The 288,358-nt window shown below is 43.7% G+C and overlaps 3 protein-coding genes across 14 annotated transcripts in view; 2 read left to right on the forward strand and 1 right to left on the reverse strand.

Moving 5' to 3' along the window:
• The first annotated feature begins 78,956 nt into the window (after positions 1-78,956).
• Positions 78,957-237,146, forward strand: Chd6 (chromodomain helicase DNA binding protein 6). Of its 3 annotated transcripts, none has more exons than XM_041670129.1 (37): positions 78,957-79,029; positions 117,473-117,529; positions 123,054-123,571; positions 138,347-138,491; positions 141,694-141,843; positions 150,317-150,379; positions 151,350-151,408; positions 152,033-152,150; positions 156,413-156,499; positions 156,670-156,804; positions 160,748-160,869; positions 162,264-162,507; positions 163,615-163,791; positions 164,253-164,396; positions 167,203-167,458; positions 168,695-168,905; positions 172,299-172,494; positions 185,197-185,361; positions 187,900-188,079; positions 190,133-190,243; positions 192,148-192,350; positions 192,960-193,159; positions 193,651-193,810; positions 195,218-195,307; positions 196,272-196,375; positions 200,523-200,652; positions 202,640-202,700; positions 213,737-213,797; positions 214,383-214,599; positions 216,148-216,356; positions 217,626-219,197; positions 222,311-222,462; positions 222,834-223,040; positions 223,903-224,355; positions 226,687-226,875; positions 227,796-227,915; positions 233,923-237,146. In XM_041670129.1, exons 2-37 carry the CDS (start codon positions 117,497-117,499, stop codon positions 234,811-234,813), a joined length of 8,133 nt encoding a protein of 2,710 aa, XP_041526063.1. In that variant the 5' UTR covers positions 78,957-79,029; positions 117,473-117,496; the 3' UTR covers positions 234,814-237,146. The 3 variants fall into 3 exon arrangements, with proteins under 3 accessions (XP_041526063.1, XP_041526064.1, XP_041526065.1); XM_041670130.1 differs by having other exon boundaries at positions 200,574-200,652; XM_041670131.1 differs by lacking the exon at positions 213,737-213,797 and having other exon boundaries at positions 214,388-214,599.
• Positions 237,147-268,310: 31,164 nt separating this feature from the next.
• Positions 268,311-274,290, forward strand: Emilin3 (elastin microfibril interfacer 3). 2 transcript variants are annotated; one of them, XM_041670722.1, is made up of 4 exons: positions 268,311-269,012; positions 270,120-270,242; positions 271,316-271,539; positions 271,807-274,290. In XM_041670722.1, exons 1-4 carry the CDS (start codon positions 268,849-268,851, stop codon positions 273,588-273,590), a joined length of 2,295 nt encoding a protein of 764 aa, XP_041526656.1. In that variant the 5' UTR covers positions 268,311-268,848; the 3' UTR covers positions 273,591-274,290. The 2 variants fall into 2 exon arrangements, with proteins under 2 accessions (XP_041526656.1, XP_041526657.1); XM_041670723.1 differs by having other exon boundaries at positions 271,966-274,290.
• An 18-nt stretch (positions 274,291-274,308) lies between these two features.
• Positions 274,309-288,358, reverse strand: part of Lpin3 (lipin 3) — a 20,315-nt gene continuing 6,265 nt past the window's right edge. For 8 of the 9 annotated variants that reach the window (XM_041670720.1, XM_041670712.1, XM_041670715.1 and 5 more), the window contains 17 exons: positions 287,640-287,887; positions 287,384-287,464; positions 284,428-284,548; positions 283,969-284,320; positions 282,581-282,680; positions 282,280-282,440; positions 281,645-281,738; positions 281,482-281,551; positions 279,814-279,906; positions 279,694-279,737; positions 278,885-279,029; positions 277,840-277,988; positions 277,570-277,656; positions 276,756-276,908; positions 276,435-276,549; positions 276,262-276,365; positions 274,309-276,146 (listed from right to left, as the gene is read on the reverse strand). In XM_041670720.1, the coding sequence (XP_041526654.1) occupies positions 276,002-276,146; positions 276,262-276,365; positions 276,435-276,549; positions 276,756-276,908; positions 277,570-277,656; positions 277,840-277,988; positions 278,885-279,029; positions 279,694-279,737; positions 279,814-279,906; positions 281,482-281,551; positions 281,645-281,738; positions 282,280-282,440; positions 282,581-282,680; positions 283,969-284,320; positions 284,428-284,548; positions 287,384-287,464; positions 287,640-287,887 (2,262 nt within the window). In that variant the 3' untranslated portion in view covers positions 274,309-276,001. The remainder of the gene's footprint in view (positions 276,147-276,261; positions 276,366-276,434; positions 276,550-276,755; positions 276,909-277,569; positions 277,657-277,839; positions 277,989-278,884; positions 279,030-279,693; positions 279,738-279,813; positions 279,907-281,481; positions 281,552-281,644; positions 281,739-282,279; positions 282,441-282,580; positions 282,681-283,968; positions 284,321-284,427; positions 284,549-287,383; positions 287,465-287,639; positions 287,888-288,358) is intronic. The other variant, XM_041670721.1, reaches the window with a different exon arrangement.

Consider the following 288,358-nt stretch of genomic DNA (forward strand, 5'->3'; position numbering starts at 1 on the left):
TGCCACTACCCGGCCTCATGCAGAGAACTTAACATGCTTCTTTTTTCTAACATACTTAAAAATTAATAGTAACTATTCTGATACATCAGGCACTGAGCTAAGTATTTGCATTGTGCTATCATATTTGATGATCACAAGAATTCGATGAAGAGAAGTTTGCAGCACAGGTGTCTGTATAGTCTTGAACCAATTTATTTCTATCTCCTCTCACTTGTAATTCCCAAGAATTCCAAGTCTAGGAATGCTTCTCTATGGTGGCATGCTTACCTAGTGCATATGAGGCCCTAGGTTCAGTTCAACATCAAAAGGAAAGGGTAAGATTGACTGTGGAAAGTGCTAGAAATGAAGCCCACTCAGATCACAGAAGAACTGGCCTAGACGACTGGGCCTGTGTCCAACTCCTCCCAATGAACTGGATATATTTCAATGCCAGCAAAATAGTGTTGCCTGGAGTGTAAATCCCAGAATGGGCTAAACTGGGGGGTTCCCTCAGTTTCAAATCAAGTGAAGCATATTCGGTAGAAGTTCCATCTACCTCGAGCAGTTTCCCTGAACCTCAGGGGGCATTCGGGCAATGACACTCTCGTACATTTAGATAACAAATCCACGTTGCATGGCTTGTATACACAGGTATTTGTCTTCCTGAACTCAAGCTGGCAACCAGTGTATAGCTAGCCTCCCCCTTCTCCTTAAGTTCTAGCATTACAGATGGTGTCATTATGAGTCAGAAAGGTCATTCATCAAAGACCAAAGAGTCAATGAACAGTGGTACCCATGGTCTTAATTATTACCCGCCTCCTACAATGACTGTGTACGCGACTTTGCTTGCAGCTGTAACAAACATCCTCACCAAGGCAACTTCAGGATGGACGGGCTTCTTTTAGCTCAGAGCTCGAAGGGGTGTAGTTCATTATGCAGTGGGAGCCTGCAGTGGCTGCTCTCATTTTATCCACAACAAGAAGCAAAGAGAGATGAATGCAGTTGTTCACCTGGCTTTCCTGTCCCTGTTCCCCATTTTACTCACTGTGGGCTCACAGCTCACACTACTTAGCCTAGGTCTTGCCTCCCTAGTGAAACTTCTGTCAAAATATTCTTACAGACACTGCCCGAGGTGTGTCTCCTGGGTGATTCCAAAATGCAGTCAAGTCGGCAATGAAGATTAACTGTAATATCCTGCAACAAAGAAGGGAGCCAACAGAAGCAGAGGACGGTCTAACTCAAAGGCTTCATTGTTATAGGTCCAAAGCAGGCGTCAGGTATATCGGCAGGTGCAGGAGCCACAGGGCCACCATCCATCAGCAACAGGAGGTAGGGATGGCAACCAGCGCTCAGGTTGCAAGCAGCCAAACTCTGGGCTTCAGCAGCCACATCCCATTTCCCCAAGATCATCACAGACTCCCTGCTCCCTTTCCTCTCAAGTCATCAATTCTGACCCTGGCATCCAGCCATTGAAGTGATTTGACAGCAGTTTTGGAGATTTTTATGTGAAACTAAATTTAGGCAGCAAGACAGATGAAAAACATCCCACTTTCCTGGAAGGTGTTTGCTTTGCCTCTCTTCTGTGAGATTAGAAACGTATTTCAAAGCTCCTGTGAAATTTAGAAACCAACAGTGGACGTAAGGAGGCGCTGGCTGGGTGGGTTTCTGTACTAAAAGCAATCATGGCTGCCCTGGTCAGTTTTAACGCTGCCATAACAGAATATTAAAAGGGAAATATTTATTTGGGATCATTGTTTCAGAGGGTCCAATCCACAGTTTCTTTGCTCCATGTGCTCAGGCAGGGCTTCATGGCAGTGGGGGAATGTGGGAGGAATGGAAGCAGAGGTCACTGACAGGAAGGGACCAGGGATAATATATCCCCAAGGACCCACACTCCCTCAGTGACTTACCTCTTCCATCTGGGTCCCACCTCATAAAGTTTCCAACAACTCCCAATAGTACCACTAGCTGGAGACCACCTGTCTTAGGTCTATTGCTGTGATAAAACACCATAACCAAAAGCAACTAGGGGAGGAAAGGGTTTATTTTATTTCATCTTACAGCTCACAGCCCATCGTCCAGGAAAGTCAGGGCTGGAAGTCAATGCAGAATGAAACTAATGCGGTGGCCATGAAAGAAAGCTGTTTATTGGCTTGCTCCTCCTGGCTTATTCAACTTGCTTTCTTATACCACCCAGGACCACCAAGCCCAGGGTGGCAGCTCGCACAGTGAGCTCCCACACATCGTCATCAGCCAAGAAAATATTCCACAGGTTGCCTACAGACCACTCTGGTGGGGTCGTTTTCTCAGTTGAGGCTCTTTCTTCCCAACTGACTCTAGATTGTGTCAAGTTGACATAAAACCAGCTAGCACACCAATCGTACAGTACCCAAGCCTCTGGGAAGGGAAAAGGCAATACTCTATATCCAAATAAGAGCAGGAAGAGTCGGAGGACTTTTTTAAAAGATTTTTTTTAATTTAACAGATGACTTTATTTTATGTGCATGGGTGTTTTGCCTGTATTTCTGTAGGTGGACCCTGTGCATGCCTGCTACCCTCAGAGGTCAGAAGATGGGGGCAGATCCCCTGGAACTGCAGTTATAAAGAGTTGTGAGTCACCATGTAGGTGCTGGGAACCAAACACGATCCTCTACCAAAACAAAAGTGCTCTTAACTGCTGAGAGAGCCAGGACCAGAATTCAGCTCTCAGGAACTATGTGAATGCCAGGTGGGCATAGCAGCCTACCTATATAATTCCAGCCTGGGAAGGCAGAGACAGTAGACCCTCAGAGCAAGCTGGACAGAAAGACTGACCATATCGGCAAACTCTGGGTTTGACTGATGAGCCCTGACTTAATAAGGCAGAAGAACAATCAAGGCTAAGTCCCAACATTAATTTCTGGCCTCCACTTGGTGCACAAGTGTACATGCACACAGATACATCAACACAAACACATGTATGAACACGCTTTTTGAAAAAATGGAAAACAAGAGCATGTTGAGGAAAGAGTCAAGTCTTTGAAACACAAAAGCAATCCGAGTTTTAAATATACCCAAAGGTTTCTCTGGTTTTCAGTTCCCATAGCTATAACTTGAAAATAGTAGCAACCTGAAGCACAATTAATTAAAGCTCAGATACAGAAACTGGGGTTCAACTTGAAGACCAGAAAAGCAAAGCAGCCAGTCACTGACTCTTATCTCTACCTCTGATGGAATATGGAGATCCTGCCTCCAGGAATCTCAGAATAAGACTGAGACTGAGAGCTGTCTCGTCCCATTTTATAAACCTCTCTAGGGCTGGGATTAAAGGCATCCACCACCAGGATGATAGACATGCCCTGTCCAGTTTCTATGGCAACTAATGTGACTACAGGGATAAAAGGTGTGTGTCACCACTGCCTGGTTTGTAAGGCTGATCACTGGGGCTGTTTTACTCTGTGATCTTCAGGCAAGCTTTATTTATTAAAATACAAATGAAATATCACTACAGCAACCTCTCTGACAGCACTGACATTGGGACTTGATGTTTCCAAAGTTGAGAAAACTACAGAGGTCAGGCCAAGGTCAAAATTTGTCATTCTTAATCCAAAAAGCATTTCACAAACCGAACAGAGCCTAAATGCTAGTGGACAGCCACTCTCTCCTCCTCAAAACAGCGGTATAGCTATTGAAAGCTCAATTTTTTAATAGTTTAATTTCTATGCATTTTAGCTTTGGAGAATAATTTCAAGTTGGGAGATTCAAATTTTTTATGTAAATTGGCTTTGACTTGGGAAGAACTGAGACTGGGTTCTGGGGAGTGGCCTCCAATCATAATGACCTCATTTGCATATCAATGGCCTCTCACTTCATTTGTTGCTGTGGCCACCCTGAGAGCTCAGATGGCTCCAGATGTAATGGGAAGAGGGAAGAAATGTTGGGTGCTCTTTCTTTTTATAATGCTTAAATATAGGAAGTGCTTTGAAACAAAAAAGTTTCTTGTGAAGTTTTGAAGTCAGAATGAGGAGATAAAATAAATAATTTTTTTCTTTGTCAAACTTACTAAGTCTCTAAGAGAGTACAGAATACATTCTTTTTATTGTGATTTTTTAATGATTTCTTTAACAATTGTTTATGCATATGAATCCTGTGGAATTCTCACTATTTCAGCGACCCCAAAATTTATGGAGGGCTGACTTCCGTGCTAACTGCGCTGTGTGTGGGTGCTAGCAAAAGGAGGAACAGAAAATCCTGGTCGTTCGGGGCTTGGACAGCGTAATAAAACCTTGAACAACGGCAGGAAGGTAATGTGTAATAAGTGCCAATAGTAAAGGAATAGTGTGCTTTGAGGATGTACAAGAGGCAGGGCTCCCAGGGGAAAGGAATGAAGAGCACGGACTTAAAGGAAGAGCACAGGCAAAGAGAGCAAGTAGGTGTATGTGCCTACCTACATGCGTACATCTCAGGACGTAGGTGTCTAAGAAACTAAAACAGGGGAGTGAAGGCAGCAGTGGAGACAATAGGGGGGATAGCAGTATTCAGAGTTACTGATGATCCAGGAGCCTTGGTGGAGATTTTAAACATTCTGGAAGAACATAAGATTCCATTGAACAATTCTGAGACTTGGTTAACTATCTAAGGAGACGATTAAATCAGCTGTATATTTATAAGATCCTTTGAAGAGGGGATCCTGTGTTGTTGCTGCTTGGTGAGAGCGGGGATGGGAGATGGAAAGAGAGTAAATCAGACAGCAGCTTTATTAATACAACCGCAGCAGTAAGGGAGTATCTACAGCTGAGTTTCATCCTGCAGTTCTAAACAAACCATCTGATTTTGAGGGAAGTCTCGCATCACAAGGAAGCAGGCTTAGTTAGCATGTAACATGTGCTACATGGTCAAGGTAGCGAAACAGGGCATAATGACAGGCTATGAGACAGGCATCACTGTTTCTCTTCCTAGGGCAGTGGGGCTTTGTAATGTGTGACTCCTCATATTACGTTAGCAGACAGGCTGTCAACAGACTGACTGGGCTCTTGCCCTCTTTACAGCCCCTCTCTGCTTAGAGCCTGGTTACCCAGGGTGGAGAGGGAGGAGTCTAGGTTCTCTAACAGCTGTCAGACAAGGACTTGAATTAGGTGGCTACAGTACAGTAATGGCTTGGACTAAGCTAAAGGAAGAGGAGGGAAAAAAAATAAATGTATTGTATTGTTCTTCAAGTGGTTAAAAGAACAGGACCAGCCAGGCAGTGGTGGCACATGCCTTTAATCCCAGTACTTGGGAGCAGAGGCAGTCAGAGTTGAAGTCCAGCCTGGTCTACAAAGCAGTTCCAGGACAACTAGGGCTATTACACAGAGACCCTGTCTCAAAAAAAAAAAATCAAAAATAAATAAATAGAACAGGACCAAGTGCTAGACTGGCTGGCAGGAGGAGAAAGAGAAGCAGATTTTAAGAATAATACCCAGGTTTCTGGGTCACTGATGGTTCTGGACCCTAAATGTGTACTCACACTCGTCTGTGTCTGTAGGTGTGTGCGCACTCACACACCTATTCCCATGCACGTGGAGGTTGGAAGGCACAGTGGGTGTCTTCCTTGGTTGTTCTCCATCTTAGTTTTCTGAGACAAACTCTCTCAATGAACCTAGAGCTCAGCAATTAGGCTAAACCATGAAGCCCTAGGGATCCCCTTTGTTTCCACTTCCCAGTGCTAGGATGACAAGTGTGCACCATGATGCCTGGCTTTGCCTGGGGGCTACAGAACCAAACCCAGATCCTATGGAGGCTACAGAACCAAACCCAGACCTCCTTTCTTCCACAATGAGCAGTTTACTAAATGGGACATCTCCTCTGACCCTCAACTTCTTCACTGCACAGAGAAAACATTACAAAATACTTTTTAAATAAAAATGTGTTTAAATCTTCATCAAGAACCATAGGGTTTTTGTTTTGTTTTCTTTTTTTGTGGTGGGCGGGGGGCAGATAATGCAGTTCAGTAGCACAGCTCTTGCCTAACAAGTGTGCATCTCTCAGTTCATTCCAGTATTGCAAAAACAAAATCAGGAACCACAAGAGGTAAGCCTAGAACGTTTGAATCAAAACAAGCTAGCTTTAGGGATATTGCCTCGGCTCCATGCCACCTCCAACAGTAGTAGCCTGTACCCACCCTGGCGGGTCAGTTAGTCTAGGGGTTGTAACCCGCCTGGCGGGTCAGTTATTCCAGGGTCCCGAAGAGGCGCTATCTGAAAAGACATGGGCAAGAGAGAGGAAGGAGGCCAAGCAAGATGTTGTCAAAGCCTCCGTTTATTAGCGTCATGGTTGCAGCTTATATAGCCCCTGGATGAGGAATTTGGGTTGGGATGGGGGGCAGGGGCATGGGCAGGAAGGAATCTTGCAGCGATGGTTCCAGCTGGTCATGAGGTCATTGGCCAGGAGGTTACGATTGGTCAGGTCACGATTCCTCGGTCAGGAAGTCACGAGTTGACACACCTAGTTCTCTAGATAGTTGGAATGTGGGGCGGGTTCCGCTAACAGATAGCTCTCAAGATAGTTGGGTGTGGGGTAGGCTCTGCCAACAAAACAGCTCTAAATACCGTTGGGGTGTGGGGCTCTCTGCAAACTCCCCAGGACAATGGTCCCTGCAATACTTTTGGGGGGAAATGGCTCCTGACAGCAGCCCCTGTCTATCAAGTGTGTAAAGAACCCACTGCTGTGTCTCATTGGTCCTTTATTTTTTTTTTTTTTTTTTTTTTGGTTTTTCGAGGCAGGGTTTGCACATTTCTGCCCAAGGTCAGCTGCACACAGTAAATATGCAATTGTGTAGGAGTGAGAAATAGAGGAACGTAATTTACATTTGTTGCCCGATATGTAGTTCTTCCCAAATCAATTTAATAAGCCAAATTCTCACTGTAATCACACCCTATACTACTCCAATCAAATCAGAGCCTTCTAACTCTCCAACCCAAACAGGAGGGGAGTCAGGATTCCATGATCAGTGTAAAAAATCACTGTATAATTGCAAATTAGAACCATAATCATCACGCTGGCCCCTGAGCCTTCCTCATCACCAGGCTGTGAACCGGAATGACTCCCTGTAAATGTATCTGCCAGAGAAGAGATCCAAAGCATTGACAGAGAGCTGCCTTGTGCAGACTCAGCTGGGAGGAAAGAGAAAGAATGTTTGGGAGAAAATGAAGAAGGAAAAGAAAGAGATGTGTTGTGCAAACTGAGGTCCTAAAAGCACCAATATTCTTTCTGTAATGAGTTCATTTTAAAATGGGGAAGGGACACAAATACATAGCTGGTTTCTTGGGGAAAGAGTTGTCTGTGTAACAAGCATTCAACGGTTTTTAAAGGGAGGGAGTATAATATTATAACAGGAGTGGCATTCAAACTGCTACAGGAATGACACAGACCAATGCAAAGAGATTCCAGCCACACCACTAAACTAAAAAGGACCCTGACCAATACCAGGCAACATCCAGGATATATAGCAAAGAGGTCTCTCTCCAAACTCCCAGGTCGATTCCCCAGAGGTATCCACTATTAATTTCTTAGGACTCCTTCCAAAAGTGTTTTGGGCACCAACCAGCATGTCCCTTTGGGGCTTTAATATTTGAAAATAGCATTCTGGTCTATAGAATTTTTTTCCTTTTAACAATATGTCTATAGTGGTCTGAATGTATTGTCCTGAAAGTTAATGTGTTGGAAATTTAATCCCTGAATTTATATGTTGGTGGGATTTGGAAATAATGTCTTTGGGGAAGTAACTAAGATTGGAATCATGAAGGTAGAGCCCTTAGAACATCCTTTGTGGCTTGATAAGAAGAGTTGGGGAGGGAACTGGGGAGATGGCTCAGGGGTTAAGAACACGGGCTGTTCTTTCAGAGGTCCTGAGTTCAATTCCCAGCAAAAGAGGATCTGATACTCCCTTCAGAGCACTCATCATTAAAATATGAATAAATAAAATTAAAAAAAGAAAGAAAGAAAAGCCGGGCAATGGTGGCGCATGTCTTTTATTCCTGCACTTGCAAGGTGGAGGCAGGCTGATCTGTGAGTTCGAGACCAGCCTGGTCTATAGAACGAGTTCCAGCAGAACAGCCAAGGCTGTTACATGGAGAAACACTGTCTTGGAAAAAAAGAGGAGTTGGGGCAAGAGAAATGGTTCAGTGGAAGAAGGACAGTTGCCCCACAATCAGAGGACGTGAATTCAGATTATAAGTACCCACGTGAAAAGCTGAACATGGCTGTATGTGACTGAAGCCCCAGTACCAGGTCGGGGAGAGTGAGATGAAAAAATTGCTCGTGCTTCCTAGCCAAAAAAAAAAGGGGGGGGGGAGACCCAGGAGTCTTAAAGATATAAAGCAGAACAAAATAGAGAAAGACATCCATCCAATATCTTTCTGTAGTCTCTACACATGCACACAGAGGCACAAGAACTTACATATACACTCATGCATATAACACACACACACATGCATGAGGCAGACACTCCTGAGCTACACTGCTTATTGCCCACCCTGTCATGGCTTCTGCCATGCATGCTATGACCCAACAAGAAGACCAGATGCTGAGCAGATGCCAGCACCCTGCTCTAGAATTCCCAACCTTCCAGAACTGTGAGCCAATTAACCTTCCAGTCTTTATAAATTACATATTCTCAGGTATTCTGTAGGGACTGAAAATGAACAAAATATTTTAGGCCACTTTGTTTATCTACACACATGGAAATTTCTCATTTTAAGCTTTAGCAATGCTGCTCAAAGAGCCCATGAGCATGTGCTGTTCCAGGAACCATTCCTTGGAGACTATAAGAAACAAATTTGCATGAGAATGCACCTCAACTCTGCCTCTATCCATCTAGTTGACTTCAGCTGATAGTTGTGTAAGTTGGTTGTTTTTGTTTGGGTCCTTGTTGTTGTCAGTAAGACTGTCTTGAAAAAGCCCTCGTCTTACATGTTAGTTGCTTTTGTGACAGACTACCTGACATTGGCAACTACAAGGAAGTGTTTGGGCTTGTGGTTTCAGAGGGATTTCAGTCTGTCATAGTGGAGCAGGCATGGCAAAGCGACTACAAGAAGATGACAACAGGTGCCAGAACTTCACATGGCACAAACCAGGAGGCACACACACTCATCACTTCATATTTTAAAAACTTGAAACTTGAGACTAAACACCAATTCAAAATAAGCTAGCATTTCCAAAAGACCCTGGGTATCAGTGGCTCAATGGCCTGGTTGTAAGACCTTAGAGCTGTGGAATAATCCTTGTATACACTGTGAAGATTTGTCACCATGATTGGTTTAATAAAGAAGTTGGCTAGTCAATAGCTGAACAGGATAAATTTAGTCAAGAAAGTCAAACCAAGAATGTTGAGAAGAAGAAGGACAGGGTCAGAGGAGTCACCAGCAGATGCAGGAAGAAGCAATATGGACATGCCATACTGAGAGAAGGTACCAAGTCACATGACAAAGATAAGAAATATGAGTTAATTGAAAATATAAAAGCCAGCTAGTAATAAGACTGAGCTATTGGCCAAGCACTTGTAATTAATATAAGCCTCAGTGTGTTTATTTGGGAGCTGCCGGTGGGGTAGAAACTTCCACCTACACCTTAGGGCCCACCTTTAGGAACAGTTGGGGTGACTCTGTCTCCCTTATGAGTATAACATGTAACACCCTAGAGTCTGACTCACAGGAAATCTAGTCTTGTTTTTTGTGGACATTGTTAGGCATCCTGTGTAGATCTGTGGGGTAGACTCTGGAACACATACACATCTCTAGAACTTGATTTAAGTGACTCCAAGGTAGGAAAAACTGCATTAGGCAAATATATCCCAAGAAAAAGAAAGAATTCTCCTAGAATGTAGACAATTTCAATGACAATGGACTCTTGTAAGAGAAAAGAAAGAAATAATGAAAAGGAATTGGGGAACATGAGGGGTTCAGAGAATAGAGAAGAAAGGACTGGGGATGTAGCTCTGTGGTACAGTGCTTGCCTAACATATACAAAGCTCTGGGTCCAATCCCCAGTACCTTCAGAGATCAAAACCACAGAGATCAGAGATATGTACTTCGTAGACAGGTAATTTTGTCAACAAAAACTAAGAAAATAGATCACTGACTCAGAAGGAGAAACAGAATAATAGAGTCCTTATGGCCAAGCTCTAAGGGCCAGGAAGGGGTAAATAGAGCCCACAGACGCTTGAGACAGTTCCGTGAAGAATATAAAACTCCCACTGGGTTCTGCAAACTGGAAGCCACAGGGACCTCTGAGAGCCACACTTGAGAATAGACTGGCAGAAGACTGCCGTGGGTTGAGGTTTCAGGAAATGAGGGGCATGAGAAACTGGAGCTGTTGAGGGTGTGTGAGAGAAAGGGAGAGAAGGTGGCAGCTGCCAGATGGAGGAATACGTACTTGAAGACCTTTATTTAACATTTTTGTGCACAGGTAGGTCCCTTGTTCTCGAGACTAGAAGCAGTTAGAAGCCCATGTGGTAGCTCCTGTAGAAACTGACAACATGACCACTCCATGGCATGGTTAAGGGGTAAGTTTTATTGCAGATACAAGAGGGAGAACAGACAAAGGAGTCTGGAAGAGTCCAGAGTGGAGCGAGAAAGTAGACTGGACATGGCCAGCAGCCTGGACCTGGCCTTGAGAGAAGCAGGAACAAGGGGAGAGGGAGATTAGGGGAAGGGAGAGAGAAAGAGAGAGAGCTAGCATATTGAAAAGAACAGGGATATAAGGAGAATGGGTAGTTTAGGGGAGTGAAACCAGTGAGCTGGAGGGAAGGAGGAGAGGAAGGTTAAGATACTAGCTTGGACTTTGAAATGTGTAACAGGTACTTGTAATACTGAGGGAGCCTGGAAGCCAACCTGGGCTTTGCTATGCTAATAGGCACCGCGGGTAGCCATTTGTCACTTCTGACAGTGGTAAGGAAAAAATGACTCTTTGGGGTAGAGAGGAACCCGCTTCACAAGTCCCTGAGTAATGCCGGCTTTTATCTAGCCAGCAGAAGTCCTCCTATAGTCCAGGGTTGCCTTTTGGAGTTTGGGGGATCAGAGTTTCCTTTGAACCAGACAGCATGCACCTGTAATCCCAGCATGTGGGAGGTGGAGGTAGGAAGACTAGGAGTTTGAGTAGGAGTTTGAGACCATTTACAGCCAACACAGCAAATTCAAGGTCACGAATACACGAGACCCTATCAAAAAGAAGGAGGAAGTCTGACAACTTGAGTTTGATCCCTGGGGTTGGGGCCGCTGTGGGAGAAGTTGGGAACCGGACTCCTGCCCGCTCTCCTCTGACCTCCACACACGTTTGTCATGCACCCTGGTGAACACCACACACAACCCATGAACCCATGCACACACACACACACACACACACACACACACACACAAACACCAAATAAGTAATTTAAAATCTGATGGAGAGGAAGAGAAGGATGAGAAAGAGGAAGAAGAAATAAAGGGGAAGCTGAAAAGAGAAAGGGGTATGTAGTTTTGTCTACCAGCCTCTGCTTAATCGTGGCTCCCTGGATTTTGCATAAATTATCCATGGTAATAGGACTCTGCGCCCATACTGTTTGCAAGACGTGTGCTTTGGGTATGATAATGACAATAGCCACCACTTATTGAGAGCACATTTATGCTAAGCTAAGAGCTTTACATAAATTATCTTATTGAATCCTCACAACAACCCTGCCAGGTAGACCTCATTATTTTCTTCAATTCGGAAAGGAGGAAACCTCAGACACAGACTGCTTAATTAGCCCCGTCCAGGTAAGTAAGTGACAAGTGGCAAGGAAGTGACAGTGTCAAGAGTCAAAACCCAGGTCCATCCTGTGCAACCCATGGGCTCCAAACCTATTAAAGCTGGAGTCTCACGAGGCGGACTCCGTTCATCACAACCATCAGGATCATGAGGAGAGTTTTCAAAAATGCAAATCCCCTGCCCCACACAAGACTTACTGACTTTATCGTTCTATTTTTCCAAATGAAAACTGGAACCCAAAGTCTATAAGCTCCGTGGAGGATTCCTAAGTTCATAGATGTATTCTTAGGGACTACAGTTCACTATCTGAGGGCTTCCTCATTGGTTTTCACCCATGCAGGGATTCATCCTCTTCAGTGATGATAAAAATGCCTAGAATGTTTGAGAGGAAGGAGCTTCGAAAGGCCTTAAGGAGACCTAGTAGTTGAGGATGGGGGCCGATGTGTACACCAAGCAAATTCCCCAGGCAGGTCTTATCTGCTTTGTGAGTTGCAGCTAAAAATATCCCAGTTGCTTCCCTGGGCTCTGCTTTGACTCTACGATTATTCTAATATTCATAAAGTGGACATTAATGTGCTTACCTACAAGCGCTCTTGTGAGAGTGAGATCCTGCCCCAATTAGATAAAGATTTTCCTGCTTACCAGAAGACAAAGTGACAATGGCTTAGCAAACAGTGGTTGATCATAAAACTTTCTTTCAGGTTAAAGTTCAAAGGAAGGTGGCCTTGAACCAGCATGAGACCCCTAATCATCAGGCAGGAGGACTCTTGCTAGACACTACAGATGTTGCTGTAAGCAAGACAGTTGAAGTCTTTGCCCCACCACACTAGGCAGCATTCCATCACTGCAACAAAAACCCTGAGGGGAACAATTTAAAGGAAGAAAAGTTTATTTGGGCTCAAAATGTCAGAGTTTTTATTGCACAGTCACTTGGCTCTCATTTCTCAACTGCAGAGAGGCCGAGTATCACGGCAGAGTATAGAGTGGAAGCTGATTCCCATGGTATGGGAGGGAAGAGCATTCTTTCTTCCTGTACTTCGCCCAGACCCAGGGAAAGGAATGTCTAAAGGCTGCTGTTGAAAAATACAGATGCACACAGAAAACAATGAGTTCACTCTATCCCGAAAAACTTTTGTTGTGAACCCATAAAGGTTAATTTTCCTAGTTCATGCTCCTGTATGACATTAAAAAATTGATCTCATAAAAGAATGGAATAAATTGGTGGGCACTAGAGACCAGAAGAGGCAGATGGAGAGGGGGAATCAACAGAAGCTAGATTGGAAACTCAAAAGTACTCCAAGGGGAGCTGGAGAGATGGCTCAGTGGTTAAGAGCTCTGGCTGCTCTTCCAAAGGTCCTGAGTTCAACTCCCAGCAACCACATGGTGGCTTACAACCATCTGTAATGAGATTTGATGCTCTCTTCTGGCCTGCAGGGATACATGTAAGCAGAGCTCTGTATACATAATAATTTTTTTAAAAAAAATAAAAAAAAGTACTCCAAGGGGGAGAGAAAGACAACTGGTTGACCTTGTTGCTCAACTACTGCAGGTGGAGACAGCGTTTTAAGAAATAGCTCTAGCCAGATGGTGGTGGCGCATGCCTTTAATCCCAGCACTCGGGAGGCAGAGGCAGGCCAATCTCCGTGAGTTCAAGGCTAACCTGGTATACAAGAGCTAGTTCCAGGACAGGCTCCGAAACTACAGTGAAACCCTACCTTGAAAAGAAAAAAAGAAATAGCTCTAATGAAGTCATTGCTGCCTCTGTGTCATTGCACCCATATAAAAAAATTCCTCTCTTGTCTTGGGTCAGGAAAAATTAGAAGTCTCTTGATTTATTACTTTGTCTAAAATAAAATCTGGAATTTTGTAACCACTGACATTTTTCTCTTTGGCTGCTCAAGATTAGAAATAAACATGAGGGGGCATAGATCTCCTTGAGCTAATGCCATGCTATAGCTATTTCTCCTTGTTCTCTAATTTTTCCAGTATATTAGGCTTTTTATCTTATTTTTTGTTTATTTTATGCTTTTAATAATTACCATCAAAGTGCCAGTGGATCGAGGTATCATTCTTATATATAGACTTCTTGCTCCAAAGCAGGAATAACCTGCAGTACATGCGCCATCTAGTGGTGAGAAAGGACAACTGCCAGGATAGAAACTGATTTTTTTTTTTTTTAATTTTTTTCATTTTTTTGGGTAGTTCAGTGCCTGGATAAGGAATGTGGAGTGTGGCTAGCCAACTGGCTGTAATTTTTTTTTTTTACCCTACCTGGATAGAAAGTGTGAACAGGTAAAAAGACTTCCTCATTTGGACAGTCCTGGATCCTTGAATGCCTAAGGCATATGGGCTAGACTGACAGCCCCAGAAGCTTACAGCTCAAAACCTTGAAGGTTGCATGACTATTGCCCCAGTCTTCAGAAGCCAGAAACTTATGGCTTTGGGGTAGATAAGTTGGAGGCTCACTACTCTGGGCTTTAGCCACTTGGCAGCTATTGTAATTCTGTGCTTCCAACAGCCATGAATGGAATGTCAGTCCCTGCTAGTTACAGCACTTGGATGGGCCTTGAGTACCGGAGGTCTAGGCTCCTACAGTGGTTAGTGTTAGAGCTCTCCGGGCATAGGTGTCAGGACCCTTCATCCACAAGGGCTGGCAGCTCCCTGATGCTCTTCTATTCACCAGGACCCACAGTCTCTCTCTTCCTTTCTCTGTACATCCATCATCCCTAGTCATTTGCCTTCCTCTGGCCCCATCATTGCCTTCCCTACCCACACTCCAGAACTCTCTAGCTCCTCTCCCCCTGCTACTGCTATTGCCACTGCCGCCATGACCACACTGGCCATGGCTACCTGTTTTTGCCACTGCTACTGCCTCTACCAAAGCTACCACTTCCAGGACTTCCTGTCACTTTTTACCAACTCATCTCACTCAAGGAAGGCAGAAGTCTGGGAGATGTACAGGTGGTGATACGTTTGCAGAGCAAGTATGAGGATCTGAGTTCAAGCCTCAGTACCCACTAAAAAAAAGAAAAAAAGCCAGGTCTATCGGCATTCACTTGTAATTCCAGTGCTAGGGACAGGAAGGTAGACCATCAAAATTGACTTCTGACCTCCACATGCTCACATATAGGCATGGGCATGTACATGCATATACGTGTGTGTGTGCACGCACACGCACACACACAAGAAGGCGAGAAAAGACCACTCAAGAGACTGGAGCAGCTGGGATTTAGAACCTGGGTTCACTAGAAGCCCAGCACCCACTTGGCAGCTCACAACTGTAACTCCAAGATCTGACACCCTTAAACAGACACACATGCGGGCAAAACACCAATGCACATAAAATAAAAGAATAAAAAGTGTGTATTAAATATATATGTTAATAAAAAAGAGCCAAGGCTGATGAACTATGACATTAACAACTGTCATCTGGGAGTCCCAACACCCAAGGCCCACTTAGGAGCTGGAGCACCGAAGGCATGGCCCACTACTTCTGCCCACTGCTATCAGAAGCAAGGATTACCATAGCTGCCAAGTGTCAGGGTTGCTGGTAGTTAGAGTCCAGAGCCATGCATCTGGCTTCCAACGCCTAAAGCAACAGCCCCCTAGCTCTCAGGACTTGGAGCTATGAAATTCTTGGCTCTGCCAGATTGAACCCTGGGCCTCAGGCACTGGAAGAGATTCTACCCACATCTCCCAACACCAAAGTGAAGCAAAGGAGCCTGGCCAGCTGACTGGTACAAGAGGCCAGGAGTGCTTTTCTGTGCTGTGTCTGTGGACTGAGGATTAAAGGGAATCTAGGCACCGTCAAGGAGCAAGTAACCGAGTGGCTCAAACCCAAGACTTCGAGTATGAAGAAGCAGGTAAATTTCCATGAAGAGTTGACGGCAATGAAGACAGCGTCAGGGCAAGGAGTAGGTGAAAGGTGTGGGAAAGAGCAAACAATGCATCTTACACCTGTCAGAATGGCTAAAATAAAAACACCAATGATAGCCTTTGCTGGAGAGGTTGTGGAGAAAGGGGTACACTCATCCATTGCTGGTGGGAATGCAAACTTGTGCAACCACTCTGGAAAGCAGTGTGGCGGTTTCTCAGGAAATTCGGGATCAACCTACCCCTGGACCCAGCAATACCACTCTTGGGGATATACCCAAGAGAGGCCCTATCATACAACAAAAGTATATGCTCAACTATGTTCATAGGAGCATTGTTTGTAATAGCCAGAACTTGGAAACAACCTAGATGCCCTTCAATGGAAGAATGGATGAAGAAAGTATGGAATATATACATATTAGAGTACTACTCAGCAGTAAAAAACAAGGATTTCTTGAATTTTGCGTACAAATGGATGGAAATAGAAAACACTATCCTGAGTGAGGTAAGCCAGACCCAAAAAGAGGAACATGGGATGTACTCACTCATATTTGGTTTCTAGCCATAAATAAAGGACATTGGGCTTATAATTCGCGATCCTAGAGAAGCTAAATAAGAAGGTGAATCCAAAGACAAACATATAGGCATTCTCCTGAATATTAACCTTCATCAGGCGATGAAAGGAGACAGAGACAGAGACCCACATTGGAGCACCAGACAGAAATCTCAAGGTCCAAATCAGGAGCAGAAGGAGAGGGAGCACGAGCAAGGAACTCAGGACCACAAAGGGGTGCACCCACACACTGAGACAATGGGGATGTTCTATCGGGAACTCACCAAAGCCAGCTGGCCTGAGTCTGAAAAAGCATGGGATAAAACCGGACTTGCTGAACATAGCAGACAATGAGGACTACTGAGAACTCAAGAACAATGGCAATGGGTTTTTGATCCTACTGCACGTACTGGCTTTGGGGGAGCCTAGGCAGTTTGGATGCTCACCTTACTAGACCTGGATGGAGGTGGGCAGTCCTTGGACTTCCCACAGGTCAGGGAACCCTGATTGCTCTTCGAGCTGATGAGGGAGAGGGACTTGATCCGGGGAGGGGGAGGGAAATGGTGGCGGGGAGGAGGCAGAAATCCTTAATAAATAAATAAATTTTAAAAAAAAGAGCAAACAATGAAAACAGGCCAGATTCAGGGAAGTGATCACTGGAAAGTTTCTTTCCTGACATGAGTTGTAAACTGTGTCTAATCCTCCTCCTGGGGGCCTAACAACAAACCAAAGTGCGATTCTGTCAAAGTTCATCCTGGGAACCAATGAGGAAACTGGGTTTACTTACAGAGAATCGGTGAAGACTTACAGGACAGAAACCCTCGAGCATCCTGCGCTGGACGGTCTGCACCTAGCATAGGTGAAGACTCCCCAGGAGCGGCGAGGATGAAGTCCCCTTCAGTGAACTACAGCAGCCACTCAGATCCAAGATCAAGTGCAATTAGGGCACAATTGCATACAGCTAACTGTACAGTGGCTGGAAGGGAGTGCAGAGCCCAGCGACCTCCTCCCCTCCTTCTCCGAGGGCAGGTCAGCAGTGAGGAGCACAGCTACAGTGGTCCTGATGCAAGCAGGCACACCCGGTCTGATGAATATGACAACTGCTCTGTTCAGAGGACGGCACACCCGACAGCTGTTTATATGTCTAACACGGTTTGTTTGTGGGTGTGACCAGGTAAAATTTAAATGGCAATAATATTTTAGTGTATTTTAAATGTTAAAATATTTTAATGCAACTTAAAGCAATTTTTAAAGTAATAACTGCACAAAGAAGCTTAGAAGCTAATGTCTTCATTTTACATTCAAGGAAAAAAAAATGAGTTTCTAAGCAATGAGCCCTGATGGAGGAAGGTCATTGGCTAATAAAGGAACTGCCTTGGCCCATTTTATTGGTTGAAAGATAGGTGGGAGGAGTAGGCAGAACAGGACGCTGGGAGGAAGAGGAAGTGAGGTCAGAGATTCCACAGCTCTCCTCTCGGGAGCAGACGCCTGAGAGAGACGCCATGCCCCGCTCCCAGGATGAAGCTCCGACCCAGGATGGACATAGGCTAGAATCTTCCTGGTAAGCGCACCTTGGGGTGCCATACACAGATGATTAGAAATGGGCTAAATTAATATGTGAGAATTAGCCTAGAAGAGAATGGGCCAAGCAGTGTTTAAATGAATACAGTTTGTGTGTTGTTATTTCGGGCATAAGCTAGCCGTGCGGGCGGCTGGGGTGCTGGGGATGCAGCCCCGCCGCCCTTATTACTACAGAGCCCCTTGCTCAAGGCCATACAACCTGTCAGTCACAGGCCTGGGCAGACTCTGAGCCAATCCTCTTCCCATAGCACCAAGTTGCCCCTAATCATAAGTAGCAGGTGTTCATTTGGGCTTTCATTTTACACACAAGCTTTCAAAATAAATCCTATCATCACATAAAACTGCGAAGAATTACTCACTGCCTCTGCAGCTGTCCCTTAACAGACAATCCCGAGACGTCAAAAATTGAAGAGACGGTTATGGAGCCCTGGTTTCATTAAACCTCGCCGACTGGCTCAAATTTATAAGTTCAAGATGTGTAGGAAAGATTCTAGAAGCCAACTGTAGTAAATGAGAAGACCTTAACCTATAAAATAGAAAAAGATAAATTCATTCATCTGCCATATTAACCCAACAATTGCTCTGGGCCAGGGTCCAGGTAGGATGGGAGAGCAGCAATCACCACAGCACACGGCTATCTTCTGAGCCACGTACATTCCACGTGTGTCTGTCTGTCTGTCTATGTGTGTGTGTGGGGGGGGGGGTTCTTCCACACACCTTGAACTATAGCTGCACAGAGACAGAGCCCGTCAGTCGTCTCAGAGGGTTCTAGTGAGCAGCACTGCCCTTTCTAGAACACTCTGCTCCTTAAGGGCCTATCAGACATTCTAGGTCTTTCGACATGCTGACAGAAACAGAGGCTGCTATGAGTCACTGAGTTTTGGGAGGGACGGAGCTGCTACATAATGTTTGTCCTAGGACTGATGTCCTCAGAGGTTCAAATGACAAAGACTGACAGCATCTGGAAATCAGTTTAAAAACTTTCGGGTTTCTGTTCTGGTTAACCAGGTCAAAATGAAACCAAGAGGAACAAAGGGGATGTTGTAATATTTAACATTGGAGGTCACGTGGACCTCCAAAGGGTCCTGTCTCATGTTCCCAATTACTAGCAGGGTAGTCTTAGGACAAACAAGTGGACACCAGTTTTCTGTCCAGCAAAAAGAAGCTAGCCCTATAGTCGTTATGAGATTTACAAGAGACAGTATCTGACTCATGGCGAGAATAAATTTCATATTCAACTCTTTCCACCCTTTTGCTGTTCTTTTTGTTGTTTTTGTGTCCCCAAAAATTGAGCTCAGGCCTTAAACCCGATGCACAGGCAATCTACCGATACTGACCCCACCTCCTTGCTCTTTAAGATGTTAATCTCCTCTCTGCTCTGAATAGAAGCCACAAGTCACCTTCTCAATGGATATTGGTTGGGAAAATTCCAACTGTCTGGCCTGTGTTCTGCATCACAGAGAGACAGAAAAACAAGTCCCCGAAAGGCGACACTCATCGCCTCATGGGAGAGACCAGTGTACACACCAGTAATTGCATAGCAGAAGGGTGATAAGTTAATTGAGAACCCACAGGGAGAAGTGCACAGGGGAGGTGAGAGTTCAGCCAAGACAGAAAGAGTACATGGAAGTAAGTATGCTTTGCAAACACAGAGGGGAGGGCTTGGCCACCAAAATATAAAAGGAACAAACCGAGGAGTGACACAGAGCCTCTGAAAGCAGTAAAATCGCTATGGCAAACAATGTATTGTTAGACAAAGTTCCGCAAATAGTTGAAACAATTTCAAATGAAGGAAGATTGGCTTTGGCTCACTGTTTCAGAGATTTCCAGCCCACAGTCATCTGATTCTGGGCCTGGGGAGAAGCAGAGCATCACGGGGTAAGGCATGGCCGAAGAGAACTGCTTGCCTCATGGTGTCTGGGAAGCAGAGAGAGACAGAAGACTCAGAGCTAAGATGCATCCCCCAAGAACTTGCCCCTGAGGTGCTTTCTCAAGTCAGACCTCACCTGCCAGTTTCTGTCACATCTCAGTAATGCTGTGTTATTACTCAATCAGGAACTAAACCACTGGTTAGTTGGAGCTCTGGGAATGCAGTTGCTTCCCCAAATCCTATTAGCTGGGAAACAAGTCTTTAACAAATGGGCCTTCTGGGGATACTTTGGAAGTCTAACAGACACCATGCGTGAGTACTGAAAATGTTTCTGTAGCGTTTAGAAGAGGCAATATAGCAGCAGCTTTTCCATTGCTATGACAAAATGCCGGACAAAAGCAACCCAAGGAAGGAAACGTTTGTTTGGGCTCATGGCTCGAGGGTGCAGTCCACAGTGGCAGGGAAGGCACAGGGGCAAGAGCTTGGTCCCATTGCATCCACAGTCCAGAAGCAGACAGACATGTTCACCTCACTTTTCCTTTGAATGCAATTCAGGACCCCAGTCACCTACAGTCCTGTGTTCCTTCCGCCTGGACAACTCCTTTGTTTGCTGTTGAAGAAGGTCTATTCTCTCAACCTTCAAGTCTCAGATCAAATAATGCACCCCCCCCCCACGTTTCTGAATCTAATGTATGTCTTCCTTTGTTATCTCCTAAAGCATCCTGTTTCTTACCTTATTTATTTATTTTTATTTATTTATTGAGACAGTGTTCCTCTGTAGCTTTGGAGCCTATCCTGGAGCTCGTTCTGTAGACCAGACTGGCCTCAAACTTACATAGATCTGCCAGTCTCTACCTCCCAAGTGTTGGGATTAAAGCCATCACTGCCCGTCAAATTTGTATATATCGTATCTGTCTTCTCCATTAGACTATAAATTCCATGCAGATGGGGTCATTCAGCACTGTCCACAACGCCAAACACAATGATTACTTTTTTTTTTTTTTTTTTTTTTTTTTTTTTTTTTTTTGAGATAGGGTTTCTCTGTGTAACTGTCCTAGCTGTCCTGGAACTGGCTCTTGTAGACCAGGTTGGCCTCGATCAGGGAGATCCTATCTGCCTCTGCCTCCCGAGTGCTGGGATTAAAGGCGTGTGCCACCACTGCCCGGCTCGTGCTTACATATTTAATGAATACTTGATAAAAGAACCGGTATAGCTAGGATGATTAAGGCTCAAAATAACAGTGTGCCAGCCACCATGATGAGAGAAGACAGCTCCTCGGGGCAGGTATGAGACCAAATTAGTTCAGATGGGTTCTAACAGCTCTTTATTCACCACGCCCTGAGTCTTCCCTCAGTGAGCTACAGTTGGCAGAGTAGAGGTCTTCTAAGTCTAGACTGGGGACGATGCCAGTGTTTGCACAAGGGATACCTGGAAAACGTACAACCTATCCGATAGAACAGGAGTTACAGCCTCCAATTCCTGACTTTAAAAGGACTTATCCCCCGCCCCCATGTGCCCAGCACCATAGTTCTTTGTAACTTCTCAAAGCTTCCCAAGAACAGCACGTGCTGGGGAGTCATTTAGGGGCATTATTTGCTCGTTTTACACAGTTTTTCCATTTCTCAGCAAATCTCTCTGAAAGGTGATTACTAGAAACCCAAGCCTGGGGATGCTCAAGACAGCTGACCCGCAGGAAACCCCCTACTGTGGGACAGCCTGCTCTGGGACCCGCAGATGTTCTCCTACAGCGCCATCTGGCGGAAGGGAAGAACCGATGAGGACAGCCGCGGGTCTACAGCTCTTTTTCACTGACTCTTGCCCCCGCCCCTTGCAGCGTAGAGATTTGGGGCGCCACAGAACTACGAGCTAAAGTTACTACATTTCCCAGAAGACCTTGAGGCCAGCTGTTTCAAAACAAAGATTTCAGCTCGACTTCCCAGCCTCAAAAGTGAGATGTTTTAATAAGAAACGTTTACTCTTTTTCATTGCTTATAAAACCCCCAAGTGCTCCTGGCAAACCGCACACTGCAAGCATCAGGAGGAGGTAGGGGCCATGAGGCCCTCTGGGAAATGGAGTTTTCAGACGATTTCAAGAAGCGGGCGGACGAGCTTTTGTAGCCTGTAAGGAGCAGGGTCATTGAGTCACATGATCTCCGCTGTAAACTGTTACCAGAATGTGAGTGAAAGGCTGATCCTGGGTTCTGAGTAAATAGCATCCACCACAGCCTAGACTGGACTTCTAGATTGGCAGCCTCAGCTCCTCTGACATATCATATCTGCATATTCTCGCTAGTGCCGACTCTATAATTTATAGACACTATAGGACCTCCTCGTGCTGTTTTAACAGCTGCTGCCTATGCAGCAGCTATGGAGACTTTCTAATTGCTTAATTACGTAAGTGGAGAAGCCGTTAACGATCTATCTGATCGCCTCGTTTTTAGGGAGTTTTTCACTACCTGTTCTTACTCCATCACTTAGTCTTCATCCATGACTGTGACTCCGCAAAAGTGGAAGTCCGAGGTCCATTATGTTTATCAATTTCCTCTTGTATTTTGGCCCTTAGCCAGCCTAGATTCCAGGAATCCGTGCCTGTCTCAGTACATTCTGTAACTCCAAACACCTGGTTAGTACAGTTATCCGGTTTCAGTCTGCTAGGTTTTCCTGAAAGGGAAACTGTAGTACCTAATCTAACAAGTTGATAGCACCGAAGTCAGCATCCCAGACCGCAGTGGGCAAGTAAATAACTTATATATCAGTAATTTTAAAACTCAGCAAAAAATGGGTAAAGGGTAAATCACAGAAGAAGAAATTAAAATGATTGATCTATCTATGAAAAGATGTCCATTCTCATGATCGGGAAAAATGCAAACCAAGACTCAATAAGACACTACTCTAAATCAACCAGGTGGGTAAGATTTAAAAAGCTGACAACTTCGTTTGTTGGAGGTGACCGTGGGGGAAGGAAGGTAAACCGATGCAGAGAGTCTGCTGCTGAGAGTCACAGTCACCCGGGTTGAGGAAAGACAATCTTTGTTACCTTCGTTCTCACCTTTACACACCGGGGTTTGTCCTCTGAAGACACGAGAAGGAAACACGGAACAAAGCAAAATAGGACGGGAATATTCTAGACTAGAAACTTGGTGGGAAGAAAAAAGATATTATTTAAACTCAGCAGAAGCGTAGAGATATAGAGAAATACGAAACAGCAAGGATCCCAGCAGACTCTAAAGTGGTGTGTTGAAATAGCCGTGTGTGAGAGATGGGAGACATAAAGCCTTTTCCAAAGCTTTACAATAGAGAGCGGTTGTTCCTGATGAAAAGTCACGCATAGGCAATGTTTTCTCAGATTTCCAAAAAATGAAAGTAAAAAAATGAAAGATCATAGCAAAAAAAAAAATTCCCTTGAGAGGTGGCAGGTGTAAGATTACTTACTGGAGTAATATAACTTCAAACATTATTTTTTTTAAAAAAAAATTTCTGTGTTTATTTCCTGGAGGGAGAAAAGAGCTCCCCAACTGGTATGTTGGAGCACACCAGCATCCCCCGCTGCACTACCTCGGTGGAGGCAGACTCCCAAGCAGACTGGGCTCCCCGCTGTCATGCAGGCTATTAAGCAAGCTTCGAGCCCCTGCTGGAAACTGCACAGCCTGGAACTTCTCAGAAAGTATGCTGCCAAGCGCTGGAGATGAGATTAGCTTGATTTTGTTCTTACAGTGATAATGTTTTATTAATGTATAGGTCTCATTCCCCTATAGAAAGAGGTTCACTTATGCAAAATAATTAAAGACTCTCAAATGCCTTGCAGCCTTTCTATATCATTTTCCTGTATCGTGTGACATTTTATGTAATTAAGAAAACAGAAAATAGCTAATAGTTCATTACAAAAGGTATCGCCTTGAAAGCAATCCAGTTTATTGCCCTTCTACATGTAGGTGTACCCTCTGATTCTTTATTTACAGACAAGTGTCCAGGAACAGGAAATTACAACTACATTTACATGTGTCTCTGAGGAAAACGCATGCAGAGAATAGGCACATCTTAATATATATCAGGCAATATCCGGAACAAACCAAAACAACTTTGGAATCCCACACAAAATTAATATTTTAGTAGTTGAGCTCAACATTTAAGAAAATCTATACATCATAAAAAATCACATAGACGTCAGTTTTGAGTAAAATCATTCACACAAGCCATTTGGACACAATCAGTTGATTTTTTTAAGTTGAAACAACTCATTACATAACAATGTTTTTATAGACAAAAAATTCTAGAAAAATATTATATACAACCCCATGTTTGAATAATTAGACTTGATCTAAATAAAAATCACTCTAAGATTGCAGTACACGTTCCAAAACACTTAGGTTCAGCTCTATATTTAGTTCATGGCAGACCAATTCATCAACCCACACTTGTCTGAGGACCATATTTTGAATAGTACAAAGATAAAGCATCTAAAAATGGAATTTTCAAGGAAGTATAGTACATATTACTCCTTGGCTCAAACTTTCATTTGTTTTTTAGTATTTTTTTTTTTTTGATTTTTTGAGACAGGGTTCTCTGTAGCTTTTGGTTCCTGTCCTGGAACTAGCTCTTGTAGACTAGGCTGGCTTCAAACTCACAGAGTTCCACCTGCCTCTGCCTCCCGAGTGCTGGGATTAAAGACGTGCGCCACCACCGCCTGGCAAAAATCTATTTACTGCTTGTTGTTTTCAGTAATTGGGGAAAGATGGGAAATGAATGCAAACGTTTTCAACATCACTGCTCTACAGTGCAGAGATATAAGAGGTAGGCACGTAGCTTGGAGGATTATTAGTCAGGATTCTCTGGAATAGCAGAGCTTATAGAATGAATATCTTTATTCTTATTATTAATCATATATATATATATATAAACGTATATTTGGATATTTGGAGCACCCTCTGACTTTTAGGGCTTCTGTATTGCAGGATTCTGTGTGTGTGTGTGTGTGTGTGAGAGAGAGAGAGAGAGAGAGAGAGAGAGAGAGAGCGCTGGAAGAGACTATTGAACTGGAGAAGGAGAATCGTCATACTCAGTTGGATGGATCCATCAAAAATTCAGCAGTTAAGATCACTGGCTGCTCTTCCTGAGGACCCGGGGTTCAATTCCCAGCACCCACATGGCAGCTCACAATTATCTGTAACTCCAGTTCCAGGGGATCTGACACCCTCACACAGACATGCATACAGGCAAAACACCAATGCACATAAAATACAAATAAACAATTTTAAAAAGCTGATCAGCAAAACATTGGTGGACTAAATATGGACAGAACGCCCTCACCTCATTCCCCTCCTTAGCTGATTTAATTCTCAGAAAGGAAGGGAAGGGGACTCAGGAGGCACAGCTCAGCAAGGCAGAGAGCACACTAGCAACTCCTCGCTCAGAGTCAAGGAACCAACACAGGCATCACTCCAGCACATAAGGTCAAGTTCCTGAAGAGAATAGTTTATTTCTCATCTCCAGAGATATCCCCCAACCCCTGAAAAGCCAGGACTCCATTAACAGCTACAGGCTCTTCTTGGCTCCCAGTGTGGGGCAGATCAACGTAAATAAAAGCTGTGTCTCAAATAAAATACTAATCTGCCTTTTGCATCTTGTAAACAAAAGCTGATGGAACACTTCTGAAAGCAGACAGCATAGTCAACCCCTCTACAGCCGGAGCTCTGGAATCTGGACGAGGCATTGTCTCAAATAGCTAAGGAAACCCCCTTCTAGAAAGGAAGCCAAGCTGTTGTGGCTCCTCAGCGCTCAGCGTGACGGCTCCCCCTTCCCTTCTGATGGTGAGCACCCTGCAAATTGTGAAGCCAGGCCATGCCCAAAAGGTCAGTGAGAGCAGGGCCTGGAAGAATGGCTTTTGTTCCAGTGAGCCAGCGGCTGCCTTCCAAAAGGAAGGCATCTCTCCTGGAGCGCAGGAGCTGGTATTCACTTCATCTGTGCTGTCACTTCCCACAGCCTGCACCTGCAGCTCTTGGTATTATGCCTGGGTATCTCCGTTCCCAAAAGGGATAGCTCTTAAGAAATGGAGGGCAAACATAGGAGCCTATTGCTCCAGCTCTCTCGCAGCACCCCCAACTGCAGGGCAGTTTAAAGTTCTCTCCAAAGTTCCCAGGAAAGACCAAACCAAGAGACCTTTAGGGAGACTGAATGTCATGCCTCTCTTTCGCCTCCTACCTCCCTCTTTTCTCACCTAGCCATCTTCCAACAAAATTGATTGGGTGGGGGGGGGGGGACTACTTCTTAAATTACGTTTACATGAGGGCTGGGGATATAGCTTGCTGACTGAGTGTTTGTCTAGTGTGTGGGGGGTCCTTGGCTTAATCTCCAGCACTGCCAGGAGAAATTAACGTAATTCTAAAAATATTGTTTCCATGAATCCCTTACTCAGGGCCTGCTACTGGAAAATCAGCTGAACATGGTCTCCTGTTTCAGAATCCCTTCCTGATGTTTTGCTACCAGAAGACTGAGGAATGGGGAACCCTTAGTTTATTGAGCACAGAAACCTGAATTCTGTGGCTATGAACAGGAAGCCCCTGGAGACAAGAAAGAGTAGAGATTCATATTGCCTCTGAAAACTAAATGCAGAGACATGGGCCTCTGAAGGGAACCCAGGTGATACAGAATTTCCCTCTGCATACTACAAATACCATTGGTTAATAAAGAAGCTGTTTGGGGCCTGTGATAGGGTAGAACAGAGCTAGGCAGGAAAAACTAAACTGAATGCTGGGAGAGAGGAGGCGGAGTCAGGAGAAACCATGTAGCCCCACTTGGAGACAGACATCAGAACTTTACCCAGTAAGCCACAGTCTCGGGGCAATATACAGATTACTAGAACTGGATTAAATTAAGGTGTAAGAGTTAGCCAATAAGAAGTTAGAGCTAAAAGGGCCAAGCAGTGATTTAATTAATACAGTTTCTGTGTGGTCCTACTACACCCAGAGAGTGGGAAGCAGAGAGGAAGTGGAGTGTCCGAGGAGATGAGTGGCAGTGGGAAAGGGCTAGGCTAAAGCACTAGCCTTCAATACACCGTTGTTCACACAAACACGGTATGGGTGTGAGGTTTGAGGCAAAAGGACTCTAATGAAAAGGCTGCCTGGGAGACTGCAGTGCTGAAGAGAAGAGCATCATGGGAAAGCAAATGATATTGAACCTGAACTCAGTGGCAGTGGGAGGAGACATTCTAAGCCAGGGATGGCTAAGGATGATTTTGACCACTGTAAATCCATACCACATACACACACACACACACAAACACACACACACACATACACACACACGACAATTTTTTAAATATCTGGTTGGTTGGTTGATTGGTTTTGGTGTTTCTCTGTGTAACTGTGTAACAGTCCTGTCTGTCCTGGAACTCGCTTTGTAGACCAGGCTGGCCTCAAACACATTAAGATTCACCTGCCTCTGCCTCCCAAGTGCTGGGATTAAAGGCATGTACCACTGCCCAGCGACATACAGGACAATTTAACTGAGAGACAAAAAAAGTATAAGACATTCTTGGAGCTCTGGATTTTCATAAAATGATAAAATTGGAATAATGATTGAGGAGAAGATCTAAAACTGTCCCAGGCAAGCATCCCAAAGCATCTACAGCTCCAGAGCCGTCTGTGCCTATGAATGGACTTCTGCAGAAAACATGGAAGATCTTGGAACAAGCTAAGGCTGCATTCCAAAACCACAATGGGGGTGGGGATTACCCCACCCGTGACTCACACACATGCTTCCTGTTTCCTCAGCCCATGACAGAAACAGGGCAGTGCTAGGACTCCTTCCCCTCTCAGTAGTCCACGCTGCTAGCTTTAACCTACCCTACCCCACTCAAGCCTGCCAGAAGCCTCCTTCGCCTGTGTTCCCAGAGTCCCAGCAATGCTCTTCCACAGCCACTGAGATGTAATTCAGGCTGGGAGCTGGAGTCTTGCCTCTGAACCTGATTCTGTGTCTGCGTAACTCTGCTTGCTTTTGAAATCTTTCTGTCACAAAACTGATTCTCCAAAGACTGCTGATGGCCTGCGCCCTGTGTCTGCCTGTATCCCTGCTTCTATTTCCGTCTCTCCCCAGCCCACCCCTGCCTCTTTCCTCTTCCCTGTTGGAGATGTCCTGACTGTCCCTGAGTCCACACCAGCCTCTTTCTTCCTCCTTCACTCTTTTCTACCCTCATCAAACTCCCCTTTCCTTTTCTCCCTTCTCCTAGTCCTGGCCCCCACGAATCAAACTGGTCTGTGTCTCCAAAGAAAGATGGCACAGCGCTCACAATAACTAGATGCATCACAATGCAGTTTTTACTGTTGAGTCCTTTCTGCTTCTTTGCTATTAAAAATAACCATGTAGTGAACATTATTTTAGATCTCTATCTATATCTCTGAGTAATTCCTTCAGGCTGCTGTACTCCCCAGAGATGGCATTTTAAAGACATTTTAAAGTCTTGTCATATATTTGCAAAAACTCATTTTTACAAGAATGTTCAACACATAACAAAACTTCAAATTCATACCAATCTCAGGTATAAAATGGGGTCACATGTATTTCTCTGGAGTCCCTGAAAGCATTCACACTTTGGAATATTCTGCAGATGTTTTATGCATAGAGGACATACCTAATCCCCTTTCTTACACTTAAATATTTTAATTCACACATTGAGCTGATTCATATGTTGAACGAGTCATCAGCATCAATTTTATATCAAACATGTGCCTACTGCCAGCCTCAGGCTAGATCCTGTTCATTCAAAATCAACCTGGCTATTTTAAAATATCCAAATAAGTTGCAAGTTTTTAAATGGAGGCAGAATACCCTCAAAGATTATTCTAACATCCATGAGCTCTCTACCCAGACAATGCTAAGCAATTTTTGACTCTTTTCCAGGCTGCCTTCAGTCTCTGTTGGTGGAAGTTGTTCCTTTTTCTAAAACCTCAGACATCCTATAATGTTTAGCCATGACTTTAAAGAAGGGGGATGGATTTTTTTTTCCAACTTCCTCCCTTAGGGCAGAGCTCATAACCATGGTGCACATCCATATTTTTTTACCCCATTTGTTGCAGGTCTAGTGTGCTGCTGCCTCTGTAGTATCCAAATATCAACCTGAAAATACCAAGTGTTTCCCATTTGTTGCATGGTATGCTAAGGGGTTTTGGTGCAACTTGGTCAATAGTCATAACTTTGCAGCTACAATTGAGTATCAGGGGTGATTCTGAGACCCACAAAGAACTTGAATAAGTATCTTACCATAGTTCAATTTTGTTGCTGTGATTAAACACTCAGATTTAAAAAAAAATGTTGGAGAGGGAAGGGTTGATTTGGCTTAGACTTCCAGGTCACAACCACCATAGAGGGAAGTCAGGGCAGGAACCCAAGGCAGGAGGCTAGAAGCAGGAACCACGGAGGAATGATGCTTCTGCCTTCCTCTGGCTTGCTCACAGACTCGTTCTTAACTATCTCTCACATAGAATTACCTGCTTAGGAATGGTGCTGCTCACAGTGGGTTGAGCCCTCATTCATCAATAAACAAGACAATTTTTTGTCTTCACAGACCTGCCCATAGACCAACCTGATATAGACAATTTCTCAGTCAAGACTCTCTTTCAGGTGATTCTAGAACCTGTCAAGTTGACAGTCACGCTAACTAGGACAGTCTTCCAATCCTTTAGGTATACTTGGAATCTTACAATCTAGTATGGGATGTAAGCATGCCAATCAAGTAGTTATAATACAGTATAATAAAAGCATTTCTGCAATTTTAGGATTGGCAAATGTGGTGGGGGCATGGTGGAGCCGGAAGACAAATCCATTATGGGATAAACATGGACAAGAGACCTTGTTAACTGTGAGCTAAGCAGCATAACGAACACTGTAATAACCTCAGCTACAAATGGCATGCTTGCCGATTCTTCACCCAGGTGGCTAGAAGTTTGCTGGGCGCTGACCCTGGGCTTGTCCAGGCTTAGATGAGCTTTTCATTTATTTTATTGATCTTGACCCACATGACTGGTGTAAGATGGAATTTCAAAGTAGTTTTTGATCTGCATTTCCCTAATAACTAAGAAAAGAAGTGCCTGAGAAGGTGGCTCAATTAGTCTTCCCCCTCTTTTTCTGTCTCTCTCTCTCTCTCTCTCTCTCTCTCTCTCTCTGTGTGTGTGTGTGTGTGTGTGTGTGTGTAGGTCAAAGGAAATGTCAGGCACCTTCTTCAGTTGCTCTCCACACTGAACCTGGAGCTCATGGATCAGGCTGGACTGGCTGGCCAGCAAGCCCCACCCCCAGCAGTGGAGTTACAGACGCATGCCCTGTTCTCAGCTTTTACACATGGATGCTGGGGAATCAAAACTCAGACTTCATGTTTGCGTGGCAAGCACTTTACTGACGGGGCCACCTCCTCAGGCACTCCTTCTCTTAGTTCCTTTATTTGGGGCAGTCCTGAGGCTTCTTTCTTGTGCTAGGCAAGCACGCTACCATAGAGCCACAACCACAGCACTTTAGTGTGGCGTTTAAAGTTCTTCGGCAGAGTAAAAGCATGGGTTGTCTATGTAGCACAGAGGGATGATGGGAGGCTTCATTCATTCATTCACTCATTTATTCGCTTATTCATTTTTTCTATTACCAGATACTAACGGCCCTAAGACACAGGACAAGATTATTCCAACGACCCAGCATGAAGAGCAGGACTCTTAATTGCATCAGTCGGCCTAGATCTTTCCTCCTGCCCTGGGATCCCAGCTTTGGTCTCCCTTACCCTCTTGCTTCCCGAATGCACTCTGCCTCCCACTGAGCTCCTCCATTTGAAGCATCCTCCATTTGAAACACCCATAACTTTCTCTGTGTACTTTATATCCTCGCGTGCCTCTGCCTTTCCTTGATGTGGTTTCTCTCCTTGGAACACTGGTTCCTCCCACCTCTCTCTAGAACATTTCTCAGTTCTTTGAGATCCAGCTTGTGGTAGATCAGAGTGCTATTCAGCAGATATTCACTGCTTCTCACTCCATCTCCATAGGAGCTACAGGTTCTCTGTTTATTTTTTCGTTTGTTTGTTTGGTATATGAGTGTCCTGCCGACTTTATGCCAGAAGAGAACATCAGGTCCCACTAGAGATGATTGTGGGAATTGAACTCAGGAACCTCTGGAAGAGCAGCCAGTGCTCTTAACTGCTGAGCCATCTCTCCAGCCCAACATTGATTTCTTTATGACAAACGCTTTTAAAATCCTTCCTTCTAGACTTTTGACATGCCTAGTGTATTATTATTATTATCCTGCAGTAATCATCACTGGTACAGTAATGTACTGGTGACCAGGCTGTCTCACTGTCTCTAACTGTGACTTAGTGTACATTGGTCCACACTGCTGTTTCCCCGCCCACTCTCACCACCTCTGTGACTGCCATTCTACTCTCCACTCCTCTCCCTCTCCCCTCGCTTTCCCTCTCCCAGGCTTCTGTCTCATGTGGAAGACCCACAGCCCTCCGCAAGTAACCTCTTTGAGATCAGCTTTTGCCGATTCTGCACACATGAGAGCAGGCTCTATTTGACTTTCAGTGATTGGCTTATTCACTAACCACAATGTCCAGTTCCATTCATATTTTCAGAAGTGACAGAAATATTTCTTTTTATGAACTGAATACCACTCTGCTGTACATATTTACTGTGTTTTTTTCTTCTGTCCACAATGGGTTAGAAAAAGAAATGAGGGGATATATACTAATAGAGATAGAAAATTATCTTTATTTCCAGGTTATAGTCCTTTCTTCTTGAAAAATCCATTAAAACAATAAAAAATATTATTGAATTTAATAAAAAATAATCTATATACAAGTCAATGACTTTATTTTATTGCTACAACGAATAGTCAGGGAAGTTTGTGGGGTATCTGTAAACTGCGTGAAGATGCGTTGCTGTGATTGGTGTAATAAAGAGCTGAATGATCAATAGCTAGGCAGGAGAATACAGGTGGGATTTCCAGGCAGAGAAACTTGGGAAGGAAGAAGAGGGTGGAGTTGCCAGTCAGATGCAAAGGAAGCAAGATGGGCTGTACAGAGATGAGGTAACGAGCCACGTGGGAGAAAGTAGACCAAAAACTATAGGTGAACTTAAGTTAAAAGAGCTAGTTCAAAACAAGCCTCCGCTGAAGCCAAGCTTTCATAACTAAGTCTCCGTGTCATTATTTGGGGCTGGCGGTGGAAAAGAACGTCAGACTACATATGGCATCCAATGTGGAGGCTCGAGAAAGACTGAAAAAAGGTGAGCTAAGAAAAGTTCTGGATAAGAAGGTGGACGTGGCTTCCTAGTCCCTCAGTCTGACTGGTACCCAGCCATTTCATCACCACCAACTACAAGTCAGTCTGGGAAATGTTCTCCAGCTGATGCCCAAGAGTAGAAATGTAAATGACAGACACCTCTCTACTACCTGTTCCAACAACAGGAGAACCAAGCATCAAGTACTGGATTTAAATATATCAAAGCAATTGATGATGGCGGTAGTTCAATCTTGATAGAGTGTTAACTGTACAAACCTGATCAGAATAGGTTCAAGAGAAAATGGAAGACAACAGCTGTGTAAAGCAAAAACTGGTTTGGGAGCTAGGGGAATAGATCAATAAGTAAAGCGCTTCCTATGTAAGTAGAAGGATCCGAGTTCAAATCCCCAGAACTCATGAAAAAGTCAAGCATGGGAGTTGGGGAACTGTAGAGATGTCTCGGCAGTTAGGAGTACTATCTAATCTTCTAGAGGGCTCAGGTTCCATTTTCCAACCCCTACATGGTGGTTCATAATCATCTGTAACTCTAGGTCCTGGGGATCTGATGCCCTCTTCTGGCTTTTGTGGGTCCTGCACACACGTTGGTATCCAAATGAATTTGCAGGCAAAACACAGGTACATAAAAAATAAAATGATTTTTTAAAGAGTTATTTATGTATATGTATATAGTTTTCTGCCTACACAACAGAAGAGGGTACCAAATCTCATTCTAGATGGTTTTGAGCAACCATGTGGTTGCTGTGATTTGAACTCAGGCCCTCTGGAAGAGCAGCCCGTACTCTCAACCTCTGAGTCATCTCTCCAGCCCCAACAAAATAATTTTTAAAAAAAATGCAAAGCCAAGCTTATGGCACATGCTTGTAAACCCAGTTTGAGGGTGGGCAACAGGGACAGAATGATCCCTAGGCTGCTGGCAAGTCAGTGTACACAATGAACTAACTCTAGGTTCAGTGAGAGACCCTGTCTCAAAAGATAGGGTGGAGCAATAAAGACAGTCAATATCAAAGTGAGGTCTCCATACACCCCTGAACATACACACCACACACACACACACACACACACACACACACCATACACATATACATAGTTGAAAACCAAAAGAGCTTTCAATAGAAATGGAAGAGAAGCAATGAGTTAGTTAGCAGGAAGGATTATGAGATAACAAGTTTCACTTTTTTTCTCTTAACAATGAAGAAATAGCCACATGATTTTGTGTTGGTGGGGATGTTCCAGTGGAGAGAAAAACTGATGATACGGGAAAGAGTGGGAAAATGGCTCAAGTGATGTCCTTGAGTAAGCAAGAAAGAAGAGGGTCTGGTGATAAGGAAATGGTCTTGGGAGGAGATAGATTGCTCCCACACTGTAACAGCAAGGAAAGTAGAATATATGGACAGCCCCGGTAAGGAGCAAACATGATAGACTGAGGTTCTGAAGTTCCTCCCTATTTGTTTGTGGTTTTCACTGAAAGAAGAAGCCACATTATCAGCTGAGAGGGAAATTGAGGGAAGGACTGTCAGGCACTGGGGCAGAAAACAATACAATGCAGGGACCAAGGGGATGAAATACTGCTCCAGTCGATCTTTCTGGGGACAAGCCACCATTTCTGAAGCAGTCTAGTCTGAGTCCACCCACACCAGTGACATCTGCCTTTCTCCACTCCATCTATACGCCTCCGCTTGCCTGGTCCAGCATCTGAACTGGGTAATTACAGCAATAAACCACACTCTTATCCCATCGAAGACCCAGGCCTTGTATTTTATGTGTAGCTAGTCACGGTAACTCAGAGCAGGCACTGCTCTTACAGCCCCATTTTATAATGAGGAAGCCAAATCACTTTAACGGATGCCTAAGCTGATTGTGAATTCAAGTCATTGGCTTCGGCGTCCTTACTCCTGACACCTACACGCACAGTCAACTTTCTTTACTCCAGAGTTTCACATCCCATGAATTTAACCAACCACAAGTCAAAAAATACACACACTCCAAATTGTATTTGTACTGAGCACGTACAGACTTTTCCTTCATCATTACTTCCTAAACAGTAGTATTTAACACCTATTTACATAGTATTTGCTTTATTAAGGTGATTTAAAGTATTCAGAATGATGTTTGTGAATCACAGGTTACTACTGCACCATTTTAGATGAAAGGCTTGGAAGTCCAAGGGTTTTGAAATCTTAAATCTACAAGGGATTCTAGAATCAAACTCCCCATAGATACGGGGTGTGTGTGTGTGTGTGTGTGTGTGTGTGTGTGTGTGTTCTGTGCCAGAAGTAATCAGGAAGCAATAAGAACTAGAGAGCATTAGTCTTAAGAGGAATAGGTAAAATCCTCAAAGGTCTATGACCAAGTAGCTGCCAATGAGATTCTGAGCTCGGGGCAGTTCTGCAGTTTGTTGGTGACCATCTGAAGTACCAGAAATCTCAGAAGCAGAGATTAAGCCATTGTCGTGAGCATCAGGACCAACTGAAAAGAAAAGAGAAAAAAAAAAAAAACCCTCATGAGCCTCCCCTGCCCTCAGCACATAATGCTTGACTTAGCTTTCTTTTGCTCTCCCTGTATGTTTGATTTGGTTTCATGTGCAGGGATGGTCACGCTAATGATGCTAAAATGGCTTCTAATCAATGCACAGTGAACTATATGAAGGACTTTATCAATGAAAACAGTCTATTCATTGAGCTTGGAACCAAATATCTTACTGACATTATACCAATTCACTGTTACAACATCTCTGAGAGTTACAGAGCTTTCTTCTCATTTTCAGACAAGAATATTGAAGCTAAGTGATATGGTAGCCCATGAACCAGAGCCACATACATAATACATGGTGCAGGTGGAGCTTAGGAACATGCCTATTGGAGTCCAAAGACTGTGCTGGCTGTGTTGTGCCAGCTGCTTCTCTGTTTGAAGATGGAGCCTCTAGAGCACTAAGGAACCCTATAGGGCCGCATGGGCCTCTGGGCCTGAGTCTCTGGGTGAGAGGAACTCCCTTTAATGAAGGCAATTGAGAAACAATCCTCCTCTTTATTTCCCGGTAACAGGGGCTCAGAAAAGCTAATTATCTTCCTGTGAACCAGTTAACTATTCAATTTTCTCCATTTGGGTAATTAATTATCAGAGTCAAATGCAGAATGCAGCTAATTTTAGAAACATGCAGCTGTGGGGTCAGCTTGGGAACAAGCTCAGCTGAGAGGAGAGGAAGAGGCACCCGCTTCTGCCGAGGCATACAGGGAGAGGAATATCGAGAGACCGTGGACAGGAGAAACAGCTTAAGGCAGGGTGGCTGGGATTCCCTTTGGGTCAGAAAGCTGGTAGTCAGTGGCCAGGGCTTAGAAAAAATAAGGCTGCTTGCTATGGAAGCTGTCGAGGCAAGGACATCACTTCTATGACTGCCCCCTTTCTCTCTGAGGAACCAGTGGGAAACTGGCATGCCACTGGTCCTCAGAGTCTCGTTTGAAGTCAGTTCATAAAAGGATGGATGAAAACATGAGAAATAGAAACAGAGAGACAGATGGAGGGAGAGAGAGACACTGAGTCCCACCACTGATTATCAATACATGCTAACACCACTAACATTTAAAAGCCAGATGTAGTTCATAGCTCATATCGAAGAGGTCAGACACTTCCACTGTCTTTACCACAGGTAAGAAACTGAGACTCGGAGAGCAGATGGCAACTTGCTCACAGCCTCCTGGTCAAGATATGGCAGAAAATAAGATTTGAGCTCAACTTCCAACCCCATTATCTCACTGCCTCCTAAAGTGCCATGCTGCATGCACAATTTTCAGAGCAATCCCAGGTGAGGTAGTCAGGAGTATTTAGCATCGCAAGGATTGGAGAGGCACTTGGCTCGCTAAAACTAAGACAGCTGGCCAAGAATATCCATCCCCAGTAAGCTCCCCTGGGGCAGGAGAATGTTCCTTCCACCTGCACACAGAAAGAGCTAACATTTTTGCTACTCCCTACTGCCATGGGCTCCAGGGAGCAGACCTGACAATAAACTCCATTTCTAGAGCCAGTTCCTTCTAGAAAAGGATTAGGGTGATGATGATTGCATTGAGCATGTAGTGTATGCAGATATATGCAAATCACTTTAGCAATGTGCTCGTTCATTTAATCATGCGATGATCCCAGAGTTTCCCATTCCTACAGTACAGATGGGTGAACTCAACACAGAATTCAGTTCCTTTCCTCTTGACTAAGGAAGCAAGTCCAAACTGAGGCAGTCTGACTCAAAAACCTCCTTCTAAGTCAACTAGGCCCTGGCAAGAGGAGGAAGATGAGGCTAGGGAAAGAGAGTGTTAAGGAGACCACTCAGAACCATGGGCATCTCCTCCATGGCTGTTTGCATAGGTTCCTGCGCGGGGCGTTGTTGCATCCTCTACTTCTGCCCATGTCCACTCATTGTGAAGACCCCGTCTCCCTGCAGTGGGGAGTCCCGATACTCTGATTTGATACAAGTCCCTGAGATTTTCTGCATCAGACACATGCTCCCTGTTGGGGTGGACACCCATTCCCTGAGGTGCTGGGGTTTTCTCTAAGGCAGGCCAGGCAGAGCACTGCTATGCGCATCAAACCGACAGGCCTCCTTTCTTCCATCAGCCACGCTACTCTCATACAGTCCACCCTGTGCCATGTTAACTGGAAAACCAGTCTCCTCTCCAGCTACCATCCTCGCAAATGCTCACAGCCCAAACTGGGCTTCCCAGAATTAGGCCCTTCTCTTTGGCAGGTGTGATGGGAGTTTCCGAGTTCAAAGCCAGGCTCCCTGCCCTAAGCTGTTGGCCCAGCGCCTCAGCAGGTGCAGCATGGTTGCTAAGCAACATCTCCAGATCTCTGTATGTTCCTGTCATGTGGTTGTTGTTGCTACGGAAACAAGTCCTCTGGCATCCCATGTTGCAGTGGTGTGTTATCTAAGGTCTAACAAAAATCCTGCTGTCCCAGGTTGTGATGACCTATGATTCCCTAAGTCTGATATAGGTACAGTTAGCTATCAGATGAATCTTGTATTTCACCAGGTAGTAGCTTTAGAAGAGCAAGCCTAAAGCGGAGAAGTGCTGGTCATGTTTTGGGTGCTCGTGGAGTCAGTTCCTTTGGGGTGGTTAGAAATTGGCTTTGCAGGAATATACTAACTAATAGGTCAGACTCTGACGCAATTTCATATGCCCATTTTCCTTCCCTTATCCCAGACTTGCAAGGTGAGAGAATTTGTCCTTTGTATAGAGAGTTGTACCAGGGTCTAAGGACTGAAAAAGAAAAGAAAAAAAAGCCAGACAGCTCTCAATTCTACCTCCACACCCTACAACTCAAATATAAACGAAGAATAGATAGCACATCAAGGATGCTACAAACCCTCCCTGGGTCTTCAAATCTCTATTCAGGATTAGACTCAGAAAAAAGTGAAAATTGAGATGGGGCGAGATAAATGGGTGTAGACAATCGGAGAGAAAATATAAATGATTTTGCACACCAGTGAGGAGGTATAAGAATGAAATGAATGATACAAATTTGAAAAAAATATGGAACAGAGAAATAGATAGGGCAAAATGATCATAGATTTACCAAAGCACATAGAAAATAATTGGAATGTCCCATGGAAAAAAAATGACTAATTTCAAGATTCCAAAGAGCAGCCAATGCAAGCATTAGAGATGATATTTCTACCCCGTCTAACCTCAGAAAGCATCCGAGCACTGATAACAGTGAGAGGATCCTAGAAGCTTCCAGAGATTAACAACAATTTTAATAGAAAATGCCAAAAGTCATAATAGCATAAAACACCTCAACCTGTGTGGACAGACAGTCTCTAAATACCCCGGGAAAATTATTTCATCTGCTCATCTTTTAAATTATGGCTTTTCTTCATTTCTAAGGATGTTTTTATTTTCTTTATCCAGTTCATCCCCCTTATAATACCTCGCCTTTTCTGTCATAGGATCAATGTCTAATCTTCCCTTCTTCCTACGTGGTCTTGAATTTCTCCCAACTATACTTGTGCATCTGGGTTCTGTCTTTCCTATGAGAGGGTTTTTCAAAAAGACTCAGGGTTCTAGTTTTATTTCTTTTGTTGTAATTAAAAAAAAAATATCCTAACAAAAAAGTAGCCTAGGGGGAGGAAGGATTTATTTGGATTACAACTCCAAGTTAGAATTCGTCATTGCAAGGAAGTGAAGGCAGGTGCTTGAAGCAACTAGTTACATCCACATGCAAAACCAGAAACAGAATGCAGGTTTACTGTTCAACACACTTTCTCTACTGTCATACAACTGGAAGCCAAACCCAGGGGATGATGCTGCTCACAGTGGGCTGGATCTTCCTACATCAATTAATGCACCCAAGACAATTTCTACAGACACGCCCCAAGGCCAACCTGATCTAGAGGATCCCTCATTGAGACTCTCCTCTCAGGGGAGTCTATATCGTATAGGCCATTAAAACCGTCACACTCAGAGAAGCCTCACCACGGTAGGGTATTTTGATGTTCGAGTTAGGAGCAGTTGTTGATCTTAGTTGCCTCGTCAGACTCAAAAGTGAAGCATGGAAAAACTGATCAGAAGCTTTTTTGTTTTATTTTGTTTTGTTTGTTTGTTTTTTGAGACAGAGTTTCTCTGTGCAACTTTGGAGTCTGTACTGAAACTTGGTCTGTAGACCAGGCTGGTCTTGAACTCACAGAGACCTACCTGTCTCTGCTTCCCAAGTGCTGGGATTAAAGGTGTGTGCTACCACTGCCTGGCGATCAGAAGTCTTTGATCTCACTTTGGGCATAAGGACTTTTATTCTCTGGTGAGTCCCCTGGGTCTGTTGTTAAGTTCTTAGACTTGGCCAGATTCTCCAGCAAGAGGCCGCTGCTCCCCTCCCTGGCTAATGCTATTCTGGCTACCAGCGCCAAGTACTCATGAGAGAAGATAAAGGTATGAGTTGCTTATTCGATGTCTTGTATTAGCGATAAGCATTCCTGCCTCAGTTGTAGCCAACATCACCAAGTCCAGAAGACTTTTTTTTACCTCCTCCAGAAAAATAAATCTAGAATCTTCTGCAGGAGTTGAAGAAGGAGCCCTGTGAGTCTGTATGTTGGGCTTTGAATCAGTCTTTCTGTTTTAAGCCCAGCCAGTCAAACCATTACCTGAGTCTTTGAGGGTTATTTTGCCAAGGACATCAGGTTGCTGTTTCTTGGCTCTCCTGTTAGCACATTAGGAGTCTAGTCTCTTTAGTCAGCTGTTGTTCATTTGTCTGCTTTCTAGGTTTGTGTGTGTGTGTGTGTGTGTGTGTGTGAGAGAGAGAGAGAGAGAGAGAGAGAGAGAGAGAGAGAGAGATAGTTTTTTGAACCAGTGAGTTTATGGGGGTTACTCACAGAAACATAGGTAGCTCAGAATTAACTGTGTCACCACCAAGTCTATCCCAGTCTGGGTCACAACTCATGAAAACTGCATCCCTGGGGCTCCCTGAACAGCTTATAGGCAGCTCCACTGAAGAGGCTCTGGTTTCCAGATTTTTAATTTGTGATGATGCGTTCGAGTCTTGTCTTCTCCACTCTCTTGGTCTTTGTAGATTTTTTAAAAATATTTATTCATTTATTATGTATATAATATTCTGTCTCTGTGTATGCCTGAAGGCCAGAAGAGGGCACCAGACCTCATTACCTATGGTTGTGAGCCACCATGTGGTTGCTGGGAATTGAACTCAGGACCTTCAGAAGAGCAGGCAATGCTCTTAACCTCTGAGCCATCTCTCCAGCCCCAGTCTTTGTAGATTTACACCTCTTTAAAAGGTCTGTACTTGGTAGGATCTTGACAGACAGTATTAGTCTTTACAATGTAAACATCCAGACTGACTAAATACAAATGCTAGCTCTAGATTCTGGCTCTAAGCTCCTTAGTCTGCTGCTAGTAACACAATGCCACAGGCTGGTGTTCTTATAAAGAAAAGAGGTTTGTTTTGCTTTTTTGGTTTTGGTTCAGGGTTGAGTGGCTACATTTGGTGATAGCCTTTTTTTTCTGTCAGAGTCTCACTGCAATCTAGGGCATCAACATGAGTTACCAGTAATCAAGCCCATAGTCAACCCATTCTTGAAATAGTCCATTAACCTATTAATTTATTCATGAAAAAAAGAGCTCTAATGATGGAGGAAGGTCATTGGTTAATTAAATAAAGAAACTGCTTGCCCTGATAGGTTAGAACATAGGTGGGTGGCCGGGCGGTGGTGGCGCACGCCTTTAATCCCAGCACTCAGGAGGCAGAGGCAGGTGGATCTCTGTGAGTTCGAGGCCAGCCTGGTCTACAGAGCTAGTTCCAGGACAGGAACCAAAAGCTACGGAGAAACCCTGTCTTGAAAAATCCAAAAAAAAAAAAAAAACAAAACAAAACAGAACATAGGTGGGTGGAGTAAACAGAACAGAATGCTGGGAGGAAGAGGAAGTGAGCTCAGAGACGCCATGCTCCCCTCTCCCGGGTCTGAGGCAGACGCAATGAACTCCAACCCAGGATGGACGTAGGCTAGAATTTTCCTGGTAAGCACACCTCGAGGTGCTACATAGATTATTAGAAATGGGTTAAGAGGCTGAAACTAATGGGCCAGGCAGTGTTTAAAAGAATACAGTTTGTGTGTTGTTATTTCGGGGCATAAGCTAGCCAGGCAGCCGGGGTGCCGGGGACGCAGCCCTGCCGCTCCTACTACTACACTCTAACAACATCTTAAAAGTTTTACCTTTTAAGCCAGGCAGTGGTGGCGCATGCCTTTAATCCCAGCACTCGGGAGGCAGAGGCAGGCGGATCTCTGTGAGTTCGAGACCAGCCTGGTCTACAAGGGCTGGTTCCAGGACAGGAACCAAAAAAAACTACGGAGAAACCATGTCTTGACAAATAATTAAAAAAAAAAAAATAAAAGTCCTACCTTTTAATATCTCATGAGAGGGATTATATTTAAACATAAAGTTCAGTCAGGACAAACTATATCCATATTGTAGCAAATAGGTAAATTTTGGAAACTCTCTGTGCCTCAGTTTCCCCATCTATAAAATGGAGATAACAACAGCAAATATTTCATATTACTTTCTGAACTCCAAGAATAATGCCTAGTAGATTTCAAACCATTATTCCCAAGTTCATGATTATGATTATTTAGTATTTACCACGTGCCAACGTCTGTGGCAAGGGCCGGGCTTGGGAAAACCAAGAGGAACACAGCCGTTTCATTTCGACTCTTTCTGGCCTCACACTGGAATAACCAGTTTTCCCGCTCAGGTCTATACCATGTAAATATGTTATGCACCTAAGTAAATTATCAAACAGGTGGACGTTCTGGTTGTACAAACACAGCTGGTAACAATGTAAATAGACTATTCAAATGATGCCGCCAGACCAGTGCGGCAGGACAGTTGCTTTCAAATACAGTTGACTCTCATAAGCATAGTGGGCACGGGCATCACTGCTCTAATGACTTGCCCACATAGTTACTCCCGTGCAACAAAGTCACGTGCTTGGCACTTGTTTTGCAGGGCAAATGGCATATGCTTTGGGAAGTGACCCCGCTCTGGCCCCAAGTGCCCTACGCAAAGTCTCCCCTACCCTTTGAAATAAGCTTCCTGGTGGTTCTTTCTTCTGGTTAGCTCAGCTTTCATCGTCTTCCCTCTGCTCTCTGATCATGCTGAGCAGGCAGCAAACCTGCAGGTTTTGCAATCCAGAGCCTGCTGTTCAGCTTTAAAACAAAAAACAAAAGCAATTTGTGAACATTCTTTCCTGACAGAGGGAAGAAGGGAAGCCCATCAATGCACCAGAAAGGCCAACCAGCTCCAGGCTCAACTTCTAACAAACCAGACTTCTTTAGTGTTAAGACAAGGGCTGGCTAACGTATTTCTATGATGGATGACCCACAGGGCTGAAAAATGACTAGAGTTGGATTTTTGCTTTTGTTTTGGAGACAGAGTCTCATTCATACACCCCAGACTCTCAATCCTCCTGCCTCCTCCTCTACCTTCCTAGTGCTGGGATCATAGGTGTGTGCCACTACTCCAGGTATAGACATCTTTGAAAGGATAGCAACCTGGCCAATCTTATGGGGTTATTAAGACTATGCCTTAATTAGGGTTTTTATTGCTGTTATGAGACACCATGACCACAACAATTCTTATAAAGGAAAGCATTTAACTGGGGCTGGCTTACAGTTCAGAGGTTTAGTCCGTTGTCATGGAGGGAAGCAAGGTAAAGTATAGGCAGACATGGTGCTGGAGAAGGAGCCAAGAGTTCTACACCTGGATTGGCATGCAGCAGGAAGAGAGAAGGGAGGGAAGGAGAGAGAAGGGGGAGGAGAGAGAGGGAGAGAGATTGGGCCTGGGTTGAGCACAGAAACCTCAAGGCCCACCCAGTGACATGCTTCCTCCAACAAGGTCATACTCCCTAGTAGTGTGACTCCCTATGAGCCTATGGAGGCCATTTTCAATTAAACCGCCACAGAATATCAATGTCTCCATGACCTACCACTGTGTTAGTTAGTTCTTTTCACCTTGTCACATGCTAGAGTCTTCTGAGAAGAGGAAACCTGAACTGAGAAAGTGCCCCCATCAGATCTGCAAGCTCCTCCATGGCTTCCAGTTCGGTTCCTGGCTCTAGGTTCCTGTTTCTGCTTCCAGGTTCCCGTTCCTGCCTTGACCTCCTGCAATGACGGACTGCTGCCTGGAAGTGTAAGGTGAAATAAACCCAACTTGCTTTGCATGGTGCTTATCTCAGTAATAGAAGCCCAACTAAGACAGCCAGACTCTTTGTGGACAACTCTCCTTTTTGTATTTTGATTATTCTCATCCCTACCTTCAACTCTCTCCCCATCCCAGGTAAGTGCTTCTTTCCAAACAAGGGCCTGTGTGCCTCACCGTGCTTCAACCTGGAATTATCCTGAGAGATTTACAGATATATTCTCCTTCGGCTCTAGCACTGGGTACAGCTAGGTACCCAGCTTTTGCTAGGTGATGCTTTCTTCCTGCCATGGCTGCAGAGATACAGAGAGGTGGTGAGGTGTCCTAACTTAGTCACCAACATAACACCCACAGATACACTGCTTGAGCAACAAGGATTTAGAAAACGCCTTGTGTAAGGACTTTTTCCAGTGGTCCCATTTATAGCATGTTTTCATTTCCCAGAAATCAGAGCTCAGTATCGCTTGCCTTTGTCTCTGTTTCTGCGTCTCTACCAGACAAATGCCTATTAGATATCAAGGAGTGGAAACCACCTCCTTCAACTCTGACTTGTCTATGACGAGGGCTTTGTTCACTAAGTTGTGGTTTTCTCTTTGCATAGGATGAGTATTCTCCCTGAAAGCCCCTCATACATTCCCTATTAGAAACCAATGGCAGTGACCCTACAGAAACATCCCCAGACTGGTCTACACTCCATATATGGGAATAGATTAAATTAGATTGGTAGATGATATCTCTTGATCTCAGGAGAGATTTTGCAACTGGCTTTCATGAGTCTGTTTACACCTCCATATTCCATAGAAACTGGAAATATAATTCTTCTACGGAGAATATACAGAGGGACCAGGACCCACTGGGTACTTCTTCAGAGTGAAGCTTTTAGGAACAACAACACTAAATAACACTTGACTAAAGACCCTGGAGTAAAAGAAAATGCCATTCACTAACTCACCCTGGGAACAGAGTCAAGGGGTCCTATCCATGTCCTGTGCTTAGGCCGCCTGTCTGGGGGTTTGCCTGCACCACAGCTTATCCAGGCTGAGTTGGCAGGTTAAGGATTACCCTGTCTGCTCCCGAGTGACATGGAAGCAGTCGGCTGTCTTTAGTGCAAAGTTGGAAATCCCCATGGATTATCTGGGTCCCTGCATATGACTTCAGCTCCGGTCACTTCATCTTCGGGTTGACTTCCATGCTGACTGTGGGTGAGGGGGACAACTCTTCTGCTTCCTCAAAAAAGAACTTCTCCATTCCCTATTCCTGATTCTTACTGTGGGCCCAAGGTTCAAATACAAAGCTTTCCACTTTTTCCTAGAGGTCCTGGGAAGTGTGAAGGTTTAACTTATCCCTGTGGGGATTTTGGAACCTTGGGCAGAATGGTCCAAGAACGAAACCTATGACTTGATAATAGAGGTCTTCTAACCAAACTTCCTAAAGGAACTGTTAAATCTAATCTCTAGACACTTCCCTCACCCCCACTCCACCCCACCCGACTCCTGCCACCCCAGATTTGCCCCTGTCGCTGTTTTTTCCCAGTAGTCTATTCTTAGTCATTGTTTGAAAGTCTGTGGACTTTCCTATAGTCTTTCAATAAATCCCTCTTGTTATGTTTAGGTTACCAAAAGTCTATTCCTGTCACTAACCATCAAAGACTCCTACCTAATTCAGTAGGGATGACTCTCACCCTGCCATCCTTGTCCCCTAGATCTGAGTCTCTTCAAAATGACCGCAGACCTTTCCCCCATAATTCCCAGATGAACTTCCAACTTCTGACCCCTTGCTGCTTCATCCAGAAAGTGAGCAGCATCCTTTGAGAAGTATGAAAGATTGAACCAGAGAGACAGGAGACTGGCTTGGGCATGGAGAGAAACACAGAGAAATGCATCCAGCAGAAGCCAGCAGGCAGCAGAGCCATCCATTAGAAGGCAGCCGGCAAGAAGCTAAGGCCTGCTGGGAGTTAAAGTATGGGGTGAGAGAAGTCAACATGATGATCAAAGTCAACAGAAGCACAGAGACAGCAGTGTGGGTAGAGAAGACCTGACTCATGAGCATGGCGGAGTGACAGAGGACCAAGGATGTCCATCTAGCAGGGAACCACCACACAGTGCCCTGGGAACACAGAAACATTTCCTGTTCACTCTCAACAGCTGGGCTGTAGGAAGAGGTCCAGCTCCTGTCTCCCTGGCTGTACCTCCAGGCTGTTGACGTGCCAGTGTGGACAGGCAGAGGGCCAGGAAGCTAACAGAGCGATGGGTGGATCTCCTGAGAATACATTTGTTTTGTAGGTCTCATTTTTCATGTGGCTGAGATGGGAAATGGCCTTGGTGTTTGAGCTGCCACCAGTCCATCAAGGAAAGCCAAATGTGGGTGGTAAAGTCAAAATCTGGAAAGAAACCCAGAATCTCTCTCTATTCTGCTCAGTACATTTTCTCTTGCCTTTGCCTCTTTGCACTACTGGAGTGAGTTGTGGGAATGAGTTCCCTAGCAGGACCTAGGAAGCAGAAGAGAAATTGTATATATTTAAGAAGTCTAAAATGGAACTAAGGTGTAGTGGTGCCCATATGCGGCATTGGAGAGGTAGACACAAGAAGATAAGTCATTTAAGGCCAGCCCTAGTTACACGTTGTGTTCAAGGCCAACCTGTGATATATTAGACCTGTCTCCAAACAATGAAATAATAAAGGCAAATTAAAACAAAAGTACCCCACCTGTGACCTTTTCCATTAATCTTGCAAATACCAGACAGAGTCCTGCCAGGAAAACAGCACCATTTGAATCATTTAAGACAGGAGTTTTCCGAAGACCACTGATTACACAGGCCATAATAAGGCTGGTCAACCCAACAGAGGAGAGTGAAATGTCTCAGAGCTCAGTAGCATCCAGAAGCCACAGTCACCAAAAGCTGGAGAGATGGGAGGTGGTGTTACTGGAACTCAGGATTCAGGGGTCCTGGGGGAAGCTAGGAGGAACATGATAATCAGGTCTAATGGGAGTTGGACTCATGGAACTGCTACTGGAGATGTCACCAGGGGAATAGATAGATAGATAGATAGATAGATAGATAGATAGATAGATAGATGGGTGGGTGGGTGGATGGACGGACAGACAAGCCGGGCGGTGGTGGTGCACGCCTTTAATCCCAGCACTAGGGAGGCAGAGGCAGGCGGATCTCTGTGAGTTCGAGACCAGCCTGGTCTACAAGAGCTAGTTCCAGGACAGGCTCCAAAACCACAGAGAAACCCTGTCTCGAAAAACCAAAAAAAAAAAAAAAAGATAGATAGATAGATAGATAGATAGATAGATGGATCAACTGGAAAAGCGATTGCCTACCACACAATTCCCAGGCCCAATCCCCAGTACCAAATAAACTGGATGTTTCAGTGTGCACCTGTCATCTCAGCATTTGTGAGGTACTAGCAGGAGGATCTGGGTAATCTTCAGCTTGTTGGAGGCCAGCCTGGGACACAGGACCCAGCAGTAGCAGAAAGAAAGAACGACTCTGGTTGTTTCCCCATCTCCTGTCAGCCTTATCATGCTCTACTCACCACAGTCTAGCTGGCAGAAGAGCCCCAGAAAAGATTTGCAGGGTCAGAGCAATTGTCTCAGCGAGTGAGAGGGACAGAAGGAAGGCGTGCACTCAGATTTTGAAGAACACATACTCTGTCACTTAAATTCCGTTCCCTCAAGCATTAGTTTTCAGAATAAAATGAATATAATATTTCAGTAGTTAGCACTAAATGTACATAAAGTTTCAAGCATACACGACCCTTCAGTTCCTTATTAACAATATCCCACAAGTCTTCTCTGCCAGCAAAAAAAAATTAAAATATTAGCCATGTTCGACACAAAAACAACAAGCCTTTTCTTTGCTTGCGCATGGTAGCACTTTCTTGGAATCAAATCTGTAGGGGAAGGGGAGGCAGTGACCCAACCCCCTAAACAACAATGTCACAAGCAGAAGCAGTGTCCAGTATCTCCACACATCCAGGCATGGAGAGGAGAAAAAAAACAAACAAACATCAGGGAGGTACCATGTGTCAAGTAAGGAACACAAATTGCCGAGCTCCTGCTGAGGCTCCTGCCTTCTCTGCATTATGTCTCCGTTGCTGATGACTGTTAGACAGCCTGGTCTCACATCAGAGTGCTATGAAGTGGGAGTGTCACAGAGACGTGGGGACAGCAGCCCTGGGACAAATAAACCAGGCTTCTTTATCCTACACAAGGTGTGCGCACATAGCGTCTGCTACACAGTTGACTTTGATCTAGTTTTGCTCTTTCCACTGTACATATGATGCAAAGATCACAGGAGCATCCCTCTGCGTCAGTCTGTGCTGCCTTAAACCTGGATTCCAGCATTCTGCTCCGGCTTATGTAATTTTGAGAAAGCAATTGTGATGCAGCTCAGTCTCCCAGCAGGGCTAGTCATCCCATCGTAGGCACAATGAAGTGGAAACCCTAGAAAGAAGGGCAGGAACTCAGGACAGGGCACAGAGCAGACCCTTGATAGAGTCTTTTGAATAGGTGTCCAAAGGCAAAGACACACTAACGGCAATGTCTGGATTGACAGTCATGGCCACTGTCAGAGGCCAGCATGCTGGGCTCAAGCCTCCCTACTGACGTAGACTCTAGCATTCCTCTCAGAAGGAAGGCCAAATCACTACCTGGGTTTAGGTTAGTTTCCCTGGTACTAGCAAGGAGGTAATAACAAAACAAAAAACCTTGTCCATCTCGTCCCTAACGCACAGATACTGTCTTGTCTATTCCCAGTTTAAGTTATATCAACAGCGTCCCATTGCCCTAGCATAACATCCCAAACTCCCTAGTATGCTCATTCCACCCACTCTTCTCTCTGCTTACCTCCATAGCCACCAGAGGTCAAATGGGCTGCATATGTTTCCCACAAACCAGAACTTTCTAAGCACTCCTACTTCTTTGATTGACAGTTACTTACCCATCAGGTGTTGCCTGGTGCTCTTCAGGAAAGAGTTGCCAACCAAGAAGAGTTAAGTTAATCTGACAGGAACTTGGAGGATACCCAGGATTCCCCAAACCTGTCACAGTCATCTTGTCCTTTCCACCTGCCCCAGTCTTGGGTGGGAATATGTGAAGACAAGAATGGGAAGTCTTACTTTCTCTGCACTTCTGGCCTTGTGTGTGTGTGTGTTTTGTGGGGGGGTTGTTTTTGTTGTTGTTGTTGTTGTTGTTGTGTTGTTTTTTGCCAGATGGAGCAACGTGGGGGGATTTCTTTGGCCTGGGCTCAAGGAAGACGTAGCTTCTCTTAGAAGAGGGCATTTGTCATTTAAGGGGTCCTATATGTTTGAGAACCAGTTGAATTTGGAGAAAACAAATGTCAAGCATGAGGGAGGGCAGCACCCAGCATCATAGCACTGATAGAAATGACCTGCCTGTGCTAAAATCTTATCTGACTTCTCTGAGGCCAGTTTGCCAGCCTTCTAATTACTTCTTTGAGCTCCATCATGCTCTTCCAAAGAATTCCTCTCCCTTTAGATTCACAGTTGGAAGCCAGAAGTCTGACAGTACAACATCCTTTCTTCTTCCCCAAACTCTGCCATGGGACCCATTCGCACTCCTCACTCCAGTGGTGCAAAATGGCAAAAGCAAGGAACAATTTACTGAGCAGAATAGAGATTCTGGGTTTCTTTCCAGATTTTGACTTTACCACCCACCTTTGACTTCCCTTAATGGACTACACCTTAGTTCCATTTTAGACTTCTTAAATATATACAATTTCTCTTCTGCTTCCTAGGTCCTGCTAGGGAACTCATTCCCACAACTCACTCCAGTAGTGCAAAGAGGCAAAGGCAAGAGAAAATGTACTGAGCAGAATAGAGAGAGATTCTGGGTTTCTTTCCAGATTTTGACTTTACCACCCACATTTGGCTTTCCTTGATGGACTGGTGGCAGCTCAAACACCAAGGCCATTTCCCATCTCAGCCACATGAAAAATGAGACCTACAAAACAAATGTATTCTCAGGAGATCCACCCATCGCTCTGTTAGCTTCCTGGCCCTCTGCCTGTCCACACTGGCACGTCAACAGCCTGGAGGTACAGCCAGGGAGACAGGAGCTGGACCTCTTCCTACAGCCCAGCTGTTGAGAGTGAACAGGAAATGTTTCTGTGTTCCCAGGGCACTGTGTGGTGGTTCCCTGCTAGATGGACATCCTTGGTCCTCTGTCACTCCGCCATGCTCATGAGTCAGGTCTTCTCTATCCACACTGCTGTCTCTGTGCTTCTGTTGACTTTGATCATCATGTTGACTTCTCTCACCCCACACTTTAACTCCCAGCAGGCCTTAGCTTCTTGCCGGCTGCCTTCTAATGGATGGCTCTGCTGCCTGCTGGCTTCTGCTGGATGCATTTCTCTGTGCTCTCCACAGCCAAGCCATTCTGGTTTTAGCAGTTTGTCTCTTGGCTTTAAGTTTCTCAAAGGTTGATGTGATAAGATCTGCTGACCACTCCACAACCAGGGTCCTCCACAGTTCTACTGTCTGTGGCTTCTTTGCTCAGAAAGACTAATCATGTATCAAACACAGAACTAAAGTGTGCTTCTTTAACCCAGTGATTTCTATGCAACTGGTACAAAGTTAAGCATGCCATCTTCACTCACAGGTCTGTTTTTTTTTTTTTCTGCCTTCCTTAATTCACTGACTGTTCTCCTGCTCTGCTCTAGTGGCTGAGTCTTCAACATGAAGCTCCTCTAGTGACCTGCTCCTCTAGTTCAGCTCCTGTTGCTCACCCTATCATCTGAACATCTCACAGCTTGAAAATGAAACCAGCTGTCCCAACTCTCTGTTCAATGTGCTTTCTCCTCTTCCATCCTCTGCACGCATGAGTGGACAAGCTGGGTGTTCTGCAATACTATTTTCAGATATGTTACATTTGTTTATGCTGTAGAATATTTCTTTAATGATGTAAAGATGTGTTGCATTCTTTTTGGTTGCATTTGTTTATCTCTGTGAAGCTGTGCTACTTTGCCTGTCTAAAACACCATTGGTCTAATAAAGAGCTGAATGGCCAATAGCAAGGCAAGAGAAAGGATAGGCAGGGTTGGCAGGCAGAGAGAATAAATAGAAGGAGAAATCTGGTAGGAGCAAGAAAAGAAGAGAAGACAACAGGCACCAGCCACCCCATCTACAGAGTAAGAAGTAAAGAAAAGTATGTAGAATAGAGAAAAATAAAAGCCCAGAGGCAAAAGGTAGACTGGATAATTTAATTTAAGAAAAGCTTGCTAGAATGAGCCAAGCTAAGGCCAGGTATTCATAAGAAAGAATAAGACTCTGTGTGATTTCTTTGGGAGCTGGGTGGCAGGGCCCCCCAAAAGCCAAAAAGTAAAAGAGTAAAATAATAAAATAAAATTAAATTATAAAAGCAACTACACTGTGTCAAGAATGACATTTCAGAAACTTATGTGGCTGGCTAGGGGGTCAGAAAGCAGTACCTGAAGTGATGACCCTCCTACACCCTGCCCTAGAGTCTAGAACACACAGTCTCTTGTAGTTTCCTAGCCCTGAGTCACAGACCTCAATTTTGGGAAATGTGCAAAAAAATCACATGACTTTTCCTGGGGAACAGAAACAGGGCACTGACAGACCAAAGCAAGTCCATCCAAGTCCAACTTGGGGATACTTTTAAGAGCATGGGTAACTGACTCAAAGACATCTGTACCGCCCATAAGTTCCACGAACAAATAACTAATAGCTACATTATAGAAGAGTCACGCCCTAGTCAACTGTTTATCTCTTATCTATAACCTCTGGGAAGGAAGAGATTTCATGAGGATCTTGTGACAGCTTGTAAGCCTCAGGAGCCCCCAACTCCTGCCCTTCCTTCCAATCGAGAATATTAATAGCCCAGATCTGGTGAGTGTCTTTTGCAATGATTACAGCTGCTCTGACTAATGATGGTAACAGTCACGTCCAACCCAGAGGAAACAGATATAGGACAGCTAAATCGAGTGTTCTAGAGACATTCTAGGGGGGCCCTACTGTGCCTTCCCTGTGATGAAGTCTGCTCAGAGACAAACGCCTCTGCAAGATTAGATTCTAAGAGCACTTCTCTCCAAGGGTCACAACAGCTAAGGTCACAGTTGCGACCTGGGTACTTCTTTGTCTGGTGTCCCCTAGAGCCTTGGGCTGCCTAGCTACTTTTGCTGCAAGTCCGTGGAATGAGCTCTTTGTCTCTTGCTCTTTTGGTGTCTGGATTGCTGAAGGACTCCTAGCCAGCAGTGACTCAGCAGATTTGCCTTCTAGCGCTGAAGCAGTGGTGTAGCAGGGACAAAAAAACGGTAGGGAGTTGCCTTGGAAGCAAGGTTGAGCCCTCTTGTCTTAAGGAGGCCTGGCCGCTTGCCTATAAAACCATGTAGAAAGCCAGAAGAGTTAGGGTCTGGGCCTGGATTTACCCCAGGAGTGTAGCAGAGATAATGGGAATTCTGCCAGCTCAGAAGTGGATTTAAGAGGCTTGCAGAGTTTTTACTGCAGCCCAGCCTTCAAGACTCTCCTGCCAGGCAGCCAGAATTAGTGATGAGAAGTCTAGCTGGCCCATGATACAAATCAAGAGATATATGGTGTCCTCATAGCAAGACTGGGACAAGAAGCAACCTTCATAGAAAGTTGAGGAAACAGCAAATCCCTCAGTCAAACGAACGAGATCCAAAGAAGGAAGCAGCTCAGTGAGTCAGAGCCTAAGGAGGGAAGGAGGCTCAGAAACACCCTCATTCGTTCATCACGTGATGCTGGGCACTGGACGTGCACAGCTCAATCCTGGCCCTGGAGGAAATCCTTGTTCGATTTTGATAGGCAGTCATATATATGAGCAGGGACTGCAATCAAGCATGGTTAAAGCTATGGCAAGATAAACATGGGGCCTGTGGCGTTTACAAGTGAAGACCTCGTTCTGCCTTTGGTGAGGGAAAGGCTAGATATCCTTTGTAGTAGAGGTAAGGTGGAGAGCTGTGGTCATGGAGGCGGGGTATAGAGAAGCCTGTTTGGGGCACTGTGGATTTTGCATGGGCCTAGCTGCCAATGAGCTTATGCAGCCAGTGCTGCAAACACTGAGGAGAGGCAGAGAGAGGATGTGCTCCTAGCTATGCCTGGCTATGATATTCTTTTTGGTTTTTTTGTTTGTTTGTTTGGGTTTTTTTTGTTGTTGTTGTTGTTGTTGTTGTTGTTTTTAAGACAGGGTTTCTTTGTGTAGCCCTGGCTGTCCTGGAACTCACTCTGTAGACCAGACTGGCCTCAAACTCAGAGATCTGCCTGCCTTTGCCTCCGAGTGCTGGGATTAAAGGTGTGCGTGACCACGCCCAGCTCCTGACTATGATCTTGATCTTACCCAGAAGTAGATATAGATTGTGGCTCCACATCCTGAACATCTGCCCCAATCAAATGTTACTTCCTCTTAAAGAGGGCAGATGATACAGCCAGTTTCTGTCGTTTTCTTCTTATACCTGTAGGATGCTGACTTAGCTGACAAAGGAGGAAAGAAAGCTGACATGAGAGATAAGGGGAAACTGCACTTGGTAGGTCCTTGTGAGTCTGAGACTCATTCCCAGGCGTGCAGGGTTCCAGAGTAAGGGCTCTGTGACCAGCTTTGGCATATTGATTGCGCCTGTCCAGCTGGTTCAGGAAAGAGAAGGAGCAAGAACTGCAGCTGGGTCCCTAAATGTAAAAGAATGGGAATTAGGAGACGGTACAGGTGGGCATGCTGGATATGCATTTCCCTGAAGAGACCCGAAGGGATCACAACTTTAACTGGGTACAAAGGAAGACACTCGTATCTCAGCTACCTGGATGCTGAGGCCAGCCTGGGCACACAGCAACACCTATCTCAAAAACAAAACAAAAACACAGCACAGCTTTAGGTGCAGAGTTCAAATACAATTTGTTAACTGTGTGCCCTTGAGCAAACTACCCAGTCTCTGAGCCACTGCATCTTCTACTATAAGATAAAGATTGCTGTACCCACTTCCTAAGATAGTCTGAAAGTGTAATACTCTGGTACTGAATGGATGCTCAGTTAAAGGGAATTCTCTTCTGCTTCATGCTCAAGACACTGTTCGAGAAACCCAGGAAAGGAATGAGTGGGAGACTCTCTATTCAGCATGTGTAGAGTGCTCATACACACATGCATGCACGTGTGTGTACACACACATATATAAAGAGCTCTTTCAAATCAATAAGAATATATTAATTGCCTATAATCGCAGTACTTGTGAGGCAAAGGCAGGAGAATTTTAACTAAGTTCTTGGCCAATCTGGTCAACAGAGTGAGACAGTCTCAAAAACAAGACAAAAGAGAGAGAAAGAAAGGAAAATTTACAAAAGATAGATGCAGCTGCCAGAATGCATGTTGATAACTATTAACCACACACAAGCACTGTACATATGCAAATATACAGCCATATAACTGTATTTCACTAACAAAGTGGTGAATTATAATCATAAGATATAATTCTCACTTGCAAGGAATAAAGCAGTGTGCTTCCTTTCTATTTACAAACTATTTGTGTTCTTTGTGTGAACTGTTTACTCATTCTTCTAGACCAATTTGTTCATAAAAGTTGGCTTCTTCTTATTGGTAAATATGAGTTCTTTATGTATACTATTTTAACTTTTTAATTGCCACACTTGTTACAATTTTTTTCTAGTTTGTCATTTGTATTTGGACTTTATTTCTGGTATTTTGGTTATCCAGAAGCTTAAAAAACATTATGTGATTAAAATCACCAGTGAGTATATGTTAGTCCATGTTAATGTTGCTATAATAAAACATCTAAAAGTGGGTTCTGTATGACTTTTTGGCTTGCAATTTTACAGGCTAGGAACTCAAAAGCATGGTGTTGACATGCATTCTGTATCTGGGGAGGACCTCCTGCTATGTAATAACATGGCAGAGAACATCCCACGGAGAAACAGAGTTGGCATTCCAGTTGGTCTCTTTCTTTGTATCAAGTCACTAATGCCAAGCTAGGCATGGGGTCTGAGGCCTACGATCCCAACACTGGGGAGGCTGAGGCAAAAGGATTGTGAATTTGAGAACAGCCTGAGCTATACAGAATTATCCAATTTTTAAAGTACTGAATAATAAAATTACTAACGTCATTTATGGATCCTCATCCATGACTTCGCCTAACCCTCATTACTGCTCAAGGCATTGCTCCCATACATGATTAAAATATAAATGCGAAGGGTAAATTCCCAGTGCATAGCCTTTGGGGGACACATTTACGGGATAACCTTTCACAGTACACAGTACGGAAAAGCAGCCACCATTTAACATCTAGTGGTGAACTCAGTTAGTATGAAATCTTCCCTAGAAACAAATTTCTTCTTAGTGCACACAAAAAAAGTCTGATTTCTTTGCTAAGTCTTGGAGTTAGAATCTGAGGGTGTTGATTCCTGTAGGCTTCTCTGAGAAATGATAGTCTTTCCCCCTCTTTTCCTAGGCATAACTCCCAACATTCCCATGGGTGGGTAAGGAAGCAGTACTGTCCTGGTTAGTTTAATGTCAACTTGACACAAGCTAGAGTCATCAGAGAGGAGCAAACCTCAAGGGGGAAAATGCCTCCATAAGATCCCACTATAGGCAAGCCTAAAGAGCATTTTCTTAATTAGTGATTGATGTGGGAAGATCCAACCCATTGTGGGTGGGTAGTGGAGCACCTCTAGGCTGGTGGTCCTGGCTTCTATAAGAAAACAGGCTGAGCAAGCCATGAGGAGCAAGCCAGTAAGCAGTACTCCTCCATGGTCCCTGCATCAGCTCCTGCCTCCAGGTTTCTGCCCTGGGTGAGTTCCTGTTCTCACTGCTTTTGATGGACTGTTCAATGGAGCTATGAGCGAGTAAGCCCTTTCCTCCCCACGTTGTCTTTGGGCATGGTGTTTCATCACAGGTATAGTAACCTTACCTAAGACAAGTACCAAGGAAATGAGGGCTGAGGTGATGACTCCCCAGTAAGAGTACTTACTGCTTTGGCAGAGGACCTGGGTTCAGTACCTAGCACCCCACATAATTGCTCACAAACATCCATAGCACCAATTCTTGGGAATCTGATGCTCTTTCTGACCTCTGAGGGGACCAGGCATTTACATGGTTCACATATATACAAGAGGCAAAACACTCAAACACATAAAATAAATATTCTAGAACAAAAATGAATGAAGTACCAAGGAGAAAGTGCAAGAAATCACGTAATCATAATAACTCACAATCACACCTACATTATGATTAAATACTTTCTAGGTGTCCAGGATTATTCTAGCATACCACGTAAACAGTATTAGTTTCTCATTTACAGATAAAACTGAGACCCATAAAAATGAAGTTATTTGACTAAAGAATTGAGAAAATAGGGCTGGAGAGATAGCTCAGTGGTTAAGAGCATTGCCTGCTCTTCCAAAGGTCCTGAGTTCAATTCCCAGCAACCACATGGTGGCTCACAACCATCTATAATGAGGTCTGGTGCCCTCTTCTGGCCTGCAGACATACACACAGACAGACTATTGTATACATAATAAATAAATATTTAAAAAAAAAGAATTGAGAAAATAGTACTGGGTCCTGGGGAGCTAGCTTATTTGATAATGCATGCATGAGGACCTGAGTTTGATCCCCATAACCCATTTTTAAAATCCAGGTGTAGTAGCATGCTTGTAATTTCAATGCTGGAGGGCAGGCACATGCAGATCCCTGGGGCTTGCTGCCCAGCAATCCGATGCTATCAAAGGTTTCTAAACCTGGTTTTGAAAAGGTAGGCAGTACCTGAGGAAAGTCATCCATGATTGTCCTACGTCCTCAACACCCACATACAACACACCCATGCAAGTGTGACCATACACACAAATGCACTTACACACACATAAGCAGGGATACATCCCCACAACAGTAAAAAGTAGCAGTGCCAGTATTTGAACCTGGGCCATGCTAGTTCCTCTGTGTCTGTTTGTAAGAATACTTATGACCTGGTCTTGGTCACCTTTAGCTCAGGGAGAGTCACTGTTGTCCCACTGACAGTAGCAATGATGAGTTGGTGAAGACTTTCCCATTTGTTGTTCCTTTTCTCCCCAATTTTCTGGATCCCCTGCCCAAAATAAGTCACATGAGCACTCTTTGGGTGCACTCAGAGATCTCCTGCCAAGTCTCCCTTGCCAGAAAACATGGGCTTCAATTCTTCTGCTAGGTTCTCAGAGGCTGCGTCAAATTGAAAGAGCAAAGGATTCCTTGTGCACTGTCTTCCAGCCAGCAGAGCTCACAATTGCTGACACACTCCATATAAGGTTTGGGGCCTCAAGGAAAATGTTCTTCCCTAACCATTTTTCCCAAAGTATTGATTTAGTTCTTTATTTCCTGAACAGAGATTTGGGACTTTGTTTACCAGCTTTAGATGCTTTGGTAATGCTCAGATACCTAAAATTGACCAGTCTATAATTGAATTGCGTTATTTGGAGGATGTAAAAATACACTGTGCAATTTCATTTTATGTGTTGCTATTTTTACGTAGGCCAGAAAATGGGAACTAGAAAGGGAGGCTGCACAGTGCTGCACAGAGGAACAAGAGAGAGAGAGAGAGAGAGAGAACACATGGGGAGGAAGGAGGTGGGCTGTAATTACCATTTAATTTTGCCAGCTGCTGCCCTAGACCTGTCATTTAGATTATCTTGTTTAATCTCCACATCCGCCCTGAGGCATAGATTTCTTGCAGCTCGTGGATTAGGAAACTGAGGCTCAGAAAGTTTAAACGTTGTGCTCAAGGGCACAGAGCTGGAATCATGCAGAGCTGGGATCTGAATGCCGGCCTCTCAGACTCTTCGCGTGCGTGGGGTGCAGACAAGATGAATGGGTTCCAAAATTCAAACTGAAGCCTAGCAAAGAATGGGAAAGATAGAGTGAAAATAACCAGCAGTGAGGAAAGAGGAGCATGGCTAGAGAGACAGAAGGAAAGGTGTGCGCTGCTGTAGGAGGTCTGCCTTCTGAGCCTGTATGTAGAGCAGGGCAGGAGCAGGCCCCTGGAACCAGCACTGGTGGTGATCAGGATGAGCGATGGTGGAGGGGAGCTTGTCAATCAAAACGCATGCTGGTTCCAAAGCAGGTGCTACAGGAAGGCCTGAGAGAAGGCAAAGAGATAGATGTCTGGCCTGTCCCAGAGATAGAGGCTCTTGCCTCCTGTAAAACAGAGAAGACCCTAGGCAGAGGAGGTCCTGAGCTCTCAGGTTGACTCTTCTGGTTTGTAGGAACATTGCCTTAGTCAGAATCCCCCATCAGTAAAGGCAGACTTAGCCCATCAAGATCATTCTTAATAATGCCATGGTCCGGCCATTGCGTTTGTGGTTTCAGTTGTAGTTACCTACATGAGATCAGCACAAGATGGGACCACTCAACATTACATAATGGACTGGGAGGAGATTATGATGCCCAGTTGGCAGTTAATAGTTGCTGGGAATGAAGAGGAGACATTTTCTTCAGTGGTATAGCCACTGCAGAGGTACGCATGCTTCAGGAAATTACTTCCCATCCACGCCCACATGAGCAATCCTTAAACTCAGTGAATCACAAACAAAGCAAGCCAACAACAAAGGCATGAAAATGGGGGGGGGGGCGGTGAGAAGAAAGTGTTCAGCAGAAGTTAGGAAGGGCTAAGAGAAGGTAATGGGGTTGGTAAAAATGGCTGAAATACGTAATACACATGCATTTAATGGTCAAAGAGTAATCAGCTAACTAATTAATTAAAACTGGGATCACACCTAATGATTTCAATGAGATACTTTCTATTTTATGTACTGAGTATGATATAGCGATAAAGATAAAAATGGCATGCAAAAATCTTCTCTCACAGTTCCCTCAGAGTTCATAGCCTAATGGAGAGAGTGATATGAGTCAAGCGATCGTGCAAGTGAATCTGAATTAGAGTTAAAACAAGTGCTGCAGAGGAAATGTGTAAATGAGAGCATGTCAAGTAAGGCTTCCGTGAGAAAGTAGCGCTTGCGTTGTAATGAAGAAGGAACAGAAGTTCACGGTTTGCAGGAGGGATATTGGGATGGTTGGTGTCCATAGCAACTTGGCACAAATTATTCACCTGAGAAGGGAGCCTCAACAGAGGAACTATCCTGACTGTCTCAATTGACATGGGAAGAACCACCTTAAGTAGGGGTGGCCCTTTCTGGTAGCAGGCCAGATTGAAAAAGAACATGGAGCTGGGCAGTGATGGTAAATACCTTTAATCTCAGCACTTAGGAGGCAGAGACAGGAGGATCTTTGAGTTCAAGGCCAGGCTGGTCTACAGAGTGAGTTCCAGGACAGCCAGGGCTACAAAGAGAAACCCTGTCTTGACAAAATAAATAAATGAAAAAACGAAAAAGAGAAGAAGAAAGGAAGGAGGGAGGGAGGGAATGAAGGAAGGAAGGAAAAATGGAAGGAAGAGTACATGGCAAAACAAAGATCAAGCCGGGCGGTGGTGGCGCATGCCTTTAATCCCAGCACTCGGGAGGCAGAGGCAGGCGGATCTCTGTGAGTTCGAGACCAGCCTGGTCTACAAGAGCTAGTTCCAGGACAGGCTCCAAAACCACAGAGAAACCCTGTTTCGAAAAAACAAAACAAACAAACAAACAAAAAAAACAAAAAACAAAAACAAAGATCATCTGCCTTCTGCTGGTTTGGCCTCCCTTTTGCTACTGACTCAATTTATCCTGTTGCTACTGCTGTTGATTTCTTCAGGGATACCAGAATCAGCATTTCCGGGTTTCTACCATTGATTAAGAACCAGTGAACTTAGCTGGAGATTGGGTCTGCTGAGGCACCCAACCTTGTAGACTGAACAGCTACTGAATTCTTAGGCTCTCAGATATGAGATGAATGTTGTTACTGTTTCAAATGTAAGCTAAATTAATAAATCATATAAATATATGTTCAGTTACTGTTCTATGGCTCCGAAGGTAGATCAAGACCAAAGAAACTCCTATTTTTATTGAGCTATACATTTTTTTATTCCCTCCCTTCTTCCTGCTCCCCTTCTGCTCTCTCCCATGACCCCCACACTCCCAATTTACTCGGGAGATCTTGCCTTTTTGTCCTTCCTATGTAGATCCAAGGCAACTCATATTTTAAAAAGAACATTTAATTGGGAGCTTGTTTATAGTTTTAGAGGGTCCATGATCATCATGGCAGGAAGCAGACAAGCACAGTGCTCGAGCAGTCGCTGAGAACTTTACATCCTGATGTGCAGGCAGCAGGCAGAGAGAGAGAAAGAGAGAGAGAAGGAGAGGGAGAGAGAGTGTGTGTTGGTCTGGTGACATATCTCCTCCAACAAGGCCACATCTCCTAATCCTTCCCAAATAGTTCTACTAACTGAGAACCAAACATTCAAACATTGGGGACAATTCTTATTCAAACAACCATCTATCTATCTATCTATCTATCTATCTATCATCATATTACATATATTATATATAATATATATTTATTTAATTATATTGGTTCCAATCCTCTAGAGATCCCTGACTAATATGGATATTATTGGACATAGAGAAACCATCACATGTGAAGATTCCTTCTGGAGTACTGAGGCTGAGTGCAGAACCAGGCTTTACACACCTTTTACAGACCATTTGATGACTCCACTCCTAACTAGAAATTTCTCTAACATCCAATGAGTCTACATTTCAGCTAAAAAAAAACAGTGTTTCTGCTTTTAAGAATCAAATGTTTTATTGATTCACTGTGTGTGCGTGTATACACACAAATGCAATACTCATTTATCAAATCAGATCTCTAATCAAATACCTACTCATGTATGTACTCATTAATTTTCTATTGATAACCATCTAATATCCATTGTAACAGTCCATGTGTCCACCCACTCATCTAGATGATCATGCATTTATCTGTTCCTATACATACACCACTATTTCATCTCTTTGTCTGCTTGTCCATCACTTTTCCTGTGTGTATGGTTTGAAGGCCAACTTTCTCCAACATGAAAGCCAGTAATATAACATCTTCGAATTTCTACCTGGATTTATCTCTTTTTAAAATCTTCCCGTGTGTGTGTGTGTGTGTGTGTGTGTGTGTGTGTGTGTGTGTGTAAGTATGCATGTTAGAATGCTTGTGTGAAGATCAAAGGGCAGCTTTTGAGAGTCAGTTCTTTCCTTCTACCATGTAGGGCTTAGGAATCAAACTCAGGTTGTTAGACTTGGCGGCAAGACCCTTTACCTACTAAGCCATCTGGCTGGCTACCTTCTTTCTCTTAAACTTACAAAGTAGCTTATAATTATTTTGGGACTGCTCTTATAAACCAGAATAATCACTCCATTTCAGACATGCTTATTAACATCTTTAATTCCTTTTTACCCAGCTATATGATATTTTTTAAAAAAAAAAAAAAAACTCCTGGGGTTGGAAAGATGGCTTAGCAGTTAAGAGCACATACTACTATTACAGAGGACCCATGTTAGGCAGCTTACAATCATCTGTAACTCCAGCTCCAAAAGCATTAAATGCCTCTTGCTTCCAAGGACACCTGTACTCACATACACATGCCCACATGCAGATATGCACGCATGCACATTTCTTCAAATCTAAAAAAAAGTCCAGAAATTAAGATGTGAAGAGCTTTGGGTTATTATCCTGCCTCCCATATCATCGGTCCATTCATTTATTAATCTATCTTGCTGTTCATCTACCAGTCTCTCTCTTTGATCTTCTATTTGACTATGTATCTATGAACATGTTTGTACATTTATCCAAGTGACTACTTGTACATATATCCATTAAACTACTCATTCACTTCTCCAGTTTTCATTTCTCACCCATAACAGCCATTGATCCTAATTTGACTTACCTGCTCAATAGCCCATTCATTCATGTATCAATATATTCATCTACTCAACCACTCATCTTTGTATGCTGAAGCAAAAACTCACAAAAGTCTAATAAGCAATTTATTAAGGGGTGCAATGAAGAGACAAACTCACAGATACAGAGCAAATCAGAGGCTGCCTTTGTTTATCAGGTCTGTCCAGGGATGAAGAGCACCACAGGTCATCTCTCCACCACCTACCTGCTCCACTCTGACCACCCAAGAGAGTGCAGGAGTAAGGGAGCGCTCGCAACCCTGATCCTCTCCCTCAGCTTTTAAGCTGAGTTGTAGGCAGACAAGACCATGCCCCAGGGCTTGCTGCCCCAAAAGTCATTGGCTAAATGGATCAAAATCCCACCACAGTATGACTTGTTCTGACCATTTGATCAGCCAAACTGTAATCTTTCAAGATCTATCCATACACATATACATATGCACACAAACATGAACACACACACTGGCATATCCCACAGTTTGGACATACTTATCAAAATAAGTCAGTCTATCTGTATCTTTGTTGTTTGTCTTCAACCCTCTTCTTAACCCTATCTCCAAGTGACTTGAAATTCCTGGGGTCTAACCATGGTTCCTGTCCCTGAATCCAATTTGACTGCAAATACTTTGTGCTGACTGGCTGCAACTACCTTCTCTGGATCTTTCTTAGTTCTTAGAGCCCTGACAGTGTTAACTTTGAGTTAATCCTACTCATACCCTGGAATGTGAGCATTTGCGTAGGGATGTATTGGGTTAGAGCTGTGTGTCGTAACAGTTTCTCTATGACTCCCTGCCACTGATTCCATGAAAAGTTTTTTTCATAAAACTTTTATTCCTCACAATTCATGTTATTGTTATTTTTCCCCAAGAAGACAAATGGTACCATAAAATATTTGTGATTTGATGGTTATAAAAGCATTTTGTAAATAGCTGAATAATAAAATGCGGCATTTAAGGATCTCAGAAGTTGCCATTATGTAAGGAAAAACAAAATAAATATAGCTAATTTTATTTTTAACAACAAGTTTTGTTCTCCCTCAGCCATTCTCCCCCAAGGTGCTATTAATAAGGAAAAAAAAGCGTGCACTGCTGATATAAAAGCGTAAACAGTGGCAGTAACTATAAAACCACCACTCCCAAGCACAACTGTAATTCACAGTTGTCAAAACTGCTAATGGTCTCCCCACAGGCTGGGACATAGATAAGGTGGGCTGTGGTTACGCAAAGACCCAGCACGCAACCAAAATGCCACCGCCTGCTCGACTGCTCAGACGAGCACACCAGAATTCAAATGAAAGGAAATAATGTGATTATGGAGGTAACTGCTCCTGTTTATTTTTTAAAGATAAAGCAGGGACTAGGAGTATGGCTCAGTCTGTAAAGCAAGAACTTTACGGACTGAGTAAAGTGTAAGTTATTGAAACTGGATCCCATGCACCCATGAAAAAAGCTGAACACAGCACATCTTAGAGTCGGGGAGACCAAATCAAGAGGCTCTATGGTGTTCACTACCAGATAGTCGAGACAGATAGTTTCAGTGAAAGACCTGATCTCACATAATGATGATGATGGTGATGGTGCAGAGAAAGACAAGTAAGACATCCAACGTCAACCTCTGACTGTCACATAAAACACATGCATGCACCCTCAAGTACATGTGCACAAACATATACTACATAATGCACGGGAACCTGCCTGCACACGTGTATACATACAGAACACACACACATAAATAATTCAGACTGTGGTATTTATTACTTGGTTAATAATAAATTACTAGCCATATGCCATATGACTGACCATGTCAAAACATGATCACTGAGAAATGTGGCTAAATGATTTTATTTGGTTTAAATGGCTTAAAGCCATTCAGCTATCATGGGCACGAGCATTCACCCCAGTATGAGATTACTTGGACGTGCACGCAGAAGAGTCTTAGCTTGATTCCTCCTAACATTGGTCCCCATTCATATTTCTCTAGGTGCTATAAGGACATCTTTCATGGCTGCTATCACACTTCAAAATTGCAATAACTACCCAGACCTGTTAGGTGTTCTAGAGTCAACTGCCTGCCCAGGATTTGCCTCAGCTGAGTCTTCAGCTGATACTTTAGTAACTCTAAACTATGTGTGTATGTGTGTGTGTGTGTGTGTGTGTGTGTGTGTGTGTGCAAGGGTGAAGGTCAGAGGAGGTGATTAAGTCCTTGCTCTGCTGCTTTACTCCCTGGAGACAGGATCTCTCGCTGAACCTGGAGCTGGGCTGGTAGCCAGAAAGCCCCAGCAATCATCGTGTTTCCATAACCCCGCCCCATGGTGTTGTGGTTATATTCCCTGGCCTTGCCTGGATTTTTTTTTAAAAAATATTTATTTATTTATTATGTATACAATATTCTGCCTGAAGGTCAGAAGAGGACACCAGACCCCATTACAGATGGTTGTGAGCCACCATGTGGTCGCTGGGAATTGAACTCAGGACCTTTGGAAGAACAGGCAATGCTCTTAACCTCTGAGCCATCTCTCCAGCCCCCATGCCTGGATTTTTATGTGGGTGCTGAGGCAAAGCATGGGTCCTCATGCTTGTTTAGTAAATGCTCATAGCCACTAAGTCTTCACCCAGCCCCTCAAACTTTCGTATACATCTAAGTCAAGTCTACTGAATCGGAGCTCACATCTTGAGGAGCATGTCCTTCAATTTAGCCAGTTAAGTTGTGGCTGTCCCTATTTTCAGATTAGTGTTACATATATGCATTAATCAGAGTTCTTCAGGTAAACAGACAAATAGAATGCACATGAGGAGAGAGAGACAGAGACAGAGACACAGAGAGAGAGAGAACAGAAATCAGTTTACTTTCTCGAAAAAACCAAAAATAAAAAATAAAAAAAAAAATCAGTTTACTTGATTTTGGTGGCCCAAAAGTTCCATTACCTACTATCTGTAAGATAGAAACCCAGAAAAATCCAATGTTGAAATTCAATCTGAGTTCAAAGGCCTGAGAACCATGGAGCTGTGGAGGTGACTCTGAAACCAAGCCCGAAGGCTGAAAATCAAGGCGGATGTAGAAGAGGGTGTGGTTTTGAGTCCTTGCCCTAGTTTGCCTCCCTGTTGCTGTGATAAAACACTGGCCAAAGGCAGGAGGAAAAGGTTTGCTTGGCCTATCCGTTACAGTCCACCACAGAGGGAAGCCAAGGCAGGAAACCAGAGGCAGAAACTGAAACACTGCTTACTGGTTTGGTTTCCACGTCCCAATCCCTAATGAAGAAAATGCCCGCCCCCCCAATTGCCTCTAGGCCAATCTGATGGAGACATTTTTTTCTCAGTTAGGGTTCCCTCTTGTCAGATGACTGTAGCTGCCCTCAAGTTGACAGAAAACTAGCCAGCACAGTTTGGAAGCAGGAGACAATGGGTGTTCTAGCTCATCCACAGAGAGGATTTATGCATTCCAACCTCTTGCTTTTCTCTGACGGGCCCTCTAAGGATGGAACCAATAAGATGCTCACCAAACATTGGTAAAAGACATATCTCTCCTACAGTCTTATTTAAAAACTAATGTCTTATCAACACCCTTTCAACAGGCACACTTAGTAATAAGATTTGTGGGAGTGTGTATTTATGTGTGTGGTGTATGCATATGAGTGCACATGTATGTGCAGATGTTTTGGGGTATGTTCAGATGAGTTTTGGTACATGCATCTGTGCATTCCCATATGGAGGTCAGAGGTTAACATCAGATGTTTTCTCTATCTCTTTCCACCTTATCTTTTAAGATAAGGTCTCACCAGGCAGTGGTGGTGCAAGCCTTTAATCCCAGCACTCAGGAGACAGAGGCAGGCAGACCTCTGAGTTTGAGGCCAGCCTGGTTGCTGGGGAATATTATTTTCAGGTGTGTGACTTTTATTTATGCCGCATTTGTTTAACTCTGTGAAGTTGTGGTTCTTTGCCTGTCTGAAACACCTGACAGTTCTAATAAAGAGATGAATGGCCAATAGCTAGGCAGGAGCAAGGATAGGCGGGGCTGGAAGACAGAGAGTATAAATAGAAGGAGAAATCTGGAAGAGGAAAAGGAGGATGTTAGGGACCAGTCATTCAGTCAGCCATGGAGTAAGAGGGATAGTAAGATATACAGAAGTAAGAAAAGGAAAAAGCCCAGAGGCAAAAGGTAGTCGGGATAATTTAAGTTAGGAAAGCAGACTAGAAAGAAGCCAAGCTAAAGCCAGGCATTAATAAGTAAGAATAAGTCTTCATGTGTGATTTATTTGGAAGCTGTGTCCTGTGCCCTCTCCCTGCAAAAGTCAAAAGAATAAAACATCCAACAACACCTGCTTTACAGAGCAAGTTCCAGGCCAGGCTCCAAAGCTACAGAGAAACACTGTCTCAACTCCTCGCCCGCCCCCCCCCCCCCCAAAAAAATAGGATCTCCCAGTGAACCTGTAGTTCATGGATTGACTAGACCAGCTGGCCAGCAAGCCCCCAGCATGGAGATCAATTGCCTAGATCAGCTGACCAGTGAGTCTGTAGCCCTTTCCTGTTTCTGCCTTCTAGCATTGGGCTTATAGGCGCTCGACAGCCACACCCGACTTTCTTAGTGAGTGCTAGGGATCCAAACTAAAAGTTTTCATGCTTGTGAAGAAAGCATTTTATCACTGAGCCACAGAAATTATCTTTTACATTGACTGTTGAGCCATCCCTGAGCCCAGTCAAGTAAACAAACAAGTTAGTCATTACACCTGGTCTATGTATGGTCGTCATTTTATCCTTTTTCTTTCCTAGTGTCTGTGTTGCCTTTTCTTATCCTTCTGTGAAATCTTGGCCTTAATTTTGCTACAATACCTTCAATAGGAGCTCAGGGGAGCCTAGAACCCTAGATTGAACTGATGTGGATATGGCAGCTACAGGTTCTCTTTAGCACCAGGGCCAAAGGCTGGTAGACTGGGAGAGGGAAAGTTCTAGAGTCTTCCTTTCAGTGATGTGCCTCAGTTTTACCTACTATAAAATGAAGACAATTTTTTTTGTAAGAATTAAATATATTAATACATGTAAATGAGTTAGAATGGTATATGGTACATATTAAATGCTCAATAAACTCTATAGCTGTCAACATGACGGCCTATATTTTACTTCCAACTTTATTTTCTTTTAGGGTGTATCTCTGGAAGATGCAAAAGAAATGGAGGAAAATTCCCATGAATTCAGAATTTTACGTACAGTAATGAAACCGTAAGATTTGGGGCTGGAAAGACTTGGGCTGGGAGTTGGCTCAGCAATTGCTACTCTTCCAGAGTACCTGAGTTAGATTTCCAGCACCCAAGTGACTTACAACCTCCTGTAATTCAAGTTTCAGAAGATTCAACACCCTCTTTGGCCTCTGAGGGTACCTGCATACACATGACATGCATACACATACACGAACATTTTTGAGAAAAGAGAAAGAACAAAAGAATCATTTTAAAATGCAATCGGGCCAGGCAGTGGTGGCGCACGCCTTTAATCCCAGCACTCAGGAGGCGGTGGTAGCACATGCCTTTAATCCCAGCACTCAGGAGGCAGAGGTGGCGCACACTTTTAATCCTAGCACTCGGGAGGCAGAGGCAGGCAGATCTCTGTGAGTTCGAGACCAGCCTGGTCTACAGAGCTAGTTCCAGGACAGGTTCCAAAGCTACAGAGAAACCCTGTCTCGAAAAAAAAAAAAAAAAAGGAATCAGAGAAATACAACTTTCTGTCATCAATCTGATTCAAATTGCTGCTGGTTGGTCTAGATTGTCTGCTATTGCTAGGTTTGCTGAGTGGGCCTGAAATATGCAACACCTTAAAATATCTGGATTCAGGCCTCATAGTAAGACAACACAATTTTAGGCAAGCTTGTTATATGAGTATGATTTACATTAAAATAAGTAAAATTATGACCCTCACGTATATCATCAAATACTAAACATATTAGTTTCCTGTTGCACAGTAAATTGTCTCAAAGTTTGGTGGTTTAAAATAGCAGCAAACATTTATTCTCTCACACAGTTTCTGTAGGTCAAAAATTTGAAGATGGCTCAGTTGGGTACCTAAGAAATCTCTCATGTCCTTCTAGTAATGATGTTGTTTAGGGGGTGTCGTATTTCATCTGAAGCTTTGGCTCAGTATGGAAGGTCTGCTTCCAAGACAGCTCTCTCACATGCCCATTGTCAAGAGGTCTCATGTCTCACAGACCACTCCTAGGACTAAGCATCCTGATGGTATGGCTACTCCCATTGCAAAGGATTCCAAGAAGGAAGTGCTACAGTATCATTTCTGAGCTAGCCCTAGAAGACACACTGTCATTTCAGCAATATCCTACTGTTTGCCCATCTAATCGTACTTGTTACATGAAAATACAATGTAGCAAGCTTTCTTTTTGGCCACTAAGCGGCTCCCAAATCTGACATGGAAATTTGTTACTAGTTATGAATGCTCGGCCTTATGCTTGTCCTGCTAGCTCTTAACTTAAATGAAAACATTTCTCTTCATCGACGTTTTGCCTCAGGGCTTTTTTCCCTTTCTTTCATTCTGTATTTCCTACTTTCCTGCTTCCTCTGTGTGTGTCTGTCTGGCAGCTGGCTGGCTGGCTGGCCCCAGCATCTTCCTCTTTTTCTCGCTCACTCTCTTCCTTTCTTCTCCCCTGAGCCTAGATTCCTCCTCCTGCTTATTCAGTTCTGCCCACCAGCCCTGCCTATCCCTCCTCTGCCTGCTATTGGCCATTTAGCTTTTTATTAGACCAATCAGGTGCCCTAGGTAGGCCAGGTAAAACAGCATCACATCTTTCATAATTAACCAAATGCAACACATCTTTACATCAGTAAACAAATGTAGCATTAAAAAATGTAATACACCTTTATACAGTTAAAGTAATATGCTGCAGCATAAACAAATGTAACACACTTTTGCCAAGTTAAAGTGATATTCCACAACAAGACAATATAGAGTCAAATGGCAGTAGGCAGATACTTGGGGAGACATCCTGAAGAATAGCTACCACACTTCAGCAAAAAACATGAAAACAAATTCATTATTTTTCAAAGAAACTGCAGTGTGTTTTTCTTAGATGTAAAACAGTGTTACTTCTCTTATTGTACATTTGCAGATGGTGGCCTCTCTAAACTGGCCAGCAGTACCTAAGATAGAATTGCACACATAAGGGAAAGGACTCCATGGCAGCTTGAGGCTTAGCTAAAAAGTTTCAGCTTAAGCAAAATTTTTTATGACTAAAATGGTCTAGCTGTTGCTGCAGGAATGTGTGCCACTGAGTGAGGATATCAAGGATTTATGAGGCTGTTTCAGGGTAAGGTGACCAGAGTTTTTAAAGATTCCTGCTCAAGAACATTTGAGGTGTGATTTTTCCATAAATCATAGCTACCAGGAGTGCTCATAGTTATTTCTATATGTAAATATATAATGAATAGAATGAATCAAGATGTTAGCAGTGTTAGTCAGACATGAATATGAGCTCGTAGGCACTTTAAGAGTTAACCCAATCAGATTGCTACATCAGGAATCGGGGGAGGCTGCGAGTCTACAGAATGTACCAGAAGAGAAGGGAGGTCTCCCAGGCCCAAAGCAAGATCAGTGACATCAGTCTAATCAATGTAATTTGTATGTTTCAAAATGACCTAGGCAGTGAAGAGGGCGCATAGGGAAATGGAGCAGAGGACAGGATGTAACTGTAATGTAGCAATAAATAGTGAGCAGATACCATGTGCTAAACACTGTGTGTGAATCACTCAATCTACACAACTCTAATAGTTGGAATAAAATATGTGAAGTAAGTGATATTTCTTAAGGTAGCAGAACTTGGATTTCAATGAAATAAGGAGCATTACAGAGCCTGTAGGGTTAATGTTCTTTTCTAGTTCTGTCCTAGGGAGTGGTAGTTCTGGCAGGAGGATCCCTCAGTGGCAGATTGAGCCTCAGTGATTGCAGCTCCACAATACACATTGGCTACTAGCATCATTTCCGTGGTTCTAGGTTCCGGATTCCAGAAGCCAATTTTAACTCCTTTCCCTTCTAACTCCTCTCCTCATAGAGAGAAAACAAGGTTAACATATGGTAAGATAAGATAGTCCACACTACAGGAATAATTTCCAAAAGACTATATCTATCTATCTATCTATCTATCTATCTATCTATAGTCTTTTGGAAATATATATACTTTTATTTTAAATGCTATTTATAGTATTTAAATATATATTTTATGTATTTAAATAATATATTTAAATACAGAGTCATAAAATATTTCAAACATACAGAGAATAATATGCAAGATTAGCCCAGGCTGAGTGTGGTGGCATGTGTGTATAAGCCTAATATTTGGGAGGTAGAGGCAAGGAGATCAGGTGTTCAAGGCCAGCTCAGCAATGTAGCTAGTTCAAACCCAGCCTGTGTTTGAACAAAAAAAAAACAAAACAAAACAAAACAAAACAAAAGGGTTTGGGATGGTGGATTAGTGTGTAAAGCAGTTGACTTGTAAGCATGAGGACTTGAGTTCAATCTACAGAACCCACTTTTAAAAGCTGGCAGTGGTGGCATGTGTTTGCAATCCCAGCACTGGGGAGGGAGAGACAGTAAGAGCCTTAGGTCTCACTGGCCATCTTGTCTAGTCTAATTAGCTATCTCAAAAGCCAAATAAGAATTTATGTCTTGCCGGGCGGTGGTGGCGCACGCCTTTAATCCCAGCACTCGGGAGGCAGAGGCAGGCCGATCTCTGTGAGTTCGAGGCCAGCCTGGTCTACAAGAGCTAGTTCCAGGACAGGAACCAAAAGCTACGGAGAAACCCTGTCTCGAAAAATAAAAAAAATAAAATAAAATAAAAAAGTATTTATGTCTCAAAGGAGGCAGACTGAATTCTTAAAAGATGATACCCAAGGTTGTTCTGGCTTCCACACATAAAGGTACCCACACATGTATGAACACATGTGTACACTTTTTAGAAGGGGGGGGGTGATAGAGCACTTTAAAAAGGTAATAGAACACTTGCCCAGTATGCACAATGTTGTGATCTCAATAGTCAATATTAGAAATGGGAGGGGGTAAGAGTTTATGCAAAACTAAATTTTATTAATATTTGGTTGCGTTTGCTTCAGAGTTTTTCCCAAACTCTGAGAGGTTAAAACATAGGAACTTTATCCAAAGACAGACAGACCTGAAACCAGCACACCTGTGAGTTGCTTGCAATGGGCAGCAGGAGTGGAAATGCCCCTGTGGTCACATTTGCTATTTCCTTGAAGGATAATTAGAGTGCCATCTCTAGCATACTGCAGATCTCACTCGGCTCAAGGGCAATTTTTTTTCTTGTTTCCTTGACCAAAGAAGATCCTTCTAGTACAATCTTACCATCATGTAGCAGCTCTTTGTGATATTTGACTTTCAAGATGTTAAAATCGTTTCTGTGTTTGTTGGACTAATTCCCATCCCTGCGTTGACTGTAGGCTCCACAAGGGCAAGGCATGTACCAAATTTTATTCACTATTGCTCCTCCAGCACCTAGGACAGGGTTTGTCAGTAGTGGGCATTTAAAAACAAACAAGAACTTTCAAAGTACCATATTCAATTTTAAACATCAACGTCTTTAGAATTCCTCTAAGAAATAAAAACATACAAAAATTGAATATGAAAGTCCATAGCAGTATTATTCATAATAGCCACAAAGTAGAAACAATTTAAATGCCCATCATAATGTGTGACTTTTCCTGTAGAATTGTAAAGAAAACAAAAGCCAAAAACCAAAACCAAAACAAAACAAAACTTCAGATAAGTTACCAATGACAAACAAAGCTTCTACCCAAGTCTAGTTTAGTGAACCAGTGCGTTTATTGGGGTTTCTTAGCGGAGCATGAACAACTTAAAAGTGGCTGTATCAGTGAAAAGCCCACTGCGGCATGAGTTAAAAAAAGACATGACATATGCATCCCTTGCTGGACAGGCTGGAGAATCTCTTCTCCCCAGCAATTGTTTATTGCTTGTATAATTTTGGGTAGGTGTCTTGAAAGTTTCAGGAGTCTGAGACTTGTGAGTTTCATTTAATTCATGAGTCTTATGACCTTTGATCCTTCCTCTAAAATGAGATCATTGAACAAAATCGTCATAAGCAGGATTAGTAGTACAGGCCTGTAATCCTAATCCTAGCTACTTGGAAAGCATAAGCAGGGAGATCAAAAGGTTAAGTCGAGTCTGGACTACTGAGTTAGCTGGTGACCAGCCTGGGCAACTTAGTGAATTCACTTTTCAAACTAAAACCATAAAAAGAGGACTGGGGGTAAATCTCCATGGTAGAACACTTGCCTAACATGTACAAAACCCTGGGGTTGATCCTCTTATGCTGCTAAATAAGTAAATAAATACCCACCATTTAGTGAATGTATGAACAAAAAGTGGCATATTCGTTATGAAGGTTAGTCTCCATGGTCAACTGACATTATCTAAAATCAACAGGAAAGAGAGTGTAAATGATGGATTCTCTAGACTAGGTTGACCCGCAGGCAGGTCTTTAGGGGATCACCTCGAGTATGTAAATCAATATTGGAAGACATGCCTGTTGTGGGCGACACTATTCCCTAGGCAGCGGAACTCAAGAGTGTGGACCACATGAGCTGAGAATAAGCACTACTATACTCATTGTTCTGTTTCTGATTATAAATGTATGGATCAACTCCTTCAGGCTCCTGCCACTGTGATTCCCCTGTTGTAAACCTGGAACTGTGGCCTAAAATAACCCCTCTTTACCCTAAGTTGTTTTTGATAAGAGTATTTTATCACAGCAACCCCAAAAGAAACCATGATGCCCATACAATAGAATGTTGCCCACCAATGAAGAAACAATGAATTAACAAAACACTCTACAGTATAGACGAGCCATCATATTTCATGTTATATGAAATATGCCAGACATGAAATACTACATATAGGAGTAGAAAGTAAATCAATGGCTGCGTGTGACAATGAGGATCAACTGCAAATGGGGCTTTGGCGGGTGATGTAAATATTCTAAATCTGAATTATGGGACGGCTGCTTGACTGTATAGATTTACTAAACACCATCAAACTGTGCACTTTTTTCAGCAGCAAATTATACAGTATTGAATTTTGTACCACAATAAAGTGGCTAAAACGGTTTTAGAAAATCAATCTCCTTACTTAGACATTTTATCCAAGAGTACGCTCTGTGGAACGTTACCTTTGTGGGACATCGACCTAATTCTGCTAGTTGAGTCTATCAGCTCTTTAGTGATAGATCCAATTTTTTAACTTGACACACAGAAAAGAAAATATCATATTTCCCAGCCTCCTTTGTGCTTTGGAAAAAAATCTGTGCAAGCAAGTTAAGGCCCAAACAAATGCAAGTGAGTGTGATGGACAGTATTTTCAGAGAGGCTGTTGAAAAAGCCCCACTCTTTACATTTTACCATCTCCTTTTTCCTTCTGTAGACATCAATAGTCATCCTGGAATGGGAAGTGAAGAGTTAAAGTTAAAAAAGGTAAAGCAAAAGTCTTGAAGCCTGGTTTTCACTGTACCATGCTACTATCGGACTGCTTGCCTGTGCTCTGTGGTTCTTACACAAGAAGAAACTAATTTTAGCAGTATTAGTTCTCTGCAGCCATTTCTTTTATTTTTAGAGTTATTTCTTAAAGTTTTAATTATGCGTTTGAATGCAAGTACGTCAGTGTCCATAAACATTAGATTTCCCTGGAGCTGCAGCTACAGGTGGTTGTGAGCTACTTAAAGTGAGTGCTCAAAACTGAACTCAGATCTTCTGAAAGGACATTAAGTGCTCTCAAGCACTAAGTCATCTCTCCAGCACTCCTTTGAAGCCATCTTTATTGTGTGTAGCCACATTTAACCCTAAGTGATATCAGTTGTAGTAGCTGTGAAATGAGAAAAGAGTTCTGTGGTCAAATATTTTTTTTAAGAATTATTAAAGTTTTATACACTTTAATAGTGCAAGGTCAGTTGAGCATTTGTGGGTATGCTTATTATGTAGTTCCCAAGAAAATGCCCCCAAAAGGTTACAGGATACACAAATTCTGAAAAATACTCATCCCAAAGCACTTGGTTGGGCATCTTATGTAACTGGAGGCTGCTCTTTCATTTCCTGCCTGCCCAGTCCCAAGCAATAACACAGAAATATATTAATTACAAACTGTTTGGCCTATTAGCTCAGGCTTATTATTAACTAGCTTTTACAATTTAAATTAACCCATTTCTATTATTCTATATCTTACCATAAGCTTTCTGGTATGTTACCTCAAATCTTGCTTCTCCAGTGACTGATTGCCTCTCTCTTGACTCTGCCTTCGTTTTCTCTCTCTTGTAGCAGGAGAGAGTCCTTGTTTGTCCTAGCCACCCAGAACTGAAATAATCACACAGAGATTATATTATTTAAATCATTAGCCCATTAGCTCTAGCTTCTTATTGGCTAACTCTTACATATTAATTTAACCCATTTATATTAATCTGTGTATCGTCATGTGGCTGTGGCTTACCAGCTAAAATTCAGGCATCTGTCTCAGGCAGGGCTACATGGTTTCTCTCTAACTCTGCTCTTCTTTCTCCCAGCATTCAGTCTTGTCCTCTCTGCCTAGCTCTGCTTCACCCCTTCCTGCTCTGCCATAGGCTCAAAGCAGTACTTTATTCATTAATGGTAATCACAGAATGCAGAGGGAAATCCCACATCATTCTCTCTCTGCTTGGATTTTCCACCTATCTATATTTTATCTTGCCACAGGCCAAAGCAGTTTCTTTATTAACCAATAGTAATAAAACACATTCACAGCATACATCATTCCCCCTTTTCTTTATAATTAAAAGGGAAGGTTTTAACAACTTAGTAAAATTACATATAAAAACAGTTATCAAGCAAAAATTGCAATTATAATATTTAGTATATTTGTATTTGGCAAAGTCAGAGAAAATACCCTATCATCTATCTATCTTGGTGAGTCTAATGTTTTATATCTAATTTATCTTTTATCATAACTGAGGAGAACTATAATTATAACTATCTCATCTTCAGCTCCATCAAAGACCCCAGATAATAATGCTGTGGGATAAAGCTCTTGTACACTGTAAAGATTTTTTACTTGTATTTGTTTAATAAAATGTAGATTGACCAATAGCCACTCAGAAAGTACAAGTAGGGTGATCAGACTAGGAGAATTCTGGGAAGAGGAAAGGCAGAGATGCAGTCACCAGCAAGATGCAGAGGAAGCAAGATGAGAATGCCTTACTGAAAAAAGGTACCAAACCACATAGCTAAACATAGATAAAAATTATGGGTAAATTGTAAGAGCTAGTTAGTAATAAGCCCGAGCTGATGGTCCAAAAAGTTTATAATTAATATAAGCCTTGTGTGTTTCTTTTGGACTGAACAACTGTGGGACTGGGTAGGTCAGAAACTTCTGTCTACAGTCTCATGCAGTGAGTGATTTGGAAAAATGGTAAGTGTTGTTTTAAAAACTTGTAATTTTGGCTCTTCTTTTCTAATCCTTTCTTTTTCTAGGCAGCTAATGAGATCACCCTTAAATGTAAGTGTGACCAAACGACATCTTAATTTAAAATGCTTGAAGAATTCCTAAAGGATAAATTTTATACTTTCTTTTACTATGCTTCAAAAGTTTATTTCCATTTACTACAAAGTAAGAACTCATATTCCACTAAAATTAAATACACACAAATAGAAAGTTCTGCAGAATGTGAAACTAATATTTCACATTAGAATATTTGCTAGGACTACGTCTCTTTCCGTGCTTACAGGTCAGACCAGTACTTCAAGCATTTTCATGTTCTACCACTGTGCAATCCCATCTTGGGGCCTACTTCACAGGATGGGTTCCTGGAAAAACCCAGTCCCAGGTGAGGCTATGGCAGCTCAAAAATTTCCTTTGTTACTTGTTGCTGTTGACCTTGAGTACATTTGATTGTTTTTTTTTTGTTTGTTTGTTTTTATTTTTCTTAACGTGACACAAGCCAGGATCACTGGGGAAGAAGGAACCTCAAGTGAGGAAATGCTTTCATTAGATTGCCCTGTAGACAAGCCTATGGGGGCATTTTCTTGAATGACAATTGATGTGGAAATACCCAGTCCACGGTGGGCAATGCCATCCCTGAGCAAGCCAAGAGGAGCAAGCCAGTCAGCAGGGGTCCTTTATGGTCTCTGCTTCAGTTTCTGCCGCTCGATTCTTGCCTTGAGTTTTTGCCCTAACTCTTACTCCCCAAGTTGCTTTTGGTCACAGTGTCTTATCACGGGAAACTTATTTTTTCCCTTTAAATAAATATTTTAATTTATTCTTTGATAATTTCATATGCATATATGATTTTTTTTATCATACCCCCCCTCACCAGGTTTTTTTTTTTTTTTTTTTTTTGGATTTTTCGAGACAGGGTTTCTCCGTAGCTTTTTTGGTTCCTGTCCTGGAACTAGCTCTTGTAGACCAGGCTGGCCTCGAACTCACAGAGATCCGCCTGCCTCCGCCTCCCGAGTGCTGGGAATAAAGGCGTGCGCCACCACCGCCCGGCACCAGGTTTCCTTTTTATGATCCAGTCTTTGCCCTCTCTCTAGCTTCACTTTGACCATCTCCCTCTTACATCATGGCCCTTACCAGCGCCGAGACCCAACGATGTTTTCCCTAATCTCTCTATCTCTGCACATGTCACTCACTCTTCCTGGACCACTTTCTACCTGCTACATTGCCTCCTGTTTGATCACGGAGCCTTGCAGACCAGACTCAACACATTCATTCATACTTTGAGCAATGCCTGCTATGTACCAGACACTGCACTAGCACTCGAGTTTACAAACATGGAAGGACAGAGAATTCAATGGCATCGGACAAGTCCTGTGTTAGTCAGGGTGCGCAACTGGATGCAACAATCAACCTGCGTATCTCAGCCACTTGACACTGTTTGTTTGTTGCCCATCCAGTGCAAGTAAACACAGGGGTTCTGCTCTTTGATGTCAATCAGGAGCCCAGACTCACACGAGTGCCATCTCCTGGTTCTCCTCTGGATAATGGTGCTTATGATCAGCAGACAAGGGAAGGCAGTGAGCTTGGCAGAGTAGCAGGAGTGTTTAGGAGGTGCCCAGAAATGATAGAACTCCATCGCCTGCTTGTAGAGTTACTATCAGAAACTTCTAGCAGTGCAGGTAGCCCGAGGCTACCCTTTGGTGTTTTAATACATTGTCTTTCCTCCTAGAACATTCTGGAAATGGGGGCATTACTACAGAATTCTTTTATCTCTGGTCTCATCTTTGCATTAGGCCTTTGTAGCATCATGACATCACCTGAGTCTTCTCGCAGTTGCTGTGGCAAGCAGCTCTGCGTGGGGTCCTTCTGACTTCACACAAACAGATCCTGATAGTGCTTTGGTTCATGGCCCTCTTTCCAGGGTCCCTGTTGCCCCTGTGTTTGGGGACTCCACAGAAGCTTGTGTGGCATCTAGTCATAAATAACTGGTGTGAATCCCTGCCCAATGAAAGATGAGCTGTGAGTCAACTTCCTTCCTTTCCCTGTCTTATGGGCAATACTGAGACTCATGTTATATGGCTTCCAAGAGAATTATCCCTGAGCAGAAGCCATCAGCCACAGTTAGAGCAGGCCAAACGAATAGTTATTTTGGAATTTGCTTTTCATCCATCCCTTACACTTATTCCTCTCTATAGTACAGTATAGTACAGTAGTATTCTTCTTTTGGACGGAACTCAGCAAAGAGCTCAGTACTGCTTCATAGGCCCTTAGCTGCTCTGAAAATGCTTAAGAGCCAGGTTCCACTAACCCTTCTCAGTTCAGCAGGCCTAGTCTTTCAAGACTAAGCCTGAAGTTTCTTGTCTTCTGAATGTAGCCTCAGGCACTTCCTTTGCTTTCTACTGTTGTGAATCCATCATGGACTCCTATTGATTCCTGGCCTTACCACCTAACATTGAGCCTTTGTGTCTTATGCTATTGACTTTCCTCAAAGCTCGAGAATGGCAATTACTATCAAGTCTTCCTTTTCTCTCTGCCCAGCTCCTGCCCTTCCCTGGGTTCTCTTTTGCCTTTGTGCCTTGGCATATAAGTGCTGCTCCCTCTGTCCAATTATTATTTCGCTCAGCCTCACCCCAGGAATGACAAATTCATAGATGTCAGTCCCTTGAGTACTGTTGAGAGCTGCAGAACCCTTGATCCTTGTACTTGGGCTGAAGGGGTCCTACTACCAGCTTCCTGGTCCTTTAGTTGTTTGCAGCAGTTGGCTTAGAAGGTAAATAAGCTATCCACTTCTTAAGAGGCCAGAACGAGGACAGTTAGTTACCAGTATACTCACTCACAATCTTGGCAGGATTGGCGGTCCTAGAGATGTATGTTTCTCTTCTCTGCCTTGTCCCAAATTAGACTACAAGTTCCTATGAGACAGGAACGTTGTCGGCCTTAATACTTTGTCTTTGTATCCAAAATAATACCCATGACAGAGCTTGTACTTAACATCTCAGGACAGGGAAAGAGAAGGAAGCATGGGCTGTGAGACATCTTGGCCATCCTTGAAATGAATGAAAGGAAGGTGCCAGGTGAGCCAGCTACGTGATGTGGGGTTGTTGCCTGTGCATTTTCAAGCTGGACAAACCTCTGGGACCAAACAAGAAATGAAGTCTTTTACTTAGCATAACTATTGCTGTGATGAAAACCAGACTAAAATCAACTTGAGGAGAAAAGGGTTATATTCCATATAACCGTTCATCTTCAAAAGCCGTGAGGGTAGGAACTCACACAGGGGAGGAATCTGGAGGAAGGAGCTGATACAGAGACTATGGACTGCTTACTGGCTTGCTCCTCATGGCTTGCTCAGCCTGCTTTCTTATAGAACCCAGGGCCATCAGCCGAAAGTTGGCACTGCACACTCTCCCACTAACCACTAGTTGAGAAAACGGCCTACAGGCTTGCCTACAACCGGATCTTATGGAGACATTTTCTCAGCCGAGGCTTCCTCCTCCAAGGACTCTAGTTTGTATCAAATTGACATAAAACTAGCCAGGACAAGAAGTAAGACTCAGAAGAGGATTAGGGACACAGATGAAAGATAGAGGAAAACTGGGATCTCTGGGAAGCTAAAAATACTCTGGGAGGGAGGAGAGCGGTACAGAAAAGCTCTGTTAACCAGGTGTGACTACCCTTGACACACTCAAACCATACTCATCTTAAACACTTCTCACAAACTGCTCCTGGAATCATCAGACTTAGATCATTCCTGCTTTAATTAAGGTAAAATGAACTTCTAAAGTCAGAGTTCAACCAGTCTTTGGTGGGGTCCCCACCCTCCTTAATTATGCACTGGGGAAACACTCCAGATGGGGCTGCAGTGAAGAGGAAAGGTGATCACTGGGTCCCAGGCTGGGAAGGACGCTTTGAGGGTTTTTCAGCTAGGCAGGGTAAGCTCCAGATCCCTCCGGCCCTAACTGCTCCTCCCCATCTCTGGTCTGATTTCCTTCCTCCCTCCGTCTGTTTTCTTACAGCATTCATCACTTCCTTCCCCTGTATTCATTTATTTACTTTATTTATTGCCTTTCTTTTGCCTGTTCGGTGAGACCAGAGGGCTTTGTCCTATTGACCGCTATATCTTACGTCTCAGATCAATGTCGGGTATTTAGTGGGCACTTAAAAATTAGTTGCTAAAAAAACGAATTACCGAAGATAACAACTGGTTGACTCTCTGCCATATGCTAGGCCCTGTCCTTGAGGATGCTACAAGGATGGTAACGGAGACAGGCCCGAAAATAAACACACCATGGCTCGACTCCTGATTTTACTGAAGCATATCCAATGCGCTTCAGGATCCTCAGGGCTGGAAAACTCCCGGGGTGTGCAGGGCCCTGGGAAGAAGCTCCTTGTGTGCTAGAGAGCCAGGCGGAGCGGGCAGGAGAAGCAGCTGGAGATAGACGATCCGGCTCCTCGCTTCCTTTGGCCTCTCAGCATCTTCTTTTCCTGTCCGCTGGAATCCTTTGCTCTCTACGCTTGAGTGTACAGGAGCTGGGCATCAGCGGGATGCTCCCGTCGTGGGACCCTCCAGTATATCCTCTCCCTTCCCAGGAGAGCCAGCCCCAGGTTTTCCAGCTCGCTTGTCCACTACCTGCAAGACCTCCAACAGCAGGTTGAGCCCTGGCGGCTCGCCAGCAAGCCAGCGCCCCGGTCCCCGCCCCCTGCCTGCAAGCTGAGGAGTGCAGCAACCCGCCCCGCCCCCTCCGCCCGCGGGACCCCCAACCCCGCCCCGCCCCCGCGGCCCGACCGCTTCGTTCCGGGGGGCGGGGCCGCGAGCTGCGCTGTCTGCAAGGCGGGGAGAGCCAGGGTAGGAGGCGGGGCGGCGTCGGCATCGGCCAATCAGCGCCGCGATCACATCCATGCAAATACGAGCACAATGGAGCGAGCCCATCACTCGCTCCTGCAAGCAAGCTTGAAACGGGTTTCAGTCTGAGCGGCAGCCCAGAGGACCAATAATTCTATGTTTTGAGCCAGCGAAGCCCAATGGCGTGGCGGGGAAGGCGGGCCTGAGCTGGGTTAGGGTGTCCTTGCAGGGTGTCTGAGCTAAACTTCACCAAATAATAGCTGTTTGTATTTTGGCTGCTGCAGGAGCCATTTTAGGTAAGTTCTTCTCTTAACTTTTTATTTTCCTGCCTGGCCCCACCAGGCTGGTCTTGCCCGCGGGGACCCTGTCTCCATCCCGCTGGCAGGGATGGGGCTGCCCTATGAATGGACCGGGGTTGAGGGGCCGCGGCGGCGCGAGGCCCGGCCGGGCAGGGGTCCGAGCGCGGCCGGCGGGCGCGCGGCCAGGCCGAGGGCCCCGGGGCCTGAGGCGAGGGGCTTGGCGTCCTCCCTGCCAGGCTGCCGCGCGCTCCGGCCGCCCTCCGTCCTTGGGAGAGCGCCCCTGCGGGCCGCGCGCCCAGCTTCGGGGGTCCCGCTTCAGACCCCGAGCGCGGGCCTTTGCGGTGGGGCGGGGCCTGCCAAGGCTTCCCGGGGGACCCCAGCGGCCCGCGGCGCGTGAGGGCCGCCCCCGCGTCCGCCAGTGGCTGCTTCCCCCGCGGAGAAGTTGCTCCGCTCCGAGTCCTGCGTCTGTTTGCAGGGGTGAAGGAGGGTGGGCCGGTGCCAGGCTGCTGCTCCGGGAGGGGGCGGGGGCCCCGGCGCGTCCCCGGGTCGCGCGCCCCTCCCGCCGGCTCCTCACGCACTAGCGCGCACTCGCCCCGAAAATTGGAGCCCTGAAGACTCCAAGCCACCAAGCCACCCCGCTGCCAAGTTTGGTGCGTTATTAGATTGCATGTTAGAGCTTGCAAAGAAAAGGAGGGGGTTGGGGAGGAAAGGAAAATAGAAACGGAATCTGTCCCCTTCAGGTATTTTTTCTTTTCTATTGAGAAGTAACGGAGAATGTCCTTCCTAAAAATTTCAGGGACCATGCCTGTCAGATGTGCAGAGGGCTTGGCAGCTCCTTGGGGTTTAAAACGAGGTTATTAGGAAATCCCCGCACTAGTGAGAGATAATTGAAATGTGAGTTTGTTTGCAGCTTCAGTTTTATTTGATCCAATTAAAAATGCATAAGCAAGCACTTTATATTTGTGTACACAGAGTATTCCTGGTTTCAGTTATGACTAATATGACTGTGGTTTCACGAGTGTGGGATCTAATAAGGCAGTATAATTCAATTTTCAACTCTTAGGCCCGTGTTCTCCAAATTAGGCTTTATAGACCATTAGTAATCTGGCTAAGGTTTCTAGTGAATCCCTGGCATCTCTGAGCATCTTTCTCTAGGGCTGTGTGTTCCTTATCCTCCACCCTTTACAAAACTTGTTCATTTCTGCTGCAACAGATCCCTGAACAGAGAAAATAGATATTTTAAATATTGACAGCTTTTAGAGTGTTTGAAATATTTTGCCTAGGATTTGATTATTTCCCAAGTGATATATAAGAATATCATGCCAATAGACCCCCATATTGGCACACTCCATGGAGATCTGCTTCTGGTGCTTTTGGAGAAGTCTGGACACACACCACTCTGTTCCTAGAGCTACAAATGCTCAACTTACTGTGATGGGGTGAGTGGGTCTGTCCCATTGGCTGTGCGTGGCACAGTAGCTTAGCCGGAAGCCAAGTTGGAAGATCAGGTTGGCAACCTCCGAGAGAGTTTTTGTGAACTTTGTGGTTCTCTGGCAACAGAAGGATTTCAGATCTGTGTATGATAAAATGATTAGGCATGAGTTGTCATGTAGCATGCTTTATGCCAACCCTAGCAGGTGGTTTCGCAAAGGCCTGGGAAAATGTGGAGTGGTATGACTTAATTTGGAGCTCTGTCATAGATGGGTTATTAGTTTTTCTGTGTTGAAATGTTTTTCTTGATGAGTGGATTATAAAGCTAACCCGAGGGCTAGGAAGATAGCTCATGGGGTAAACTGCTTGCCGTATTAGCTTTAGGACCTAAATTTGTCTCTGGCCTCCACATGAAAAAATTAAGCATGGTAGCTAGCTCCATAATCTCTGGGGCTTGCTGACCAGCATAGCTGAACTGGTAAGCTCCAGAGAGACTTTGTCTCAAAAAATAAGGGGGCGACATTGAGGAAGAAACGTTGACCTTTGGTCTCCATGTGCACAGGCACACAGAGAAAGTTCAGACGTTGTATAGATCTCTCCCCGCTGTTGCTTTGGAAGCTCCGCTTATAGCAAGAAGTTTGAACTGGTGTCCTGGTGTAGTGAAGTTAGTTTGTGTTTCTGTGATGTTCGGTTCCCTGGAGTCATGGTTTTTATTTTTCTTCGTTTTTCCCATTTAGCATCTACATTATAGCAATGCAAACTGGATATGACTTTACCCCAATTTTCAAATATCTTTCCAATTATTTTTATAGTAACATAGTGAGGAGGCCTTCCTCAGTATATGACTTCAGGCTAGAGGTTGGAGAACCAGTTGAAAGTGGAGTGAACAAATCAGAGTTCGGCCTTCCATTTTAGGAAGATCCACTAGGGAGTTTTTTGTATTTATTGGTATACTTTCTTTATAGCTGTCCCAAGTAGCAAATAATATAATGTAGCAGATTATTTTTCTTTAGGAATGACATTCAATTTATGATTTTGCCAGCTGAATATTACAGAAGATTTATCAGAAACAGTATGCCCTGAGGCCACTATATCTTGGAGGTTTCTTTGGTTTATTTAAGTTTCGAAAACATTTTTGGGTTTCTTGGAAGCATGGCTTAATCCCAAGCCTACCTTGTGGTTATGCCCTCTTGTGTTAAACCATGAGGCTTCGTAACCTTAGATTTCCTTCTGTCGTTGCTTGTGCTCTCCAACTTCCAAGGGAAGTCTGTTGGTAAGGACCAGTGTGTCTCATGTGCGCTTTGAACAGGTTGTAGGATTCAGAGAGTCTTCCTGCAAAAACACCTTTGGTACAGGACAGCGACAGTATTCACATCCCCTGGAGAAATTGCGTCTTTATTCCACTTTCCCCAGTGGTTGCATTGCCTACTGCCAAGCCTACGATAGTTTTATTCTTGATAAATATTTAGAGAGTTTCTTTTACCTCCATCCCTCATAAATGCTGTGATTTAGTTCAAGCAAAAAGCTACAGTGTATTTCATGGGGTTGTCTGCATTCTTCTGTACCGGGTAGTAATACTGCAAACTCTGGAATACATAATAGCTAGGTCTAAGGTGTCTGCTCTTTAAGGATCACTTATTTGAGCAAGCAACAGAGAACCAGCAGGCATTGAATATTTTGTATACCTCTAGGACTCAGCTGGATGCTGGCTGGGGCCATAGGGCTGGAAGGCACTGGTCTATAGCTCAATAGCTCTGTTGCTCTATAGCCACTTCCTGAAGCTGGGCTCCAGTTCAGCAGAACGAAGTAACATGTTCAAGGCCATGAAACTAGAAAAGGGTAGAGGTAAAATTTGAACCCAGATCTTTTACATCCAAGGCAACTCCAAAGATGGTGTTAAACGCTTGAGCGTACCATCTTGGTTTAGTCACATGTTGCAAGGTCAGCGAACATACTTTTCCTAAATATGCATCCAATTTTACTTTTCCATTTCAAGAATTTATTACTTAAGCCGGGCGATGGTGGCGCACGCCTTTAATCCCAGCACTCGGGAGGCAGAGGCAGGCGGATCTCTGTGAGTTCGAGACCAGCCTGGTCTACAGAGCTAGTTCCAGGACAGGCTCCAAAGCCACAGAGAAACCCTGTCTCGAAAAAACAAAAAACAAAACAAAACAAAACAAGAATTTATTACTTAAAGGGGGGAAATACAGTGAAAGCCCAGTCGCCCTCCTTCCCTGTAATACACTCGGGAGTTTAGGAGTAGCCTGCTACACAGTAATCATGACGTGCAGAGGGAGAATGCAGTCGCTTTTCCGTGCCAGAATGTTCTTTTCTTTCGTTTATGTTGTGGAGGCGTTGATACCCTCATGAGAAATTCTACTACTTCCATAAAAGTCCCGAAGGTAGTAAAATAGAGTTATTTTAAAATGTCCATTGCTGCTCCCATCCTGAACTAAATTGTTTGGATAAAACCCAGAGAAAAATATTTTGTGTGTAGTATCTATGTTAGTTTCTATAACTTGTGGTAGAGTCTTGTCCTCCGTATTCTGCATGTCCTTTACCGTTCTTACTCTGTCCTGGGAACTTTAGAATGTGCAAGGGAAATGTGACATGATTCAAGCTCCTTTTGGAAGTTTTAAAACTCTGAACTTTTTCCTCTGTAATCAGGAATGTCTTAAATTTTTTTTTAAAGATTTATTTTATGTATATCAATGTGTACCATGTGAATACCTGGGAGTTAAATAGTTTTGAGCCACCTGTGGGTCCTTCAGGAATCGAATCCAGGCGCTCGTACTCTTCACTGCTGAACCACTGCTCAAGCTTCTGACTTAAAGTGTTTTAATGAGGAAAACCCTGGGTCTTTCAGCAGAATTACATGGGGATGTTATCCATTACTTTAGAACTTAAGACAATATTTGAAAATTTTAAGAGCATTAGGAAGTAGAATATTAGAATCTTTTCAGGATGTGTTTCCAAATATAAATGGCAAGTGATGAATATGTACTTGAGTTTTTATAAATAATTGGAAGGGATATTTCCTTTTCTTGTGCATTTTTTAAGGATTTTATAAGGAGTATTCATCCATCTAGTTTTATAGGTAAAATTTTTATACAATAGTTAAATTTCTAATATATTTTGAATTTTTTGTGTGTTATGTCATCACATATTTATTTATTTAAAAATATATATGTATTTGTTTGGTTTTATTTTTATTTATTTTTGAAACAGTGTCTTAACTGTGTACCCCTAGCTGGCCTGGAACTCACTATGTAGCCCAGGCTGGCCTGAAGTTCACTATGTTGACCAGGCTGGCCTGGAACTCACTAGTAGACCAGGCTAAACTCTGACTCATAGAGATCTGTCTGCCTCTCAACTGCTGAAATTAAAGACACATACACTACCATGCCTAGCTGAAATTTTTTGTTTTTTGAATCCAAAGATTGTTTACGTAGAAGGGCTGACTTCAGGTGGAGAAAAGGTCTTTCTGGTTTGGTTGTAACATTTTCAGTAGTCATTGGTTTGTCTTTTAAGGCCAAAGAATATTGTGCAAATCTCTTGTCATTTGTGGTGCTCATATTATCCCCCACTTTTTCTACCCACATACCAAAAGATTTAAATTAAGACTCATTGATGTAAGTCTCTCCAGAGTAATCATCTTTCGCGAGCAGCCTTAGCTCCACCTGTTGAACATTCACAGGGGTCATTCCTAGACTTCTTCCTCCCTCTGCTCTTCTGGAAGGTGTTCCATGCCCATTCCCCTTTGTAGGGTCTAAGGTTGTGGGAAGTAAGGGGGCAGTTGTAAGACAGCCTTAGAGGGCTCTGGACTTCTCAGTGTCAGATGGGGCTAGTGGGATAGTTGTGGCAAAAGTGCATGACACTTTCACTTTTTTCTTTTTTCCTTATTCATTTTGTTTTTGCTTCATTCCATATATGAGGATTTTCTTTTTCCTGAACCCAAAGTAAATAACCCAGGCCCTTGCCTTTATTCACATATGCTTAAGGAAGGAATGAGCCAAACAGATCCTTATTATAATTAAACAAAATACATGAGCTATGGTAATATCTCAAGACTTGTATGTAGTGTCTTGCAAGTTCTGTGAACATTAAGTGGAGTTTTCTAAAAATGTGACAAGTTGATCATATCAGATTCCATCAAACCAGCTGTTACTGTAGAAAAGTGTCTTGTTTTTAAGGTTCTTGGTTCTTACTGTGTGATTTAATAAATAAAAACAAGTTGATAACAGAAGTCTAGAGCAGTAAGAGACTCCAAAGAGCAGCTCTGGCAAGTCATTGGACTTGGAATTTTCATAGATTTTCTTATAGAAGCTATTTATTAGACTGGAACACAAGTTGAAGAGAAGAATCAGTTTATTTTTCTTGATAGGTTTGGTAAAGGTCACTGATTCCTATAAGGCAGCAGTTCTCAACCTGTGGGTTACAACCCCTCAGGGGTTGAAGGACCCTTTCACAGGGCTTACCTAAGACCATTGGAAAACACTGATAGTTTTATATTACGATTCATAACAGTAGCAAAATTAGTTATGAAGTAGCATCAAAAATAATTTTATGCTTAGGGGTCACCATAACTTGAGGAACTTATTAAAGGGTTGCAGCATTAGGAAGGTTGAGAGCCTCTCCTCTAAGGACTTAATCCTTTCTGGATGTCTATAGTAAAGAAATGTGTGTGCTGTTTGCTTTGGGTTCAAGAAAATAAAGTTCATGTTCTCAGAAGTCCTTTGAAAAATTATGCCTGATAAACTAGGTACATCATAGGTTTTCTTTACTGAAAGAAACTTTACATAATTTAACGGACTCTCTGTTATGACTCCTGTAGTTTGGCTTAACAATTCTTGCAGTGTTAGCAGTCCAAATTCAGCTGTTAGGTTCCTGAGAAAGCATTAGGCCATCATCATTGCTGGTCAGATGACAGGATTAGCTCACACTGTAAATGATGACATCAGTATTGGCTACTGTAAGGTTGCTGTGACAGAGACCAGGCAGAAGTAGATGGGGGGATTTATTCTGGCTTGGTACAGGGGAAGGCATGTTGGTCAAGCTTGGTGGGCAGGTTGTATTTGTGTCAGCAGGTGTGTGAGGGGCGATGTATCCTGGTGTAAGGAAGGAAGCAGAGGGAATCTCTCTGTTGAACTGTGTAGGTCCCCACAACTGCCTACCACCTCCAGCTAGTCTCCACTACCTAAAGATGCCTCATCTCCCAAAGCAATGTCACCATCTAGGGCTCAGCTTTTCTACACAAGTGGTCTATGGGGACAGACCATATCCTAACCCTGCCATCATTAGATTGCCTACTAAAGCAGATTTGGTAAGATACCATGTTAGGGATTTAAGAGTATTCTACTTAATGGAATTAACAGTTTTACCTTGAATTGTAAAAATACATCGAGGAGCTTATAGAGTTAGGAAAGATTAATGAATGGCAAGCTTCAGAAAGATGATTGTAAAAATATAAAGTGAGTCTTTACAGATCTAACTACTTAAAATAGCTCCTAGAATTGTGTAGGTCGGAACTGTTAATGTCTCTTGGTTGAGTCATGTACAGTACTTGTAATAGACATACTTTACGTAATTCCTTAGAAAAGATATTTTACCTCTTAAATTTAATAATAAAAGTATTAACTTACATTTTTCTGCTTGATGTGGTTTTTTCCCCCAGAACCTTCTGGAATCCATTTTTCTGATATTTTATAGAAGTATTAGTCTGTGGCTGACTGGGAAAGAACAGACATGAACACTGGCCCTCTACTGGTTAGAGAACACCTGTGCCAGTGTTGCGATACTTCAGCACTGCCATGAAGCTTGTTTAGAAATGTCAGACTAGGGAACCAGGAATTTATCAAAGATTTTTTAATGAAGATTGACATTGGAGAAATTTTTCTAAAAGATCACTGCCTAATAGAACTTTGCACTATGATGGAAATACCACGTGAGTTACTAGCCATATGTACTTTTAAACCCCTCATATGTGGCTGAAGAGAAATTAAATTTGATTTAATATTAATTAAAGTTTTAAGTGGCTAGTGCCACTGATACAGAATGGCACAACTTTAGACCCTTAGTCTCTGCCCTCCCTTAACCCCCTGTTGTAGCAAAAGTGTTCTGTTTTTTTTTTTTTAATTTTTTGCTGGAAAGGCAAATTAGAGATAAGACTGTCCCCAATGAGGGTGAACAAGTTATATGATTAAAATTGACATTATTTACCCACCTATATTTGTCTGCTTTTATATGGAAGTTCAGAAAACTGTATTAGAAATAAATTTGGATGTGTTTCCTGAGGCCTGAGAAACAAGACCTAGTAGATTCACCAGCAAGGCCTCTTCACTTTTCTGTGTGACTTCAGCATGGCCTCTGACATGTTATCTTAATCGGGTTTGAGGCAAGCAGCGTTTTAAGTGTAGTACTGTATTCTCAGTTCTCGGTAGAAATAGTGCTGGTTATAATGGGTTCCATCTCGTTAGGTCATAGGGTTTCTACTTCAGGTATATTTATTTATAAGCTTAATACAGGGATGGTTTTGCAGTTTGTAAAGGAAACCATTTTGATCATATTATCTAAGTCTCCTTTGAAAGACTGGTTTTTCTCTGCCCCCTTTGCAGCATGGTTTTAAAAAGTATTTGGTAAAAGAAATTTCTTTTGATCATTCAGGAATATATGTACTTCTCCCTGCCCCATGTGCTTGTACTTCAAATCTTAAACTTTGGAAACCCAAGGATAACATTGATTTTAGTATATTGATCATTATCCCCAGCAGAATTGCAAATTATTTTGTGATTGGCAAGTGGATAGAAGTTTGATTGTATAGAAGTCAAATTTGACTGTGAAGATCACATGGCAGATCATTTTTAAAATGCTGTCTAGTCATAATAAATGGGTCTAATCAAACAGCAGCTTGATTAAACATATTTACTAAATTTTAGTTCATAAGTGGGAAATTGTTGGTCATTTGGGTAATAAGTCTTACAGAAAGAGGCAATGGCTTGTCTTGTGTGGTTTCTAGGCTCAGACTGCTAGTCATAAGGTTCCTTAAAGAGCATGGGCAGAGCTGCGCATAGAAGGCACTATAACAGGCACTGTCTGTGGTGGCTGTGGCACTGGTTAATGCTGTTTCAAATGTTTCCCATGTGTACATTCTTTTGAGTGGCAGGTCTTATGCTCTCAGGGCACAGTGGGTTATGATGTGGTAAGGAGAGTGTCTGTTTAACTGAAAATGACATGAGTACCTGAGTAGTACTGATTTGGGGACTTGTCATTTTTGAAAGATGTTGCTTCAGTTTTTGTTTATTTGCATTTTTAAAAGACCGTTTCCTTGTATATCCTTGCCATTCTCTCTCTGATCTATATAAAGTGTGTGCCACTACGCCTGCCTGGCTTTTGTGTAACTTTTCTTGAAAAAGGATTAAAATTCTAGGTAACTGTGCGTGTATTGGCTCTCTCTTATCCTTTCCTTCTCCCTTCTCTCCTTTCCACCTTCCAGCAAGGTCTCAGAGATCCCACATTTACCTCAAACTTGCCTAGTTGTGCAGAGTATGACCTTGAACTTCTAAACACCCTTTCTTCCACCTTCCAAATACTGAAATTACAGGCATGTGCAAACACATTCGTTTTCACGCAATGCTGGGGATCGAACCCAAGGCTTTCTTGCATGTTAGGCAAGCACTCTACTAACTGAGCTCCATCCCTATCCCACTATGAGGTCTTGAAGAATTGGTAAGCCCATAGATGGAATTGAAATCTAATGGTCTGACAGATCCCATGTTTAAAACATTTGTGATTTTCCTTGCTTTAAGTATGTTCCCATGTTAAGATGGTGCCACATGACTGATTACATAAGCTGTATACAACTGTCAGTCGTCTGATTTACCCATAATACCTCCTCTCTCTACTCTTGTCAGCTCTGTATCTATTTGCAGTGTTTCGTGCCAGCAAGGTTCTTCCCTGGGTATTCATGACCGTGTGTTCCATCTTGGATTGAGCTTTGTTGCTACCATCGTTAGTGTGGTTATAGCAGTTACTTCAAGTTTGTCGTTTAAGAGCATCGGATACTGCAAACATTGGCATTCTAACTAGATTTCTCAGAAAGTAAAGAAAGCACTTTCAGTTTTCGTGTGTAGAAGAGTTGGAATGTACTTCTGAGGACATATAGTCTAACCTTATGAATAATGAAATGCGGTCCTAGTGATGTTAGTATTTTGTGAGCCTGTAGCACTCACTGGTCTGTGGCAGTTCTTATTCTTTTTTAAGGTATAGGACTCCCTCTTTAACTGTCACAGGTTAGGGTCCTGAAAACTCACATAGGAAAATTTTTTATACATTTTTTTATAGATATTTATTGAGCTCTGTTTTTCTCTGCTCCCCTCCCTTCCTCTCCCCTCCCTTCCCCCTCCAGCCCTCCCCCAAGGTCCCTATGCTCCCAATTTACTCAGGAAATCTTGTCTTTTTCTACTTTCTACTTCCCATGTAGGCTATATCTATGTAAGTCTCTCTTAGTGTCTGCATTGTTGTCTAAGTTCTCCGGGATTGTGGTTTGTAGGCTGGCTTTCTTTGCTTTATGTTTAAAAACCACTTATGAGTAAGTACATGTGATAATTGTCTTTCTGTGTTTGGGTTACGTCACTCAAAATAGTGTTTTCTAGCTCCATTAATTTTTCTGCAAAATTCAAGCTGTCGTTATTTTTTCTGCTGTGTAGTACTCCATTGTGTAAATGTACCACATTTTCCTCATCCATTCTTCGGCCGAGGAGCATTTAGGTTGTTTCCAGGTTCTGGCTATGACAAACAAAGCTGCTATGAACATAGTTGAGCACATGTCCTTGTGGCACAATTGAGCATCCTTTGGATATATACCCAGAAGTGGTATTACTGGGTCTTGAGGAAGGTTGTTTCCTAATTTTCTGAGAAATAACCACACTGATATCCAAAGGAGTTGTACCAGCTTGCAATGCAGAAGTGTTCCCTTTTCCCCACATCCTCTCCAGCATAAGTTGTCATCAGTGTTTTTGATTTTGGCCATTCTTACAGGTGTAAGATGGAATCTCAGAGATGCTTTGATTTGCATTTCTCTGATGACTAAGGATGTTGAGCATTTCCTTAAGTGTCTTTCAGCCATTGCAGATTCCTCTGTTGAAAGTTCCCTGTTTAGGTCTGTACTCCATTTTTTTTTATTGGATTATGTGATCTTTTGGTGTCCAATTTCTTGAGTTCTTTGTATATTTTGGAGATCAGACCTCTGTCTGATGCGGGGTTGGTGAAGATCTTTTCCCATGCTCTAGGCTGTCGTTTTGTCTTTTTGACCGTGTCCTTTGTTTTACAGAAGCTTTTCAGTTTCAGGAGGTCCCATTTACTAATTGTTTCTCTCAGAGTCTGTGCTGCTGGGGTTATATTTAGGAAGTGGTATCCTGTGCCAATGTGTTCAAGTGTACTTCCCACTTTCTTCTATAAGGTTCAGTGTGGCTGGTTTTATGTTAAGGTCTTTGATCCATTTGGACTTGAGTTTTGTGCATGGTGATAGATGTAGGTCTATTTTCATTCTTCTACATGTTGATATCCAGTTTCACATAGGACATTTTTAAAAATTGGGGGAATTGGGGCTGGAGAGATGGTTTAGCAGTTAAGAATACTTGCTGTTCTTCCTGAGGATCTGGGTTCTATGCTCCGCTTCTGTTTGGCTCACAGTCATCACTAACTCCAGTCCCAGGATGTTTGACACCATTTTCTGTGCTGTGTTGGCAAAAGATGTGCATTTGGTGCACAGACACAAGTGCAGGCTAAACACCCATACACATAAAATTAATTTAAAAAAAGAATATGGGAGAAAGGAGTGCTGGAAATGAATACATCTATAAACTACATATTTACATTTTAAAAATTTAATTATGTATTAGATACCATTCTGATTTTTATTTTTTTATTTGTAAATTTTATTTTATTTATTGTTTTTGATAGAGCTATATGTTTTCCCCACTCCCCTTCCTTCTTCCTCCCTCTCTTTCTACCCTTCCCCATGTCCCCCACCCCACATACTCCCAGTTTACTCAGGAGATCTTGTCTTTTTCTCTTTCTTAGGTGAATCCTTGTATGTATCTCTTAGAGTCCTCTTTGTTGTCTAAGTTCTCCGGGGTTGTGGGCTGTAGACTGGTTATTCTTTGCTTTGTGTATAAAAGCTACTTATGTGTGAGTATATATTAGTCTTTCTGGGTCTGGGTTACCTCATTCAGTATGTTTTTCTTTTTTCTTTTTCTAGTTGTGTTCATTTGCCTGCAAATTTCAAGATGTCATTGTTTTTTTTACCACTGAGGAGTACTCCACTATGTAAATGTACCACATTTGCCTTATCCATTCTTCAGTTGAGGGGCATCTAGGTTGTTCCCAGGTTCTAGCTATTATGAATAATGCTGCTATGAACATAGCGGGGCAAATGTCCTTTGTATGATTGAGCATCCTTTGGGTACATGCCCAAGAGTGGTATTGCTGGGTCTTGAGGTAGATTGATTCTTAATTTTCTGAGAAGCCGCCATACTGATTTCTAAAGTGACTGTACAAGTTTGCACTCCCACCACCAATGGGGAGTGTTCCACTTACTCTACATCCTCTCCAGCATAAGTTGTCATCAGTGTTTTTGATCTTGGCCATTCTGACAGGTATAAGATGGTATCTCAGAGTTGTTTCGATTTACATTTCTCTAATGGTTATGGATGTTGAGCATGTCCTTAAGTGTCTTTCAACCATTTGAGATTCTTATGTTGAGGTCTGTACCCCTCCCCGCTTTTTACTGGATTATTTGTTCTTTTGATGTATAGTTTCTTGAGTTTTTTGTATAATTTGGACATTACTCCTCTGTCAGGTGTGGACTTGGTGAAGATCTTTTCCCATTCTGTAGGCTGTCGTTTTGTCTTATTGACCATGTCCTTTGACTTACAGAAGCTTCTCAGTTTCAGGAGGTCCCATTTATTAATTGTTGCTCTCTATACTACTAGGGTTATATTTAGGAAATGATCTCCTGTACCAGTGCATTCAAGTATACTTCCCACTTTCTCTTCTATGAGGTTCAGTGTGGTTGGTTTTATGTTGAGGTCTTTGATTTATTTGTACTTGAGTTTTGTGCTTGGCAATAGATATGGATCTATTTTCATCAAGCACAGAGAAATATTTTGACTAGTTAAACAATTTAGGATTTCCATTGAACTGTCTCTGTCTTTTCTCATATTGCTACACATTTATTTAGTAAGCAATTTTTGAATTTTTTTGAGTTTCATCCATTTCTGAGCCCTGAGGACTTGAAGATAAATGTGCATGGTCTCTCTGTCCTTGTGGATGTACAGTATGTTAGAGGAAGCAGAAAGGTAAGCTGTTATAAGCACTGTACTAAACGCTGTGCTATGTTCAAGGTTTGATAGAAAAGAGGGAAGAGTAGCTAGCTATCTATGTGGGGGCTTAACCTGGAGTTAGTTAAGGCTTTTGCAAGGTACTCTTAAATTGGTTTTTGGAAGTTGATTGAGGTTTGATCTTCAGTGCCCAGGATTAGTGTCTGTAAATTTGAAGAACCTCTCACTTGGGAAAAAGCCTGTATCAAAAGTGCATGGTGAATTGTGGCAGGAGCATTGGTTGGGGATCTGTGGAGTATATAGGTGGGAGGTGTAGGAAGTTGAGATGCTGAAAGATCACAGTGAGGACTTTTCATCTTACTAGTGGTAGTTTTCCATGCTTGGGTAGTAGAGGCTGGTTTAGAACAGTGGTGTTCAAATCTTGTGCACTTTAGGATCACTTGGAAGAGCTTTTAAAATGCAAGTGGCCAGGCTGCACAGAATCAAATCACATTGGTGGTGGAGGGACCCAGCTTTTAGATTTTTTTGTTACTACCTAGGCAATGCCAGTGTGTACACCAGTTTCAGAATACTGATTTCTGGTGTACTGCCAATAAATAATGAATCAGGATTGGCCTAGCCAGGAGCCACACAGGAGACAGAGCCAAACATTATTCTTTATTTTCTTGTGTGCTTGACTTCTCTAACAAAATTGGGGCCTTCCTGGGTACAAAGGTCATTCTTTATAGAGATGAGTACATAGTAGGTTTTTAACAAATTTCCCTTTGTCAGGATGTTTCTATTTCATAGGTAGAACATTTTAATTTATTTCTTTCCTTTTTATTGTTAAGTAAGATTGCCTGTGGGGTGAGAATAGGTGGAAATGAAACTTTTTGGTCAGTTTTATTGTCTTGTACTTCTGGTTAAAGTTAAAATGTATCAGTTAACTGTGTACATTGGCCCAAACTTGTAATTTCAGCACTTGGAAGATTAAAGTGGAAGGGTCAGAAGTTCAAGGTTATCTACAACTGTAGTGTTAAGTGGTTAGGTTTTATCTGCCTTAGCTCTGTTAGCACAGATAGGAAAGTCTTCCTTTAAGTTCTGGCATTTGTGTAAAACTTACAGTACTGATACTCTCTTTAAGATACAGGACCCTGATGAAGTATCCAATCTGTGGCAAATATAGTTTCCAAACAGCACCTCAGTCTAATTTAGCTCATACCTGGGGGTTTGCTTACAACTGTAGTAGAGTTTGACTTGGTTTTTACATGTGAAATACTCTTTGCTAAATAAACTGTGATGTGAGCAATATTTAAATAAAGCAATTTGGGTCAAGTTGGTCTTCTCCATCCTAATGGAGAATTGGAGCACGTAGAATTAAAAACATGTTTATACTCGAAGGCATTTATGCACCCCCTTTTGTGCCTTGAAAAGATACAAAATATACAAAATAGTACCTGTAATGGCTGTTCTTGGTTGTCAGTTTGACTACATCTGGAATTAACTAAATACCAAGTCTCTAGGTACACCTGTGAGGGATTTTTTTTTCCTCGATCAGATAATTTTAAATGGGAAGACATACTTTTAATCTGATTTTGTTTTGTTTTTGTTTTTTTGAGACAGTTTTTCTGTGTAACAGTCCTAGCTGTCCTGTAGTTTCTTTTACTTGCATACTCTTGCTCTGGCTAGCAAGTCCAATCCTTCACTGGCCTTAGAGCCTACTTCTTTGGGATTTCAGTATATATATATATATATATATATATACTAAAGACTAGCTGAGACCTTCAGCCTTGTGAACTACTGGATTCTTGGACCTTCTGTTGATAGACAGGCATTGTTGGACTAGCTGGACCACTCAGCCTGTAAACCATTCTAATCCCGTGTGTGTGTGTGTGTGTGTGTGTTTATCAGTCTATTCCTTTAGAGAACCCTGACTTAAGATACCCCTTCATGTCTTCCTGAGACAAGGAGAGGCTTTGTTTTAACAATTATTTTCCAAATTAGGACAAAAGCTGTTGAATTATCTGCATGCTTAGCTTTAAAAATGCAGTATTATCAGAATTTTAGTAAAATAATTTTCATAACTGGATCATCATTAGGAATAGAAGCTTTCTACCTTTTTTATGTGTCTGAGTGTTCTCCCTCTCTCTCTCCTTATCTATCTATCTATCTATCTATCTATCTATACCTTGTGTGTGCGTGCGCACGCGCGTGTGTGCGCATGTACCTACAGAGGTCAGAACAGGACATTGGATTCCCTGGAACTGAAGTTACTGATTGTGAGCAACCATGTGGGTGCTGGGAACCAAACCTCGGTCCTTTGCAAGAAGAACAAATGCTCTTAATTTCTGGGTCATCTCTCCAGCTCAGTTCCTACCATTTTCTTGAGGATCACTGATTATCATGGCCTGATTTTTTTAATTTGTAGTTCATGAACTTTTAGTTTTTATTTTAAATTTAGGTCTCTTTTATCCCCCTTTAAATATTCCTTTGTGTTACATCTTTTTGTACTTGTGAAAGAGGCTTATTTTTTTTTTCTGGTTGTTTCTAGTCTTAATACTGTGTCTGTATTTCACTCCTAACTTCTCTGTGATACAAACTTAATTCCAGCCCTACACTGAGCAGCTCCATCCTCCTGTCCTATAAGCACAACTGAACTCAGCATCTTTCCATGAGAACCAGAAGCTGACTGGGCTGTTAGTCTTGAGAGCAAGTGAGATGATGATGTTTGACCAGAGGAGGAACATTAGGATCCTGTCCTGTACCTGAAGACGTGACCCCCTACCCCCTAGCCTACCTACACACGTGCACAGAAACACACATACACAGCACATAGACATACGCACTGTGAGAGGGAAACACACATACACAGCATAGACATACGCACTGTGAGAGGGAAACACACATACACAGCATAGACATACGCACTGTGAGAGGGAAAGCTCTAACAGCAGTACCATTTCCACCTTGTCAACATTAGGCTTTATGAAATAAAATTCTTTTGATGTTTCTGGAAAAGTTTTTCCTCTTCATTTGCTTCCCCAAAGTACTTTTTAGACCCTGTTTTTGGCATTAGTAACCTGAAAATTTAATGCCATATATATACTATATCTGTGTGTGCTTTTCCTTGGTACATATGGATGAGGTATTTTCACTTTCCAAGAACTGCTATTTCCCTCCACAAAGTGCTGTTGCCCCAGTGAGAATGTCTGCTTCAACTTAAGTTGGACTCACATGACTAGCTGGAGATTGAACAGGCTGGAGGGTCTGCTGTCTTTCCCACTAAGAAGCTGTTCACATCTGGCCACTGAGGCTAGAGCTTGTAACCTTTTGACTGCACTTACAGTAATCAATATACTGTTTTACCCATCATGTTTCTTTTAAAACTTTCTAGTATTGTAGAGCATGTGCCATGGCTCTCATGTAGAGGTTGGAAGACAACCTTGGGCTGTGTTGGGTGAGACTGCTTGCTTGTCTTCTGGCTGCCCAGACTCCCAAAATAATCACACAGAAATCTGTATGTATTGTTAATTGCAATACTGTTTGGCCAATAGCTTAAGTGTATTTCTAGATAGCTCTTACATCTCAAATCAACCTATTGTATGAAGGCTGCTTGTTCATTTCCCTGCCACCCAGCCCTGAAATAACCACACAGAAACTGTATTAATTAAATCACTGGCCCATTAGCTCTAACTTCTTATCGGCTAACTCTTACATCTCAATTTAACCCACTTGCATTATTTTATATTTTATCACGAGGCTTGTGGTCTACCAGAAAGGTTCCAGCATGTCTGTCTCCTGCAGTGGCTCCATGGCTTCTCTCTGACTCTGCCTCCTTTCTCCCAGCATTCAGTTTAGTTTTCCCTGCCTAGCTGTGCTCTACACTATCACAGGCCCAAAACAGTTTCTTTATTAACCAGTGGTATTGACAGCATACAGAGGGTAATCCCACATCATCAACCCATCTCTATTAATCTGTGTATCCCCACAAGGTTGTGGCCTACTGACAGGGTTCCAGAGTCTGTCTCCCTGACTCTACCTACTCTCTCCTCTTCTGTTTGCTTGGAATTCCCACCTTGCCCTAGTCTGCTAAGCCACTGGCCAAAACAGCTTTATTCATTAACCAATAAAAGCAACACATAGAAGGACTTCCCACACCATAGCTGCTTCTCTCCTCCACCTTCTATGGGTTCTGGAAGTCAGACTCAGGTTGTCAGACTTGTGTGGCAAGAGTTCTAAATTCTAAGCATCTCTCTGCCCAGTGTGAAAGTTTACACTGTTTATTCCTCCTACTTGTATGATGCATTTTCGTCTATATGTTCTCTAGCTTTGGAGATTAGTCTTATTGAAATATGTTTTCTATAGTGTAAAACCCTTTTAAAACTTCATACAGCTCGATTGTGCTTATGGGACAGGGTGGAACTGCTCGGTGTGTGGTTGGAATCACGTTTGTATCACAGAGGAAATTGGGAGTGAAATACAGACAGAATTAATACTAGAAACAGCAAGAAAAATATTCTCTTTCACAAGTACAGAAATGTGTAATACAAAGGAATATTTAAAGGGGCATAAAAGAGACCTAATAATTAAAAAATAGGAACAAAACACTAAAGCTCATGAACTATGTATAAAAAGCAGGCAGTGGTAATCAGTGATCATCAAGAAAATAGCAGAAATGCTGACTGTGGCTCATGCAGAAACCTGACAACCAACAAGGATAATGTCAGGACATAGCTGCTTACAGACCACCTGTTTCTGCCAGAAGGGAGGGAGGGCAGGATCCCTACCTTGAACTGCTGTGCTTACTATTGTTTTAACTCACACCTTCAGTTTGAGTTAACTGGCAGCTTCACTCTTTATGTGGTATGTAGAATGGAGACTCGCGGCAAGGGAGAGCTGAAGAGAGCCTTTGTTTGTGTGTGCGCTTGAATGTGGAAGCGAGGGAGCAGTGTTGATTGTATGTGTTTATATGTGTGTATAGGTATGCATGCATGCTTCCACATGCATGTGGAGACCAGAGATCATGTTGCATATTTGCCTCAGTAACTCTACCTTATGTTTGAGACAGGGTCTCTTACTGAACCTGGCACTCACTGACTCAGCTAGAATGATTGGCCAGGATGCCCCAGGGGTCTTCATATTTCTGTTCCCCGGTGCTGGGATTATAGGCACATGCTGCCATGTCCAGCTTTTTACATGGATCCAAACTCAGGTCCTTTAGTGAGCTATCTCCCTAGCCCTATAGAGAATTTTTTAAAGACCCTTGTAAAGCTGTTGCAGTTAGCAGACACTAGAGCTAGCTTTACAGAAGGTGAAAGGGGGCTTCTGCTCTATGATTTTGGTGATAGTGGCACACCCTTTCCTACCTAAAAGAAAACGAAGGGGCTTGGGGAATGGCAGCAAAGGGAGGAGATGATTGAGAGAGGAAAGTTTAATCTCACATTTGATATTGGAGCTTAAAATATTTAACTTCTCATTATTTAGCTAGTGTCATCTATAAAAAGTGTTTGAGAGGGACGTCCTGAACAGATATTTGGGTTAGTGTTTTGTTGCTGTGACCAAAATAGCTGACAGGAAACAGAGGAGGGGTTTATTTTAGCTCACAGTTTGAGAGGTTGGGGACGTACAGGGACACACCCCTAGTGACTAGCTTCCTCTCTACTGCCTCCCATCTTCCACTTTTCACCCCAGCTATTAATGTAATGCCATTATTTTACATATCCACCAGGGAATTAATCCCGTTGGTATATCAGAGCCCTTGGGAGTCTCCTCTTGTCAGAAGACTCCTCACAGACAACCAGAATGTGCTGCATCCGTCACCCATCAAGCTGGCAATAAAGAATTGCCATCACAAACTTGTGGAGTAGGTTGATTTTGTAATCATTAGTTTGTTGACAAGCGAGAGGCCACTAAGAAAATGATACAGGAAAAATAATAAGTGTTCACATAAGGGAATGGAAGAAAAGTGGGTCCAGAGAAGAGGTGTTCTTTTAAATACCTTCCCTAGAGCTTGCCAGGAGGACTCAGATGTGCAGCAAGGAGGCCAGCAGTAAAAAGGCTCGGGCTAGGTCTCATCCCAGTACTGGAAAGGCAGGCATAGAACCAGATAAAACCAATGCATTCGTATCCCGTTTCAGAGCTATGAAATAAACAATTTTTTTTTAGACTGCTTGGGGGGAATGCCAGCACTAATTATGTATTGTTTTATTTAGTCCTTATTAATCTCACTGAGATTACAGGCTCTGTTATTGCCTCCATTTTCTCAGTGAAGGAACTTAGGCACTAGGAGGTTACATAGCTTGCTTTTGGTCGCAGGGTTACCACAAAAGCAGTAACCCTCACTAGTTCTTACATTTTCTCAGAGTACCATACATAGATAAAACTTGGAATTGGAGCTTTGCAACTGGCTGCTGACTCCATGATGTCCTTTTCAGTATTCTCTTAAAATGTTTGAGTTATATTCAAGCCAAAATGGAATCACTTCTGTTCCAAATCCTTTTTTTGACACAAACTGTGGGTATCCACCTGGTCTTGATACCACCTAGGACAACCATTCAGTTAATAAGTCTCTAGTAAAAGTTGTGTTCTGTACAACTGTAAATCTACTTATTTTCTCTGCTTTCAGTCTCATTGCCTGTTGAGACTGTGCTTACACACTCTATAGAACCAAGTTGTTCCAAGCACCTCCTTGAGGTGAGTGAGCTGTTGCTTCAGGGGTTGTGTCTGCTATGCCATACCTTTGGGACTGTAGTTACCAGGCAGATTCTCTAATCACTGTTTAAGTCACTTAATGGTCAGGATGTCACCTTGAAGTTCACTGTAAGAGCTGGTAGCTGCAATACTCAAAACAACATCTTAGAGAATTAAGTTTTTCACTACCTCTTCTTTAGTACAGACTGTGCTTATCTGCAAAATAATAGCACTTATTTTGAGAATCTCCACATTGAATGGTGTGGCATGTCCATTGATGTTTGTTTTAAGACAATTCTGCAGACACTTTCATGATATGTAAGACTCCTGCCATGTGCTTGGTGCTAGGGTGACAAACGTCACAGGGGAAGTAGACAGGGCTGATATTTAGATTGCAGTGAAACCATAAGTAGAAGAGTAAAAGGAAGATAGAGGAATACTGAGAGGGATTAAAAAGAATGTCCCCAAAGAGCTCACATCTCACTTGGGTTTTGAAGGATGGATAGAAACTTAACAGGTGTCCACAGAAAAATGAAACAAGAATTCCCAAAATCATAGGCAGAGGCTTTCTTTTGGTATTATTGCTAGTATGTCTAGACCATTTTGTTGTTACTGGGTGTTTTGAGACAGTGTTCCTCCAAGGTTGCCAGGCTGGTCTTTAATTCACTGGTCTACCTTCCATTTGCTGGGGTTATCAATGGTTATCAGTGTGCACCTCCATACTTGGACTGGCTAGTGCTTATAGTTGTTAAAGTTCCATACCGCCCCCTAGTGTTTTGAAATGCCATTAAGACCGATCCTATGTCTCAGTAGTAGAGGGAAATACCTAGGTATTGTGTTTTTAACCAGTTTGGAGAAGGAAATGCTGCCTATGCAGAACCTTTTGGCACAGTGTATCCGTGTGAAGCAAGTTTCTTGCTTGTATGTTGGGTTGTGATATTCCCTAGTGCTTAACTCTAGCCTGTCTTTGATTATATTGCTAGACTAGATTTTTCTCCTCTTATATGAGACTATGTAAGTTATCCCAGAGTTTGTTACGTACTGAGGCTAAATTTTGTCTTTGTACCTTTTGTCCCTGGTCATCAAATTTGATAAATTTCTCAATCTTTTCAAATCTTTTTACCACTGCCTTTTGTAAAGTCTGGATCTCCTGTCCGGTGTTTTGTTCTAATGCCATCATTGAAGATTTTAAGATAGGAAGTCTGTCCAGTAAAGATAACATCTCATCCTTAGTTGTAATTTTTTTCTTTTTTTTTAAATTGATTTTATTGAGCTCTACATTTTTATCTGCTTGCCTCTCCCCTCCCCTTCAACTCTTTCTCCATGGTCCCCATATCTTGTCTTTTTCTACTTCCCACATAGATTAGGTCCATGTACATCTCTATTAGGGTCCTCATTGTTTTCTAGGTTTTCTGGGATTGTTATTTGTAGGCTGTTTTTTTTTTTTTTTTTTTTTGCTTTGTGTTTAAAAACCACTTATGAGTCTTGGATGTAATTTTTATAGTGTACATATTACCTTCCTGGAGAGACGGTCTATTCGTCAATCTATTGTAACTGATTCTGATTAATACATTTAATAGCATGAATTTTTTCAGACAATGTCTCAGTACCCTCTGTCATTGATTGGGTTTTGTCCGTCAAATTGGTCGTATCCTTCTCCAGAGTGCTGATTTTTCCTTCTAGTTGGTCATTATTAGTCTGTAAAGACTGTGTCATTTCTCAAAGTGCCTCATTCTTGGCCCTGTTATCAAGCCATGCTTTTAAGGAGAAAATATGAAGGACAAAGCTAATCCCCAGAACCAAATACAGGGATGTAAAAGGGAAATCACATTAAGTCTTGCATACTATCATCCATGGTAGAAGTAAAAAAAAAACTGTTGAACTCTTGTATTGTTAAGTTATCTGTCATCTTGCCCTTTTAAATTATAAATTTGACCTTATAAATCTTAACTATAACCAGGGGAGTAGGTACAATAACCGTTATGGGCAGGTAGGTGTTGTGGGACAGTTGTAGCCGCATAACTGGCTTGAACAGTTCAAATTGGTTATAGCATCAGATACTGAAAATTATGCTCAAATTGAAAGCAGTTACTCAGCAGTGCAAGGACAGGGGAGACACCCGGGGAAGCCTGTGCCCAGCCTGAGCTTCTGCAGTGTACAGGGAAAGCTGCACCAACAAGCCAGCCATGCAGTCTGCCAATGGCGCAGGTGACCTGGAAAGTGGCTACTCAGGACCACCATGTGAGGAATCCTACCCAAATGCACCGTGTGGAACCTGGTGGTGGCTGCCTGGAGCTGCAGGGGACCTGAGCCCCACATTGGGCACCAACTGTTGAATTATTGTGAGTTGGGAAGTACCAGGCTAATTATAATATAGACCAAATATATTTTTTTTTATTATAAGGGGCAAACTCACGAAACAGGAATAAGAAGTCGAAGCTCAGGTGTATGGCACGGGCACGAGAGAGAGAGAGAGAGAGAGAGAGAGAGAGAGAGATTCCTCATCACATACCATTTTAATTAGAAGGGGTTTTTGTGTGTGTGTGTTTTTGTTGTTTTGCTGTTGTTTAAATTGATAATGTACATATAGTTTGTGTCCTACATTTTCAGGTGAGAAAGAGAGCTGAGGGTTCATAGATAGTGTCATATCAGGAAGTAGGAGTTAGTTCAGGATATTTAACCATTGCAGTTTAGTTTGATTGTTTTGGTTTTAAGGAATACGAGTTAAATCTGGCTAGCTTTGAAAAGTGGTGTGGGTGAAATTGTAGACCACTTTCTTCTTATTTGCTTGGTGTTGTTTCCTACATCGAATTGTGTTCCTTGATTTTGTACTTGGTCATTTGATTTACGTGACTCAGTGCTATATTGGTGGATAGGATAAGGCAGAGGTGTGTGGTGTGTTTGCCCAATCGGTTTGTTTGTCAGTGTCTTGGTAGTTACTATGAAAAGACAGTAGCTGCAGCCCCTTCAGCTTGGGTCTCATTGTGAGACCACAGAGCACAGACTATGGCAGAGCAGCTTTGAGCAGCACTAACCTAACTCAGTTGAATGAACCTAAGTGAATGTCAGGTTTTTATTTGTAGATCACTGAAATGTGTTTTCCAGCATTGTTATGGCACTAGGTGATTAATACCATCATTCTGTGGAATCCAGGAGAGATCCAAGGCTTTGGTAAGCAGATTTTCTTAGATGACTTTTAGCATTTGACATTTGCAAAGATTCCTGTGATTTGCTTCACCCTCCTTTTTTCATGCACTGACTACCTCCTTCTACCTATGTTCTTGTCTGTATGTTTAACTTACTTATCCATGCTGCACACAAAGCCGTGCAGTTTCTCCAGGCCTAAGTCAGCATTATTACATCTCTCCTTCCTACTACTTGATGTTTTTTTTTTCTCTCTGTACAGTCTGTTTCAAGTATGAGAGAATGTTTTGCTTTCTCTCTAGTAATGTCCTGTTCTTGTTGTTCACATGTTTAGGCATTGGCCACTGTGATTGGCTTATTTTTTTCAACTAGATATAGCAAGAGGTGTGCTGGAAGAAGAGAGATGTCTTTAGATGTTTTGAGTGCCTACAAGTGGTTCCCACACTAATAGAGGGCAGGAGGATGGAGATGTCTTGATAATACAGTCTTTTCTACATTGTTAAGTAAGTCCTAGACACTGGGTACTAAAACTTGTCAGGTCCCAGGCGGAGCACTTTTTTAGCATTGCATTCACATGCTTTTAATTTTCAGGGGCTGCATTCCATTGTCGTTTCCTTCTTCAGAATCCCAGCCTTTTAGCAAGAAGTGCCAGCCTCTTTCATAGGAAAGTCTGAGAGAAGAGACCTCTACAAAAAGAAAACCTGACTCATCCTTAATGTTCTGTATTTGTTCCCAAAACAAAGAATTGAGAAAAAAAAAACAGATCAGCTTATTGTGACAGTTTACAGATGAATCTGGACAGCTTAAAATTTGTTTATAACAATTTTAAGGCTATTATTAGAATTATGTAAGTATTAGGTATATTTTGGGTAGTAAGTGGTACTTTAAAAACGTTTATGGAGTCTTCCTAGTATATATAGTAAGTTGCTAATGGTTTTACTTTTTTCAATTTTATTCTTAAAACTTCTATTGGTAATTATGGTAACATTGTTATGGAAGGCACATGCTCATGTTACAGTGCGAATTCTGAGCCATACTTCCTGTATTTACATCCTAGCTTAGGTTAGGTATGGAATTAGTCAAGGTTCTTTAAAGGAACAGAAATAAATCAGTTTATTAGAATGGCTTGCAAGATGTGGACCAGGTAGTCCAGTGGTTGTCTCCTGACAGAAAGGCCATGGAACTGGTAGTTGTACCAACTGGGTGTCTGAGCAGTCCCAGTCTGGTGCTGGAGTCTGGATATAACAGCAGAGAAGGAATGCTTCGGCAGCAGATAGATGAACTTGCCAGCAAGAGTGGGAACAAGCAGACAAAAAGTAAAAGCTTCCTTCTTTATGAATTTTTATGTGTGCTGCCATCTAAAGGTGTAGCCCAGATTTAGGATGAGTCTTTCTACCATATATGATCAAGGAAATCCCTCACAGGCATGCCTAACTGCTTGGATCTTGATTACAGACGTAGTCAACTTGACAACCAAAATGAACCATCACAGCGCACGCCTTGAACTCCTGATCCTCCTGCCTCTGACACCTTGGTGCTGGAATTAGATATGTGTGCCACCTCACTTAGCTGTCTTTAATGCAGGGGGTGCTTGATCTTCCTTCTGTTCTTTGGTTCTCATTGAACTTATAATAGCTCCTATCTTGTGAGATTATTATGAACAGTAAGTTTACTGCCTTCTGGCATCTTAACTGTTAACAGTGAATGTTAGAAAGGCAAATCCAACTTGAGATTCTTAGAAGCCAAGTTCTTTAAGTAGAGGGCTTTTAATAACCAAACACCAGCTAAATCTTAGTGTGGATAAATATAGCTACTTCTGTATTAATTAAGGAAGTAACACCATTGCTTAGAATATTAAAGGCAGAGAGGGAACTGAGCTAATTAATTCTACCTTGCTGGTGGTAATGTTCCTTTCTGTTTTCTGGGGTAGAATAATCTGTCCTGTTCCTAAAAGATTTAAGATCTCAAACAACAACCACAAAACAGGTACCCAAGAGAAGCTGATACCCAGATGACTTTTCCTACAATCAATATATATTAGTGTATAGTTTATTTGCCATTATATGTTGACATACACATATATAATATATATTATTGTGGTCATTCTTTTTTTCAAACATCACGTGTTGTTTGATTTTTATAGGCGCTCTTTTTACCATCACTAACCAAAATGTGTTCAAGTTACAAACAGCAGAGAAGAGCCACAAATAGGGGAAGACAGATTGATATTCTAAGTACTTGGCAGACAGAAGTCTTGCAAGGTGAAGTATTGTGGATTCATTATTTTCCCTTGCCTGATGAGAGAGTCCTTGGTGTCTGGATTATTGAAATAATCTGTATTTTATTAATGGTTAAAGCATTTGAGTAGTGTCCTATAATGTAAGTACAGCAGACTACTATTGTGAACTTTTGAAAGAAAAATAGGTGATACATTTGACCTACAAGTTTGTGACACAGTCAGTTAATGCTCCTACTCCACCAGTACCTAGGATGAGGGCATACTAAATAGCCTCTGCTAAACAGAGAGCAGGAAACATTGAGCAGCAGTTGGCTTAAGTTTGATTTTTTTTTAAATGATAGTGATATTTTTACTGTACAAAAGTGATTCCTTCAACTTGTAGAGTAATATTTATTTGTATGAATATTGGAAAAACTTGAACAGCACAAAGATGAACTTCTAAAAACTTGGAAATAAACTTACATATGTTTAAAACTAGCATGTCTTAGTTCAGTTTCCTTGAATAACTTCTCTGCATAGAGTTTGGGAGAGATTGGTTTTGTTAAGACTTTTGGCTTCCACCTAGGTGGCCGCACTCTTCTCTTGGCACAGGCTAGAATTCTCTGTTCACAAAGAAACTCACCCAGAGCCTCTCCTCTAGTTGATGGAGCCATTAGCCTTTTGTTGATTTACAATAACCAGGCACTCTGCAGTTTTGTATGTCTCTTGGGTGATAGCCAAATTTAGGGTTTTAAACTCTTGTCCTTTCTTTAGTCCTTAAGAATATTTTTAATTTAAGAAAAAATTTAAGCGACACAGAAGTAGAATAATACAATGGATCTTGCCATTTATTTTTGTCTGTCCCAGTATAGGTTCCATATACTGGAATGATAGGTTCCATCAACCTATCATTTCACCTATTGTTTAGTGTGCACATCTTCCAGATACGGTTTTTATAGAAAACCATACTGTCATACCCTACAAAAATTAACCCTAATCTCATACTAAAACTGAAACTTTTTTCTTAATTTTTTTTCAAAGATGGCATTTTACAGCTACTTTTTTGAGTTAAAATAAGGTTCATAGAAAGCATTTGGTTGATTGGTACGTCTTCTGTTTTTTTGTTTGTTTTTAAATCAATGATAGCTCTCCCATTAGAGGTTAATGTAATTTATTTATTGTGGAGACTGGCTGCTTCTCCCCAAATTGTGGATTTTACTTGTGTATCAGCATTGCCAGGGCATAAATTTCATTTTCATCCTGGTATTACACCATGTTACTCTTTCCCACATTACTGATAGGCTGGAAGATTTGAAGATAGGATTATTTTTATAGTTATTAATTATTTTTTAAAATTCAAAGGTGGAAGGGCTGTGAGAACCCTGGCAGACTGCTTGAGTCTTTACTCTAGCCTCTGAACCCTGTTTTAAAATAGTTGTTCTGCCCACAGCCACAGAGGAAGATCTTAGGACACGTCTTCGTAGCAGAAGGCCTACAGATAGTATCTTTATTATTTTTAATTATGTGTGTCTGGGAGTATGTGAACAGGAGTACAAATGCCCACAGAAGCCAGAGGTCTTAGACGCCCCAGTTCTGGAGTTACAAGTGGCTGTGAGCCCTCTGGAAGAATAGTACACGCCCTTAACCAGCAAGCCTGTCTCCAGCCCAGTGGATAGTGTCTTGTTATTTTTTGTTTTAATTTTTCAGGACAGAATCCCTGTGAGTAGCTACAGCAGCCTGGAATTCAGCTTTGTAGCCAGTATTGCTTTGATTTTCCAAGTGCTGAGGTTCTATAATGTGTTACCATCCTGAGCAGTCTGTATCTAGTATCTTAATAGCTACAGACATAGCACATGTATATATGTGAGCATGTATAGTGAGTTTTCTTGTCAGACTGACTATCTTTGGATTGCCAGCCCCAAATAATGACATGGAGACTTAATGTTAATTATGAAAGTTTGTTCTTAGCTTAGGCTTTCCCCAACTATCTCTTACAACTTAAATTAGCCTGTCTCTGTTAATCTGCATTCTGTCACAGGGCTCCATTACCTCTGCTCTGCACCATATATCCAACGTCTTCAGAGTCTCACTGTTGTCCATGCCTCTCTTTCCAGAATTCTCTCTCCCTGTAAATCCCACCTATTCTCTCCTGCCTAGTTATCGGTCATTCAGCTCTTTATTAAACCAGTCATAATGACACGTCTTCACAGTGTAAACAAATATGCCACAACAGGCATGTGGGTCATGATGTGTGTATGGGGGGAGGACAACTGTGGATGTCTTTTCTTCTATTATGTGGGTAACAGGGATCTGTCTTAAGTCAGCAGGCTTGGCTGGAAGTGCTCCTACCCACTTGCTGGCTCTGACTTAGTGGTTGTTTGATTTGTTTTTATCTATGTGTTTTGTTGTCAAAGTAATTTTCTCATATTTTAACAAAATTAAGTAATCTTTTCCCCTTCTTTTGTTAGCTGTAATTCTGTTTTTCCTTTATTGCTATGAAATGTTAATTTGGGTATGAATAGTGAGTAATTTGGTTGGGTGTATCCTATTGCAGAATAGTTAGTGCCTTTTAAAGCTTTATGATTTGTTTGAATTGTGCTTGCTTTGTATTGATTTGATAGAAGGTTAAGCTGTGTGAATAAGAAAATTGCTAGATTACCCAAAATCTGAACTGTCACATTAATTTCTTGATTTAAATAGATGGTAGCCATTGACAGGGATACAAGCGACAGAAAAAGATGAGGAAGCCTCCTCAGGTCTGATGGTGAAGGGGATGGGCTTGTGTACTGTCCACACAGTGTTTGTATGGTGACACAGGAAAGGCTTTGTGGGGTTGATTCTGTAGCTTTGCTGTATGGGGGTAGGCTTAAAAATATATTTCTTAATTTTACTTAGACTGTAATTTTGATAATATTATTTAAGTTAATTTTTCCTCTATGGAGAATGTCGTTAAGTACTTGACATGTTTTGCTAAAGATGTATTTACTTTTGTCAGAAGTGGATTTCTTGAGTCATCCTCAAGACTGAACTTCTGTTCAGTCTTCCCTTTGTAAACCTTGGTTGGAGAAAACAATCCATTTAATTTTCTTTCTCTCTATCCATTATCTACCTGCCTGTCTATCTATGAGCCAGTTATCAGTCAATCAAAGCTTTCTTACTTACCCAGAGAGAGAACTTAGTTAAATAGGGACTATGTTGCTGCTGTTTCTGTGGAGGATTTGTTTACAGAGGTTTTACATATATACATACATTTTGAGGATTGAGGCTACAGAATTAGAGGGCTTAGAAGAGTGTGGACTCTTCAAGAAAGAAACCTGGGAGGTTTTAAGCCTTTATTTCACAGTTGAGGAAGCGGAGTTTTTCATGTTGGCCCACTGTTGTTTGGGCATTTTAGAGAGTATAAAGGAAGAGAGGAGACAACAAACTGGAAAGAATGACCTCAAAATATTAATGTGATATGACTACTTATTTTGTAAGTTCTTAAGAAAGCCATGAGACTCGAGAGAGAAAACTTTAAAAGATGACCAGTAAAATCATATATTTACCTGGGCAGCATTGTTACATAACTGTAGTCACCATACTTGGGAGGCTGAGGCAGGAAGATCTCAAGTTCATAGTCAGCCAGGGCTGTATGGCAAGATCCATATCTCTGAAAGACAGAAGACGTTTATGTGTGCCTATAAAACTGAAAAGTATGAAAAATAACTAGGGTTGTGTATATATATATATATATATATATATATATATATATATATATATACATACATACATGCACCTCCTTGGTTCTCATCACACATATTCGGTAAAAACAACTCCCCACTGGCTATGACTGCCTAAGGGATTATCTTCAAGGCATAGGCTGGGAATCTGATGTCAGATCCTACAGCAAGTCTTCATTAAGCCTCCACCATACCCCACTGTTGTACTTCTTGTCAAATGTTGAATAGCAACTTCTGAGGTTTTTGATGTTTGTTGTTTGTTTGTAGCCAACAAACAAACATTCTTGTTACAGTCTGAGTCAGATGTCCCCAGACATGCTCATGTTCAGAATGTTTGGTTCTCAGCTCTTGGTGCTGCTTGGGGAGGCAGTAGCACTTTTAGAAGGTGAAACAACTAGCCAAAGTAAGTAAATAGGGGCAAGCCTTGAATGTTCCCGTGGTTTCTAACTCTTTACACTTCCTGTTCTGTGTTGCGAAAGCTTCTGTCACACCTTTCACCTCCTTCGCTGGCGTGGAACCTTCGAGAGACTTTCAGAGACGGACACCAGAGCCAAAATTAAAGTCATTCTTTAAACTGATTCTGTCAGGCTTTGTGGTAACATGGATGCAAAGTGGCTGACATAGGAAAACTGGAACTAGGACAGTGGAATGGTCACTGTGTCTAGACCTGGCCACTTCAGCCTGCAAAACTGTTTCTTGAGAAATTTTGAAAAGTTTGGAAATACAAGCTAGAAAAGCTCTAGAATGCTATCAGCAGAGCTTAGTGGGAGATTCTGGCGAGAGTGCAAAAACCCAGAGTGCTGATGGAGCTGTGTGCAGTGGGGGTCTAGCGTGTAGGGGTTCTGTTGGGATTGGACTAGCCCTCGTTCTTGTTGCGTTCTAGTATATTTTGTTTTGCCTCTCTCCTGAAATTTCGAGTGAGCATGATTTCAGGGATTAATTCTGTAGTGGAAATTTCAGAATAGCATGACATTGTTGTGGTTGTTACTGGCTGCTTTTAGCCAGGTTTACAGTGAGAATTGGAAGAAAACCGATGCAGGAATTTATCAAAGTGCCTAGTTGTCCAGAAAAGCAGCTCCTTTTAAGTTGCTCACAAAAGTAGTTGCTAAAGATAGTAGTGGCCTTACAGAGAAGCCACACACTCCGTACTGGGACTACGGAGGGGTGCTTTGAGGACCCTTCAGGAATAGGATATGGCTTTACTCACCTAGACTCCCAGGAGGGAAAATCGCAGATTCATTTGAAACAGGGTTGCATATCAGATATTTAAATATATTACAATTCATAATAGTAGCAAAATTATAGTTGTGAAGAAGCAGTGAAAATGATTTATGGCTGGGGTCATCCCAACATGAGGAACTGTATTAAAGGGTGGAATCCTTAGGAAGATGAGAGCCATGTGTCAGCATTTCAGGAAGAAGTACTCTCAGTAGGGCTGGAGAGATGGCTCAGTGGTTAAGATCACTGCCTGCTCTTCCAAAGGTCCTGAGTTCAATTCCCAGCAACCACATAGTGGCTCACAACCATCTGTAATGAGATCTGTGCCCTCTTCTGGCTTGCAAGCAGAGTACTGAGAATACTGTATACATAATAAATAAATAAATAAATAAATAAATCTTTTTTTAAAAAAGTACTCTCAGTAGTAATAAAATGGTGGGGTGAGGGCAGAGACGACATCCAGTGTAGAAAGACCCTTTGGAGGCTATTTCAGGCAGAAGATGATGCCAAAGGGGGAATAAACCAAATGATGCTGGGAGGAACCAAAGGGTTCAGGTATTAGGAAAAAAATTACAGGAAAGGAAAAGAATTGAAAAAGAGTTTGGGGCCAAGAGGCAGTTTGCTAAACACTGCCCTCCAACAGGGGCAGGAGCACAGGCTTGTGCAGAGATGTCCCTTTCGAGATTAGTTTTCAGGACTTGAGGGATGCCTGTGTGATACCTGATTGGAACTGGCTGAGGTTAGGTTGGGTGCATCCACATAAAGATCAGAAGCATTGCTTGGATTAGTGTACAGTCATAATTGTGTAGAGAAGTTTGGGGCTGGAGAGATGGCTCAGTGGTTAAGAGCATTGCCTGCTCTTCCAAAGGTCCTGAGTTCAATTTCCAGCAACCACATGGTGGCTCACAACCATCTGTAATGAGGTCTGGTTCCCTCTTCTGGCCTTCAGACATACACGCAGAAAGAATAGTGTATACATAATAAATAAATATTTAAAAAAAAAAGAAAATTCAGGAGACTTTGTGGTGTTGAGTGGACTAAGCCTTGGACGTAGTGACGTTTGAGAGGAGGAGCCTATAAAGAAGCTGAGTGTGGAAGCCAGTAATCAGAACCAGAAGAGAATCTCCTTCAACCCAAAGGTCCAAATCAGGAGCAGAAGGAGAGAGAGCATGAGCAAGGAACTCAGGACCGCGAGGGGTGCACCCACACACTGAGACAATGGGGATGTTCTATCAGGAACTCACCAAGGCCAGCTGGACTGGGTCTGAAAAAGCATGGGATAAAACCGGACTCGCTGAACATAGCGGACAATGAGGACTGCTGAGAAGTCAAGAACAATGGCACTGGGTTTTGATCCTACTGCACGTACTGGCTTTGTGGGAGCCTAGGCTGTTTGGTTGTTCAACTTACTAGACCTGGAAGGAGGTGGGAGGTCCTTGGACTCCCCACAGGGCAGGGAACCCTGACTGCTCTTCGGGCTTGATGAGAGAGGGGGAGTTGATTGGGGGAAGGGGAGGGAAATGGGAGGCGGTGGCGGGGAGGAGACAGAAATCTTTAATAAATAAATAAATAATTTTAAAAAAAAGAGAATCTCCTTTAAGAAACCAGTGAGAGCCAGACAAAATCCCAGCAAGAACAGGAAGTGGCAAAGCGCCAGTCCTAACCAAGAAGCTGTTTGCAATTGATAGCTGCTAAGGGAGGAAAGGTCAGCCTTCTCTAATGGAGTGACTGGTTATGTCAGGAGCACTTGTGGACCTCACGTCCACAAGAGATCGGCCAGCACAAACAGCCCCATTCTCCTCTCCTTCCCTCCTCTCTTTCCCTTCCCTCCTTTTTCCTTCTTTTTTTCTTGAGAGAGAGAAAAAAAAATATGAAGTTGGAGGAGGGCAAAGAATATGATCAAAATATACTGTAATAAAAGCTTTGTAATATTTTTAAAAGCTAATTTTTTAATGTACAGAATAGTATAAAATGTTTTCAAACACCCCATCTTTATCCTAGTTTTTCTAATTATTTACATTTCCTATTAATGTGATACATTGTTACAAATGATGGATGAACATTCAGATAGTAAACCCATAGTTTATAGTGTACACTCTTGGTGTTGAACAGTCTATTAAAAAAGGAAAAGGAAAACCACAGGAGGATGAGAATCCTGAGGAAAACAGCTTCATGGAAGCGTTTGGAAAGAAGGAAGACTGGGTGTATTTTGGGTTTGTTAGAGTTGCATCTGTTTGGAGTTGAGCCTGTTTCTTTGTTGAACTAAGAGCTATAGAAAGTGGGAAATTAGTGATTTTTTTTTTCTTTTAGGGAAAGTGAACCTTTCACTCAACAAATGCTCATTGAACATTTTACCAGAAGCCTGTGAGATTCTAGACTCTAGGAGTATATCATGAATAAAATGGCTAACTTCCCAGTGTTGTGTACAAAGAGGGGAACTGGAAGTAAACTCATAACCCAAAAGCAAAATGCATGTGTCAAATAGGATTACAGTAAGATGAGAAACGGAAGATGGGGAAGTGCTGTTCCTGTTAAAGAGAGCAGAGAAGGCATCTCCGAAGAGGCCGTGAGACTCTAGAAGGAAATGAATGTATGTGTGTGTGGGGGAGGGGGAGCAGATACTCGGTCCCTGTGGTTGTTTCAAAGTAATACATATAGTAAGCTTGAATTTAATGCTTTATATAACAGAAGTGCCCCACCCTGGAAGATGAAGTGTTACCATTCCAATAGTTGTTTATCACCATTATTTATTAAATCCGTATCTAATACATTTAACTCTGTGCTTAAAATACTAGTTTATTCATGTTAAAATCTTAAAACTCTTCTCAAAATTCAGGTTTTCTTCCCTGTGGCCATTATACTTTGGTCCTTTATCATTCTTTCCAACCAGCTTCAAACCACCTTCCATCTGGAGACTCTGTTACCTTTGTCAGGGCGGACTCTCAGGGACTAGTCCTCAGGAGTGCCTCTACCCTCCCTGACCTGTAGGGTTGGCAGCAATAATAGTTGTCATATAGTTTTTATTCACTGAGTAGCAGACACCATAGATTGTCATCCTCTTTAATTCTTCTAAACCCTCTGAGACAGGTGACACCATTGACAGTCAAGGATTCCATGTCTAATAACTCTCAGAGGTTGGATTTAAACCCTGCCTTTTGATACTTCAAACTCTTGATATTTAATAATACCTTTAAATTGTTTCAGGTCTAGTGAAGCAGTAATGACCTTGTCCAGTTTGTGCTGTGGGGGTGAACAGGTGATATCTTGTTACTTTTTATTCTGGCTGACAGTTCAAACTGCATCATGCCAGGGAAATGAAGGCAACAGGTCACATAACATCCAAAATCAGGAGACAGAAGGATGAGAACAAACTAGTGCGTACTTTCCCCATGCTCCGCAGTCCAGGGTTCCCTGGAATGATGCCACCACAGTTAAGATGGGTCTTACCACATCAGTTAATGTAATAAGGTAGTTCCTCACAGCCATGCCCGGAGGCCCATTTCCCAGGAGATTCTAAATTCTGTCAACAATTGTCAATTAACACTAAGGATCATAGCAGGAAAGTAGGAAGCTGAGGGAATTTTCACCCATGGGATCCTCTTTGTGATTAAAAACCCAGGTTCTTAAACTGTGGAGTTATATAATTGTGTGTTGGGGAGAGTCCCAAAAATATCACAGCAGCAGGTTTCTGGGGGCTGGAGAGATGGCCCATTGGTTAAGAACACATAACTGCTCCTGCGGAGGTTTTGAGTTTAGTTCTAAGCACCTACATCAGGTGACAAACAACCTCTTGGAACTCCAGCTCCAGGAGATCCAGCACCTTTGGTCTCCTAGAGATGGAACCTACATGAACATACCCACATAGGATAATGGCAATAATTCAGAGTCAAATGTGTAATGAATCCAAGGTGTGTCTGGTAGTACCTGCCTGTATGCATTCTAGCCTCGCTGCCGTGGTTCCGAACACAGTACACATGCTGAGCTGTGTTTACACTGTCACTTAACACAATGCCCTCAAATACTGCCCCAACACCAAGGCTGAGATTCAAGACTGTTGTGTTATAATACTGTGCTTAAGTGTGGATTCCTGCTCTTTCAGAAGCATAGTGGTCTAATTACATAAAACGAAGACTTACTATTTTCCTGTTATTCCTCAGCATGTAAGTATCAAATTAGTAATCTTTGGATTGTGTTATTAGAATGTTTGGTTTAAAAGCTGTTGTTTGAGGCTGAGTGTGTTGCTGTATCTTTAATGCCAGTGCTTTGGGACGGCAGAAATCTGAGAGTTCCAGACCAACCAAGGTTATTATAGTGACGTCCTATCTTTTTCTTTAATTTTTCTTCATTTAAAAAAAGATATTTATTTACTTTGTTGATTTTTACATTGCACCCACACTTTCCCTTCCCTCCTCTCCTCCCAGTCACCCCCACCCATCGGCCCCATCCACTTCTCCTCCTCCCTTACGCTTCAGAAAGGGGCAGGCCTTCCGTAGATATCAGCTAGCCATGATTTATCAAGATGCAGTGAGACCAGGCACCTCCTCTCCCATTAAAGCTGAACAAGGCAGCCCAGTTCTGGAAAGGGTCCCAAAAGCAGGCAAGCAGAGTCAGAGACAGCTCCTGCACTCTCTGTTGGGAATCCCACAAGCTGCACAACTGTCACTGACATGCAGAGGGTCTAGGTCAGTCCCATGCAGGCTCCCTGGTTGTCTGTTCCATCTCTGTGAGGCCCTATGAGCCCATCTTAGTTGATTCTTTGGGCTTTCTTATGGTGTCCTTGACCCTTCTGGCTCCTGTAATCTTTCCTCCTCTTCCTCAGGATTTCCCAATCTCTACCACATGTTTGGCTCTCTGCAGCTGTTTCCATCAGTTGCTAGGTGAAGCTCCCCTGATGACCATTGGACGAGGCACCATTCTATAAGAATAGCCGAGTATCATTAGGCATCCTTACAGTGACTTTTTTTTTTTTTTTTTTTTTGCCAGTTATATATGATTTTATCCGAGGTCTCTGGGCTATTCTACTTCTGTGTCCTAGCCCTCTAGGCAGTGTCAGGGGTTACAACACCCTATCTTTAAAAACAAAATAAATTTATTTTAAAAATTATCTTTAAAAATAGAATAAAATTAATTTATTTTTAAATTGAAAATATTTAAATGATACCTGTGGATTAATTGTTGAATAGTGTGAGCTTGATGTTTTTCTATTTTTAAGTGTGCGTAGTACAACATTGAAGAATTTAAAAATGGCAGAGACACTAGTAAAAAGAATTCTGAACTAGTGAGAATAGTGCACAGTGTTCTTACTGGAACCTGGCTCTCATTTTTTTTTTCTTAATAGAAACATTATTATATGGTGAGTATAGGAAGGAATGGGAACTTTTACGTTGTTTGCCTTTTATGTTATTAGTTATTACCTTTGGAGAAGGTAATTACATGCTGTACTTATAGGTATTGGGATACAGAGAGGAGGATCCTAGAGTCTGTCCAGTTGTCATGCGATTTAGAAGTTAGTTTTTTCCCCTGAGACAGATTTCCTGGTTTATACACTCAGGGCTTTCAGAAATATTATGCTTCTTAATTAAGTGTTGAGATTTTGAAATTGCTACTTGATTTGTTCTTTATTGAGACTCTTATCTAATCACAACTTCTGAGTGATGGTGACACAGCCACAGGGGCCAGAAAAGCCATTTTTACTATGTGCAGAAGCACAAGCCATTCCTAGTACATGGCTTGCAGCTCTACAGGAAGATCAGTTGTGGGATTTGTTTGCTTGTTTTATGTTTTAATGTGTGCCATCAGAAAACCTGAAAAAAAGAAGAGGTCGTTTAAGAGAGAATGCTTATATTGTGAGATGCTTAGGGGCACTTAGTGATGTTAGTAACATCTGTTATTTTATGGGCTATATTGGAGTTGGTAAAATTTTTCTGTATTAATGATTTCATTTTATTGGACAAAAGTTTTAGTATATATTTCTAGTAATTCTTGTATCCTTTTTATTAGCTGAAATTACAAAAATTTCAGAATTTGTGGTAGTTTGTGAGATAGGTTGAGAATATTGATTTTCTGCAATGATCAGGAAATAAATGGTAGTGCTGGCTAAGAATGGCATTCTTCCTGAGTCTAATAGTTTAAAGTTGGAATTAAAGGGAAAAAACAGTTAATATAATTTACCTAGAACTATATTGAAATGTAGGAAAGAATATTGTTTTAGGCTTTACCTGCTGTGATTTAGAACTGTTACTCTTTCTCTGGGATTGATGGTCATCTTGGGGTGAGTAATTGTTGCCTCAGTGCTGACTCTGACTTACTTAGAAGCATCATGTCCTCATAGAAGTTCCCTTTCCCAATTGAGCAAACAGTCTGTCTCTCTGCTTTGCCTGCTTTCCAGCTTGTTATCCCCTTGGCCGTGGTGCTCTTGGCAGATAGTAGCACCCTGATTGATAAACTAGAGCAGGTTATCTTAAACTTTGTCCACTTGTAACTCTAGAATGTAGGCATATAAAATTTACTAATAATAAATTATAAGGAATTTACTTTAAAGCCATTTTTGTCATGTGTATAATTTTACCTCTTATAAAGATGAAAGCAAATTACATACCAATGAGATAGTTGTACTTGTTTATTTTTCCGTAAAGATTTAAATCCTTGTTGAATATATGAGACTGAAAGGCATAGAGGATCTTCAGGGTTTTCCAGGGGTGATTTTTCTTTGTCTGCATGGATGTTCTATGTATGCATGTGTATATGTGTTCAGACACATGCATGCCATGGCATGTGTCAAGGTCAGAGAACAAATTTGGATGTCAGTCCTTGCCTTTCTTCTTGTTTGAGGCAAGATTTCCTTTTGCTTGTTCTGCATGTCTGTGTCTATGCAGGGTCTTTTTGTTGTTAGCCGCTGTGCTGTAGTCTTCTGAGGATTCCCCTCTACTTCAGGTCTTGTCCTAGCAGTGCTGGAATTAAACAGCTCATGCCACTGCACTCAGCTTTCACAGGTTCTGGGGGTTCAGACTCAGATCCTCGTGTGTGCACACGAGCATTTCATCCACTAAGCCATCGCCCTAACTCCTGAGGAATAGTTTGATTTTATAATGCTCATTGTGGAGAATGCTGCTTCACATAAATGCATAGTACATGACAGAAATGTTGGGGCGTTTGCAGAAATAATTGGAAATTTTGCCCTAATCACAACCCAAAATTTGCTAAATTGCTTTTTTATGAAACACGAGTCAGCAGCTCAAGCAGCACTTAAAAACAAATTAAATTCTAATATAATACAATCCAAAGATATACTAATTTGATGTTTCTATGCTGGAAAATGATAATAGGAAATACTAAAGTTTTAGTTTTCTGTAAGAAAGCCATTGTGTTTTGATCTAAGGAGAAAACTGCAGGTGTGAAAGCACTGTACTGCATAACATAGTTGTGTTCCTAGTGCCCTGTAATGTGATGGTGTATGCAGTGCAAAGAGCAAACGTTCCAAGCCAAGGCTGCAGCGACTCAGGCAAATACTGCTAGGAATCTACCTTCATTATGCATTGATTCTGACTGATTTTTGGTAGTTGCAATTCAGAAACCTTTTAAGCTGTTGCCAATTTTTTTTGTGACCACTACCTTTAATTATGTAACTATATGTCATCATAGCCCATAGCTTAAGAAGTTGAACTTCAAAGAAAACTTTTAATTTTAAAAAATAATTTTTGTGGTAAATTGACCAGCTGTGATTATATATTTTATGAACTATGAAGTGATGTAAGGATTTATGAATATAACATGAAATAATTAAATTGAGCTAAGGGACATATAGCCACCACTTCAGATACTTACTTCATTAATTTAATGGTCTATTAATGCCTGCATATCACATTCATATAGATGGGATTAATTTTGATGTGATTGTATGCTTCTGGTAAAATGTTAGGCAACATTTAAATCTAGCCTAGAGCCAGAAACTAATATTCTATGATCCCTCTACTGTTTGTGTGTAAGGTTGGGAGACCCATACGTAGTACTTGTGGTTAGTGAGGCAAGCAAGACCAGGGTTCCTTCCTGTCCTGGAAAACCAGCTGCTGGACTCTTGAGGTGCTCAAAACTCATATTGAGGAGAACTGTTAACAGAAAGGCTTAAGACCTGAGTAAAATGAAAGCAGTCCTTTAAACAATGAATTATTGTAATGCGGCTTACAAAGTAATGTATTTTCATGGTTTTAAAACATCTGGTAACATAGGAAAACTTACAATGAGATGAAAGAATACCATCCTCTACCCTCTACCAACGTCAATCCCTGTCCCAGTCTTAGACAAAGTTACTTGAAATCATTGAGTTCTCTCTTTTATTATCTGTATTTCTGTTATTAAAATGATTTGTCTGTGGTAAACTTTATGTATTGAATTTTTATTTCCCCAAAGGGTGAACCTTACCCAATTTGTACCCTTTCTTCCTCATCCCTATCAGTAAAGTTATACCATTTATTTTTGTTTCTCCTTTTCGTTACCCGGTAGCTTTGGTAAGCCAGCACCTTTTTAAATTACCTGATTTGCAAAAACAGTGTCTCTTTCTTCATCCCATCTAGAACAGTAAACTGGGTCTGGTGAGAGTTAGGTATAAACTTAGAGGTCTGGGTGTTGCTGGACAGTTATCTGGAGTCAATCTTTAGTATTTTTTGGTGAGATTTACCATAATCTTTGCCTTTTATGTTTTATAGAAATAAATACCTTCCCTTAAATTGATGAAAATGAAAATACAGAAGAAAGAGAAGCAGGTAAGTGGTCCCTTTTCTCTTAGGTGTTTTATGTGTTCATTGTACCCTTATGCCTACTAAAGAGAATAGGCTAGCAGTGTGGGCTCACATTTTAACCTCTGGAAGTTCCCTGTTGCCTCTGCTTTTCATTATACAAAGTAGCAGAGCTCTGGATGACTAACACATGAATTTTCCCCTTTGCTTCAGCCATGTCCATAATAGAGCAGTGTAGTAGAGCTGTGACTGAGAATGCTGCAAGCTAGCCTTGTGGAAATGCTTCCTTTTTTGGAACAACTTCTTAGATTTTTCTGAGTGATGTGTCCAATTCTCTATAGTTTTTATGTATTAATCATTTTTGGAAGTTTAGTTTGCTAAAAATTTCCCCCACATTTTATGTGTGTGTGCGCACATGAAGTAGGTACACATGTAATAGCTTATGTGTGGTGGTAGGAGGACAAGTTTGTGGAGTCACTTCTCTCCTTCCTCCTTTCTGAGGAGTTTTGGGGCTTTAGACTTGAGCTCAGGTTGCCAGGCTTACTCTACAGGTGCCTTTGCCCACGGAGACACCTCATTGTCCTAGTAGCATTCTTTTTGTTGTTGTTACTTTGTTTTTGTTTTTTGAGACAGGGTTTTTCTGTAGCTTTGGAGCCTGACCTGAAACTTGCTTTGTAGACCAGGCTGGTCTCAAACTCACAGGGATCCACCTGCCTCTGCCTCCCAAGGATTAAAGGGTGTGTGCCACCACCACCCCGCTCAGAAGCACGCTTTTATCTATAAAATACTTGTAACTGTGGCCAGTGTGACTCATTAATATAGTGTATAGATACCTCTTCTCAGTTAGTACTTCAGTTTTCTGATGACTTTATATTGGAAGGAACCAAAACAATCTGTAGGCTCTAGGACTGAGTATGTACCACACAATTTAGGAGTGGATCGAAAAGGCTTCGGTTTTCATAGAATGGGATTGAAATTCCCACTGTATCACTTATAGGCTCTTGGAAATAGTTCAGTCTCATTTTTCACAGTGTGAAAAGTAATTAAATGATAGTCAAATACTTAGTATTTAATATATCAAAAGCAAGCAAATCTTTAGTGTGTAACAGAGTGAATAGCCATCAAGCTTGCTTTAACTATGATACTGAAACGATAGAAGCAACACAAAAAAGGCTTAGGCTGTAGCTCGGTGCTAGAGCACTTGCCCAGCATGTGCAAGGGGAGTGGGGAAGTCTGTTTTAAAAACATCCGTTCTTTAAAAAAAAAAAAATCCTCATTTCTTTTAGTTTGTTTTTCCACTTTGAAGAAAAATGGCATGTAAATGCATTCTGATCTTTGAAATTTCTCATTTCCCTGCTCAAAATTTTATTGGGGAAAATTAAAATGAGATGACAGATTTTTACAAGTTAATCAAAATTCAGCAATAAATAATCATGCTTCTTATTAACTAGAAGGGGCATAACAGGTGGCATGCCAAAAACAAAGGTTTTAGAAATTGACTTTGTATTGCCAAAGGAAATGTCCCCCCTCAAGAAAAAATAGGACTGTGAAAAATGAATCTCTTGCAGTCTTTTTATCTGTGTTGATGAAAATAACTAAACTGCCTCTAAGAAGTGTGTGGAGTTTAATTACTGAGATTACCAAACAATACTAGGCAGGCAAAAATTAGCTAGGGAAATAAGGTGTGAATTATAATGATTAAAGCCCAACTTTTACAGCTGAATATACTTCTTAAGGGGAGCACAACCTTACCTTAGTGAAAACAAACTGTGCTGGTTCTTTCTTTTTTTTTTAAACTCTCAGCTTCTTGTTTGCTACTAAGAAGTATAAAATATGGCAGATGAGATGTGATACACAAATAGTAAGGGTAAAAGGTTTACTTTAGTAATCTAGATCAATCAGTCCAGTTTTTAAAAATGTTTTATTAAAACTTGGAGCTGTAGCCAGGGAATAAAGTAGACCTGGTGACTTTCAGAGACCCTTGCTTCCATGGACAAGAGCTGAGCAGGCATAGCCTTCATTTTTAGGTCCTCGAGAAAACACAAAGTTGGTGAATTGGGAAGAGTAATTCAGATGAGCAGTGGGACTCTCAGACCTTGAGACAGCTAGAGCATACTTTCTTCCCTGGAGTGAATATGAACATGAATTATTCATAAGCAAATATTGCTGAGTTTTTCACATTTATTTGTGCAAGAAATATTTTAAGTTCTACCTCAGGCCAGGTTCAGCAGTGACTTAAATGTTTCCTAAAGAACTGTGTATAGTCTGATTGTAGAAAGACAATTGAAGTAGGGCATGGTACATGCCTCAGAAGAACCAGGATTTTACACTGTGGATGGAAGGCTGGTAGTCTGCTATTGGAATATAGGGACACAGGTAGTATTAGCTTCACCAAAGAATTTGAGTAATTTAGAAAGAGTAAGGTCTCTGGGGTCAGCCAATTTACTTCAAAGTGAACAGGGAAGGAAGAGTAATTGTAGATGGATTCAGGAAGTGCATGGTAAGGGAGAAAGGGAAAGCCTAGGGTGCAGTGCTCAATTTTGGTGGTGGCAAAAGGTGAACTGGAATAAGCATGGTGGATTTAGCCAGCTGCCATGTTCCTAGCACAGTCTGTCTTTGTCTTCTACAGCCAGGGGCAGGGTGAGCTCAAATCTCTAGGAAGGCGTTTGCAGCCTGAACTATTGCCCAGTCACAAGCCTTGGTTGAAAATCGTGAGTGAGGAAGAATACAAACATTGGTAATAATGTGGATGAGTAAACAGTTGATTTGAGACTTCTCAGCATCCCTCAACAGAGCAGGACTAGCGTTATTCAGACCTTCAGTTTGTTTGCCCCTTTCAGCATATTTAAAAGTGATAGCAAAACCAGTTTAAAACATTGTCTTCATGAGTCAAAAGGATTTAAAATAGACTTTCTCCAACTCTTCCAGAGAGCGTTGAATTCTTCCTATGTCTCTTCATATACCTTCACAGGTTTCCTGCCCACCCGCAATAATTCTAATTAGAAAGAGTAAGCTCTTTGGGGTCAGCCAATCTACTTCAAAGAAGTGAACAGGGAAGGTTTTGTATTCTGAAACATACACTTGAGGCCAGAGTGAGGCCTGGGCCCAGAAGGCTGACTCATTGCCTGTGTGGTACATGAATGAAGCAGGACACTCTAACTCTAAGGTGAAGACTATGTTCCTCTCAGGAGAGGAAGTGTATCTGTTGATGAACCCACAGACAAGAATGGGACCAAGGTGGCCTTCTGCTCCTTGGCCTCCTAGGCTCTTTGGCTTGGCTACTGTCTTTGCTTTTCTTTGTTCTCTCTTACTCCCCTGGCCTTTCTTTCTTCTAGTTCTTCACTCCAGTACCTCTGTCTCCATTGTCCTCCTTCTAGTTATAGGATATCAGTTTTCTCTTCAGTAATACACACATATGCTGTGTGTGTGTGTGTGTGTGTGTGTAAACTTGTCTTTAAACTTAGACGTTTACCTGTGATAATGGACTAAAATGGGCTTTCTTAGTTTGAGACCATTACCTTAGACTATAATTTTTTCATTTGTTCTTAAACTTTTTAAATTAAGATGAATCTCATTCTTCTAGATTTCATTGTTTTCCAGGACTGTTGTGGGTTAATAAGCTTGGATCAAAGGAACACCATTGTTTTTGGTTTTTTAACAGTTAGCCCCTTTCTCCTTTATTTTTTGCTCAGTTCCTAGACTCTCATTTCTATGTAAGTTGATGTAAAGTAAGTTATTGTTGAGTCCCTTGTGGTATGCTGTCTTCATCCTGTTCCTCCTAGAGCCATTTCAAAGTGGAGACACTGGTGTAGGATTTAGCACTCAGACCTTTTGTCTCCCTCTGGCTCAGAAGTATGTGAAAGAAATGTTTTTGTCTTATGTGTTTTTTGCTCCTCAGGAATCTTAGCCTAGTTCCCAACATAAAAAAAAAAAAACTTCTCAGGACTACTGACCCCAAAGTTTACATTTTATATTTTTATTACTAGTATTTGCCTTTTCCCCATTATAACATCAAGCAATTATGTTCTTCCCCTTTTAGAAGTGCCACCTCTGTCACTCTAGGAATTTAGCCTTGGCAAGTTGTGTTGTCTCTTATCTGTAAAATTGGTAGAGGTTGAGGGGGTGGTCCCTGGATAATTATCTTTGATTCCAGGTAGTGGAATATCATAGGCAGCAGTTTAGGTGTTTGTTTAGTTTAGTAAAATATTACCTGACTTTTCCCAAAGCAGTATATACACTCACATTTAGCAACGTTTAACTAAGTCTCATCTGGCTGGTCTGGTGGCCTAATTTGTCACTATTCTCTGGGAGGTCATAAATACACATTAGCCTTTTGCCAGAATTCCAAATCCACAGCCCTGTCCTCACTAGCTGCTTCTTGTTCAGGGTACATTCCTTACCATCACTAATTCCCACTTCTCCCTGTACAGACTGGTATCTTTATACTGACCTTGTTAGAGTCCGTATGTCATCCATTATCTTTATATGACATGTGCAGTAAACATTAGCAGCTGCTGTAGTTATTTTCTCTGTATTTAATTCTCTCTGCTACTGCCCACTTCCATCTTCTCTGATAAGGTATTTGGGATTGAGTCTAGTAGCTGAGTTCAATGAAATACAGAACAAGCCTAGTTTTAGTTATTATCAAAAGTAAAACTTGTAGGCCATCAAGATGCCTCAGAAGATAAAGGCACTTGCCACCAACCCTGACAGTCGGAGTTTAATTCTCCAGACCCACATGACAGAAGAAGAGAATTCCCACAAGTTGCACTCTGACCTGTGTGCCCATGCATATGCACATACAAATAAGTAAATGTAAAAAAAGGACAAGTTGGAATGATTCCACTTTCCTTGTTCAGAATCAGCGCAGTTCAGTGTTGATACTTCTTGGTCACTAATGAATTTTGAGAGGTATAGGAGTGCATGAATCACCCCAGAAACTTGCCTTAGTTCATGACCAGGAGCTTTCAACATACTTGAATAGTAGCATTGTGTGTGAGTATCATAAATCCCATTGCAGATCTCTGTAGTATGCCTAGGATTTGGTGGTATCTGAAGGGTTTTTTTTTTTTTGTAGAAAACTATTATATACATGCCTGTTTTAGATAAAATAATAAAAATAATCTCAGATTTCCTTATAGAAAAAGTCCTTCAAATTTTTATGTTAATTATATATTAAATTAAGAATTTGATATGTTTGTATGAGTGTGCATGCCATGGTGCATGGTAGAGGTAAAGGGCAGTTGGTTCTCTCTTTCACCTTTACAAGGGTTCTGGGAATTAAACAGGTCCCAAGTTGAACACAAGCACCTTTACCTGTTGAGCCATCTCAGTGGCTCATATTCTGACTTGTAATATATCAGCATCATGCCACTGCTGCATAAGGCCACGGGTGGCTGTGTCCTGCTTGTACTGTATCCCAAGGCCTAGCGTACTGGAACTGACACACAGTCGGAGCTCAGGTACTCACTATATATTGACTGAATCAAACCTAATAACAGTCTGTATGGAGCAGCGAAGGAGTAATGTGCTTTTTTTTTCTCTTTCACAGTTGTCCAAGTTAAAATCTTTGAGTCACTCCCCAATGTCAGATGCCTCTGTTAATTTTGATTACAAATCACCATCACCATTTGACTGCAGCACTGATCAGGAAGAGAAAATCGAAGATATTGCCAATCACTGTCTGTCCCAGAAGGACCTTTATGCTACTGAAGAAGAAGCTGATACCCTTTTCTCTAGGAAGTTGTTATCCCATAATGGGATGGAGGATAGTGGAGGCAGAGGTACTGGAGTGAAGAAGAAACGGAAGAAAAAGGATCCAGGAGAGCAAGAGGGAACAAAGGGAAGCAAGGACAGGGAGCCCAAGCCAAAGAGAAAACGAGAACCTAAAGAGCCAAAAGAACCCAGGAGGGCCAAGGAGCCGAAGAGGGCCAAGGAGCCCAAGGAGGCAAAGCAGAAGGATGGTGTGAAGAAGCCCCGGAAGCCTCGGGAGGCCTCGGGTACCAAGGAGGCTAAAGAGAAGAGGAGCTGCACTGACTACGTATCCAGGACGAAGTCCAAGAAGGCTAGGTGTGTACTTTCCTCTTTGCCCTTGACTTCATGGGGCTGTTTCTCTTTGTCAGTAGCCTAAGCTCCTGGGCTCGACTTGACTCACCTCTCCTGGTCCAAGCTTTGTACCTTACTTACATGAGACAGTGATGGGGATAACTCTTGGCATTAATGGAAGGTGTTGTTTTCTAATTTAATATCTGAAATTATACTTAAAACATTGTACTTTTTGGAAACTCCAAGAATTGCTAACTTTCTTCAGAGTCCTACCATCTTTGTAGTCTATGTACTTAGTGTTTGGCACTCTTTATGTGGTGGCTGGTATCCTCTCTCAGCTGTACATGTGCTCTTTAAATGCCTTGTGGATATGTTCTTTATGTCCTTTTAGCTTTCAATCAAAAATGAGCCTCCTCTCACCTCCTAGTCATGTAATCTCTTGGTATTCAGTTTGTATTAAAAAAGAATTTAAGTTGGGTCGTGGTGGTGGTACACACCATTAGTCCCAGCATTTAGGAGGCAGAGACAGGCAGATCTCTGAGGCCAGCTTGACCTAGAAAGTAAGTTCCAGGATAGCCAGGGCTACACCAAGAAACCCTGTCTCGAGAAAACAAAAAATAAACAAACAAAAAATAATTTAAATATCAACTTGTCTAAAGTATACTTCATAGGACATCCTGGGTCTGATAGTGGGGATGTTTAGACAGCAGTGGTATAGAGGCAAAGGTACACAGCCGTAGGAGTCAGTGGTATGGTATTCTGGCAGAACCATGAGCAGACAGACTGTTTACAAGAGAACTGACTTTCCTCCCCAGGCTCCATGCTCTATTGCAGGATTATTTCTGATCTAGTTCCTTAGTGAAGTGTCTGGCAGAGTCCCTGCCCTTCCATAGCTGCTCAGACAGTGCTGGATAAATGAAGCTAGACAAGAACAAACTGACCTATGTCGATCAGAGGCCTAGGTACAGGTTCACCATACAGTGTGTAATGGAAGAGAGCATGCAGCTATGGTGCTTCTCACACAGAAATCAGTATTTGCTGTTTGCATACAAATGGGATGTCATTTTAAAATCATTACTGCATGACATTGTATTTAGACTTTTTGAGAAAATATAAAACAAAAAAATTATAATCCCTAACTCAAAGAACTTAAGTTTCTGAAGTCTAACTACAGAGGCGAGGTGTTTGTCTTTCTGTCCTATCAGACCATGAAATCGTAAGGGTTTGGTGTGAATGTTGAGAACATCGCATAATGAGGCTGCCAAACACCTGGGTTGGGTCAGAGCACAGGGAGAAGTGTGTTTAGAAAGTGTTTTAGTGCTGAGTACTGCAGCTTCAAGTCTGCTTTGTGGCTGGTTTAGTTTTCAGAAGGATGGTTTGTCAGGACCAGATAGATAATTCCTAATCCAAGTTTAAATGTTATTACATAGTATTCACTCCCACGGGAATTTCATTTTTACCTATCAAAGAAGCTTGAAGGTCAATGGATCCTAGGGTTGTAGCTGGCAAGAATAGTCATAAAATCCTGTCCACCTTGAAAGACCAAAAGGGGCAGGTAAAGTTGGTATTCAGACTAATGGAAACCATAGAAGCTTTATTGCTCATTTAACATTTTAAGGATACTCTGATCTCCAGTATGTGGGTAGGGTAACATAGTAATTTTGGCTTCTGCCAATCATACACTTGTACATTGCTTTGGGTAAAGGAATTTTTAGGGTAAAGGTTTAAAGAAGGAAGTTCAGACTAGTGGAGTTATCAACTGTAATGAATCCTAAGCATTTGAGAATTAGGGTAACTAGAGGAGCGGACCTCTGTGCTTTGGAGGACAGTGGAAGATTACGTATCTGGACTCACTAATGTTCTAAACTCTCATATTCACAGTTTTATTGACTTCTCCTTAAAGAAATTAATACTGACATTATGTAAGATTTAAAACAAGTTGGTAACATATAGACATTGTTAGAAATTCTATTTCAGGAAAATAAGGAGTTATTTCTTGAAATAAAGTTGAATATCACATGTAGAGGCAAAATCAAGATTCTGACTGATGAAGATCTTATCAGCATTAGATGAAAAGAGTGTAATTCTGATCTAGTTAAACCAAGTGAATGAGCTGGGGAAGTACTTGTCCTTTTACAGGCTAGCTTTAGAAATCTAGGAGGCATCTTTTGAGTGGAGATTGACAGGTAGATAAAGATGGCCATCTCTTCAGAAATGTGGGCAAGTTACAAAGGCTTTGTCTGTGTGTTAGGGCTGTGTGCACTTGTAATAATACTCTTCTGTGTAGCCCAAATAGGGTTTTGAACTATTTAGCCTTTGATTTCTTTTCCTCTGTATCTTTGTAAAAATATTTTGGTTCCTTTAATTAATTATTGCACCAGTCAACATAACCAGTTTTTAGTTATGAAAGGATATTAATTGATTTTTTAAAATGTTAGTAATTAAGTCTCAATTGTGTGCGTGTGTGTGTATGTATGTATGTAATTTATTCTTGTAAATTGGCTCAGTATTTGTTTTTATTTGAACAGTTATTGATTTCAAACCCTGGGTAATACTTAATGATTCACTGGTTGCCTGGGTTACTACAGGAGCATGGCCCCCAGCTTATCGACTTTTGGTCTTTCCTCCTCTTTACTACAACCCAACCAGTCTTTCTGAAACATTAGCATTGCGTTTTTTATGTTGTCAGTCACGTCGGTGTTAAACCCTTTTTCTCTGTCTTGATTCTAAATCAGCTGAGAAGTGGCCAGCAAAAGAGGTCCAGTGGTCAGTTTTATTATTGATAACTGGGCCAAATAACTCACATTGCCTTGTGGCTGAAATCAGACTTCTTGTTGGTTACGCATTCCTATTAACTGTAGGCAGAGAAGAGATGGCAGCACTGAACCAGGAATCCTCCCCATTTCTGAGTCTTGCCTCAGGTGGGTCCCCAGTTAGAGAAACGTCTCCAGCGTTGCACTCTTTTGAAGAGTAAAGCATATTTTCCCTGTGAAAATATAGGCATAAGAAAAGGGGATTTCTTCTTTAGTTTATATTTGCATGGGAACTTCTGGTTGTTACAGTTGCCTTCAGAGCAAACCTTTCTCCCTTACTCAAGAATTTGGAGGTCTGGCTTCTTCTTCCCTTAATTCTAGCAGCAAACTTCCCAGCTAGATCACTTTCATAAACCCTTGAGGTAATTGTTTTTCTTGTAGATTGCTTTTGCTGTTTCTCCCAACCATAATGACTTTTTTTCCTGCAAGTATCCCTAGTCCTTTTCGTTCTCTAGGTCTGAATGCAAAGTGTGCTTATATGTCCCTCTGACTGGATCCTTCAGTGTCATTATAAATTATGGGCTTTAGATCTCAGCAGTCTGAAAGGGATCTAGTTCAGCCCTATCATACTGTATTCTGGGAAGTAAAGAACCACAGAGAAATGATTTTTCTGAACTCATTCCCAATATATATTGTAAACTCAGGCCTCCCAATTTTTTGTCTTACATACTTTTTTCTGCAACGACCCTCTTAATAACCATTAACTTTGGTTTTGGTGTATGTATGGCTTGCTTCTCAGGATCACCATGCCTTTCTGTCCCTTGTTTCCCTAGGAGCAAAGAAATTTGTCAGATACAAGCAGAATATTCTACATATTTAATTTGATTGCATTCAAGAACCCTTCCCCCTGAAAATAAGATGTTTTGTTAGATACCTTATGAACTTGTCAACATTTGGTGGTGTTTCTGCTTTCTAATTAAAAATAGGAGTTCTAAAATAAAGAGATGGCTCAGAGGTTAAAAACCCATGCTCCTCTTGCTGGGAGCAATTCCTAGCTAGCAGTCATGTCAGGCAGCTCGTGTTTGTAACTCCAGCTCCAGGGGAGCTGATTTCCCTATTCTTTCATCTTTGGGTGCCTGTGTACCTGAACACATTCACATGATTTAAAAAATATTTATTTAAAATAAAAATGTTTAAGAAATAATAATAAAAGATAAGTGACTTGTCCAGGACAGACTGATGAGCTTCAGTGTCAACTCTTAGGTTCCCGTGACTAAGGTCAAGAATGAAAGTGGAAGATCCCTTGTCAGAAAAATTTGTAGGGATTGGCTCCTTTTCTGCAGCATCTCATTGGTAGTCTTTCAAGGACTAAAATGGTTCCAACTTTTTTTTTTTTTATGATTCCATTTCCTTTGAGAGGCAACAAGCAGTAGACAGTTGAATGCTGTAGTGATATTTTGTTTGTGTTTTAACAAGTAAAGCTTTGCTGAAGATCAGATTGCAGAGCTAAGCCACTAGAGGTCAGGGAGTGGTGGCACACACCTTTAATCCCAGGAATCAGGAGACAGAGGCTGATTAACAGAGAACTCTGTTAGTTCAAGGCCACCCTGGGCCAGGCGAAATTGGTCCAGTCTAAAGGAGAAACAGAGCTCACACAAAGGTGATTCTAGCACTTGGGATCATATGCCTTTAATCCCAGCACTAGGGAGGTGGAGAGAGGAATGATATGGCTATGCAGAGAATGGAATATAAAGCAGGAGGAGACAGAAACTCAGATGCAGCCTAAGGTATGGTGGAGACAGTAGCAGTTTGAGGAGACAATCTGAGGACAGGATTTCCCCTTCAATCTGAGCATTGGTAGAAGCAAAAAGTCTCTCTAATGACTATCTGTACTGCTTCTCTTTATTTCTCAGATTTCATCCCCTAATATCTGACTCCAGATATTATTTTATTATTATTATGAATAATTAGAATTTGTGCTACAAAACATGTCCTGGACCTAAACAGTGTGTAGTCAAAAGTTTTCCTGTCCTGACAGCCCACTCCTCATCCCAGCAGCTGCTTCCAAATTGCCACAGAGACTTAATATTATTTATAAATGCTCAGCCAATGGCTCAGACTTATTATTAGCTAGCACTTATATTTTAAAGTAACCCATTTTCCTTATTTATTTATGCTCTGCCAGGTGACGGTCCTTTTATTAGCATGGCACATTCATTTCCTGCTCTCTCTGCATCTGGCTGGAGACTCCGGACTCTGCTCTTCTTTCACCCAGCATTTTCAGTTTAGCTCTCCCCCCTAAGTTTATCCTATTCAGCTCTTGACCAGCCAGCTTCTTTATTAAACCAATCACAATGACAAATCTTAAGTGTACAAAAAAATTATTCCACAACATTCCACCTTTTTGTCAAATTAAAAAGGAAGGTTTTTACTTTAACATAATAAGATTTTATATATAACAAAACAGTTATTAAGTAAGAATTACAGTTACCATATTCAATCCACTTGTATTTGGCAAATTAGAGAAAAATACACTATTATCTATCTTATTTTGGTGAGTCTGAAATTTTATATCTAATTTACCTTTTTATCATAACTAAGAAAAACTGTAATTATAGCTATTTAGTCTTCAACTCCATCAAAGACCCCAGGAGGATAAAGTGTTACCTAATGACAGGGGCATCAGGCTGACTGGACAGTCACCCAAAGTTTCTCTGAAATGTTAGGGCATCCAACTCTGGCCTATAGGCCTAGCATATCTGACAGACTTTCCTGTGAAGCAGGGAATTCTGAAGAACTGTCCTACCTTGTCTTGACAAAGTTTGACAGTCATTTTTTTTAATTCATGAGATTTTATTCAAACTATAATGTAAGTATTCAGTCCAATATCTTATATAGTCAATATCACACAAATATGCATCATTTCCTTTAATGCTAGAAATATAATTTACATATGACATGGTCTTAATGAAGATGATGAGAAATGATCTGCTCATTAGAAATATTTCAAAGAAAAGTGAGAAGGAAAGCATGATCCTACATGCCCTACATTCCTTCTCAACTTAAAACGGGACGCCATTTCTTTTCCTTGCTGCTGCTGCTTTTTTTTTTTTTTTTTTGAGTATAGCAAAAGTTTATTTATTTGGGAATAAACTCATAATAAAAGGTAGCGATCTGCAGTCCTCTGCGTGCACTGGGAACTGGGACTGAATCCAGCAGAAAAAAGAGGGTCGTGCAAGCTTTTCATCTGCACTTACAGTACATGAGACCACACCCAAAATGGGCGGGTATCTTAAAGGTTACTGGCTGAAAGAATTCCCACAGCACCTCCTCCTTTTGTCCAAATAAGAAAGTTCTAAGCCTAATACAAAAGTATATACAGTAAGAACAAATATCAAATATTTTTCAGGGAAAAGAGGCAAAAACATACATTAAAAATTAGAATTACAACCAGCATGAACAACATCAAACAAGAAACATATGCTAAATGTTTTAATAGTTATCCTATCCTAAAGAGTCTAAATCTTATATTAAAAATGGCTTGACTAAGTCATGTGTAGAAAGTAGTTATGAATATCTAATCTTCAACCCCATTAAAGACCTGAGAAGGGAGATAAGATTACCTGAGTAAACAGGAAATGCGATCAAGAAACTTCCAAAAGGTGCAGAAATGACAGAGACAGCCGCCTGAGCCATCCCAAAGTGTCATTTGGAGAACTGTCTTACCCTGTCTTTGTAAGGTATAGCAGTTGTTTTTACTTGTCCAGTCTGGACATCATGCATTTTGTCTGTAGTCAGGGTAGAAGCAGTTCTTTGTCCAAAGGCCAGCTTTGCCCAAATGAAAACAAGCTCCAACTGGAGTGTCTTCAGTGCCCAACATTCTCTTGGGAATAGATCGATGCTGCCAGGAGCAATTGTGTCTCATGTCAACAGAATCCTAAGTTATTTAAATGCCATGTTATACAGTTCTTTGAAGTATTTAAAGATTACTTATCTATAAGAAATAGAATCTTTATGCATGTATAGAAACTGACTAGTCTAACTATAAGTATGATAAACATGAGTAACTATTTTCCTGTAATTCTTAATACCTATATAACTTAATATGGCTTCATATTAATAAACAGTCTTTAAACAAATGTTCAGCAAATGAGGACAGTGACCTCGGAATGTAAACTATACACACACACACACACACACACACACACATATAATCTTGATCAGAGGTAGAAATGTATACTGCAGTATGATAAATATATCCTAAAATTATATCAGTATACAAAATATCTTAAGCAGATGTAGAAACATGCATGCATACTATATGACAAAATAACTTTGCATAGGTGCACAAATGTTGTAAATAGAAATAGGAGCATATTCAATATAACAAATATAATTTGAATTTGTATCAGTATACAAAAATCTATACCAGTGTAAATTGTCTATAAATAATAGCTCACAAGTAATACACTAATCTACCTATTATCCCATCCCATCCAATCCCTTTTATTTTTTTAAAGGATTTCTGAGCCTACTTCATTTCTACCCCCAACTCTATACCACTTATAACCAACCCCAAATAGATGTCTCTAACCCTGAGGTTAGAGACAAACTTTGTTGGGACAAGGGATGTCGTTTTCTAGAATTACTTCCAGCTGTCATGGGGCAATGTTATTTCTATGAGCTCCTGTAAAAACTAAAATGATAGTTATGTTTCAAGATTACTGTCTGGTACAATTGCAGATAGTCTCTGAGTCATCAGTAGGATTTTTCTGAAAATTTTTTTATTTTATTTTAAAAAAAAAACCCTTTTTATTTTACATACTAATTCTAGTTCCCAGTTCCTCCCCTTTCCCCTTCTCCTCCACTCCCTCTCCCCTCCACTCTCCTTCCACTCCTCAGAGAGGGTAAGGCACATTGCTTTGAGGAAGGACCAAGACCCTCCCTACTATATCTAGACTGAGCAAGGTATCCCTCCAAATAGAATGGGTACCAAAAAGCTAGTACAAGTAGTAGGGATAAATCCTGATCCTATTGCCAGTGGCCCCACAGTCTGCCCCAGCCATGCAACTGTCACCCACATTCAGAGGTGCTAGTTTGGTCCTTTGCTGTTTCCTTCTCTGTCTAGCTAGAGTTGGTGAGCTCCCATTAGCTCAGGTAAGCTGTTTCAGTGGGTGTCCCCATCATGGTCTTAATCTCTTTGCTCATATTATCACTCCTCCCACTCTTCAACTGGACTTTGGGAGCTCAACTCAGTGCTCCACTGTGGGTCTCTGCCTCTTTTTCCATGAGTTGCTGAATGAAAGTTGAATGGTGGCATTCAAGATGGTCATCAGTCTGACTGCAGGGCAAGACCAGTTCGGTCACCCTCTCCTCTATTGCTTAGGGTCTTAGCTGGGGTCATCCTTGTGGATTTCTGGGAATTGCTATAGTGCCAGGTTTCTTGCTAGCCTCATAATGGCTCCCTCAATCAAGATATCTCTTTTCTTACTCTCCATATCTGTCCTTTCCCCAACTTGACTATCCCATTCCCTCAAGTTCTACCCTTCTCCTTCTCCCCTTCTGCCCTCTCTTCTTTTGCCACCTCTGTACTCCCAGTTTTCTCAGGAGATCTTGTCTATTTCCCCTTGCCAGGGGGATCTATAATATGTTTCTCTAGGGTTCCCCTTGTTACTTAGCTTCTCTGGGATCGTGGACTATAGTCTCATTATCCTTTGCGTTACAGCTAGTATCCACTTATGCATGAGTACATAGCATGCTCATCTTTCTGGGTCTGGGTTACCTCACTCAGGATGTTTTTCTAGTTCCATCCATTTGCATGCACATTTCAAGATGTCGTTGTTTTTTTACTGCTGTAGTGCTCTAGAAAATGCAATCAAGCAGCTTCCAAAAGGTACAAGAAATGCGTAAATGTGCCACATTTTATTTATCTACTCTTCGGCTGAGGAGCATCTAGGTTGTTTCCATGTTCTGGCTATTACAAATAATGCTGCTGTGAATATAGCTGAACATATGTCCTTCTAGTATGATTGAGCAGCCTTTGGGTATATGCCCAAGAGTGGTATTGCTGGGTCTTGAGGTAGGTTGATTCCCAATTTTCTGAGAAACTGCCATACTAATTTCTAGAGTGGTTGTACAAGTTTGCATTCCCACCACCAACTATGAAGGAGTGTTCCTCTTACTCCACATCCTCTCCAGCATAAGCTATCATTGGTGTTTTTGATCTTAGCCATTCTTACAGGTGTAAGATCAAATCTCTAAGAAAATAGATAATATATGTATTGCTTAATAAATGCCCGTTTAACTATTACTCTACTGTAGTTTTAGTGCCTGCTGTGGCTTGATTTGTTTATAGACATTTTTATTGGGAGTATTATTATTAATGAGTAAGAGAAAAGAAGGTATTACAGAAGTATCGTGTGTCTTTGTTGCTGAAAATCTCTGTGAATCAGAGATGGCCTCACTCTTCAGACAGAAATATCAATAAATGAAAGTACCTGATACAATTATATACAAATGAGTTGGAAAGATTTACAAGATTAAGAGTGTTTCAGTTCTGGCCTAGGAAGTCCCTTGGAAGAAGTGAGTATTGAGCCAGGTATTAAAGGAATTAGTAGATGAGAGAAGACTTAAATATAAAAGAGCAAGACATTTAAACAGTTGTTCTTTGGGGACTTCGTTAGGATGGTAGACCAAACACACTTTAGTTTCTCTTCTCACGGCCCATTCTAACTATTGGGAGAACCAAAGGGGAATACATTCTTCAAAGATGAGAGATGCTCCTACATTTCTCAACAAGAAAGGCCAGTACTATCTTCTTTTCCTAGTGCATAAATGGCTGTGGGGGAGTCCCAGCTTAGCTCACATGCAGGGCCTGCCTTTGCAGCTGAAGTGGAAGTGCCTCTCTCTCATGGGGGCCTGGTAACCCTTGGGAGGAGTGGAGGAAAGAGTTAGCATTACTGACGTTAGCTCTGCTCCACAAGAATGGAGCAGAGGAGCCACAGCTTCTTTACCTTTTCCTGCCTGTACCCTGAAAATAGGGCAAGGAATGGTCATTCCAGAGGTCATGCTAGTAGGTATGGAGGCCTGAGGCCGTATTCCTGTATCATCAAAACTCTAAATTTAGTACTTTCAGATCAAGGAGAGGTGTGTTATCTAAAAGACAAGGATGATTTAGGCTGGGAAACAACTTAGCCGGTCAGGTGCCTACTATCCTAAGGACCTAGCATCAGATCTTCAGTACCTACATAAAAAACTGAATGTGATGGTTCATATCTGTGAGCCCAGCATTGAGGGTTGAGCATAGATGGATCCCTGGAACTTACTGAGCAGCCCTCCTAACCTAATCAGTGCGCCTCAGATTAAGTGGGAGATCACCCAGTTGAATAAAAGTTGGAATGCAATAGTGGAATACATTTGTTGATATCTCAGCAACGTATATACATATACCCTAAACAAAACAGCGGAACCCAGCTCCAAATGGTTTATAAATAAGAAATGCTCAGAAAACAATTTATGAAAATTTAAACAACATTGTCTGAATTTAGACATTTGACTTTTATACTTATAATCCCAGCACTTGGGAGGTGAAGGCAGGAGGATTACCAGTTCCAGGCCAGCCTGCTTTGAATAGTAAGACACGACATTTAAAAAAAAAAGTTCCCAAATTAAATTTAAAAAAATATGTTAAGTACAGACAAGAATAATGGAGTTATATAAAGATCTGAATTCAGTGACTTTCTTACCAGGGTTCAGTATCCATTACTTAAGCCTTCAAGAATGTCTGGCTAGATGTGTGGATATATTAGTTAGGTTGTTGTCAAAACCAGTTTGGGGAATAGGATGTGGTGCATGGAACTGCTTGCACTGTGCATTTGAAACCCTCTTAAACTGTAAATTTGTATCTTTAGTTGCTTTTAATTGGTAAAACACTACATCTTCATCTTAGAAGTTGTGGTTCTTTTTCAGTTTTTATTGTCACCAACGTATGTTGGCCTTTGTTTCGATGCTGCAGATTTAGCAGTGAAAGCCTCCAAGGCAGCGTAGATCTGGCTCCATGTTGTCTACAGCAGATTGCATCTGTACCAAAACAAGTGCCTTTTAACCAGTGTCCTTATTTTCTGTGCCAAATCTGTTCTCTATTTATAGATGGAATTAAATTGGGTACTATGAAAGTTGAATGAAATGTGCAAATGAGCCTTTTCATGGTAGTATCTGTGTTTTAGGAGCAAGCTACTGGGAGTATAAAAACCTGCAGGGATGCTGGGCTGAAACTCTTCTCTTAGGAGCTATTCTCCAGTGGAATAGTGGTCCCACACTTGAGTCCTCAGCCTCTGCTTGTCAGTGGATGCTGTGACTGGGATTAGGAACTGTTCTAAGTATCATGATCGTAATTCATTCTTGCCTGTTGTAATTCTCACCCTGTAAAGGTATTAATTCTTAAAATGGGGTGAAGAACTACTTTGTAATAATATGTTTTTATAGATACACTCAGTGTTTCAGATCTGCAGGCACAGAGTAGTAAGACCTGTAATTACATGTCATGTGTCTTCTCATCTCCAGATGCAGCACTAACTTTTTAACACATGCTTCTCATCAAGACCTGGGCGCTGAGGTGGGGTGGGGGAGAAGTATAAGAAATCGTGTCCGTTGAGTGCTTGATATTGTGGTTTGTTTCTGTTTGAAAAGCCATCTGATATAAACGACAGCAAGTAAAGGTTCCCAGAAATCTTAGTTCATGAAGCCATGTAGAATAAAAGAGAGACAGGGTTAGAATTTGATATAGTTGGTATGTTGGTAATTCTTTGTGTGTTGTAAGTACGTAGTGGGGGTGTTCTTACAGTAGACCCATGTTTTATTATAAAATCATTTCATTTTGTTGCCCCAAATAGTCTTCCTCCCCCCTTTGCCCTACATGTTAGTGATTTTCTTTCTTTCTTTCTTTCTTTCTTTCTTTCTTTCTTTCTTCGAATTGGAAGCTAAAAATGGAAGGCAATAGAAGTAAGGTTGCTTTGCTCCTCCTCCAGAGCTGTTAAACAGGGAACGTGAGGACTTTGTATTATTCAGAGCTCTTGGTCACACGCAGTGCAGATCCAGTTTAAATTAGCGTAAGTTAAACGCTGATCATTAGGAGTGTGCTGGCTTACAGAATCAGAAGGTTTGATTGAGAATTCCAAGGCTTTTTGTCTCTGGTTGCTTTCTACATGTCCCTGGTTAGAGTTATGGCTACTACAACTTTATGTTGCAGAGAAAAAGACATTAATTTACTTACCCACTCCTCTCCAAATTTTTTGTAAGATTTATTTTAATGTATTTATGTGTTTGTATGTAGGTGCTCACAGCCCCGGATTATATCCTTTTCAAGGAAGAACTTCCAAGTTGTCCTGGTTGTCATCTGTGGACCAGTCAGTTAGAGAAGGAATAGACTATCATAGCATAGTCTTGGTTGTATCTTTCCTATCTGGGGACCAGTATTGAGTACACAATCTCCTAATCTCCTTCACACCATTTCATCCATGCAATAGCTATTTATTTTAAGTTGTTTGGGGGCCTGGCAAGATGACTTAGCAGGTAAAGGCACTTGCTACCAAACTTGATAACATGCTTTAGATCACTGGCCCACATGGTAAAAGGAGGAAACCACTTTCCACAAGCTGTTCTCTGGCATCCATACTTCAACCTTGGTACATGTACATACATGCAGCAGGCACACACACAGAGACACACGGTAGAATTAATAAATTTTTAAAAGTTATTTGGGGACTGGGAAGCTGACCTAGTGGGTAAGAGTACTTGCTGTGCAGGAATGAAGACTTGAATTCAAATGCCTAACATGCTTGTGGAAACTGGGAGTGGCTTCTTGGCTTGTTATCCCTCTATTGGGGGAGAGAGGTGGATTCTGAGAGAGACAGGTAGATTCTGGGAGCTTATTAAACAGCCAGCCCAGCAGAAAACAAAGCAAAAAACATGGTGGAGTTCATGTTCAGTAACAGTGTCTTAAGGGAATAAGGCAGAGAATAATTGTTAGAATTAGTTAGTAATAAAACCCAGAGTCAGATATTGGGGAGTGAAAGCTGAGGGATCAGAGAAGCAGAGCAGCCAGACACTAGTTCTTACCTCTACCTCAGACTAAAGGGGTGATCTTGTCTCTATAAATCCTCAGACTGACTGCATACTTAGACTGAATCCTCAAACTATATCTCAGACTGAATCCCCCTTGCACTGTCATCCAGCCACACAGCTCTTGAGTACCCAAGAACGCCTGATGACTCCCAAGAATGTACAGTTCTTCCTGGCTTCACACTCGATCTCCACTGCTTTCTAGCCTCGGAGCTCTGGAAATTCCACTTAGCCTCAGTATGCTTCTTACTTCTCACAATAAAATGAGAATAAACTGTTTCTGCCTGATAGTTGGTAGGGTTTAAAGGACATAATCCACATAGAGGACTTAGAGTTGGGCCTTCAGTACTTCAGTGTATGTATATACATCTGCAGTCATTCTTAGTTATTCTTACTGGTTTTTTCTTGAATTTCTTTCAGAATTTGATGTGTATCTTTGTTCAAGTAAACTTTCCCAGATACACCCAACTATAAATAATCATTTTAAAGTCATTATGTATATAGGTGTTTTACCTGCGCTGTCTGTGCACCACTCACATGTAGTGCCTTTGGAGGCCAGCAAAAGGTGTCGGGTCCCCTAGAACTGAAGTTACAGACAGTCGTGAGCCTCGCTGTGGGTGCTAGGAACCAAGCCTGGGTCCTCTGGAAAAGCCCCTAGTGCTCTTAACTGCCGAGCCATCTCTTTATCCCCACAAACAATCCATCCATTAATGAAGCCATCTATCCATTCCTTAAATTTTTAAAGACTTGCTTAAATATTAATTGAATGCTTTCTGTGTGGTATAAGATATAAGACTACTCAGAGGAATACAGAACCTAATGAGATCCTGTAGGAAGGATAAGAGAGATCAGAGGTGTATAAAATGTCTATATAGTACATGTTTATTGAGCCATCTGCAGAGGATCTGGGTATTATGTGAGAACATGAGTTCTAAGCGTGGTGTCATAATGACTGACTCTGGTGAGATAGCAGAGTTTTAGTACTTAACCATTGCCAACATGTCTGTCGAATGTAAGAATTTACCATATAGGAAGGTCAGGGTTTTGGTGGGTTCTTACAGGATATTCTGCCTACCTCTCAGGAATCTTCCATATAACACCTTGGGCTGTGTGTCTTAGTTAGGGTTTCTATTGCTGTGAAGAGACACATGAACATGGCATCTCTTATAAATTATATATATATAAATAATTGGGGTGACTTACAGTTCAGAGGTTCAGTCTATTGTCATCATGGTGGGCCATGGCCACATGCAGGCAGACATGGTGCTGGAGAAGGAGCTGGAAGTTCTACATCTTGATCTGCAGGCAGCAGGAAGTGAACTGTGACACTGGGTGTAGCTTGAGCATAGGGGACCTCAAAGCCCACACCCACAGTGACACACTTCCTCCAACAAAGCCATACCTCCTAGTAGTGCCACTCCTTATGGAGAACATTTTCTTTCATGTGAGTGTAGGGTAACTCTACAGCACTCAAAACAGCAAGGGCAGTGCTTGTTTTAGTCCCCAGTGCTCATTCTGGCCCGTTACATGAAAACATAATCTAAACAAAGAAGAGGAAGACCTATTAAGAAGGTCACTCTTCCCATGTACCTTAGGGATATTGTAATTTGATGATTCTTAATGTCTGTGAAGCCATCAGACTTACTAATGAATGATGTTGGCTTAAGTTCAAAGTGAGGATTTAGGGAACTTCATATTCTGTCCTTTAACATTAGTCATACCATGGCAGTCATCATGGGGTGAATGAAGTGATTTCTGTCTCAGCCCATGTAGATGTTTCTCCCATGTGTCTGCACATTTCTGGCACAATAAGTACAGATTCTCCATTAAAGTCCACATTGGTACTAAAATTCCAGGGTATGATTTCATAACTTTAATCATGTGTTTTCAAAACTGCCCAACAGTTTTAATTCTGAATGTCTTATAGCAAGGAGCAAGGACCAACTGTGGAGAGAAAGAAGAAAGGAAAAAGGAAAAATGAAACCACTGTGGAGAGTTTAGAGCTGGATCAGAGTTTGCCGAACTCAACCCTGCGGAGTCCTGAGGAGCCCACCGAGTCTACAGACAGTCAGGTATAGCTGTGACTGGGGACCTGCTTGAGGTTATGTGGTCTGGACAAGTCTTGACATTTACTCAGTGCTCCTCCGTGTCTGTCCCCAGCTTACTGTCCTTACACACAGGCCCGAGCTGCACTTGTACTGTCTTGGTGGGTGAGCACATAGACCACTCACAGGCTATTTCCCAAGTCCGATAGTTACATTAATAAGTTCTCAGAAGTTAAGTGTGTTTGCTTCTCATAAAGTAGCATATCAGTCTTCAGAGGCAGTTGATGTGGAAAATTAAGTTATGAATCAGGCTAGGTAAGGTAAGAGACCTGTTTTGGGATGTAGTACTCAGAGTGACAGGCTAGTATATACTGGACGTCCTGCTTCTCATTGCTGGCAAAGTCATAGGTATAGTATATACCAGAATAATAAGGGAAGTTTCCAAACATGGAAACAAGGAGTTGCCCATCTAACTCATTGCTTTGGAGCCTGTCCTGGAACTAGCTCTTGTAGACCAGTCTGACCTTAAACTCAACAGAGATTCTGCCTCCTGAGTGCGGGGATTAAAGGCATGTGCCACCACCATCCAGTGTCTAACTCAGTTCTTAATGCAGAGTGCCCTTGACACTGGTGGGGATGTTCTTTTCTACGTTGAGGATGGGATAATAGATTAGTGTGAGCTTACTCACACTAATAATAATAGTGAGTAATAGAGTAAATACTTGTGAGTTATTATTTATAGGCAGTTACATTGGTATAGATTCTTGTATATTGATTCAAAGTTAAATTATATTAATTAATGTATGATATTGATATATATTTATCATATTGCAATGTACATTTCTACCTCTGATCAAGATACTTATACATTGTTTACATTTTGAGGTCATTGTTCTCATTTGTTGCGCAATTGTTTATTGTATGATATTCTAATATGAAGTCTTAGTCTTTAAGTTATTTAGGTATTAAGGATTATAGATCAGTAGTTATGTTTGTCATGCTTATGGTTAGACTAATCTGGTTCTTTAGATACATAGACATTATATTCTACATAGATAGTTAATCTTCAACCACTTCAAAAAACTATAAAATATGACATTTAAATAAGTTAGGGTTCTGTTGAAGTGAGACACAATTGCTCCTGGCAGCACCAATCTGCTCCTGAGAGAATGGTGAGCACCAAAGACACTCCACTTGGCAAAACTGGCCTTTGGGCAAAGAAATGCCCATGTCTCAACCACTGACAAAATACATAGTATCGGAAAATGGATAAGCAGGACTGTCAAATCTTGCCAAGACAGGGTGAGACAGTTTTGTTTTGTGGCGCACGCCTTTAATCCCAGCACTCGGGAGGCAGAGGTAGGCGGATCTCTGTGAGTTCGAGGCCAGCCTGGTCTAGAGAGCTAGTTCCAGGACAGGCTCCAAAGCCACAGAGAAACCCTGTCTTGAAAAACCAAAAAAAAAAAAAAAAAAAAAAAATTTCTGCCTTTGAAAATGGTCTGTCAATTATTCTAGGCTTTAGCCAAAGTTGGTTGCTTCAATGTTGCAAATGACACTTTGGGGGATTGCCCACATAGCCAATTGTTTCTATCATTTCTTGTACATTTTGGAAGTTGCTTGATTGCACTTCCTGTTTACTCAAGTAATACTATTTCCCTTCTCGGATCTTTGATGGGGTTTTAAAGACGAGATAATTGTAGTTACTTTCCTCTTATGACTTGGCCAAGTTATTTATTATACAAGACTTAAACTAATAAAGATAGGATAATTATTAAATATATTTGTTCTTATTGTATATAATTTTGTCCTAGGCTTTGAACTCTCTTATTTAAACAAAAGGGAGAGGTGGTGTGAGAAGTCTTACAGCTAGTGTTTACCCACCTACTGGGGCGTGGCCTCTTATATATGCTGATGCAGAGCCTCTTTTCCTGGCCTCTCCCTCTGTTCTGGTTGCAGATTTCAGTTTTCTAATCTCTGTTCCAGAAGAGGATTCTGATTTTTGAGTTTACCCCTAAATAAATAACCATCTATTTCTCAATTCTGAGCTAGCGTGGGATTTCTTTTAAGCGACTCATCTTCACTAGGACTTGAGTCTAACATTTGAAAGTACCATTTCCTTTGCTATCCACAGCAGTGTATCTGAACTGGAACATCATTCAGAATTAGACCATGCTGGTCGGCCCCTTGAGTTTCTCATTAACATTCACTCTAGGCAGGCGTTGGCTTGTAGCATCCTGGTCTTCATAAGTTAGAGTGTCTACTGTCAAAGCAAAAGTCACCTCCCAGGCTATAAGCTAGAACTAGGGGCTGTTAGGCAACCGTGCTGGCAGGAAAGCAGCCATATTGAGTTGACAACATTTGACGAGTTAAAGTTTTGTGGGATGGTTATTTCTAAATAGAAAAGGAGAAGTTTTGTGGGTTTTGTTTTTCTAAAGAATCCCTCAAATGGCATTAGACTTCATAGAGATGATAAAGTGAAAAAGCAATAGCAACGTAGTGCTTACAGAATGTCTTAGAAGAAAAAGGAACTGAGGTTCTACTTGTTTTGTTTGGGCTGTTGTATTTAAGATTAAGTATATGGGGACATGCTCCCCATGACTAGTTCCCTAAAATGTATGTGCTGCTTGGAGCCAGTGGTAGGTGGGGCTGGACATCCTTGCACTGCTTTACTGTGTGTGCTGCCTTACAGTTTTAAGCTACTTGTTAGGGGACACCTCTTTCCATATGACTTGTTATTTTGTCACACTGAAGATATCTCCCTGTTTTAACTGTATGAGAGTCTCAGTCTAGATCCCAATAAAATCTGTATTAATTTGTATTAATTTTCTCACAGTACATTCTTAGGAGTTGGTGGCTAAGTGAATTTGAAAAAAAAAAGTAAATAAAAACTAGAAAATCTGAGTGGACCTCAAAGACAGAATTCAGAGGTTACCTCCCATCCCTGTTGCTTAGGACTAGATGCCCCAGAAAGGAAGAAAAAAACACCACTGCTGTTCGTTGATGACTAAAACACATCTCTTAGTGGATCGGGCAATTCAGAGGTTGTACCATCACTTTATCTCTCACCTAGCTAGATCCCATGCTCTATGAATTTAGTTCTTAAAAAAGTATAAGATTCCTTTTGGAAGTTGAGAAACTTGTGCTTGTCCTGTCACTAGATGTAGATGATATCTGTGGAGAGTTTTCCTTTTGACCCACAGCCACACTGATAAGTGTGCTTGTTCTGCAGAAACGGCGCTCAGGACGACAAGTAAAGCGCAGGAGATACAACGAGGATCTTGACTTCAAAGTGGTGGATGACGATGGGGAAACAATCGCTGTCCTGGGAGCTGGCCGGACATCTGCGCTCTCTGCTTCTACGCTGGCCTGGCAGGCAGAGGTATAGCCTTTGTATGATCTTGGCTGAAAAGTCATGCTGGCCTACTTGAAAGAGTTTAATGGCTCTTCACTAGAGTATAAGTTAGATTGCCTTAACCAGTGGTAACCTTTCAGATGGTGTAGACTCCTCATTCTCAACAGCACCCACACGATCACTCTCCTGGTTTCCCCAGATAGCCCTGTTGTTGCCCTCCAGCCGCAAAGCTTGCCACCTCATCTCCATCTACAGCCTTGGCCTGTACTGCCCTGCTTTCATGCTCTCTGCCAAGACTTTATATAAGTGGGCCACCCTCAGTGAAGTCTCACAAAACATGATCTCTGTAGAAAGGTCTTTCCTGCCTGTTTCATCTAAGCTAGATCCCCGCTTCTCATCCCAGCAATTGTTTCTTATTTCCTTCATGATATAATCACAACTTATAATTTTATTGGAATGTGTGTTCTCTAAACTTTTTTTTTTTTAAAGAATCAGGAGGGCTCTCATTAAATACTGTAGCAGCCCTGAATTTATTTCGCATAGTCCTTTTATACCCAAAGCAAAAGAGGGAAACAAAAGACTTCCTTACCATGGTTCAAAGAACAAACAAAGCATAATCACCTCCCTAATTCACAAAATATCTAGAAACCATGCCTTTTGCATGTTAACATCCTGTTATTTGGCATGAGGAAGAAAACATCTATTGACCATACCTTTGGCCAGACGTCCTGCAATTTGGCCTTGAGGAGTAAGAACAAGCTTGAACTCTCTGACCTTAAGTCAAGATGGAAGTCACTGTGGACTCACACAATTCTCCATTTAATTTTTTAATACCTTTGCTTCTGACATAGGACGACTGTGCCTATCTTAGGTTGTCTTTTCAACCTTCCAGACTTGCCTATCACTGGTACACACATTCCACCATGCGTGTCCTGTCTTAAATTGACTGGAGGCAAAAAGATCTTGCCCATCTTTGACAACCAGCCTCTGGAAAATTTTAAATGAGGATGTGGAGATTAACTCCATGCATCTCTGAATCCTCTTTCCACTGAGAGTTCACCAGTAACTCAATAATCACAGGCAAGCAAATAATGCCTAGCAATACATATACTCCTAAGGCTTCAATACCTCCCAGTAAGGGAGTAAAGGAGACTGAGGTGAAATGGCTTTTAAAATTGCTCCAGGGTGTCTTTAGCAGTTTTAGCTGCATCAAATTCCAAATTAGCCTTTTTAATTGAACCAACTCTAAGAACTCATTTCCATCGTGCCAAATTCCTCTCAAATGAGCTCTAACCTCTTTCTATCCAGTAACACTTTCATTGTGAACAGAAGAGATAACAAACATTAACAGGTTAACAACATAATTCTAGTATAAGTATTAATAATGGACACACAATTGGTTAAATTACAATTCTCATAGTTCTGATTCATTCAAGGGAGAAGAACATGTTTTTGTGGTGGGTGAGGTATGAGCAACTCCAGAATTCTGAACCTTTTCCTTACTCTAAAATTCAATGAATTTGTGCTACCAACTTCCAACGATGTTTAAGCTTTTCCAGTTCCCATATACTGAATGCCAGCAGCAAAACCTTTATCCCACTCCTCCTAGTCAGTTTGGGTTGGGGGGCGCTCTTCAGTACCTCCAATTTGGTTTCCCAACCAGTCCAGCACATATTTCTCAATTCCAGTGATAGTACACTGAATGTATGTATACTGAAGACACACATTGCCTCCATAATAGTGTTTAATTGCTCCACTGAGGCTGTTTCCCACAGAGGGGAAACGTCTGAGGCACCTGTTCTCCAGGCCTACTATTTCAACAGCGATGAAAACTATACTGGTAAAGGTGACCTCCGCATACCAAAACAAAGTGTGGATAAACTGCCAAACACTCAGCCACAGATTCATTGTTGGAAAAAGATAGGCATTCCTTCTCCAGATCCAGAGGTCTGGTCTATCAAAAAGCCAGGAATCATCAGCCGTCACTATCATCTCCTTCCCTTCCTAGAATGCAGGATGTAATATCAGAGGATCAGGAAACAGGTTCAGAAATCTCACTCCAGCTCCTCTGGGGGAGCATCAACAGCCACAATATCATGAGGGCAGGCACTCCTCTGTTCCACACACCACACCAAGTGCTCAGGCAGCCATCAAGTTTTCTTTTCTTCCTGTGAAAAAAAACACAAACATGCCCTCGACCTCACATCAAACAGGGTCAGGGTTCTTCCAAAATACAGTGCCCTCCCATTTCACCTCAGCAAAAGTCACTTGAGTGCCATCATGCCATAATCTATCCATGGCATACCAGTAGCTCACGAGCATCCACATTCAAAAAATTTTAAATAAAAAGGGCATGATTTATACATTATGTGCTGTCTGAGGATATAACTCACTTTTTTATTAAGTTGTATCTTTAGATTGCCATGAGATCATTCAATAGTACCTCATCCTTGAGGATTGTAAGGAATGCCTGTTTTATGCTCAATTTACCATTGGGAAGAAAACTGCTGAAATGCTTTACTAATATATTCTGATCTATTATCCGTTTTTATTAAGGGTTTTTTTTTTGACTCATTAGAATGTAAGATTCTTGCTGGATATGGTAAATCCCATCTATATCGTGGCATTCTGGGGGTTGAATTACGAGTATCACCATCAGTTTGAGGCCACCCTGGACTACATAGTGAGTTCTCAGCCAGACTGGGCTATAGAGTGAGACCCTATCTCCAAAAAAATCCCAAAAAGACTCAGTAGATAAAAGGACTTCCCACCAAGTCTGGCAAGCTGAGTTCAGTCCCCAGAACCCACACGGTCAGAGAAGGACAAGTTCCCACAAGCTGCCTTCTGACCTCCACACGGGTGTTATCTGACATTTTTTTTTTTTTGGCATTTTTTTTTATTCATTTTACATACCAACCACAATTCCCCCTCTCTTGCCTCCTTTTGTCTTCCTCTCCTCTCCCCCACGTGTAACATATATTATAATTGCTTAGAAAGTAACTGCCAATTGTAGGGGCGCATGCTAGTAAGATTTGTTGAAGGAGGCAGAGGTAGGAGGATCATGAGTTCAAGGCCAGCCTAGGCTACACATCTAACATACGTTATAATTCCTTAAAAAGTAAGCATTTTGGGCTGGAGAGGCGGATCAATAGTTAAGAGCACTTGTTACTTTCACAGAGGACCCAGGTTTGAGTCCCAACACCCAGAAGATGACTCACAACCATTTGTAGCCCCACTTCATTGGGATCTGACACCTTCTTCTGGCCTCCTTGGGTATCAGGAAGGCACATAGTACACAGATATTACATGCAGATATAATTCTTACACACATAAAATAATAAATAATTTAGAGCAAAATCTTATACATAGTAAATCTTGTCTTGATAATGAAATCAAATGAATTTGTAATTATAGTTGGAACTGTGGTTTGACAGATGACTATTGTGAGCCTGCTACAAATCTAGAGTCTGGGATGTAGGTAGAAGTGTCCAGATGACTCTTGATGCCGCAGAGCTCTGTCTGGTAGAAGGGACATATGGCTTTTCTAACACTATGATCAGTGCAGCCTGCAAGTATGTGCTAGGCACAGTGACCACACAGAAGCTGGAATAGAAAAGAGCTCATTCAGAAGACATTTTCTAACAGTCAGCCATGGATTATATGACCAATGGAGATAAGCATAGCTGCCTGCCAGGCTATGATTTGTGGAACAATGAGATATAAGGGTTGAGGGGTAGAAAAGGCCACACTGCAGAGCCTTGGGGCTCAGCTAGCATGTGTAGCCTTTATACTGTGGATTGAGTTAGAGATAGAAGGCACAAGTGCATCAGAGCAGAATGACCTTATTTACATTCCAGTTGCATTCTCTTCCTTTTGGGAGCATTTGTTGAGAATGATGGCACTGGGACTTGGTGCAGACATACAAGTAAAAAGGGTATTAATTGAGGAGGTCTGTGCCAAGTATCTGGTTTAGAAAAGACAAGAAAGGGAAATGCAGAATCATGCTGTGGGTGTGGGAGGGAAATCGTTGCCAGTAACACATTCTGGGACACAAGCTGTGTGTCATTCTGGAGACCCTGGTGCTGCCTGGCAGAACCTACTGCTCACGCAGAGTAGCAGCAAGGCAGGTACCCATCCTTCCCAGACACTCGTGTGCTTACAGAGGCTGTTGATGCCTGGCCTTCAGCCACCTCTCCTCCAGCCTAAAGCATCCTCATGTTACCTGACTTGTCTCTTCTTCAGTCTTTACAAGAAAAGTAGCAAGGAGCAGGCAGATAGTGTTCAGAATTAACCATTAAGAAATGAGGGACAGAATGATCCAGGTCACACACAGTTAGTTGATTCGTTCCTCTGCCAACGTTCTCCAACCAATGAACATGATAATTGATAGGAGTTATTTGTCATTGCAGTGCTTTTCAAATAAATAGTTAAAAATAGTTCTTGCAAGACTGCGTGGAGTCATTGAAATGTGTTGCTTTATTTGGGCTTTTCTTGGACATTTTATGGTTTAATTGGTAGTTGAGACACTACAAAGGATTTTATTTCCTGCTGGAAGTTATTTATCCCAAACCCTTTATCATATTTCAGGTATATGGTTATGACTTCTCAATTACCTGAAGGTAGCAGTTGCTAATCTGACGGATGATCTCAGAAATTGATCAAGTCTTTTCCCTCTAAGTATATTAGTAAAGAGAGTTTTTTTATGGAGAAACATAGGTAGAAATTGGTCTTGCATTAATTATGTCCCAAAATTTCACCAAATTTAAATAAGAAAGAGCCTGATGTGTGCTTTCTTGTCAGTTTTGCTGTTCAGAGTGGCAGTCTTGTGAGTATGTAATCTAAAGGCCAAGGCCAAGGCTAGCATACCCAGGCCTTGAGAGGGCAGCTTATTGACAAGTTTTCAAAATCAGAGCCCTAGCTACTGCGGAACCAAAACAGCTTCTTTTTTTGTTGTTGTTGTTTTATTTTTTGTTTTTTTGGTTTTTTTCGAGACAGGGTTTCTCTGTGGTTTTGGAGCCTGTCCTGGAACTAGCTCTTGTAGACCAGGCTGGTCTCGAACTCACAGAGATCCGCCTGCCTCTGCCTCCCGAGTGCTGGGATTAAAGGCGTGCTCCACCACCGCCCAAAAGCTTCTTCTGCTTTTGATTTTACATGTGGATTCTTGGTGAGAGTTGAGCCAGTTTCTCAAGATAACAATAAGCATCAGTGCACAGATTCTCTCTAGGATTCTTCTTCAAACCACTACACGTGGGTATGTGGAGAGAAAACAGTTAAAGATGGCATCAGGATCTTTGGTTTGAGCACCTGAAAAGGTAGAATTTCCTTTAACTCAGATGGGAAAGAACTCTTGATTGAGGGATTAGGACTTAGGTGCTGGAGACTTGTTAATGTATCAGACCAAGAATTAATTTTTAGAAATTTTAATTTAAAATACCTTAAAATTTGCATCTAAGTAGAGATGCAAGAAATAATTAGAATGTGAGTCTGCAGTCTGGAAAGAAGTTTTAATCTGGGATGTGTGAATTTGGCAGGCCTCACAGTACAGCTAGTATTTAAAATCATGAGACTAGATGTAGTCACTTCGAAATTAGTGTAGACCCCTCCCCTTATCCCCCCTCCCCCCCAAAAAAAGGGTGAAGGAGGACTGGAAAGAAAGAAACCTTAAAACGAATCTTCCTGCATCTTGTTAATGTGAGTTAATATCGGAAGATTTCCCCTCCGGGTGAGGTTACTGTAAGATGGGCAGAAAAGGAGAAGTTGTTACAGCATATTTTTAAAGATATTTATTACCTGTGGACATAGAAATTAGCTGAGTCAATAATTGCAGGCAGTGAAGAGCAAGTCTTAGGTGAGCTGACATGCGCTTTTAAAAAAAAGCTAAGAAATAGCTGGTCTGTGGGACGATGTGGGAAGAGGACAGCAAGAGCCCAGAGTTCAGTGCTAAAGGCTCAAGTGGAAAACGTGTCCCAGCAGAACCAGAGTAGGAACAGCTAGACTCAGAAGCCCTGACACGCAAACTGGACTGAATATGCTGTCAGCCTGCATCAAGACCTAGTGTGGGAGCCTTCACCCCTGGAAGCTTCCACCTCTCTGAAGACACCTTCTGCAGCCCATGCACTAAGTTATTATTCCTTCCCATCCCTACCTTTCTTTGTTATTCATAGTATAAAAAGCATTAAACCAATACATAATCCTACTTCCCTTTTTTCATAGATCCCTCTCCCTCATTTCTGTTTCCATTTGCTTTCATTGTACATACTCATCTGCTGTGAGGATAAGATGATGCCTTTGCATAGAAATATGTTATCAAATGTAAAAAGGGAAAACCAGTGAAAACTTCGTAATTAAGCTGCCATAATAAAGACAGTGGTTTTGCTGTGAGGATAGGGAAATAAATCAGTAAAAGAGAATAGAACTGCATTGCTCAATACAGGCATTACTTAATACTGCCCGGTATGGACATTGCTAGCCACGTGAGCCTATTGAGCATTAGAGATACGACTGGCCTGGATTGAAGTATGCTGAAAGTACAAAGGACACACTGTAGTTTGAAAACATAAGGAATTGAACTTTTAAAAAAAAAAAAAACTTTAATTTTTGTATTGATTCTGTCAGCGTGTTTAAATTATAATACTTCAGATATTTGGGAGGTTAAATAAAATACTGAGGCTCTACAGTTAAGAGCACCTGCTTTGCAGTCATGACCAATTTCAGGTCCTAGCACCGTATAATAAGCCAGGAACCCCTCACAAAGACCTATACCCTCATCTCCAAGGGAGACAGGCAGCAGATTTTAAAGGTTTACTGGCATCTGGCATAGCCAAGGGCCAAGGCTGAGGTTCAGGGAAAGACTACCACAGAGGAAATACTCAGATTTCTTGGGCCATCTGCTTCCTGCTTGATGAGCACTGTACTTCACTGCCATGGCGTCACTCTTTACTCTGGGAAGAGCTTGATTTAAGACAGTTTAACAGTATGTTTTCTGTAGTGGTATGGCCTTGGGGTAATTGAATATGAAATTGATATGCAGCATAATCATCTTTCTGGAATGTTCTAGCTAGTCAGGTTGTTGTGGTGAGCATTCTTTTCAGTACTGCTTCAAGTCTTAGATTGCAGTAGGTCTAGAAAGGTCAGAGAACATATGAAACCAATGAAAGGCGACTGCACAAGTCCAGAAAGAAGCTAACCCTAAGGGAGCTCGGATTCAGGATGTCCTTCCAAGACTGTTGTTTTTGTGCTGATGTTTTGTATAATGAATAATTATACATTTATTTATTAAGATTTCATGGAGATTGGGGGCCTGGGAATTTTGGTGTGTGACTAAGATAGGAAGAAAGGAATTGATTTTCAGTTGGGATTATCAGTGAAACAGCAGTTGAATAGAAATTATTACACCTTGGTTTTATAGGTTAAAAAAAACTTTTTATGTGCTGTTTTATCCTATTAAAATGGTGGTATATATCTTTCCTACCACTTCTACAACTATTATTCAGAAACCAAGAAATAGTAATTAACTTTGCTGGTCAGTAGTTGATAGGTATTAGAATTGGGATCGTTTGATTAGATTGTCAGACTCCAGGTTTCTTTTTTTTTATTTTACTACATTTATTTGCTTATTTATTTGTATTATGCATATACATGCTGTGGTACATGGATAGAGGTCAAAAGACAAGTTGTGAAAGTTAGTTCTCTCTGCTGTTGTTTCCTGCTTTCATACTGATTAAGTTTTGTAACTTAATCACTTTAACCACTGCGTCCACCCCCACCCCAAGATTCTTTTCTATTATAGAAAATATTATGCATCAAAATGTGTAAGTCTTATGAAAATTGGAAGTCTTTGGAGCAATTGTATTGATTCTTTAGTCTTAGAGCCCAGAATCTCTTCTGCTTTACAGTAAGGGCTATGCCCAGAACTCAGCACCCTACTGCTTGAATTCTAGCTTTGCAAAATATTTGTGGACTTCTTAGGGGGGCTTTGGTACTCAAAGTCTGTGAACTTTTACATTTTTAATTAATTAATTAATTACCGTGTGTGTGTGTGTGTGTGTGTGTATGTGTGTGTGTGTGTGTATGTGTGTGTGTGTGTACATGCTCACGCACTCAAGATCAGAGCACACTTTCGGAAGTCAGTCTTATTCCATTGTGGGACCTGAGCATCTAAATCAGATGTTTAGGCTTTTGTTTTAAGAGTTTTAACCCTCCAAGCTATCCTGCTAGTCCTGTACTGTGAGCCTTGAAGGAGGTAGTAGCTATGCTTTAACAAACTATGCATCCCTCATCCAAAGTGTTTTCAAATCTAAAATCTTGCTGAGTATCTTTGTGAAGGTAGATGAATAGTAGATTTCAGGATTTTGAATTACATTTATTCTGATGATAGTCTATACAGATATTCCAAAATCCAAAAATCCCTCAACTCAGAACCTCATCCTTCACTTAAGAGTTATTCTCTCAGATGCTGCTTCTGGTAACCTTTCTTTTTCTCTTAAATTTCTGTCTTCAGGAGCCTCCAGAAGATGATGCAAACATCATTGAGAAGATCCTGGCATCTAAGACTGTCCAGGAGGTTGGTGGTCCCTGTTTCATGTTTTTCTGTCACTGGTAGACACTACCTCTGTGGAGAAGGATTTGCCTGGAGAACCAACTATTCATCCTTGGCTAGCGTGAAAGCTTGTCAAGAACATTGTCACTGTGAAGGTTCTTAGGACACTAAGGTTTTTATTTTTTGTTTTTTTGTTTTTTCGAGACAGGGTTTCTCTGTGGTTTTGGAGCCTGTCCTGGAACTAGCGCTGTAGACCAGGCTGGTCTCAAACTCACAGAGATCCGCCTGCCTCTGCCTCCCAAGTGCTGGGATTAAAGGCGTGCGCCACCATCGCCCGGCTTAGGGCACTAAGTTCTTAAATGTCTTAAGTGATCAGTTGATAGTTTTCTCCATTAAGATCCTAACAAACATATTTTTATCCCTTTGTGTGGTATCCCATAAAAGTCATCAGGGGCTAAGAATAGGTGGATAAGAAATCCTAATGGGAAACAGTGGAGTTTTTCTTTACACATCTTGGGCTGTCCTGGGAATTCCTAAGAGAACGTTCCATGAGTGAGGCAGTATGTTGGTCCCAGTGTAGATACAGCTTATCTTCTCTTCATTATAGATGTCCTTATTGTTGTTTTCATGAAGAGAGAATCAGGAGAGAGCCATGAACTTAAGTTACTTCTGCACCATGCTGTGGTCCTCACGTTTCTGTATCCTGGGCTATCCTGGACTAAAAGCTTTTTCCATGTGGACCTTGGAAAAAATGTCAGCAGAGATCCTTTTTTGTACCCCTTACTCTATTGAGTAGCTGTTCATCTAGTTTGGAAAATTTAGAGTTAGGATTAGGATTAGCTGTTAACTTGTAAGAAAAGACCTGAGATAATAGGAATGCTTTCCAGAAATCCTACTAAAATGAGGCAGAGGTATTGGTTCACCTGTTTTGTTTTGGCCTATATGGGTGAGCTGCTTGGAGGATCGGCTGATAACTGTTTACTGTTGGTTACAGGTTCACCCAGGAGAACCTCCATTTGACCTGGAGCTGTTCTACGTTAAGTATAGAAATTTGTACGTCTATTTGATATTCTACTTGTATTTAAATTTTATGTGAATAAAACTTTCTTTCCTATGCCACTTCATTATTTTCTATGTTTTTATCAACTGACCCCTAAGGCATGATCTTGACTCATTCAGGTTCACCTTAGTCAGTATTACCCATTTTGGGCTTCATGTAGAATCACCCAGAAAGTTTTTAAAAACTACTAAAGCCTTTGCTCTACCCAGAACCACTTGATATATAGTCAGAGTGGGCCCTAAGGACTGATGTGCTTTTAAAGGCTCTGAGCATTTCCCATGTGCACCCAAGGCGGAAAAGCTGTTCTGTGGTGTATATTCTTTTTCCTTTTGCATTTCTCCTCTTTCTGCTACCTGCCTCCTTTCACTGGTGTGTATTGATAATTTGTCCATAAGTCTGCCCCTTTGTCTCCTCTGAGCCAGTTTTGGTGGAACCTGCAGAAAAATTAGTGATTTGAAGTCAATCCTATTGTTGCCCTTTAGGGAAAGGTCCTTGTAAGCAGTATCCAGCAGTGTCACAGTAGACACCTGCTACTTCTTGTACAATGGTCATCCTTTTTATTGGGACCTTAATAGTATTTTTCTGTGTTTGTCTCACAATTGTATGTCCTTGGATAGTTCCTATTTACATTGTAAATGGGCCACAATGGAAGAGCTGGAAAAGGATCCCCGCATCGCACAGAAGATCAAGCGATTTAGGAACAAACAGGCCCAGATGAAGCACATTTTTACTGAGGTGAAGCAATGTGTATTGACTCATTTCACTGCTGCTTTTCTTTCTGCACTAAACATTTAGGTGGAAGTTTCTATGTCCACAGTGAAGTCCTGTATAGCTCTATTGGCCAAGTCTGATATGATGCTAGTAAAGAGAACAACATTCATTCTCTTAAAGTTTGAATGTAAATACAAAAGGCCAAAAATGTTAGAAAATAAGCTTGAGAATTTCAAAACAAGAGAAAAGACTTGTGAGTTTCATTGTTAAATCTGGGGTGGCTTTAGATCAGACGATACAACTGACATCTCACGTAAATAGAAAATATGAGTATATAGCTTGTATATTCATTTTCCCTAATTATGCACATGTGCACACTTGCATGGCAGAGGAATCGGCATATTTCCACAGACACATAAGTTACGTGTCTACAGAGACATATGCCAAATAGCTTTCATAGGAAAAGTACCAGATCTGATATAAGTAGATAAATATGCAGGGAATTTAGGAAAGGAAATGTTGGTCATTAGGCATTCCAGAACATGTAGCTTCACTAGAAACCAAAAGAAGTACAAATAAAATTAGAATCTTACAGTTTTGAAGTTTTGTTGTTGTTGTTTAGTTTTTGTGTGTGTTGGGGGTGGAGGGCTTGTAACAGCCCTGGTTGTCCTGGAACTCTCTTTGTAGACCAGGCTGGCTTCAGATTCTTCAGAGACCCACCTGCCTCTGTCTCCCAAGTGCTGGGTTTAAAGGTGTGCGCTTCCACTGCCCATTGGAATCTTACAGTTTTTTACTTATCAGATATTTGAGGGTTTTAAAGGCGTTTAAGGCTGTTCTAGGTATTAACCATTATTGGGGACAACATAGTGAAGAGACAGTGGCTTTCTTGTCCCTACTGTGAACATGACTAAGTCTGACCCATCAGATATCCCAAATTTGTTTTAGTCTAGTTGTCATTTATTTTAAAGAAACCATAAAGTCTTTGTATAAAGATTAGCTATTTTAAAATATATTTATACTGATAATTAAAAAGCAAACACAATGTTGGATAATAGTCTAAGTTATATATCTCATAGACTAGGATACTATACATTTAGTAAGAACAATACTAAAAAAAATTATTGGTGCTTTGGAAATAAGCTTAATGTTATGAACTGATGTTAGTTAAAAAAATAAATAAATAAAGCCAGACTCCAACAGAACATTGGGCAATTCCATACTGGAGTGCAAGAGAAAAGAAACATCATAATAATACATAAAAAATGTTTTGAGTAAATACATGGATATCATGTTTTTCTGATTGATAGAATTTTAACACTTTTATTTTAAGATTTATTTATTTTATGTATATGGTGCTCTATCTACATGTACATCTGCATGCCCAAAGAGGGCATCAGATGCCATTATTGATGGCTGTGAGCCACCATGTGGTTGCTGGGAATTGAACTTAAGACTTCTGGAAGTGCTCAGCTGTCTCTCTAGCCCACACTTCTCTTTTCTTTCTTTCTTTCTTTCTTTCTTTTTTTCTTTCTTTCTTTCCTTTTTTTTCTTTTTTTTTTGTAATATGTAATGTATAATTTTGTACAGATAACTTTTGAAGGAAAGAGAAAATAAAAATACTCTTAAAACATAGTCTTATAGCCGGGTGGTGGCGGCACATGTCCTTAATCCTAGCACTTGAGAGACAGAGGCAGGCAAATCCATGAGTTTGAGGTCAGCCTGGTCTACAGGGCGAGTTACAGGACCGCTTAGGCTCAAGTGCCATCAATTATAGTATATTGCTCATCCATTTTTCCAACTGTGGTTCATATTGTGGTCCTTCTGCTATTGATAAGTTGCTTCAGAATGATGTCATTTGGGATCCTTCTGATGTAATCTCACAGTTAGTGCTGGAGATGTAGGTCAGTGCTATGACAGTTTCCTAGAGTGCTCAAGGCCCTGGGTTCAATCACACATACACACCCTCAATAAAACTGCAGTTTGATTCAGAGTCTCTGTGGTGGTTTAAAGCCCATAAGAACTATTTTTTTGTAACATGTTCCTCCGAAATAGAGTTGGGGAAAGAAGGCGATGACTAAATGAGACAGGCCATCGTGAGCCCGTCGGGTAGTCTCTGTATTTCTTGGAACATTTCTTTCACACCTCTATTTTCGCAAGAGTTTGCAGTGTAGTGACTTGTTTACACGTCTGACTCTTCATTTTAAGCCCTGTCAGACAGACAGACAGCCTGTTTGTCACTGGAGCTAGGCTGGGGATCAGTGCTCTTTACATCCGTTTCTTACCTTTTTTAAAAAATAAATAAATCTAAAATTAGTAATGAAGCCTACACAATCCTCTGCTTTCTGATACAGTCCCACGGGAGTGGCTTTTCCTTGGTTGCAGACAGGGGAAATTGTGTTGAGTGTGTCTTAGAATAGTATAACAGGAGTTTGTTCTGGTAGAAATGAAAAGGCTTTTTTGTTGTTGTTGTTGTTTTGTAGATTTGTATTTTGCCTAGGTATATTTGCACTACTTGTGTGCCTGGTTCTCTCAGATCTCCCAGAACTAGAGTTATAATTGTAAACTGCATTGTGGGTACTGGGAGCTGAACCTAGATCCTCTGGAAGATCATCCCATGCTCTCGCTCACAAAGCCATCTCTAGTTCCAGGAATGAGCTTTTGAGAAGATTCGAGCACATCACAGAATTAAGGATGAGTAATAGTGGAGAGGATGTCAACTATTTGGTGTTTATATTAGTAACTTGGACAAATGATAAATAATCTTGTGATATGAATAGAGATTTAATTTTGGGTTGATCATTTTCATGCTCATTATTTCCAACTGCTTTATGAGACATCTAAGGCCTAGCTGAGAGAGACCCCTGCTCTAGAGTTCACACATACCACAGAAGTCAGTGCCTTCTGACTTGAAATCCACTCTGGAAACCCAGGCTTCTTGTCGCATTAGTGTTAGATGAACAGTGAGAAAGTCAGAGTGTAGGCTTGTCTGGATAGTCTAGGGTGAGTAAAATAGAGAAGTGAGTCTAATGGCCTGCGTTAGTGTTTCAGCGGTTTTATAATTAGTAGACAAAATGATTGCACTGCCAGTTTAATTGCCCACAAATTTACTGCCTGTCAAGTCATTCTGCCTGGGCTGCATTGTGGAGAGTGCTGTTGTGCCTGGTGTTACCAGCCTTCAGCGTGACAGCATGTTCACTTGGATGTGAGCACTTAGTGGGGGGCTTTGCTGCAGGAGGATTGGAGGTTGTACAGGGATGGAAGCATGACTGAGTCAGTGCCGAGGTTGGAAGTGGAATGTGTAGTGGTCAGAACTTGTACTCTGAAGTCAAACTGCGAGGGCTTCTCGCGGACCATGTACACACCCAGGGCAGGGTAGCCTTGGACCACTTGAATAAGCCACTGCTGATTCAGCGTGCTTTTATGTATATAGAGGGACTCTGAATAGTGTCTGCATTGAGAACACTTGATGGAACAGTTGTTGTTTTCAACTTCATGGAGATATAATTAGCAATATTTGCATAAATTTTAGGTGTACAGCTTAATGTTTTGATGAGCATACGCATCATGATGTACATGTAGTTAAGCTATTTAAAATGGTGTCCAAAGCAGTGTTTTTAGCTGCTGTTGTGTTAGCTTTGATCTCCAGATGATTTATTTTACATAGCTGTGTATGAGTACATACATAAACAGGTACACGTACTTTTGCCTGCCACCTCTCCTCTCGTGGAGGCATAAAGTACTTATAGTACCTGTTCAGTAAGGATTAGCTGACGGCATTTTGCAGAGCTTGGGACACATTAACTAGTCTTAAATGTGACCTAATTCAGCCTTTTTGGAAGCATAAAATACATACATATATAAGAAAATAAATCCAAGGTATACACCTCAGTGAATTTTTACAAAATAAAACTTGTAACTACCACCTAAATCAGGAAATAGGACTTTATCAATATTAAGAAAAAGAAATTCTCATTTAAAGTCACCAAAGAACAGTGAGCTATAAGACAAAGTGTATCCTTGTGCTGACTTTGGAATATTGCTATAGAAGGTCTTACTTGGCCCTGGTTCAACCTCTACAGTGGTTGGATCCTTTAAATTTAGTCATGAAAAGTAGGATTTGAGGACAGTCTTCCAGCATGTCTGTGAAATGACTTGTTCTCAAGCACTTTTCTTCTTTGTTTCAGAAGGAGTCCAGAGTAGGGGCCACTTAAAAATAAGCCCTGGTTGTTAAGAGTTGCAAATAGAAAGCTACACTACACATCTTAACTTTATTCTGTTTGCCTTAGCCTGATGAAGACTTGTTCAATCCAGACTATATAGAAATTGACCGTATCTTAGAGGTGGCCCACACCAAGGATGCAGAAACAGGGGAGGTAGGTGTGTTGCCATTTTCATTTCGTAAAATTTGTCCTTTCTTCCACACTCACTGCTTGTCAACAAATGATCTTTGTTTTAATGGCATTTATGTGTTCTTATGCTGGTTGGGTTTTCTGGGGCTGGCAAAGAATGATTGGTTACCAAGTTTCTTGAATTTTCCCATCAGGAAGTGACACATTACCTGGTGAAATGGTGCTCCCTACCTTATGAAGAAAGCACATGGGAGCTAGAAGAAGATGTGGATCCTGCAAAAGTTAAAGAATTTGAGTCTCTACAAGTTCTCCCTGAAGTTAAGCACGTGGTAATGTGTCTATGTGTCTGTCTGACACCTCTTGTAACGTGTAAACTTTTAAACTTAGAAATTATGATGTGTATTTGTTTGGGTTCCTGAAGGACTTCTTCCCTTGATGCTCTCTCCCCTTGACAAACTTCATCTACATCCTCATCAGCACTTGCTCTGAACTCTGTTTTAATGTGTGTAACATGTAAGAAGCTTGGGTGTGGACTTGTAATTCTTGGTGTTCATCTGTCCTTTGGGACCAGTAACATGGAATGCAGAAGAGATGGTGTGGAACTCTGCAGTGTCTTTCCTAATCTCTGTTTGAATCTCTTGCTCCCTCAGTAGTCTTTGTTTTATAATCCCCCATCCCCACTACACTAGAATATTCTGAAAGTGAATACTCCTTAATGGTCCTTAGTAGATCCCTGGAACCTCAAGGCAAAGGTTTTTGAGATAGGTTTATTTGCTCTTCTGATTTTAGGTCATTTGTATATGGCGTCCCAAACAATTAAAAGGAGGCAGAATTGGAATCAGAGACTTGTTAGGATAGAACTAACTTGGGAAGAGCAGTTGTTAAGGAAGGTTGTAACCAGAGACTGCACTTTCGTTTCCCGGCTGCCCAGACCCAAATAATCACAGAGAAATTATATTAACTATAACACAGTTTGGCCTATTAGCTCCGGCTTCTTAATAACTAACTCTTACATCTTAAATTAACCCATTTCTATTAACCTGTGTATTACCAAGAAGCTGTACCGCTAAGGTTCCAGTGTCTGTCTCCTTCAGCAGCTACATGGCATCTGCCTGACTCTACCTTCTTTCCTCCGCTATCTCTGCTTGGATTTCCTGCCTTGCTCTATTCTGTCCTGCCATAGGCTAATGCGGTTTCTTTATTAACCAATGGTAATAAAACATATTCACAGCATATAGAGGGGAATCTCACATCAGAGGGTGACTGTAGGCCTTAGTGATCTGTTTCTTTTTTTAAATCACCATTTTCATATAAAAATATCCAGTTACTTAATTTTGCATCTAATTTTTGCATCACTGGTGGGAGGAGGAAGACTAGATTAAGTGTAGCTCCCTGTCAGAGTCCATTTAAGAGCAGTGTTTGTTTTTGGTATAATAGCAATTGAAGATATATAGAAGCATCTGAAGATACAGCGATTAGAAACTCACACAGCTCACGGTGTGTTGTCTAAGTAGTTGACAAGCTCCCTTTTAGCCCTCCATTATATATGTACTCTAGTTATTCTTTTGTCAGTCATTTACTAAGCATGATAAAGGTTGATGTATGTGTGATACCATAAAGAAAACAATGTACAGGCCAGGAGTCCAGTCTAAAGGAAAGAGTACATGCATGTGGAACAGTACAGCACACCTAACTGTGATGATACACAAGCAAAGCATTGTGGGAGCAGAGGTTCATTCTGAGGCTGATTTACCATCTACAAGTCATCAGAATCCCAACCCATTCTTTCAGCAAGCTCCCACTGGGCAGGAAGGAGGAGTTCTCAGGTGATGTCAGGTGATTTGCACTCTCCTTCACTACTTGGCTGTGACACTGTTTTCTCAGTGAGCTAGTGTCCTTTTAGACTTGCCTCCTTTTCCCAATTGATTTGTTTGCACTGAAAATGTGCATTTTGAAATTTTATCTCAAAAAATCTAAACTGAAATGGACACTATACATAAACAAAGGGTAAATTACCTTTAAAAACAGTACTTTTTGCAAAAGAACTCTTTCTGTGGGTATTGAAGTTGAGACCTTACCTGTCTTGGTGAACAGGACATTCAGTGTCTGAACGAAGGACGATTCAGAGAGGGATGCTGCTGCACGAGGGTGCTCCCAAGCCAGCCGTGAGCTTTCAGTAAGGCCCCTCAAATGGCCTCTGCAGTACTGAGAGCCAGTGATTGAATCAACAGAGGGGGAGAAGCTTCCAGATAATCCTCCACCTTTCCTTGTAAAGAATCCCCAATGGACAGGGTGGCTTGGGCTTCAGGAATCTGGGCTGAATGGTTCTGAAAACAAAGGGACAGAGTAGCTGCTGAGTACAGGGTGTGTTTGTTCAGAGCTGTTTCTATAAAATACATTGGAATGGTAAGTTTTCTCTTTTATTTCTAAAAACCTATAACTGCTGCTGCTAGCATTCAACGGTCCCATTTCAAAGTGCTTAGTCTAACACAGCTGAAGTAATCTCTAGGCAGGCTGTCACTTCTGTCTTTCTGGAAGGTCATGGATAGCTTAGACTCAACTCCAAGTATGAGTGACATAGTGGAAGTTATTTTTCAGATATCACATACAAAAATGTCTTAGCTTCAGTTAGCAACAGATTTTAGATGTAAACTTTATTGTAGAAGCAATTCAAAGTAAAATCACAAAAGTCTAAAAAAAAATGCTGTCTAGAAAAACAAAAAATCCAGTCTCTCATTTCTGATACCTAAGAATTCTTTTTAAGATCTTAAATGTCAGTTTAGAGATTCAGTTTGTTTGTAAGCTAAAAAGTTGTTTCTTTGTGTAAATAAGAAACTAAAGCCTAAATAAATAAATTTGTGGGTACAAAAGCTCAATGGATAAAGATTTAAATAGTCTCCCAAATAAGTAAGCACTGTCATTTTAATTGAAATTCCAATAATAATTTTAAAAAACTTGATTCAAAAATTATACAGAATCGTAAGCTAGAGTTTGAAAGCCATCTTATGTATGTATGTGCACACATGCTATCTTCCTTTATTGCTGTTTATGTTATTGTCTACTTACCCATTTTAATGGGAGTGGGGCGAGCTTACCACTTCACTAAACTGGCTGACCAAAAAGCTCCAAAGATTAACCCATCTATGTCTCATCCCATTACAGTTTTGCATGACCATGCCTGACTTTTTGTGGGTGTACTAAAGATCCAAATTCAGGTGTTCATGCTTACATGGCGAGTGCTTCACCCATTAAGCCATTTCTACAACCTTGGCAAAGCACCATTCTGAAAAATAATTCCCTGTCAGATACATAGCTTCAGTGATTAAAGAATGGTTTTATTGTAATACTCACATACAGTCTATGAAAAAAAATGAACAGTCTAGATATAGCTGCATGGTTATCCTGAAGCAATATATAAGGGGCTGGGAAAAGGGCTGAGAGCATTTACTGTTTTTGTAGGGAACCTGAGTTCATTTATTTAGCAACTCAAGACCGCCTATAACTCCAGCTCCAGGAGATCTGACACCCTGCTCTGGGCACTCATGGTCACATACCTACACACAGATACATACGTCTTTTTAACTTTGTATATAGTCATGTGGCATCTCACTAGTATTCACAAGATGACTGAGTTTTAGAAACTGATATTTCATCTGGAAAAACAAAAGAGTGAGAACACTTGGCCAGGCAGTGGTGGCTCATGCCTTTAATCTCAGCACTGAGGAAGCCGAAACAGGCAGATCACTATGAATTCAAAGACAGCCAGAACGACACAGAGAAATCCTGTCTCTAAAAAAGAAGGGGGGGGGGGAGGAAAGAATGCCTGTATTTTGTGTAAGGAGAATTAAAGAATTTATAATTTGATTATAAAAGTTTTTCTTCCTGTGCTAACTCAGAGACAAATCAGTACAGTCTTTTACTCATTGTCCTTCCCTGTGAGGAGGCACAAACAAGCAAAAGTGAAATTGTGTTAGAGAAGCCATGAAACCCAGCTAAACTTGTTGGGAAATTAAATTGTAGATGAGAGTGTCATCCAAGAGCCTAGTAAAGATGTCTGACACTAGATATTAAGTCGGTCTATTACTGTTTGTAAACCTTATAGAAGTATTCATAATCTGGTAAGATTTAGAAAATGTCGCACCATTGAGAAAAATGTAAGCAGTTTGAATCCGTCCTTGGAGCAGCATGGGAATTTATACTAGCTTGCCCATTGTTTTCCATGTTATGTTTCTAAAACCTTTTTGTACACTGTGCTCTCTGCTTCCTCCCTAGGAGCGACCCGCTTCTGATGCCTGGCAGAAGCTGGAGACGTCTCGTGAGTATAAGAACAGTAACCGGCTGCGGGAGTACCAGCTGGAGGGAATGAACTGGCTTCTTTTCAATTGGTACAACAGGTGAGGGACTCTGAACCGGCCTGTGCTTACACACTGCAGGTGTATTTTTGCCTTAGCCTCAGATATAATGAGTAGACTAGAAAAATGGCAAGAGCAGCACTGTTCCCAGCTTGGAATCATTCCAGAACTTTATTTTTATGTCAGTTGTTTCCCGAATGAAAGGAAAAATATGTTGATATCATTGAAAGTGTGTTGATAGAGGGGCATGGCCTGATCAAAATGATAGGAGGAATAAAACTAAGATCCTAGGAGGATGGGCTTTGTCTCTCTGGGTTTTAGTGTTTTAATAGAGGGTCTTATGTGGTCCAGGTAACCTCAGATCCAGTTTGTAGACTAAGAAAACCTTGAATTCTTGATCCCCTGCTTCTTCCTCCTAAGTACTAGAATTATAGGAATCTGCCACCATGCCTCTTGTCTTTGCACCTGCCACTCCTCAGTTTAAAGTCTGTGAAAGAGAACAGATAGACTCACTCCACTGTTTTTTTGGTGAATTATTTGTATTCTAGTTCATTTTAGAATCTAGAAGAACCTGGTGAAATTTGAGAAAGATAGATTGAGATTTTCATAAGACAACAGTCAGTATTTTTAAGTCAGTGCATTGTAATGCAAAACACACTTAGAAGGGATTCTGGTGTCCTAATGTTCTAGTGTACTTGCTACTTACTATGCGACCCAGAGCATAAAAGTTAACCCAACTGCAGGTTGTTGGGTCACATATCTGAACAGTGAGGGGGTGAAACCAGATGTGTTCACACCTCTTCCAGGACCACCACTTTTGCTTCTGATCACTAGATAGAAATGTCTTTACTTTCATGACAAGGAGTTTATTATGTAGGTTAAATTTTTGTTCTTTGATAAATACAAAAGTAAACAATGGGACTTCCATCTTTACTGTAGTTTCTAGGAAATTTGAAGGTCTGAAAACTGGCTTAGATAAACATAGGTCTTAGGGGAGAAAGGAAAGAATAAGAGTACAGTTGAGTGTGTGTGACATGGAAGCAAAAAAGAAAGACTCTGTAGGGATAGTGGAGAACAGCATGGGGTTGGGGGCAAGAAGGAACCAACTGTAATGATAATGTATGAGAGAAAACACAATGGTGTGTGTGCTAACCTAAAAAGTTAACTTAAAAATTAAATTTTAAAAAGTCTAGCTTGGGTTGTAGACATTTTCCCCCTGTCTTAATAGTGTTTTTTATAGTATTTATAGTTTCTATTCTAATAGTTTTGTTTTATAAATTGGCCTAGGCAAAGCATCAATAATTATAAAACTAGTTTTAGTTTCATTGCTGCAAAATTATAAAGCTTTCATTCACCTCAGATCAGCCTGAGTTATAACTAACCTCTGTGATTTTCTGTGTTGGTAATGAATTACTCATACTTCTTACCCTCTGCAGAAAAAACTGTATTTTGGCGGATGAAATGGGCCTAGGGAAAACCATCCAGTCCATCACATTCCTTTCAGAAATATTCGTCAGAGGAATCCATGGTCCTTTTCTCATCATTGCCCCTCTTTCCACCATCACTAATTGGGAGCGAGAATTCCGGACGTGGACGGAGATGAATGCTATTGTGTACCATGGCAGCCAGATCAGCAGGCAGATGATTCAGCAGTATGAAATGGTGTACAGGGATGCACAGGTGAGCCCCCCTGAAGCCAAGACCCAGAGACTCCTAACTTCACAACAGCCTTTCTGCCACCTGTCTTCGGGAGTTTCCGTCCTTCATCTTGAGCTACTGTTTGCTTGTTTGTAGGGTTCCTTTTGCTGAGGCTCACCCTGTATATTTTGTGTAAGACTGTAACAAAACACACATTGAAGAGGTACTTTCTTATCCCTATGAGATACACGTGAGGTCTTTTTTAGGACACTGAAAACTTGGTTTACTGACTAACCTGTGAAATTGCTTGTTTGTGAGGTCAGCCACGACTACGTAGTGAGACTTTGTCTCAAAAAAAATTTTATTGAAAAGAAAAGTGTATGGTGTTTAAAATTTGAGCCCAGGGAATTTGTAGAGGAAATAAACAGATTGGATAAGGAAAGATAAAAGCGAGTTTCATGTTGAAAACACAACTTTATTTTCTGTATTTTTGTTATCTGTTATCACTTTATTGAGTATGTTTCTGTATTTTCACCAGGCAGTGGTTTTTATAATTAAAGTAAAAAATTGATCAATCAGAGGAAAACCAGGGGTTCAGATACTGTATGCATTGTTTGGTAGAAATTTTATATTGCTTTAACAGTAGGCAGCTCTACTCTTGAGATGTGATGGTGACATCCAGACAGACAGCAGAAGGGGGTGTAGTCTGTCTAGCAGCACTATAACAGCTCTGTGCCCACTGCTCTTGGAGTAGTGCTAGAACTGAGTGATAGGGTAAGATGATGTAAATCTGAAAAGTAGCAGAGGGTTTCCTTGAGCGTTCAAGGTAGGCCTGGCTTAAGTAGACTCTAGGCTGAAGATAATGCATGAATAGTCTTCTTAGTAATCATGATTCAGAAACGAAAAGTTCCCTTATTGCCCTTCATCTTTCTCCTCTTCGTGAGGACACTGACTTGAAATTGGATTCTGTGATATTCTGAGGTCTTCTCTTTTCTAATAGTTAATTCTTAGGTTTTCTCCTTTCTCATATGAGAGAAAACAGGGCATGTGGCTTCTCATCTACCATCGAACTGTGCTGTTTTCTCAGAACTACAAGTAGAATTCAGTAGCCCTAGTGTAAAGCTCTGCTTTGATCTGTGTCATACTCAGGGAAACCCCCTTTCAGGAGTCTTCAAGTTCCATGTTGTCATCACAACATTTGAGATGATCCTGGCAGATTGCCCAGAGCTGAAGAAGATTCACTGGAGCTGTGTGATAATCGATGAGGCCCACAGATTGAAGAACAGGAACTGCAAGCTTCTGGAGGGGCTAAAGCTCATGGCCCTGGTGAGAGCTAGCTAGCTTTTTACATAAGTAAACATGAATTTCTTTTGCACATCCTTTTTGCCACAGATTGACTCCCAGAGGGACCTAGAAAACACTAAAATTCTATGAGATTTGTAACCTGGAAACATGAGGTTTTCCAGTTTGTGCTGGGTCCCTGAGTGAACTGGTACTAGAGATGATAGTCTTAACATGACTGCCTCGGAACAGAGGTAGGCAGGCCCGTAGCGATTCTGAGTGAACCAATGGCTGCTCTGGGTACTATGCAATTGCCGCTGGAGTCATTGATGTGAAAGGAGAGCTGACCTGCTAATGATTACTGCTTCGCAGCACTGACACCCAATCTTTTCATTAAACATTTACCCCCAAATTGGGCACAGAGTGCCATGACTAATTTTTCACTACAGACATGCACTATTTTTGTGACTCCAACATGGTTCACAATCTGTTTTTAATTTTTATAGGAACACAAAGTGCTGCTCACAGGAACACCCTTGCAGAACTCTGTGGAAGAACTCTTCAGTTTGCTTAACTTTCTGGAGCCCTCGCAGTTTCCTTCAGAGACTGCTTTCTTAGAGGAGTTTGGCGATCTCAAAACAGAAGAGCAGGTAATTGGGAACCTAACAGATTGAGACAACGTGGTGGTTCCCTTGATGTTAAGGAAAATGCAAGACAGGATGTTTTAAAGTTCCTACTCTCGTAAAATGAGCTTTGAATATTTGTTTATGTTGAAGAAAGCACCTAATTATTAGCAATTCTTACTGCTAATAAGAATTATTTGGCCTCCTGCTTCACTGAATGCCCTTGCCCGTTCAGTGATGTGTGTAGTTCTGGCCTCAGGAGCATGGTGTTGTCTTCTGCTTCCCTCACTCCTTCATCCTTCCTGCTCCATAATCTGCAGCGTGTTCCCAGGGCCACTCTTCTTGGTTATACATTACACAGTGTGAGGGAAAAAAAGACAGTCACATATGTGGAGTAACTGATAATTCTAATTTTGTTTCAATTACCTGAAGTTCTCCAGCTTTAGAAGATCTAGTACAGTCTAGTTTATTAAACCCAATATATAAAAATATTCATCTATTGTTGTTAGAAGTCTCTACTAGGAATTAAAAAAATATGTCAGACAAGCTTAATGCTATAAGAGGAACAAATAGAAGAGTTGGGCATGTAAAAGGAAGGGTCATACCCATTAGGAGTCTGGAATGACAAAGGAGAGGATACGATATAAGAATCTTTTGAGAGTAGGTCCCCAATGGTGAAGAAGAGTGACTACATGGGAGGGGCAGCTCAGAATAATCAGAGCCATGAAATCATGTAGTAGTGACAGATGATCTGGTTGGGCTGAAACAGGATGGCCGAAGTACAAAGTAAAACCAGAAGAGTCATGGTTATGTTGTTGGAAGATCTTGAAATGGAGGTTGAAGAGCAAGACGGTAACAGAGGAGTCTTACAAGACTTTTTCTTAAAGAAAGCTAATTGATCTAGCAACGGTGCAAAAATGTGTTGGTGTAGAGAATTTGGGGACCAGAAAAGTTTAAGACTGCCACTAACTGATGTGAATACACTGTGGTTCCAATCTGTTGCTTTTACTTGTCATGCACTTCAGACTTTGGAAACAGTGAAAAAAATCACATCTAATTCTCCTCCTCTGCATTCAATATCTGTTGATCCTTCAACAGCCAGCTCCAACCCACTCTCCATTTTTGGACCATTGGAAATGCATCCTCTTCTCCCATTGCACTTAATTTGTGGTATGCATTTTTTCTTCTTCCTAGACAATGATCTCCTTGAGGACAAGGCCCACATCTTCTTCAAAGTTGTGTTTGTTGTATTGACCAGCAAAGTGTCTGGCATATAGTATACTCTAAATGATTCAGGTATGAACCAAGTGAAGGGCAAAAGCTGAACCCAGCATGTGGCAGATTGACATTTGTCCCTACCTTTAACAATTAGCTAGCACTGTTTTTCTCTTTAGGCTCTTACATAGTAACTCTTTACCCATTGGGGGAACAACATTCCTAAATTCCTTTGGATAGTAAAATTAAGGTCTATAAACAGTTAGGTTTAAAGTTGATATTAGAAAAAAAATTAGCTGTCTGGTTTATTTTGTATTTTTAATTATATTTTTTTAATTGACACAAAAATTGTATATGCGTTTTATACCATAGATTTTGAAATATATACACATAGAAATAACTGAATCAAACTACTTAATTTATGCATTACATTATCATCTTACATTTTGTGGTGAAAATACTCAAAATCCACTCTCACAGCAGTCCTCAAGAATACATTGTTATTAATTATAGTTGCCATTTTATACAATAGCTCTCTTCACTTTGTTCTATCTAACTAAAATTGTATGACCTTTGACCAACATCTCCCAAGCCCACTCTCTGGTAATCTTCATTCGACTTATTTTATAAAGAAGAAATGTTTTATTTTAAAACACAGTACATATAAGTTCTCAGAAATGTCTGTTTCCAACATAAAACATGTTCTTCATCGTCTAAGACCTATTTCAGTAAGTATCTCTCCTTACCTGACCCTCAAGTTGTGCTGTGTTTCTTCAGGGAGCAGTGCGGCAGCAGATCCTGCCCCTTTTAGAAACAGTGAACAGACAGCCCTTCTTGACTTTGGAACTTAATTTCTTTTGTGCTCTCATGTCCTTTTTTTGTTTTCTCATAGGGTTGATCTTACTGGTGTCACACTTGAGCTGTATGTGGGCTAATTCGGGTGTTTGACCTTGAATCAACTACACTGTCACTGTCTTCCTGGAAGAGGGAATGGGTTACCTTGTTCTACAGTCTAGTGAATGGGATCTTTGTGTAGGTGTGGTCTCTTAGACACGTAGCCAAATTTTAGCAAAGAACACTGCCAGACTTGAAATGGACCAAATATGACAGCTCCCACGATGTTACCATACAGCATTAATTCTTCACACACTCCTACTTCTAAACACAAATACTTCTGCTGTTATTTGAAAGGCATAGGATAACTCCATTTCATACTGCCTCTAGTTCTTAACTTTGTCCTTTTCAGCATTTCTGTCTTTCTTCTTAATGTATCACTTGTACTTTCTAACAAGACAAAGTATTCTTGGTATAATTTCCGTGCATGTGTGTGTAGGAAAAAGAGCAAGAAAGCTTTGTTTCTTCCATCCTAGAGAATAGGTGTTGTCTTCCTTTTCCCTTTTTATTTTGTTAAAAGGTTGCCACAGAGATTCTTGATATATGTTGAATTGAAACCAGATCCCCTTTTCTTCCAGATATTATTGTAAGCTCCCCTTTTCATGTGATTTTTATGACCTCAATACTATGATGACATTGAAGAGATTATAGTGAATCTTAAAATACCATATTGATCATTTAGTCCAGACTGGGGCAAATAAATGGCTATCCTTTTCCTAAACAGGTAAAGAAATTGCAGTCTATCTTAAAACCAATGATGCTTCGGCGCCTGAAAGATGATGTGGAAAAGAACCTTGCTCCCAAGCAAGAAACCATCATCGAAGTAGAACTGACCAATATCCAGAAAAAGTATTACCGTGCCATCCTGGAGAAAAACTTTTCCTTCCTGACCAAAGGCGCAAATCAGCACAACATGCCCAATCTTATCAATACTATGATGGAACTAAGAAAATGCTGCAACCACCCCTACCTGATCAATGGTGAGTCAGGGCAATAGGGAGCAGTAACTCAGGACAGGCATGGGCATCTGCTGAAAGCCAGTGATGAGCAAAGGCCTTAAATGCTAAGTTTTCTTTATACACTGGCCTAGTGGTTTTTAACCTTCCTAATGCTGTGACCCTTTAATACAGTTCTTCATGCTACGGTGACCCCAACCATAAAACTATTTCATTTTTACTTCATAACTAATTTTGCTATTGTGACTTGAAATGTAAATATCTAATATGCAGAATATCTGATATGCAACCCCAAAAGAGTTGTGACCCACAGGTTGAGAACCACTGCACTAAAACTTAACATTTTTTCTTTTTAGTAAGTATGAAATAGAGGTATTTGAGAATGATGGATCTGCCTGAATAATGTAATAACTTCTACCAACTCTGCCTCTGCAGGGCTTCTGTAGACCTGCCTAGCAGAGAATGTGGCATTAACTATTTGTTGCCCTTATGACTCATAATCTCACCCAGACTCTCCATTTGAGAATAGAAATGTGTTACTCAGCTGAATGAATGATGGTGCAGCAATGAGATTAAATGTTCGTGTATAAGTCTGGTCATATTAGTCACTCTGACTAATTGGAGAAGGTGTGGCAGTCAACCTCAATTGTCTTCTTCAGTTACTCTGCACCTTATTTTTGAGACAGGGTCTTTCATTGAACCACGAGTTCACCAATTCAACTAGACTGGCTATCTAGGAAGCCCATGTAGTCTCCTTTCTTTACCTCCTGCCCTATTCTGGGGTTGCAGGCATCTGCTACCATACCCATATTTTCATGTGGCACTGAGGATTGAACTCAGGTCTTGCCAACTGAGCCATCTCTGTAGGCCCAGGGTTTGGATGTTTTGCTTTGGTTTTAGAGGTTTAGAAAGATGGTGAAACTGTTTGAGGAACCCTAGTAGTGGTGGGACTTGGATCCTTTTCTTGCTAATCTTGCAGTAACAAAGTTATGAAAGTCTTCTGCCAACTCTGGATGATTTTCTCTGCTTGAGTAAGTTGGGTTAGAACTTGACATCCCAAACTCTGAATTTCCTAGAGGGAGTTCTCAGTAAAGTAAGGTGACTTTACTTTACCCTGCAAACTGACTGCTAAGGGTACAGACCCCGAATCTGACTGCTGGTCCAGTAGTTAGGATTTCCTTTATTTCCCCAGAATCTACAAAACAAAAAACAGCTTTTAATTACATCTTATTCAAGAATATTTTGCTCATTCTTTTCCAGGGGCAGAGGAAAAGATTCTGGAAGATTTCCGGAAAGCCCACAGCTCTGAGGCCTCTGACTTCCAGCTGCAGGCCATGATCCAGGCGGCCGGGAAGCTGGTGCTGATCGACAAGCTGCTCCCCAAACTGATTGCAGGTGGCCACAAAGTGCTCATCTTCTCTCAGATGGTGCGCTGTCTCGATATCCTGGAAGATTATCTCATCCAGAGGAGGTGAGGCTGTCCTTTCTCAGCACTCTAACCCAGCACTGTAGGCTTGAACATCGACAACAACAAAACGTCACTGTTAGCGAAAAGGAATGCCTTTTAAAGATTGACTAAGTCCATTGTTAATCTTACGACCAGATAGTCTCAAGTTTAACTGTCTGGAATAAATTCATAAGTCATAGCTTTCATAATGTGGAGTTACTGTTTTGCTTAAGAAAAATCCCACGCTTGTTTATCTTTACTTCCGTTGGAAGAAATAGAATTGCAGTAGCATTAAGCATGATGTAGGGACATTCTTATTGTCTAGTATGGTAGATGTGCATCATTGAAGGCATGATATCCTTAAGTTTCTAAAGTACTTGAGCCAACAACTCAGAAAGAATTGTCCACTCAGTGGCTCTCTGAGGCTTTGTGACACTGACTATGGCACCCTGTTTTTTACTCCTGGCTTCTGTGCTTGTGCAAGTGAGAAGTTCGGCATTGTGGATTGTTTAGATTCTGTGCAGGAACTGCACTGGTCTCCTCTCACTGTCTTCGACTCTCTGTCACTGTGTTATACGGGTGATCTAAAGATGGTGATTGGAGTTAGTAGCATTAACACTACATGTCTTCTCAAGTAGTTAAATTGGAGTAGGTCTCAGTTGTCTTAGCACATGTTCCTATCTTTGAAGATTCTGTTTGTCATTATAAATTACATCACTTCACAGAAAGAATACTGAAGGAAATGGCAGATTTAACTGTGGATATGCTAAGTTTTAATATTGTGTAGATAGTTCTTCAAAATTAGATTAGATAATAAGGAAAGTCCTCTGAGCACCATGGTAGAAATTTACATGAAAGAATTATTGAGACCTACCATTCTCTTCTTGGAGGAAGCTAATGGGTCTAAACCTTCTGTTGAAACCTGTTATAGATACCAAGTGAACACAACAGCACAGCTGCTGGTATTCCATGACTAATTCTGATCATTTCTTACTGAATTTTACACAAAAATGTTACATGCTTATGGAGGGTTATAAATATGAGCACTCTCACTCTTTGTTTCCTCAGTGTTTGTTTCCTCAGTGTGTGTGTGTGTGTGTGTGTGTGTGTGTGAGAGTGTGTGTGTGTGTGAGTATGCGTGTGAGTGTGTGTGTGAGTGTGTGTGTGTGTGTTTTCCAACTGCTCATTGCTAGCAGACAAGAAAATTGTTCATTTCCCTTCAGGTTTTCTGAGGTCAACAACTCTTGTGCCAAAAACATGTCATCTTCACCCCCATCCAGTCCCTTAGAGGTTTATCCAGAGTGCCACCTGCTTCTTGTTGACATACGAGTTTCTCAGAATTACAGCTTGATGAGCCCCATTAATTCCTAGGGATCTTATTCAAAATACAGTTGTCACAGAGGGTTAATTACTGAAGTTTAGTGTGAGAAATTTTCTGGTATCTGCTTTCTTCATTCGAACTTATTAGCCTTCCAGGTTTTCTTTGTTCTTGAGTGTCTTTACTGCTCCAGCTGTCAGTTTGGTTTTGTCCTCATTTAATTTCATGCCAGATTCATACAGAAGTGGGGGCAGAGCCAGAAGATCTGGCTCAGAAATAAAGGGAGAGTTGAGAGTGATTTAAGAGTTCATATAAATCCATTTTTAGTTGTTTGTTCTTTGAGAGCACTCCCTCAAAACTAAACAAGTGATAGAATGAGAATCGTCTTTGCCATTCTGCACACATACCGTTTTTTTTTGTTGTTGTTTTTTGTGTTCTTTTTTGTTTTTTTAAAAAAAAAAAACTATTGTTACAGTATAGCTGCCAAAATGCTTTCTGCTTTCTGGACACAACCCATCCTTGCCATGCCTCCCCAGGTGATGTCCTAGCTTTGTCATCCCTGTTTGTTGATTTTGTCCTTCCGGAATGCTGTTTTAAATGACTTGGTCTTTCTTTAAAAACAGTTTTTCAGGTTTATTTATTTTTATGTATATGGACATTTTATCTACAAGCATGTCTGTGTGCTGTGTGCATGTCTGATACCCAAGGATGACAGAAGATGATGTCAGATACAACGGAACTGGAGTTTTAGATGGTTGTGAACCACCATGTAGCTGTTGGGACTCAAACCCAGGTCCTCTGCATGAGCAGCCAGTACTTGAACCACTGAGCCCCCAGGCTCAGTCTTTTTCTCAGAATGTTCTTTTTTAAAAAAAAAAAAATTATTTATTTATTATGTATACAATATTCTGTGTGTATGACCGCAGGCCAGAAGAGGGCACCAGAGCTCATTATAGATGGCTGTGAGCCACCATGTGGTTGCTGGGAATTGAACTCAGGACCTCTGGAAGAGCAGCCAATGCTCTTAACCACTGAGCGGTCTCTCCAGCTCCCTTGTTGTTTTCTTATTCTTTTGGCTCTTTGCCCTTTTAGGGACCCCAGCCACCCAACTCCTAAATAAATACATGGATGCTTATTTTTACTTATAAAAGTCTGACCTTAGCTCGCTTTGTTTCTTGCCAGCTTTCCTTAACTTAAATTAGCCCATCTACCTTTTGCCTTTGGGCTTTCACCTTTTCTTACTTCTGTGTATCTTACTTTAACTCTTATTCCATGGCTGGCTGTGTGGCTAGGCGGCTGGCCCCTGGTGTCCTCCTCTGCTTGTTCTATCTTACTCCTCTTTCTTTTTTCAGATTTCTCCTCCTTATTTATCCTCTCTGCCTGTCAGCTCCGCCTATCCTTTCTCCTACCTCACTATTGGCCATTCAGCTCTTTATTAGACCATTGGGTGTTTTAGACGATAAAGAGTCACAACTTCACAGAGTTAGACAAATGCAGCACAAACAGAAGTCACACACCTTAAAATCATTTTGTACAGCATTCTTATCCCTAGCACATCTTAGAAACCCTTCCCATGATTTGACTCTACTCATGAAGGTTTTGCTCTGTGCATCTAACATTTTGAAAAACTGACAAGATGGAAATGGCCATTTTATAGTCCAGGTCTGCCAGTACAGGCTCCTTACCACCTCCAATTACTCTGAGCCACTGGAAACTGAAGTGAACTCTGAGCCCAGATACGAGCACTGCTGACATCTGCTTTTTTGCCAGGAAAATTGTAGAATGAGATTCTCTGCAGTATAAACTGGGAAATTTGTGAGAATAAGTTACTTAGACAGCTTACTGGGGATCAATACTTTGTGATTTTAACTCTTGTAGTCATCCTGGCTTTTTTTTAATTGTTTCACAGGGGAGAGATTTTTTGATGCTATTTTAATCTGCTATACTTCTTCTGTAGGGGGTGGGATTTCTTTGAAGCTGTTGTCATTTGGTCTAAATTGAGAAGGGGAGGATTGGGACCATTGGTCATTTGCTTTCTGATTGTTTGTCCTTTGAACCATGATTAACACCTGGGCTTTTATTCATTTGGGTCCCCTCAGATACACCTATGAGCGGATTGATGGGCGAGTACGGGGGAACCTGCGCCAGGCAGCCATCGACCGGTTCTGTAAGCCAGACTCAGACCGCTTTGTTTTTCTTCTGTGCACCAGAGCAGGAGGCCTAGGGATCAATCTCACAGCTGCTGATACCTGCATCATATTTGATTCTGACTGGAACCCACAAAATGACTTGCAGGTAACCATTAGGATGATTGCTCTTTGTGTTAGCTGCCCTGACTTCCAGGATGTCATGACAGATATGGCTTAGTTATAGATTGTCTGCTGTGCTTCGTGCAGTGGTATCAGCGTTTAGGGCTTTGGCCAGGAGAAGAAACTAGATGAAAAGTAGGTGTTAACCCATCCCACTAATCACCCTGGCTTCAAAGGAAGCTGGTGATTATAAATAAAATCTATTGGCAGTTCTTTGTGCTGGTGAAGGGATGTTAGAATCAAAGACAGGTTGCTAAGTATGGTAAATAGTTTTTAAAGAAGTAACATATACTCAACATTAAGGTTAAAAGGCAAAAGCTAGTATTTGATCTATCAAGAACCTAATTTGGAGTTAGGGATATGTGTTATTCCCCAGAAGGCCCCTGAGAGTAGTTTGCCTGGGGAACTACATTTCCCAGGAGCCTCTAGCGTTCCATGCAAAGGCTGCGCAGGCGCGGAACGTGGCGTTTGACGCATGAGCGTGGGGGACCCTTTAAAAGCTGGAACGCCGTCCATTCGTCCTCTTTTCCCTTCGCTCCCTTTACCTGTACGAACGCTGCAATAAACCTCGCGCAACGTGGGTTTCGTTGTGTCTTGCGTCCTCCTTTTCGCCACCGAGAAGAAGGAGAAGAAGAACATTTGAAGAAGAACAATATGGGTCAGTGGGAGAACACTTGCCTAGCATATACAAATTCCTGCAGCTAATCTTTTTAAATAAAGACTTAAAAAGTTAGAAAAGTATTACCTTGATGCCTACCATCTATTTATTTAATAATTTTGTTTGAATACAGCACATTCCCATGTATATTTTGGTCACCTTCATTTTGTAGTGGTGGCTGTAAATAGGTTGGCAACAGAAACCACCAAAGCCACAAAGTATTTAGCATCAGCCACTTGGCCAATCTTCACAAACCCTAGGCAGATTGCTTCATGAGCCCTGGCAGCTATGAAGCTCTGGACTCCTTTGAAATGCTTACTCAACATTAAATTGGTTGTAGGGCAAAATGTCGACGAGAACAATAGTATGAGAAACCAAAAATGAGTGGCCAGTTTAGACATTCCTACAGGAATTTTTAGAAAGCAGATTGGAAGCATTAAGGCCAAAGACAAAAGTTTTGGAATAAACTTACCTCTTCTAATGGAGTGTAATCATTAACCATTGAATAGGTAAAACACCAAGAAAAGCAAAAAGTAGGAATGCCAAATCTAGCAGAGAGGTAATCATCCAAGATGATTGACTTACCTGTGTAGCAACCAAAGGAAGTGGGTTGAGCGGTCCAGAATTAGATCTGAGAAGAGAGGAGGAGATACTTTGTAATGGCTGTTTTTAATATGGACTGCTGGAAAATTGGGAAAAGATAAAAAAAAATCATGAAGTCTGCACTGAAATTAGAGAGTTTGACGTTTTTCCATGTGTTTTCAGTGTGTGAGATTCCTCTAACACTCAGCTTAAATGAAGTGACCAAGAAGACCAACACTATAGATGGTCAAGGTGCAGCCTGTATGCTCAAACATCACAAAAACATAATGAATGAGGGAGTCAGCACAATAATGATAGCCCAGGTCAGGGTTTGATTTTGACTCTTGCTCTTCCGGTCTAGCTTTTAAGAGTTCATAATTTGGTAGGAATTTCTTTTTTCTCTTTTTAACGTGTCATCAAACTTTAGCTATTTAAAAAGAAGAAGAAAAAGAAACCGGGCAGTGATGGTGTACGCCTTTAATCCCCAGCACTCTGGAGGCAGAGGCAGGTAGATCTCTGTGAGTTCAAGGCCTGCATGGTCTACAAGAGCTAGTTCCAGGACAGCTAGTACTGTTACACAGAGAAACCCTGTCTCGAAAAATCAAAAGAAAAAAAAGAAAAATATTGGGTACTTTAAAGGCAAGGAATTGGATAAATGATTATTGGGAGTGATTGATGAATTTGTAAAGGTGATAATGATATTTAGAGGGACGGTTCAAGTTCTAAGTCTCTGAGTCTAGAGATGAAACAAAGTTCTGCATGTTTGATGGACTGGAGTCTACCTACAGAACAGTGCAATCTCCATATGCACAAATATACTTTCATTCTTCATAATGTTTGTCCTTATACATGGAGTATATACAGAGTAGGGGAGAATCTGGAGCCTTGACCTTCAGACCTCCTTGTGATTGCCAAGACTGCAACTAAATCACCTGTGAAGGTGGGTAAAATAAGAGATCCTAGCACTACTGAAAAACTACTAGACTTCCCCAAGTGCTATTCTTATTCCGTATGTTTTGCTTATGTAAACACATTAATATCTTTAATAAATAAATCATCAACAATTCTTTGAGGTTATTGCCCTTGGGAAATAGATTTAGTCATAAGCATTTATCTAGGAATGGGTTGAGGAAATACCACCTATACTGCCTGATATAAATATCAAACTATGGGAAATAGAGCCCATTTTGAAGCAGGTTTTAACCTCTGTCATAGTGAAATTTTAGCAGAGCTCCAGAGTTCACTGTGTTCTCAATCGATATGGCAATATCTGGACCAGTCCAAAGTTGTTTCTAATCAGGACACACCAAGAAGGGATAATTTCTTAACTGATTCCAAATGGAGCCCTGTAGGACCTTGAAAGTAAAGCAAGCGTGAGTCTGAACTAGGCAAATTTGCTAATGAAACAGATATAAGATGATCATCTCAAAGAGTGTCTTTTGACTCAAGTTTCAGAGGTTACAGCCCATGATCATTTAACCCTGTTGCCTTCAGACCTGCAACAGGACAGCACACCATGGTCCAGGCTCCTGGGAGAGCAGCCTTTTCAACTCGTGGTAGCTAGGAAGCAGAGAGTCAGTAGCTGGTCCCAATATCCCCTTCAAGTACATCTCCACCCTGACCTAATCTTCCCCTGCTAGGACCCATTTCTCATCATTTTCTGTAGTGCTAAGCACATCTTTAAGGCAGGTCTCTGGACATATCAGCTTCTGTGGCTGGAGAATAGACCTCCAGTCTCTGGAAAATCAGCTTAGCATCAAAAATTAATCCTGTTTCCTTTAGGCTTTTCATTGTTACTGTGCATCCATTCTGCCCTCTGATTGTTTTCTGGAGAGGGAGAGGTGATTTGGCTTTGGTTTGTGAGACAAAAGTCTTACTACATAACCTAGGTTGGCATGGAGCCCAGATCTTCTTGCTCCTCCTTTCAAGTCCTATGCTGCTGTGCCTGGCTAGGGATATTTTTTAATTTAGATCTTCATAAGACATTGTTATTGAATATCATCTGTTATTTCCTTTATCTGTTTTGAAGTCTGATTTGTCCAGTAAATCATATCTTGCTCCCATTCCCTGATTGGGGTCAGTTCAGAAATAGACATAAGTGAACAATAAAGGGTCAGAACATTGACTTTCAAAAGCCTGAAGATACTGACAGAACTTGGCTCAGTGACTCCTACACATGCACATCCTCATGTCTGGGCTAAACTTGCCCACCCAACTCGATTGACAGCCATCTATAGAGTGGAAGATGACATGTAAGCCTGCTAGTGGCAGAGACGAAGTCAGTATTCAGAGATGGGGGCTCTTCCAGTACTGCAGTAAGCAGGCCGTGGGTACAGAATCCCAGAGCGTTAGGAGAAAATGGCAGTGCATCAACATAATACCCAAGACTGGAAGGTGGAAATTCTGCAGTGTGCTCAAAGTGGTTGAATTAGTTATGAGTTTGTGAATTGGGACTGTGAGTTGTTTTTTAACCTGTGATTGTGCGTGCATTAAGGAGAAAGTATAATCTAAAGTGATAAGGAAAACACACTTTTAAAATGTAATAGAAGTGCTAACTCAGAAGAGAATATGGGCAAAAGGAAAAGATAGCTTTGCGTTTGGGTTTTTATTGGGAATTTTTAAGTTGTTTTGAGACAGGGTCTCACTCTGTACCCCACTAGCATCAAACTCAAAATCCTCCTGCCTCAGCTAGCTGAGTACTAGAATTGTAGGTATGAGCTACCATACTGAACTGGTTTTTGTTTGTTTTGTTTTTTTGTGACATCCATTTCATTTTTACACAATGGTAAAAGGCATCATGTAAGGTTTTTCCGACCTCTATACTTGAGATTGACAATAGTAAATGAGGGCAGAATGGGTTTATAACTTGACACTGCTAAGTGACTGAGCTGTACCCTTTTGTTTGCATGGAAAGCACTGGGATCTGTGGCTGTTTTATTTTCCTAAAGCATTGCATCCGGCCTGTGTTCACCTCAGATGGCTCAAAAAGCAAAGAACAAATTGTGAATCTACAGAACATCAGAGCTCTGTGGTTTTTCCCAGGTGTGAAAGATATAACTGTGTCCCACTCACGAGGTCCCACTCTGTACCCTTGTGATGCATCTCATTTGGGCCCCACTGCAATTGCTGTCCTCTTAATGTTTCTCCCTTTCTTTCTTTTGTATGTGAAAGTTCTGATTAGGAAAAATAATACTTTGAGATTTGATCATATAATGACAGACAAGTCAGTTTCTCTCTCTCTCTCTCTCTCTCTCTCTCTCTCTCTCTCTCTATTATTATGGGTGTTTGCCTGTGGATGACAAGTCTCTTAAATACAAGATCTGCTTATCCTGTGCCATTTCAGGTAAATGGTCTTGGTAGAGAGAGCATTGTGTTTGTCTGCTGATACCATTTTTCTTGGTTAACTAGCAGCCCAGAGGTGAGGAGTCTGAGACAATCTTCATTGTGGTCAGAGACCCATGATCCTGCTTGCTTTTTTGTCCTACAAACCTCCATGTGTGTGATTAAAATCTTGGTCTTAACCTGAGGCAGGAAAAAGAAGGCAGTCAAGTGTGATGTATTTGTATAGGCTCACAGAATTCGTAGATGACTCTGTAGACTGTTCAATCTCCTAGTTGGATCGGACAACCCTGCCGTTGCTGGGAATATGTATGTTTCTTCAGTTGAGCCCATTTCTGCCCTGTATATAAAATTGGGTTCTAGGCATGAGTAAGAAAGGGGATGTGTATGCTAGAGAAGCACGAGTGTGTCTGTCACACTCCTCTTCCAGACCTTCGTCTGGAATGCTTATTCAGCTTCCTTTTGTGGTTATTTTCAAGCCAGAAAAGCCAGAAAAAAAAAAATAGTGTCAGTGCTTAGTGACCACTACAAGGCAGTTACTTACCGTCTAGGTCAGCAGTTCTCAAATGTCAGAAAATGCAAGTATTTACATTACGATTCATAACGGTAGCAAAATTACAACTATGAAGTAGCAATGAAGATAATTTTATGGTTGGGGTCACCACAACATGCGGAACTGTATTAAAGGATCACAGATTAGGAGGGTTGAGAACCACTGTGTCCTAAAAGTCATATTATTTACCTTAATCACTTTATTTTTAATTGAATTTCATTATTTTTATTTATTGGGGTGAAGGATGTACACCACAGCAGGAGTGTGTACCACAGTGAAGGCCAGATCCTATGGGATCCTGGAGGTCATCAGACATGGTGACAGATGCCTTTACCCACTGAGCCATCTTGTCAGCCCATTGATCACTGTCTCTATTTGCCAGAGTTAATCCACCAAATCTCCCAGTCCGATAGAACAAAGATTCGCTGTCCCTAAATATACTGTCGCATGGAACAGCCAAAATCAACCAAGTCAGTTATCTATCATTAGAAACCTGAATAAACTGTAGTAGACTTACCTTTGGGGCCTGGAGAGATGGCTCAGCTGTTAAGAGCACTGCCTGCTCTTCCAAAGGTCCTGAGTTCACTTTCTAGCAACCTCATGGTGGCTCACAACTATCTGTAATGAGATCTGGTGCCCTCTTGAGGAAGAGACCTGGTCAGTAGTCCTCATCGATCTAGACCATGAAACTCAATATAGACAAGTTCAACATAACCGCCTATACGACCTACCCATGCATGCTTCAGCATTGCCAGGGCATAAATTCTATTTTTTCCCATGCTTAACTTTGAACAAAGAATGGGGAAATATCTCTGTAGACTGCTATGGAATCTATCTTGATATATTGTTGAATAAAAAAAATAAAAATGTGTGTATATGCTAGCATTTATTTATTTATTGGGGGAGTGCAAGAGGGTCTCACTGTGTTGACTTTGCCTGACCCAGAACTTAGTATATAGATTAGGCTGGTCTTAAATGCTAACATTTATTTTTAGTGGCCTATTAATGTTTGTCTCCCCTGTCCCTGATTAAAGAAAGGTAAAACTAAAACACAAAAAGCAGTTTGTGTAATTTTTGTTTTATTTATTTATTTATTAAAGATTTCTGTCTCTTCCCCGCCACCGCCTCCTATTTTCCTCTCCCCCAATCAAGTCCCCCTCCCTCATCAGCCCAAAGAACAATCAGGGTTCCCTGCCCTGTGGGAAGTCCAAGGACCGCCCACCTCCATCCAGGTCTAGTAAGGGGAGCATCCAAACTGCCTAGGCTCCCCCAAAGCCAGTACGTGCAGTAGGATCAAAAACCCATTGCCATTGTTCTTGAGTTCTCAGTAGTCCTCATTGTGTAATTTTTTAAATGGTTACCTGTAGAGGGAGCTAGGAAACAGTATACGTGACAGAAGCCAATTTTCCCAAATATGCCTTAAGTTTAGGACTTTAGAATCACTTTAAATATTTTCTATCATTATTGTACAGCTTGGTTTTTGAGCTTTTAAAAAGTCTCAGAATGCTGAGTTTCGGTTTACTTTTCACGTAACTTCCTGTGGTGCTAACATCTGACAAACTGTAGTATAGTGAATTACTGGAACCAAGAGATTAACACAGATACAGCATTACTAATGAAGCCACAGGCTGTTTGTATTCCTTCAGTTTCCCATGAACGAGAAGCTTTTCCTGGTGCAGAATCACATTCCATCAGGAGTCGCGCCCCCTCAGCATCCTCCAGTGTGTGACAGCACCTTTGTCTTTCTTTACTTCCAGGACCATGACCGTAAAAGGTATTGACAAACTTTTTAGAGTTTTTCCCTTGGTTTGTCGGTTTGTATTTGCCCAGTTTTTTCTTAGATGTAAGTTAAGCATTTTAAGCAAGAATATCATAGACATGATAGTGTCTTTATCACGTATCCTGTTGGAGCACGTGATATCATGTGTCCATTTGCTTGTGATGTGATTTGGACTTGATTCAGATGCTGTCTGCCAAACTTCTCAATTATAAAATAGTTTTTACTCTTTTAAATTAGTTGAGTATCTTATGAGTAGATATTTTAGGGTCTTACAAACACACTGATTCTCATACTAACTTCCATCAGCAAACTTGCCCTCAGTCAGAATTAACCATAATGTTTGGTTAATGATAACTGACATTTCTTTTCTGTTTTTTGAGCGGGAATAATACTAGTTATATCCCATTTATTTAGCTAGGTATTCATGGCTATTTATGTTTTTTATTTTGCTGGTGATGGTTTGTTTTGTTTTATGTTTAGGTCTTGTTGCATTGGCCAAGCTGACCTACAGCTCCTAGGCTCAGAGACTCCAGTCTCAGCCTCCTGAGTAGCTAGAACTCCACAAATGTCAATGCACCTGTCTATGTATCTTACAACCCACTGTTCTCACTGCTGCCTTCATACCATATATCCCACCATATCATCTGAGTGCTTTTTCTTGGACAAGATATTCTGTCTCATGTTGACATTTTTCCTAACAATGTCTTGGAATTGGCTATTTAGCCGTAGATACCTATTCTTTTTATTTGAGGAAAGTGTTTAGTGATCGAGGTCTGATGCCAAACATAATCTTGGCACTTGGGAGTTAGGGACAGAAAATTAGGAAAATTACATAGCAGGTTTGACACCAGCCTGGATTATGTAAGGCCTCTTTCAAATACGTAAATAAGTAAAAGCAGAAAGCTAGATCTGGCTACTGAATTTAGCTCCTGCTAGAACCTCTGGGTCTACAGAACTAGGAAATAGATGTACATACACTAACACAAACACTCTTGACACGTACACTATTTATTCTGTAGCTTTCTATCCATAATCAGGCTTCTTTTTTTATTGATTTTATTGAGCTTTACATTTTTCTCTGCTCTCCTCCCTGTCTATCCCCTCCCCTTCAACCCTCTCCCATGTTCCCCATGTTCCCCATGGTCCCAATTTACTCAGGAGATCTTGTCTTTTTCTACCTCCCATGTAGATTAGATCCATGTATGTCTCTCTTAGGGTCCTTATTATTGTCTAGGTTCTCAGGGATTGTTATTTTTAGGCTGATTTTTCTCTGCTTTGAGTTTAAAATACACTTATGAGTGAGTACATATGATAATTGTCTTTTTGGGTTTGGGTTACCTCACTCAATATGATGTTCCATCCATTTGCCTGCAAATTTTAAGATGCCGTTATTTTTTGTGCTGTGTAATACTCCATTGTGCAAATGTACCACATTTTCCTTATCCATTTTTACATGGGGAGGCATCTAGGTTGTTTCTAGGTTCTGGCTATGACAAACAATGCTGTTATGAACATAGTTATCCTTGTGGTATGATTGAGCATCCTTTTGGTATCTACCCGAAAGTGGTATTGCTGGGTCTTGAGGAAGGTTGTTTCTTAATTTTCTGAGAAATATCCAAAAGGGCTGTACCAGCTTGCACTCCCACCAGCAATGCAGAAGTATTCCCTTTACCCCACAACCTCTCTAACATAACTTGTCATCAGTGTTTTTGATCTTGGCAATTCTTACAGGTGTAAGATGGAATCTCAGAGTTGACCATGTCTTTTGCTCTACAGAAGCTTTTCAGTTTCAGGAGGTCCCATTTATTAATTGTTTCTCTCAGTATCTGTGCTACAGGGGTTCTATTTAGGAAGTGGTCTCCCGTAATCAGGCTTCTTAGCCCAGCCCATTATGGGGCTCTTTGTAGCCTTCTTTCTCTGGCAAAAAGATCTCTCGATCACATTGCAGTGGCAAACTTACTCACTCATGTCTAGCATAAAAATCAAATCTTCTCAGGATAGTATTTTTGATCAACATTTTGTTAAAAAATACGTTTTCTAAAAAAAGTAATTAATAAAGAACAGGTTATTTATAATGTTACAGTATATAAACAAAAATGTTATTTTCCAAAGTTTCTTGAGTTTAGTTCTATCCCATCAGGTTGGTTTGATTTTTTTTTTTTTTTTTTGTTACAGAGTCTCATGTACCCCAGGCTGCCCTTAGATTTCTTTTGGAACAAAGGTTGACTTTGAACTCATAATCCTCCAGTTTCTCCTTCCCAAGAGCTGGGCTCTCATGTGTGTGGTGCCACACCCAGCTCAAAACCAAAAGGAGGAATTGGGTCTCTCTGTGTATTAGGTAGACAGCATAGCCTCAGCAAGGAATTCTCTGTATATATTTTATATACTTTTTTGAGTTCTTATATACTTTTTATTTTCAATTCTGATAAACTTTTATCCAGATTTCATATCTAGGTTTGCATTTTGTCCTATTTATTATTTTTGCCCATTTTTCAGTTTTCTCTTTTTCTCTGAAACACACATTTCAATGAAGAATATGTTAGGGGCGTAGATCCTTTTACCTTTTAAACACCTGGGTCTCTATTCCATATGTACAAGGGCCTTCTCTTTTATAGCCATAGTGTGATTCTCAGCATCAGAAAATAAGAGCATTACTCTTTAATCACCTAGTCAGTATTGAAATAATGTTTCATTTCTTTCCTGCTCTTTTATAACTTATCAGTCTCCCAGTCCAGGAGCCAACCCAAGATTGACAATTACACTTACTCTTTAGCTTCCTTTAATCTGGATCATCTCAAGTTTCTCTTTTTCTTCGATTTTTTTACTGAGTGATAGCTGGCTGTTCTGTAGAGTGCTTCTAATTTGGATTGTCTGCCTGCTCAGGAGTGAGTTCAGATTTGGTACCCTGCCAGATTGATGCATCCTCTCAGCCATTAGAAACGCAAAAGCATGGTCTTTATTTCTCTGGTCATGTTCACTTTGATCACTTTGGTTTCCCTACTCAGAAGTAGCTATTTCTCCCTTTGCAGTGTGTAAGTAATTTTAGAGCGATGCACTGGAACAGTTCTTTCCAGTTTTACCTGTGGTATTTATTAGCTCCTGTTGGTTATCTTTACCTGAGCCAGTTGTTGCTTGGTGCTTATACATTGCTGATACTCTTAACACCATGGCTTGATGTATGTTTGTTAGTTGACATACTGCTCCAGAGGTTTTTTTTTCTTTTTTCTGATTTATTTATGTCAATGTGCACTCACGGGTTCTTTAATTCGGTGGGTTGTAATTCAATAGTGTCTTCATTTTGATGGTTAGATGATGTTACAATTGCAGTAGGAGTCGCAAGGTGTATGTGTGTTCTGATATTATCCTTATGCATACTGTGCATGCATTTTGCTGCTGACTGCATCAGTAGCTCTTTTTAATTATTATTTTGAGTCAGGATCTTACTAAGTTGCCTAGGTTGGCCTTGAACTTTCAGTAGCTGGAATTACAGCCATGTGTAGCTCCTTGGCTCAAGTCTTATTTTTCTTACATGGAATACAGTGTTGGTTTGGATTTGTCACACACACACACACACACACACACCCCACTGAAATTAATTTCCCATTGAAAAATATGCTGTTTTCACTAGTTAGTGCCGTTGGTGTGTTGTAATAGTATTTTTCTGAGCATGTTAATAGACGGATGTGCATATTAGTCAGTGTTCGCTAAAGGAACAGAGTTAATAGAGTCAATATTAAGTAACACGGGAAGTTAACTTGCCAGTAGGAGTGAGCAAAAGCTCTCTTCCATTTCCTTTTATGTGGGATGCCCAGATTTAAGGTGGTCTTCCACCTCAGATGATCCAATTAAGAAAACATTTTACAAGCATGCCTAGCAGTTGAGTTTTAGTTAATTGTTGATGTAATCAAATTGACAACCAATATTAGCCATCACAACATGAAACTGGTCTCTGTGTTTGATGGTCTTCTGCTGTTGTGCCATTTGAGCACTGCTAAATGACTCAGGTGTCATTTTCAGCCAGAAGTTAGTAAAAGGGTCAAATTCTAACCAGATAAGCAGACTTAAGAATCTCTATTTTACTTAGACTCCTTCCGTTTTCCTGTCCCGCAGATAGCCTCCTTTAACCTCCTGGCATTTGAACCATGAGTCCTACTGCTTACTGTTCTATTCCAGATGCTGGGGGTCACAGTAAAACCATGAGACAGAAGCAGGACTCTGAAGCTGTCCTTTTCTGCCAGTCTTCACTCATTTGAGAGCCAGGGTACATCATCACTGCTTGGGTTCACCTCTATCAAAGCAAGAAAGCACTCGGGTCTGCAGGAGTACCTGCAGCCTTCAGACGTGTGGCATGATTATTCCTACTAGGCATCCCTCCCTACTTGATTGTGGGAGCAGACATTTCTTGTTGAAAAAAACAACAGGGTTTCTTTTTAAACAGTAGGTGAATTTAGTTTTATTCAGGAAATACCAAGAAGAACTGCGGAACATGTTAAAAGCAAGGGAACTGTTAAATACGCGGCTCTTTGTGTTCCTTGAACATGTATGTACAAACACGCACCCCCCTGACCATTGATTCATACTGACACCTCCATGCTAACACTACAGAGTCATTCTGTAGATCTTACCTCCATAGTCTGCTGGACAATGTTGAAAAAGCTCAGGCATCAATCTGCAGAGGCCATATGACTACAGTGCAGTCAGACCTAACAACTATATTGAAACATATGGCGTCATTCTGTTCCTTAGAGAACCAATAATAAAAACCTTATTAGTTACTTTAGAGGATGTTGTTTTAGAAATTGATTAAATAAAGAGAAAGAATCAAATGTTTAACTTTTCTTTAATAATTATATATTAGGGCAACCAAAATATTAATGAAAGCAATTATAACCTCCAATAAAGAAATGGATGTGCACAGTAGTTTTCAAGTTCATACGAGGCAGGCAGATTAGCATGTGCATCTTAACAGAATTTAAAATCTCATCTGTGAGATGCCTGGCCAAAAGGTCACAAGGTATAACTCCAGTTTAGAGGAAATATAAGGAGCAAAAATACTCACTCAGATAGAGCACAAATATAGTAAGCAAGATGGGGAAACGGGACCAGCACATTACACTAACAGCTGAGTGGGAAGGCCAGAAGGCTGGTTGATAGTGAGAATTATTTTGTTTTGGAGGCCTATAGCTTAGAAGTAGAACACTGCCTGCCATGTGTTAGACCTTTGTTTAATCTCCATTGCAGTGGGGGACAGAGTTGTTTTTAAGTATAGCAGTGGTGAGGGGATGGATGTGTTTTACCTTTAGAAGTTCATTTTAAAATATGTAAGGATGAGGAACACTCTGCTTAAGATTTCTTGCCTTACCATTATGGAGAGTAGGATTGTGGTAGAAAGGAAACCAGATAGTCCACAAGGGTCTACTATGCTATGCTTTTCTCTGGCTTTGTCTGTGTTTGGGATTTTTTTTGTAGTGAATTTTACAAACAGAAGAAAATCAGTGCTGCTGCCTCTGAGGCATTTCCCAGGGGTGGAACAGCATCCCGAAGGTGAGCATCACCTCACTAGATGCCTGCAAACCACCATAGCAGGAGGGGAGACAGCTGCATCCTCCCCACTGCTTTGTATCACCACACGTAGTCAGTGAAGCAGTCGGGAAGGAAATGGGTGACTCCAGACATGGCAGATGATACCACTCATCCCACAGGAGCCACTGTCACTGTGTTTGTGTGTGAATGTGAGTATCCATGGTTATAAAATGTGTATGAACCTTCTTCCCAGGCTCAGGCCCGGTGTCATCGGATAGGCCAGAGCAAAGCCGTGAAGGTGTATCGCCTAATCACTCGAAACTCTTATGAGCGAGAAATGTTTGACAAGGCCAGTCTGAAACTAGGCCTGGACAAAGCTATTCTTCAGGACATCAACAGAAAGGGCAGCACCAATGGGGTGAGTACATTGTACCCATGCTGAAGCATTGAGGAGCCTTTGACCCCAGAACCAGGCAGATGGCTCTCTGAATTCCAGACCAGTCAGGGATGAGCAGCAAGACTGTCTCAGAACAGCAGAAAAGAGCACTTTCTAGGATTTATTTATTTATTTATTTCTGAAAGCTGTTCCTGGGTTCCTTTTTCACCATTTGAGTCAGTCCTCCACAGCATAGGTAGGTAGTAATCTCCTATAGCAGGAAATAATCTGGAGGCAGTTCCTGCATTTTCTGAATGGATAAAAGTAGTCTCTGGGAGCTGCTGTGTGGTAGTGGTAGGGATGCTCAACATGGCAGTAGCATTGCAATACATTTTAACCACACCCATCAGAACTGGTAGGTTTAACATTCTCTATTGTGTGTATATATATGAGCCAAAGGCCTAACATTTTTTTTTTAAATTTATTTATTACGTATACATATTCTGTCTGCGTGTATGCCTGCAGGCCAGAAGAGGGCACCAGACCTCATTACAGATGGTTGTGAGCCACCATGTGGTTGCTGGGAATTGAACTCAGGACCTTTGGAAGAACAGGCAATGCTCTTAACCACTGAGCCATCTCTCCAGCCCTTTTTTTTTTTTTTAAATGATTTATTTATTATGTATACAGTGGTCTCCCTACATGACAGAAGAAGATAACAGATCTCATTACAGATGGTTGTTAGCCACCATGTGGGTGCTGGGAATTGAACTCAGGACCTCTGGAAGAGCAGCCAGTTTTCTTAAACAACGAGCCATCTCTCCAGCCCCCAAGGCCTAACATTTTTATGACGTATTTGTTGCCCTAACTTATCTCATACCCCAGACTTTGTGCTGCCTTTTTTTAAAGATTTATTTATTTTTATTTTATGTGTATGAGTGCTTACCTGCATGTATACATGTGTGCCGTGTGTGGACCTTGGTGGCTGCAGAGTCGAGGAAAGTATAGTGATTTGGAGCAGTGGGCTGCGGCCTGGCTCCCACATGGCTAGCTTAGCCATGGAAATAATAACACGGAAACTGTATTCTTTTAAACACTGCCTGACCCATTATATCTAGCCTCTTCTTGGCTAACTCTCGTATCTTGCTTAACCCATTTCTAATAATCTGTGTAGCACCACGAGGTAATGGCTTACCAGGAAAGATTCTAGCCTATGTCCTTCTCGGGTTGGAGAATCATGGCTTCTTCCTCCCAACATTCTGTTCTGTTTACTTCACCTACTTAATTTTCTGTCCTATCAAAGGGCCAAGGCAGTTTCTTTATTAACCAATGAAAGTAACACATAGACAGATGACCCTCCTCCATCAGGAAAGAGTGTCCCATCTCCTACAATTGGAGTTACAAATAGTTGTAATCTGTCATTTGGGTGTTGGGAGCCAAGCCTCTGCAACAGCAGCAAGTGCTCTTGACGAAAGAGCCGTCTCTCCAAACTGCTTTGAGCTTCTTGATGATGTAATGAAGTCAGTGTTAACTGTGTCCCCATGACCCCAAACAGTGCACAGTATCTTAAAGGTGTTCAGTGTGTGGTGGTCAGTAAATAATAAATGAACAAATAAGTTTGAAATACAGTAATTAGAGTCTTTTTCTAGCTGGGCATAGTAACACATGCTTATAATCCCAGCACTTAGGAAGTGGAGGCAGGAAGATCAGTAGATCGAGGCCAGCCTCTGCTACATGTGGAGTTTTCAAGACCAACCTGGGTAGAGTAAGACCCGATCTCAAAATGAAAAAAACAAGTGGCAACACGATTTGGGGTTTGAATTGGAGAGGGTTAAGAATTACTACTAAGAGTCTTAAATTTTCATAAGTATAAAGCAGTGTATCTCCTTCATCGCTGGGCTTAGAGAACCAGAAGTGGAGTTAAAAACCTTAGTGCAGATGTTCTGTGTCCTTAGCTATGCATGTGTTACTAACCATCATACTCCCATTGCTCTTCCTGAGAGCTGTGGAATTCCCTCTTGTGATTGAAATAAAGAGAACCAGATTGTTAATTAGAACCAGGAAAGGGTGTTTTGAACTCCATTTCCTGTTTTCAACAAGTGGTTGAAAGATCACACTTGGCAAAGGATCCTTTTTTTTTTTTTTTTAGTTAAGGGATGACATCATTTCCAATACAAATATATTTATTTAATAATGAGTAAGTCATTTTTTTTCTCAGCTCATGTGTTACATCTGGAAGCTTTAAAACTTTAAGTTCAAACTAAAATATTAAAATAAGATGTCAAGTATATCCTCTTCGATTGTGCATAACTTTAATGACTTATGACATTTGATGATAACCAGTGTCCTGAAGAATGCTAGGCCTTTGGCTCATGTATTAGGCTTTGCTACAGAGCTCCCTATAGACAGTTGCCTGCCTGACACCCCTGCAAAGTAGTCAGTGCACCTTCAGCTGAGCTGTCATTTCTGGCTCGTCTTTCTGATGTTTGCAATTAGTAGAGAAGCCATATCCTGAATCATGAGAGCCACATTTGAGGCTGTTTTTCTCCTGTGCATTTTCCACTTTGGTGACTTGTTCAGGTACAGCAGCTCTCAAAAATGGAAGTGGAGGACTTACTTCGGAAAGGTGCTTATGGGGCTTTAATGGATGAGGAAGATGAAGGCTCCAAGTTCTGTGAAGAAGATATAGACCAGATTCTGCAAAGAAGAACCCATACCATCACAATCCAGTCGGAGGGGAAAGGGTCCACTTTCGCCAAGGTACATGACCTCATTTGGATGAAGGGGAAGGGATCACTGTTTATTCTTTCAACTCATCAGTGAGGCTTCTGTTCCTCCAAATGCAATCTCTTGATGATGTAGACACTTAGAGGAAGACACAGACTGTTAGAAAGAGGAGCTAGTGGCCACAGGCAGGTAGACACTAGTCTATACTTCATTGGGTCTACTCTTTACAAGATCTGCTCCACAACCCTTGAGCGGACATCCTGATGCTTTTGTAAAGTTTTCTTTGAACACTGTCAGAGAGTGGACCTCAACTGTTTCTTCCAGTCCTCAAATTCAAGCAGGTGTTTTTCACTTCACAGAAATAGGAATTTTTAAAAGATTCTCAGCTTCTCACCCCAGGTCCACCTTCTTCTGTTGTTCAGATCACTGGGTTTTAGAACTCTGCAGATTATTCTTAAGTTGCTCCAACTGCAGGTTCTGTTAATTCCCATAAGGTCTTTATCACCTGTCAAGCCTTGTTCAGGAGAACGTTTTGTGCACAGTAGGGGAAGTATAGGTAATCTGCATCTCATTCAACACCTCTTACTAACCCAGTACCGTTCTTTTGTCGTGTATGTGATGTGCGTGCATGTTAAAAGTGTGTCCATGTGTCTGCCAGTGCACCCCAGAACTTGATGTTGGATGTCTACCTTGATCATTCTCCACTTTATTTATATTGAGGTCATGTCTCTCCCTAAACTTGGAACTCGATGAGTCCATATTCTGTTATCTTACCCTGAGAATGACCTGTCTTTTCCTCTCAAATGCTGGGATAAGAGGTGGCTGCCACATCTGCCCAGCTTTTACATGCAGGTGTGGACTCCAGTCTCCAAACTTGGAGAGCAATCACTTTACCCACTGAGCCTCTACCCAGCTTCAGGACCTCTTTGGGTTTTTGTTTCTGTTTTGTGTTTGGGATTTTTAAGACGTAGTTTCTGTGTAGCCCTTGCTGGTCTAGAACTTGTTATGTAGACTAAGCTGGTCTTGAAAGGTATGCACTACTGTGCCTTACCCCCAACACGCACGCGCACACACACACACACACACACACACACACACACCAGTGCCATTTTTAAAGCAGATACTTACTATAAAACTGAAAGTTAAGAAAAATCTGATCTTTCAAACCTCTTGGCTGGAAATTTAACCCAGTTGGTAGAGTACTTTCCTGACATGAATAAAGCCCTGGGTTCGGTTTCTGGCATCACATAAAACTGAGCATAGTAGGTCTGCAATCCACCACTTGGGGTAGGGGAAATAGAAGCAGAGGATAAGAAGTTCAAGGTCATTCTTAGCTATATAATGAGTTCAAAGTCAGCCTGAGGTGCATGAGGTTCTATCACAGAGGGAGGAAGGGGGAGAAAGAAAGAAGATAACCTAAACCGGGCGGTGGTGGCACACGCCTTTAATCCCAGCACTCGGGAGGCAGAGCCAGGCAGATCTCTGTGAGTTCGAGGCCAGCCTGGTCTACAAGAGCTAGTTCCAGGACAGGAACCAAAAGCTATGGAGAAACCCTGTCTCGAAAATCCAAAAAAAAAAAAAAAAAAAGAAAAAGAAAAAAGAAAGAAGATAACCTGTTAGTCAGGCATTATGGTGCATGACTGTCATCCCAGTATTTGGAAGGCTAAGGATCACAGGTTCTAAGCTAACCTGGACTACATAGTAAGATCCTGTATTTAAATATATGTTGACATATATAATGTATATGTTTTAAGTGTGTACTTGGTTATATTTTTTATCAAAATATGAGCAAATAAATATTACTCTTATAGACAACTAGACACCAGGTAATATATTGCTATTGTCTAAAGAGGTTGTCTTTTTACTTTAAAGTTTTTAAGTTTCAGGAAAATGAGCCTGTAGATTGAAATTTTTATTTCCTTACTAGGTCTTTAAAAGGAAGATAAAAATGAATCATTTTGAGATTATGGAATTGCTGTTGGGGTTTTTAGTTTTGACATTGGGTGGCTTTTGTATTTCTGGTGCATTTGATATTTTATTTGTATTCTGTTTAAACCCAGTTTGTTCACTTTTGTCTCCTTCACAGGCTAGTTTTGTGGCTTCAGGAAACAGAACAGATATTTCCTTGGATGATCCTAATTTTTGGCAGAAATGGGCTAAAATAGCCGAATTAGACACTGAAGCAAATAATGAAAAGGTATAGCTTATCTGTTTCACCTGGGTTGGATTGCATGGGACCGTGCCTGCATGGCACAGGTCATTCTTTACTCCTGAGTCTTGATTCTTACGTGAAATGCTGTTGTAACACACTTAGAAAATGGTGACACCCAGACAGCCCTGGGTCAGCGTTAACTGACTAGTGGAGTACGCCGTCTGCTGAGCCCCCAGTTCAAGATGCAGCTTGTAAGTCGGTCAGTCCCAGATCTGGAAGGTTGATCAATATGTCTCTAAAAGCAACCTCACCTCTCAACAATCAAAAGGAAGAAGGAAAGAAAATACCTACTGGTTTTACCTCTTTTTTTTTTTTTTTCAGTGTCTCAGGTTTTTCCATTCTGTAAATGAGAGAGGCATGGGCGCCAGAATAGAACTAGACAGTGCCTTTGTGCAACACCCTTGACCTTACCCAGACAGTGGGAAAGGAAATGTTGAAGCCCCAGGGCAGAGTCAGGTGACTGGCACTGGTGCCTGACCAGCCATGAGATACCCATAAAATGCTGGCTCCTCCTCCTCTGTGCCTGACCCCAGTGCCTTACTTCAAGATGAGTACATAGCCTTTCTTTCTGTCTTCTTCAAGTGTAGGTTGCACTCTGTGGCCCACAAATCTCTGAGACATGTAGTAGGAGCTGCAGGCTACGTTCCCGCCCAGATCCCACACGGTTAGCTTAGCACCGGAAATAATAACACACAAATTGTATTCTTTAAAACACTGCCTGGCCCATAAACTCTAGCCTCTTAGTGGCTAACTCTCACATCTTGCTTAACCCATTTCTATTAATGTGTGTAGCACCACGAGTTCATGGCTTACCGGGAAGGATTCTAGCCTACTTTCATCTCGGAGAGGAGAGCTATGGCAACTGCCCTCACTGCCTTCTTCCCAGCATCCTGTTCTGTTTACTCCGCCTACCTAATTTTCTATCCTATTAAAGGGCCAAGACAGTTTCTTTATTTAACCAATGAAATCAACCTTCTTATAATCTAGCCAGGTCAGTGAGAACCCACATTACTGTTCTGTTGTAGTTAACCATTGGGGTTTGTTTATCCTGGCTTCTTTTCTTCAACTAGAAATGTTGTTTCTCCTCCTTTAAGAAGATTCTGAGCTCTTGAAGTGCCATAAAGAGTCTCTTAATCAAGGAGCAACTGTGTGGGCAGGACATCAGTGGGGGAGGACAAGCTCCTACCCTGTAGGCAGCAAAAAGAATGGGAGGAGTCTAGAGTAGGAACAAGGTCACTGAAGCAGGTGATGCTAGAGGTTCACTGTCTGGGCTGCATGGAGAAGTGTTGAGGAGTTTGATCTGGCTTTGGGAAGAAGGAATAAGGAACAGAAAATAGTGAGACTAGAGAAGAAGCAATTCAGGGAGCCACTGAAATGAGATTCCTAAACTAGAAATTCTGTCTTTTAGCAAAAGGTTAGTAAATACAATTAAAGGAAGTGGATATGAAAGCAGCAGGATGCGCTGTCTTCAGGAAGTTGCTGAACAGATGGAATCCTCTTACTGGTCCTGTCTCCAGAACTGAGACTGCCCTTTCCATGCCGGGCAGAACAGCTGGGGCTCCCCTTGCCAATCTTTCTTGGAGCTAGCAGACTGCCACTTTGGGCACTTAGGGGCTTTGCTTGCTAGAATGACGGCGTAAACAACAGATGGTTGTGGACAGCACTGGGAACCAAGAAACCAAGGAACTGAAGTTCCTGAGAATCCCCTGTGCTTGTCCTGTCTGTTATCATAGAGACAGCAGGTGTGCTGCAAAGAGCTTTCCCTGCCAGGGCCTGATGTGGGTGGTCCTTCCTCAAATATGCCCTGAGGAATGGCATCGGGGTGCTGTGCACAGTGGCAGGGAGTAAAGAAAAGGGGGCTTCCTCAACACAGTCTTCTCCATTTCCAGGAAAGCTTAGTGATTGATCGGCCACGTGTGAGGAAGCAGACCAAGCACTACAACTCATTTGAAGAGGATGAGCTTATGGAGTTCTCAGAGCTAGACAGTGACTCAGATGAAAGGCCCACACGATCCAGGCGCCTCAATGACAAAGCCAGGCGCTACCTCCGTGCCGAGTGCTTCCGGGTAGAGAAGAACCTGCTCATCTTTGGGTAGGAACTGGCTCTGCTTAGTGGGAAGGGGTTACCATTATTTTCCCACTTTCTTTTTTAAGTCCCTAAGATTTGTGCAGTGAACTTGTAGCTCCCTCTGGGTACTAGCTGATGAGATCTGCAGCAGTAAGAGAAAGCTGTGCTTTGTATCAAAATTCCCCTCATCACTGTGCTATGTTGCTCTAATATAGACATACTGGATCTTCTCAAATACATGTCACTGAAAATGTCTGGTACCAGTTTGCTGCCTGATACTGATTTCCTCTTCCACCCAGGAATGTATTATAAGGAATCAGTACAAAAATGTTGCGCTTAAGGCATGGTTATGCAGTGGTTACTGCAGCTGCACTTTTTCAATTCCAAACTTATTCTCTGCCCCCAGTAATTTGGACCATCACTACTTAACAATCCAGCAGCCATATGATCCAGCATGTAGGACACCTTAGAGACAAGTAGGGCATGCAGTCAAAGTCACAGGCCTTTCAGGACTAAGCTTTTAGGGTAACTAATACACTGTAAGAAGATGAGAAACCTCTTGTCTTTCTAATTTCTGCTCTGTGGAGGGTGTGTCTGGCTCTTCCTCCAACACTTTCTGTATTCTTACATCAGCTGGGGCCGGTGGAAGGACATCCTGACTCATGGGCGATTTAAGTGGCACCTGAATGAGAAAGACATGGAAATGATTTGCCGGGCCCTGTTGGTGTACTGTGTCAAGCATTATAAAGGAGATGAAAAGATCAAGAGTTTTATTTGGGAGCTAATCACACCTTCCAAAGACGGACAAGCTCAGACCCTCCAGAACCACTCAGGTAAGTGGTAAAATAGGTCCGCTGTGAGTTCTCCTCTGGGGTCACTGTTGCCTGTGTTCTATTATAAGGGCAGGTGAGTGCTCTTGCCATTTCCTACATGTGGTCTTGCTCACTTACCTGAGTCCATTGGGAGTCCCCTGAACTGAGGACTCAGACCTCGTGTTCTGTGGCTCGTCTTTTTCATTTCTCCATTCTGTCCGTGTCACTTCTGGCATGACTTGTCTTATGTTGTGCTTCTCTTTCCTTAACCAAAGCTTCCCTTCAAGTCTCCTCCTTCTTACTAGACCCCAGGAGCCCAAAAGGGACAAGCTGTTTTGTTCCTCCCTGAGTCTCACAAGTCATTTATTAAATCTTGCTGACCACCTTGCTTTCTGGGGACTTGAGGAGTCTGTCACCAGGGGCCCACCATGCTTTTTCTATGCCTGGCCCAGATTTAATGCCCATATTAAAGCCCTTTTGGCTCATCCTGTGTCATTATCTCTCCATTTCAGGGTTGTCTGCCCCTGTCCCCAGAGGGAGGAAAGGAAAAAAGACAAAAAACCAGCTCTTGCTCCCAGAACTGAAGAATGCAGATTGGCTAGCCACCTGCAACCCTGAGGTGGTCTTACATGATGATGGATACAAGAAACACCTCAAACAGCACTGCAACAAGTGAGTTAGCCTCGCTCAAACAGCCCAGATTTCTGACTTCACACCCCATGCAAGGTCTGGAGAAAGGAGAGGGGATTGGGGGTATAAACTGTCAGCATTCTTTATGCCCCTTCCCCACTCCTTCAGCAGTCTTCTCTCCTACAATATATTCAGTACCCAGAGACTTCTAAGCCAACTTTTGAGAACCAGTCAGGACATCCTCTCTCTGCTTCTGAGCAGGGCCACAGTGCCATTTTCTACTCAGATCTAATAGAATTATGCTTTATTTCGAAGCCTCTAAGTTCCATTCTTTTGAATAGATCACACTCATGCACATAAAATTACTCTGTCAAAAATAAGGTTTTCCTCCCATCTCTAGATCCCCCATTTGCTTTCCAGAGACAGTCTATTAGCCTGTTTCTTCAGAGAACTGTAATACCAGCATATATAAATAAATAACCTACATTTTCTTCCTGAAAATGATCAGTATTGTCCATAAAATTTGTGGTCCCTCATCACACAAGTTATCTGGAAGTCAGTTCCTCTATGAGTACTGCCATATGAGTACATAGGCTTTTCCCTCAGTGGCTAACCTTTACTCTTGGTATTACGAGTGAACTGCAAGTGTTCCCTCCAGACCTCTTTGCTGCTTAGCTTAAGTATGAAGCGTTTCTTTAGCAGTGGTGTTCTCCATTGCACCTCCCCATATTTCCATCCTGTGTTTGTGCATATTTAGCCTGGGCCTCAGCTGTCAGTTTCTCTGTTCTGACTCTTTGTGGTTGGTCTCGTTTCACAGTGGACTTCTAGGTGCCTGTAGAGCATGATTGAATTGTTTACTTTGCTATATTCTTTACAACATATAGCATGGTACAGGATAGTGGCAGTTGACGAACATATACTTAATTGATTCGTCTTAAACACAATTGGTACATTGCCATGGAGCCTAAGAGTGCAGAATCAAAGTGAATGTGACCTCAGGAAAAGACGTACTGCCGTGAAAAACAATTGCCCTTTAAGTATCTAACTGTGTATGTGTAAAACTGCCTGAAAGTAACACTATTCAAACAGATTCACTCTTTTCTAACTAGTATACTTGGTAACTAGCCTCTTGGAATCCAGCTACCCCTGTGGTCCTTGTGGCCACATGAAAAGATTGGGGTTAAGGGAGGTATTATTGATTGTCTCTACCCTGACTTATGGCTAACAGGATGGTCTAGCAAGAAACTGGGAAAGCGTTTGGTTTTTTTGGATGGTGAAGGGGTGATACTAGTAATATCTGGCATTGATAACTGGTGTCTTATTCTGGTATATTCTGATATACCCCTTCCTGCTACTCAAGAATGCTTATTAATTTCTCTGTCTTAATTAGGTAATGTGTTCTCAATCTTAGGTTCCAGAATATTGTATTAATGTGTTCATCTTTCATAGGGTGCTTCTGAGAGTCCGAATGCTATACTTCCTAAAAGCTGAAATACTGGGAGAAGCAGCTGATAAAGCATTTGAGGGAACTCCTGCCAGGTAATACATCATCCAGAGTTAAATAATCTATGTAAATTACCTGCTCATAGACTGGCCAAATCCAGCCTGTTGTTTCAGGAGACCCATGTTTCTACCCTGCCCAAGACAGCTACTGGATAGTAAACAGGGAGATAGAGAAGAAAGGCCTCCACTTTGTTCGCAGTCTGTCACTGGTCCTGTTTAGGTTTAATGTATAAACTTATACTCATCCCAAAATGGCACTGTTTTAGGAGAGGGAGTTGGGCCTGTCAAGGGATATCAGTCACAATAAGAATCTTAATGACAGTTGTTAATTCTACTGAGAAACCATCCCAGGCAGTGGGGAGAGGAGGGAGGAACTATAAAGGTAGATATTCCTCCATCCAAGCCCTGAAAATGAAGGCAGGGAGCTCAGGTCCATGTGTTTCTTAGAACATGGACCGAAACCCAGAGGGGCTGATGGTAGCAGGCTCGCCAGTCCTGGCTTGTTCACCAATCCTGATGTGTGCATCTGAGCATTATGCTCACTCTTTTGGCCAGAAAAATGCAATGTAAGATTGGTTTTGACCTAACAGACCACTTAGTTTTTGAAAGGCCCTCTTTATACCTCAGACTATACCAATGTCAACGCTGAGGTAAGATGGTGTAGATAATATTAAGGATTCAGTCATTTGGGGGAAATGTCGCCTTTTCATGATCAAAACATCCAAGACTTTTGCGTTGGTTCTTAATTAAAGGGACAGACAGAACTGCTTTACACACACAGTCCAGAGCCAGCTGACAGTAGATTCTCCTCCAGTCTCAAGTGGAGTTTGAGAACCTAGTACCTATGCTTAAACAGCTTTGTGAGCTACAGCCTCCTGGATTGTCTTATTGTTACTTAGACATTCAGTCAGGAATGTGGTTTCATACCAGGGTTGATTCAGTAGCTTTTGTGTTGTGTCTGGCTGCAAAGAACACTGAAACCACACCCTTCTTTCCACAGGGAACTGGATGTGCCTCTGCCTGACATTGACTACGTGGAAATCCCCGTGGATTGGTGGGATGCTGAGGCTGATAAGTCCCTTCTCATTGGCGTGTTCAAGCACGGTGTGTTTTAGAAAATTCCAGATCAGTTACCCAAAAAACTGATTCAAGCAATCTTAACTAGGCTGTACATATTCCTGCAAACTCCCAACAATCCCGCTAATTCTCAGAAAGCTGAACCTCACAGCTGTCCACCTACCTGGAGTCTTGACCCAATGAATGTGTGACTGACTCATAACAGTACTGTGAATATATTACTGAGAAACTTCAAAAGGGTAACTGTAGTCACAAAGAAGTTACTTGATTTTATCCTTTTCCCTCGGCTGTTTGTACTTAAGGTGGGACTGCATCCATCTCTTCCCTTCATCTAGGGCTAGGTGCAGTTATGCACACTTGTGCACATGTCGGGGCCACAGGAGGTTGTTGGGCGTCTTCTCTGTCACTCTACACCTATTCTCTTGAGACAGTTTCTCTCACCAGACCTTTTATACCTAGTCTAGATGATAGCCAGCAAGCCCTAGGGACCTTCCTTCCTCCCCTCCACCCCAGCACTGAGGTTATGGGCACACAAATATGTAGCCGTGTTTGGTTTTTCACATGGATGTCAGGGATCTGATGCATTTCCTCATGCCCTTACAACAAGCACTCCTTCCAACCGTGTTAGTTACTTTCCTATTGCTCTGGTGGATGCCCTGACAGAAGTAGCTTGGGAGAAAGGCTCGTAGTTTGAGGAAATAATAGTCCATCGTGGTAGGTAGGTAACAACAGCAGGAATATGAGGCTGGAGTGGCAGTCAGGAAGCAGAGCCATCACATTCCATCCATACACCAGAAATAGAAACAGAGAACAGGAAGTAGAGAGCTAGGCTATAAATGCCCACTCTTAATGACATACTTCCTCCAGCAAGGCTCTGCCTCCTAAAGGTTGTATAACCTCAAACAGTGCCACGAGCTGGAGACCCAAGTGTTCAAACATGTGAGCCGTGGAGGGCATTTCCTATTCAAATCACAGCACCAACTGAGCCATCTCCCTAGACCTCGCTCATTTGTTCCTAGTGATCCTTGTGTCTGCCCTAGTGTGTAGCACATAGTAAGTACCCCTGTTACTTGAGTAGAGGAATTAGGTAGTGAAGGCAAGTGCTAGGTTTTAGATCATTTTTGTGTGGAATTCTAAGAAGATTTAAAGAACTCGAAATTCTTAGTTTGTAACTTTACCGTCTCGGTGTAAAGATGTTCTGGGCAATCTTTAATTCTTTTCATTAACCAAGAAGTTAAAGAGAACTAGCATGTTTTAATAGCTTGGGGAAATGGAAACAAATGCCTATCCTCCCTTGGTAAAGCATTACCTTAAGAGTCTGCTATTATTTTCTGTTGACTGGCAGTTATTACAGACGGTTCATTTTCCCCAGATCATGTACCACAAAGTGTACACACCTTTCTCCATGCTTTGGTTGGGTGTGTAGTATAGTGCTGGAATTTTTCATCTCCTAAAGTTTTTGTGGGTATGTCTCCAGACAGCCTGCTGTGGAGCCATATTTAGGTGAGAAATTTCTGTCTTGGAGCCATCTGTAGTAGAATAGGCTGAGTCTTCAGTGGGAACTCTAGCCTGCAGCCAGAACACTTTGTCGTAAGCCTAGTCTGCATAATGTTCCCGATAGTTCTCACACGCACTAAATGGTAACTGCCCCTTTGGGACAGCCTGGGTACATGAAATATTCCTCAATATGAGGATTTTGGTATTTCTAAACATATTCTTAAACATTTACTCAATGTGGTAAGCAGCCTCCATCTCTTCAAGGACCTGTCTTGTGGCTGTGTAGGTCTTTGTTTTGCCATTACCACTCCTAGTTTCTCTTTCAGGGTCACTGCTAGGGGTTTCTAGGAAACTGAATCAGTCTTCCCCACTCCAGCCTTGTAACTAATGAAGAAATAGAAATACAGAGCCCAGCTATCAGGCCCACACATGATAAGACCATACAGTGTAGAAATTTACCCAGGTGGGCACATGGAAGACCCTAGCCTATCTCATTGCCATCATGTCGTGCAGATCAGAAAGGCAGAACGCTTGTGGAGGGTTAACCTCCCTCAATAGTAATGGGACAATAAAGGAAGGCTCTCACTCTCTCACTATCTGATAACTCACCTCTTCATGGGGATCAGACCATGGCAGGAATCTCTTTAAGACAGACATATTAGGGGAAAGTTTACTTTGATGTAAGCTTCAACGGAGATAGTGCAGAATAATTTTTCTTCTACACCAGTAATTGGAAGAAAAAGGATCTCAAGAAAACCAGTTCATCTAGTCTTGTTGCTTATTGAGTGAGCATAATGTCAGGCCCTCAAAAACCACACACACACACACAAAAAAAAAAAAAACAACCTACAAAACTCAGAATTATGAGGAAGACCAAGCTTCTATTTCTAGAGAACCCTAAGTCTCCTTAAAGAGACTTGCATTGGTCAGATCACCATTGTAAAGAATAAGTGATAAAAACAGAAACAGAAAGCAGTGCAGTTTCTCACGGCACATGCTTCCATGACAGTATGGCAACAGCTCCTATCTAAGGTGACAGAAAGATTGCTCTAATGTTTAAAAAAAAAATCAAGTGCATTGGGGCTGGAGAGATGGCTCAGCATTTAAATTTGGGCTGCCCTTTAGAAGACTAATTTCAGCTCCCAGGGCCCACATTTTATGGGCAGCTCACAGCTGCCTGTGACTCTAACTCCAAGGAATCCAACACTATCTCTTGGCTTCTGTAGACATCTGGGCTCATGTACACAAACCCATACACAGACACAAAATTAAAAGTTAAAAAATCTTAACAAAAAAAAAACTTTAAAAAAGATCAATGTCCTGTAGTTCTTGTTGAGAAGTACTAGGTGCTTTATCCTAGTAACGGATGCAGTACATCACAAAACTGACAAAGTTGAATCTGTTCTTACAACCAAGCAGGTTATCGTTAGCATTCTGCATTTCCTGCACCTACCTCAGGGTCCCAGTACATGTCACAGAGCTGATGACTGACATTGTCTGTGAGGAGAACTGCCCCAAGAGTCTTCCCTTGCCTGAAAGAGTGTCTCCCAAAATAGTTTGATATGACAATAGATTTGGGTCTTCTATTTGGACAAGCCTTGCCTTATTTATGAGATTACATTTTACTCTATAATACTTTCAGGAGAATCCCACTCTCCTTCTTGCTCCCTAAAAAAGATTATGTTAGATTCAATAAAATACTACACATCCTCCTGCTTGGGCTTTCTCAAAAAGTACAATTTGGGGGGAACTGAAGAGGTGACTTATCAGGTAAAGTTCCTGGCATGCAAACACAGGGACCTAAATTTGGATTCCCAGTACCACATAAAGCTGGGCATGGTGCACACACCTGGAGCCTTGGCACTGGGGGTTGAGGAAAGGGCAGAGACAAAAAGATGACGTGTGCTCTCTGGTCACCCTAGCTAGTAGGTGAGCTCTGGATTCAGTGAGACCCTGTCTCTAAAAACAAGGAGAGCAGTAGAGAAAGACACTCAACATCAACCTCTAGCCTCCACGTGTAAACACAGAGCATTTCATGTAGTTGTTTTGCCATTAAAGTCTATCTTCTGGGTCAAAATATTCCTTTTATTTACTTTAAACGTGATGAGGAACAATTCCAAAGCCCCAGCAAGTGTGTTTAGGATTTTGTTGTACTGGGTTTGTAATTGGGCCAAGTCTGCTAACCCAATAAACAGTCATCGTGATCCAGTTCTTAATTCAGCACTTACAGCTATCATTTTGTTCAGCTTCCTTTTCTAACCTGTGAGATAGGGTTGACTGTGTGAAAATAAGTTCATTTAGGACGTAACTGGGTATCAGAGTGAGAAATAAGAGGAAGAAGCTGTCAGGTAACTCATATCCTTCCCTTTGCTGCACAGAACAGCAAACCAGTGAGGATAGTTCAGCGGTGCATCTGCTCACAGGCAGTGTTTACGCGAGCTCCAGCTTTAGTAAGAAACTACTCAGAAGTCTGCAATAGCTCCAGAATAGTAGCTCCCAGTTGGGAGGTCTCTTAAGCTAGCATTAATCCTAAATAATTGCTTAAAATTGTTTAAAGCATTGATAAATTTGTTTTGTCTTAGTTTTCACTGAATAAAAGAGATGGAATGAATGTCTAGGCCAGAGCAGGTCTGGTGGGTTCTGCCCTGACTTCTCGCACTTGTCATTGCCCGCTCAGGTTATGAGAGGTACAATGCCATGCGGGCTGACCCAGCACTCTGCTTCCTAGAGAAAGTCGGGATGCCTGATGAGAAGTCCCTGTCTGCAGAGCAGGGTGTCACAGATGGAACCCCAGACATTCCTGAAAGGTGAGAAGCCACATAGGCCCTCTCTGATGTCACATTGCCTTGTCACCAACTTGTGTTCTATTCCACATCCATCCAGGGCTCTGTATCTTTATGTAGTAGTTACTTTTCTGTTGCTATGATGAGATAATGACCAAGAGCATTGCAGAATAAAACATTTATTCTGTCTTAATATTTCACAAAGAGAGTTCATATGGAGGGGAAGACACATGGCAGCAAGAGTAGTTGATCACATTTCGTGGGTACAGAAAGTGGAGCCAGGCTTTAAATCCTCAAAACCTAGCCTCATTTGTATCTTTCTCCACAGCATGGTTCTACCTCTTAAAGTTTCATAAGCTTCCCGACTAGGAACCGGGTGTGCAGAGACCTGAGCTTATATGGTACATTGCTCATTCAAACCACCACAGGTTTCCCTCTATGTCTGGCATCTCTCTTAAGCCTTGTTGTACTGTGACGATGCCCTTCAAAACTGCTTCTTTCCGTTCATCCTACTCTACCTTATACTTGTGCTTTGGACCAAATTCCAGTTCCTGTCCTTCATGGATTTCCCTGGCTGATGATCCTGCCTGGCTTGTTAACCATTCTTCTCATGTCTAGCCAGAGGGCTTTCAGGGAAGAAAGCTGGCAAAAATCTACACAGACACAGCAAGTATCCTGATCATAAAGTTCCTCAGCTGATTGCTGATATTATCCAAGGATCATATAACTCTGAATAAGTCAAACTCAGCACTTTTTGAAGTTGCGGCCATTCAATATAGTAAAGAGTTGTATACAAAATATAGAAACATCCTCTTTGGCTGAGTTTTATTTATCGTTGGTATAATCTCCAAATGTTTAAGTTCTTAGGAAAATGAAAGTAACGGCTAAAACCTATAGATCTCCAAGATATGCAAAGGTTTAGAAAGCAGCATTTCTCTTAGATGTGTCCTGTCAGCTTTGTCCACATCTCTCCTCTGCTAAGGATGAGATACTTTGATCCCATGGCTATGGGTTAGACCTAGCCGTGAAAGTACGGCACTGCCAGTAGCCCCAGTGAACACTTTCCCTGTCTGATGTTCTCTTCCCCAAAGCCATTAGCTGTGGACAGGATAATAAAAGCGTGTTTTGGGAGGTGTTAGTTAAATTAACTGGTCCAGCAAAAGCCCCACCTGGCCGAGGTGTCTGTGTAGCTTTTCTATTTGGTGACTCCAGGGGGCACCTAAGCTAGGAGCAAGGCATCTAACTGCTTTCCAGTTTAAGCATTGAAGAATCAGGGAAACAGGCTTCAGAATAGTTACACTCACAGGAGACATGACGTAGCTGATGGAGTCACAAGTGCAATACCAGAGAGGACAACCTGCCCTTCCATCTCAACAGCAGAGAGAGTTGTCTTCCCGGAAAGTGGCTTTAGAAGTGGTTATTACCTCAGTGTGCTTAAGGGTGTGCACTTTTGTCAGTTTTGACTAGAATCTGTTCTCTTTCTCAGAGCTGTATGTGCAGACAGCTCTTTTTGTTTGTTTGTTTTTTGTTGCTTTGGAGACAGGGGTTTCTCTGTGGCTTTGGAGCCTGTCCTGGAACTAGCTCTTGTAGCCCAGGCTGGCCTCGAACTCACAGAGATCCGCCTGCCTCTGCCTCCCAAGTGCTGGGATTAAAGGCGTGCGCCACCACTGCCCGGCAGCAGACAGCTCTTGATGGGCTGTAACCACCGTTTCAGTGACAGTATCATTGTTGAACAGTCAGCCTCAGAGTGAGCCTGGTAGGCTTCACCCTCATGGAAGGTCTTAGTCGAGTTGAAGTCCTTGCTCACCCACATGATAAAATTCTTTGGTAGTAGTTTCTCTCGTTCTCAGTGTCTCTAAGGTTCTCAGAAAAGAAAGAAAATCTTAAGATTTTGAGTGCCTTTAAGAAAGATAACTACTAACCTTCCCTTTAGCGGTGATTTGGAGGGCTTGCTTACAAGCATTCTGGTAGTAACATAAATCCTAAGTGGTATATAATTACTTTTATTTAGAGGCAACATAGATAAAGAAGACAGTGCTGAGGACAAGTTAGATGGTCTCCAGAAGCAAACGGTGAGTCAGATTTGCTGTCCTGGTACTGCATGCTCTTTCGTGCTGAGAGAGTAGCTCATGGTGTGGGGAGTTGGAGTGCACGGCTGCACTTGCCTTGTGTCACCAGGGGCTATGACAGAGATTCCAGCCACACAGTGGACTACATTTGTATTCTGAAGTCTTTTCCAGATGGCTGCAAATTTAAGATACAGTTGTAAAATGCAGTACAGAGAAACCCTATGTCCCCTGTACCCCCATAGTAATACCTTGCAAGATTGTGCTTATTATAATATTCAGGATGGTGACATTGTTGATTCAAAGTAAAGGACATTCCTGTCACTACAAAAGTCTTGGCACCATCTCATAATCATTTGTCTTCCCTTTCCACCACGTTTCAGTCCCTGGCAACCATTATTGACCTTTTCATAACTTCATCATTTTAAAGAGGTTCTATAAATGGAATCAAACAGTATGAACCTTTAGCAGTTAGCTTTTTTCACTTGTCATAATCTGAAAATTAGTTATTGTCTGTTAAACCATAGGTTTTTTTTTTTTTCTTTTTTGGTTAGGGACGGGGTGGTAGCTAAATGTTATTCCATAGCATGGATATGGCACTGTTTATATAATGTACATTTATTTAAGAAACTGCCACATTTTTTTCAGAGTAGCTGTATCATCTTTGCCCCTACTGGCAGCAAATAAGTGACCTGCTTTTTACACACCCTGCGTTTGATATTGTTGTCTTTTTATGGGTGCATTCTGATGCTTGTGTAGTAGTGCCCTGTACATCATTTCCCTAACGGCTAGTGATGCTCACTGCTTCTTGTGCTTTGCTCAGTAAATGTTCTACTTTCATCGCTGTTTTAGAGCTCATGTAAATTCCAGATACTAGTCTTTTGTCAGATAGGTAGCTTTGTCATTTTGCCCTTTCTGTGTTGTCTTTAATATGGCAAGAATTTTTAATTTGAGGAAATGAATTTCTCACTTTTGTGGGTTGTGTTTTTGGTACCAGGTGTGAGAGCTCTTGCTGCAGCTAGAAAGTCTCTGTCCTCCCCTCCCATACATTTTATAGTTTTACATAAACGTCTGTGCTCCATTTTAGGTTAATTCTAATTTAAATGATGAGAATTAGATCAGGTTTTTCTTTAACCTGGTCACATCCCATTATTCCATAAGTGTTTAAAATATTCTTTCTCTCTATAAAATTACTTTTGCACCTTTGGGGGAAAAAAAGACAGTTGGACATGTTTGTGAGGTTCCATTTCAAAGTTCTGGATTCTGTCCTGTGATCTCTTTTTCTCTTCCTCTGCCATATACATACATGCATGGAAAGCATGCATGGGGGGGTGTGGGTGTGTTTTGAAACAGGGTTTCTCTGATTAAAGGCGTGTACCACCACAGTCCAGCATAAGTAAATATTTTTAATTCTAATTTTAAAAAAGAGTTACACTGCTTGTAGATTATCTTAAAAATCTCTACATCAAAAATGAAGGGTGTTTCCATAATCCTAGTTCTTGAGTTTTTATCATAAACAGATGTTGAATTTTGTCATACACTATTTTTCCTGATAATATTTGGTGTTTTTTTTTCTTATTTGGCCTATCAGGAAGGAGAATTACTATGATTAGTTAAAATATTAAACCAATCTTACAGCACTAGCATGAGCTCTGCTTGATCAAGTATTTAATTATTTTATGTATTGCAGAATACTTCTATTTGATAATATTTTTCCTTTCTTTTCATTTAGTGTGTGTCTGTGTGTGTCCCTGTCCGTCCACATATGTTTTTCATATGTGGAGGGGGTGTGTATGTATGTGAGGCTGAGGTTGATGTCCAGGATTATTCTTTTGGTTTTTTGGGACAGGGTTTCTCTGTGTACAGCTAGCTGTCCTGGAACTCACTCTGTAGTCCAGGCTGGACTCAAACTCAAATATGTGCTTGCCTGTGCCTCCTGAGTTCTGGGATTAAAAGCATGTGTTGCCACTACTCAGCCAGAATCCTTCTCAATTGTTCTACCATATTCAGTAGGTATAGGTCTCTTCAGTCAAAGTCAGACCTCACCAGTACGGCTAATCTCACTAGTCAGTTTGCTCTAGGGATCCCCTCTTTTGAAGCTAGAATTATAGGCAGCCACATAGAACCTGTAGTCTTCACAATGAATACAATTTTATTGGCACACTGTCCTGTATTACAGCCCATTCTTACTGAAGCATCCATATGTACTCTAAAAGTACATGTTGATTTTGTAGCCTGATTGGTATTTGTATTTTGTTACATAGTTAACACCACGGTCACTGGTTCCATGTTTTTCCAACTCAAGTGAAGTATAAAGATCTCATTTTGTCCCTTTACCCTCTTTTATTTATTATAATTGGGTTAGGTTGCTTATAAAGGTCAGAGGACAGCTTGTAGGAATCAGTTCTCTCCAACCCATGGGCCCCAAGGAGCCCACCCTTTCCTATGTAGAGTGTCCTAAGTATCTCCTCTGTGCACTGTCGGCCATATTCAACCCTGTGAAGTGGAGGAGTTAATGCCGTTCCATGTTCTAGTGCTTTCTTCCTGTTACTGGATGGAGTGTTTCATCTGTTTTCTGTTTAGAGAAATTCTTCCAGTCATTCTTCAGGGTCAGACTGAAGATTTTCCTCGTAAGTTTTTCTTACCTAAGGCTCTTTTCCTTCAGCTCTAACAATACTGTGCGTCTTTGATTTGACCTTCATGCTTTTAGGGAGAAATCGGGCAGTTTACTTGTTTTTCCCTTCTAGGTAAAAGTATCCTTTGTCTCACACACCTCCCCCCTTTAGGTTTTTTATTCTTGTTGTTGTTGTTTTGGTTTGGTTTTGGTTTTTCAGAAATTTAACTACATGATTTGGAAAGGATTTGAGTTTTATCATGTTTAGAGTTGACTCACGTTCTTGAATCTGTAGTATTGTCTTTTGCTAAATTGGGAGCATTTTTCTTCAAGTATGTTTCTGCTCTCCCTAATTCTCTTCCCTTTTCAAGACACAGGTGAAATGAGTGTTGGTTACAGTCCCAGAGACCTGATCACTGTAATCTGTTTCTCTGCTCACGGAGCTTTTTCATACTCTGATTTTAATTCTACAGATTATTTGTCTCTTCTGGTCTGCTGTTGAGAATTTCTTTTTTCTGAGTGTTTTTTTTTTTTTCTCATTTGTTGTACTTTTCAGATTTAAAATTGCCCTTTGGTCCTTCTTTACTTTGTTTCTCTGATAAAACTTGGTTTGATATATACGTTTAGAATTGCTTATTCGTGGTTTTTTAATTTTTGTGTCAGATATGTAAACCACTGTTAACTTGATATTGACATTTATTTTCTTTTTCTCTAAGTTTGAGATCTTCCTGATGTTTGGTATGCATTTTTAAGGGAATTCTGAAGATTTTAGGGTATTACATGGGGACACTGTATATCTTATTTAAACCTTGTTGTAGCTGACTTCCTCTGACACTAGCAAAGAATCAGGAATTAAGGTTCACCTAGTTTCTCTGAGATGGAAGCTGACCTCCACATTCTGGGTATGCTCCCATTGATACTGTTGGCAGAGCATGTCCTCGGTACCATGGACACAGAAGCAGTGTTTCCCCATTGGTCCTTTTAATGCTATGGATAAGGGTGAGAGTCATTGCTGCATATCAGGGATGAAACTTGGAAACTTCTTAGCTTTTTCTGGCACCATCCACCAGGCAAATGAAGCAACCTATAGCACCTGAAGAAGGTGGACGTCTAGGCCCTTCAGATGAGCTTTACTGGCATAGATTGGGTGAGCCACTTTTTCTGTGTTGTTGGGGTGGACATAACAGTTACTGTCCTAACATTTCTGTGCTCCAAGCTTGCTCTTTTCTTGATCTTTTACTAGAGAGATCAAGTTTTTGTTTGGTTTTTTTTGTTTGATTTTTTTTTCTATACCCTATATCACTTTTAGATAGTTGTCTTCCTTACCAGATCTAGGATTTATAATGGAAGCCCAGGAAACTGAGCACCGTGTTGTTCCTGTTTTACTCAGCTTTCTTCCTTTCACAGTTTTCTGTGTTTGTTTTACAGAGTGTTCAGGAGTTTCAGTTGTGCTTACAGGTGGTGAATAGGTACATGTGCATGCCCCAGGGGCACATGGCTTTCTTACATTCTAAATTTGTGTGTGTGTGTGTGTGTGTGTGTGTGTGTGTGTGTAAAATGCCATATGGGCCCCAGCACTATTTGAGCATACGCTCTCTGAGCAATAGAGCAAATATGTCCATGAAGTTTTTATGGCACTGTCTTCGGGTGATTCCATTGCGAGAGTCACCACTCTCCTAGTACACAGTTACAGTTATTTCTCTTCTCTTTATTACTTGCACACATCCCCTATCAGTCATCTGCTTGTAGTAATAACACCACTTTCCCAAGTGGGAAATAACCTTTTCAAAGACTTGTCTTCTGTGCCACACAGACTTGAGACACAGTCAACTAAAGTAAGTCAGGATGGTGCCTTACGCTGTTGGACTGAAGGGATCTGGGGCTCTGCTCTAAACAGTTAAAAACCGCGCTCTGGCTCTGGGTCCAGTTCCTAACTTTCATCAGCAAGTATTTTGTTTGAGATTTAGAATGTGTTAGCTCATAGAAACCATTTGAGCACCAAAGAAAGGAAAGTAATACTTAATACAGAATGTCCCTCAGTCTAAAGTACGTTTCCCCTACCTCAGCAGTGTAAAAGAAGCACATTGCATATTTTTATCCTTATTTGACAATTGAGAAAAAAGATTTTGGCCTCTAAGTTAAATGCCTGCCAAATTCTAGTAGCTCGTAGTTGAGAATTTTTATAACCAGGAGAAGGGAAGTATTACAGATGCGTACATTGAGCCCCTCCTCTCAGCAACAGTAGTTCATATTTTCATGAAAGACAGCTGCTGACCAACTGCAGCCTGGCCTAGCTCTGAACACTGTCCACAGTCGTGTTCACAGAATAGCTGTCAGATGGAGGGCACTGAGGGGAGAGAGCAGGGCATAGGCGCGAGAAGTAACTTACCTTCCATTCCAGTTCAGCTAAGCATGAACTGCCTGTCTCTTCGTTTGAGTAACTAGTGCTTAGTTACTTCTTCATCTTTCAGATCCTCAGAACCTTAGCAATACAATATAATCAAAAGCAGGTAGAACCAGCAGTGGCTTCTCTAAGATTGTGAGGTGGACAGATTCTAAACAGATGTGACTTGACTTCTGGTGCACATACTGACATTGTACACGGGAGGGAAGCGGCTGACCTTACACAAGGAGGAGGATACGGGCTGGCATCAGGCCTGTTACTCCCTCCTCCTTCCCTCTCACCCTGCACCTTCTTCCCTGAAGATACTAGCTGGGCATTCATTTCTTTCTTAGTAGGAAGTTAAAAAGCCCAGGCCGTCATGTAAAAAGACAGTTTACAGGGACAGTTGAGCACACCTGGGAATAAAGAGAAGAATGGCAGAATCTTCACACTGATGAGAGCGCTAACACATACTGGAGCAGTCTTTCAGTGGACTGTGTTATGACCCGTGGTGGGGAAAGAGGGCTGTGCCTCCTGCTGGGGAAGGAGGTCCACTTTGTTGTTGGATGGTTACTGCCTCACACTGATCCATTCTGTACCTCACACTTGATTCTCTGAATTCCACTTAGCTTTTTTTCTGTCCCACAAGGACCAGAAAACTTTGTTTCCTCTGTTGTTGCTGACTTGGAGGACCAGCCTCCCGTCAGCACCAGAGTAAATAAGAAAATCCACGAATGCAGTAATAACTTAGGGAAATTTCCTGTCTATCAAAAGGTTAGACTTTTTCTATCTGAGGGGGAAAAAGAAACGCAGACTCTTTCTGATGGTAACTTTCTCTTTACTACTTAAAAACAAAACTCTGCTCTCTCCTCCCAGTGCCTCTTTAGCAGCTTCTCCCTAATCAGCTCCACATCTCTGCATCGCGCTGCCTGTCCTCTGCCGCCTTGCTCTGCTCTCTGTCTTCTTTCACAGCCACACTCTGAACAATTAGAAGTTACATTTTTCAGGCCCAACCAAACTCCAGATAACTCATGGAGTTTCTCTTAGGCTAGAAATGTCATATTAACCCATGCACATATTTCTAAGTTGGTGAGGTTTCCCAGACAGTAAACAATTGGATGAACCTTGAGGTTGGGGAGTGCAGAATGGTCCATTGCCGCAGGAAGTTATATCTAAAGTTGCTTCAAGCTCTGGCCTTGAGTCAGTAAAACAACACCTGGGAAAATGACCTCATGTATTTATCTCTAGGGGCAACCAGCTTGCTTTTAATCTGCTTTGAAATCCAAGGTAGCTGTCTGTGTAAAAGGCTGTTTTTGTGACTGAGAATCCCATGTCAGATTGAGTAATGTAAAGTATAGGCAGAAATCACCTTCCTGACCATCCACAGCTACCTGTGTACCCAGTAAGTATAAAACACACCACCAAAGGGCTGTGGAAAGAACCCCACAGCTGTTGTATTAGGAGGCATAGCGGTGGCGGCACCCGAGAAAGTTACAAAAACAACCTGTCATCTACTCAATAACCCTTTGACTCCGCCAAGTGGGGCTCCCCACGTGGACAAATAGACTGGTTAGACAAACACAAGTCGTCACTGCTGTACCATCCCATGGCCCTGTGCACTCTGTGGTGAGATTTTGAATTCTTGACATTGGTTACTCTGTTGATCTCCTTAAGTCTCTTTTCAAGGGAAATATTTTTAATACAGTACTTTTTTAATTCTTTGAGAATTATATATGATGTATTTTGATCATATTCAGTTTCCCCACTCTTCCCCCAACCCCTCCCTGATCCACTTTCTATCTTTTCCCAACTTTATGTACTCTTTTTGTTTTTTTAAAATAATGTATGAGTCCAGTTTTGGGGGGCCACACCTTTGAAAGAAAGCTGTCCCCCTCCCCCAGAAATCATAGCTGTCAGCAGCTCCTCCATGAGGAGTAGGAGCATGAGCACCTCCCGCTCTGTGTGAATGCTGACTGGCTTAATCCTTTTCAGGCAACCACAGCTACTTTGAGTTCATGAGCACAGCAGACCTGTCCTGTCCAGACCCTAATTCCTTTATATTGATTATCAAAGATCAGCTCCAGTTCCTTGCTACTCTTTTAACTCAAAAGCAAACTCCAGTTCTCTCAAAATGTGACAATCAGGCCAGGCTGTGGTGGTGCACGCCTTTAATCCCAGCACTCAGGAGGCAGAGGCAGGCAGATCTTTGAGTTCAAGGCCAGCCTGCTCTACGAGGGAGCTAGTTCCAGGACAGGCAAAGTGACAGAGAAACCCTGTCTTGGAGGGGAAAAAAGAAAAGTTACAATCAGAGATTTTAAGGGTAGCAGGGACTATGGAAGTAACGCAGTGTTCTCCTCCTGTCTCTATTTTAATGTCTGTGGTCCTTACGATCAGTAAACATTTAACTAGCAGTAAGGTTACAAATGGTATCAAGCCCAGAATGGTCAGAAGTCTCTATCAAACCTGTGTGCTATGTTGGGAAAGTAACATTTCCATTACACAGCTTTTGTTAGTTAGCACATTACCTTGTGACAGATAGGCACTCTATTTGTGTGCTGCAGTTTCAACCGCAAATGTCTGGGCTGGGTCTCCTGTACTTTCTAAAATAGAAAGTCTGTAATAGGATGAAAGTTGCAGCCAATGGGAGGTTAGGGAGAAGGGGAAAAAACTTGTCAGAAAATTTTATGCCTTAAATGGTCAAAACCTACTCTAAGAAAACGTTAGTTAGGAACTGAACGAGAACCTATTTCTTGTGAGTTAAGGAGTTTGAGATACTCTGAACTCAGCATTATTTGTGTGTAAATTTTGTTCATGATTACAAACATGTCTTCCTTTTAATTAGGCATCATTCTTATCCTCATTGTAGGGGATTAGAGCTCACACAGTCTCAGTCAGGTGCACAAGTCCTACAACCAAAGGACACAAGAGCAGGATCTTCACCTGCTCACCTCTTTCTAAACACGTGAACTTTATGACATTTGTTTCAGTGCCTGCTTTTCGCACCGTCTATGCAAAGGTAGAATGCTTGATTTTCCTGCGAAATGAAAACATCAGTGGGGCTTTTTTGACTCTGCCTTCAGACCTTTTATTGCCTGTATGTGTTCTGCAGACTCCTGTAGACCCTTCAGTGTCAGAGTCACCTCCTAGACCTCCACCAGCAGCACCTGGCTGATGTTCTACATTGCCTGTGGCTCGGCATAGCCCCTGCTTACTTGTCCCTCACACCCACTAGACAGAACTCCAGGGCTTAAGGTTTCTGTTTTGTTCACTATTGTAGTCCTGGAGCCTAGCACAGTTCCTGACACTTAAAAGATACTCGGTCTATATGGCTACCTGCTGTGTTGGCACTGGGGTTTGTAAGGGCATAGAAGAAATCCCCTATGTGTACAGATCACACCAAGTCTGTGTTGTGGACACCTCTTCCTTTCCAAGACAAAATCTGGGAGGCATCCAGGCCTGGAGGGGCAGCCATAAGAAAAGGAGACTAGGACTTCTAGTTTTGAGTAAGGAAACATCTCCCAGTCCTCTGAGGAAGTATCATATATGTAGCTGTGGCCTTTAACTGGCTTCTGTGCTGTGGAGGGGCATAGTGTATATAATCCACATCCTCAGTAGTCCTCTCCGATCTTTGGCCTTCACCATCCATGACTATTTGCAATTGGGTAATGTTCCCAGCCACCACGCCGTACTCTCTCCTGTCTAAATGACTTGTTACAATAAAGAAAATGCTGTGCAGTACTGACTCCAGTCTGTGGCCCCTCGGCGGTGCTGTTATTGCTGCTGGTTATACTCTGGAGTCTCCATAAGAGCATGCACTTCAGGTAAAAGAGAAGCTAAGTGATGGTCTGGTCAGGCTGAATACTCCTTCTCTCCCCACTGCCATGTGTGGTTAAACACTTCACATCCTTGTACTCATTATATTCCCCATCACCCTAGAAAGGCTAAAAAAGAAGAAAGGCACTTCAGAGAGAATGAAGCAACTTGCCCAAAGCTAAAGAACAGAGGGCTTTTGTTCTCTCAGGATGGAGAAATTGTGTGCTTTCTGTCAATGTTGTCAGCACTCTGGGGCCCCTTACCTGAAATCAACTCATATTTCTAAGATGAACATGTTTTCCCCATGTAAGCAGAAACTGGTGTGCCATGTTAGACTGTGAGCTCAACTGTAAGGTTTTTTGTGTACCAAGGCCTGTTGGCTTCCTGTGCATCAAACTCACATTCAGTGACAGCTTGACCACGTCTTGTCATTCCATTACGGAGAAATGCTTTACAAGAGAAGACAGGCCACTGAAAAAGGCACTTGCTAATACCAAAGCCTTTCCTGCTTGACTGTTTGCTCAAGGATTGTTCACTGACTTCACCAGGAGAAACTGCTGGATAGATTGGAGGGGAAAGCTGCATGCTTACCTCATACCACACTGGCGTCCTGTTGGGCATGCCCTCATTCGCTGCCATCATAGGGAATTCTCTCCATCTGGTGCCTACCACCCACATTTTATAAACGTAAAATATTTTTCTCCTGCCAATATCTGCAATTATAAATGTCAGCATTCAAAGAACCCTACAGATATTCTGGACAATAAAGGTTTTTTTCTGGCCCTAAGATATACAAAATGAGGTAGGGAAGTTTTTGTTTTTCTTACCTCCCTAAAGAGTAAAGTGAGGTGGCACAGTTAGATGTCATTTCAGAATGGCACCTTAGGTCATCCTCAGGTTTCTGCTCTGTGTTAAATGGCAGGAAACGGTTCTGGACCCTAGGAGGGAACTTAGCTAGTGCTTCCCAGTTCTAAGTATCTTTTCACTCTCCAAAGCAGATTTTTATCTGCAATTCTTAGTGCCCTTTCTTAAATAACTTGGTCCTCAAATCAGACTACCTTTGTTTGAAGTCCATTTGTTAGCCTGAGACCCTGAGGGCTCACCGAGCTGTTTCTCACAGATAGTAATGTCTCAGGAGATGGTTGGCATAACCAGACAAGCCATAGTATAACGGGTTTGTTACTACCGTTCTACACAGGATAAGTGTGTGTTCAGGAAATGGACTGACTTCTCTTTGCTTTCTCAAGAGTTTTCTCTTTCAGATTCATACATAGTTTCAGGGGCCTTAAAGAATGTTTTTGGGTTTTAATTACTTGAACCTGTATGTGTCTGTCCACTTTCACTGTGTTGCAGCACCTGTCTCCTATCTAGGATACACCAAATGCTTTCAATCAGCACCAGATAGTGAATTTCCTGGACAGGAAGCCCTTTCACTCACTGTCACGGTCTTCTGTTTCTTACCCTCTTATAAATATACCATTCTTAATTTGGGCTTAAATATACCACAAAAATGAATGCATGCTGTGGTCCGCTGTCTCTTGTTCTCTTTTTCCTGTGTTGTAACATGATATAGCCTTGAATCCTGAGCTCATTCTGCATCATCATTTGGGCCAAAAGATGGCGGTTAGAGAGTGATGGTTCTGCATTTTAAGAAGTGTCATCTTCTTTCCAGATTCCAAACCATCATCTGTGACGTTTCACCCGAGACAGGGTGGAGTTAATGAAACAGTCTGTTCATGCAGCTTCATGAATGCACTGACAACTTCAGACTTGTCTGGAGCTTCAGATCTTCCTTCATTTTAAGTTTCTGAGACGTTACCCTGCTAGGGCCCATGTCTGGAGCAGTCATGCTTTATAAAAATAGTGTCCATTTCCATATGAATGAATGTTAGTTAGCCTGACACTTTTTCACAGTGCAAAACAGAAATGCAGGCATGTTCTTTGTTAGATGACAGTATGAAATCGTGAGCTGATATTTAAATTTACAGCTAACACTGACATGGTGCTTATAAACCCTAATTGAGTTTGCTGTCCCTTGGCCTGATTCTCTGTGGGAAGATGCCCTGGGGAGGTCCCTTTAGACAAACTGCTGGAGTAAGCTGTGTCTGTGAGGTCCTCTCTTATGATGCCCACAGGCTCCCTGTGCATGCATAGTCCTTGTAGAAGAGCCTTTCTCAGGGAGTTTCTTATGGGCTGCAGTTTCGCTGATGCAATGGCTTCATTTATCCCTAGGCGAGCCCCAGTGATGGAAGTGATGGCATTTTTGGTGAAAAGAAGGATGACAGCCAGGCAGGTGAGACTGTGTCCTGCAGGCAAAGAAAAGTAAGGTCTCAGTTTATAGTTACTGTAGAATTTCTATGAAGTCAATGTTATCTTTAAGGAGACTTCCAAGTAAATTGACCTGTATTAAGCTTCCCTAGAGTGACACATGTCTCTTGACTTCAAAATGCAAAAGTTAAACAAGTGGTGTTTTTAGGATAGAATCTGGATAGTAAAGAAGGGACTGTAATTTCATTGATGTGGGCTGTTCTGTATCTGAGTTCAGACTTGGCTGGGGCTTTGGTGGTTGGAAAGGTCAGCTACACAGAAGCCATGACTCTATGTGAAGAAGACAACAGATTTTTTGCTCTTTTCTTTCTGTAGAGCAACTTTGCCATTCAGAAAGAGGTGTATATTTGAGTGAGAACAGCACTGACCACAATATAAAGCTGTTTCTAAAGCAAAATTGCTGCCTTTCCCACTAGCCTCACTCCTGGTTAATGTTAAAGCAGCTGCTTTAAAGTCACTAAAGCCTGTTGTCTTTGTATTTAAACAAACGAAGCAAAGTCCCTCTTGTATTTGCATTTGTAAATACTAATCTCCTCACTGATGTTTGAAGCCCAGGATGGCTCCAACCCAGACAAATCACCCTGGCCAGTTTCATCTGCTCTCACTGCTCGACTCCGGCGTCTGGTTACTATTTACCAGCGCTGCAATCGCAAGGAGCTCTGCCGACCTGAAATTCTAGGCCCAGGTAATCAAGGATACTGGGTTCAGGAGGACGTGTTCAGGAGAACTTCAGAAATGGACCTCATCAACAAGGAAGCCCAAAAAAGGTAACAGCCAAAGCAAGAAAGCATGCTAAACTAATTGGTCACGGGGTAAAGATGACAAGGGAAAGGCTTATAGGTGGAGGTTCGTGGGTTAGTTCCCATGTGACAGTTAGATTGTCTTCAGAATTTCTTCCAGTGGTGAGTAGGAGGCTAATAGATCTAGAACCCTCTGTGCACAATGCCTAATCATAAGACTTTCTAACTTCATATTCCTCCCGAAATCAGACCCTTTTTTCCCCTTGGTTTTCCAAGACAGGGTTTCTCTGTAGCTTTGGAGCCTGTCCTGGAAGTTGCTCTGTAGACCAGACTGGCCTCGAACCCACAGAGATCTGCCCGCCTCTGCATCTGACTCCCAAATGCTAGGATTAAAGGTGTGTGCCACCACCGCCTGGCTCAGACCCCAGTTCTTGAAAATGCAACTTTAAAACATCACACTGATATAGGTCATACCATTTCAAATTCCCTGATTTTTATAACTAAAGAAATAGTTTGTTGAAGCTGTCTTACTATAATCTTGTTTTTAGTCAAGATTGTAAGATCAATAAATACATATAAAATACAAGGCCAAAAAGAAGGTACTTATTACTTGTAGTCACTAGACTTGAGAGTTAAGCTACAAAGGCTGCCATAGGCCAGTGCAGGCTAGGAATGAACACAGTGGAGCTGCAGTTCTCAGTCTTTATATCCTTTTTCTTCTGGTGCAACACCCAGAAAATTAAATCATAACAAATTTAATTACTTCGCCATACTCCCTCTGAGGTCATGAAATTGGGAAGTCCGCCTGGCGCAGCTGCGAGCACCTTCCTTTTTCTCACTCCCCGCTGACCTCTCATCCCACCCTTTGTTCCCATATAAGGCAGAGCACCATACCCAAGAACCTATCATAAAGACTGGTGACAGGAGCTTACCTGCCCTCCGAGTCACTGTCTGAATCCTGTGAGGACCTCTGTGTCCCAGAGAAGGTGACTGACTAAGGCCGCCTGCCCAAATAATAGGGAGAAAGCTAAAGGGAACCCAAGAGTGGGAACCCTCGCCTTCTCAGTCCCAGTGTCCTGTGTAAGGGGGAGAGGTTGACTGAGATGGGGCAAGAGTCTGTTCTGTGTTGTCATGAGGGAAAGAGTAAAAGACAAAGTAAGTACGTAAGTATCTTGAGTCCTTATCTCCCTACAAGTGAAAGTTTAACTAGAAAAATCCTTAAGTTGATGACCAAGAGATAGCAAAGAGATACTTGGCTTTGGTATAGAGTGATCAACACCAGAAGAGCTGAAGATTTGAACGCAGTTCCCTCTTTGAGAGTGGGATGTAAGGCTTTCCACCTAACATAGCTTAAAGGTAATTAGTAAAATACACAAGGCAGTTCACCTGTGCTTTGGATTTTACAGGCTTCTACAGCATGTTCTTAAATAATTGTTGACGTTCTTAATAAAAGAATAAGCCAAGCATTGTAATATAGACCCATAACCCCCACACTCAGAAAAAGGAAAGCAGGCGGATCTTGAATTCAGGATCAGGTAGAAAAAACAGTTCACTTTTCTTCTGATTAATTTTCAGGTGGACTAGAAGAGAACAAGCCGACTTCTATAGAACAGTGTCTTCCTTTGGCGTTGTGTATGACCAAGAAAAGAAAGCCTTTGACTGGACACAGTTCCGCATCATCTCCCGTTTGGACAAGAAGTCAGATGAGAGCCTGGAGCACTACTTTTATAGTTTTGTAGCCATGTGCCGGAATGTGTGTCGTCTTCCCACATGGAAAGATGATGGTGAGAAAACTCTCGTCACTGTGGAGACAAATGTTAAGGTTCAAATTGCAGAATTACTCTGGCTGAACTACAAAACTGGAATCTGAAGAATTCTGATAAAGATGAGTAGGTTGTCAGAGGTCTGATCTTCTCATTCAGATCTCTGAATCCCCAAAGGTGTAACTTCTGTGAAAATTGAATTTCAATTAAAATTTCACAGAAATACTAAGAGATTGACATTAACTATGCTATTCAAAGTATAGGGTTTAGTCTTTTAGATCAAGATCGAAGGGCTGGAGAGATGGCTCAGTGATTAAGAGCACTTATTGTGGCCAGGCGGTGGTGGTGCACACCTTTAATCTCATCATTCAGGAGGCAGAGGCAGGCAGATCTCTGTGACTTTGAAGCCAGCCTGATCTGCAAGAGCTAGTTCCAGGACAGACCCCAAAGCTACAGAGGAACCCTGTCTCCAAAAAAAAAAAGTAAATAAATAAAAAAGCACTTACTGCTCTTGTAGAGGACCTGAGTTTAGTTCACAGCACCCGCATAGTAGCTAGTAGCTCACAAGCATCTGTAGCTCCAGTTGCAGGGGATCTAACACCTTCTTCAGAGCTCTGATGGCACCAAGCATGTATGTGTACACTTACATATATTCAAAGTGCCCATGTACATAAAATAAATAAATCTTATCTTTAAGTGAGACATTAGGAACTCTTTATACTATTTTTGAATGAGACATTAGGAACTTTAAGTAATTTTCTATATATTGGCTCGGATAAGATAAATGACTGTCATTTAAACATCTGCTCCAATAGGCAACCCTTCTGATGTTTCTCCCTGGTTGAAGTTTCACACAGATTCCCTCCAGTCTCTTCAGCCTGAGGTGTCCTGGGCCATATTGTCACATGTTAGGAAAGCAGAGACGAGCACTGAACCTCTCCTTGGTTTCAAGTCAAGGAGCTAATTTAGATCTTAGAGTCATCTCAGTGAGACCTGGATTTGAACTCTGCCTTGCTACCGTAAGCAAAATGACTTTTCTGAGCACAGGCTCATTGTCCTTAAAAGAGAAGTGATCAGGATTTTTTTATTTTTTTGAGAACTGGAGAACAAATTGTGAACTTAGTGAGAGCTCATAGTATTGGCTTATAAGTGGGAACTGTTGTTTTTCTGCACCCATTTGTCTTTGGTTTCCAGTTTTAGTAGGTGCTCACACCTAAAATGCCATACTGAGGGTACAGGAAGTATTTATAGCAGCCTCATGTAGTAAGTTCTGTGTATCTTTCTCTCCAGGTTCCTCTGATGCCAACATCTATGTTGAACCCATCACTGAGGAGCGGGCAGCAAAAACTCTGTACCGCATTGAACTGCTGAGGAAAGTCCGTGAGCAAGTGCTCAGGTGTCCACAGCTACATGAGCGCCTCCAGCTTTGCAGGCCCAGCCTCTACCTCCCAGTCTGGTGGGAATGTGGGAAACATGATCGAGACCTGCTCATCGGCACTGCCAAACATGGGCTCAACCGCACTGACTATTACATCATGAACGACCCCCAGTTATCCTTCCTAGATGCCTACAGAAACTATGCCCAACACAAAAGAACTGACTCACAGGCACCTGGAAGTCTCTGTTGCCTTTACCAGAACAATTCTAAACTATATGAATCTCTTACTTATTCCCAAATGAGGAGGACTTCAGAGTCCCTGGAAAGTGAGCCAGAGAATCTGGTGAAAATGGAAAACAGGGACGATCATCTCTGTCTGCCTGAGGGCAGCTTATCTGACATAACTTGTGAAAACTTTATTTCCAAAGTTCAGGAGGTCATTTCTATCGACCATGACGAAAGCTTGCTGCCCGAGTCCTTGGAGAGCATGATGTATGGTAAGACAGGACTCAGCCGAGAGCCACTCTCTTTTCAGGAGACCCCAAGTACCAACACACAGTCCAGGAAAGATGTTGTCACCGTCTCAGCCAGCAGAGATGAGAGCTGCCAACCTGCTGGCATTGAGGCAGAAATCGCTTCAAACTCTCTAATGAGCAGCTTAGAAGCAGGAGTAGCTAAAATGAACATTAAAAATGGAAAACATTTGTTGATCTCTATCTCAAAAGAAGGGGAACCCTGCTGCAGTGAGACAGGACAGAGACCTGAAGGCACGGGCCACCTAGAGGCCAAATGCTTATCCCCTACCTTAGATACAGGACACGAAAGTGGGTTTGTAGATCTGTGCAGCCTTAGCGTGTGTGACTCCAGAAGAAAAATGTCATCAGATCAGCAGTTAATTGACTTATTAGAAAACAAGAGTCTAGAAAGTAAGTTGATTTTGAGTCAGAACCAGAGTGATGAGGAAGAGGAAGAAAATGAGGATGAAACTTTAGCCATAGTAGCAAGCACCACAGAAAAGCCAGAGGGCTTGCATTTCACCAGGCCCAGTGCAAACATCCCAAGGGGAAAGAACCTCTGTTTCCACCAGGATGAAGCCAAGAAAGGAAGCCTGGAGGTGGTAAGCCAGACTCCTGGACCACAGAGGGCCTTTCCTCCCTCAGCCAGTCAGTGCCACTGCAAACACATGGAAAGGTGGGCACATGGCCTGGGGAGTGAGGAGTCTGAAGTAGAGAAACTCAAGGCTTATCAACCAGACCTGTACAGAAGCAAGGCCAATAATACTACAGTGGAAGGTGAGCCTGCCATTATTCCAACAGAGCCATTTAAACTGAAGCATGAGCTTTTAAAAGAACCCTGGAAAGAAAGTGCAGAGGGGGGAAAGAGTTTCTCCATGTATGTTCCTGAGGGAATTGAGCCCAAACCAGAAGACATGGATTTTGAGAATAAAGATGATTATGAGAAAGATGGAACCTGCCACAGTCAAGGTACAGTATACAGAATTGTATACTCATGTGATGGGAAGAGGGGTGCTGGGGAAGCCATGGTTGCTAGTTTTCACTCCTAAAATGGACCTACCTACCCACACTGCATGGGTAAAACCACAAGGTACAGGTCTTGATATAGAGATTCAGCAGAGCAGTTCAGTTTGATCACTTCAGAGAACTGGGGGTGACTATATACAGTCACAGTGCCTCTACTGCATCAACCGTATGGTGTAGCAGGGACTGTGTACGTGTATGTGTGAGTGTGCAGAAGATGCAAACTGGCACCCAGGGAAATGCTTTGTTCCTGCACTAGATGTATCGAACTAGCTGAAATAGAGCAGCTTTGGGACCTCAGAGACCTGCAACTAATACAGGTGCCATTAATTTGCAGGAACTCCAAAAATACAAGTCAAGTTGGCCTTTGTTGAGGTGAGCATAGAAAGCAGTTGTTCGTGTCATCGTCAAAACCCTGTGCTTTATGTCAGGGCATTTGTGTTAGATTTCTTTCAGAACTGAACACGAATAAAAACAGTTATAAACAACTGGAAGCATAGGTGTGATCTTTTAAAATAGGGAAATCTTAATGGGGACTCAAGTTAGAAGGAATTGCAGGCCTGATGTGGTGACACACACCTTTCATCTGACACTCGGGGCAGAGGCAGGTGGATTTCTTGAGTTCAGAACCAGCCAGAGTATGCAATGAGACCCTGTCTCAAAAAGGAATTTTAGAAGTTAAAAATTATGGGTGACTGAAATTTTTTATGCTTTGTGGGAACATACATCCGGTGATGAGGGGCTCTGATGAACAACTGCAGTGGTGTTTACTTCCTTAGGTTCAAGAGGGCTAAGAGGGTGAATGAAGTAGGTCATTTATCATTGCCATTGTCTGGTGCTGAGTGTGGTGTTCCAGGAGTGAGACAAGCATGACCTCTATTAGAGAAGAAAAGACTGACCATCTTGGGTTATGTAGCTTCTTTTTGTTTTTTAATTTTTATTTGTGTATGTGTATTTGGTGTATATGTATGTACACATATGTGCCTTCTACCTGCCACTGAAGGTGTATGTGCAGGTGCACTCACCTGTGAAATCGTGTGTGGAGGCCACAGTTGATCACTCTCCATCTGGAGCTCACCTTTCAGTTAGATCCCAGTGAGCCCCTGGGATTAGCCTATCTCCTCGGATTTCCCAGCATTGGTGGTAGGCCACCATGCCCAGCTTTTATGTGGGGTCAGGTCTGGGAATCCAAATTCAGGTTTTGATGCTTTCATAGTAATTTTGCACAGTAGTTTGCCCCACTGAGCCATCTCCTTAACCCATATAGCCATTTTTTAAAAAACTCCTACCTTAAAGTTTTTGTCACTGTGATTAGTAACTAATTGAACCCAAGTTAAAATTTATATAGTCACTACAGTAAAGACTTGGAAACTGAACTGAAAATTACCTAATGGACTTGTGGTCAAATAAGGCCAGGAGGACCTGTCTGTGACCATGCCCCAGGCTTCCTTTTTACCCAGGCCAACAAAGATCGTGCCATGCATCAAATTAGATTCATAACACTTTTTGGACCCTGTTGTGGTGAATGAATGAATGAATGAATGAATCAAAAAGATGAGGTATTGAAAATTGAGACAGATGAGCACAGGGTAAGTGTGGGTTAGAGGACAGAGACGTTCCTCCTTTATTCTGGGGTCAGTGAGGCTGGCAGCTTTGTGATAATTGGATAAGTACCGGTGCAGTGCAGACCCTGGAGGACACTGCCTACAGAGGTGCAGAAGAGGTAGTGCAGGCGAGTGAGCCCACTCTGGAAACTAGAAACCCTGCCGTCCTGAAAGAGCAGTAGCTTACCTGTGCTCCTTTAGGGTCTGCCCCTTGCTTCAAACCTTTCAGCTATGCTTCTGTTGACTCCAGAGCTAAATCCAGTTTTATGTCTACAACTCTGGGTAACTTAGGTGGTTCCTGCCTCCAGCTTCATGCTTATCCTTACTCCTGGCTGTCTTGGTTCCCTAGCATGCCTTTCCCTCCCCTCACCTGCTTCCTCACCTGCACACCGATTCCCTGTGTATTAACCTGCTTAGGATAAGCCTTTCTTGTTGTTCCCCATCATCATATCATGTTTTCTTCTCTTTGGACGTTTTATTCTTGGGGTTGGGGTCCCAGTCTTCTTCTTTGGCCTCTGGAATGTTGAGATTACTCACGTGAGCCACCATGTTCTGTATGTTTGTACTTTGTACAGCACTGCCGCACTCTGGCTGTTCCTCCATAGTTGGTTGTTTGCTATCTCCCCTGTGAGGCAGGGAGAACGCTGAGAGCTCAGATCTGCCAGTCCTAGCAAAGCTGCTCCGAGGAAGGAGCTGCTCTGGCTTCTGGGAGGCTCATTGCACAGTCAGAAGTAAAACTCACACATTCCTTGTTGGGAAAAGAGGTCCAAGTCTCCACCCTGGACATCTCGCTGCCCTCTGCTCATGCTCTCTCATTGCTAAGTAGTAGGTCTTTGACATTCCAGGCCACACTTAACAATTAACTTTGACCTTGCCTGGCATGATGGCACACACTTGTAATCCAAGCACTGGGGAAACAGAGGTAGGTAGATCTGTTTGAGTTCAAAACCAATTCAACAGTGAGTTCCAGGCCAACCAAGGCTACGTAATGAGATCTTGTCTCAAAATAGCAAAAATCCTTTTCCTTTACTTATGCTAACAGTAAAGCTCCTGGCTCATTTGCCTTATTTTGTATATGAAACTTGGAGCTTTGTTGGAAAGTCCATGACTTCATCTCTCTTGGTCTATCACATTTCATATCTTAGACGATCCTTTCAAACTGTCAAGTATTACAGTGTTTAGTCTTCTTGTCCACTAAACCAGCATGTTTAGGTAGTCTTAGATGACTGCTTGCCTCAGAGGCCCCAAGCAGGATTTGCCTCTATGGTTTAACAATTTAGGTCTCTTGAAGATAGAAAACATGACAATTTGTAGTTTACTTAAAGTAAGCTAGCACTGAGTGGACTAATTGAAAACAAAAGAGACAGATTTAAATGTCCAGACCCTCACATCACTAGCATTTCCCAAATATCTAGTTGTTTGTTTGTTTGTTTGTTTTTTAACCTGTCTTTCCAGACTACCCAGGAAAATACTCTGAGGAAGAGAGTAAGAGCTCGACATCAGGCATTGCAGGAGACCTTGGGGAAGAGGCACAGGAAGTGCGGGCTCCCACCATTGCTCAGCTGCTGCAGGAGAAAACCTTGTATTCCTTCTCAGAATGGCCAAAGGTATCTTCCAGAGCTTGCATCCTCCACTCAGGGCGTTCCCAGCTTTGATTCCTTTGCATTAAACTTTATAAAATTCATCTATCAGACAAACTTAGCTATGTACATTTGACATTAAAGATGATGCACTAAGAAAAAGAAAAATTATATTCACCAGACTAATTAAACCATAAGAGGGAATGAATCTTCAGTCATAGCACTTTTTTACTCTTTATTTTCTAGACCTTGACATTTATTTATAGGTTATGTAGTGAATGCATCTGAGAACTCATCTCTGGTCAGCTCTTCATGAAAAACTTGACCTTGCTCTCAGGGACTTTGCAGAATTGGATAACTTGAAACTTATTCCTCAGGGTTGCTATTTTTTCCCCCAGGATCGTGTGATAATTAACCGCTTAGATAATATTTGCCATGTGGTGTTAAAGGGGAAGTGGCCCTCCAGCCAACAGTATGAGCCGTCAGGTGCACTGCCCACGCCAATTTTAAACAGCAGTGCAGGTTTTCGAAACAGCCTCTCAGAGCCAGAAGCAGCAGAACATGGCTTCAGCAGTGGTGCAGCATTGGCAGCCCAGATCCAGAAGGTGAGGTTACAGCTGATGGCGGACTACCAAAGAACGGTAGCCACGCCCACTTTCCATTAAGTCCTTTACTCAACAAGTATTTAGGAGTTTTGGTTTGGGTTTTTAGTCAGGTAGCTACTGTTAATTTGGACTCTGCACCTTATTCTGTAGACTGTGACGAGCTATTAAAAGCTTTGGTACAAAATAAAATGAAGTAAAAGCAGAGCTTTGTACCTAAAGTAGAGCCTGCAGGTTGTCGGGGGAAGCAAAGAAAGAAGAGTAGCATACCAAGTAAGGATGCTGCAAAGAAAAAGTTCTAGGCTGCAGGTTAGAGGATGAGAAAGGAACTAACTTGGCAGCGATGACTTGAGGAAAGAACAGGTGTCTTCCCTTAGAGGCCAGAGGATGGCAGCAATAGATATCAATAATGAAATCAAGGCAGAAAGGGATATGTATATGGAGGGAAGGTGAGTGACTTAGGGGGTGTTAGCACACGCCGAGTCTGTTTGACTGCATCTTAGACTTGGGTAGGGACCTTGAAAAACTGCTGGCTCTGGTTTACTTGGTCTGGTGCAGCTTGGATATTGAGTTGCTTTTGCTTTAACTTCCCAAATGATTCTGATATGCAATTAAGGCTGAGAATCACTAGGTTTGAGCTCGCGACCACAGTACAGTCCAAAGCCTGTTAAAAGTGTAGATTCACCAAAGTAGACTCTAGATTTAATAAGCCATATGGTGGTTTAGCACTAATGTTTGAGGAGCCTTGAGGTCACAGAGAAGATAACTAGAAATAATACAAGTCCTGAGGAAGTGAGGCCTGGAGAAGAAACTGGTGTTTGGTCACAGAAGTTACATTCAAACTTTTTGCTGTGTGTGTTCACAGGAGAGCTTCTTAGCCCCAGTATTCACAAAAGATGAACAAAAGCACAGACGTCCCTATGAGTTTGAGGTGGAAAGGGATGCCAAAGCTCGGAGCCTAGAACAATACTCTGCTACCCATGGGCGTCCCCCCATTGTCCTCAATGGCTGGCATGGGGAGTCAGCTATAGACCTCTCCTGCTCATCAGAGGGGTCCCCAGGAGCCACATCCCCTTTCCCAGTGAACACCAGCACCCCTAAGATTGGGGCTATCGGTTCACTTCAAGGAGCCCTAGGTATGGACTTGTCTGGAATTCTGCAAGCTGGCCTAATCCACCCAGTAACTGGACAGATCGTCAATGGAAGCCTCAGGAGAGATGATGCTGCCATGAGAAGGCGGAGAGGGAGGAGAAAACATATTGAAGGAGGAATGGACCTCATCTTTTTGAAGGAGCAAACACTTCAGGCTGGAATTCTGGTAGGTATATGAGTCCATTAGGTAAAAACCATTGTACATAGAGAAACAAATTTATTCTTCAGATACCAACTGTTTTAATTACAGATCTTTCACACCTACTTAAGTTGTCCTTGTTTTCTATCATTATGAAATGCCTTCCATCTTTTCTAGAATAGGTAATACTAACCACCCATCGGTGGCCCTTAATATGCATGCAGCCTGGAAAAGTGAACCAAAGGGTCTTATTTCAAATAGAAGCAACCCAAATCTTCCAGTGTTTCAAAAAAGAGCCATTGGCAAGCAATTGAATAGCAAGGCCAGGTGACAGGCGGCATTCCCTCAGCATAGTGAGACTCTCCAGGAGCTGAAATGTGGGACATGGAAGGTTGATTCTGGCCTTGATATCTGGCACTGATATGGGCACACCACTGAACTATACTCTGCTCTCTCTAAATCATCTATAGACAGCCTCTGAGAAGATACCTAGAGATCATAGAGAAGTAGTACATTCTAAACTCAGAGAAGAGCATTGTAAACCATTGAGGAGGCTGATCCTTTTTTAATCTTGAGTCCTAAAAGTAGATATTCATATTTCATAATTTCAATAGAATAATATTTACTGAGTGTGTAATGTGTTTGGAATCTTTCATAATTGAAGCCTCACAACGGCTCTAAAAAAAAATGATTACCTGAAGCGTAAAAGCTTTTAAAAAGGAGCCCTTGAGTGACGGCAGGAAATTAGAGGGCCTTGTTTTCTATATACTGAGAACATCAATGGTGAACTGTGTCATTTGAATTGTGTCTTCCTCTCAGATTTTGTATATAATTTGAGAGGTAGAAGGGGCGTATCTTTTTCCCTGTCTAGTCCTACACAATAATTTTACTATTTGTTTTGTGTTTTCATTTAATAGTCTGATATTTAACATATATCTTAACACCCCCCCCCTTTTTTAAGGTGGGCAGGGGTGGTGGTATCTCAGTCTCCAATTTGTGGTCGTGCTTGACCCTCCTGCCTCAGCCACCAGGGTCAGTAGGACCCTTCAGTCTACCTGTCCAGATTCCATTGGTCTGAGGCATCCACAACAACACCTCCTTCCTTCAAGCTAGTTGAAGCGTGTGTGTGTGTGTGTGTGTGTGTGTGTGTGTACACGTACATGAACACACTAGCATGAACACATGGAGGCCAGAAGACATCCTTGGGTATTAGGCTTCAGGCACATCCGCCTTTTGGTTTTTTGAGACTAGGCTCTCACTTACCTGGAAACTTGTCAGTTAGGCCAGACTGGCTGTGTAGTGAGCCCCAGGGATGCACTCCTTCCCACTTTCTCAGCTCTGATGGTACAAGCTTGTGTTTGTTGTTGTTTGTTTGTTTGAAGTCTTGTGTTTTGGTGAGGGAGTTTAGGTTTACTTATTCCTATTCTATATGTTAGAGTGTTTTGCTTAAATGTGTATGTATGCACTGTATGCATATGCCTGATCCACAGAGTCTGGAAGAGGGCAGTGATTCCCTGGAACTGGAGCTACAGATAGTTATGGGCTGCCATGTAGGTACTCTTAATCACTGAGCCATCTTTCTTGGTCATTCTGGTTTTAAAAAACAAAAAACTCATGGGTTCTTAGGACTGAACTCGGGTCCTCATGTATATAAACAAAGCTCTGTACTTACCAACTATGTACATTCTGAGTGTGTTCTCCCCACTGCTAAAGGCATGTGCTTCTTTTCTGAAAATACAAAGCAGTGATTTTCCTCTTGTGCTCATAGTATTCCAAAGGAGTCACTGGAAGAAAAAAATACATATTTTCTTTTCTGGATAGTTTTTAAATTTGTAGATACAAGCACTAATAGCACTACTGTAGGATTTTATCAGACCTATATAGGTTTTGGTGTTTCAGAGCTGAATAAGACACACATCCAAACCACAGAGGAGGAAAAGGTGAGCAAACCTCTGCATCTAATTTTCTGGGATGTAAGAAGTCTGGGAGGCAGTGTCTAGGGACAGTGAGTGATGATGACAAAGGGGTGGAGCTTTAGGATGGAGGTCAAGCCTGCTGAGTAGACAGGTGAAAGGCATTCCAGTGGTGCACACCTAGCATTTGCAGGAGCAGTGAGCAGTCATTAGTTCAGTGGGTTCACATTCAAACACCCAGTGTTGATAATGGTTTGGGAGCAGATGGAAAAGTCAAAGAACACCTACATGTTCTAAAGTAGACCCATGATCAGCATGACCAATGAACACCTACATGTTCTACAGTAGACCCATGATCGGCATGACTAATGTAGAGATTGGTGTTTCAGGAACTCATTTTATCCTTCCATGATTATCTACATGTGCTCATTTTTTCTTAATCTAGGAAGTCCATGAAGATTCGGGGCAGACTACCCTAAGCACTACACACCCTGAAGGGCCAGGAGCTGCTTCCTCAGCTCCTGAGCCAGCAGCAGCCAACGACCAGACTGAGAAAGCTGTTCCCAGCAAGAGCCTACTTGACTGGCTGCGGCAACAAGCTGACTACTCCTTGGATGTCCCTGGCTTTGGGGCAGTAAGTGTTGGCTCCTATTATCCCAGACCAGTTAGCTCACTGAAAACTTAGGGAAATTTCTGCTGAGGGAAACTAGAAGGTGGGAACTATTTGGAAGAAATCTGTGTTGAGAACTTTTTCATTTTTTCCCTTGGCTGTCCTGAAACTCATTCTGGCCTCAAACTCAAGAGATCTGACTGCCTCTGCATCCTGAGTGCTGGAATTAAAGGTGTGCACTACCACCACCTAACAAGAACATCATTTTAAAGATTATCTTTTTGTTTTAGTTTTTAATGTTTAAATTCTCCAGTAACAGAAATTGCTAGAGCATACCAATAAGTTTACATGCAAAAGTTACAAGAACAGAATTTGACTTAAGTTCACCCCCTCATATCTCCCCAGAAGTGACCACATGACATCTTAAGTTCACAGATGAATCTTTAGGTTGTATAAACTCTACCACTTGATGAAATTTTTCCAAGTTAATTTATTCTTGCTTCTGCAGAAGGCTCTTTTCTCTGTTGCTCTGGTGGACTTCATTGAAGTCACCTAGATGCCTTTTCCTCTTCTTTGTTTCCTCCCAGTTAGGAACCTGCAGGAGGGCTCCTAAGCACTGGCGTTCATTCTTGGTTTGTGCCAACCCCATCTGTTCCTTAAGATAAATCCACAGGACAGGAGCACATATCCTAGATGCACACACACACGACTCCAGAACCAGCTAGTGAGGTAACAGTGAAGAGAGACTCAGAAGGGTGAGCACTGCTGCAGTGATGCCCCCCAACCCCAGTCAAGGCCTGGCCGCAGCTTGTTTCCCAGCCTGCTGTCTGAGTTCTGATACCTGGAGGAGAGCAGTTAGGCTTGGTGTAGAGTTCTGGGTAAAGCACCACCCATATCAGACTGTGGCAGAATGTTCTGTAACATTTTCTCCATTTGCCTCCTAGAGTTTTTCAGACAAACCCAAGCAGAGGAGACCACGCTGCAAAGAACCTGGAAAATTAGACATCCCCTCTCTGAGTGGAGAAGAAAGAGTTTCTGCTGTCCCCAAGGAGCCAGGACTGAGGGTAGGAAGAGGGCACTGAGTGTGGGAGCAAGGGAACCATCTTAACTGTGCCATATCGTGCACACTTGAGAGAAAGCCAAGTGTGAGCAGTGGGTAGCGGGATGGTGTGTTTCCAGGGACAGGAGGCCAGCACAGAAAGCTTTAACTGCTGTAAGTGCCCAGACCTTGTCGAGGATCTGTGTCTCCTGAGCTTTCCCGTCTCCGCCTCCTGAACAGTTTGTTAAACCATTCCAAAATCTTTTTTTCTACTATTTGTAGAGATTACAAGGGATAAAAATCCTTAGCCCTAGATGTCACTCTGTTGTTTCAAATTTAATAGATGCCATGATGGAAACAGGCATGTCTTACCTAAGTTTTTAATGACCATTTAAGTAAGACATTTCTTCCTAGTGCTTCTGCACGGGCAATGAAAAACAGCTGACTCTGAGCACTACCCTCTTCCTAATATAGAATCATAAGACTGGAACCAGCTTCAAAGACATCCTCAGAATACTTGGAGTCTAACGAATCTGAGTTAATTATAGCTTACAGATGGATACAAGTTTGAGACAGAAAAGTCCTAACCTCAAGGGGGCGGTAGTGACTTTTCCCTTAGGAAACTTTGGGTCCACAGCACATCATGAGCATTTTATCTCTCAGTGCATCCAGAGGTAGAGGCACTTGCTCTTCCCCAGCTTTCCCATAAATTTAAGCTCTCCTGGACTCTCCAGCTCTTTAGCCAAGCCACAGCGTTCCCTGCATCAGCTGCCTTGGTGGGATTGTGGGAGAGTGATTTCTTACTGAACTGCAAACACTGCCCACCCTAGTCAGGTCCTCTGCAGAAAGGAGCTGCCACTGGTTTTGCCACTCTCTCAGCAGCTCCACAGGCAGCTGCCTTCATTCCTCTGGATCGGCTGCCACAGCGCAGCCAGGCCTGGTCACTCAGGTCTGTCCTCCATTCCTACCCTTTTCTTGCTTTGTTCTCAGCAAGGCTGTTATTCTTGGACCTTGTGTTACCCACAGACCCGCTTCTGTTTCTGTCCTATCTACCCTTGCCCAGTCTTGTCCTGTGCCTCAGCACGTAGTGTTTATGGAAGGCCAGGGGAAGACCTCCAGTTCCTACATGCCCAGCAGTTTCCCTCACAGTCCTGGAAAGTACTGCTCACCGCTACTTCACAAGTGTTGACCCTTTTGCCAGCAAACCCCTTTCTAATCTTGCAAGCCAACCTCCTCTCTATGGTGCATCGCCTTCCTTTATGAAATAAACACATTTGCTGCGTCTGAGGTCCCTTTTCTACACTGAGGCAAGAACAGGAAGTTTTTGTCTGCCTGGCGCTCGGGACTGCTCAGCCTTCCTAAAACGTAGATGGGCAGTAGCTCTGCAGCTTTCAAAGCAGGCTGCCTCTTCTCTCCCAAAGGGGCCCTTACACCATTCAGTGGGTGTAGCAAAAGCAATAAACAGCAGAAACTTGTTTCCTATTGTTCTCAAGGCTGAGAAATTGAAAGTCAAGTATCTAGTGAGGCCCAATATTCATAAACATTTTGCTGCACCCACACAAATAAGGACAAATAAGCTCTTCTGGGATCTCTTAGGAGGGCACTAATCCCATCCATAAGGAGTTGGCCCCATGATCTCATCACTGTAAAGCCCTCACTGCCACCCAGCTTTGGGGTGGGATGTGAACATTCAAAGCCCAAGGCAGAAACCCTCCCCCTTCTAAAAATAGATTAAAAGCTGGTAAGGAACTTAGTGTGAACTCAGCGTCCTGCTATATGTGCTCCAGTCTGGGTGACGTTCATGTAGCACCAAGGGCAGTGAGACTTGACTTTGTAATGCCCGGGGTGCAGTGGTTGCTTATCAGCTGCATCTCTACACATTTAGCATATGGTGAGGTCTTCATCTGTTTGTTACAGATACACTATAACTACCTACCTTGTTATCACCACTGTCACACATGTGAAGATTGATAGACTGTGCTGCCAGCGTCACTCTCAGATTTTACCAGTGATTCCAGAAATGGCCTTTAGACCTGGCATTGTTTGGCTTTGCTTTGCTTTGGAGATTTTTAACCATTTAGTTACCGGGTCTGTTTTTACCCAGTGTTTTCTGGATATGCCTTTGTAAGAGTGATGAGAATGATTTGGTCCCCATCCTTTCATTGCTTCTGCCCAAGAGTTTGAGGACAAACGCCATCATCTGTCGATGAGGCTGTTCTCTGGTCAGAACCCATGAGGTCATCTGCAAAGCAGTCTCACCTCCACTCTTCTTGCTCTCCCTGCGCTCTGTCCAGGCCTCTTCTAGAAGAGGAAGCAGGTTTGCTCCCCAGGGTATAATTACCAGGATGGAGAACTGCCAAAGCCCGATTTAACTGCTGTGTGTGGTCGCAGTGCTGCTGGGAGGGGCAGCTGTCTGTGGTGGGCAGCATCTGCGTGGCTGAAGTAGCACTTGCACAGGAAGTGGTGTGGGTTGACTTCCTTTACCCATGTGTCCCACAGTGTACATGGATCATTCTCTTCCCCCAGGCTCATTTGCTCTCCATACCTGAGGAGAAAAGAAAGAGCAGCCTCCACCTTCCCATCATGCTCTGGTTTCTCTGAGGCCCCTGTGCTCCTGCTAAATCTGTGGCTCTCAACAAGGGCAAAGAGAGGATGGTTTTAGACCTCCTAGAGCCTGAGGAGCCCTTTGCACCTGGTGGGCAGGACCAGGGAGGCCAGAGTCATAAATGAGTTACCCTGGGAAGGAACTTAGTTTAAATCAGTGCTTCTCAACCTGTGGGTCACAACCCTTTCACAGGGGTTAAATACAGGATATTTGCATTATGGTTCATAACAATAACAAAATTAATTATGAAGTACTAACAAAAATAATTTCATGCTTGGGGTTACCACAACATGAAGAACTGTATTAAAGGGTCGCAGTATTAGGAAGGTTGAGAACCACTGGTTTAAATTATGGTAAAGGTCTTTCTTACAGCAGGTTGTTAAAAATTGGGACAAGGTTTTATTATCAAGTGCTGAACCTATCTCTCAACAGAAAGACCTTGGAGGTGGAATGTGCCCTTCACATTAGAGAGTTATGGGAAGAATTAGAGTATGTGTAGTGTAAAGGAAGAAGACTCCCTGGGACCTCTCCTAGACTCTCAGCTGAAGGCAGACTGCAGAGAAAGGCCTCAGATAAGCTTTGAAATACAGTTGTGCTTAGCAAAAGGGATTATTAACAAGCAAGGGATCAAGATGGCATGGTATAGACAGAGGCCAAGAGCAAAGTGGTTTGTATTGGTGAGCTCAAGACAGGCTGGTAGAAAATCATCCTCTTAGCTGAGTCCCATCCTTCAGACCCTATTGTCTCTTTAGAAATAAGCAGCCAGGAGTTTACTTCTCGTGATTAACCCAAAACGGGGGTGAGCACTTGCCGGGCACTCCAGGACAAACCATCCTGGCATATTGGAATAGAGGCATATGGCATGGTGTAGGATGAAAAGAGCCTGGGTGCTTCTCCTACTCAGTCCCTCCCAGCTCTGCCACAGTAGTCCTTGCCACTCAGTTCTGAGAGGGAAAGACTCCTGTTGCTGTTGAAGAGGTGCCTTCCAGCTCTATGATACAAACCAAAGCTTTCTGAAGAACTCTCAGAGTTGCCATCAAAAGTATTTTTGTCCATAACTTTTTTTTTCCTGAAATATTCTTTGGTAAATTGAAGGACAGGTATAGCACTTCAAAAGATAGCTATCTCTGGGGACTCAAGCATTTGAGTCACGTGCCTGTGAATTGTTAGTTCTCTGGGATGCTACCCTGTCGTACTGATTCAGGGTGTGACAATAAGTTGAGACAAGGTGATGGAGCCTCGGGTTGGACTGTCCTGCGGCATTTCTACTGCGGCTCTTCCTGTCACTGTCACCCCTTGCTGAGCATTCTAGGAGCCTCTCTTGGAGCCCTCTATGCCTGTCCTCATAGCTCTCTGAGAGCCTGAAACCAGTGTCACCAGCAGCCGTCACTGCTCTTTAAGCAGAGCTCTGTTGGGCATTGTAGGGTTTTTGTTTTTTGTTTTTTTTTTAAATTGTTTTGGAGGAAGAGGGGCAGTGAAAGCAATGGCTCATGCCAGAGCTGTGAGTAAAGTTCTTATACCAGCCTCAGGAAGTGGTAAGTAGATTCCTTACCTGCTCAAAAGCCCATGGTCTGAGTAAGGCTCTAGGCCCTAATAATAGGATTCCTCTGGCCCTGTGTATCTGTTGTAAGACTTGCGCCTCCTTTTTCCTCTTTTCTGCTCTCCTGAGGAGTGTAGCCAGAACACTGTCTCTGGTTCCCAGGCAGCTGTGGAGCCCCTCCCTTCAGGTTCTCAGGAAGAGGCACCAGATCAGCTCAGAGATGCTAGGCTCCTCTGCACAGGTGCACTGCCTTGACATTGTATCCACAGGGCACACCCAGTTTCACAAGACCCGTCACTGGTGCTCTGACCATTCTGTTTTCAACCTTGCCAGAGTTAAAGGAAGGTTGTAACATGAATATAAGGAGGAAATACAGGGTAGTGGGGTCTCGTGTGTGTGTGCGTGTGTGTGTGTGTGTGTGTGTGTGCGCGCGCGCGCGCCCTTTTTATGAGAAAAGACTGAGACTGCTCAACAGCACAAGGGTGTTTTAATCCTGTGGCTCTATATTATGTGATAAACTAACAGAGCAGAGACACACAACAGTGCAGGACAGCAGAGAAAGGTGTGTGCAGTTGTCCACGGCCCAGGGATTGCAGGCAGCAAATGGAAAGAGAGATCACTTCTTCCTGTGGAGGAAACAGATTTCTCTCCTTTCAAGGATTCACGACGCCTGCAAAACAAGTTCAGAGGTGGAGCCATTATAATTCCAGCATCTTCTGTTAGTCCTCTCTACAACCAGACTGTGGGCCCCAAGAAGCAGGTCTTTGCTGCAGCCTCTACTTTCCCTGCCACTGTGTACCCTCTTGCTTATTGCCACCATCAAGGCCAAGTGCTCATCTGTGGTTTGTGCTGCGTTCTTGCCTGATGAGGCGTGGTGGGGGTGGTCCATGGGTAGTGACCAGTGCTGACTGCGGAGCTCTGTACTGATTTAAAAGCTGGAGAGCCTTTAATCGCAGCACTCAGGAAGTAGAAGCAAGTGGATCTCTGTGAGTGTAAGGCCAACCTGGCCTACATAGGAAGTTCCAGAACAGCCAGGGTTATAGAGAAAGACCCTATCTCCAAAATAAAAATAAATAAATAAAAATAAAAAAGTTTTTTGGCACGAACCCCAAAAAGAGGAAAATATATGTTCTTCCTTAAGGGAAGCCAGAGCCTTAGTTATTTGACTGACGTATGCCCAACAGTGCTCTAGGTCCTTCATTTCTACAGCCTGTGTGCATACATCCCTTTTCATCCCAAGTCACTACTTGCAGGGACTCGGGAAAGATTGGAACATGTGCAACATTAGCATCCATGTCCCTGCCATGTCCCTCAAAAGTGGTCCTTCCTACGGGCCTGGGGTGCATGTTAAACACTTACTTGTGGAGACTTTTAAGTGTCACTGTCTTTTTGTTTTGTTTTGAACCAATGCTGACCCATCCTGAGTCTCAGCTTCAGCTGTAGTGTTGCCCAGTCAACCTTTAAAATTAACTGCATCTGACTCCAACCCCTCCCCCAGCACACTCTGCTTTGCTGCTTCAGTGTGACCTTGTGTTGTGAGAAGATGGCTGCTGTGCTCCAGTGAAGAGTTCGTGGCTGAGAGTCAAGCTGGGGCATCATCAGTGCTGGTCTCCAGGTCCCATCTCTGCCAGTTTCTCACATAATAGAAACTGCTCTTGCCAGTTGGTGTTGAAAGAACTGTCTGATGGGCACCAGCATCTGGTTGCTTCCTTGCCACTAAATCCTCTCAGCCTCTAAGAGTCAAAGCCCTCTGGGCCTGTAGACAGGAGATACCCTTCCAACCGAGCCCTGTGTGGAACTGGGAATGAGCTGTGCCAGTACACAGCTGCAGCCACCACCTGCCATTTGCTAACTTTCAGCATCCAATGTTTCTTTGTCCTTTTTCAGGGGTTTCTCCCAGAAAGCAAATTCAATCACACCCTAGCTGAGCCTGTGCTTCGAGATGCAGGCCCCCGCAGGAGGGGGAGGCGGCCTCGGACTGAACTCCTAAAAGCTCCAGCCATTGTGGCAGACTCTCCCTCTGGAATGGGACCACTGTTCATGAATGGGCTGATTGCAGGGATGGACCTGGTAGGATTGCAGAATGTGAGAAATATTCCAGGCATTCCTCTCACTGGGCTGGTGGGCTTCCCAGCTGGTTTTGCTACCATGCCTACTGGTGAAGAGGTTAAAAGCACCCTGAGCATGCTACCCATGATGCTGCCAGGCATGGCTGCAGTGCCCCAGATGTTTGGTGTTGGTGGACTTCTCAACACACCCATGACAACCACCTGTACGACCACTGCATCGGCATCTCTCTCAAGCACAACAAAAAGTGGTACCTCAGCCACTGAAAAAACTACAGAGGACAAACTAAGTGGCCGTGAAGTAAAAGCAGACACTCTGGTTGAAGATAAGTCTGGCCCAGGTCCGTTTTCTGATCAGTCTGAACCCACAATAACTACTAGTAGTCCTGTGGCTTTCAACCCATTTCTCATCCCAGGAGTGTCTCCTGGGCTCATCTACCCATCCATGTTTCTTTCCCCTGGCATGGGCATGGCTCTGCCAGCCATGCAGCAGGGCAGACACTCAGAGATGGTCAGCCCTGAGAGCCAGAAGAGGAAAAAGAAGAAAACAAAGGGGGATAACGCCAACCCAGAGCCTGCATCCGGGTGTGAGAGGGAGCCAGACAGTGATCAGAACTGCACCGAGTCGAGTACCACTTTGCCTCCACAAAGAGAACACATGGCACAGGCTGGGGAAGGGGGGCTCAAAGACTCCAGTGATGATACCAATTAGAACTTTTTCGTTTAAGAAATGATTGTGACTTGTAAGTTTCTTATCCCATAAAGGTTTGTTACTTCCCTCACTTCACCTTCATGAGAACCTGTGTCTCCATCAGTAATATTGCCTACCTAATTTCCTGTCTGAGAACTATGGTAACATGTTAATAGTTGCAGGGTCTTGCCATTTTCATTAGATGAATGTCATCTACCTAGTGTAGGGGGCACAGAATTCTTTCTTTTATCCAGTTCATTCCAGCAATCATAGTTGATACTGTACTTGGTGACATACCTATTCCCCCTTCTCTTTCAAGTCCCCCTTATCTGAGGAAGAAAATGGCAGAAGAAAGCTGCCTAAGGATTCACCGGGGCCAAAGAGCAGAGACGAGCAAGTGCAGCTCTTTTTCTCTGAGCAGTTTAACAGGAAGATTATAACAAGGGAACGAAAGGCACAGAGTAGGAAGTGCTGGTACGTGCTTTCTTAGTTCAAGAGTCTCTGTGTTATCACGGTTACTGAGTAGTCTGCAGTGTATGAACTGAGATTGAAAATGCACGTACTGATGGCTTCTTTAAACCAGGAACCTTCCTGATAGTAGTACAGTTTCCCCCTCGTAGTTGTTCAGACACCTGCAGCAAGAGGAAATACTGGCCAGCTAGGCAGTATGCATATCGTGCCCACTAAATGAGAGACGCTTCAGCTTGCGTTACTGCAGCAAGTGGGAGAGCTCTGCTCCCCTGGTCCACTAGCACTGCTGGCACCTTATCCCCTCCCCCTCCCTCCCCCCCGGGACTCTAGCCACTCATTCCCCTCCATGTTAAGAAACCTGCTGGATTTTATTTTGTGTTCTTTCCCCCAGAGCCAGGCTTTATGGAGCCTGTGGGAGGTAATCGCTCAGTACTTGCTAGACTCTGTCATCAGTGTAGTGTGGCTGAACACACACACCATCTTTGACATTACAACTGTGAAAATTTTTTCCCACTCCCTTATCTCCCTACTCTGTCTGTATCTTAGATTTGGGCCCAGATTCCAAATTGCCAGTCAGGCAAGGTTCTGTGAAGTCAGCAGCGTACTCTCTCCTGCTTCTCCATGTTGAACTGAGCAGGGAAGAGCCCAGCCAGCGGCGCTTCAGCTTCCCATTTTCTTCCCCTTTCCCCCTTACATCATGTCCCTCCTGATGGTCTCTTTCATGGACAGCTCATGCTTGAGACTTGAACCAACCACGCCCAGCTCAGCTCTCTGAGGCACAGGGCTCAGGAGTGGACAGGTGGCAGGTGTTCCACCTACCAGGCTCACTTCGTCGTCACAACTGACTGTTTCTGTTCTTACTCTTCCTGTTACAGTCTTGCTAATTTATCAGAAGGTCTGAAAGTTTGGCATGCTATTTCAGTTTGCATTATTTATTTATGATGATTTTGTCATTGTCTTTTATACATTTGGGTTTATAAATTATGTAAATGTTAAAATGAGCATCTCAAAGAAGTCTGTTAAATTGTGACCGAAAAAACCAATCAGGTGTATTTTCAAAAAGAAGAGTCCCGGTTTTATGAATCATAGATATAAACTAGAAATTCTATATCTGATCTATAAGAAGGAAGAATCCAAGAACTGAATAAATGCTATTTAATGATGTGTTCGTAGTGTAGAAGGTCTGTGATACTGACAACAGATTTCTTAGAAATGCTGCTCGCTGTTGAACTAACATTCTGTTCCGTTTGCCTCCAGTGGAAGCAGAAAGGGTTTTCAGCTGTTAAATCCTAAAAAAAAATCAATATAATTTATTTATGTAAAAGAAACACTCAATCAATATATTTTTGAACCTTTTAAGTACTAATTTTCTTTTTATCAAGTAGAAAAAATGTATTTGCCCTAAATCCTTAAAATACAAATGCTATAAAAACTCCTGTATCTTGAAAGCCTTACTGCGAATGAGCATTATAGCCGCCAGCAGAGTCTGCTCTTCCTGTTGTCTCATGTTGTTCATGTGGAAAGCTACTCCCCCAGTTCCCACTCAAACCTCCGAGTAGGTCACGGGTTCAGTGTGGACCCGGCAACCACCAGCATGCACAATCCCTTGTTCTATCTACCAAACCTGTATGTTAACTCGCGGGTGTTTAGGCTTCTGTTGACTGCTGTTGTGACATTGTTTGCAAAATGAAATTGACACTGTGGATTATTTGCTCTGTAAGGCACAAGTGCTTCTTATGATTATTTTGACGTTTCCGAGAGCAAAAGCCAAATTTAAACTCTCTTCAGCAAACTTGAGCCTCTTCATCTAATTCCATGTCACTCACAGTCATAACGTCCTTTGGTCATTCTTTACCCATGTCTCACATAATAAACTGTCTGTGGTCTGGATCCTGGATTTAAAATGGAAAGTTCAAAATTCAGATTTGTATTGAAGATTTCACTAGCACTTGGATGCCTGGCTATCTGGCCATTTTATGGGTGTATCATGTGTATACCGGGAATCTACAGTCCTTCCAGGTGCCCAATTCCTTCCCTACCACCAGAACACAGATTAAATTGTGCCACGGAAAGGAGTTAGCCACACCACCTCTCTCCTTCAGACCCCGTGCAAAGGCTCTCCCTCAAGGCACTTCTTTAAAATCACACCGAAATCCTAAAAGACAAATGGACTAAAAAAAAAAAAAAAAAAAAAAAGAGAAAAAAAAAAAATAAAATAAAATCACACCGAAAGTCTCACCTCAAACCTGGAATCTCTGAGAGAGCTAGAATGCTGGGGTGTCCCGTAAGGAACACCTGGTCTCTGTCTAAGAACTTTCTTTTCTGGGCTGTAGGGAAGCGCTTGCCTCCAGAAGGTTATCAATGAGGCCTCAGTGGGGACAGGACATTAGCCCAGCCTCACTGGTGGGCGGAGTCACCAGTCCTAGGCATCAGCAGTGGATGGATGAGGTTCCAGGGCCCTGCAACTGGTTTTCAAGTGAAAAATTCTGACCACCGACTTAAGATCTCTAATGGAGGACCAGCATTTAGCTGGTCATTAGCTCAGTGGGTAAAGGGGTTGGCTGCCGAGCATGCCCACCTAAATTTGACCTTCCAAAGCCATCTAGTGGAAGGAACAAACCTACTCCTGAAAGTAATCCTCACCTGTACACATGTGCGCGCACACACACACTCACACACAGAGAGAGAGTGTGTAAACGATTGGTCTTTTGAATCTCTAAGGGAGACTTAAGGGATTCACCTGGATAGATAAGAACTAACTCACTAGTATCATCTTGGTTTTTCAGGGCCTCTGCCCCTGTCCCAGGCAGCCCCCTACCCAAGGGTTACTCAAGTACACTTCACTAGTATTATGTATTTCTCATGGGCAACCTCATTTGTCCTTGCAAAGTTGTGAGTGTCGGTTAGGAGGAGACTACATCTAGCCTGCCTAATGAAAGCCAGCTGCCAGGCTATCCTAGAAGAAGCTGAAGCTAAAGCTCATGGTCCCACTGGCAGAAGACAACGCCCCAGTCCTGGCTTCTGTGATACCTGCCTGGGACCTCTCAACCTGGAAACCAGAACTCTGAAGAACTCAGCTGAGAACTTGGCACTGGGGAAAAGGGCAGACACAAAGCCACACTCACTGAAGAGCTTTGTGCCTGGGTCCTTTACATCTTACCTTGTGGCTTTGTTCATTTGCTTGGTCTGGAAACCTCAAAAGAGTTTCTTTGAGTCAGGATTAAGGTTCACCAAATCCAAGGACTTGGTTTCAGTCTGGTTGTGTTTTCAGCTCCTTCAAACCCATCATCTGAGGTACAGGAGCTGAACAGCAGAAGCCCAGGACATGCTTCTCACAGCTGCTTTAATGGTCCCCATACAAAGTATCTGTGGGATAAAATGGGAAACAGGTGAAATAAGCCCTGGCTGGTACGAAGACAGTATTCCATGAGGACAGCATGGGACTGGAAACTGAGCATGGCAGTAACAAATCGGTTTTACCCAAACAGCCTAAGCAGAAGTGGGATGAGAAGGGGGGAGTGGAGTCTCTGGGAGACAGACATCTTGGTTCCCAGGGGACAAAAGAACTGCGTTCCTACCGTCTCTGAGGGGAGAGGATCCTTATCTGTGGTCATTTGTATCCTGAAGGGTCTGCAGTAGGATTGACGGAAAGTCAAGTCTTGGATAATTTACTCATTTAAATAGCCAGTTGTGAGCAATGGAGTACCTACTGCAGGTCCTAAAACAGGTGGACCGCAGATTGGATTCAAAACACTGTAGGAAACACGCTTTCTGGCCCAGCCCCGGGGCCCCCCACACGAGAAAGGTTGCTTTCTGCATCACCTGTGTTGTGGGTGGGTGAGGAGACCTTTGTAGAGCCTGGAAGAGGGAAGTGGCTCAATACACACTACCAGGACATATTCAGAATGCTGACTGGCCTTGTCTATTCTCCACAGTAACTGGCATTATCTCTATATCTATAAGACAACACAGGTCCAGAGAGGGTAAACGGCTTGTCCAGTCAGCCAGCTGGTCAGTGACAGAGCTGGTCTTTGGGAATCCAGATTGGTTCCAGAGCCCTGAATTGACTATGGGGAGTTGTGGGGAGCAGGCTTGCCCTGAGCTTCATAAAGTAGCTATGCTGGTTCATGCCCCCTTTGCTACCAGTATCAGCCTGGAGGCCAGTAGGGAGACAGTTAATTTGAGCAAGTATTTCTTAGCCCAGTGTGCTGGTGGAGGCCTCTGGGCTGGGGTATAATCTGGAGATATCTTGGTATCTCCATGTTTGGCCTCATCAGCCTAGGACCAAGGAGCCATATGAGATGTGGCTTCCTGTCTGAATGGGCGAGAGTACCTGCTCAGCTAGAAGGACCTGAGGCGGAAGCACCTACAAGAGGAATCAACAGTACCCTCCCACACCTGGCCTCCCACCCCAGGCAGCTGAGCTTCGTGCAGCTGAGGATCACCACAGCACCTATTGGTGCCTCTGTGGGTCACTGTGTCAGGCTTGAGAGACATGAATCTACCGCAGCATATGTTGCGCAGATGAGAGCCCAGCTCAAGTAGATGACCACCTACCTTCAGTGGCACTACTAGTGAGGAGAAAGGCAAGAATGTGGGACTGTCTAGACGTAGTGCCCTTACTCTGGCTGCAAGTGTGAAGCCACAGGCCCCACATACCTTTCTAGGATGGAGCCAACCAGCTATAGCCACAGGCTAAGAAAGGACTTGGGATGCATAAACTATGTAAAAACCAAAGGAATAGTTCATGGATATGGAGATTATAACGCTTTAATTACCATAAGTAAAGTTTGTTAGTACTCAACCACACTCATTCCAGGTTATCTATGCTGCTTTTGTGCTGGCCTGGCTGTTGCCATGGGAGCCTGTGGCTGTAAAAGCCTAGGATGTTTATTTCCTGGCCCTTGACCAAGAATGCCTGCTGACCCCCGGCCCACATCAATTTAATTCATAGAGTCTGTGTTAAGTCAGTTAAAATATACTCATGAACTCAAGCATGGTCCTCTAGGAGTGTGGATCCTGCCATAGAATGGACGATAAAAACAGACTTCAAAGCTGCCCGGACTCTAGGCAGCCCCCTGAGCATCCTGCATTCACTTTGGAGGGAAGTTTAATCTACCCTACCCTACCCTGCCCTTTCCACACTTTTTCCTGTCTTTTGGGGAAGGGGCAGAAGAGGGCAAATTTGAAGATACTGCCAAGAGATGAGACTGTTAAAGAGAAGACCCGGAAAGTACAGAAGGAGAAATGTCAGGGTGCAAGGGAATAACCAGAAGGCAAAGCCATCTTTGACTGATCAGCAGAGGAGACCACAGGAAACCTTACAGGGAGACAGGTGTGGCAGGTGAGCCTGACATCAATGCAGAAATAAGAGCTCACCATAAACCCTCCCCCATCCCGCTACAACCCACAGCAAGGCCAGCAAATACCCCCTGGCTCCCTCCGGCCAGCTGGACTCTGAAATGACAGACTTCCATGCTCTACAAGGGAGCAGCTGACTGCACCCTGCGTTTGAGTATCTGAGAATTGAATGAGGGACAAAACTGACCCAAAGAGTGATTAGATTGTGTAGTCATTCTCCCAAACTCCTTCCACCATGTCCCCTCTCTGTCTCTGTCTCTGTCTCTGTCTCTCTGACCCCAATTAGTGTTTTCACTATGTGCATGGGTGTGGGGCCTCCCACTGGAGCTTGGGCAGCCGACCAGAAAACTAATCTGCCTACCCTACCAGCTACCAGTAGTGCCTCTGCTAGGGGGCGGGGCTTCGTGAGCACCTCTCCTTCCGGGCTGGAGCCAGACGTTAGGGAGGGCAGCTGTGAAAGGGGGTTTTCCTGCAATGACAGGGCTTCGCACGCGCAAACTCACAGCAGCTGCCTTCACAAGGCCTCCACACGATTAAGTTCCCTGGTTTTTAAGTGTAGGCAGTCAGTTCGTTTTCACAGTGTGAAGCAGGCAAATACCGAGCCTAGTTCCCAGAACACGTTTGTTGTTGGGTGATTACAGACCCATGGGTGCCGCAGGTTCCTCATACATTCTGCAGGCAATGGGGGAATAGAGAAGCAGATTCTGTGTAGAGGGAGACAACTTCCCTGTCCTGCGCTGCCATGTCCCCTGCTTTAAAAGCAGGCTGATCAGAAGGGTTCAGTGCAGCACAGGCCAGACAAGTAGCTTAACGAAGTCCCCCGCGTCTAACGGGTCATTCGGCCCCACAGCTCAGGAGGCCCTGTTGGAGGACAAGACTATGGCCCATCCTTCAGATCACCACTGGACCCTCGATTTTCTCTGGGTGCATCTGCCCTCCAGGATCCTTATAGCTGTCAAAAAGTAAAAGGCTTATTACAGTCCCCTGCAGGGCTGAGAACTGAGAGCCCCACCATGCTTCCTCTTTCCTGGCTCTGGCCAGGGTGTGACAGACCTAGACAATGTAGCTGCCTGGACACTACTCCCAGCATGCCCTTCCCACTCCTTCCTCATCTCTGACCCAGACTTTTCCACTCCCAGGTCTCAGACTTTCCAGACAACTAAGCCGGATGGCCAAGGAGGGAGGGAAGGAGTGATCGATAGGAGGCAGCAGGGGTTGAACACAAGATCTGAGCTTCTCTTGGATCCTGGATCTATTTCCAGCATCCAGGAATCCCCTCCTACTCCGCCAACTTCCCAGTTTTTCCCTGGGACCCCAAAAGCCACCCTTCTTACATGGCCACAGTAACCGGTATACCAGCCTCCATTGACAAGCCAATTGGACATTGCCACTGCAGTGTAGACTGCCACTCAGGATCCCCTCCCCAGACAGTTATCCTCTCGGGACTGTGGAATAAAACCCTGTACAAACATGGGGGAAGACCCTCATTACAGTGTGGACAGCAGCATGGCAAACTCTTCTGTGCCTCAGTGGGACTGGGAGAAATGAGCCCAAGGCCCCCAGCACCCAAATCAAGTAAGTGCTGAGAAAACTGTGTCCTTGCTGTTTGGAGTCTGGAGGCCTTTTGTTCCCCCCAGGCCAGGGGAAGGAGCAGCTGGGTCTTAGAGCCTGCTACAGTGAAACTGTAGGAAGCCAGCAGGGCCATCAACTGCTTACAGGTGGGACAGATTCAGGATTTCCTCTGCAGAGGCTGAAGATTGCTTAAATGGGGCCTGGAGCCCACATGGCCTGGGGGAAATCTTTGTGGGACTCTTCTCCCATGTCTGTTCAATTAAGCAGGCCCCTCCAGGTCTGCTGCCCCAGCACAGAGCCATGAGGTACTGTGCCCGCCCCCAGCCCCTTGTTGGAGCAGGAGATCTCTGGACTAGTCTTAGCCTTAGGTCTCAGGGCTCCCTTCGTGGCTGGAGGTCAGCATCCATGTTCCCATGCCGTCTATGGGGCTTAGAGTGGGGGTCCTAAGTCTCCCAGACAGAATCCTACCTTCCTGTTAGTCTGTTCCCCTTGAGGCTTTTAATAAAAAGTTTGGCTGGGGACCAAGAAACTTTTGAAAACTCTATGGATTAGACCAAGATGTACAAACCTGTCTTCCTCCCAGAGCCGATAAGGGCCATATTGCTCGCAAATGCAGAGATGAAAAAAAGGAAGGGACAATTTAAAGAGAGGCCCTGCCTACTGCAGAGCCCCCACCAGCAGCCTACACACTGGAGACGTAGTGAGCAGACGTAGCAGAGACCATGCCTAGGACCAGGTGCCCCCCATAAACATGTGATATACATGTTTAGTTACAGATGTGGTTATATAGATAACAAACTTTGCAGGTATCTATATTAGCATGGCTGTTGTGCACAGAGAGGAGCACAGGATGACCAAGGCGTCTGCAGAGCCATACGCGAATGTGCTTTTACACAGAGACACAAACACCCTAAAGATATGCAGAAAGGTTCATGCTGCAGATAACAATGCCAGGTCAGACCCACTGTCCATCCAGCCCACTGGGACCCAACACGCCTGTATGTATATGTACATATGCACCTGTGTGCACACATGCACGCACAGAAAACCACTTCCTTCGTGGTAGTGTTTTGGATTCTGGGTTGCAACACACAGTCAAGACCTGGTTCAGGGAAAGAAAGCAACTTTGCTGGGAATGGGGAAGGTTGTGGGAGCAGCTACCACCCTCCTTCAGTTCGTCACCCTAAGGAGGAAGGTCAAGTCAAGCCTGGGATAGGATGGAGGATTGGCATGGTCAAATCCACTATAGTCGGATTCTCCTTGATCCTTGGCTTGGGGTCTGTTTAAAATCAACCAGTCTCTCTCTCTCTGTCTCTCTCTCTGTCTCTGTCTCTCTCTCTCTGTCTCTATCTCTGTCTCTCTCTCTGTCTCTGTCTCTCTCTGTCTCTGTCTCTCTCTCTGTCTCTCTCTGTCTCTATCTCTGTCTCTCTCTGTCTCTCTCTGTCTCTCTGTCTCTCTCTCTCTGTCTCTGTCTCTCTGTGTGTGTGTGTGTGTGTGTGTGTGTCTGTCTCTCTCTCTCTCTCCTCCTTTTTCCCTCAGCCCCCCCTTCTCTGTTTCTCTGTCTGTCTGTCTATCTCTCATCTTAATGGGAGGAAACCTCACACTGAGTTTGTAAATCTCTCTCTGTGTTCAGATATTCTCTTTGCTCACACTGTGAAAGTATCTGAGGTCTTTTACAGTTTTGTATTTCATTTTTTTTCTAATACTTAAAACTTTAGGCCATCTGTGGTTTATTTTGGTATAAGGTAGGAATCTAACTTTATTTTTTTCCGAATTCTTAGCCAGTTATCCTGTCCCATTTTCTGAGTAATCCATCATCTCTGTAATAGTTTGTTTATTTTCTTTCCAAAATGTCATTGCCCTTCAGCTTAGCTTTAAAGGTATAGTTGCTGTCTAGAGAAAGGAAGAATGAGAACGAGGGAATCCCATGGGGATGTGTGTCCTGGAAAGTGAGAGTCCTCTCTTCTCACCTCCCTAAGAAAATGTTGTTTATTTATGGCTTATTATCTGCCTGCCTATTTTTACGTTATAATTCATAATTGGGTTTCCCTTCAATGCCTAGATAAAAAGAGGACCCCATCTCTAGGTAACCATCATCATCAAATGGGACCATCATCTCTAGGTAATATATATTAGCATAAAAACATATTACCTTGGGCTGGCGAGTGTCTCAGTGGCTAAAGGTGCCTGCCACCAAACTCAAAGACTAAAGTTCAGTCCTCAAGAATCCCATGATGGGAGGAGAGAACTGACTCCCGCAGGTTAGCCTCTGACCTCCCTGCATACTCATTGCTCATGCGCGCCTACATACAAAAACAAGTTAACAGACAAAACTGCCAAATAAATAAATGGGGAGGAGAGACGGCTCAGCAGCTGAGAGCACTGACTGCTCTTCTAAAGGACCAAGTCCTATTCCCGGCCCTCACATGGTAGCTCACAACTGTCTGTAACTCCAGTTCCAGCGGCTCTGACACCTTCTTCTGCCTCAGTACCCTCAACCAACTGTAATTCTAGCTCCAGGGATCTGACGCCCTCCTCTATCTCCTCAGGCACCCCTGCGCACCTGCCTCCACATAGACACACATGCAAGCATGGAATTTCTAAGTAAAGTTTTTAAGTTACTTCTTTAAGAAGCAACACACGTAGAAGGTTGGAAAAGCTAGGCAAGCCTGAAAGATACGAAATAAGAAATAGAAGGTTAGCATGGTGTTGAACACTTTTAATCCCAGTGCTCAGGAGGGTTTGGAGTTCAGGGCCAGTCTGGGCTATGTAGCAAGACTGTCTAAAAGGAACAAAAGGGAAGGAAGCAGGGCTGGGAAGCTGGGTCTGGAAATGAAGCCCTTGCCACTCAGATGTGAAGGCTGGGGTCCTCTGTCCCAGCAACCCACAAAGTCTGGGTGTGGCAGGCTGCCTGTAACCCCAGCCCTCAGGAAACAGAAGCAGGACTTCCCCCAGGCAAGCTGGCCAACTGTAACCGAATCTGCAAGCTCTCACCGTTCACCTGAGAGATTCTGCCTCTAAATAAGGTAGTGAACAACCAAGGACGATGGCCTCCATATGCGCACACATGTGCTTGTATTTGCATGCCCCCACACACACGTAGACCCTCACACATGAACAGGACACATGCAAAGATAAAAAGAAACCGAGCACTTCAGTTTCACTCACAGCTCGGCCCTGCCCGTGCCAAGCCCCGCCCCCAAAGGTAACCATGGCTGAAATGCCCGCTCTGCTTGGGTCTGGAGAGCCTGTCTGTCTCCCATCCCGTTTCATCTGCAGCAGGTCTACTTTGGGGCCTGGGGTTGGCTATGCCAGACTGTGTCTTTGTGCCAGCAGCAAACTGTTGAAAATATCTGAATTTTACCACACGGTTCAGCCTCTGAGCACTCAAGTGTTTGACTCCCTGTTTGCCTCAGAAACACAGTGGCTATTGTATAGCTATTTTCCTCAGGAGCCTTATATTGTACACCCCCTCCTCATTGACTGGGATTTTGTTGGAACTGAATTGTTCTTACGTATTATTAGATTATTTTATCCCTGGAGTGGGTTCCCCCTTTGCTGTCTCTCTTCTGTGACTACATTCAGACATTGTAACTTCTTTTCATGGATCCTCAACATCCTCTTGAGAGTACCTTAGTCCTAAGGCATCTGATGTGATAGTCACAGCCACCTGAGAGGAAGAAAAGGCTCCAGGCCCAGTGGCCAGCAGGTAGGAGAGGGTGTTGGCACTCCACAGAGCTCCAGTGAACACAGCTTGGACCAGCCCTGGGGGTCACCCAGGGGCCACTTTGGCTCAGCAAACAGAAGTATGTTCTGTCTGTTGGTGCCGTGGGGCCATGGAAGAAACTTCTGGAGGAGGCAACAAGTTCTCCAACGCTGGCCCTTTCCCAGTGTTCCATGGGGGAAAACGGAGTCTGGACTGCCCAGGGGCTTCCCAGTTGGTGACAGGCACTGGGGGCAGGTGCCGGGTCAGAAACACACACACACAGACACACACACAGAGGCACGCAGGCGTGCACCCTGGTGTTTTTACTTTGCTCAAGGAGGAAAGACTAAGTCTTTCCAGCCCCCTTCCTCCCTCCCTCCCCCCACCACCGCCACTCCGTTCCTCTCACCTCATTTCTCTTTTTACATTGACTTCCTTCAGGTAGAATGGTGTTTCTCTATTTCACATTCTAAGACAAAAAAAAAAAAAAAAAAGATATCTGTGAGCTGAGTGACTACCAGGAGCACCCAGCAAGGACTTGGAGTCCAGGCAGACTCCTCGCTGACCACAATTCTGATTGTCTCCTGAGGTCCCTGTCCAGTCAGGCTGACAAGTAGAAACCCGTGTCACCCTCCCCATCTCTCAGCCCTGGGACGGTTGCTGGGCAACTGAGTGGTTCAGTGGGCAATGACCAGGCACCTCCGACTTGTCTCCCATCCCTGGTTCTGCATGTACGGTCATCTTTCTCCCCTGGGCAGCACTCAGCTTGGCTCACAGTGTCCTCAGGGGGCCAATGGGCTTCTTGATTCCAGCCTGCACATCTGGAAGTTGACGCTATTAAAACAAACCCCATTATATAACAAACGGCCATCTGGAACCCTTTAGCACCGAGTTTTTAGAAAAAGAAAAAGAAATTGTTTTGGATATACTTGCTCCTAAGAATGTGGCACAGCGCCGTCCCCCTGGCTGTCCAGGAACCCAGGGAACAAGTGGCCTCTCCTAGGTCTGTTTCTCAAGGTAAGGGGCCAGAGGTGGGCTGAGGTACAGACAGGGAGAGACCCCCACCACCACACAGTGCTTCTGCTGTCTGCCTGTTTGGAAGCTTCCTTTCCAAATTAATTTGAATATTTACGCAGAAAATTGCATGCCTACTGTGTGCTGCCGTCTCCATATCAGTCACACGCCAATCCCCAGGACTGCCTGCCGGTGAGTCTAGATTCTCCAGTCTACCATTTGTTCACAGACTTCATGGACCAGAGCAGCTCCAGAGGTAAACGTGCTTGCCACGCAAATCTGCCCACCTGAGTTTGATCCCCAGAGCCTGCATTTAAAAGGCCAGATATTTGTGGTGTGAATTGGTAATCCTAGTACTCTTAGGGTGGGTGGGTGGGTGGGTGGGTGGTATGAATTGGTAATTATAGTACTCTGGTGGATGGGTGGTGTGCATTGGTAATCCTCGTACTCTTGTGGTGGATGGGTGGTGTGCATTGGTAATCCTCGTACTCTTGTGGTGGATGTGTGGTGTGCATTGGTAATCCTCGTACTCTTGTGGTGGATGGGTGGTGTGAACTGATAATCCTCGTACTCTTATGGTGGATGGGTGGTGTGAATTGATAATCCTTATACTCTCACAGTGGATGGTGGTGTGAATTGATAATCCTTGTATTCTTATGGTGGATGGGTGGTGTGAATTGGTAGTCCTCGTACTCTTATGGTGGATGGGTGGTGTGAATTGATAATCCTTATACTCTCACAGTGGATGGGTGGTGTGAATTGGTAATCCTTATACTCTCACAGTGGATGGGTGGTGTGAATTGGTAGTCCTCGTACTCTCACGGTGGATGGGTGGTGTGAATTGATAATCCTTATACTCTCACAGTGGATGGGTGATGGAGACGGGAGAATCACCTGGAGTACACCACATGACAGAAACAAGAGAGACCTGCCTCCAGTCAGGAGAGAAGTGACTCCAGAAAGCTGTTCTTTGACTTCCACATATGCACCTGGCACACATACCCCTCAACCCAAGCATACTGGCATGCTCCTTTGTTCCCAGCTACTCCAGGAGCCTGAGATGGGAAGGTCATCCTGGACAACACAATGAAACCCAAAAAAGGGAGGGGAGGAGGGAAAGATGAAAGGAGAAGGCGAGAGCCTGAACGATCCTAAATTATTACTTTTATTACTTTATTATTGTTACATTTATATGGGTGTTTTGCCTATGTGTATCTGTGTACAATGTCCATGCAGTACCCACAGAATCCAGAAGGGGGCGTGTGGTGCCTTCTGCCCTGACTGAACAGCAGCACTCTGGGCATCAATCTCCAGGATTCCAAACCTGATCACCCTTAGACACAGAACTCCTCCAAGCATCCTCAGGCCACACTCAAATCGTCCTCCCTACCCATCCTCCCTGGACACATTAACGGGGGCACAAATGCCCTGGGCATAAGTGATACTCTCTGAGAGGACCTGGATCTATCTGTAAAGAACCTCTATAAGAAACATCTGGTTGGGGCTCAGGGTGTAACTCCATCAGGTTGCTTGCTAGCCTACACTAGGCCTCAGCAGCACAGAAAACCACTGTGCACCTTTATTCTCAGCCTCTGGGGGGGTAGAGATGGGGGGTGGAAGCCAGAGGCTGAGAAGCTCAAGGTCATTCTCAGCTACTTGCTGCGTTCAAGGCCAGCCTAGACTGGGTGAGACTGCCTCAAACAAAACTGATCATGGAGAAACAAGAACTTCTAGCTCGGGTGGGGAGACCTGGCTGCCTTGGCAAACCACCTGGATTTGGTTCCCAGCACCTACGTGGTGGCTCACAGCCGTCCCTAACTCACACATTCCAAGGGTATGATGCCTTCTTCTGACCGCTGAGGTTACCAGGCACACAGGTGGTCTACATATATACACGCAGACAAAGCATCCATACACATAAACCCCCCAAAATTTTAAAGAAATGTCTGGCTGGCATTTCCAAGTGCAAGTTCTCATTTAAAAATTTCCCCCAGCCGGGCGATGGTGGCGCACGCCTTTAATCCCAGCACTCGGGAGCAGAGGCAGGCGGATCTCTGTGAGTTCGAGACCAGCCTGGTCTATAGAGCTAGTTCCAGGACAGGCTCCAAAGCCACAGAGAAACCCTGTCTCGAAAAACAAAACAAAACAAAAAAAAAGATAAAAATTTCCCCCAGCGGCGTATAATTAAAGTGTTCAAAACTACAAAAAGATCTTAACAACTCGTGCGTAGAACAAGTGTGCATACATGCCACCGTGCCATAGTGGGTCGGAGGTCACGCATTTCTGTCTCTTCCAAAGCAGGTAGGAGGTGTAAACTCACTCTGTTGCCGTTGACACTGTCCGTGCATTTCACTTGTTTCTGGGTTTTACTGTGTGTGCCTGCAAGTGTGCGTGAGAGTGTGTATGTGTGTGTACGTGTGCCGAGGTAAGCACGTGGAGGTCAGAGGGCATTCTCGAGTATCCATCCCCGCCTTCCACCTTGCCTGTGACAGGCTCTCGTTCACTTCTGCATGCCCCAGGAACTCCCAGCAACTCTTCTGCCTGCTGCTTGTCTCCCTTTAGGGACACACTGGAATCACAGATGTGTGTTACTGTGTCTGGCTTGATGTGTGTTCAGGGGATCCAAACTCAAACCATCAGGTTTGCGTAGCCAGCGCTTTGCCAACTGAGCTCGCTTCAGGTTCAGGGACAGACTCTGTCTCAAGGGAGTAAGACAGAGCGTGACTGATAGAGAAGATGCCCAGTGTCTGCCTCAGGCTTGTGCACATGCCCAGCACCTGTACAGATACCGCATGCATGTGTGTGCACACACTTGTGCATGCGTGTGTGTGTGCACGTGTGTGTGTGTGTGCGTGTATGTCTGGTTTTGTCCAGTCTAAGGCTCCTGGGATTTATCCATGATGTCCTGTCTCTTTTTGTTGATGGTTAATATTGCGCCCTGCGGCTTTAGGGCAATTTGTTTTTTAACAATGGCTGTTAAATGCTTCCTTTATGTGCTTTATGATCTGTTCTCGACAGCTGTCGGGTCTGGGGCCTCTCCATCAGAAGTCAGGGCCACAGCAGGAGAAAGAGAGCTCTCTTCATGGTCAGTCACACATAATAGCCAAGAGCAAGGAGGTGGGTGGCCATGACGGCCAAATCACCAAGAGGCAACACCAGTCAACCTGTTGATCATAGGAGAAGCGGTATGTTTGGAGTTTTGTGAAACGCACTCTCAAGTGTGAGACCCAAATGCCCCTGGGGTGAAGTAATAAGGGCGGCGGGGCTGCGTTCTCAGCACCCCCAGGCCTGCCCGGCTAGCTTATGCCCCGAAATAACAACACACAAACTGCACTCCTTTAATCACTGCTTGGCCCATTCTCTTCTAGGCCAATTCTCACATATTAATTCAGCCCATTCCTAATCATCTGTGTGTAGCACCCCAAGGTGCGCTTACCGGGGAGATTCTAGCCTATGTCCATCCTGGGTCGGAGCTTCTTAGCGTGCGTCTGCCCAGGAGCCAGGAGCATGGCGTCTCTCTCAGGCGTCTGCTCCCGAGAGGAAAGCGGTCGAGTCTCTGACCTCACTTCCTCTTCCTCCCAGCATTTTGATCTGTTTACTCCACCTACCTATGTCCTAACCAATAAAATGGGCCAGGGCAGTTCCTTTATTAGCCAATGACCTTCCTCCATCATTTCCCCTTTTTCGGTTTAAACAAAAAAAAGGCTTTAACATAGCAAAATTACATATAACAAAACAGTTATCAAGTAAAAGTTACAATAATCTTTATCATAACTAAGGAAAACTATAACTATAACTAACTATTCTTAACTCCATCAAAGATTCCAGAAAGATATAATATTACCTAAGTAAACAAGAACTAAGAAACTTCAAACTCTAGAAATGACAAAGACATCTCGCTGCCTGGACAGTCACCCAAAGTTCTTTTGTACCGTTGGGGCATCCATCTTCAGCCTTCAGGCCCATGGTATCCAGCAGACATTTCCATAAAGCAGGAAAATTCAAAGTCAGTTCAGTCACTATCTGTTGTGTCCTGTAGAATGTCTCGCAGACTCTTTCATGTATCAGGAACCCCGAAAGATCATCTCACCTTAGGCAAGTTCAGTAGTCCTCTCTCTGCGGGTTCTCTGTGTCCAGTTTATGCAATAGTCCAGGCAAGAGCAGTTTCTTGCCCAAATGGCTGTCAAACTCCATAAGGTGCCTCTTCGATGCCCATCTTCCTCTTGAAGTACATTGGTGCTGCCAGGAGCAGAGTGTCTCATTGTCATGAAAAGTCCTCAGTTATTAAAACATTAAATGTCCTATTCTGTAATCTTTGAAAGGCATGAAGAATGTCTATCTAAAATATATCTCTATATATCTAGAAAATCTAACTAACATGACTACAAACTTGACTATTATGATTATCTATTAACTACCTATATACGTTACATTTTTAAATGAACTACACAATCACAATACCTTAATCAATATCAGAAATACATATACATTTAACAAAATTGACCTTAAATCGCTATCAATAAAGCAAAATCTATACTAATGCAAATTATTCATATCTATATCATATCCCCCTTTAAATGTAAAAGAACATTTATAAACATTTTTTGGGAATTTGGGCGCAGTTATTTCTCTCCAAACTGCTTCCTGCTGAATGGGGGCGTCGTTAATTAGGTCTTTCATGGTATAACCTGTGTGCTAGTTTCATCTCAGTTGGCAGTTGAGCGAAGCAATTTTTTGAAGGCGTTCACACCAACCCTTCAGGAGGGCGTGGTCCATCATACCAAATCGGGATAAATGCAATCCACAAGGTCTGATCCTCTGTGAAAACAAAATAAGAAACTCCTTTCCAAAGTATCATATCCTTAGATCCAAATTCATAATATCTATGTTGGATTAGTTCAGCAGTATTTATAAATAAATATCTTTTAGCATCTGTTTCTCCTTCCTCAGCATTTAAACAATTCAAAGAGAGCATAATAGCATACAGTATCAAAATTCTCTGTGTATTTTCCATCTTTGTGCAGCTGTGTTTTAACCTCTATTTTGTTTATTTTTACTTTTAACTCTTTGTTTTTTGAGACAGGTTCTCTGTATCTTTGACCTGAAGTAACTCTGTAGACCAGGCTGTCTTTGAACTCTCAGAGATCCGCCTGTCTCTGCCTCCCAGGCATTTGGGATTAAAGGTGTATGCTACTACACCTTGAACTCACAGAGATCTGTTTGTCTCTGCCTTCTAGGCACTGGGATTAAAGGCGTGTGCTACCACACACAACAACTCTCTTCCTTTTTTTATGTTTTTTACTTTAAGAACTTCAACTTTTAGTCTGCATATATTTTTAACACACTGTAAACCATTTAAAAATTTTCTTTGTCTTTGAATCTCTCTTTACTGTATATCTCTCTTTTTCTGACCACATGAGTCTTTAATTTACCAAGCAATGTCAGTAGGATTAAAGGCGTGGCTTTGCCAGCTAGATCCAGTCCATTCCTTAGCTTTCCAGCCTCATGGCTGAGGTACTGGCTGTAGCCAGCAAGCGAGCTTCAGCAGCCTGTGCTAACAAACCGCACAAACCGCCTGCGTAAAAGAGTCAGAGTTTGTCCTGGCAGGACAGCCCAGAAAGCCGGCATTTTTAAATGGCGCAGCTTTTTTCCTGCTACGGCTGAAAACCGAAAAGCATGCATTCAGCTTTTCGTCAACACCATTTAAGTGTTTCGTGGCAGGACCTCTTAATGAGCTGCAGGACTTTGCAGCTGAAGCTGAGTCAGGAAGCCTCTCTTAGATGAGGTGCTTTCTTGCCTCTAGCAGGCAGAGTAGAACCGAGAAATTGCTGCTACCAAAAAACCAGGCACAATGCTTTCATTTTGTTCTAGAATTATTTCCCAAGCTGTCTCAGGCTTTATGTGGAAGCAGTTGTCCACGTGGGCGCCATATGAAGTAATAAGGGCGGCGGGGCTGCGTTCTCAGCACCCCCAGGCCTGCCCGGCTAGCTTATGCCCCGAAATAACAACACACAAACTGCACTCCTTTAATCACTGCTTGGCCCATTCTCTTCTAGGCCAATTCTCACATATTAATTCAGCCCATTCCTAATCATCTGTGTGTAGCACCCCAAGGTGCGCTTACCGGGGAGATTCTAGCCTATGTCCATCCTGGGTCGGAGCTTCTTAGCGTGCGTCTGCCCAGGAGCCAGGAGCATGGCGTCTCTCTCAGGCGTCTGCTCCCGAGAGGAAAGCGGTCGAGTCTCTGACCTCACTTCCTCTTCCTCCCAGCATTTTGATCTGTTTACTCCACCTACCTATGTCCTAACCAATAAAATGGGCCAGGGCAGTTCCTTTATTAGCCAATGACCTTCCTCCATCACTGGGGTGTCCACATTTTTCGTGTGTGGTGGTTAACTTGACACAGTCTAGAACTGCCTGGGAAGGGAGTCTCAGGGAGGGACTGTCAAGATTAGGTTAAACTGTGGGCAACTCAGGGAGCCAAGGGGAGATGATTTTGATTACCTTAACTGAGGCTAGAATACGTACTTTCCCACCGAGGATGGCCCCATTCCCTAAGCAGAGGATCCTGGATCGGACCGGAATGCAGAGAGCCAGCGGGATGCAAGGGTATGTGCGTGAATCCATTCCTTTCTGCTGCTTCTCTTTCTTTAATAATTTATTTTTGTTTTGCCTGCATGTGTGTCTGTGTGAGGGTGTCAGAAGCACGCCAACTGGAGTTACAGACAGGTGTGAACTGCCATGTGGGTGCTGGGAACTGAACCCTGGTCCTTTGGACCACTGAACCCCTCCTTTCTGCTTCTTAGCTATGGATGCACCCTGGGCAGATGTTTCAGGCTCCTGCCGCTGTGACTCCCTGAATTTAATTGTAATCTGGAACTGTGAGCTGAAATGATTTCCTCTTCCCCAGGTTATTTCTATCACGGCCACAAGAGACGAATCAGGACAGCATGCGGCTCTGTCTGTGTCTTGTTTCTTCCACCTGAATGGGGCCTGGCAAAAAAAAAAAAAAAAATTGCTTCACATTGCTATGATCCTTTCTAGCAATGTGAATAGTTAAATTAGGAATTACAGGGAATGTTGGTGTAAACTTCTAGTCCTAGCACTCAGGACACAGAGGGAGGAGGATCTCTGTGAGTTTAAGGCCAGCCAGGTCTGCAACGTGAGTTCTGGGCCACCCAAGGTGAGACCCTGTCTCCAGAGAAAAGAGAAGAAAAAAGAAAGTGCAGGACCGCACCCTTTATCACAAATCCTAATTTAATATTTTCACCAATAAAATCAGAGAAGCGCATATTCCACATTGCCTTCATTTGTTTTATTCCAGAAATTCTTTTTATCTGAAATGTTTTCTGACTTTGAAGTTCTTAGCCATTGCTTTTTGGCACAGTTTGTCTGCTCTGTCCCACGTGGCCTCGGAAACCTCATCATTTCACTCAGTGGTGATCGCTTTTGGCTTTTTCAAGACAAGGAAAACGCCTATGGTTTCACTTTGAAGCTTGCTAGAGAAAAATTCCTGGGACCCTTATCATGCGGTAAGGAAATTTGAAACAAAAGATAATTTGGATTTGGAAATGATGCCTGTATTTGGCTCCTCTGTCACCCACAGCATGTGAGGAGTCATTGTGGCAGCTTCCTGTAGCCTAGCGACACGTGAAGTGGTCTGCTTGCAGCTGACGGTGACGAAGGCGGCCTCCTGCGCCGCACAGGAAAGCGCTCCCTGCTGCCTGGCTCACACTGCAGCCTCGTCTGCCTCCTGAGGTTCGGGAATGCTTTCCTCGGTCCAGCTAGGAGCAGGGCTGAAAGCAGGTTTGTCTTCCTTCCCTCCCCAAAGTCATCATTACCACAACCAAAAGATGTACAGGAACTCCCCAAGCCTGCTTCCCACTTAGTGTTGCTGCCCGAGCAGCGTCATTGACCAAGTAAAGGGCTGTTTGCAAATCGATTGTGCTTTACTGATTTTCCCTGATTTTTTTTTCTTCCTTTGCTGCTAAGATTTGCCCTCAGGCCTTCCTCCTCTGCGCGCTATGGAGCCACACCCCCAGCTTGGTATATTTCCACGCCTGTGCTAGAGGATTGACCATACCAACATTTGTGAACCCCAGAACCTCTCTCTAGTTAAACATCCCCAACGATGGCATCTTGGAAGTCTCATTGCCTTCTTTCCCCAGCGTCAAACCTGCTCCTGTGGCTGAGTTCCAGGGTAAGCCAGCAGCCAGGCCTAGGAGGTGGGGCAGGGCTGTGCTGAGTGGGCTGGCTCAGGATTCACTCTCCCTTGTGCCAGACAGTAGGGACACTGAGCACAAGAGGGCCTTTGGGTGCGAATCAGATCCCCACAGATCCTGGGAGAACTTGGCCCAGGACCCACCAGAGGAGAGGCAGAGCCAGAGCCTTGGGTGGTCCCAGTTCCACTGCACCGCCCCCCAAAGCACAGTGCTGGTCCTGGAGCACAGGGAGGCCCAATTAGTCTGTCAGCTGGACCGGGATGGGCCTTGGGGATGATGAGAACCCCAGGGGGCAAAGGGAGGCAGATGGGTGGCCAGTGGAGGGGTTCCGAAGTTAGAAAGGGGAGATCCTGAGGGCAATCTACTGTGGGAGCCACAAGAAGATACCATTCACAGTTGAAAGGAAGAAGCGTGATGTGTGTGTGTGTGTGTGTGTGTGTGTGTAAACACGCTTGTGCGCTCTCTCTCTCTCTCTCTCTCTCTCTCTCTCTCTCTCTCTCTCTCTCTCTGGCAAAGGGGTGGGGCCATGCTGGAGAGAGCAAAGCCTGGGAGTCTTGTGTGGCACATACCTGTCTCTCCAGCACCTGGGAGACTGAGGCAAGATGCTTCTCCAGTTCGAAGCCAGCGGTTACATAATGTGACCTTGTCAGAAAGAAAAAAAGGCAGAAAAGGGAGGGAAAAAAATCTTTCCTAAATATTCTTTTAGGAGACATGATTTGAACTTGAACATGATTTGGAGAAAGGGTGGGAATGTGGGAGCCCACATGGAGGTGATGGCACAACCGCCCAAAGCAAGTGAGCAAAACAAGTGCCCACTGGGAGGAGCAGGCCCTAAGGGGTGTCCTGGGCTCAGAGCAGCAACAAGGCTAGCATCCTAGAAGGGAAAAAGCAAACGGAGGAGAAGCCATCGTTGTTTAAGTGGGAAGGAAAAGTTTCCGTGGTTTGAAGAACTCCCTGGGCTTTGGAGATTGGAAGGCTCACTGGTTTCCAGGCAGAAATGATGGAAAAAAGACTCAGAACTAGGCAACGCCAGGGAAGAGCCTGAAATTCCATGATTAAAGGAAAAGTTCACATAAGTGCCCCAGCGGAGAGAACAAGTCGCAAAGAAGGGGGGAGATCAGACCAGAATTCTAAGTCTCCTTGCAGGGCAGCTTTCTGTGTGACGTTCAGTCCATGGGTGCTGGCTCTGCAAGGGCAGGATCCTGAGTTGAAGCCACAGCCCCAAGTGTAAAACGCTGAGCATGGTGGCCCTCGCTTGTCATCCAGCCCTGGAGAGGTAAACACAACGGGACGGTCAGCATAGCCTACTTGGTGAGCTCCAGGCCACTGAGAGACCCTGACTCAAAAAATAATAACAAGATGGGCAGCATCTGAGGAGTGGCAGCTAAGGTTGGCCTCTGTCACACAAACAAGAAGAAAGGGAAGAAGAGAAGGAGGGAGGGAGGGAAGGAGGGAGGGAAGGGTCAAAGCTACCTGTGTGAATCTGCTCCCCATCTGTCAGGAAGCCATACCATAGTGGCCAGGCAGCCATTCACCAGCCTTGGCAGGAGATATGTATAAGGCGGGGAGACAAAGCCAGGGTGAGCTAAGCCACCAACCCGTGTCTAACCAGCTCCACGTGATGAAGAACAGTGAGCTGGCGCTGTAGTTTGGCTATCCCCTGAGAAGCTTGCATTGGGCCTAACCTGGTGGCACAGGCCTATACTATAATCTAAGATAATTTAGAAGCTGAGGCTGGAGGATAGCAGGTTTAAAGTCAGCACCTGGGCTATAAGGGCCAGCCTGGAACAATTTGATGAGATGTTGTCTCAAAAAGAACAAAACAAAACAATAATCAGAAACAAATGAGGGCTGGGGATGGAGCTGAGCACTCAAATGCTTACCTAGCTTGTCGGGGGCCCTTGGTTCAACGTGCAGTATGGTGATGCTCACTCTGAAGGTCCCAAAAGGCAGGGTGTGTGAGTGGTGACTGGGTCATGGGAGAAGGGCCATGTCCTCATGAGCAGATAAGGCCATTATCACAGGACCGGGTTAGTTGCTGGCTCTCCCTCCCTGCTCCTTTCCTTTTCTCCCTCTGTCCCTTACCATGAGATGCCTTCCATACAGCAAGTAGTACTTCACCTAGACACAGGCGTGCACCTCCCAGTTAAACTTCTAGGCTGTATAATTTACCCAGTTCATAGTTACAGCAGCAGGACATAGACTGGGACAGATAAATTTTTAGTAGAAACCTGTATTAGTTGCTTTCTCATTGCTCTGACCAAATACCGGATGTGGTGCAACTTAAGAGAGGAAGGACTCGTTCCCAGGCACGGAATGACAGGGCATGCTGGTCGCAGGAGAACAAAGCTGCTTGCTTCTGTCTGAGCAGATCAGAGAGCAGAGAAATCACCTAGCCTTCTCTTTTCCCTTTTATTCAAATCAGGCTGCCAGTCCATGGGATAGCACCACCCACTTCAGGGTGGGTCTCCCTCATTTAACCCTCTTTGGAAATACATATGTTTTCATGTATGTGCGCTGGTGCCCATGTGTGCTCAGAGTCCAGAGCCAGCATTAGGTGTCTTCCTCCATGATGCCCCACATTATTTTTTGAGGCAGGGTCTCTCACTGCATGTGGAGCGTATCAGCTGGCTCGAGCAGTTGGCCAGCAAGCCCTAGGAACCCTCTTGTCTCTGCCTCCCAAACTCTGGGAGTACCGGTGCACACCACCGTGCCTGACTTAAATGGGGGACGAGGACCCAAACTCAAGTCCTCATGCTTGCAGGGCAAGCAGTTTACCAAACAAGCCATCCCCCAGCCTCAATAAGACTCTTCTAAAACCAGTCAAACCACAGCTGCCCTTCAGTGAGACTTTAGGAAGCAAAAACCATTAGGAAAATTTCCAAGAACAGCAATAACCAAGGCAGGCCAGCTGGACTGGGGGAAATGGTAGGGGTGGGGTGGAAACCGTCCATGGAAAGCGAGCAGCAGCTGAGTTGTTCCCAAATGTTCCCATTTTTCTTAGGGTTTTTTTTTCTTCTTTTTCTTTCTCAGGGAAAATGTGACTTTTAATTTTTTTTAAAGTCATTTTGCCATTGTTGCATTTTAGAACCATTTCTGTTATTATGACAGAACACATGAGACTGGGAAAGTTCTAGAGGAGAGAGGTTTGTTTTATCTCACTGTGTGGATGTCTGAGAGCATGGTCCTGGTTGCTGCTTGACTTTTAGCGCTGCTCTCCCAGCAGCGGAAAGGCCAATGGGGCATGATGGGAAGAAAGGAGGGACTGAGGAGCATTTTATAACCACCTACTCTCCTGGTGCCAGCTCAGCCATTCCCCAGAGAACTGAGTTCATTCTCCAAGGAATAGCCTCAAAGTCCCCACGCTGAGCACCATTACACTGGCAGACAAATTTCAACATGGGGTTTGGCAAGAAAACCATATCCAAAACCATAGCAGCCGTAAAACAAATAGCAGAATCGTGCTTTGTAATTTGCATATGTATTTCAGGTGGTGCTCGAAGGTTCCCGCTGATTCTGTTTTCTGTGAGCACTGATCTTGACTCCCACCAGGCTTTCCCATCTGCCTTTGCATCCCCTCCCTACGTCTTCTAAGAACGTGATTTTGTCTCCGCCCGCAAGATGCTGTGTCTAGCCCTTCCTCAGACTTTCACCTCTCCTGACCCAAACTTAAATATCCCTCCATCCCCACCCCAAATCTCAGGAGAAAGTCTCGCCTCTTGGTTAGCATGAGCAACAGAGACCGTTCCCAGTTCCTGCCATCACCCCCATCTCCACCCCAAAACTCCCACCAATCTACAGGCCTCTGCCTCCTGGCTTGCCCTCATCCTTTTTGTTCTCACTTGGACCTAGGTCTGTTGCTTGCAAGCCCCCCCCCCCGCTCTCACCCCTAACATTTTTTGCCAAGTTCATCTCTCCATCACAGCATATCCCACTCCCTCTGGACCCTCGGAATTCCTAACTCTCCTCGCCTCTCGGCCCACCCTTTCCTTGATTCAGCCCAACCCAAGCAGGGACACCCCAGTCCTTGCTTCTGTGTGTCTCAGAGAAAGAGGCATAAGTCATCCTCCTTGGCTTGGCTGCTGTCTGTCTCCATGAGTCGCTGACCACATCTTTCTGATTTTCCTCCCCAATACCTTTCTCTTAGATTTTTTTCTGCAGTGCCCCCAGATGGCTTCTTGCCACACAAATGCCTCTGGACCTTCATTCCCCTGTTCAGGACTCTTGCAGAAAAGTTCATTTCTCTCCAGCTTCTGGTAAAGAGATGGCACAGGTTTTGAAAACTTTACTTGTTTTGTTATAAACACGTTTGCCTCTATCTTCTACTTCATTGGAAGCTCCCATTCCCTCCCTTCTTCTCCTTCTTCCTCCTCCTCTCCCCACTCCTTCTCCTCCCCCTCCCCCTCCTTCATTTTGTTGTTGAGACAGGGTTTCTCTGTGTTGCAATGGCTGTCCTGAAACTCACTCTGTAGACCAGACTGGGCTCTAACTCAGAGGTCCTCCTGCTTCTGGGAGTGCTGGGATTAAAGTTCCTTGCTACGACCACCCTGCAGATTCCATTCTTCTTAAGACAATCTTCCCCAAAGAGGAATGGACACTTCCCCCCTCCTCCCAGGAATGCAGTCCAACTGGTATTTGGATGCCTAAATTGGGGAAATTAGTTTCTCATTGACCGACAATTTGGGTTCTAAACATAATGAGCAATCAAGGCTGTTCCTGATTCTGGGAGAGTGGGGTTTAAGAAGGATGGTGAAGGCCCCTGGGAAGGACACCCAGGAAGAATTAGGAAAGGGCTGAGAAGACAGGGGTGCGGATGGGACGCGTCAGGCCAGTGGAACAGCCTTGGGGTCAGCAACCAACTACCTGGGCTGCCTTCTGACCAGGGCCTTTGACAAATGTCTGGGAGAAGGACCCCCAGCCAACCATCTGCCTGTGACTCCAGTAGGAGCCCTGACCAGAGGTGTGCTGCATGGGGCAAGCCTCCAGAACCTGAACCTGAAGCTCAGCCCAACACTCCAAGTTGGGAGATGCAGTGGACAAATGGGACCCAAGGCTATAGACAGCCTGATGCCCCTGGTCATCTCCTCCAGGGTATCTTTTTGTTGTTGTTGTTGTTTATTTCTGTATTTTTTCAAGACAAGATTTCTCTGTGTAACAGCCCTAACTGTCCTGGAACTAGCTCTTGTAAACCAAGCTGGCCTCACAGAGATCTGCCTGCCTCTGCCTCCTAGGTGCTGGGATTAAAGGTGTGCACCACCATCGCCCAGCCCTCCTCCTGGGTATTTTATGGACGCCTGATGAGTTCTCATCCCCAGCAGCTCTTCCTGAATCCTTCCTTGTAACTACAGATTTGGTGATATTTTGTTTTGTGTTTTAACAAATAAAGCTTGCCTGAAGATCAGAGTGCAGAGCTAAGCCACTAGAGGCCAGGCAGTGCTGGCACACACCTTTAATCTCAGGAGGCAGAGGTTAACGGGTCTCTGTGAGTTCAAGGCCATCCTGGGCTACACTAGATTGATCCAGGCTCTAAGATCCAGGTAGTGGTGGCTCACATCTTTAATCCCAGCACCAGGGAGGCAGAGGCAGGAAATGATAAGGAGGGAGGAGACAGGAGCTCAGATTCAGTCTAAGGTTTGGTGGAGACAGTTGCAGTCCTGAGGTGCAGTCTGAAGCAGGCAGTCAGAGAATGCAGTCTGAGGATGCAGTCTGGGGTGCAGTCCTGAGGTGCAGTCTGAAGCAGGCAGTCAGAGAATGCAGTCTGAGGATGCAGTCTGGGGTGCAGTCCTGAGGTGCAGTCTGAAGCAGGCAGTCAGAGAATGCAGTCTGAGGATGCAGTCTGGGGTGCAGTCTGCTTCTCTGATCTTTCAGCTTTCACCCCCTAATATCCGACTCTGGGTTTTTATTAAAAACAATTAGAATTCGTACTACATCTGACACCTGACAGAAATGGGCAACTTACCTCCAAACGTGTGCCACCTCTCTCTACTGTCCCAGCAGAGGGACAAGAATCCAGTGGTCACTCCGGAGCCCCTCCCAGGGTTCTGAATGCTACTCCAGATCACTCCAGATGTTTTCTGCTCCTGCCCTCCTCTATGGCCTGGCCATGGACACCCACACATCCTTCTTTGTTTGTTTGTTTATTTTTGTTTTAAAAGCCGGATATATTTTAAAAAGATTGTGCTTGCAATAAGTAAATTATGTAGTAAAGAAACATCCAAATGAAGTTGATGAAAAAAGGCACATTTGCAGAGTTGAAGAGTACAAAGAGTTCCTCATTGGTTCCACTAACACAGAAGGAAAGGGAAACAGATATATTACAATTATGTTCTCAATGGAAGGTGTCTGTCAGTGGGCATTATTAACACTGACTTCTTTTCTCCCTTCTGAGGGGCAGTTTTTCCCCTTTCTTGGTTTGGAGAGGCAAGTTAGTCTTCTGCCTTGTAGAGGCGATATATCAGGGCTCCAGCCAAGGCTGAGATGGCTGGGATCACCCAGTTGGTCCACCAACTGGAATTAGAGTCCACAGTAGTGATAAGACTTTCGGAAGGCTTGGCAGCTCTTCCAGGATCCAGTCAAGCTGGCTCATGCACGCGCGCGCGCGCACACACACACACACACACACACACACAGAATCACCATCTAAACCCATGACTGGTCCATTTTTCAGGTGGTCTGGAACAGCCCATCTGTATTGGAGCACAGCAGAGGGACACACAGAAGCTGGGCGGTATTAGAGTCAGTCTCTAGTGGATTCATGGGGGGCTGGACACCAAGAGTGTCTAGACACCACCTCTGGTCTCCGGGCTGCACACGGTCTATGCCCACCTGAATCCCTTCGCCCTGACGAGAGCACACTTTTCTCCCCAGACATTCCTCCTGGTACATCTGCCAGCTCCCGTCCGCTCTGCTTCTCTCAGTCCAGAGTGTAGGGGACAGCCTGTCTGTCTTCCCACACCAAAGCAGTGCCCAGCAGATGTCTCAGCGAACTGAGGAGTCACAGCAGAGCGGGCCTGCAATAAGGACAGTTTGGGGTGAAGGTTGGGTTCTGTCTGCCCAAGCATGAATTTTCCATGGCAACAGCAAGGCACGCCCCCGCCCCCACCAGGGCAGCTGTTTCTCTTGTCTGTTTTGGCCTCTCCACATCCTCCCATCACACAGCCTTGTCTCTTCTCTGGATGATAATCCTGTGTACATTTTTACTCCAGTGCTTGTGAATAGACGAGAATAGGCGGAAACCGTTCCCAGGGCCCAACCATCCCCGACTCAGCGCCTGAGCAGCTCTGCTCCCCTCCAGCCTGTCCCCATCCCAAGCCCTAGACGGATGCCGACCACAGACAGGAGCAACTCCAGCGCTGACTGGAATCAGCCTTCCACCCCTACACACCTGTTCCCTAAAGGCTTGCTCTGGCTCTGGCTTTGCTTGAAGGACAGTGACATTGCAGGGTCCTCTCCCTGAACTTGACAGCCCCCACCCCCATCCATTACTTACGTTTTGGTCCCAGAGTTTTGTGTCCCCCTGCTAGCACCTTCCAGATGTCTTTCTACATCTACAGCCTCAGATCAGCCTCCGGGGCCTGATGACTATTGACCCTGGAAGCCTATGAGGTCTAGCCTTGGCATCCATTCTGGTGTCCTGGTAACTCAGAATGGCAGTGGCTGCCTCGCTGGTCCCTTTTGTACCCACTTCATGCACCAGCAGCCTGGGGTCTTTGCAGTGGCAGCTCTCTGATATGTAACCTGTGGCTTTGCATTAGGATGTTGGATATGCCTCTTGTCTGTCCCTAGAAAGCTCTCTTGGGACCTGGGTGGCTCAGAGCCTTGCAATGTTCACCAAACACATGAAGCTCTCTCCTATGTCTTGGTCATGTACATGCTATGAGCACTGCCTGGTGCTCTCCCCTAACACGGTGACTTCCATAGGACCTGTTTTGTGACATACCCTTTCGCGCCCTAAGCCCAGGCATCTAACTGCTTTGCTCTCTGTGGTCCCTGACCACACAGAGCTTCATGGTCAAGGACTCTTCTGCTTACGTATCTATCTCCCTGAATTGGGTTAGGCTTCTGGAATCAGAGCCTGAGGCAGGGATCTAGATTCTAGGGACTTACTAGGATGTGAGGGGGGTGCTCTCAGGACACACACAGACACAGAAACACACACCTGAAACGCGCGTGCGTGCACACACACACACCTCACATACACACACACCACATCCACACTCAAGGAAAAGAAGAGGAAGAAGATAGGAGTACAGAACAGATCTCAGGTAGAGTTCAGACAGAGCCCAATCCAGGGGCTTTGTGGCATAAACCATGCTGTGCTGCCAACCTGTTCCCTAAGGCAAGGAGGCTACTTTTTGTGACCTGTATGGAGGAAGGTTCTAGAATTCCCTGGAGATGTCATCAGTCAGGATGATTCACAGCACAAAGGGACCTATCACACCTACAAGAGAATGGGTGGGTACACTGGCCAGGTTGGGGTGTGTGTGCAGGGTGCAGACAGCGCCCCCTGTGGTGTGGAACCTCTGACAGGTTTCCAAAGGACTGAGAAGTGAGGATACTGGCTCCCCCATCACTAACAATCCCATCCTCCCATGGGCCTGCTGCCTTGGAAGAGGGGCCTAAGCACAGCCCAAGGGAACATAGTAGGGCTGTCACAGGGACAAATGCCCACTCTCCTCCAGAGAAAGACTCTCCGCTGGGCATCTGTGCGCCCAAGTGTGAGGCCACTGTTCTTATCTAGTCCGCATAATGGTCACTTTGCATGTGGCAGTACGGGCTGGCAGGAGCGATGGGACCTCAGACAGATGATATAACTGGGAGAGGAAGATCTGAAACTCAAACGCAGGCGATTTCATCCCTGGTTGCTTTCAGCCCCTTCTGTGGGAGTAACTTGAATTCAGCTCCCCCTGCCAACCATAAGAAGCTGGGTCACACTCGTACCCTACAACAGTGCTCAGTTAAATTCAGAGTCCCCAAGGGCCACATCTGGCATTGGCAAGCTGAGAGGCCCACACATGCATTTTGCATATAATTTGCATAATACATGCATCTGGCTTGCATGTGTCCACATCTAGACCCCGTCAGCACTGCACAATGCTGAAGGTGTTTCTAAGCCACTCTTACTCCATGAGAGTCCATTGGGCTTTGCGGAGTCCAGTTTCACTCTCCCTGGTCCTCACCCCTAGGCTGTACATCTACGCATGTCTCTGCACTCAGGGTCCTGAACAAGTGGTTTTTGTCTACCTGGAAAGCGCCACTGCGAGCTGCTGCCCCAGGAACTTGTATACATTTGACAGTCACCCTTTTTGATGGTGCGTGTGTAATCCAAATGGATGGGCTTTGAGAGCGCAGACTTGTAAAAAGCTTTTAACTGAGAGGCCCAAGCGTGAGTGTGTAGAAAGAAAAGGTTGGGAAGGCATGGTAAGCATGGGTGATGGTCTGGGTAGAGTCGAGACTCCATACCTTAGTGTAGGTGCCTCCACAGTTGGCTTAGGGAAGCATGGGCTGTGCCTCTCTGAGTAGCAGGGGCTCATCTGCAGGAGGGAGGGCCCCTGCCAGAAAGCTGGCCAAATCTAAGCATTCTATTTCTGTCCGCTAGAAGAGCTACATTCCGTAAAGTGTGTGGCTTTTAACAATCTTAGGTGATGATCTTTGGATAAACAAAGAATCATATACCCTGGGTGAGACAGAAGGAGGCTAAGAAGAAGACAGGGACCAACTTCTTTTTTTTTTTTTTTTTTTTTTCCTTTTTATGAACCCTGTCCTGGAACTCGCTTTGTAGACCAAGCTGGCCTTGAACTCACAGAAATCCACCTGCTTCTGCCTTCTAAGTGCTGGGATGAAAGGCAAGCACTACCATCACCTGCGTTGGAACTCACTTCTGAGGAGGGCATGGAGATGGAGAAGGGAGGGGCCCAAAACACAGAGCATGCCCAGCATCAGGGTCCCAGACTCACGCACCACAGGTAAGCCTACCTCTCTGTATCTGTTCTCTCTTCTTCTGCCTCAGGAGGAGGTCCACCAAGGAAGCAGGGCAGCTCCAGTAGAGGTTCTCCCCCACCTCCCCCACCCCAACACCGCTGAAGCATTCTAAATGCAAACATTTACTTTTGTGTCCCTCTAGGGTGCTTGGGTCATCCTGATAGCGTCCCTGGGGATGCCTGTTAACCAGGGCTATAGAGGTAGAGGATGTGTGTGCCTCTGTGGGGTGCGCATGTTTCCGTGAGACAGTGCAGCTAATTGTGAATTGTGTCTGGAGGTGCCTGCACATGTCACGTGAACGGAAACTGTGCTTCTGTGTGTGGTGCTTCTGGAGTCTCCGTCCAGGTGGAGAGACTCCCTTCTGAGTCAGGGAGGACATGACTGTCTGCCTCCCTCTTCTGCCTCTGGCCTCCCTAGGTTTCCTGTCTGGCAGATGCAGCATGGCCTCATCATCCACAGGGAGACCCCAGTCTCTGTATCCATCCAAGCCCCTGAGCATCTTCCTGTGCCGATGTACTCCTCCTCCACAGGGATGGGGCCCAGGCACTGGCTCCCCAAACTGTTCCAATTAGAGGTGTCTTTTTTTGATGTCAGCCACCTGGGAAGGGGGAAGCGAGACCCATCTGTCCTTCTAGCCCCCCGTTCAACATGGACATTCTCAAGTACAAACAGGGTCCAGCCTCCTTCCTGTGAGTTGTGGGCCCCACATCTGGGGCTGGGGAAGGGACTGAGATGAAGGGGTGGAACCCTTTGGAAAAAGATCACAGCTTGTGGGGTGAGGGAGCTTTCTCCCAGAGCCAGCTGAGTGGTGCTGCCGAGCAGTCAGAAACCAGCAGGGTGAGGAACTGGGCTCTGTTCTTTTGCCCTTCATACGGTCCACTTTCTGGAAAGCAGGAAGTCAATGGCTTCAAGAGCACAAGTACCCCATACTAGTAAATGGCTCCTAACATCTCTGGTAAACGTGAGGCACTGGGTGTATCTGGAGAGTGGCCTGACCCATTGACGCTAGCTCAAATGGTGGATTATTAGAAGCAGATCAAGGAAGCCATGGCTCATCACCAAATGGCTTTGTTTCCCGAGCTCTGTGGCTTCCTTCTCTAGGCTACTCTCCTCACTCCGAACTGGCACAGACTGTGGGCATAGCGTGCCCGGGTGTGTCTTCTCACCTCCAAAAGCTCCTGTAGTGGCTTGAATAGAGCCCCGTCCTGCTAAAATTTAGTTCCATCAGAACCTCAGATTGTGACCTTATTTGGAAACAGGGTCTTCGCAGATATATTTACTTAAGATGAGGCTGTTCAATGGCCGCTGTCCTTATAAGAACACAGAAACACAGAAGAGGGTCATGCGAAGACCAAGAGAAAGGCTAACGCAGAGATGGAAACGCTACAGACATGAACCAGGAAGCGCTCAAAGCCATCAGAAGCTGGAAAAGGCAAAGAAGGATTCCTCCCAGCTAATACTTTGATTCTGGTCGTTAAGCCTCCAGAAATGTGGGGCGATAAATCGCTGTCGTTTCTAAACAGTTTTTGTTAAATTTATTATCTTGTTTTAAGAATGTCCATGTACCATAGTGTGTGTCTACATCTGGAGGGAGCCAGAAGAGGGCATTGGATATCCTGGCGCTGGAGTTACAGACACTTGTGCACAACCATTCTGACCCCGCTCTTAACCACAAGGCCATCTCTCCAGTCCCATAAAATGCGGTTAGTTCTCAACCGCTTGAATCCTTGAATCGGTAGTTCGGAAACTAAAACACGCATACCTTAAAGGGGGTTGCATTCATCTGTGTCCCACCATTACTGGGATCAGGAGAAAAGACAATCAGCCTGGCTTAGGTCAGCTGCCTGCCCCGAGGGACCAGCTGGAGGGGGCGGGGCATAGATGTGGGTTCAGAACTGCTCTTTCCAGTATCCAGCATCCTGGATACCAAATAGGTTTACTCACACCTCAAAATTACTTTTTAAAAAATCACTTATTCTATGTGTGGTTATTTTGTCTGCATATCCGGCGCCCAAGGAGGCCAGAAGAGGAGGTCAGATCCCCCAAGGAGGCCAGAAGAGGAGGTCAGGTCCCCCAAGGAGGCCAGAAGAGGAGGTCAGGTCCCCCAAGGAGGCCAGAAGAGGAGGTCAGGTCCTCGGGAATTGCGCTCTTCAAGTGCAGCAAATGCTTTTAACTGCTGAAGCATCTCTCCAGCCCCTCAAAGTTACCTTAGGAAGAAACTGGAGTTGGGGGAGACAGCTCAGTCAGTGGAATGCTGGCTTGCGGTGCAAGCATGAAGACTTCAATTTGATTCTAAAAAGAAAAAGAGAAAGAAAAACCAGCCAGACATGGTGGCAAGAACTTGTAAACCCAGTGCTGGAGAGGTGGAATTGGAGTCACTGGGGCTCACTGGCCAGCCAGCCTAGCCTACTTGGCAGACTCCAGAACAGTGAGCAGCCTTGTCTTCAAGAAACAAGGTGGGTGGTGGCTAAGAATCAGCGCCTGAGGTTGACCTCAGCTCCGAACGCATGTGCACATATACACAGCACACACCCCAACACACCGAAGTGTGGGGAGGAGAGGGGTCAGGGACCTCCAAGCAGGCTCCTGAACCATAGGGGTTCAGATTCAGAGTGCTGTGGACCCGTGAGGATGAGAAAAAGCTAGAAAGAAGTGGTCCTCTTGGATGACAGAATCAGGATTCAAAAGGCTTTCTTGCAGGGAAGACAGCTAACAAGATGATGCCCAATAAGAAGGGCGATATAGACCAACTCGGGTTTTAAGAGTCATTTTCATGAATGAAACATGCAGGAAGCCTGACATCATGAGGATGTCGTAGTAATATTCTGTGACTAGAAGCTAATAATGAATTATTGAAGCAGACACCAGACTGTGGTCCACCTGATTAAAAGCTTTTATTGGAGACAAACGGGGTAGGGGCAGGGGGTGGAGGGGGGTGAAGGGGAATGTGAGTTTATTCTTGGCGGGGTTGGAGAGGTAATGGGTGTTTGGGTGCAGCTCTTACCTAAGAGAAACACAGTGCTGACCCACCACTGAACCCAGACAGACAGCCTGACCACTCCACCCGGGTTGCGGGAAGTTGTTGAGAAGGGAAATCTGCAGTGTTAAGATCTCCTAGGGGTGCCCATAGGCAGTGGACAGTCAGTCGGAACCTTTTCTCAGGAAGGTGGCTGAGAAAAAGTTTCCTGGTGTGCCCCTAAAAACGGTCATTTCTGGTCTAGGGCCTGGACTGCAGTATTCAAGTGCAAGTAAGACTTCTGAGACTAGTGTATCCGGCTAGATATTGAGTGGGTTTGGGGATCCCAGCAGGGGGACCAGGTCTGCCTCCAGGCTTTGCTGCTTCTTGCCGGCTACCCTAGAGGTACCAGGGGTTGCGCGTGTCTGGGGACCCTCCTGGAATTCAGCGCCCTGCGTCGTGTTTGCACGGGGGGGCCCCTCGGGCGTCAGCTCAGATCTGGGGCCGGGGGGCTGGCGACGGGGAGGGGGCTGGCGGAGCTCGCGGCGCGGCCCCAAGTTTATGCTAATCCGTGCAGAGCCCGCCTCCCGCCTCCCCTGCGCGGCCCCAGCCGCGAGTAGCCTCGGCCACTCGGCGGGACGCAGCGGCCGCGCAGCTCCAGGCGGCGGAACAAGAGCGCTCCCGGGGTCGCCTAGTGGAGGCGGGAGCCGGGCTGGCGAGCGGAGGATTCTCCGCGGGAGGCACCGCGCGGGGCCGAGTGGAGACAGAGCGCGATGGGTCACCGTCTGCCCGTGTGGGTGTGCGCCGTAGCGGCGCTGCTCTCGGAGGCGCAGGCCAAGGGCACCCCGCTCCTCGCACGGCCAGCACAGCCCGGTGCCTCCCGCTACAGCCTCTACACGACCGGATGGCGTCCTCGGCTGCGCCCGGGGCCGCATAAGTAAGTGCGGGGCCCTGCCGGGGAGGGAACGCGGAGGGGGGGGGGCGCGTGGCGCGCCACCACTCCCACCTGCCAGGACCCGCGCGGAGGCATCGAGACTCGGGTACCCCAGCCACGAAAGGGGCGGTTTCCCCCGGCGCGATCTTTTACTCGGGCGGGCGCCCCACGTTCCAGGAGGCTGCGGGGTTGGTGAAGAACAAGTCAGCGGAGGGGGCCTGGCGCGGCGGCTGGGATCCTGGCAGTGCCCGTGGAAACCTTTCCAGCGAAGTAACATTTTCCAGCTGCTCTGCGAGCAAACTCCAGGCACAGCGGACCAGGTGGAGGGAGAGGAGGAAGGGCTGTCCTCGCCTGGAACACGCGGGGCTCCTCCATCCCTTGCCTTCTGTCTCTCCTTTGCCCCGCGCGGTTGTGGATAGACCCACGCTTACTGTAGGTAGTCGCTCCTCCCCTCCTGCGGTCTGGCCCCCCCGGAACCCTGTGGGAGCCCCGAGGTGGCTGAACCGCAGAGCTAATGAGGACTTGTGGGTCCTGGGCTTGTACTGTAGAACAGACAGACTTCCACAGTGGTCGGTTTGTACCCGAATTTGAATTCCAGTGGAATGTAAGATTTTGTGGGCGACTACCCAGCCCACAACCACGCTCTGCGAGCCCCCGAGCATCGGAGCAGGCTTCCTAGAAGGGAAGGCAAGGAAATGGCAACGCAGAGGCCAGAGAGCTTTTTCAGGGGACGAAGGAGGAAAGCGTGATTTAAAAGGAAGTTACTAAGTTGTGCCCTCAGAAGCTTTGAAGGCCGCGATAAGGAGTTTAGAAATAGTGAAGAAGTTGGAGAGTGGGAGAGGAAGCAGAATGTGCGGCGGGGAGCTGAGAAGGCCTTCTAGGAAGGTTAGATGGCCACCCTGTGCATTTGGCTCAGCAGCCACCCATCCAGGACAGATCAGAGCCCAGCAGTGGAACTGGGCCCAGCCCAGAAGATCTGGACCCCAGGCAATGGTCCAGGCTTCCATAGAACACAAATAGATAAAAGAGACATGGGGGGGGGGGTGTCTCCTGAGACCAACAGGTGGGGGCTCGGGCCAAATATTCCAGAGGTGCCATTTCCCCCTCCAGGTCCCTCTGTGCCTATGTGGTGCACAGGAACGTGACCTGCGTCCTACAGGAGGGAGCAGAGAGCTACGTAAAGGCTGAGTACCACCAGTGTGGGTGGGGGCCCAACTGCCCCTCCACGGTCAGGTGAGTAAACCCCAGGCGCTGCCTCCAGCAGAGAATGGAGCCATTTCCACAAAGGGCTGCTGTACCCGGGACATCTAAGAGCCCCCATAGTGCTGCCTACAGCGGACCCAGATCCCTGAAAGAGGCCATGAAAGACCCCTGCCCCCTGCGCACAATTCTAAACTTGCAGCAGATCTTACCCAGCAGAGCCCAGAAACCTCAGGGATACAAGAGGGAGGCTGGGCTAAGAAGATGTGGCAGAGGCAGAGGTTAAGGAAGGAGAGGATAGGTTGATACTACACACACACACACACACACACACACACACACACACACACGCACGCGAAGTAGGCTCTGGTGACCAGGAAAAGGTGAGGCAGAGATGGAAGCCAGAGGCTCCAGCATAGTAGGCCAGACAGGCCAGACAGGTGATGGGACATAGCTGTCTACATTCGGAGAGTTTAAATGTATCTGCGTGCTAACAGACCTATGCCCGGCTCTACCAGAGTGAGCAGGTGCATGATCAGGTAAGGGGGAGAGGTCCCCAGTGAGCCCTGCCTGCACTTTTGGGCCCTCTCTTCCTGCTCACACTAGCCTCTGAGCAGAGCTCAGAGGTGCCCCATGCCAGCTTTTAAGCAGAGCCCAGTTCCTCAAGTAAGCCAGAGATGGCTGGCAAGAAAAGCAGCTGGTGGGAGCTGCGAGAAGTGCAGGGATTGCGAGTGCAGCTCTGGTGCATTATCTCCTCCACACCCCGGGAGCTTGAAGCTTCCTACCGATTCCCAGAGGCTCTGCTAAATCCAGAATGGACTTTCCTATGGCAGCAGGAGCTGACTGGGACCTAGTAGTTGTCTTGGGGCTAAGTCCCTACTAGCATTCTCTACACAAACAGTATCGCATGGGGCTTGTCCATCTGTCCTTCACTCAGAGGACTCAGGGCCTCTGTGAGGCCCACTCCACCATATGGTTTTGTCACCTAGGGGGTCAGAAAAAGAAACCCCCTGGGAGTAGAGATTGTCTGGAATGCCAGCTAGGGGGCAGAAATCTCAGCCCACAGGTACAAGAAGTTGCTCTCTTGCCCCCTCTCTCTGATCCAGGTACCGCTCAGTGCTCAGACCCAGATACAAGATTGGCTACAAGACTGTGACAGATCTGGCCTGGCGTTGCTGCCCTGGCCTTACAGGAGAAGGCTGCCCTGAACACCTCACAGACCGTGGAGCTACCCCACCACACCAAGAGCCGGAGCCGCAAACTCCCATAGGGCAGCAGGTCCCAGACCCCAGGCCTTCTTCTTACAACAGAGAGGTCCCAAGCCCCCATGGTGAGTTTGTCCATGGATGTCCTCCAGAGGGAGTCAGGTTTCTTAGGCTTAGTGGCAGGGTCAGGAGGGGACTGTCAAAGGCTGCCTAAGCTGTCATGGATCTTGGGGTAGAGGTGGGGAGGTACATCTCACGTGGGACATGACTGTCAGGCTCCAACCTTCCCCACCCAGACCCCATCACAAAGGTGAGGGAGCTGTGTCTCGGGATGAGGAGGACATACATGTTGGAGGATTAAGGGTGCTCCTGGGGTCTTTCTTCTTCCTTAGGAAGAAAAGGCCAAGGGCTGTTTGGCGAGCGTCTAGAGCAGCTGGAGGGTGATGTTCGGCGCCTGTCACAAGCATATGGCACCCTGAGTGGTCTGGTGGCTAGTCCCAAGGATCCCAATAGGATTACAGGTGACCCCAGAGCTCCCGTTGAGCCTATAGGCTTTAGGGTCATCCCCGAGGGCCTGGTGGACCCAGAAGACAGAGGCAGAGGACCGCTCATACCTCCTCTGGGTGAAATCCTGAGCAAGGTGACAGAGGTGAGCAATACATTACAGACCAAGGCGCAGCTGTTGGACGAGGTGCGCGGGCTGGCTCTCGGTCACGAGGCTCACCTGCAGCGGCTACGGGAAGCCCCACCGTCCCCACTGACGTCCCTGGCACTGCTGGAGGAGTATGTGGACCAGCGGCTCCAGCGACTCTGGGGGAGTCTGCTGGATGGCTTTGAGCAGAAACTGCAAGGTGTCCAGAGTGAGTGTGACATGCGCGTGCAGGAGGTGCGGCGGCAGTGCGAGGAGGGCCAAGCAGCCAGTCAGCGCTTGCACCAGAGCCTTGACGGCCGGGAGCTGGCCCTGCGGAGGGAGCTCACCCAGCTGGGCACTCAGCTGCAAGGTCTGACTCTGACCGGTGCAGGCACCTGCTGCGGTCAACTGGCTTTGATCAGTGCCCGCGTGGACAGCCTTGAGAGGAACCTGCAGGCTGTCACGGAGGCCCAAGGCGGCCTCAGCACCCTGGCTGCAGATGAGCTGGCGCGCCTCTCAGCTGCAATGCTCCAGGGAGGACTGGAGGGGTTGCTTGAGGGCCTCGAGACCATCAACGGGACCGAGAATGGAGCCAGGGGCTGCTGTCTGAGAATGGAGATGGGGGGCTGGGGTGTCGGTGGCTTCGGGTCTATGCTGGAAGAGCGTGTGCAGAGCCTGGAGGAGCGGCTGGCAGCTCTGACTGGAGAGCTAAGGCACCACAGTGCCACACCAGACAGATCAGCACGGCCGCTCATTCAGACAGAGCTAGCCGTGCTGGAACAACGGCTGGTCTCCCTGGAGACCTCATGTACCCCAAGTACCACCTCGGCCATCCTGGACAACCTCGTGGCAGAGGTGAAGGCCTGGCAGAGCCGGAGTGAGGCCCTCCTACACCAGGTGGCCAGTCACACTGCTCTGCTCCAACGGCTCAATGGCACAGTAGCCGAAGTTCAGGGGCAGCTGGCAGAAGGGACAGGCAGCTCGCTCCAAGGCGAGATCACTTTGTTGAAGGTCAACTTGAACTCAGTGAGCAAATCACTCACAGGCCTCAGTGACTCTGTCAGCCAGTACTCTGACGCCTTCTTGGCCGCCAACACGTCCCTGGATGAACGAGAGCGAAAGGTGGAAGCTGAAGTTCACGCCATCCAGGAACAGGTCAGCCGGCAAGGGTCAAGGCTTCAGGCTGGCCACAGGCAGGTCTTGAACCTGCGAGGGGAGCTGGAGAAGCTCAAGGCCGGTGTGGCCAACGTGGCTGGAGGGTTGAGCCGCTGCAGGGACACGGCCCAGGAACTCCAGCACACAGTGGGCCACTTTGACCAGCGGGTGGCTCAAGTGGAGGGAGCCTATGAGAGGCTGGGCTTGTTGCCTGCCCACCTGAACGATTTGCCTACTGAGCAGCTGAGGTCCAGGGAGGGCCTGTGGGGCCACATAGACAAGCTGAACCACACGCTGGCCCAGCACACGCAGGACATTGCCCGGCTCCGGGACGACCTGCTGGACTGCAGAGCCCAGCTGGCCGAGGTGAGGCCAGGGCAAGCTGACTAGGATGGCTGAACAGAATCTAAAGCCCAAATCCCACCAACCCTGGGAATATCATCCCAGAGACCAACCCTACCCAGCAGCACCTTCTAGCCTTCCATGGCCATCCAGAGGCCACTGGGAGGATGGCCTTGGTCCAGCTCAGCATGACTGTCACAGCCATTGAAAGCCACCTTCAGTGGGGCAGTCTGGAGGATTCAGGATAACAGTCAAGACAGGTTACACAAGATGCCGTCTCAAAAGAGCTAAGGCAAGCACATCACGCATAAAGACAAGGCTGGACTTCTGAGATGGCCTGCTGCAAATGTCTGCACTTCCTCCTGTTGCAGACACACTGGAGTTAGCAGTTGTGCAAAGCTTCCAGGGCAAGACTCAGAAAGCCTGTCCACTGTTTCCTTTTCCAACCAGGGACCAGTCAACCCTTGAAGGCATCTCTTACCTTGTCCCTTGGGCTTCCATCCTTAGGTATGTAAGGCAGAGATGCCCATTGGACCTATCCGGCAGCTTCATAGGTGCTCTATCTGAACCACAGACTAGAGGTCACCCGAGGTTTCCAATTCCCCTCGTGTCCTTCGGGACAGAACAAAAGCCAGGCAGCCCAGCCAGTTCTCCGCATTCCTTTTGATCTTGCCTCATGGTGAGGGTGTAGGCAGCTGTAGACTCCCGGAGAAAAGAAGGGATCCAAGCACTGTTTGGAGACCCCACCCCAATTTATCATTTTTCTTTGAATTCACAAATACACCCACGTGGTCCTTCCAGTTAGAGGAAAGAAATCTCTCCCTTGCCACCCAGGTCAGTACCTCTGGCCAAGAGCAGCCTTAGAAAGTCTGTTGAGGCAGATCCCAAGAAAGGGGCTGTAGCCGGATGGAAAGGAGTCAAAACCTTGCTTTTTAACAAACTACAACAGCTTTGCCAGGAGGTTCACAAACTGGAGAGGTGGGGTAGGGAGCTGTCATGGCGCAACTGGGAAATACATGTGCTTAGAGACTGTCCGTCTCTACTGACCCCTGGCCTCAATTTCCCCCACACGGCCTGAGCCTGCTGTGCTGTTTCCCCCACAGCCCTGCATCCTGGCTTGTGGACATTCAGTGTTTGCCCTCCCCTCTGGTGTGGCTGGAAAGCAGGCCGAAGATTAAATCTTTGAACTGGTCTAATGGTGTTTTCTTCACTAGTAGCAGTGGGAGGGTAAGCTACTGACATGTCATTCTGTGTCCCACTGTGCCTGGGATGATAGCTCATGCAGCCAACTGGACACTAGACTGACCAGCCGAAGCCAGAGCAGAATGGTCAGCAAACACCATCAGCTGTAGCCAGGACTGGGCTGAGCCCTCAGGAAGGGGTCGAGAGTGACTGGGCCGTGGTTTGGCAGGGACAAGGCTGGCAGAAACCACAATCCACAAGCCCTTCTGCAAACCCCCACCCCCCACACCCCTGCCAAGTCCTTCTTTTCTCTTGTCAGAGGGGCTCTGAACCATACAGGCTTGGGGCTGAGAGTTCAAAGCATTCAGAGGGAAAAGAGATGTGTGGATCAGGAACTGTGGGCGGATAGGAACATCTGGCTTTGGAGGGGTAGTCTGGGCTCCCAGGAAGGGATGGGATAGCGGTGTTCCCACGTGGCACTCAGCCAGACCCTGAGAAAGGAGTTGTCGCTGGATGCAAAGGGGCCTGCTGATGACACCCTTCACTCTCCATCTAGGTCTCAAGTTTTCATGAGGCCACCTCCTCTATCACAATTTGAGACAAGGCCACAGTGACAGATACACCTAGGGCAGTGGTTCTCGACCTTCCTAATGCTGTGACCTTTAACTGTTTCTTGATGTTATGGTGACCCCTCCCAACCATAAAAGTATTGTTCTTGCTCCTCCATAATTATTTTTGTAACTTTGCTACTGCTATGAATTGTATTGTAAATATCCAGAATAGCTGATATATGACCCCTATGAAAGGGTCACGACCCACAGGTTGAGAACCACTGGCCTAGGGGGATAGAGAATCCTCCAAGGGCCTAGCGATACATTTAATTGATGGAGGTCAGGGCTGTACTTAGCCTTGGGGGTAGTTGCCCCCCCCCCTGGTCGGGAGGTAGGTCCTAGGCACATGCATGGTCCCTAGGTATTCCCCATGCTCCCCACAGCCAGCTGGGCCTCAGTTGATGATGGTGCCATTTGTGCTAGAGATATCTGCTTTGCTATTCCATTTCTTCAAGTAGATGGCCTTGTGGTGGCAGGTGCCCTGGTACTGAGTAATCACACCAAAGACAACAGCATTTGTGTTTCAGGAAGAAAGGAAGGTCTCTGACTGCCAACCAACGTGTTGCCCCTTTGTTGGGTTGGGTCCCTGTCACTCATCTTCCAATCCTCAGTGTCCTTGGCACCCATCAGGCCTGGGTCAGAGCAAGGAGAATGGCGTGGGCAGGCTCAAGCCAGGGCATCAAAGTCCACGTGTGGCAGTGGTTCCCGCCAATAGCAGAAGTTGCTGTATTCAGGGTTGGCCAGGTCTGTGCTGGGGCCACGCACCACGGGTGGGAAAAGAAGCTCCACCACCTCCCCGAGCCGCTGGTACCTGCGGGGCAGAATGGATTGCACGGAGTCTGAGCTGTCACAGGGCAGTGACCTTCACAGTTGGTGAGGCAGGATTTGGGGTCCTGGGAGAGGCATGGGGGACATATGACCCTTACGTGGATTTGTGGTTCTTTATGAGCTCCTGAACGAGGTCTCCCCGGGGGTTGACTGTGAAGATCCGAGATTCAGGGAGGCCTACCTGCCGGTAGGCAAAAACATCCTGCAAGAGACAGAAAGGGTTAGGGCCTTGTCTGAGCTTGCTTGCGGCAGGGAGAAGGGAGACACTCACATTTGGTCTGTTCCCAAAGGCAGCATAGAAGGGTTGTCCTTGGGGCAGAAACAGCTGTTGAATGTCACTCAGGCAGGCAACCTTGAATACCTCTGGCTTTTTCTCGATCACCTCCCTAGAATGGCCATGACCGTGGACAGGGAAGAGGGAAAAGGAAAAGCAAGACACCAGGGGGTCAGAAGACATGTCTGACCCAGCCTTGTCGGATACCCATGAGCAAATGTGTGCTAGGCTGGAGTCTGCGAGCAACTAAGCATTAGGTTGAAGATACTCTAGCCTTTCCCTGCAAGGGGCCCCGGGCTTGTATGTGATGGTGGTTACCTGTGGAGGGCAGAGAAGAGGCTGCTGGGAGACAGCAGGATGGGGCCCTTAGGAAGGCCACAACCATGCTCGCTCACCCACTGCAAGTACCCCTTGGTGAGGTCAGCCATGCCGATGGCCCGTGCTGAGCAGTACAGGAACTTGTACCCATTTCTGGAGGTGGGGGAGACAGAGCCAATCAGAGACAACCTCCATATTCTCGTTGCTCCTTGGCTGTAAACTCATCTCAACTCTTGGGCTCTGGCCCTCAACCCCGGAGGAGTTTGGGAAGGCTTTGAGAGGTGATCTCGGCAGATGTCCCAGCTAGTTCTAAGGGCTTGTAACTTTGCTACTGCTATGGGGTAGCTGCCCCCCCCCCCTGGTCGGGAGGTAGGTCCTAGGCACATGCATGGTCCCTAGGTATTCCCCATGCTCCCCACAGCCAGCTGGGCCTCAGTTGATGATGGTGCCATTTGTGCTAGAGATATCTGCTTTGCTATTCCATTTCTTCAAGTAGATGGCCTTGTGGTGGCAGGTGCCCTGGTACTGAGTAATCACACCAAAGACAACAGCATTTGTGTTTCAGGAAGAAAGGAAGGTCTCTGGCTGTTTTAAGGGCTTCCTGATACCCTGAGGTCAGCAGGTAGATGGCTCACAAGAGAACTAAGGACCAGAAAGGTTTCAGTGTTTTATGGACTTCCCAGGCTGCTTCTATTATGGGCTCTGGTGGTGCCCAAGACTGGTTTTCAAGGGAAGACATTATGGTGACCTAACATATCCTTTGACTCCCTCCGTCCAGATAAGAGCCCTGGCCCAGCCAGAGCTTAGCACTCACAGATGGATTTTGTGGTAGAGACTAGTGATGCCCTGATGTGTCCAGTCTTTCCCCAGCTGGGGCAGAATGTGGCCGAGAGCATCGGACCTATAACCAGGGAAGAAAGGTCAGTTAGGCTACCCAAATGGCTCCCACGCTCCACGGGTGTGGCCTAATGTGTCTCAGCCCACCCAGAAGAAGGCATTTCATAATGCTCCCATACACCCAGCACGAAGGGAGGTAAGTGCCCAGGCACTTCCCCCAGGCTCCTCACAGGCAGCTGGGTCTCACTTGGTGATGGTGCCATCTATGTCAGAGATGACCACCTTGTCATCCCAGTTCCACAGGTAGATGGTGGCTTTGCAACGGCAGGTGCCTTGGTACTGGGTAGTCACACTGAAGACGACATCGTTAGCTCCTTCGTGCAGGTTCAGATACCGCTGGGGATAGGCAAACGGGGAAGGTTTGGTCCCTGACCACCCTCTACTTGGGCTGTGGCTTTTGATCCCCACGAGCCTCTTTCTCCACTTCCTCTTAGTTCAGAGCCCCTTTCTGAGGAGTCTCATGATGGTCACACATGGACACATGCACACGGGCAGAAGGCATCTGTGCTGCCCAGGGACCTGCATAGTGCCAGGGCACAGGAGCCCCAACTTCCCTTCAACTCTCCATGACACAAATATCGGACTGGCTATGTCTGTGACTCTCTGCCTGGCTGTCTAGGTCAGTCACGGGCTAGTTTTGACAGGGAGTTATTGTTTTGATAGGCTGGGGCACTATGGGACCATCATAGGAAGCTGCTTTGTGGCTAGGATACCTGATTCAATATTCCCCTAGAGGGAGACCTAGCCCTGAATGTGATCCACGGATAATGAGGGTGGTTGCTCCCCATCATAGCTAGGTGACCGCCGTGTTCTGGCTCATCCAAAAGCAGACGAGTACTCTATAGGGTACCAGGCAAGTGGTTGCTATCCTGTATCAGGCGGGTCAAACCCTGACAATGGGACCACAGATCTCAGGGAATCCACACAGTGACGGATGGAAGGGGTTGTCAAAATCTTAAGAGCTGTTGTCAGCACGGGTGACTTCAATGAGGTGTCCAAGGGACACTGCAGGACACTGCAGGTAGATATTTTAGGACGTCAGAGGGCTTTTCCCGTCTGACCTGAGAGAGATGAGCTGGCCTACGAAAAAGTGAGCCCCCACGACTGTTCTAGCACAGACCATCAGGGAAGCTGCCTACAGAACAGAGACTGGCCTGTGGTGACCTGTATCTCCTCTTGGCCCTGTGCGACTTGAATAGAATTAACACAGCCCAGCCCGTCTCCACACTCACAATCTGCTCCGAAGACAGGCGAAGGGACTTCTTGTAGGTAGGGACGCAGCCCGGAGTGGGAGGTGGCAGACGGGGCACTTCAAGGATCACAGGACTGTCTGGGGCATCGTCATCGCTGCTTAGGACTTCCGTCTTCTCTCTGTGGCTAATACTGGCCTGTGAGCCACCTCCCCCAGTAAAAGGTCCCTCTTTTGCTTACACTCAACCCAGGGCCTGTTCCTGTCCCTCTAGAGATGGCCTTCCCGTCAAGTGCCACCTGTGTGGGATGTCCTCCCAGGGAGGGGAGAGCCAAGCTGGAAAGGAGGCCCACCCAATCCTCCTAACTTCAGGAGGCCTCCTTGGGATGTCCACCTTGGAGAGGGTTTCCTGAACACACGTATTCTGGAATGTACCCCAAGTCCTACTTGTGTTGGCTTCAGCTGGCCCACCCTTGGTCACTTGCTCCCCAAACTTGGATGGCTGGGTCACTTCTAAGGTTAAAAAAAGGGGGCGGGGAGCCGAGTAAGCAAGTCCTTGTGTACTGGGGAAGAGAGACCCTTGACCCTTGACCCTCCCCTTAATATAGCAGCCCTTACCCAGGCTAGGAGTCTGCACACCAGCTCGGCTTTGCCATTCCCTACCAGAGGGACATTTGGCAAGTCTAGGTCTCAGTTTTCCCATCTTGGAGGTGGTAACATTTCTCAGGAAAATGAAGTGCTTGGGAATTGACACCCTACTATGGCTGGGGAAGAGGTTCTGGAACCCCTCACCCAACCAGGGTGGTTCTCGCCAGGCTCCAGCCCCAAGCCCCGCCAACAGGTCCAACTCACCCCTGCTGCTCCCTGGCTGCGGTTTTCTCCCTCTGGGCACTGTGCTGTGGGAAGAACTTCCATAAGCAAATTCTGTTCCCGGCCCTGTGCTGCCCTGGTGAACACTGACCACCCACCTACCTCCTCAGCGGGGAAGTCCCTGCGTCTCCAGGAAAACCACCATCGGCCACCCTTTCGAGGCATCTTCTCCTTCTCAAGTTTGTCCACAGTGCTCTGTGGGTAGATAATGGGAACAAGTTATTTCTGCAAGCAGCAAAACTACCTTATGTTGGCACTGGAAACCCCATGAGCCCGGAATCTTGGCCCAACCTAGAGAATGGTACTATCAACCTCTGGAGGCTGAAGAAAATGCTGACTCTTCTCCCTCCTGAGAGCCCAGGAGTGACTCTTAACTCTGCAGAGGAGACCAAGGGCCCTTCCTGTCTCACCAGAACTCCTGGCTCTAGCCTAGCTTCCAGATCGCATGAGCCCATGGCCTACTGGACTGCTGAAGGTAAGCTGCATTGGGAGAGTCTTAGGAATTGGTACTCTGTGCCTGACGCCTCCCAGTGGCCCCGAGAACACACTGTAGTCAGGATTCTCTTCAATCCCAAAGACAGACACAGACAACTTCCTAAAGTCAGTGATCCTAACCCACCCCCTCTTTGTATTCTGATCAGTACCAGACAGGGGCAGGATTACCTTGAGGAAGAAAAGCTGATTAGATGCATGCTAGATGACCCAGCAAAGTCCAGGGCTAGGCCTGCCTACAATGACATCAATGCCCTACAGATTCAGGTTACAGAACTCAAGTCAGAAGGACATGAGCTTGGGGTCCACCAGCCTGAATGCCAACAGGCTTGGGTGGGGGTCTCTCAAAGGCCTCAGGTGGTGGGTCTGTCTGGATAAAATGAGGAGAGTCAAACAGGGGAGTGACTTCCTTCCCACTGGCTCTAGATCCTATCTCTGTTGCCATCTGATAGAGCCAGACGCACTGAAGGGATACCATCAGCATTTAACCTTTGAGGAAGCCTAACTAAGTGAAGAATCACGGATAAAGCCAGAGTGGGGCCATGGGTGCCTCCTGAGGGCAGAAAGGGCAGGCACAATCCCAGGCTGATCTCACAGAGAGGGCAGGTGGCCCCAAAAGGCCAAGTGGAGATTCTGAGAAGGAAGATCAATGCTGGCTCCCTTCCCCCATCTACACATGCTGTTCCCTGTTCCCCGCCTGAACTGCTCAGGACCGTCACCCATTTGGCTGGCTTAGTGAGCACCTTTTCAGCAGACGCCCTGTAGTTAGCTGTCACAGCACCAGCATTCAGTTGAACTTGATGACTCTTTGATCAGTTGGGCCTTCCTAGGGGATGCGTTTGTTTGGCACATGACTCCCCAGACCAGATACGGCACATCATAGGTACTCAGTAGATGAGGGCTGACCAAGGAACCAGTCGCCCCTCAGTCCAGGACAGAGGAGGAGCAGAGTGGAACCCTGTTTCCCAAGCCTTATCTTTCAGATCCCAAACTCTCGAGTTTGTCTCAGTTTGGCCAATTGTTGGATCTCTATCCTGCTCTGATTTCACCTGCGTTCCTCTGATGAGAAGTCCACACCCAATAGAACCCAGCCATGGCTGAGAACCCTGGGAAGGATGGGCTTTGCCCACACAGGATGAGCAAGACTCTGAGGACCTCTGTTTCCTGTCTCTAGAGTGAACCCAGTAGAGTAGCCAGCAGCCATAGGGTCCAGGGCCCATCCCTGTTCACCTATTTTTCTCTTCAAGGCCATGGCTCTAGTGGTATTCTAAGCATTACCTTGGGTAAGTTCTTCTGGAAGGCTTGCAGACAAAGGATCATGGGGGCAGCCACAGCCCAGTTATAATGCCTAGAGAGACAGAACGAGCTGTCAGAGCTGCAGCAGCTTGAGGGCACAGAGTGGGGGACTGTGGCCATCCACCACCCCCAACCTGCCACTCACTTCTCATTGATTTTCACCACGAGGTTTGGGTCATCCAGGAGCCCGGGATTTTTAGTGAGGTCCTCATAGGAGACCACGTGCTGGTTGAACTTCTCTGGGCACAGAGGCAGAGAGTGAGGGCTGATACTGCCATGTCCCACATAATCTGCTTGCCCCATACCCTCCTACAGACCTCCTATTGGCCAGGTCGTTGACCTAGCAACATGTCCCCCTTCCTGTGGTTTTTATACCTGTTCCCACTCCAGGATCTACAGGCTAGGTCAAGGCTTACTATCAAGCATTTGTGTCAAAGATGCTGGATCAGAGTGGGTACCACGGGGCAGCCTCACATCTGTGCTACCCCCCTCCTCAAAAGTCTTCCCTGACTTCTCCTGCCTCCCGGAAGTCTTCCCTGCCCTGCTGTGACTTCTAGAGTGCTTCCCTGCTCTTCCTTGGCCCTAAGGAGTCATCTCTGTCCTCCTACGGCTCCTGGGTGTCATCTCTGTTCTCCTAAGGCTCCTGGATGTCATATCTGTTTTCCTCTCACCTCCTTTCATCAATAGAAGCCTTCATCCCTTTTCTGACCCTCCCCATCCTCCCTTGGTCCCTAGCTCTGCACTAATCCTCGGGATGGCTGGCACCATGGTTGAACATACCCAGGGGGATGTCTCGGGTTTCAGCCAGTCCACCACAGAGGGACAATGCTACTTTGTCCACTGAGTCCAGGGTGGGTTCGCCTACGTGTTCAGGGTTGGGGTTCTCCAGGAGCTTCTGGTTGCTGGGCTCACTCCACCTCCTGGGCCCCATCCCGCAGTCACTGAAGACAAAGAGGCCAGCAATGATATGAACACAAAAGGAGATGAAGGTGGCTCCCCCTTTCCTCCCTGGATCTTGATAGGATGCCTTTGGCTCCACAGGCTCCAGTCCCAAACTCCCTGTCACCCAGAGCCCAGGTACCTCTGGGGGAAATAAAGGGCTGCATCCTCAGAGTCCAGGGAGGACAAGTCATCCAGGTAGATGTCACTGGGGCCCAGGTGGTGGTTTCTCTTCAGGGAACCTGAGGGTGAAGGAGGGGACACCCGTCCACCAAACATGGGTTCAGTGGCATGAGCAACATGTGGCCCATTGCCTCTGAATGTCCTAAGCTGATGCTGTCCTCCAGAACTCTTTCATGACAGAAATGTCCCTTATCTGTATTGTCCAGTATGGCAGCCACTAGCCACATGTGGCTACTAAGCACACCTCAGATAGACTGGTGTCATAGAGAAGTGGAATTTTAAAGTATAATTTTAATCATTTCATTTTATTTTTTTACCTATTTATTGGTATATTTTAATAACATTTTTATTTATTTTCGTGTGTGTTTGAGTCCGAGGACCACAGTACATATGTGCAGGTTATAAGGTAGAGGTCAGTTATCTCCTTCCGGAGGTCAGAGGATGGCTTGCGGGGGTCAGGTCTCTCCTTCCACCCAGGTGGTTCCTGGGGATTCAACTTGGGCTGTCAGGCTTGGCTGCAAGCCTCTTACCCACTGAACCACCTCACTAACCCCATGTATTGTTTCTTTGAGACAGGGCCTCGTGTACCTCAGGCTGGCTTTGAACTCACTCTATAGCCAAGACAACCTTGCATTCCTGATCCCACCACCTATATCTCCCAAATTCTGGGATTAAAAGCTTGGAGCACTGTACACAGTTTATGCGGGGCTGGGGCTGGGACCCTGGCTGCTTACATGTTAGTCAAGCATCCCGCCAACAGCATGCCATCTCCTGGCCTTACTTATTTAATTTAGCTGCCTATAAATCAATGGCTATCAACTTGGACAGTGCAGGCCAGGGGTCTTCCTACCCACGCTTTGGTGAAGATAAACTGCGAGCTGAGAGTGGTCCAGCCTTGCTTGGCCTGCCTGCCTTCCTACCCCGTCACCCATACCTCCTCACTCAAAACAGCAGCCGTCTCCGTCCTAGGCCTGCAACATCTCCCACCTTGACCTCACTCACTCAGCTTCCTCTGCCTAGAATTTTCTTTTCATTCCTTCCATGGCCGAGTCTTCCTTTTCCATGTCTCAGTTACAACTCTCACTATTCAGAGAGACCTTCCAAGACCCTGTGACTTTACAGTCCCCGTCCCTGAGCTAATGACGCTGTTCTGTGTGGTCTATGCCATGCCCTCCCCTGTTCACACGTATCCCATTTGGCTCCTCCATTGAACTGGGCCCTGTGAACACCGGCCAAGCATAAGGCTTGGCATATAGCAGCTGCTCAAACTGTACCTAAAGTCCTACAGTCCACCCAGGACATAATCTGAGGCCAGGGATGCAGTGAGAAGACCCAGCCATCACTCACCTTTTCCCTTGGAGACGTCTGGATGCCCAGAGGGAATGTGGCTCTCCAGAGTGGCCCAGCTCCATGACTTAGTGGCAGGAGGGTGACCCGCACCCCTAGAATTCTGAGTCTTGGTTTCCTTAGTCTCTCGGGCAGCAAGGGGAGAACCCACTAGAGTTTCCTCACAACGTGTCTCCACACCAGGAAGCGCTGTATCCTCCCTGGCCACTGGTTGTAGCGTGGGGAGTCTCGACATGTCCACACCAGCCGCAGAGGAGGAAGGGCTAGGGTCAGGTTCCCCAGGAAGAGCAGAGATTGCCTCGACCATACTGTCGAGGACCATAGACAACTCATGCCGCTCGGCTTTCGCCACCTTCAATCAGATAAAGACAGGAAGACACAGCCTGGTGCGTGGGGGCTCCCAAGACTCACACCCCAGCCACTCGGAGTCCCTGAAAGGCACAGCTCGGAGGAACTCACCTTAGGCAGTCTCCCCCAGGCCCACTGCATGTGAGACTCAGCTCTCAGGGGACTTGGCTCCAAGGACCGCAGCTCCAGCTCAGAGTCACTCTTAGGGGACATTAGGTCACCGGAGGAGAGGCTGCAAAGAATAAGCATTCAGAGACAATACTAGTCAACTGTCACTACTCCCCAACCTAGCCCAACTTAGAAACATTTTCAATAGGTATTTATGCCTGTATTGGATCCAAAATATTCAAGAATATGTATGTTTGCACGCGCACACACACACATACACACACATATACATATATAAATGCATATATGTAAAGAACTCCTATAAATCAATAATAAGGCAATATGATATTTTAAAGCTAGATGTCATAAAACATGCCTGTAATCTTAGCATCATCTTCTGCTACGTAAGGAATTCAAAGCCAACCTTGGCTATGTGAGACCCTGTCTCAAAAAATCAAATAGGATGGCAAGATGGAACGTCTTGAAGATCTATTTATGTGCATGTGTGCACGTGGGTGCAGTGCCTGTGGAGGCCACAAGAGGGCGCCAGATCTCCTGGAATGACAAGGCAGTTGTGAGCTATTTAATAGGTGCTAGGAGCTGAATTTTATCCCCTGGAAGCAAGTACTCTTAAGATGTGACTAGAGAGTAGTTTCAGCCGCTTAACACTGTGAACGGACTCCGCGCCACTGAATTGTGCACTCTGAACTGGTTAAACTGGTAAAGTTCGTGTCAAGGATGTTTTGCCACAATTTAAAAATTGGCTTTGCCTTTGTGTCTTAGTGACAGTGTCCTTTGCTTTACAGAAGCTTCTCAGTTTAAGTAGGTCCCATTTATTCAATGTTGCCCTTAATGTCTGTGCTTCTGGGGTTATACATAGGAAGCGATCTCCTGTGCCCATCTGTTGTACGGTATTTCCCACTTTCTCTTCTATCAGGTTCAGTGTGTTCGGGCTGATATTGAGGTCTTTAATCCATTTGGACTTGAGTTTTGTGCACGGTGATAGATATGGGTCTATTTTCATTCTTCTACAGGTTGACATCCAGTTGTGCCAGACACAAAGGCAACCTACTGACTGGGAGAAGATCTTCACCAACCCCGCAACAGACAAAGGTCTGATTTCCAAAATATATAGAGAACTCAAGAAACTAGACTGTAAAATGCTAATTAACCCAATTAAAAAATGGGGCACTGAACTGAACAGAAAATTCTCAACAGAAGAAGTTCAAATGGCCAAAAGACACTTAAGGTCGTGCTCAACTTCCTTAGCAATCAGGGAAATGCAAATCAAAACAACTGTGAGATATCATCTTACACCTGTCAGAATGGCTAAAGTCAAAAACACCAAGGATAGCCTTTGCTGGAGAGGCTGTGGAGGAAGGGGTACACTCATCCATTGCTGGTGGGAATGCAATCTTGTGCAACCACTGTGGAAGTCAGTGTTTCGGTTTCTCAGGAAATTCGGGATCAACCTACCCCTGGACCCAGCAATACCACTCCTGGGAATATACCCAAGAGATGCTCTATCATATGACAAAAGCATTTGTTCAACTATGTTCATAGCAGTATTATTTGTAATAGCCAGAACCTGGAAACAACCTAGATGCCCTTCAATGGAAGAATGGATGAAGAAAGTATGGAATATATACACACTAGAGTACTACGCTGCGGTAAAAAACAATGACTTCTCGAATTTTGCATGCAAATGGATGGAAATAGAAAACACTATCCTGAGTGAGGTATCCCAGACCCAAAAAGATGAACATGGGATGTACTCGCTCATAATTGGTTTCTAGCCATAAATAAGGGTCACGGAGTCTACAATAGGTGAACCTAAAGAAGCTAAGTAAGAAGGTGAACCCAAGGAAAAACATATAGTTATCCTCTTGGCTAAGGGAAGTAGACAAAATTGCCGGGGAGAAAATTGGGATCTTGGGGGTGGGGTGGGATGGGGGTAAGGGGAGATGGGGAGAGAAAAAGTAGAAGGGAAGGAGGGGGGGACTTGGGGAAATAGGAAGATTGGGATAAAGGAAGGGTGGATAGGGGAGCACGGAACCACAATTCTTAGTTAAGGGAGCCACTTTAGGGTGGGCAAGAGACTTGACCCTAGAGGGGCTCCCAGGTGCCCAAGCTGAGGTTCCCAGTTAGTTCCTTGGGCAGCTGAGGATAGGGAACCTGAAATGACCCTATCCTAGAGCAATACTGACGAATATCTTGCATATCATCATAGAACCTTCATCTGGTGATGGATGGAGATAGAGAAAGAGACCCACACTGGAGCACTGGACTGAGCTCCCAAGGTCCCAATGAGGAGCAGAAGGAGGGAGAATATGAGCAAAGAAGTCGGGACCACGAGGGGTGCACCCACCCACTGAGACAGTGGAGCTGATCTTCTGGGAGCTCACCAAGGCCAGCTGGACTGTGACCGAAAAAGCATGGGATAAAACTGGACTCTCTGAGCATGGCGAACAATGAGGGCTGATGAGAAGCCAAGGACAATGGCATGGGGTTTTGATCCTACTTAATGTGCTGGCTTTGTGGGAGCCTAGCCAGTTTGGATGTTCACCTTCCTAGATATGGACGGAGGGGGGAGGACCTAGGACTTACCACAGGGCAGGGAACCCTGACTGCTCTTTGGACTGGAGAGGGAGGGGGAGAGGAGTGGGGGGAGGGGGAGAAGGGTGGGAGGACGGGGAGAAGGGTGGGAGGAGGGGGAGGGAAATGGGAGGCTGGGAGGAGGTGGAAACTTGTTTTTTTTTTCTCCTTTTCTCAATTAAAAAAAAAAATTGGCTTTGATCCCAAGCACTGACAAACACAAGATAAAATAAAACAAAAATTGCCCCTAAACCTGAATGTTTTACAAAGGAGACATACAGATAGACAACAGACACACTTAGTCAATGCAAAGACGTAAAGCTGAAACCAGCTTGGGGCAGCATGTCACCCACTGGACCCTTACCTGGCCTGCGGGGTGCACTCGCCATCAGAGTAAGGGTAGATGTCTTTCGGCTGTGGTGAGGACTCCTCCTCCTCCTGAGCACTGCTTAGGGAGCACAGAGAAATGCTCAGTGACAGGCAGGGAAATCTGGCTATCCAGACTTCGGACAGTAGACCAGAGACGCCAAGGCCCTTGTCCAGAGTTGCACAGCATCCACAGAAGAAATGCTTCCACCCAGGTTAGTGTTCCCCACAGCCTCCGTCTGGCTCCTACCCACCTTGGGGACTCTGCTGTTGGCTTTTCCTGCGAGGGCAGCTCACTCTCAGCACCTGCCTCCAACTCCTCAGAACTGGAGTCCACAGCATCCTCCCTGCGTCTGGGTTTTCTCCTGCGCCGCCTCTTTCTCCGCCCAGTGATAACGAGACCCTCGGGTTCACTGGCTGTGCCCAGCTGGGAGTCTGAGGGAAAGCCTGACAGGCCTCCCCATGGGATGGGTGAGGTGCACAGGCGAGGAGGCACCTCTTCCTGTGGGGAGAACCAGGCAGAGAGCTGAAGGTGCTGGAGTCAGCGGGTTACCCAGAACCCCACAGCGGGCTCGCTTAGGGACAGGCACGGGTCCACCCACACTGGCCACAAGCCCCTCTAACTGAGGTGAGGCAGCAGTCCAGGCAGCTCCATCTGAGCAGTCAGGGCCTCAGCCTCTCACTGCCTCTTGGTCGCACCCATTTCTCCTCTAAGACTTAGGCAGGTGCCACTTCCTCCAGGAAGCTCAGGCTGCATTTCCTGGCAATGACCGAGAGGCTGCATCAATGAATATTTATGGGCCTGTATTCCAGCCCTTGTCTGGAACTTTTTTTAAAAATATGTATTTATTATGGCTTATAGTACTCTGCCTGATGTATGACTACATGCCAGAAGAGGGCGCCAGACCTCATTACAGATGGCTGTGAGTCACCCTGTGGCTCCGAGAATGAGACTCAGGACCTCTGCAAGAGC

Source organism: Microtus oregoni, unplaced genomic scaffold, assembly GCF_018167655.1.
Source record: "Microtus oregoni isolate MIOR12 unplaced genomic scaffold, Mior012 000020F_ref0000438, whole genome shotgun sequence".
Classification (NCBI taxonomy): domain Eukaryota; kingdom Metazoa; phylum Chordata; class Mammalia; order Rodentia; family Cricetidae; genus Microtus; species Microtus oregoni.

Bases quoted from the DNA above. Each gene is read 5' to 3' on its own strand.
- Chd6 (XM_041670129.1), top strand. From the start codon at position 117,497: ATGAAAATGAAAATACAGAAGAAAGAGAAGCAG. The intron at 213,798-214,382 runs GTGAGACTGTGT...TGATGTTTGAAG, and splicing joins GAAGGATGACAGCCAGGCAG to CCCAGGATGGCTCCAACCCA. The intron at 227,916-233,922 runs GTAGGAAGAGGG...GTCCTTTTTCAG, and splicing joins CCAAGGAGCCAGGACTGAGG to GGGTTTCTCCCAGAAAGCAA.
- Emilin3 (XM_041670722.1), top strand. From the start codon at position 268,849: ATGGGTCACCGTCTGCCCGTGTGGGTGTGCGCCGTAGCGGCGCTGCTC. The intron at 270,243-271,315 runs GTGAGTAAACCC...TCTCTGATCCAG, and splicing joins AACTGCCCCTCCACGGTCAG to GTACCGCTCAGTGCTCAGAC. The intron at 271,540-271,806 runs GTGAGTTTGTCC...CTTCTTCCTTAG, and splicing joins AGAGGTCCCAAGCCCCCATG to GAAGAAAAGGCCAAGGGCTG.